Source organism: Polypterus senegalus, chromosome 11, assembly GCF_016835505.1.
Source record: "Polypterus senegalus isolate Bchr_013 chromosome 11, ASM1683550v1, whole genome shotgun sequence".
Taxonomy (NCBI): Eukaryota; Metazoa; Chordata; class Cladistia; order Polypteriformes; family Polypteridae; genus Polypterus; species Polypterus senegalus.
In genome coordinates this window covers 46,465,198-46,727,548 of record NC_053164.1, presented here as the reverse complement: position 1 = coordinate 46,727,548, position 262,351 = coordinate 46,465,198, and the positions used below count along the sequence as shown (strand labels likewise).

The window sequence follows — 262,351 nt, the reverse complement described above, 5'->3', positions numbered from 1 at the left end:
TAGCTTTTAAGCCAACCGCCAATAGCATCCCTTGTATGAAATCAACTGGGCAATCAAACTGAGGAAGCATGTAACCTAAATTAAAAGACCCATTGTCCGCAGAAAGCGGCGAACCAGTGAAAAATCCATGATATATATTTAGATATGCTTACATTTAAAATCCGCGATAGAGTGAAACCGCGAATGTCAAAGCGCGATATAGCGAGGGATTACTGTAATCTGGTTCCATGCAGTATTTTAAAGATTATGTTACTTACCGGTGTGAGCCTGGGTCCGAACACCATCAGACTAATACCAGCACTTTACCAAAACCACATGTTTTATGTACACAAGTAAGTCCCACACAGCACACAGTGCTCCCCAGCACCAATCACCCTCTTCACGGGCCTCTCTTCCAGTGTCTGTGGGCCGCCTTTCTTCTCCTCATGGGAGCTTCATCCTGTCCCCGCTCCCGACTCTAGCTCCCTGATTGTAGTAAGGCGGTCCCTTTGTTTCCACCCGGATGTGCTCCAGGTGCCTGATGACACTCTTCTGGCAGCATTTCCTGGTGTGGCAGAAGTGCTGCCCTTCCACCCGGAAGCACTCCAAGTGTCGCTGGAAGGATCTTCCCAGGTGTGGTGGAAGTGCAGAGCTCCCGGGCTTTAGGAGACTTGGGGCGCCCCCTGGAGGAAGCCATGGGCCCCCATAGGTTTGTGCCTCCTTGCTCCATCCCCATGGTCCCCTGCTTATCCAGGGTGGTTTCCCCCTCGCGGCCCGGGAAACATACTGACTGCCTCCCCATCCTTCCAGGGATCCTGGCTGGGATCTGGCCCCCAGCCTCCTGTGACACCGGTATGAAAATATGCCAGCATGTGTATGCAGTTGACACTCAAAGGTGCTGGGATAGGCCATATCTGCCTGTGTTCCTGTAATGGGATGTATAGAATTAGAAAACCAACTAATGCTTTGAGAGGCTGATGAATGTAGAGAATGACAGAGAGAGAGAAGGTTGGATGATGTAGAGATAGTGAATCAGGAAGTGCAATGGATTAGCAAGGAGGAAGTAAGTACAGCTAGGAATAGGATGGTCCAGATGACATACCTGTGAAAGCATGGGGGTGTTTAGGAGAGATGGCAATGGAGTTTTTAACAAGATTGTTTAATGGAATCTTGGAAAGTGAGAGGATGCCTGAGGAGTGGAGAAGAAGTGTACTGGTGCCGAGCTGTAGTAACTACAGGGGGGTTAAAATTGATGAGCTACAGCATGAAGTTATGGGAAAGAGTAGTGGAAGCTAGGTTAAGAAGTGAGGTGATGGTTAATGAGCAGTAGTATGGTTTCATGCCAAGTAAGAGCACCACGATGCGATGTTTGCTCTGAGGGTGTTGATGGAGAAGTTTAGAGAGGGCCAGAAGGAGTTACATTGTGTCTTTGTGTACCTTGAGAAAGCATATGACAGGATTGCCTTGAGAGGAGCTGTGGTATTGTATGAGGAAGTCGGGAGTGGCAGAGAAGTACGTAAGAGTTGTACAGGATATGTACGTGGGAAGTATGACAGTGGTGAGGTCTGGAGTGACGGATGCATTCAAGTTGGAGGTGGGATTACATCAGAGATTGGCTCGGAGCCCTTTCTTATTTGCAATGGTGATGGACAGGCTAACAGATGAGATTAGACAGGAGTCCCTGTGGACTATGATGTTTGCTGATGACATTGTGATCTGTAGTGATAGTAGGGAGTAGGTTGAGGAGACCCTGGAGAGGTGGAGATATGCTCTAGAGAGGAGAGGAAAGAAGGTCAGTAGGAACAAGACAGAATACATGTGTGTAAAATAGAGGGAGGTCAGTGGAATGGTGAGGATGCAGGGAGTAGAGTTGGCGAAGGTGGATGAGTTTAAATACTTGGGATCAACGGTACAGAGTAATGGGGATTGTGGAAGAGAGATGAAAAAGAGAGTGCAGGCAGAAGATATACAGGACCAGCTTTGTTATATGGGTTGGAGATGGTGGCACTGACCAAAAAGCAGGAGACAGAGCTGGAGGTGGCAGAGTTAAATATGCTAAGATTTGCACTGGGTGTGACAAGGATGGACAGGAATAGAAATGAGTACATTAGAGGGTCAGCTCAAGTTAGACAGTTGGGAGACAAAGACAGAGAGGTGAGATTGCGTTGGTTTGGACATGCTCAGAGGAGAGATGCTGGGTATATTGGGAGAAGGATGTTAAAGATGGAGCTCTCAGGCAAGAGGAGAACAGTAAGGTCTAAGTTAAGATTTATGGATGTCGTAAGAGAGGCAATGCAGGTGATGGGTGTAACAGAGCAAGATGTAGAGGACAGGAAGATATGGAAAAAGGTGATCCGCTGTGGTAACCACTAACAGGAGCAGCCGAAAAAAGAACAACAAAATTCCAGCAAATCTACTTTGTCACCTACTTGACTATAATGGTTTGCATATGCTCCATTTTTTGGGTATTTTGGCACTGCCTCAATGTATTCCTTGTTCCTTAAGCTGTGTTTGGTTGGATTTGGAGTGTTGGCCAGCCATTCCTGTAACTCGTCGCTCTAGAGAGTTGTGTTTGAATCCCGGCCAGTTCACTGTTGATGTGTAGTCTGCACATTTTTCCAAGTTACTTTTGAGGTTTCTCATGGGACCGTCTTTCCTGCTACATCCCGATTATTTCACGGTTAAGGTCATTTGCTGCTCTCATTTGACAGATTGGTGACCCATCCAGAATTGGTTGCTGTGTCTGATGATGATGATACTGGGAGAAGATTTGCATTCCTACAAACCTGCAAATTATTAGGCTAAGAAAAATGAGTGAATGGATATTAATTTTAATTGGGGTTTGCACCATAGCAAAATAGGAATATAATCCATGTACTGTGAAGATTTTCTAATGGCACAGTAATGCTGAGTGCTTTGCTAGCTTATAAAAGAAGGTTATCAAGGAGGTGGTCTTGCTCCAGCACTTTAGTGTACTTTATATAATGCCTGTGCTGGCTTTAATTAGATGAAAATCTGCAAAATGCCAAAGCATTTTCACTTGGGAGAAGGCCTTGGCTTTCATGCTTCTATGGAAATGGCAGAACATACTGATTTCCTTGAAAAAGTCTGCTTTGAAGAAGGTGTAGTTATGTTGATTAAGCAGATTGCATGAACATGGGAATCTCTCGACCAGTTTATATTATGGTGGTTTTGTCAGAGGCTGTTTGTGAATTACTGTCCATGCATGTTCACTCTCACACAGACTTGTGCATTGTTTCTGCTCAGCACATGCAGTTGCTCGCTTTCCCACACATATTGTAAAAGTGGGCTAATGTGTTTGCCATCTCACATGCGCTCCAGTTGACGCTGCTAATGATGCGACTTGACTTTCAATGGAGGATGTGTGCTTAGTGTCACACATGCTATGGGGGTCTAACAAGGAACAGAGAACACCCTGTCCTCAACCATGATGAGGGTAAAGGGGGTCAGGGTAAGCTTGGGGTGAGTGCTTTTAAACTGGCAATTAACCTTGATTGAACTGGAGAAAGGAATCCCATTGAAAATGAGGAACAAAAACTCCTTTTCACAGAGCTCTGGATGGATATCCTGCGTGATTGTTGCTCTTCAGTGTTTATCTGTAAAGTTCGGCTGAGAGGTGCACAGTGTTCGGCCCAGGGGTGCCTCTTTTGTCTCACTGTCTGGAGCTGGTGATGGAGTTGTACATGTTCTACTTGTTCATCTGCTGAGAAACACAAGGAACAAGGAATACATTGAGGCAACCTTTGTAGTTCATCACTGCAGTGGACATAATTGGGTTAGTCATTTAATGCTAGAGATTGCTGGATTGTTTTTCTTGTTTTATATTGACTAAGACACGTCGTATTAAATATATTTCCGTGTCTATATTTCTAAATATATTCCTAGGGGTGACAAGGATACAGAAGAGTAGATGTAAGGTATTTTTCACATACAAATATGGAACTGTTGAACATTTTCAGAAGAATGCTGCCAGCAGTGGAGTAACATCTCCATCTTCAGTCTAATTGAAACTCCACTCTTGGTTTGGGTGAAATGCAGAGCTCGGCTTCTCATTCTCTCTTCTGTGAAAGAGTGCTGTCCGGGAAGTCCTCCTCACCTAAACCTGATCAGGTTGGTGCACTGCTTTCTTTCTGTCCTTTTACCTTCGAACATCCATCCGTTTCTAAGGCTTAAGGCAATGTTTGAGTTTTGTCTTTGGAAACTTCAACAAGAAACAGGTTTCTGCAGCTCTTGGGGTAAATTTATTGTAGAGCCCAGAGTTCTATGGAATGCACGTGTTCTGTTACAACAATCATCAGATGCTCATCTCCACCCATTTACTATTTTTGTCATCCATCTGTGCGCACCAGCAGGTGAAAGGCTTCTATTGTTAGGGGTAGTTTTTCCAATATAGACTTGTTTACAGTGCCGTCCATAATGTTTGGGACAAAGACACATTTGTTTTTCTGCTCCACAGTTTAAAATTACAAATCAAACAATTCAGATGTGATTAAAAGTGCACTTTTCAAACTTGAATTTAAGGGTATTTGTGTCCATTTTGGGCACACCATATAGAAACGACGACATGTTTTCTACACGGCCTCCCTATTTCAGCGCGCCATATAGTTTGGGTCAAAGCAATGGTAGGTTCTTTATACGAGTCATATTTAGGACTTTGCTGCACATCCACTGCCATGCAATGACTGCTTGAAGTCTGCGATTCATAGACATCAACAGGTGCTGAGGATCTTCTCAGGTGATGTTCTGCCAATGTCAATTTATTTATAGAGCACATTTAAAACAACATCAGTAGTGCTGTGGACAAAGTGCTTTACTTTAAAACATACAAAAAAACCATAAATAAAATAAATAGAAATAAATTACAATAAAACAAAATACAGCCAGCAGTGAGTTAAAAAGGATTGAAGATGACTAAGAGTATGGAAACCATCAGTAATACCTGAAGGTCAGTGAAAGCTAGAGAATAGAAAAGTGTCTTCAATCTTGTTTTAAACAGTTCAGTTGAAGGTGTCATTCAGGTAAAGAGTATCGCAGATGAGGGGTGGCAGCTACAAAAGTCCTGTCCCCCTTAGTTTTACACTTCGTGCATGAGACCATACGAGACAACTTTCTGGTGGATCTAAGCTCTCTGGATGGCTGGTATAAAACTCACAACTCAGACAAATAGGCAGGAGAATACCCATGTAATGATTTAAAAACTAGCAACAAAATTTTAAATTCAATTCTGAAACTAGCAGGTAGCCAGTGTAAAGAAGCTAATATTGGAGAAACAGTAACAAACTTTCTTGCTCCAACTAAGAAAATGAACAGCAGCATTCTGAGCCAACTGCAACCTACGTATGAGGGATTTAATGCAGTCATCTTCAGCTTCTGCTTGTTTCGGGGGCTTTTCTCCTTAAGTTTTGTCTTCAGATTATGCAAGGCATGCTCAATAGGCTGTATGCACACTCTCTCTTCCAAATTTCACATCAGTCAACTGCTGCACTTCTGGTGCCAATATCACAGCAGACTAGCTATGGTGTTTCAAGACGTATCCAGATGTACAGTAAATGACCAAGTCGCATTATTCAAACATTGTGCCAAACGTCTGGAGCTAAAAAGGAGAAGGGCTTCAAGCTACGCCGACAAATAAAAAAGCAAGACCTGGGCGTATTTACCTTGTAAATAATCAAATGTCTCTGTCTGACCCAGCAAAATGGTGAATGCCAAACTGCTGCTTCATTTTAGGGGACAATAAATTACGGGGTCTCAGCTGGAGGACCTCCTCTCTGAGAGACGTGTTTGCATCAAGCTCTAGGTCGACAACTGCTAGATTTGGAGCTGAAGCATAGTCGTGGTCCTCGAGGATTTTATCATCATCCTCCATTCTCATCTGATGCGCCATCCTCCATCAGTTACTTTATTCTTTCCCAAATACCTGGTCTTGAAAGTGGAAAGGAGAAATTGTTCCACTCAAACAACGCAGGAACCGCTCCCTCCTTCAACAACCGGTACCCTAATTTCATACCCTGGCTCATGAATATGCTTTTTTTTAAAATGCCAGCTATAAACTCAGGTATGGGGACTAACCATAAAGCTCCCCCTCCTGTCAGAGACCATCCATTTAGGTCAGGTTTTCACATCGGAGAGAAATGTATCAAACTAAGTACCTTGTACTTACTGGAAGTTTGAAATAAAGGTACACAACAAATTTCAGCTGTAAAGCTATGTGTATGCTAAAGCTTCTTTTTCTTGGACATTCTCGCCACTAAACAAAAAACACAACTGCAGTATGGACAATGGAAGTGACTGAGCTGGCTGAGATTTCATTGGAATTATATCTGCACTACCATGTCCATATAGCCATAAGTCGGGGGGACTGGCTTGGCCATTCAAGAATTTTCCATTTTTTAGCTTTGAAGAACCCCTGTGTTGCCTTAGCAGTATGTTTGGGATCCTTATCTTGTTGCCGTCTAATTATTTAGAAGTATTTACTAGAACTTGAGCAGATAAGATGTTTATATACACCTCAGAATTCATTGTGCCACTGCTGTCAGCAGTTACACCATCAATGAAGATATGTGTGCCAGTTCCTTTGGCAGCCATACTGTACACGCTCAAGCCATAACACCCCCAGCACCATGTTTAGCAGATGAGATGGTATACTTTGGGTCTTGGGCAGTTCCTTTTTACCTCCACACTTTGCTCTTGCCTTCACTTTGACAAAGGTTCATCTTTGTTTTGTCTGTCCACAAGACCTTTTTCCAGAATTCTGCAGGCTGTTTTAAGTACTTTTTTACAAACTGCAATCTGGCCATCCTGTTTTTGTGGCTAATGAGAGGTCTGGATCTTGCAGTGTGGTCTCTATATCTCTGTTCATGAAGTCTTCTGCAGATAGACATCTCTGATAACTCCACATTTTCCTCCTGAACACTGTTTCTGATCTGTCAGACAGGCTTTTGGGGTTCTTTACCGTAGTGAGGATTCCTCTGTCATCAGCAGTAGAGCTCTTTCTAGGCCTATGAGTCCCTTTGTGATTACTGAGCTCACCAGTGCATTCTTTCTTCTTAATGATATTCCAGACAGTTGATGTAGTGTAAGAGATGGGCGGCAGCTTAGCCCAGCTGGGAAGCCCCGGGAATTGAAGGATTGGGGAAGGCAGCAACTTTGGACACTGCCTCCCCCAAGATACTAGATGGCAGCTCCTCTGGAGTGTAGCGGTGCCCCGGATTCCCACAGGGCATCCTGGGACTTGGAATTTGGTATCTCAGCCCTGTTGGGTGCTGTGGGTGCCGCTACACTCCATGGCAGCTGCCATCTAGTGTCTTGAGGGAGGCAGTGCCCAAAGGTTGCTGCCTTCCCCCATCCTTCCATTCTCTTGGGGTCCCAGCCGGGCTGAGCTGCCAACCATCTCTTATAGTAGGTAATCTCAAAGTTTTACTGATGTATTGAATGGTTTTATTCTTGTTTTTCAGCCTCCTAATGGGTTCTTTGTCTTTTATTTGCACATCTGTTGCCCCCATGTTGAACACCGGCAACTACAGACTCCAAAGTATAGAAGCAAGCCTAGGGATCTTAATAAGCAATGAAACACTCCTGAGTAATCATAGACACCTGTGACGCCAGTTGTCTCAAACATTATGGGGGTCCTGAAATGGGGGAACCATGTAGAAAAAGTGCTGTCATTTCTACATGGTGTGACCAAAATCGACGCAAATATCCTTAGAGAAAGTGTGCAATGTGCACTTTAACCATGTCTGAATTTTTATTTATTTGTAATTTTAATATATTGCACAGAGACATAAATCAAGGAAAAATGTGTCTTTGTCCTAAACATAATGTTGGAACTGTAATTTTGGGTGTAGCGCTTCGCATAATTTGAGCTGCATATGTGTAAACACCTCAGTACCGTCGATACTGCTGCATTGTTTTCATATTACCTTCTGTAAATCTCTAGTGCTGAATTATACCTCTCTTATGAATGAACCATTTTCCCATCACATGGATCCTATTGTATGTTGGGTGACGTCTCCTGGCTACCTTGGATTGGGCATCTTACATACCCAGCGCATTCAGAAAGCCTTCAGACCCCTTCACTTTTTCACATTTGGTTACTGTATGTTGTGGCCTTATACTAAAATTTTTTAAATAATTTTTTTCCCCTCACCAAACAACACTCGGTACAACAGAATGACAAAGTCATTTTTGCAATTTTTCTCCAAACAAAAAGTGAACTATAACATTGAGTGTTCAGACCCATTAATCTGCACAGTATTTCATTGAAGCTGCTTTGGCAGCGATTCCAGCCTGGAGTCTTGTTGGGTTTGACACGACAAGCATCACACACCTGTACTTGGGGATTTTCAGCCATTCTTCTCTGTAGATCCTCTTAGGCTCTGTCACGTTGAATAGAGACCGTTGGTGGACTGCTATTTTCAGGTCTCTCCAGAGATGTTTTATTGGGTTCATGTCTAAGTTCTGGCTTGAACATTCTCAGTGCTGACCCTAAGCTACATCTGTGTTGTTCTTTGTTTTGTACTTAGGATCATTGTCCTGCTGAAACCTAAACCTTTGGCCCAGTCTGTGGCCCAGAGTGCTCTAGAGTAAGTTATCATTAAGAATATTTCTATAGTTTGCTCCGTTCAGCTTCCCCTCAACCCTGCCTAGTCTCCTATTATCTTCTGCTGAAAAACATTCCCACAGCAAGAGGTTGCCACCAACATACTTCACTGTTAGATAGTTAAGCTTAACCCTTCAACCCTGGTGTCAATAGCTTGAAAATCTTGTTTCTCATAGTCTCAGAGCACTGTAGGTGTCTTTTTGAAAACATGAAGGTGTTCTTTCATGTTTTGTCTGGCCACGCTTCCATTAGTGGAGTGTAGCAGCGATGGTTGTTCTTCAGGAAGTTTCTCCTATCTCCATACAGGTTCTCTGGAGCTTAGCCAGAGTGACCATTGGGTTCTTGGTCAACTTTCATGCTATGGCCGTTCTCCCACAATTATGCCAGCAATAGGGAGAGTCCACACCTATTTAAGAATTATGGAGGCCACCATGATCTTGGGAACCATCATTGTGATAGGATTTTTGTTGCAGATTTTCCAGTTCTGTGCCTCGACACAATTCTGTCTCTAAGCACTGCAGGTAATTCCTTAAACCTCATGGCTTGGTTTTTACTTTGATGCACATCATCAGCTGCGGGACCTTCTATAGACAGGTGTGTGCCTTTCGTAATCTTGTGCAGTCATTGGAATTGACTACAGGTGGACTCCAAATAAATTGTAGAAACATCTCAACAATGATAAACACAAGGAGATTCATCTAAGGCACATTTCAAATATCATTGTAACGGGTCTGAATGCATTGGTCATTGTGATGTTTGAGTTTTTTATTTTGTTATAAATTTGCAAAAATTCCTAAAATCATGTTATATTGCTTTGCCATTCTGAGGTATTGAGGATTGTAGTACAAAACTATAGTATATCAATCAATCGATCAACATTTATTTATATAGCACATATTCATACAAAAAAATGTAGCTCAAAGTGCTTTACAAAATGAAAAGAAAAATAGAAGACACAATAAAAAATAAACATAAGTCAACATTAATTAACATAGAATAAGAGTAAGGTCCGATGGCCAGGGTGGACAGAAAAAACAAAAAAAACTCCAAAGGCTGGAGAAAAAATAAAATCTGTAGGGTTCCAGACCAAGAGACCGCCCAGTCCCCTCTGGGCAATCTACCTAACATAAATGAAACAGTCCTCTTTGTATTTAGGGTTTTCATGGAAGGACCTGATGATGATGGTCACGTAGACTTCTGGCTTTCAGTCCATCAATGTTGGTGCATCATGATGCTTTGAGTAGGTGGTGGTGGCAGGCGCCACCACAAAGAAACCGGAAAAGAAACAGAAGAGAGAGTGGGGTCAGTACGGATTTTGGAGCCACATGAATAGTTATTATGAAGAATTGAACATACAGAGTATCAGTATTAAGTTAAAGTGAAGTTATAAAAAGGCCATGTTAAAGTAATGTGTTTTCAGCAGTGTTTTAAAGTGCTCTACTGTATTTGCCTGGCGAATTCCTATTGGCAGGCTATTCCAGATTTTAGGTGCATAACAGCAGAAGGCCGCCTCACCACTTCTTTTAAGTTTAGCTTTTGGAATTATAAGGAGACACTCATTTGAAGATCTAAGGTTACGATTTGGAATATAACGTGTCAGGCATTCCGATATATAAGATGGAGCGAGATTATTTAAGGCTTTATAAACCATAAGCAGTATTTTAAAGTCAATCCTGAATGACACAGGCAACCAGTGTAGTGACATCAAAACTGGAGAAATGTGTTCGGATTTTCTTTTCCCAGTTAGGATTCTAGCAGCTGCATTCTGCACTCGTTGCAAATGATTTATGTCTTTTTGGGTAGTCCTGAGAGGAGTGCGTTACAGTAATCTAGTCTACTGAAAACAAAAGCGTGAATTAATTTCTCAGCATCTTTCAATGATATAAGAGGTCTAACTTTAGCTATGTTTCTTAAGTGAAAAATGCTGTCCTAGTGGTCTGATGAATATGTGATTTAAAATTCAGATTACAGTCAACGGTTACCCCTAAATTTTTTACTTCCGTCTTAACTTTTAATCCTAGTGCATTAAGTTTATTTCTGATAACCTCACTGAATCCATTATTGCCAATTACTAAAATTTCAGTTTTCTCTATTTAGTTTGAGAAAATTACTATTCATCCATTCAGAAATACCAGTAAGACATTGTGTTAGTGTATCGAAAGAGTCGGAGTCATCAGGTGCTATTGATAAGTACAGCTGTGTGTCATCAGCATAGCTGTGGTAGCTCACGTTGTAACCTGAGATAATCTGACCTAACGGAAGCATGTAGATTGAGAATAACAGCGGACCCAGGATAGAGCCTTGTGGAACACCATATCGGATATCATGTGTCTTTGAGATTTGATTACCACAACTCACAAAGAATTTTCTCCTGCCAGGTAGGATTCAAACCAATTTAAGACACTGCCAGAGAGGCCCACCCATTGACTAAGGCGATTTCTAAGAATATTATGATCAATGGTGTCAAATGCAGCACTCAGATATAAGAGGATGAGAACAGATAAATGGCCTCTGTCTGCATTTACCCAAGTCATTTACTACTTTAACAAGTGCAGTTTCTGTGCTGTGATTTGTTCTGAAGCCTGACTGAAAAGTATCAAGAATAGCATGTTTATTGAGGTGGTCATTTAACTGCATAATGACTGCCTTCTCTAGAATTTTACTTAAGAAGGGCAGGTTAGAAATGGGTCTAAAATTTTCAAAGGCAGAGGGGTCAAGATTATTTTCTTGAGCAGGGGTTTAACTACAGCAGTCTTAAGACAGTCTGAAAGACCCCGTATCTAATGACTAATTACTATGTCCAGAATATTGTCAATTAGAACGCCTGATATTTCTTTGAAAACCTGGTTGGTATTGGGTCAAGGACGCAGGTGGAGGGTTTCAGTTGAGAGATTATACTATGTAATTCAGGTAAATCTATCCTGGTGAAAGCATTTAATTTGTTTATAATGGAGTACCGGGCTTTGGAGGTTCTGCAGTGTTGGGGAGATATACTATGTTATCTCTAATATCATTAATTTTTTGAGTGAAAAATACAGCAATGTTCTCACAGGTTTCACTGGAAGTATTCTGGGGGCATTCCTTTGTGTTACCTGGGTTTAACAGACGGTCAATTGTTGAAAATAAGACTCTGGGATTACTAGCATTGTTATTTATAATATTAGAGAAATAGCAGCGCCTCTCAAGACGGACTGTGTTATTGTATTCTGTTATTTTAGCCTTCAATATCTCATAATGGATAGTTAGTTTAGTTTTCCTCCATTTACGCTCAGCTCTACGACATGTTCTTTTTAAATCAGACACTCTTTGGGTCTTCCATGGAATAACAATACTAGAGGATTTTTTAACTGTCTTTTCAGGTGCAACTATGTCAACAGCAGTTCTTACTTTAGAATTAAAGTTTTCCACTTTACTATTTACATTATCCTCGCTATTATAGTTGTATAGCAAAATGTGAAAAAAGTGAATACTTTCTGAAGACACTGTACATACTCGGTCTCGACTTCACAGAGGATATCCAACGGGTTCCTCTAGTATGACCTCAGCAGACAGGTTCTTTCTCTCCCATCCCAGATATTTCCCAAGCTAGGAATAGTAGAGTTACTGGATAGCTACCAGAAAGTGAAATCAGCAAAGCTGTTAGTAATGCCACATCAAGTAGTTGATGAGAAGTGGTTAAAGTGTGATTTAAATGAGGTTAAGGCCGGAAAGGCAGAGTGATGGATGACAGTGTACCATTGACAGAACAGTGACTCATCCCTCTGCATTGCTGCTCTAACCCTCATTTTTTTTTTTTTTATTTTTCCAGTCACTTTAACACAACTTTGAGTTGCATGAAAATGCTGTATCACTTGGCTGATCAGAGTTAGCACAATTCATTTGCTGTCATCTTCTCTGATTTGTGATTCAGACTGTAGAATGAGTGTAAAAAATGTTTTAAGTAAACAAATTTCGGGAGTTGCATTTAGAAAGAAGAAATGCATTCCATGAAGATAAAAAAAAAAAATCTGGCCCCCACGGAGTGGTGTAGCTACTTCTGATCACTCTCGCTGGCAGAACATCAGTACCGCTCTGTTCAGAGTTAGAAATACCGTAATAAGACCATCGGTGCTCACCGGACCAAAGTAACCACGGTGTAAACATCTGTTCCGGTAAATTGACTGATAGGAATAGAGTTTCACCTCAACCAAGGGTCAGGTCTTCTCACCAGAGATTTGATCATTTCTTCGCCTTCACAAAAATGTTGAAGAATTTCCAACAAATTTTTAAACATCCTTTTTAGAATCTCCGTGAGGCAAAGCATTTTACTGAAGGAGCGGTTTATTCTGCCATAGATAGCAAACCTTTTCCTTTACGCTAATGCTGCATTCCATTTACCTTGGAAATCAGATGTCGGAGCTGGGAATGATGTCACGCCCAAGTTGACCATATTCCAGTAAAACACTTGGAAAATGAATATGAATGTGTCCAGGAAAACCTTTGTTGTGTTTGCTCCGTCATACTAAATAGTTGATAACAACGTATTACGTGGTATTTTGCTTATTCAGACACAGTTGCAACATGTCCATGAATGGAAGTTGGAGAATAGCGTGTGTACAACTTATTTAATGAGGCACAAATTGATAGAAGTGCTAATAAACGGTATAATACCACGGCTTTCACTAAAGTTTGTTGTGTATGTCACCATTGTGGTTTGATGTCATAATCTGAAGTCAGATAAGCTCCAAGTTTCTGAGTTGGAAAATCCCGATTTAAGGGAGCTTTCTAGTTGAAAATTTGGAATAAAAACTCCCACATTTTGACTTCCTACTTCAAATGGATCATGGCAATAATATAAAAAAGGCAGCAGAAGTAAAATCTTTGGGAAAAAAAAATGTTTTCAACCAAATTTGTAACAACTTTTATTTTAAACCAGTAACGTGCAGTGAATACACTTGACTTGAGCATCCCTAGTTTTCATCCTCTTTCTCTGTACGTTTAGCATTCGTTTGCTCAAAGGTTGATGTGCTTGCTGAGCAGCTCTTATTTTATCCATCCTAGCGGCCCGCTGCTTCTCTTCTTTCATCGGCATCTTTTGTGTTAAAATTGATCAAGTCAGTGTTTGTGTTGCAATTATTTAGTATGTTTTCTTTAATTTTTCACTTGAACTGGCACTTAAGTCTTCAATCTGCCTCAAGAATGATTTAAAATATGAAGAGGTAGGGGAAGTGACGGGGAAGGTGTTAGGGATGAGAACGGCGCCCGTACACACGCACCGCATGGCTGCCTGCTGCTCGCTGCCGAGAGTTGATTCATAAAATAAAAAGAGGAATAATCTTGGAGGTCAATCACCACCTCAAAAGTGGATAGTAGACGCCACGTAGTATATGTGTACCAAATTTCAGGTCAACAGGTCAAACGGTTTGAGAGCTACAGATTATTTAAAATCCTGGACCGACAAGCAGACAGCCATGACGACGTATTATGTAAGAAGATAATATCCTTAAATGGCATCTTTGAATACAATTTAGAAAAAAAATAGAAACCGTATTTAGTAAAAATTAATTTCCATGTTTTTTTTTATTATCATCAGTGAAGTTCAAGCATTGCTGGATTCTAATAATAGCCAAATTGATTTGTGACTGACTGGTTTGCTTGTGAGTTGGGTGTATGACGAACATGAAACACACATAATTAAACGGTAGAAACTGCCGGATCACGTGCACACATCCTTAAAGCTCATAAGTGAAGTTTCAGACATGTTTCAATATTTGTTTCAATACTGTTTTGGATAAAGTAGCATAACACTAACAGTACCTTTCAGGCACAGTGGTCTAATTTCAATGGGAATTCACCAATGTCAAATATGCTAAAGCCCCGCTCCGCTTATTTGTGACTTTTACAACAGCCACTTCACGGCTTGCATTTCTACTTCATGGTGCTATTGGACTAATTATACATCCACCGTGGGGCATCGTGAATGCCTTCATAATGTGTCTATCAGTTATGGCAGCGTTTCTCAACCTTTAAGTATTTGCGACCCGAGTTTTCATAACAGTTTTAATCGCCCTAACATTTTTTTAAAATGTAGATGCATATTTTATTATACCTACTTAACTTTTATCGACATTTATCTAATTCTCTATTTATTGTTCTAGTATCAGAATGTAGGTTAAGTTAATTTGTTTTGGTTTCAACAGATGTTTTTTTCATATTTTTAATTCTTGTTTTCTTTTTTTCACATCTTCGTGCCCCCCTTTTTATTACTTTATGCCCCCTTGGGGGGCCGGCCCCACAGGTTGAGAACCACTGAGTTATGGGAAACAGTTTGTTGCTGTTGATAGTGGATGACTGCCGTCCATTCCAGGGATTGTTCCTACCTTGTGCCTAATACTTCCCAAAATGGCCTCCAGCTGCCCCATGAAGCGGGTTAAGAAGAATGATGGATAGTTCATGGAGTAGAAAAGAGTGTTGGAGTGGGTGGTGGTGGTGGCTGCAAGCCCATCTAAAAGAAACGGGAAGACCCTTGCCTTTCATCATCAGGTCCTTCCATGAAAACCCTAAATACAAAGAGGACTGTTTGACTTATGTTAGGTAGATTACCCAGAGGGGACTGGGCGGTCTCTTGGTCTGGAACCCCTACAGATTTTATTTTTTTTTCTCCAGCCCTTGGAGTTTTTTTTTGTTTTTTCTGTCCACCCTGGCCATCGGACCTTACTCTTATTCTATGTTAATTAATGTTGACTTATGTTTATTTTTTATTGTGTCTTCTATTTTTCTATTCATTTTGTAAAGCACTTTGAGCTAAATATTTTTGTATGAATATGTGCTATATAAATAAATGTTGATTGATTGATTGATTTCTAGTGCCATTTTCAACAAGGCGATGACTTATCACACATGATGGTCTTTTCCCTGGAATGTCACTCTGGCTTCAGCACCCTTTTCTTAGCAAACTTGTCCTGTCCTCTACATGGGACATCCTGAATAGCCTACTACAGCCCACTCTCTGTGGACCATTGTCTTTCCTGGAAAAGGCATAGTGGTTTATCAGATATTAATAATTAGAATGTGCAACTTCAGTCTTTACCAATGTGTCATTTTTTAACTCCAGTTATGGAATAATTTCTTGCTGGTGTTGTTTTAGTTACCAGCTTTCATATTCTGTTTACCACCATCCATGAATGTCAATATAACATCAATATCCTTTCCTTCCCTCCCTTTTTTGTTATATAGGGTGTGACCAGTAGGGGGCATCACAATACCCCAGACACAACCCCACAGACAAAGTCCTGGGTTCAAAACATGAAGATTTATTTAACAAAGTACCTTTGACAGTTTTCTCTCTCTAAATACAGCTCAGTCATCAATGTAACTCTTCCTTTCTTCTTTCCTCCATTCCTCCCTTGCAAAGGTTGTCCAGCACATCTCCAGACTCCAACTCTACCAGATGAAACAGAGCTTCTGGCAGAAGTCCAACAGAGTAGGGACCATTAATCCTCATAGCACCCGCTGGCAACATCCAACAGGGCAGACCAATTGGACTACAGTTCCCAAACTGACCTACAGGTACCATAACCCAGAGACGCTGCCACCTGGTTTGCCTCCCCCTGTTAAACCATGGCACAGGCCTTCCGACTGGTAAGGATCCCTGATTAAGTCCTTCCGGGCTCTGAACATATCCATTTCTAACTATCACCTGGCTTCGGCAGGGACCACCCTGCTTGTTTGTTGGGCCGGCCTTCTGGACAGGTAAGGAGCCTTGAACTATCCCAGCCAGGACATCGGCCCATGCCTGCCATCCATTACAAGGAGGGCTGTAGAATATACTTACACAGTTAGGAGTAAATTAGAGCAATTTTTAACAAGGACAGGCCATTCAGCACCATTAAACTCGCCATTTCTATTCAACTAATTTTTCAAAAAAACTTTGAGTTGAGTTTTGAAAGTCTCTAAAGTCTTACTCTCCACCACACAGCTTGTTAAGTTATTGCATGTGTCTGTGGTTAACTTAACATTTCTGTTAAATCCACCCTTACCAAGTTTTCGTTTGTGTCCTTGTGTTTCTCTTTAAGTTAATAATTCCATTTGTAATTTTAAAAACTTTAGTCATGTCATGTCTTACTTTCTATTTTCTCAAACTGAAAAGGCTGAACTCCTTTAATCTTTCTTCATAATTCATTCCTTGCAGTCCTGGAATCAATCTTCTCTGAGCTTTTTCTAGTATTGCAGTGTCATTTTTTATAATATGGATACCAAAACGGCACAAATTACTCAAGGTGAGGCCTCACTTGTGTGTTATATAACTTAAGCATAACCTCCTTTGGCTTGTGCGCCACACATTGTGATAGATAATTTAACATCTTCTTCGTGTTCACGAAATTTGGTAGGCGGCTTCCATGTGCTAACTGAAACCGATGTACATACTTATTTCGGTGGTATGATACCACTGTCAACCGCCATATTGAACTTTCCAACGGTCTTTGTTACTTGTGGGTCCATCTTCAAGAAATTTGGTACACGGGTTCCTAACGCTAACTGAATCCTACTTGCGTACATATATACGTCCATAACATGCAGCTTGGTCATCGTGTGAGGCGGCATTGGGTCCCCCATCCCAACGCCTGCCACGTTGTTGGCTGCCTGCCTATATAAGGCCGTCCGTCGCTTTGGTCTCTACATTCCCTTCCTTGCTTCGCCACGGGATTCACGTCTCCCTGCTGATAACTGCAGCCTTTTTATTTAATCCACGGCTTCTCCGCTGTTTTATTGTTCGTTTATTACGATTATTGTTATTGTGTAGGTATTTTAGACTTGCTTTACATTGTTTAGGTACCCATTTCCTTTATCATTCCAACCGTACCCCAATTAACATGTCTATCGAGGTGATCACCATCGATCAAAGAACTGTCACTTACCGAGTGGTTTCCATGCCCGGAGATGGCACCTACCTTTTCCATTCTCTTTGTTACATATTGCACGGCCATATCAGGCTCACTCTTTATACCCGGAGGAACATTGTGTCTTATGTATTGAATGACAGGGACAGGTTCAAGGTGTGGGCTGATGACGGTACAGGAGATAATTATACTACACAGGAGCACTAGAAGAGTGAAATGTTTAAGCCCTTCACCTATGGTTCTGCATGTGAGTTGATGGCTGCCGCTGAATTGTTCGGTTGTCACTTTCAAGTGTACCGAAATGGCCAAATATTTTACACCTTTCGACAACCGCCAATGCCTCTTAAACATCTTAGATTCACAGGTGACGATTTCAGTAGTGGACACTTTGATGTTTATGAATGTTTAAACTCTCAAAAGTTGGATGTGAAGTTATCTATGAAACCGGTTGTATACTTATAACTCTTGACAGATGCCGAATGTCTCTTCAACACAAGTCCTACAAATACTGTCGTAATTGAAACAAACCATGAAACTCAAACCGATTATGACAGCAGCAATCCAAGCTGTGAGATTTGAAACAAGATTACTGTTCACATGGCCAACTGTATGTTGCAATTTTCAAGAGTAAGCTCAGTGCACAGCTTGGTCATATTACAACCGGAGGGCCGAACTCACAATGTGGTATACAAAGAGACCCTTAACAAATAATTATTGGTATATTTTCCCTCAGTTTAAAAAGGTTTAATTTTCTTCTTAATAAAAATTTTAAGGAAGTATTTCGCTGCTGCGAAGCGCGGGTATTTTGCTAGTTATAAATATATAATGACAATACATCCTGGCTCCATCTGATGACATCACTTCCATCATTACCTTACTTCCAGTCCACCTTTGAGGACGTCGTATCCATCCCACAGTTTGAAGTCATCTTCTGCCAACTCACTTCATGTCTTCATTTTGTCCTCTGTATATAAACGCCATTTTGCAAGTCTTTGCATTTTCTTTTCTTGTGCAACGGACATTATATGGGGACAGTCCCCAAACCTTTTTCCTTTCTGGAAGTGCTTTATTATTTGAGAAAACTTACTATATATATATATATATATATATATATATATATATATATATATATATATATATATATATATATATATATATATATATATATATATATATATATATATATATATATATATATATATATATATATATATATATATATATATATATATATATATATACATACAGAGGTTTGAAAAAATATTTGCCCCCTTCCTGATTTCTTATTCTTTTGCTTGTTTGTCACACAAAATGTTTCTGATCATCAAACACATTTAACCATTAGTCAAATATAACACAAGTAAACACAAAATGCAGTTTTTAAATGATGGTTTTTATTATTTAGGGAGAAAAAAATCCAAATCCATAGTTTTTCACACCACTGTATATATACACAGTATGCTCATAGGCCTGAGCACAGTCTGATATTTTGGGTGGTTACGTACCAGGTAACACTTGTCGTTGGTTGACCAGTCTGTAGACATCCACCATGCCCTGTCAGTTGTGAGAAACAGGTGGTAAAATGATATACAGTATAGTACCTGTAACCACAAGTGTTACCTCATAGGTATCCACCCAGAATATCAGATTGTGATCAGACCTGTGCATGTAACACTCCGATCTACACCCTGCCACGTAATTGAACCAGCTGCCATGGCACAACATGTGAGACTTTGCATCGGGCACTGATGTCCAAGGTTCAAGCCCCACAAGGGGAAGCAAAAATGTGTACGCCTGATGAGCCCCAATTAGGGCGAAACACATGCCATGTAGTCTTTGAATTGTTTGGCAGGTATATATATATATATTTTTTTTTTTTGCGAGGCATTAAAACTGAACTGGGGAAGTGTTGGAGTGCCAACCAGGAACTTTAAATAAAAATGGCGCACAATGGTACAATAACAAAGCACTGCCCCTGCAGGAAATCGTTAACTGGTCAAGTCTGCTTTGGAGCTCCGTCTCTCTCGAGTGTGGATCCAGAATGAAATGCCATCTTCTGCGAACGTCTTAATTTAAGGGGCGAAGTCAATTACCCTCGCTGACCATCTTGTCCTTGCTGCCGGAAAATAGATGACACCATTAGCGACAGCACTCCCCCTCATCCAAGGATGAGACTGCTTACCCAAGATGAATCAGGAGGGTGATCCACAGATATATATTGTGATAGATGGCTAGGAACCCTGCCCTGCCAGGATGCCTGGAGGAAGAACGGACAGGGAGAGCGGCACTATTCTTTCCTAAGTGCCTTGACAGTCCCTAAACCCTGGAGGACATCGCTTCCGGTACACCAGAAAGTGCTGATGGACCAGATATGATGTATGCCCGGAGTGCTTCTGGGTGCAAGGGCAGCACTTCCACCACACTGGGGAGTGCTGCTGGAAGGTCATCAACATGCACCTGGAGCACATCCGGGGCAAAATAAAAGAGGCCACCTCACTCCATTTGAGGATCCGGAGTCGGGTGGAAGAAGACGGAGCTTGCGAGAGAGGAGTGGAGGCAGCCTGAAGTGAAGGACTAAGGACGGAGTATTGCGTTGTGATTTGGGAACCGTGTGTTGTTGTGTGTGTCACAAAATAAAGGGTGCTTGTTTTGAAGACCTCTGGAGGCTGTGTCTGTCTGTGCCGAGGCTGATCTTTTACTATATATATCTATATATAGATATAGATATATATAGATATAGATATATATATTAGATTAGATTCAACTTTATTGTCATTACCCATGTACAAGTACAAGGCAAAAAAATGCAGTTTAACCAGGTCTAACCAGAAGTGCAATTAGCAGAAAGTGCAGGATAAGGTATATGTGCAGGGAGAGGCTATGGGTAACTATTACAGAATGATATTATGTGAGCATAATATACAGATTGCTAGTAACTATACTTATAAATTTACAATGGATGAACAGGCATATTATTAAAAAGAGCAGCGGCCTCCCTGAGGAACACAACTTTAACATCCCCTAATTCTGAAAAGGTACCTCTCACCATAACACTTTGAGTTTTAACCCATTTTTCACACATCTGCACACTGCACCTTGAATTCCCAATTTATTTCCAGTAGTTTAATAACTAACCTGTCATGTGGTACTTAGTCAGAAGCTTTCTGAAAATCATGATAAATTCCACTATCTCCACCTCTTTCATTGGTTGTTTTTGATGATTCTTAATATAATTCTAGCATATTAGTGAAACACAATTTCTTCTGCCTGAACCCTTGCCGACTCTTTATTAATACTCCTATTCTTGCCTTATGATACTCAATCTTTTCCTTAACACGTTATGCATGTTAAGCTTTACTGACCTATAATTACTTAGATTGGCCTGCTCACCCTTTTTAATATAATGGTGTAATATTTGCCAGTTTTTATTTCTTAGGAATTTCCCCAATGTGAAGCAATATTCTAAAACTATGCGTCAAGAGCTTTTGGATAAATGTTATCTGGTTCCGGTCAATTGTTAGCTTGTAGCCTATTTAATCTGCAAGGCACTTCTCCCTTTACAGTTTTCAGGTCACTAAGTACCTCCTTGATAGTCCTCGTTGCTTTTTGGAGGTTATCAACTTCCTCACACATGCACACTTCAGTAAAATGCACATTCTTGCCGTCTGTATATTTTAGTTTGCTTTTACTGTTCCTGATGCTCCTCACCTCCTCCATGACTGTTACTAAAATATTTAAGTGTCGTTCAACTCACTGTCAACTGAGGCTGTGTTTAAAGTTTATGCCACACTTGTGAGGCCTCCTCTGGAACACTCTGTGCAGTTTTGTTGGACATACTTCAAAACAAACATAACTCTGAGGGTCCAGGGAAGAAAAATTAGTCTTATTTTGGTACTGATCTACGAGGTAAGACTTGAATGAGTTGCATCTTTACAGATTTGTGAACTGAGATTGAGAGCAGACATTACTGAAGTGGTTGAAGATCTGAATGGATGAGGCTTGTACCGTCACTGCTGCAGTAAAAACACTGAGGCATAGATGGATACCACAGTTGTTAGGTGTGTTTCTGATACAGATTGTTACAGAGTGAATGGCAAATATTGAACATGAAGCGTTCTTGAACAGCATCTTGTGGGCCTTCAATTCTCCTTCCAATATTTCTGGACTCTGGAGAAAGAGAAATAACAAGTTTCACACTGAATCCCAAAACCTGTTCTTATGGGTCTTTCTTACTAACTTTGCAGTCCAAAGATGACCTTTTTGGTGATAGATGGCATAGAGAAGGTCTTCTTGAGATAAACATTCTTAGAAGTTGCAGGGGTGCAGCATGCCTATGTTGCAGTTTTAGAGGTCAGCCTTATCAGCTGATGCTATCCAGTATTCCCTGTAGAATGTCTTATCAGGCAGCCAAAAAACTGCAAGAGAGGAAAGGAGATCTCCGGACTAAAAGGGGTAAAGAATCGTTAAAGAAATATTTATCTGGGCAGCATTCCAGGAAGAAAACATGATAAGATACGGTATGGCTTTTGAAAAAGGGTGGTGACCTCTGGGAACTGGCAGAAAGCAGGCTGTTTGTTTCCCCTCAGGGGTCCGAGTTTGGTGCTGCATGTTATTTGCATCATCCATTAGCAGTGTGAATAAAGCCAACCTCAAATTTTATTCTTTTTGTAAATATCTCACCATTTAATTCATTCCGTCAGGCTCCTCCAGTCTGGGATGGCTGGTGACCACATTTCTCGGGCACTGAAGTATGGCACTCCCTGCAAAGTTTTGCCAGAGGGCTGGATTTCCGAAATTCGGGTGCTATGAAACACCACCCCATAGTAGTAGTAGTAGTGACCATGGCCATCTGTGTTTTATGGAAACATATTCAGCTTTTATAAGAAGCACACCCTAAGCCTGAAGCCTCGGGCGATGTGGTCAAATTGATAAGTTCAAAGTCTTTCAGTGAAGTGGTCAACATGCTTTAGCCACAGAGGTTTATATTTGGTGATGAAGACAAAATTCTCAGTCCTTAAGAATCTCCACCAACTCAGCGGCCTCAAGGCTCTGAATATAATAACAAGGTTCTCACTCCACCCTATTAACCTTAAAATCTAGATTTAATAGCGGCGTTCACAGTATGTTTGAGAGACACTAACTTTGGTGCACAATTTTATTAACCAAGGGTGGTCTGGTAATTCAGTGTGTGGTACTGCTGCCTTGCTTGTAAGTCCCAAAGGTGCATGGATCATGTTAATTTGCAGCTTTAAATCTGCCTTGTATGGGTGGGAAATGGGTGCAGGAATGAGAGTGTCCGATGATGGACTCTTCCTTCTTCAGTGTTGGTTCCTCCTTCATGATGTCATTATAGGTTCCAGCATCCCCAGCTCTACATTTAAATAAATGTGTGTTAGAAACTGAATAGGTGGATGGACATTTCACCAAGCTTTTTGGCTTTGAATAACTGTTAATAATTCAGAAGCTTCTTTTAGGACATTGCATTAAAACATTAGAACAATCTAGACGAGAAAAACTTAGCTCACCATTCCTATGCACTTAATTCTTCCAAACGTTGAGTTTTGAAGGCCCCTAAAGTCCTCAGGTCTACCGCACTACTATGCAGCTTATTCCGAGTGTCTATGGTTCTCTGTGTAAATAAAAACTTCATAATGTTTGCTTGAAATTTACCCATAACAAGTTTCCAAATGCATCCCAATGTTCTAGGTAAACTCATTTTAAAATAACAGCCTTGATCCACTAATGTCCTTCATAATTTTAAACACTTCAGTCATGTCTCCTCTTAATATTCTTTTGCCTAAACTGTAAAGGCTCAGCTCTTTTAATCTTTCCTCATAATTCAACCCCTGTAGACCTGGAATCAGCCTAGTCGCTCTTCTCTGGACCTTTTCTAGCGCTGCTTTGTCCTTTTTGTAGCCTGGAGACCAATCGTGCTATATAACCTAACATTCTGTTCGCCTTCTTAATGGCTTCTGAACACTGTTGGGAAGTTGATAGCTTGGAGTCGACTATGACTCCTAAATCCTTCTCATAAGGTGTACTCTTGATTTTCCGACCGCCCATTGTGTATTCAAACCTAATATTTTTATATATACTTCCTATGTGTAATACTTTACATTTACTGACATTAAATTTCATCTGCCACAAATCTGCCCAAGCCTGTATGCGGTCCTTCCGTATTTTTTCTTCATAATTCAATGTCTGTAGCCCTGGAATGACCCTAGTCGTTCTTCTCTTGACCTTTTCCAGCACTGCTATGTTCTTTTTGCAGCCTGGACACCAAAACCGTACACAGTACTCCAGTTGAGCCCTCACCAGTGCATATGTACTATGCTTTAAAGCATGCCTGAAATGCCCAGAAGAAGCATATTCTACTTTTAAGGTTAAAATGAAAAAATAATTACTGCAGATATCTGTTACCAGTTTAGGCTGATATGCATTTGGAGCTATATTTAAAAGTGAAGATTAATTTAGATGTCTGTAATAATTGCACAGGGCAATGAAGAGTTTGCTTCCTAAATACTCTGCTGTCTATCTTATGAATTTGGCCCTGAGGGTTTTGAAAATCGCCTTTATATGTTCCTATCTGGTACCATTTTATTTCAAACAAACATCTGTGGTGATCTAAATGTAGCAGCCCTACTACTATGAAGGAATCCAACTCGGTGTAAAGAGTCTCATTCCATTAAAAAGAAATGGGCACTCCATAAGCATTTCCTTAGAGGGCAGAAAATTGTTTTGCATAAACCACCGGTTGACCCAACAAAGATATTTTGCCTCTTCTTCATATAAAACCTAGACTGATGAAAAAATTATTGAAAGTGATGAACAGAGAAGGTGAAGGATTTTGATATTTGAGACTGATGTTTTCACAGATAGCTGAAGGTTCAGATTAAGGAAGGCATTTTTGGTGGTCCACATCAACAATGACAAGCAGTTCAAAGATCTGATAATGGCGCAGGAGGGCATTGCATGAAAGGTATTCAAGGATGTTGTTGAAAAATGTTTTGCCATCCACAGAGCACCAAAGTACGCCCAGCTGTTTGACACCATAATTCAAACACACAAACTCATGATGAAGTGCAGCATGTCGCTCCAGATTCATTTGCTGCATTCACACTTGGACATCTTCCTTGCTAATCTCAGTGTAGTCCGTGATAAACACAGAGGAAGGTTTCACCAGGACATTGCAATAATGGAAAAGCGGGGTCAGGGCAAGTGGAATCTATCAATGCTGGCCGACTATTGCTGGACACTGAAAGGAGAAACTTCAGATGATGAGTGCAAATGTAAATCAATAGCAAAACATTTTGAGCTCAACTGAACTAATACAAAGTATCATCATCATTAAGCGATTAAACACTCTAAATTCAGTCAGTCATTTCCTAATCTGTTTAACCCTGAACAGGGTCGCCTATCCCAGTCAGCCAAGGGTGCAAGACCATTGCAGATAATAAATTCAATAAGCGTTAATTTCTCCAACTTCCAACATTATGTTATCACTCTAAGATTTTATTTATGTTCCTCTTGAAGCTGTTTATTATAATTACCAAAAATCATTCAGGAAGCATATTTTCTGAAAATGAGGGTATCATATAGTCGATTTTTTATGCCTAACTAGTTCATATAGATATGTACATACCTTAAGCCATTTTTAGCAACTAAATGTGGTAATAAAAGATTATTTTAGATGGGCAGATATTGTTACCGTATCTGTTCTTCAGATTTTTGTTGACCATTTTAAGAAGTTTAAAGTTAAGAGACTGCTAGTTCAACTATAGTCACTCATGATATGGTCCTGGAACCAGCCAAATAAGTACAGATTTTTTTCTGGCAGCCATTAGTCAATCCAATGAGCTCTCATTTAACTCTTTCAGGGCTGATGTCAACTTTTGTTAAAATTAAGGGGTAGAGGATGATAATCAGCTGTAAACTGTGACAAAACTTGCCCTTATGTTTTAGTTTGACTCTCTTTGCTAGAAGGAAACCTCGATTCTCTATGCATACATGAGTAGTGAAGAGCAAACAACCTCTAAAATGGCATCGACATCTGGCGGGAGTCCAAAGCGAATGTGCAAAGCAAAATACTCCATGCGTTTTAATTTGTAATTTCGTTGAATAGGATTCTTACTTGTCGGACTCTGAGATTCATACAAGTGATCTGGAGATGGATATCAAAAACAAAAGTGAGGTACCGGCATCATCTGATTGGTCCCCAGCTGATCGTGGTGCTGAACAATTTCGTGTAGCTGATGTGCCTACAGCAGCATTCGCCTGGGAGGACCACCACTTATGATGACAAGAGGTGCAAACCATATTGTGTCACACTGAGACCACTACCGCCACCCTCCTGCCTGTGATGCCAAACATGCGCCAGCAACAGCCACAGCACATAGCAACAGATGTTTATGTTGATTTATGTGTGAAACCATTGCCTTGTGTGCTTTACAGAAAACTTGAGTTTTTTGGAAAAATAATTCAGCCCTCAAAGAGTTAATGACGCTTTAATTTCCTTGTGCTGTAGAAAGGATGAAGTTCCAATTAAAGCAGGTATTGGGATGAGATGCAAGGACATTGCACAGGCAAATGACTTGACCTCAGGCAGTTTAAGACTGCAGAAGACAATGCCAGCCTCTGCCACTAGAGTGCAGACAACTAGGGCCTGCTGCTGGCAGAGCTGTCAGTCTGTCAGCTGGGAATCCATGATAAAGTCTGTTAGCCATAACGCAGAAAAAATGCAAATCTTGATGTTTAATTTTACAATAGTGATTTGTTTAAACTGTGGATAAATTACTGGCAAAAGTTTGAAAAATGTATTGAAGACCTTAGATAGTTTCAGCTGCTCTCTTTATACAGCCGACTTTGTCACTCCTGCAATGGCCGGAATGGAGTAAGGTGACTTAGCTTAGCGACACAACAATGACCGACTGTTTTGAAGCCCTAAAGCCCATGGAGCGACATGCAGTCAGAGCAAGGGGACCTTTCTTGGTGAGACATCTATGGACAGCTGAACAATGTACTGGTAAGTTGCTCATTTTCTAGCCTTGGCTCACTGATCCACCACATAATGATGCATCCCTGTGGCTTAGTTGGACTGAATCTTCTTTTCACACTTGAAGATGTGAATAAATGCACTGCATGTGCTGCTTTGTATGTCAAAAGGGCAGTTTGTAACTGGCCTCTTCCAGCTCGTTGCACCATATGGCGCATAATGATGCTTGTGCTTCGGATACCAGATAAGACAACACAACCCTCCGATGCAGGATACTGACAACATGATGAGATCAGGGGAGTGAAGCATGTTTTCCTCCCACTGTCTCATCAGCAGTGTGGGATTGCTAAAGATAGACTCCTAACAACAGCTTGGTCTTGCAGCTGCTCTGTGGCTAATTCCTGAATTCCCTAGCTGCACGTTAACCCTCCCGAATCACTAGACATTCCTCTCGACGGAATTGAGAATGAAGGCACATTCATTCACCGTGGCTCAAGCTCCTTATGCTTTTTAATCTTGTATTTATGATTGCCTGTGTAAACACGCTGACCTGAACGTATAGCTGTTCCAGAGGTGTGGGATATGGGAGGGAGGCTCAATGCGCCCCTCTGTCTCCCCTGCTGCAACAGACTCAGCCTCAAACCCCCAGTCCCACCTGAAATAGAATCCAGATGTGTGAGTGGAGCACTGGCCTGGCTGCTCTGCAACTTCCACGCCGAAAAAAAAAATGTTGGAATCACATTAAAGTTTGTCTGGATGCCATTAAGTACAATTTGATGTAATGTGCAGTTTGGAACATGAAATTTTAATGGAAACTCTTTGCCAGATACATGCAGAGAGAGCAAAAGAAAAAAGAAAAGAGGCCAGTGTGTTCAACAGACAAAATACTAACACATAGAGTGTTGTGGGAGAGTTTGTACCCCCGAGCGAGTGACCTAATGCTGAGATGTCCTCGGTGAGAGACAACTTGGGGAGTCTGGGAATATCTATCTATCTATCTACAGTGCATCCGGAAAGTATTCAAAGCACATCACTTTTTCCACATTTTGTTCTGTTTACAGCATTATTCCAAAATGGATTAAATTCATTTTTTTCCTCAGAATTCTACACACAACACCCCATAATGACAACGTGAAAAAAGTTTACTTGAAGTTTTTTGCAAATTTATTAAAAAATTTTAAAAACTGAGAAATCACATGTACATAAGTATTCACAGCCTTTGCTCAATACTTTGTCGATGCACCTTTGTTAGCAATTACAGCCTCAAGTCTTTTTGAATATGATGCCACAAGCTTGGCACACCTATCCTTGGCCAGTTTCGCCCATTCCTCTTTGCATCACCTCTCAAGCTCCATCAGGTTGGATGGGAAGTGCCGGTGCACAGCCATTTTAAGATCTCTCCAGAGATGATCAATTGGATTCAAGTCTGGGCTCTGGCTGGGCCACTCAAGGACATTCACAGAGTTGTCCTGAAGCCACTCCTTTGATATCTTGGCTGTGTGCTTAGGGTCGTTGTCCTGCTGAAAGATGAACCATCGCCCCAGTCTGAGGTCAAGAGCGCTCTGGAGCAGGTTTTCATCCAGGATGTCTCTGTACATTGCTGCAGTCATCTTTCCCTTTATCCTGACTAGTCTCCCAGTTCCTGCTGCTGAAAACATCCCCACAGCATGATGCTGCCACCACCATGCTTCACTGTAGGGATGGTATTTGCCTGGTGATGAGCGGTGCCTGGTTTCCTCCAAACATGATGCCTGGCATTCACACCAAAGAGTTCAATCTTTGCCTCATCAGACCAGAGAATTTTGTTTCTCATGGTCTGAGAGTCCTTCAGGTGCCTTTTGGCAAACTCCAGGTGGGCTGCCATGTGCCTTTTACTAAGGAGTGTCAACCGTACTCTACCATACAGGCTTGATTGGTGGATTGCTGCAGAGATGGTTGTCCTTCTGGAAGGTTCTCCTTTCTCCACAGAGGACCTCTGGAGCTCTGACAGAGTGACCATCGGGTTCTTGGTCACCTCAATGACTAAGGCCCTTCTACCCTGATCGCTCAGTTTAGATGGCCGGCCAGCTCTAGGAAGAGTCCTGGTGGTTTCGAACTTCTTCCACTTACGGATGATGGAGGCCACTGTGCTCACTGGGACCTTCAAAGCAGCAGAAATGTTTCTGTAACCTTCCCCAGATTTGTGCCTCGACACAATCCTGTCTTGGAAGTCTACAGACAATTCCTTTGACTTCATGCTTGGTTTGTGCTCTGACATGAACTGTCAACTGTGGGACCTTATATAGACAGGTGTGTGCCTTTCCAAATCATGTCCAATCAACTGAATTTACCACAGGTGGACTCCAGTTAAACTGCAGAAACATCTCAAGGATGATCAGCGGAAACAGGATGCACCTGAGCTCAATTTGGAGCTTCATGGCAAAGGCTGAGAATACTTATGTACATGTGCTTCCTCAATTTTTTTATTTTTAATAAATTTGCAAAAATTTGAAGTAAACGTTTTTCATGTTGTCATTATGGGGTGTTGTGTGGAGAATTCTGAGGAAAAAATGAATGTAATCCATTTTGGAATAAGGCTGTAACATAACAAAATGTGGAAAAAGTGATGTGCTGTGAATACTTTCCGGATGCAGTGTATCTGTCTGGCTTAATATATAGTGCCTTTCACATCCATTTATCTTTCTTTTAGAATATCTGGCTTAATATATAGTGCCTTTGAAGTATCTGTCTCTCTTTGACATGCAGCTCTTTTCATATATACGTCTGATGTAGTACCTTTTATATCTTATCTACTGTAATTTTCTCTTATATTTGATCACTGAGCAAATTCTTATGAGTACTGTAGTACTACTGGATAGGCCTCCTCTAACTCTCAAAACAGCCTCAGTTCTTAATGGCATGGAGTCCATAAGATGTTTGAAACATTCCATTCAGATTTTGGTCCATGTTGACATGATTGCATCACATCATTTCAGTGGATTTCTCAGCTGCACATTCATTGTGTGACTCTCCCGTTGCACCACATCCCAAAGGTGTTCTATTGGATTCAAATTTGGTGACCAGTAAGGCCACTGAAGGACACTGAAGTTATTGTCATGTTCTTTAGTCCAGATTGAGTCCGCTTTTGCATTGTGACCCAGTGCATTACCATGCTGGAAGTAACCATTAGAAAATGGGTAAATTGTGGCTATGAATGGATGCACATGGTCAACAGAAACACTCAAATAGGCTGTGACATTCAGGTAATAACTGAAGGATATTAATGGGAAAAAGTGCCAGGAAAACATTCTCCACACAATTACACCACCACCAGCCTGGACTGCTGACACAATGTAGGTTGGGTGCATGGATTTGTGCTGCTGTGTGCCTCAGCAGAAAATGAGGCTATGTTTTTCTAGTCTGTTACTGTCTAGTTTTGGTACGTTTGTGCCCACTGCAGCTTCAGTTTTCTGCTCTTGGCTGACAGGAATGGAACCTGATACGGTCTTCAGTTATTGTAGCCCATCCACCTCGAGATCTGAAGTGTGGTGCATTCTGAGATGCTTTTCTTCACACCATAGTTGTACAGAGTGGTTATTTGAGTTACTCTAGCCTTTATGTCAGCTTGAACCAATCTGACCATTCTTGTCTGATCTCTCTCTCATCAACAAGCCATTCACAGAACTGCCATTCACTAGATGTTTTTTGTTTTTCTCACAATTCTGAGTAAACTTTAGAGGCGGTTGAATGTGAAAATCCCAGGAGATCAGCAGCCACAGAAATATTCAAATCAGACCATTTGGCACCAACAATCAAACTACAGTCAAAATCACTGAGATCACAATTTTCCCCATTCTGTTGTTTAATGTGAACATTAAATGAATCTCCTGACCTGCATCTGCAGGATTTTATACATTGCACTGCTGCCACATGATTGGCTGATTAGATAGTTGCATAGATAAACAAGCATCCCTAATAATTTGGGTATTGAGTGTATCTAACATTACTATTTGCCCGACTTTCAAAATTGTCCTGATAATGTAGTTCATTATTTATCTGGTTTATAGATAGATAGATTCTATCTATCTATCTATCTATCTATCTATCTATCTATCTATCTATCTATCATGTCTTTCATATCCATCTATCTTTATGGCACATAGTGACTTTCATGTCTATTTGTCTGTGATGTTGGCCATTATAAAAAGTAACTGATTTCATAGTTCAGACTAATATAACAAATAATAAAACCTGAAACATGCTAATATTTTTTACTGCAACCCAATAACATATTAATTATAAGATAACAGTGTGAAATGAATTTGCTCTCTACCACACAACAGCAGAAGACGCTAATTTGTCACACACAAAAAAAAAAAAACCTAAATACATAAATAAATAAATGAATATCAGACCAAAAGCACCTAAGGCAGCAGACCCGGGCCCAGATTTCCCTTGACGTGGAGCCGGAGCAGCATAGCTATTGCCTGAAGGTCTTTGATGCTTCATGACACTGCAGAGCTCATCTGTATAATTCAGTAGCAGAGCTCTGAAGATGAGTTGATACATGACATCAACCTGTCTGGTCAGGCCTTTTCAGAAAATCACGTTTCTGGAAGCAGCATTTTAAAATTTGATGCTACATGCAGGCAGGTCATTCATTGGGGTCACAATAATCTGCCCAAGCTCTATAAGGCTCTTTCAGCTTTTGAAATTTTGTGCTGTACTTGTCTAGTGAGCCGTGGGATGTTTTGTAGATTGCCAGCACAGCATTCTGCTTGTTGGCAGTTTTGGGTCAGCCTTGTCTTTGTCCTTCTTGATTGCCCCGAGATGGAGTCAGTGCATGAAGGAGAGGTGATGTCGTACCTCTTATTCATCACAAATAGCTCTCTACACACTGGCGCATTGTTAGCTTCGACTTGCATATGTGCCTGTGGGTAGAGGCCTTCCTCTCCACACGCCCTTATACTTAAATTACAGTGAACGCTAACATATCGATGGTGCAGACTGTGCCGTGGCTTCATGAAAAAACTCACTGTATTCCGATCCCCCCCCCACCTACCAAATTCTCTCCTCCCTGTCCCACAGGCTTCTAGGCATTTGGTAAAATTTCAGAGTGCAGAGAAGGGATGAAGAGAGGCTTGCAGGACAAGTAATTGCTGGCAATGAAGTGGCACTTCTGTGGTCATTCAAGTCTGTCTTTACTCCAGCAGCAAATAACAGTCAGTGGCTTGTTCATGAAGTAAAGGCACAGGGCGTGGAGGGACTTAAGATGTTGATTGGAGTGAGAAGATATGGTACAGTGAAACATTGCAGGTGGACTCGGCTAGCAGCATAGCTAAATTGTACTGATGATGGCTTCTGTGTCTGTGTGCGTGCAGCATTGGGTCTTACTGAATGACTGAAGACAGCCACGTCAGCCGATATTAGCATCCTGGATTCCAGCACGTCAAGTTGTGGAGGACAAGACATATACAATATGTAAAAAATGAGCAGAGAGTGCTGGGAGGAAGACATTGAAATGCTTAAAATCTGTGGTAGAAGTGGAGCATTGTGTGGCATGGATGTACTCGCAATACTGAACAAAAAATATGCAAAACTATTTTTTTATTATAAAATACACCTCATGGAATGATTACAGTTCTAAAAAACAGTTAAGGACATACCTGCTTCAGCTTCTCAGGACAGGATGCAGAGTGCCTTGTAGTGGACACAGCTACTGTATGTTTCTCTCCCATCAGAAAAAAACTTCTATGTGCTCATGTCCAGTCACTGGCTTTTCTGCTTGATACTGAACTCTTGCTTTTGTCTTCTGCATTAAGGAACAGTCCTGCCTCCTTTTCTCTTTACTCCATACTCCTCAGTCTATAAATACAACACCAGGTCATATGACTTGTAGAAATTCTCAGATGATTCTGCACTTTATGGGGTGTATTGATAAAGGGGATGAGACAGAGGAGAGGAGTCAGGTGGAGAACTTTGTTTCTTGGTGCAAAGAGAATTGTCTGCATCTTAACATCAGCAAAACCAAGGAACTGGTTATTGACTTTGACTCCACCAAAGAGCCTTCATGTACAGTCACCATTCACTATTCACTCCTAGAAGTACTTGGGGGTCCACATCAATTACAGGTTGGTCTATACTCAGAACACAGAGAAACTATATAAGAAATGGCAGAGCAGGCTCTTTTTTCTTGGCACACTGCGTTCCCTTAATGTGGGAAGGGACATCCTTCACATCTTCTACAGCTCTGATGGCTAGTGTGATTTTCTGCGTAGTGGTGTGCTGAGCTGGTAACATCACTTCAACACAGGCCCACCAAATTAAATGGGAAGGCTCAGTTATGCAATGCCCTCTCGACCCCCTGGAGGAGGAGAGAAATAAAACAAAACCAAGTGCCATTATGAACACTGCTGCACATCCTCTCTCTGACACAGTAAACCTGAGGACTTTCAGGCAACGAATCATTCAGCAAAAGTGTGTCAAGAAACACTACTGGGGCTCCTTTATATCAACAGCAGTATACCTGCATAATGCCTCACTGGGACCGGGACTGCCAAATCCAAAGTGTTATTTCTTTTTAGTCATTCTGGTGTATATACTACATATTCATTTAATGAGCCTCTGTAAAAAGACAGATTTCCCCCTGAGGTCAAATAAAGTTCTATCTATCTATCTATCTATCTATCTATCTATCTATCTATCTATCTATCTATCTATCTATCTATCTATCTATCTATCTATCTATCATATAGTGTCTTTCATATCTATCTATCATATAGTGCCTTACATATCTATCTATCTATCTATCTATCTATCTATCTATGTGCTAACCTGGACTGCACAAGTTTATTATTGTAGCTACAGTCCTTCTTCACTATTGTATGTACGTAGTTCCAGCAGAGCTCAGATGGATCAATCCCACTGCTGTGAGCAAACGCTCGCAGTTATAATTGATATCATTCTTTCATTTTTTATGTGCCTCCCTGAACATAGTGATTTTTTCCAGAATTCCCTGGGGCTGCATGGCACATGATCTAATCAATGCAACCGAATAGCAAGCATTTGCAAGTTCACGTTGATGCATCATTTTTTTCATCTAAGTAATGCACTGAATCTATTAAAAAAAAGTAAATAAAATATTAGGTGATATAATAAAAGCTGTTGAAGTAAGGTCAAGGGACATTATGCTCAGACTATATAATGCACTCTTAAGACCACATCTGGACTATTGTGTGCAGTTTTGGTCGCCACGGTACAAGAAAGACACAGCAGCACCTGAAGCTGTGCAGAGGAGAGCAGCCAAGTGCATCCCAGGACTTCAGGACATGTCCTACTCTGACAGACTCGGAGAATTAAAACCATTTAGTCTTGAGCAGAGGAGACTAAGTGGCAACCTAATCCAGGTATCTAAAATTCTCAAAGGATCCAGCAGACCAAGTTCTGTCAACTTAGCGGTGAATCACTTACTTGAGAAGATCACTGTAAATTAAGGGGAAGTGCATTTAGGACTGAAGCACACAGGGAGTACTTCTTTACACAAAGGGTTTTGGGAATCTGGAAAAAACTACTTAGCCATGTAGCTGAAGCACAAACCTTGACAACTTTAAGTAGAATCTGGAGGAGATATTAGGACAGCTTAGCTATGAGCTAAAAGAACAAGCTTAAAGGATTGAATGGGCTCCTCTCATTTGTCAAATTTCTTTTGTTGTTATGTGTAAAGGTCAGTCTGAACACTTCCTTATTATCCAAGATTGGATTAAACTGTGTATGTTTTGGCAAACATTTCTTTGGTGTGTGCTTGTGGTATTAAGATTTCTCTTCTGACTTTTCCATAGATGGATAGAATTTAATTTGTCTCCTGTGGGAAATTTGGCTTTTAACAGATTTTGTGGCTTTAGCTTGATGGAAGTTAGGCTTGATTTCTGACACGTATCCAGTTTGCATCTCCTCATCTCATACTGTCTCTTTGATTCAGGCGATGTCAGTATTTTCACAGCTAAAAGTCCAAATAGGGAGCTCTCCATTGGCCCAACTGTTTAAGTCAGTTGCAGTGTGGGGTGTGTGAATGCACTGTGTAGGAAGAGCCACTCCAGCAAAGAGCATCCACTTAAACCTTTACCAATTTGAATAACAAATCATCCACTGGGACGATCTTCAGCATCATGGTGGCTCTACGGCCACTGTGCAGCACCCTGATAGATTTGAGTAATTTGTAAGATTTTTCTGCTATATTGCTAAATATATGTGAAAAAAATATTAACAGGTACAACAAAACAAGATCCACACATTAAGGAAGACAGTTGCCATGTCTTAAAGATTTAGTTTCCCACATGTTTGTATTGGCAGAATGCTGATTCAGGCTGATGAAGTGCATTCTGGGTGCATTTCACTTTGCCTTCTGTCTTCTTTTCCTGGTTAGAGTTGAGGTTACCACTTCATCCTCAGCATTCATAGCCAACTCTTTCGGATGAATGCTTAGGCACTCTCAGATCAGTTGAGGAATATAATCCTCCAGTGTGTCCTGGGCCTGCCCCTCTGAACCATTCCTACTTACACGCTCTACAGGACACACACAATTAAATGCCCCAACTACCTCAACTGACTCTTCTTAATCTAGAGAATAAAAATCCACTACAAAGTGGCAACGCTCCATTGATGTGCTCTCCACCGTTTTGGCAGTTTTGTATGGTTGAACCCATAGCTCATGATGAAATGAAACCCAACAGATAAACTGAAGGCTTAGTTTTGTTCTAACTTCACCATCACACTCTGGTACAACATCCAGAAAACTTTCACCACCACACTGATTCATTGGTCACTTTCACAAGCTCTCCTCCCCTGAACTGTGAAACAAGACCCCAACTCTTACATTTGGGGCACCCCAAACCCAAGCTGCATCAACATGTCATCCTTTTCCATAAGAGAAGTGTAAATTCAAAATTGGAGGTGCTGATTCTAAGCTTGGATCCATCATCCTTGGTTGTGAAACACTTAAATGTGTGCTGGTGGTCAGGAAGTCCTCTATCTGTAAATAGCAGACATGCGACCTTTGGGTTTCCCAAGTGGATTTCCTATCAGTCTGTGTCCTCCCTCTTATCCTGTGTAGAAAAATCAAGAACAAAAGAGGTGACATTTTTTTTGCAAAGGTCACAGTGGATGGACGCAATGTGTTTGGGAATGAGAGGCTTATGGATTGAACAATTGACCCCTTGAAGTAGCTGCTGCCCTGAACTCCAGCCTCCCAATGACCCTCATCTCCAAACACACTACCGTTGTTCCCATCGTGCAGACCACAACTGCTTGTTGAAAACCCTCCAGGGAAAGTGCCGGGGCGGGGTGGCAAGCATGGGTGGGAGGGTGTGTCCTTCAACATTGCTGCGGTTGTACTTGTGGTTGAGCAACATGACCACTGGCCTTTTCACTCTCGATGAAAATGGGCATGGTCTTACATAATGATCACCTCATAATCAGCGGTGAGCCTACGGGCGTCGCCATGAGCAGTGCAGACATGCTTCTGTTACAGTGCCCAAATTATATCTGTTTTTACTGCCTGCCTTACAAAGTGCCAGGACACAATTCCAGATGATTCTAATGCAAGCTAATGCCGGGTTACCATTTCATGGTGGTTCTTCACACAGGCCATTTGCTACCCTGAGACACACCCTCTGGCCATACTGGGGATTGCACCTTTCATTGGCCTAACCAAAAATATACTGTACCCCTCCCAACCAAAGGGCCAGTTCTGAGGTAGGCAGAAGGTGACTGTGGCAAGCATCACTGCTCTCCTGACTCTGCAGCTTTTCCTACCAAAACTTTTACCCTGAAGCTTTAGTAAATTATCAGTGAGGAATTCCTCCACTTTTTCCGCAACAAAATTAAAGATCTAAATAATTCAACTAACATAAATACATCGTCTGTTTATATCTCTCCCTGTTTTCCCACTCCATCCAGTTCCTTCTCGAAGTTCTCACCAGTCACATCTGCATTTGTTAATAACCTGCTCTGTAAGATGAGGCCGACTACTTGTGTACTGGACCCCATCCCCAGCACGCTACTTAAATCCTGCCTTCATGCCTTAATCCCGACTGCTACAACAATAATAAACTCATCCCTTGACACTCCCGCTCACTTGTGCCGCTCACTTTTAAAATCACTTCTGTAACCCCAATGTTAAAAAAGTCTGGTCTTGATGCTGACAATCTTAATAGTTTCTGGCCTATTTCCCACTTACCTTTCCTGTCAAAAGCTCTTGAGCGTGTTGTTGCCTCCCAGCTCACCAATTACTTAACTTCTAATAATTTGATGGAACCCTTTCAGTCTGGTTTCAGGGCGTCACACAACTGTGAAAATGCTCTGCTACTTGTAACCAATGATTTGCTTATGGTGGCAGACTCCGGACAAACCAGTATATTAATTCTGTTAGACCTCAGTGAGCATTTGACACTCAGGTCAGACATGACATTCTACTGTCCAGAATGGAGAACATGCTGGGTATCTCTGGCACTGCCCTCCAGTGGTTCAAGTCCTATCTGACTGATAGGCAAGAGTTTGTTTTTCTTGGCAACAGCAGATCCAGCTCGGTGCCAGTCACACAAGGAGTTCCTCAGGGCTCTGTCCTCGGCCCTCTTCTCTTCTGTATTTATATGCTTCCCCTTGGCCATATTATTCGTAGCTATGGACTGGTCTATCACTTTTATGCAGATGATACTCAAGTCTACTTCAATGTTAAAAATGGAACTTCATCAGAGCTTTCTCAGCTCACAACCTGCCTTAGTGAAATTAAATCCTGGATGGAGCAGAACTCTTTAAAATTAAATTGCAACAAAACTGAACTCCTGCAAATTGGGACTAAAGTGCAACTTTATAAAATGAGCTCCTTCTCAGTCCTCCAGTCCATCTTGGCGGTGATCTCATCAGACCTGCCGCTACTGCAAAGAATCTTGGTGTCATTTTTGATTCCTCTCTTTCTCATTCCGTCCACATAAATCACATTAAGAAACTTTCTTACTTTCACCTCCGTAACATATCCCATGTTCGTTCCTTCCTCTCCTTTTCTAATGCTGAGAAACTTGTCGATGCTTTTATCACATCCTGCATTGATTATTGTACTACTGGCAGGTGCCCCTTCTAATCTTATATCACAACTCCAGCTTATTCAAAACTTGGCTGCAAGAGTCCTTACTCGAACCAGCAGCAGTGAGCACATCACACCCATCCTGCTCCATCTTCACTGGCTCCCTGTGTCTTACAGAATCGAATATAAAATCCTACTAATAACATACAAAGCCTTAAATAACCTCGCGCCAAACTACATCAGTGACCTTCTCCATCACTATGTGCCTGTCCACCCACTAAGGTCCTCTACACTCTATGGGTGACAGGGCCTTCAGCTGTATAGCGAGTGCCCAGACTCTGGAATGACCTACCGAAATTAATCAGGTCAGCTGACTCCATGAATTCTTTTAAAAAACAACTCAAAACTCATCTGTTCAGGAAGACTTTTAGCTCTCCTTGACTTTATTACCCTTCTCTCAGTTTACCTCTCTGTCAAGATGCTCATGTAACCTGTGTGTGTGCGAGAGACCATCAATTATGTTGTCTGTTGGGCTTCTCTGAATTTACTGTCTTACTATTCTTTATTTATTTATTTGGTTTGTACAATGCTATATACTGTATACCCTGCCGTTCTTTCTTATATTCTCTAAGTGCCTTGAGCTTGGGAAAGGCGCTATATAAATAAAATGTATTATTATTTATTATTAGGACTGGCACGTGCCAAACGTTTTGCAGCTTTACCTTACTTTACCGTCTGTCCTGAACCTGCCTGCCTTGCCTGTATTCTAATAGTCAATTTGTTTCATGTTAAAGTTCCCCCAAATCCTTCCATCCATCCATCCATTATCCAACCTGCTATATCCTAATTACAGCAGGGTCACGGGGGTCTGCTGGAGCCAATCCCAGCCAACCCAGGGCACAAGGCAGGAAACAAACCCTGGGCAGGGCGTCAGCCCACCGCAGTCCCCTCAAACCCCTTGTGGTCATTTGTCCAGTTTAAGCTCTTTCATACCTTTACTTTAGAAGTCTGCACCTTACTGCAAAGTCGTGTGCAAGGAATGGCTGGCTGAGATGTGGGGACATCCAAGAAAGGAAACACTAACTGAAGCCAAAGTGGAAACCTGAGACTCATCCTATTGATCAACACAACCAAAACGCTGATAAAAGAATCAAAGTAAGGAGACAAAAGCAGAGAGTCAGGAACCAGGGTATCTAAAGCACAAGAACTAAACACTGTGGTGGATGGCCAGCTTCATATTCCGGCCCTCACACCCAGGCCGCCAGGAGGAGCTCTCCCGACAGCATAGACGTGTCCCGAGTTCCAGCAGGGCATCATGGACTCATGGACTGTAGTTTTTATACCCCGCCCTGCTGAATACCTTGGGGACCACAAGGAGTCGCTGTAGGGAGGCTCATGGACTCGTGTATGCCCTATAACCCGGAAGTACGTCATAATCCCGTGACAGGAAGAAACGACGTGCTTCCAGGGGTGAAGATAAGGACTATTTACCCTGACCCGGAAGGAATAAGGACTTGTGAACTGTTGGGCAGGAACACCTCCGGGTCAGGGAGCATAAAAGGACTACGGGAACTCCCAGACAATGAGCTGAGCTGGGTGGTAGGAGGGCAACGCGTCTGGGAGTGGAGGATTGTTGGTTATTGATTTATTATTGTGTGTATTTGGTTTATGAGAGTGTGGATTGTTGGTGCACATAATTATTATAATAAAACAAAGAATTACTGACTTTTACCTGGTGTCTGGCGTGGTACCTGAGGGTTCAAGGGAGCAATAGCGCCCCCTACTGTCACAACACACATTCATGAAAGATTATTTTTTTTAAATATCCGTAATCTTGGATAAAGACTTGTCTGATGCTCACTTTTATATCATCATGTCGATTATGTTAATTACAGCATTTCCAGAAATGTGATCAACTGTGAACAGCTCAACATGGCGACACCCAAAAAAGGAAATTAAACTGTGACAAAGACAGCACAATTATTTCCGAGTGACTGAAATTAATATTAATAAAGATTAGTCCAAAATATGGTGCAACATTTTCAGAAAATCCAAAATGGGAAGAAAGTGAAAGTGGAAACAAATAAGTTCCAGTACTGTCAATCGGTTTCCTGGTTTTCTTCCCAATGCATTGCAAATTTTACCTGATTACCTAACTAAGCTCCCCCACTGGAGTTTTGATTGGGATGACATTTGCACATTAATTCAGAGATCCAGTGGGGTCTGGGGTCTACCTTGGAATGTCAAGTGCAAAGATATACATAGAATAGATCAGAAAGCGGGGGGGTCCACCTTAGAGTTTTGATTTCCATGAGATCAGTACATTGGATTGAAAAGCAATGGAAGGGGACTCCCATGGAGTTTTGAATAACGTTTGAATAACGGGGCCCCCCCCATTGAGTTTCAATTATAAGATACATTGGATTGAACATTAGAAGGTGTACTTGGAGTCTTGATTATAGGATACGTATATTAGATGAGAAATCTTTCCCTGTTGCATTTTCACTCAAGATGATTTCCACACATTATATAAAACAACGATGGTACCCCAGCCACAGGGGATGCAAAAACCAGTGTGTTTCTTTGTGCCGGTCCCAAGCCCGGATAAATGGGGAGGGTTACATCAGGAAGGGCATCCGGTGTAAAATTTTGCCAAGTCAATATGCGGACAACGTAGATGATCCATTGTGAAAACCCCTAACGGGAGCAGCCGAAAGAAGAAGAAGAAGAAGAAGATATAGCCTGTTTAATTAGCAGTGGCCACTGTGGCCCCCTAGAATCTAAGCTTGACAACGCTGATTTAAAGTGATCCCCTTGTGGCCACTGTGACTGATTTGACTTACTTTTTCGGTAGTAGTCTGGACACCTCTTGCCCCAAGACTGTTCTCTGAATTCACCTTCAGTTAAAAAATGACTTCCTATTTTCAGAAATACAAAATGAAATCTGGTATTAAAAGCGTTGGGGTCCTAAGAGGAATACTCTGTGTAATAAAGATGAAGCTGCAGAAGATGGTGGACAGAGCAGCTCAGAGTGGGCATTTCCCACGACACCAAGTTAGACAGTGATATCTCCAAGTGGTCATCAAAGAAGAGGAGGGATTCCTGTGGAGAAATGGGCGGAGACCGACCTGAGTTAACAATCTTTTGTGATAAGCGAAACAGGTAAGTTTCCTAAAAAATTAGTTCAAAATTGAAAAATGAATAACTCACTTGAAAAGAGTTTTTGGAGCTTTGGAGTTTATTTTTTGTGGAAATTGAGGAATATTGCTCCCTAAAACTTTGATTCATACTTCTGTGTTGACCTGTGTTCTGTTTACTGCTGTACACAATGTGTTGTACACCAGTAAAATAATTTCTTTTTATGCTTCTCATTCATCATAAAGTCTAGGAGTGCAGTGTGTTTTTTAAATCTGTGTCGCCCTGCCTTTCTTCCACACAAAGACTCACCGAAATGCACCATCGAGCACATTACTTTGTTCTTATCACTACACAGGAAGCCACTTGGCTCAACCCACTGTTACCAAGTGACCTCCCATTCCTGTTTTTTGATTCCTGCAGAAGACATTGAAGATATACAATTGCCAAACACTGTGGAGGTTTCCGTTTATTTTCTGTCTCCAATGCATCTTTAGGATTGTGATCTCTAAGACTGGCAAAATGAGGATTGTACTACCAATCCACTGGTGGCTTAACAGTATGTCTTCACATGACAGGAAGTGAGTCCGCTGATCTTTTTTTTCTCGCCAGAGATATTTTCTTAAATATTAAATGAATCGCAGATTTTATTTTTATTTATTTAAAAAGCTGTTGTTGGACAAATAAAGATCTATCTATCTATGTATCTGTCTGTCTGTCTGTCTATCTATCTAATACTGCCTTTCACATCTATCTATCTATCTATCTATCTATCTATCTATCTATCTATCTATCATATATCTATCTATCTATCTATCTATCTATCTATCTATCTATCTATTATCTATCTATCTATCTATCTATCTATCTATCTATCTATCTATCTATCTATCATATAGTGCCTTTCATATCTATCTATCTATCTATCTATCTATCTATCTATCTATCTATCTATCTATCTATCTATCTATCTATCTATCTATCATATAGTAAATCTATCTATATCTATCTATCTATCTATCTATCTATCTATCTATCTATCTATCATATCATATAGTGCCTTTCATATCTATCTATCTATCTATCTATCTATCTATCTATCTATCATATAGTGCCTTTCATATCTATCTATCTATCTATCTATCTATCTATCTATCTATCTATCTATCTATCTATCTATCATATAGTGCCTTTCATATCTATCTATCTATCTATCTATCTATCTATCTATCTATCTATCTATCTATCTATCTATCTATCATATAGTGCCTTTCCTATCTATCTATCTATCTATCTATCTATCTATCTATCTATCTATCTATCTATCTATCTATCTAATGGACAATACAGAGTAAACAGCTCAGCTGTGATGGAAGATGCCAACTGTGACAATTTTCAGGTCAAAAAGACACTGTACCACATAACTTATTTATTTATTTATTTATAAAGCACTTTAAAAACAACATCAAGGCTGACCAAAGTGCTGTACAATAAAAAAAGAAAACCCAACATATCAGACACACAAAACCAAAGGGTAAATGAAAGAGAAACACATAAATGCATAAGAACTGAAGAGATTCTTCATAAAAAGTATACAGATAGCCAACATCTCATAATGGGTTAAAAGCCAGAGAGTAAAAATGTGTTTTTAAAGAGGATTTAAAGACAGCTAATGAAGGAGCCTGCCTAACGTGCAACGGCAAATCATTCCAGAGTTTTGGGGCTGCAACTGAAAAAGCTCGATCACCTCGGAGTTTGCATGGTGCCTTGGGAACACATAAAAGCATCTGGTCTGCTGACCTGAGAGAGCGAGACGGTATATAAGGGTGCAGCAGTTCCGACAAATAAAGAGGGGCACAACCATTAAAAGATTTAAAAACAGATGCATGTGCATGAAAATGCTTTGCAACAGGAAGTTAACACTTTTCTTTTTGTGTCAATGGTGCAAATTCTTCTAGAAACAAAACTGTTTAACTGAGAATTTAATTTCACGCAAATGGTTTCACTAGTGATCTTCATCAATGCCAGCCACATTAGACCTGTGGAAGAAGTAAACAGGAGGGAGCCTCCCTGGTTTTCTCCTGGCATTTCCTTATGTTAGCCCTGATTGACACATTCAAAGGACTAGGAACAAGCTTTTGACACCCTAAGTACTAAGCTAACCTTTCCCTGAAACACCAAAGTTAAACAGCCCCCTATCGGCTGGGGTTCATTCTGTCCCAGCACTAACAGCTATATTTGAATGGTCTTTACTGGTCCATTTCCTTCATCGTAAAGCTGCCTCCATCTGCCTTTTTCAAAGGGACAGGTGTCCTCTGTACTTTTGCTCCCCTTATTGCTATTTCTAGTTTTTGGTGCCCCACAGCCACAGTAATCTTGCATTGTTTTCTGTATTGGCATTCGGCTTCTATTATGGTTTGTGTCTTTGCTTTGTACCTCATTGTGAAGTGGCTAGTAGTGGAGTAGTAATTGAAGGCCTCATGTCCTTCCTGATGCCAACATCGTTTAGTCACCATTTACAGTATGACTCACAGTCGTGAAGGTGACTTTATTGTAAAAATCTTTGTTGTCAGACACATGAAGGAGAACAAAGGAAAGATGCTGAAGTGTACATTTGTAGATCTTGAGAGTGTTTTGCAAGGTGCCATGAGAGGTGGTGTGGCCTTTGAGTAAGTAAAATGTAGATGAATGGTTTGTGTCTGTGGTGAAGAAGCACAAACAGTGGTGTAGACAGCAGATGGGGACTATAGCAGCTTTGAGGTGAAGGTGGAGCTGTACTGGGGTCCATTCTAAGTTGATTTTAGCGATAGAGATGGAGGTGGTCACCTAAGAGGAAGGCGTAGTGTTGCCAAACGTCCCTTATGTACAGGTCATGTCCCATATTTCATAATTTTGCCCCCTGTCCCGTACTGACCTTTTAGGGACACCTAAATGTCCCGTATTTAGTTCTTTTTCAAATTTTGAAATAAAATATATTTTTACTACCTTCTTACGGGACTTAGTTGTACCTATATAAGTAATTATACTTTCTTTTCTCAGATTCTCTTGATGAAAGTAACCCATACAGTGGTGTGAAAAACTATTTGCCCCCTTCCTGATTTCTTATTCTTTTGCATGTTTGTCACACAAAATGTTTCTGATCATCAAACACATTTAACCATTAGTCAAATATAACACAAGTAAACACAAAATGCAGTTTTTAAATGATGGTTTTATTATTTAGGGAGAAAAAATCCAAACCTACATGGCCCTGTGTGAAAAAGTAATTGCCCCCTGAACCTAATAACTGGTTGGGCCACCCTTAGCAGCAATAACTGCAATCAAGCGTTTGCGATAACTTGCAATGAGTCTTTTACAGCGCTCTGGAGGAATTTTGGCCCACTCATCTTTGCAGAATTGTTGTAATTCAGCTTTATTTGAGGGTTTTCTAGCATGAACCGCCTTTTTAAGGTCATGCCATAGCATCTCAATTGGATTCAGGTCAAGACTTTGACTAGGCCACTCCAAAGTCTTCATTTTGTTTTTCTTCAGCCATTCAGAGGTGGATTTGCTGGTGTGTTTTGGGTCATTGTCCTGTTGCAGCACCCAAGATCGCTTCAGCTTGAGTTGACGAGCAGATGGCCGGACATTCTCCTTCAGGATTTTTTGGTAGACAGTAGAATTCATGGTTCCATCTATCACAGCAAGCCTTCCAGGTTTCTGAAGCAGCAAAACAACCCCAGACCATTACACTACCACCACCATATTTTACTGTTGGTATGATGTTCTTTTTCTGAAATGCTGTGTTCCTTTTACGCCAGATGGAACGGGACATTTGCCTTCCAAAAAGTTCAACTTTTGTCTCATCAGTCCACAAGGTATTTTCCCAAAAGTCTTGGCAATCATTGAGATGTTTCTTAGCAAAATTGAGATGAGCCCTATTGTTCTTTTTGCTTAACAGTGGTTTGCGTCTTGGAAATCTGCCATGCAGGCCGTTTTTGCCCAGTCTCTTTCTTATGGTGGAGTCGTGAACACTGACCTTAATTGAGGGAAGTGAGGCCTGCAGTTCTTTAGACGTTGTCCTGGGGTCTTTTGTGACCTCTCGGATGAGTCGTCTCTGCGCTCTTGGGGTAATTTTGGTCGGCCGGACACTCCTGGGAAGGTTCACCACTGTTCCATGTTTTTGCCTATTTTTTAACAAGGGGGCAATTACTTTTTCACAGAGGGCCATGTAGGATTGGATTTTTTTTCTCCCTAAATAATAAAAACCATCATTTAAAAACTGCATTTTGTGTTTACTTGTGTTATATTTGACTAATGGTTAAATGTGTTTGATGATCAGAAACATTTTGTGTGACAAACATGCAAAAGAATAAGAAATCAGGAAGGGGGCAAATAGTTTTTCACACCACTGTATGTAACGAGGGAACTAGTGTTTGATAGATAGATCTCCGTGCCTACGATAGAGCCTGCCTTCGTTACCAGTTTGTCCAGGCGTGAGGCGTCCCTCTTCTTTATGCTGCCTCCCCAGCACACCACTGCGTAGAAGGGGGCGCTCGCCACAACCGCCTGATAAGAACATCTGCAGCATCTTATTGCAGATGTTTAAGGACGCCAGTCTTGTAAGTAAGTATAGTTTGCTGCCTGTTTGCAACTTGTTCAGTTGCTATGGTGGCTGAGGACAGCGACACTGTTACTGTTTTGCTCTCCAGCCGCGCTGCTGTGCAGTTCTGTATCAGCATTGCAACATACAGGGTCAACAAAGTGTGTTGTTACTACTTGCCGCGGCCTACTTTTTTTCTAACTGCCGGTATTAAATAATAATAATATTTCCCCCGTTGTCTGTATTAAATAAATATTTTCAAATGATTTCGCTTTTACAGATTTTTTAGCATGTATTAAATAATTTTCAAATGATTTTACTTTTGTTTTCCTCATGACCCATTAAAATCCTTGCTTTATGTTTTTAACTTATGCATCTACGTTTATATAATATATTGGTCTGGGTGTGTAGGGGGCGTGTGTAAATGTATATATATAGTAATATAGACAGAGATTTGAAGAGTGTCCCGTATTTCTAATTTTCTAATCTGGCAATCTCTAGGCAAGTGAAAATATGTTTTCACAAAGGTGTGCAAATTTATTAAAAATCAAAACCTGAAATCTGTCATTTATGTAAGTTCTCAGACCTTTACGTCAGTGCTTAGAAGCCCCTTTAGCAGCAATTACAGCTTCAGGTCCTCTTGGGTACGTCGTCTAGTTAACAGACCTTTACTCTGCCTATTCGGGAGACATGCAGCTAGTAAGAGTGGAGGTTTGTGTCATTCAAAAGACTAAAATGTCTTTGATTGGTCAGTGAGGCAGCTGCATCCAATCGCTTGCTGCGATGGGTGGGATTTTTGGAGATGCAGCTGATCCCTGGAAACTGAGAAACGGGAGCAGGTAGAGAAAAAAACAGCGTGCGAAAAAATGAAAAATAAAAAGGGTAGTAGTGAAAAGCAACAAAGCAAAAGGAGTAGAAGGCAAAATGATTGTTTTAGCCAAGCTGATTAACTTTGGCAGTACAAAGTTAATAGCAGCATCGAAATTGTTAAATAAGTAACTTGCCGACTGTTTGCATGAAGTGCAATTTAAGTTCGTTTTACTAAGATATCAATACACAACGCGTGTGTTTTAATGTGCTGTGATGAAATTATTGAAAAGCTTGGTATGTGTAGCAAACGCCACAGTATCTGGTTTGGGACAGACAGATTGCTTATTTTCAAAAGACCCCCTGCTGTAACTTTGATTGTGCAGTAAATTGTCTTCATGCTTCAGTCTACGTGGGAGAGACGCCGTCGGCCTCAGCGTTTCTAAAGACGGGTTCATATAGATGAAGTGATTATAGTGCTTCCTTGATCGGAGGTAAAAAGTATTTATTTATTTATTTATTTATTTTACAGTTGAGTGAAGAGGCCCTTCGATTCTTTTTTGGCCCCATCGCTTCCAAACGTCACGTACAGGTCTGCAGAGCGGGTGTTAAACAATCATTTTTAAATTTACTTGGGTTCTTATATGTTGGTAGTGTACACTATAGGAAACTACTATTATAAATATGTATCTTTAGTTTGAATATTTTTATAAGTACCAAGAAGGGATAAAATCGACCGACACATTTAATATCATTATCATCATTATTGTTGTGATTGTTTTTAAAATGTTTTATTTTTCCTCAGTAAATATTCTTTCTAATTGACTCTGTCTTATTAGCAGCATATGATTATGTGTGTGATTGGTCTGAGCTAAAGCAAATGTATAGCTAAATTTGAAAGCTACTCAATATGAAAGTTAGCTAATTGCAGGAGGAAAAAACTTGGTGCTTTCCCAGATTACCCTTAGGCATCAGTAACAAGGCACTTAGGAAGGAAAGGGTATTATAGGTAAGTCTCCACAAGCTTTGCAAACCTGGATTTGGGCGGTTTACCCCATTCTACCTGGCTGAACCTCTCAAACTCAATTAGATTGGAAGGGACACGTCTGTAAACTGCCATCTCCAGGACTCTTCACAGATGTTCTGTGGGGTTTAAATCTGGGCTTTGGTAGTTATAGACATGTCCTGAAGCCACTCCCGCATTGTCTTGGCTCTGTGACTTTGGGTCATTTTCATGTTAAGAGGTGAGGCATTGCCACAGTCTATGGTGGTGTACACTGAGGAGCAGGTTTTCTTCAAGGAGCTCTTAGCATTTGGTTGCATTCATTCTTTCCTCAATGCTAACCAGTATCCCTGTCCCTGCTACTGAGAAACAAACCACCATAGCATGATGCTGCCACCACCATCCTTTACCATACAGATTGTATTATTCAGGTGATGAGCAGTGCCTGTTCTTCACCAGACATAGTACTTGGGGTTCATTTTGACACATCAGATCAGAGAACCTTTTTCTTCGTGCTCTTAGAGTCCAAGAGAACTGTGCTATCCCTTTTACACTAGAGTGGCTTCCGCCTATCCGTTCCACCATAAATGCCTGATTGCTTGATTGATAACTTGATTGGGTTGTCCTTCTGACAAGTTCTCCCATCTTGGCATAGGATTTCTTAAGTTCTGTCATCTCTCAGACCAAGGCCCTTCTTATCTGGTTACTCATTTTTGAACCAGCAGGACTCTTCCCATAATTGGCCATCCATACCAAATGTCTTTCACAAATATTAAAGTGACTTTCATATGGGAACATGCAAAGCTTTAGAAATGGTTTTATCCCCTATGCTTTGCCACAGTCTGTTCATGGGTGTCTACAGAGAGTTCCTTGGACTTCACGGCTTGGTGTTTGCCCTAATATGCAATTGTGTGTCTTTCTAAATGATGTCCATTGAACTCAGTTTGCCACAGGCGGACTCCAGTAAAGTTCTAGACACATTGCAAAGAGAATTAAAGCAAACAGGATGCCCCTGATCACAATCTGAAGAGCCACAGCAAAGGGTCTGAATACTTACTTAGGTTATTGAGTGTAGGTTGATGGACGAAAAATAGCAAATGTATCCATTTAAGACTACAACACAATAAGGCAAACAAAGTAAATGGGTGTGAATATTTTCTCAATGTACTCTACTGTAAATGCAATGCAAATGACAGGGAAATTGAGGAAATAATACTAATGACAGGTACATGTCCTCTCCACATTATCAATTTCCCTTCATATTTCATATTTCACTTTGTTTTGTTAGTGCCCTCTCAGTTCACAACAACTGCTTTGTCAGAAAATGTCTACTCAGAAACACAGATCATGAATATTTGTAAGCACGCTGTGACTTGGTCCTCCTTTCTGATGCCCCAGATGATCCAGATATGGCCCTGGTGACACCATGAGCTGCTGATTTTCATTCCAACAAATTTCTTTTAAGCACTAATTCTGGACACTGATTGAACACACCATTTAATCCTGCTCTCGTCCTGCCTTGTCACACGCTTTCAACAGAGGACAGTTTGATAAGACTCAAAATATTATCAAGCCAGCCACATTCTAACTGAAATATCTTGAAATTAAAAGTCGTTTAAAGAGTGCCCACCACTCTGTGCTGCGTTGCTTGCATCTGGGTCTTTACATTGAAACCTGACTGCTGATTAGATAAAAAAACGAAGCCACTACAATGTTGGAAAAAGTAAGTAACTGAAAATAAACCAAATCCATCCATCCATCCAATATCCAACCTGCTATATCCTAACTACAGGGTCACGGGAGTCAGCTGGAGCCAATCCCAGCCAACACAGGGTGCAAGGCAGGAAACAAACCCCGGGCAGGGTTACACACACACTAGGGACAATTTTAGAACCGCCAATGCACCTAACCTGCATGTCTTTGGACTGTGGGAGGAAACCCACGCAGACACGGGGAGAACAAGCAAACTCCACACAGGGAGGACCCGGGAAGGTCTGTTAACTGCGAAGCAGCAGTGCTACCCACTGCGTCACCGTGCAGCCCATAAACCACATTTGTACAATAAATGTCATGAGAGCAATGAGAAGCGTTATTTTTAAAAATCTGATTTCCTAAATGAAAGCCAAACCCACACTACTGAGTATTGGAGAGACTAGAGAGTGACAGCAGCGGCAATTGTCTCATTAATGGCAAGGATTAAGGAATTGTTTGGAATGGAAACTCCAAATGGGTTCCTCATGGACAAACTTTCAAAAAAACTGCAGTATACAAATTCTTGAAATGACTTTAAATGTCAAAGGGCACTACCTGAAAGTACTCTGAAGGAGACAGCAGACGCACAGCTCGACTCACTTTTATAGGTTCAGGAGGGCTGAAACTGAAATTTCTCAACCCCAAACTGTTTCCATGAGATATCAAATTCAGTGAAAATGTATTTTTGAAAAAAATAGTTGATTCTTTTTAAAAAAATAAGTTACATTTGTTTCATGGCATAATGATCTTTTTATCCATCCATTTTTCAACCCGTTGAATCCAAACACAGGGTCACGGGGGTCTGCTGGAGCCAATCCCACTCAACACAGGGCGCAAGGCAGGAACCAATCCTGGGCAGGGCGCCAACCCACCGCAGGACACACACACACACCAGGGACAATTTAGAATCACCAATGCACCTAACCTGCATGTCCTTGGACTGTGGGAGGAAACCCACGCAAACTCCACACAGGGAGGACCTGGGAAGCGAACCCGGGTCTCCTAACTGCGAGGCAGCAGTGCCACCACTGCGCCACGTGCCGCCCATTATCTTTTTATGCACAGAATATTATTTGAAGTATACTTTGAGATGAAAAGTGGCAGTCTTCCTCGTTCTTCGTGTTAGTTAAGGTGGAAACAACCCAAAATCATATATTTGCTGCTTTTCTCTCAATCATTTTTTTTTCTCTTTTCTTATTAATTCAGAATAGCCAGGAATTTATATGTAGTAGGTTAAAAATATATCCTTTTACTGTCCAGAAGAGAGAAAGTTATTGTTTAAATATTTTTTTTTAGAAATATGCAAAGGCGGGTTGATCTGTCCATTGTTTTCGCCAGGTAAGAGAGGACATGGAAGCAGTCTCTGATAAACATGGGGAGAGGTTCCACTAGGACAGGGGTCCTCAGCCCCAGTCCTGGAGAGCCGCAGTGGCTGCGGGTTTTTGTTCTGACCTGGTTGCTTAATTAGAAAGCAATTCTTGCCAATAAAGCACTAACAAGCTATGAAATTAAATTAACTCTGCTATGTCAGGTCATTCTCGTATCCTAGATTTTCTTTCCCTTTCTATCATGCAAATGATTTGAAGGCTAAAATGGACGAGTAATTCTCAGTCCTTCACTTTTTTCTCTCCATTTTTCTTCCAAGTATTTAATTAAACCCGATAGTGCAGATAAATACACACAGGTGTAAATGTAAATAAGCTAAATGGAGAAATGCTGCTCTCTCTTGTCATTTGCATGTTATTGATAATAAGGAGCAATTAAAATAGCTGTTTAAGATAAAATTAAACAATAAGGGCTCAAAATCACTAAAGTGAAGCAGATGTGTTACTTTAGCAATAAGTGCTTTTTATTAAGCAACTGGGTTGGAGCAAAAACCTGCAGCCACTGCGGCTCTCCAGGACCGTGATTGAGGACCCCTGCACTAGGACATGGCTTAAATGGAGAGACGTTACAGTGGAAAGTGGAGTAAGTCTATGGTAGCAGACATCTGTTGGTCGTTCCACCGTGAAACACCTTAACAGGATTTTAAGAGGGGGAAAAAAAACTGTGAACTGACTTCTTATTTGTAAGTAATTATATCTCTATTATACAAAGAATTCCTGGGACGAGACAGAGATTTTTTCAAGTCCCATGTGATGAGACTTTGGCCATGAGGCTTTTTTCAAGTCACACCCTCCTGTCAACCATATTCAACCACGCACACAGTCCTCTCACCTCTCATTCGTGTGAATGCTTTTGTCAGACACAGTTCCTGCACTCTCAGCTCTTATAAATTTTAACATTTTCCACAGCTTAAGTTACTAATTAAAGAAAGAAGATGTATTATGTCCAAATTTTATTGAAGAATTTCATCATGACTAGTTATCACCAGATGAAATGAGTACACGGACAATCCTAGCACCAAGAAACGATGTCAAACGAATTGACGCCAAAAATGGCAATCGGTTACACTGCAGATTGGTTAAATGCGTATCAATAGACTGCTGAAACATTTGGTGGTCATCATGCGGAAGATGAAAACATCTACTTACAATACAACTGTTAACCCCGCACGAATTACTGTAGAAAGAAGGATGTATCCAAGAAAGTTAATGTAGTACATCTTCAGGGGATAACATTAGACTACAATGGAGATCTTGATATGCCGTTCATATTAAAATGTTAACAGTTTCCCGTTAGAATAGCTTTTGCAAAGACAACTAACAAATCGCAGAGCCAAACATTCGAAAAAGTTGTTTTATGTAATAGAGAGAAAGAAATGAAATTCAATCACAGGCAAGTTATACGTGGCGTCATGATGAAAGTCCAAACACAGAATCAAAATTCAATGTGATATTGACAAAAAATGTAATTAAAAAAATAGATTTTAGATAGATAGATACTTTATTTACTGAAGTTGTACATTAAAAGTGTTAGTTTAAAAAGTATTTGCATGTTAATTTCAAAGCCAAACAGAATGAAACTGTATAACGCAATGAATAACTCTAACGCACATGAAACATAATTTACTTTCAAATTATTACGTTTTACTCTTTTTTAATATGGTTAATTACTCGCTGTGATGTAAACTAATTCTATTATGCATATGTAACAATTCCCATGAAAATGAAAATCTGTTTAAATTGTACATCTACATCCCCATAAGCGCAGGCCCGAGGGGAAGAGAGCGGGGGGCAAAACCCCCTAGTATGTATTAAAATCAAGCGTAATGTTTTCAAGTCTAAATAATTAGTTTAAAAATATATTAATTACATCTTTTCTATATTTGTTTAACTTTCAAATCATTAAAATTGGATGAGATAGAGCAGCCCTGTTACCAGAATTGGATCAGCACCCACAGATTTGTAAAGAATGCCTAAAATGTTTGATGGGCGCCGTTTTTGTTTTTTTGCAGTCCAGGATTAGTAACTGACAAGCTAGGAATTTGAGTGAAATTGAATTTATCTCAAACTCTGAAATGCTGGAGTAGCCTAGAAGAACCCCGAAATTAACTGATTGCATTTTTTAAGACTTACACTTTCAAATTCCCAATGCTGTTGTGTGCCTGTATATTATTACTAAGTGTCATAGATGTGAGCCATGACAAAACAGAAGGAAGTGTGATTTTTTTAGCACATGCTGCAGTTCAGAATATGGGAGAAAGAGAACGACTGAGGATAGTTTTGTGAGCTTTTAGGCATTCGTGATGGTAGACATTTGTTCAAATCCATTTCATGATAAGGAAGATTTAACTTGGGTGGCATGGTGGCGCAGTGGGTAGCGCTGCTGCTTCGCAGTTAGGAGACCCGGCTTCACTTCCCGGGTCCTCCCTGTGTGGAGTTTGCATGTTCTCCCCGTGTCTGCGTGAGTTTCCTCCCACAGTCCAAAGACATGCAAGTTAGGTGCATTGGCGACTCTAAATTGGTGTGTGTGTGTGTGTGTTCGTGCACCCTGCGGTGGGCTGGTGCCTTGCCTGGGGTTTGTTCCTGCCTTGTGCCCTGTGTTGGCTGGGATCGGCTCCAGCAGACCCCCCAAGACCCTGTAGTTAGCATATAGTGGGTTGGATAATCGATAGATGGAAGATTTAACTTTAGGCTTTCATATACAGTAATCCCTCCTCGATCGCGGGGGTTGCGTTCCAGAACCCCCGCCATAGATGAAAATCCGCGAAGTAGAAACCATATGTTTGTAAGGTTATTTTTTAATATATTTGAAGCCCTTATAAACTCTCCCACACTGTTAACATTATTAGAGCCCTCTAGACATGAAATAACGCCCTTTAGTCAAAAGTTTAAACTGTGCTCCATGACAAGACAGAGATGACAGTTCTTTCTCACAATTAAAAGAATGCAAACATATCTTCTTCTCTTTAGGAGCAGATAATTTCAGAGGGAGAGAGAGAGAGCACTCGCAAAGAAAAGCAAACAATCAAAAAATCAATACGTGTGCTTCTAAGTTTGCCGCGGCATTTTTTAGAGGAGCGTCAGTATCTTCTAAGCAAACAGCCTCTGTGCAAACAGCCCCACTGCTCACATCTCCTCCGTCAGGCGCAGAGAATGTCCGAAAGAGAGAGAGAGAGCGAGATTAAAGCAAACAATCAAAAAATCAATAAGTGTGTTTTTGGAAGCACCGCGATAAAGCGGCAGGCATTTCTTAGAGGAGCGTCCGTATCTACTAGGCAAACAGCCTCTGTGCAAACAGCCCCTCCGTCAGGCGCAGAGAATGTCAGAGAGGGTGAGAGAGAGGCAGAGACAAGCAAACAATCGAGCTCCGCGCGGGAAGCATATCTTATAGCATTGAGGAGTTTTAGTTAATATGTAATACATGCTCTGATTGGGTAGCTTCTAAGCCATCCGCCAATAGCGTCCCTTGTATAAAATCAACTGGGCAAACAAACTGAGGAAGCATGTAACCTAAATTAAAAGAAATCCGCGAACCAGAGAAAAATCCGTGATATATATTTAGATATGCTTACATTTAAAATCCGCGATAGAGTGAAGCTGCGAAAGTCGAAGCGCGATATAGCGAGGGATTACTGTACAGTGTTATGCTATGCAGAAATCTTAAATCAACTTTGAATCATCTTTGTAATGTTACTGTCTAAAAATACTGGGGTCTCCCATACACCATGAGCAGATGGGTAAATATGAAGCCACAAGTGTGGTGTTTGATTGCCACATGATTGCAATTAAAACCAAAGATTACCATTGGTCAAACAGACAAGGCACTTCTTTAAATTAAATTGAAGAAATCAAATTGCTGTTCACTTAAACTATTGTAACTAACTCCAGGCCAGTAATTCAATCACGCAGCTGTGGTACTTGATCTTTTTGGTCTGTGTGCTACTGACATTCCCATTATGATGCTGCCTTTTATTAATGTTCGCTAGATAAATGCAAAGGACATACTGTTATTGGTGCTATACAAAATTAAAATACAGCTTAAATAATGGTGTCACTGTTTCAAGGGTTTTCACATCACAGTTCCAAGAGACTGAAAGGGAATCCTGACCCTGGCACTGTCTGCGTGGAGTTTACTTCATTGTACTGATTATTTTCTGTAGCTTTTTCTTTGTGTACCCAAACTCAAATGTAAGGATTGTAGGTTAAGTGGCCCATATGGGTGACCACCGTAATGTCCATTGATCCTGATCTGCACACGACAATCCGGCCCTTGAGTTACTGAACTGGATTAACCCATTAAACTCCTCTTCATTTTTGTAAGTGTTCTGCTACCTTGGTTTAAATGGTTATGCCTTCATCATCCTTCACTCAATATTCATGTTCTACCTCTCAAAATAAAGATCAGACATTTCTCGTTCAGACTTTTTGTGGCTGGTGTGAGAGAAAAAAGAGAACCATCAAGGGGTAACATAGATTTTGTAAATGAAGTGGTTTGAATGCAGCACACATTAAAAAGAAATATATAGAAATAGCATGAAGAGATTGCTGTAAGGGTTAAGTAAAGAGACACAATGTCTTAAGAAATTGTCAGGTGCCCAGTAAGACCTGACAGTTGTCACATACACAGTTTTCATAACAGAATAACAGCTAAACGTAAGAGATATTGGAGACTTTTATTTTGGGTTTGTAAGCTGCCTATGCTCTCTGCTAAAAACATTGTATGTCTTTTAACCAATCAAAGTGATTATTCAGATGGTGTAAGCCAGTGAACCAATCAGACTAAATGTCAGGATTAATTCAACAGTTTTACACAAATTCAGTTCTGTATAACTATAGCCTCAGTGCACTGTCCCATGGTGGTAGATGGCTGCCCGGAGGGGACTGGGCGGTCTCTTGGTCTGGAATCCCTGCCGATTTTATTTTTTTTCTCCAGCCTTCTGGAGTTTTTTTTTTTTTTTTTTTTCCTGTCCACCCTGGCCATCAGACCTTACTTATTCTATGTTAATTAATGTTGACTTATTTTTATTTTTTATTGTGTCTTCTATTTTTCTATTCTTCATGCACTTTGAGCTACATTTTTTTTTGTATGAAAATGTGCTATATAAATAAATGTTGTTGTTGTATCCCTCACCATGAAGAGAAATTAAAATGGCATTGAATGAGTTTCCTCCTGCCTGGTTCCTGACTCGGAGAGGTCCTAGTTGAGGATACATTTTTTTCTTTAATATATTACCAATTTAATTTCTTACACACTTGAGAATTAGTTATATGATATGCATATTGCAGCAGAATACTTTTTTATTACCAAAAACACACTTTGAATGTTATTTTTATTTCCATAGCAGTTGAAATAAGCTGCCAAACTCTATACAAATGTCAGTGAATGTTTCAGGAACACCTAGAAAAAATGAAAAATTACTTGAAATATCTTCAAGTAATATGTCCAATTTTACTGTGAATTTCCCCTTGGGATTAATAAAGTATCTATCTATCTATCTATCTATCTATCTATCTATCTATCTATCTATCTATCTATCTATCTATCTGCTGTTTTTCAACTGTTTTCTTAGTATCCATAGCCTATGTAACATGTAGGGCAGACCTTACTCTGTCAGAACATATGCTGTAACTAGAAAAGAAATTATACTGTGTATCCAGATGACAACACCAATAGCTGCAAGATTCAAAAATGTCTTTACAAAAAATACCCTTCTCATTTAGCGCACAATTGTCAGTCCATTAAATTGTGCAAAATTAAAGCAGGACATAAACGAAAGCAAAACTGGCCACAGGTGTTGCTGTGATACAGAAATTCGGCAATGTTTGAGGGAAGAAAGAAAAACATTGCAATGTGGAAGGGGGGTATGCAATACGGCATTTTAACAACAACCGATAGTTCTTTTTAACAATGAGATTTTTATTTTTTTTTTTGTAAATTTGCATTATTGTTCGGTCCCACTGTTGTGTCCAACAAAATGGGACTGATAGACGGATGGACTTTGGGGTTTCTTCAGTATTCCTTAAACACGCATGTTAAGTGGGTTGATGACTCAGATGGTCCTGTCCAGGACTGCTTTCAGTTTGCACCCAGCGTTAACGGGATAGTTTTCTGCAATTGACTTTTGGTATAATGTCTAATTGGGTTGACTAGAGTTTTGTACAAAACGAAAGTATTAAGATTATAAGTTTCTGCGGTACCATTGTACGAGCTAGAAGCTAATGACACCGATCCGTTTTTTCCCCATGTGTAACTGTTCCCAATATGCTTTTGATTTGGCGGCACTAGGACCCTGCGTCGCTGCGCGCAACCATCAGACAAAGCCGCGCGGACGGAAGAGGGGGCGCGCACCCACGGCCCTGTCACGAGCCGAGTGTGACAGTGTGGCAGCGAGAGCGCGCCTAAGGACCGCTAGCTCTCCCATTATATTAGCAGCGAACCGCTGCGGGTCATGGCAGACCGCTGCACGGATCTGGGCCGCCGCTTTCAGTCGGGAACGTCAGGGAGGTGGAGAGGGAACCCCAAAACTAGGCACGGCAGGGTGGCCGCCTCCTGACAGCTGGCCCCGGCTTTTGAGAATTCGTTGCTTCTTCGCCGTCGGCTCTGGAGGTGGGTGGACTAGACTGACTACTCGGGGCTACATGCGCACGAAATGCGAGCCGAAGTCTTCAAGACTGAAGGCAGTCGGAAAAAAAGTTATCGGCTCCGACCCTAGCCAGGATGGATTAAATGCACGCAATTGAGAAAAGAAATTAGGAATCGAAAAGGGAAAGAAAGAAACAGATCTTAACAAGCGAAGCAAAGAGAGCAGCTCACTAAGCAACGCGAAGGACATTCCATTTGAAGGCTGAACTTTCAAGTTAAGAAACAGTTAACTGATGTGTGGTGTGTGACAATATAGTACATCTGTTGGATATGCAATGAAAGTCAAACTGAAATCGCTCCAGGCTTCAACGAGCACACTCGGGGCAAACGAATCAGAAAAATAAGAGGAGGAAAGGCACTGAGAAGAGGGACCGTTAACGGTACTGCTGCTTGGCCCTGCCTCTCTCTTTTCCTTAACTTGTACTTTCTGCCAAGTAAGCCCTGCGACTGATTTGCTATGTTTATACAGCTTTGAATTGCCTATGTTCGTTGTTCGCAAACATAAAAAAATAATTAAATTAGAGTTCGATGAAAGATTGAAGGAAAGCTGCCTGACATCGCTGCCTTGCGTTCATCCTCCCAGGACAGCGTCTTTTTTCTAGAACTTGATATTGAAGAGTGCAAGAACGACTGCGCCACTCAGCCACCTCCTCAAGGAGTATGGGCTGATTTCGGGCTTACTGTACTGGGACAGACTGGGATAATGTGGAAACTGTGCAACTGGAACAGGCTGCTTTTTTTGGTGGCGGCACTGGTACTTTGGGGTGTCCGCCCTGCAGAAGGCTGCCCGGACCTGGTCACTAGCCGCTGCAGTTGCACGGATGAACGTTCTAAGGTCCACACAACGCCGACAGTGAGGAAGAAAGTGATTTGCAGTGGGGAAGAGCTACTCGAGCCACCGCACCCAAGCCTGCTGCCCAACCGGACAGTGACCCTGTAAGTACGAATACCCTGAGTCATTTTAGAAACGTTATGCTCTGTCAAATCCACTTTGTGACATGCTATAAACTATACGTTTGGCGTAATGTTTTACCTTGAATAGCACGAGAACCGTATGATCTGGCAGGTGCTTAAAACCTCACAGTTGCAGATGTGCGTCTGAGCCGTGCACACCTGTACCGAAGTACGAGGGCGGTGTGCGCAAGCGCTGTTAAGGGATAGAGTACATAGCCCGAACTGGCAATTTGAAAAGTCCGGAGTACTACTATAGTAATTGTATTAGTAATAATATGAGTTAAGCACTATTTTAAGTTCCAGGATGCGTCATGATTTGCCGTTCCTGTTCTTTGCCTATGTGGACTCTTCATTTTCTCCCCGTGCAGTTTTCTCCGAGTACTCCGATTTTCAAAGACATATTGTGAGGCTGATTGTTGTTTCCAAATTTTGCGTGTGTGCGCGCGCGTGCGCGCGCAAGAGAGAGGGAATCCTTGTGGCCGATGTCGCTCCCCTGACTCTCATGCTGTGTATATATTTTGATTTGGAGGGAATTCATGGGTGGCCTTTTGCGCGGTGTATGTCGCCAATTACACTACTGCACTGTCTGTTGTTAGGTCTTATTTACATTCCAATGTTATTGCTATTTGCTGTATAATTATTGAGAATGTTGCACTTGCAATTACGCATGTGCATATCAACACATGCTGTATATAGCGCACTTCAAGGTCTTCTGCGCCTCACTTATCATCGATTGCGGTGAGACGGGCAGACGGACGCTCGATACGAAAAATGTTGGCATTGCCTTCCTTGGGTCACCAGCCCCGTGCAGTAAACAATACCAAATAGAAATTCTATATAAATGTATTAAATAAACGCACAAAGGTGTTCTTTTTATACTGTGGTTCGGTCTATGGAGATGATGACGTTGCTTTTGACTATAAAAGCGACTTTAGTAAATGAATTACACGCACGTGCTGTTAATATCCATAGGTATTTTCTATATGATGCTCATGCACTCTTAAATGGCTTTTGGCTTGGATGTGTGGTTCCTTGTAGACCCACTGCTTGACAAAGAACTATTTCATTCTGGAAAGAGGTCTTTGCATATGAAATCGGTTGGTTGGACTTCGAAAAAGTCCCTAGTATGCGAACAAACAAATCGTTAATGTATAATAGACGACCTAGCAGGGCAAAACCTGAACTTAACATGTGTTATTGCTATTGTCGCCAGTAATCTGTTTCCATTTATTCGGAATTATTTATGAAATATGTTACGAATCTAAATAAGTAAAGATTATTTCTGGAGATATCGTGTGAATGGTTCTCCTATATTCCTCAATTCCAAAGCAGCACTTTGACCCCTTTATTTTTAAGAGTGTAGTTTTCAGTTTAGGTTACTGCCGTCGTTGTGTTGTATTACCCAACTTGCAGCTTTACGTTATGGGTAATTAGTCAGAAAATATGCGACAAGTGTTTCATAAATGCAGATTATGCACGCTGAAAGCCATGTAATAGTTAACGTATGGTGCAGATTACTGGTAGTGATGTCTTATGGCATCACATTTAATGAAAGCAGATTCAGGCCTTTTTCGGTGCCACGTTTAGCTCAAGTACATCGTAATGCAATGACATTTCCATCCATCTAGTCCTTGAAGTAGAACCAATTAATAGCGACACCGTAGCATTTGGGGACTCTGAGTGACTATAGCGTACCGGTAGAACCTGGAAGAAGAGCTGATACTGGTTAGTGTGGGTCCCGAGGAGAGGCTAAACTGGTCGAGATTCGAATGCGGGCTTCTGACAACGCGAGAGAGTAGCACTAACCTGCCGCGGCCACTGTCATCTCTAATAATGTTTCCCAAATTCTTTGGAAAGAAAATTAGATTAGGTGAACTGTTGGCCTTCAAACTCTGAGGTTGTGGATTAATTAAAACCCCGATACCGACACTGTGTGACCATGAGTAAGTCACTTCACCTGCCTATGATTCCATTGGCAAATCAAAGGAAATGTAAGCAATTGCATCTCATATGTTGAAGGTCGTCTTTCAAAAATGCGTCTGCCAAATAAGAAGTGTTAGTGTAATCGGATTCAACCGGCCACCTCTGAAGCTGCACAGCGCCGCTCGCGTTCAACAAACTGCGCGAGGGAAACCGCAGCAGAGGAGACAGGTGAGGCTGAACGGCGAGTCCCTGCGCTCGTCTCCCATCAACTTACATGACTGCATTTTCGTTAAAAAAAGTTTGCGTTTGGCCTTTCGTGATTTTTAAATCATGAAGAATCGGTAAACCTGGATATGAAGGCGCTAAATGAGATGGTAAGAATTAGCCATTAATAACGGGCAGCACTTGATGCTTTGACACGCGAGTGACCGTAGATCTAGGCGATGGGCACTCAACAGTACTGCTCGTTTCTTGCTCAGCAGTTTTTAAAATTTAATTTCCCCCCTTTCTCTCTGAAATATATAAATAATCGCAAATAAACGCAGGAAGTTTATTCAATAAATTCTTAAATGGTGCCAATCTGAACAGAATGGCAAAGAGCACAGCGCAGGCTGTCTAATCACCCTATTGGTTGTTTGCTCAGCCGCAGAATATGCTTTAGCAGTTCTTATCAGGCGCATATGAATGTAAAAGGGCACGAAGATTTCAAAGAAAAGAAAAAAAGGCCGATAGGTTGGTACAGTAGATTGTTCCAGAGGTCTCGGGTGAAACCCAAATCGGGCACTGCCCATCGAGAGCCTGCACATTCTGAACTGGTGTTTGTCTGTGTTGGTTTGGCCCTAAATTTGCAAATCGAATTGTGTGCCCTGTGGTGGCCATGCACATTCTTTGGGGGTTGCTCTCAGCTTTGCAAGCAGTGCTGCTACACCCTTGGTTCTTAAATGGTACTTTACCTGGTTGTGGGATTCTCCGTAGAGCCATTGCTTGACAAAGAATCATTTCATTCTGGGTAGGGATATTTGGACATGAAATTGTCTTTTTTTAGGCTAGTATGTGGACATTATAGAAATGTTTAATGTATAGTATGCTACGTAGCAAGATACTAACAGAAGAAGAAAAGAAACCTGAACTTGGCTTCTACGGTATGCAGCAAGAGAGTCATTTTTAAAATCAGGAACCCACTGAAATTTCAGAAATCTGTTAATCATTAATTCACGGCTATTTATGGAACCTGGTTGGGTCAGTGCCACCATGAGTTAGATAAATAGGTTGAAGAATGAATGGATACAGTAAAAACAACAAAATATAGACAGAATATACAATGAATAACTGCAGAAGAATGCGGTATGCTCACGGTGACACAAAATAGTCTCAAGGACATGGCTTTGACTTTGTCGGTCCAGTCTCTGCCTGAGTGGACTTCTCTCCATGGGTTTCCTCCAAGTGCTTCAGTTTCCACCAAGAGACATGCTTCAGACTCTGACCAGGCCTGGTGTTGGTTAGCTGTGTGTTCTGCGATGAACAGGTCAATAACTGAAGCTGCATCTGCTTCTGTAACGGACAGAACTCGTCCACATACTTGAATAAATGGCTGATTATAGCTCTCAACATATCTAGATTTAGCTAAGCCTTTCATCCAAAGCACTCTGGATGATTGTTTAAATATTTCTCTAATTGTCAAGCTAAGTGGTTCACTCAGAGCCACACAACGACACACAGTTATGGTGGTTTCCTGCCCTGTGCCATACCTACAAGGCCACAGTGCCACCCAGAAACAGCAATTTCTGGCTAAAGCCCCCGCTTTGTAAAAATGCCTCAAATAAAATAAACCCACATCTTGTGATTGTTGGTGGGCCTCCTTTTTAAAACATAGCTACGTACTGGCAGGTTAAGTGACCTGCAATGAGCCTGTGGTGGGCATTGAACCAGCATCCTTGTGCCATAAAATCCAGTCAACTGGCCACACCACGTCAGTATATATAAACTCTAGCATTCATATTGTATACATTAGATTGGCTCTCCCAAATTCTGTAGTCTGCTGCTTTCTTCCATAATATACTATCTAAGGCAAAACAACTGAGATAATAATAATAATACATTTTATTTATATAGCGCCTTTCCCATGTTCAAGGGCACTTCACAGAATTTAAGAAAGAACGGCAGGGGATACAGTATATAGCATTGTACAAACCAAATAAATAAATAAAGAAGAGTAAGACAGTAAATTCAGAAAAGCCCAACAGACAATATAATTGATGGTCTCGCACACACACACAGGTTACATGAGCATCTTGACAGAGAGGTAAACTGAGAGAAGGATAATAAAGTCAAGTAGAGCTAAAAGTCTTCCTGAACAGATGAGTTTTGAGTTGTTTTTTAAAAGAATTCATGGAGTCAGCTGACCTGATTAATTTCGGTAGGTCATTCCAGAGTCTGGGCACTCGCTATACAGCTGAAGGTCCTGTCACCCATGGAGTGTAGATTAGTGTGGGGCACAACAAGATTACCAGAATCAGAGGACCTTAGTGGGTGGGCAGGCAGAATATTCGATTCTGTATGACACAGGGAGCCAGTGAAGATGGAGCAGGATGGGTGTGATGTGCTCGCTGCTGCTGGTTCGAGTGAGGACTCTTGTAGCCGAGTTTTGAATAAGCTGGAGTTGTGATATAAGATTAGAAGGGGCATCTGCCAGTAGTACAATAATCGATGCAGGATGTGATAAAAGCAGGGACAAGTTTCTCAGCATTAGAAAAGGAGAGGAAGGAGCGAACACGGGATATGTTACAGAGGTGAAAGTAAGAAAGTTTCTTAATGTGATTTATGTGGACGGAATAACAGAGGGATGAATTAAAAATGACACCAAGATTCTTTGCAGTAGAGGCAGGTCTAATGAGATCACCGCCAAGATAGACTGGAGGACTGAGAAGGAGCTCATTTTATTAAGTTACACTTTAGTCCCAATTTGCAGGAGTTCAGTTTTGTTGCAATTTAATTTTAAAGAGTTCTGCTCCATCCAGGATTTAATTTCACTAAGGCAGGTTGTGAACTGAGAAAGCTCTGATGAAGTTCCACTTTTAACATTGAAGTAGACTTGAGTATCATCTGCATAAAAGTGATAGACCAGTCCATAGCTACGAATAATATGGCCGACGGGAAGCATATAAATACAGAAGAGAAGCGGGTCGAGGACAGAGCCCTGAGGAACTCCATGTGTGACTGGCACCGAGCTGGATCTGCTGTTGCCAAGACTAACAAACTCTTGCCTATCAGTCACATAGGACTTGAACCACTGGAGGGCAGTGCCAGAGATACCCAGCATGTTCTCCGTTCTGGACAATAGAATGTCATGTCTGACCTGAGTGTCAAATGCTACACCGAGGTCTAACAGAATTAACGTGCTGGTTTGCCCAGAGAGATACATTTTTGTAATCCATAGCAGCACAAATAAATGCACAACACCAGCAGAGTAAATGAGACGAATCAAGAAATCCAAAAAGGTTAATGAAACCTGTGCATTGAAACTCTTATTTTAACACACATTTTATGATATTTCCTAAAAATGTTGGTATGCTGAAAGAAAGAAAAGGCAACTTATTTTTGTTAAACAGACAAAGAAAGTAAGTTAATAATAATAACGCCGTCATCAAAAGCATCAGCCACAGTGTCACCGTAGGAGCAGAACAGGCGGTGGGCATCCTTCAGTATAAGTTAGGAGTGTCTTATATTGGGCACATCCCAAGTTCATGGGGCCCTGGGCCTGACAAAACATCAGCTGTAACTCTACCCTACAGACACACCATATAAAAATGTGTATTCAATCAAATGCCAATGTTTATTTGTATTTATAGGGCGTCCAACACATTCCAATCCCTTCATTATAGTAGCACAGTAATTTCAGCCTCAGAGACTCAGTTGGCTTCATTTTCTTGACCTTTGGGCCTGTTCAGGAATTCACGTTTTCTCACGGGTCATCCTGACTAAACTCCTAGAACTTGATTTTGGGTCTGCACGCAGGATGGAGAACAGTCAAGCTGAATGAGAACTCCTTCAGCTCAAGTGACATACCAGGCTTCTAACTGTGAGGGTGTCTGTTCTTCACGGTGTGCTTGAGCCCCACTAGAGTAGTGCCATTAGCATTGGGCCTTGCACCTCACAGTGGCTGATTCAAATCCTGGCACCGACTCGCTATGTGACCTGCCGGTGCCCCAACTGTACATTAAACAGTTATGATCTTTTTAGTTGCCTTGGAGTGAGTATGAAAATGTTTGGACCCCAACTAAGCAGAATTTGCTTTAAGGGCTTTGGACCCAATAGCCAGTGTGTTCTCCCATTCACACCTCCTTCAGATTTTGATGCTTCCATGTTGATTCTTGGTATCTGGTCAAACATCACATCTTGTTCATTTATAAAAAGGCCATTTGTGTTTGCAAATTGTGCTGGGCATCTCAACTTGAGTTGCTATTATTGCAAATTTCATGAGTGCTATTGCACAATGTATCAGTCCTTCATGTTCTTTGACAGAGCATCATGAGTTTTTGAATCTTCTTGCCAGGTTCAAGGGGCAGTACTGCCTGCTAGTGTCAAGGGGACAATTCAGGCAAATATGGCAAAGCTAAAAGTTACTTCTGAAAAATAAGGCACAGTATGTATGCATAAAGCAGGAGCTTGTAGATATGATATTATTTTTACTTGATGTCTCCATTAATACAACATTATAACATTTTGAGACACAGTTGGTTACATTACTTTAGTTTTTGCAACAGGCACACATGCAGGTGAAGACATAACTTGCTCATGGTCACATAGTGTCAGTAGTGGGATCTAAACCCTAATCCTCAGGGTTTGAAGGCCACTACACCACATTACATGGGCCTGTTAAGCTGTCAATATTACAGTCATCGTTCATAAGATGTAAAAAGACTTTATCATGGTACTGGTGAGTGGTGACGTTGGTCGGACATGAAAATAAGAATATCACCATACTCTCTATGCCCATCACCATACCACTTCCACCAGTGAAGACATTGGTCAGGTATAACACAGAATGACACAGTTTGCCAGACTTTCATCCATTCATTGACCCACTAATTAATTTGGAGAGTCACCCATCTTGTGGGTAATGAATGCAAATTAAGAACCAACCTAGGGACACACTTACTTACATGGCATCCATCTAGGGCCACCATTTCACCTGAGATCCATGTGTGAAAAAGCTCTCTGATATGGAGAGAACTTGAAAACCCCTCACACTGACTGATGTGGGTTGGCCGTCATGAGTTAGCTGCAATAACCACCATGTCAAGCAATTTATAATGAGTCCATAAATAGCTGTTTTTAGCACCTTACCTGACCAGTTCTATCATTACAGTATTAAAACAATCATTGTTATTGTACAGGCTTCACTTACATTGTAGTTGATAGGGTCAGTATTGTCATGTGCAGAGCATAGTGAAGTTGTTACTTGTATGTGGTGATCAGCATGCAATATGTCATCAGTAAACCCCTGGAATAGAATAAGCTATAAATATCAGTAATTGCAGGTGTAAAAACTAGATATTAGATGGCCATGATGGGCGAAAAGATGTGCTGTCGGATTAACTGGTCTTTCTAAAGTGGCTTTATGTGTGCGGTGGACCCGTATCTCCTCCTGTGTCACCTTCTTCCAGATTGGCTCTGACTCCATCCAGTTCTGTTTTAGATTTATAAACTCCGAAAATGGATGGATGGGCTATTGTGACGTCACATCATGTGAGCCTTGTGAAACCAAACCCTCGGTGCCATTCATTTCTACTTAGCATTTTGACTTTTTGTATAATATTCTTTCTGTGTAGCTTAAATAACACCCAAGTGTTTCAGGCATGAAATTGGTTCTATTTGCAAGTTGCTGTTATTTGCCTTCCGAGTTATCAGATGGTGCTCATTAATCTGTGTCCAGTCGCACTGCACAGATGTTCAAACCTGAATCTGATAAATTGCTGCCCATGCTGTAGAGTTCAGTGATGGAGTAACCGGTCCAGGTGTGAACAAACAGCAGAACTGAACAGCATGTTCCCCAGAGGCTCTTCAAGATCTACTCACATCTGAACTATGCACGCATACTGCCTCCCCAGCGGCCTGCCGGTCGAGGGCTTTATTTTCACTTGTCGACCCAGTAATTGATCTTTCTAATTCTCCTATGAATTTTGCCTCGTTTTGACAAGTGTGCAGTGCATGCCTTTGCTTTGGGGGTCATGGTGGGAGCAGGTCAGACTGGCTTGCTGCTTCTAAGATAACATTCCTCTTTAGCTGTGGTGTTGTCATGTGGTTGACACGTTCAGAATTGTCATGGAGTCCTGACATCTTTGGCCTTGTCTTGTCTGGCTGAGTGTCCCTGAAGTTTAAGCCAGGCACATAGGCGACCATGTCATTTGGCCTTCATATGACAGGTCTGACAAGCTGGCAGTAGTCAATGAGTGACACTGGAAAAAAGGAAAGAATCACAGGCTCTAAATGTGGAGAAGCACCAGAAAGATGCCCATTGAAAGGTCATTCAGTCTAATTGTATGTTCTGTGTGACAGGCTGGAATTAATGGAGATGAGCTAGTGGAGTCTATTAAGGAACATCTGAGGGAACACTAATGATACAATGGCCTACAATTGAATTACAGGGACTAATGTTGTAGAGTGATATGGAACAGGGTATGGTGGTAAAGAGGTTAAAGTAAAGTGTGAGTCCATATAAAAGATCTGACAAAATGGCCACAGATTCATTAACTGAACTCTCCTAAGCCATTACAAGTCTGCAGGGAACCAAAGTCTACTCCTGCAGCATGATGCCCAAGCCAGGATAGCAGCCAAACCAACATGCAGTACGCTGGTGCACATAATCACACTCATCCATCCATTTTCACAGAGCCCACCCTGTCCAACACTGGCTTTACGGTCTTATCCAGCACAGGGCAGGTTTATGCCCTTTCTATCCATCTTTCCATTTTCTCAAGTCAGTAAATAAAAAGGTTGTAGGAGGCTGGAGCTCACCTTAGCAATGCAATGAAATGGTGGGGTACCAGATCATTGTACAAATTTTGTTAATCATTATAGGGGTCCAGTAACTGGAGCCTTTCCTGGGAACACTCAGTTCAGGTCATGACCCAGTCCCAGGTGAGATGCCAGCTCATTGTTGGGCAACTTTATGCCCAGCCATTTATTCATCCATCCATCCAATGAGGAATCACTTACCGCTCTACCTTTCTTATCCTTGCCTATAAAGGCTGACTATGAACCTGGGGCCTCCAATTCTGAAGCTTTACTAAAGTGAATTTCCCCTCAGGTTTCTAACTGTAAGGGGTATCTTATGTAGTGGCAGGTTCTCATGACCCCTGCTTTTTATCTCACCCCTTTCCCTCTTGACCACCCATCTTCCTTGAGATAGCATCAGGATGATTTGAACACGGGACCTTTAGGTTACACAGTAGCCTGCCTTACAGCTGCACTATGGGAGCATTCAGTTCAGTAACTCTGAGGAACTAGGTTCATGGTTAGCTTCTCCATGTAATGTTTAAAAAACTATGTAGGGCATGACCATGGAAAAATTTCTAGCTGGTGGCAGTCCATCACATACTTGTAGACAACCAGTAACTACTATTGAGATGTGAGATTTGTGGCATTGCTTTTCACGAGCTGGAGCTGAATATCAGCCCTCATTCTATAGTGCCTTTCATCGTGGACTTCATTTAGGTAGCAACACTTACTGAATATCAGACTTCATTTTATAGAGCCTTTCACAATGGACTTCATGTAGGCAGGAACACTTACTGATATCTCAAGGAGATTTGGACCCTTGCCAGTGAAGTGACCCACTGAGGTTCGCAATGAGAGGAAGACCAAGTAGGAAGGATGAGAGGAATGTCCCAGAACCAACAGGCCCAGCCTGACCTAGATGACAGTCAATTATAGGCCATATTGACAAACACATCTTTCTGCCTTCTCACCTTTTATCCATCCATTCACTTAATAAAGTCAGTTAGTGCTTCAGAAGGTAGCCAGAGTCCATTGGGTTCAGTGTCTGAATTAAAGTTAGATGAGATCAGATAAGATGGGGATCCATTGTAGGGCATATCCATCCATCCATTCATCCATCCATCCAAGTCTTGAACTTGTTAAGTCTATTATATCAGCATCAGTTCTGGTAGCTTCGGGGACACCAGTCCATTGTAGGGTGTATCTGTGCAGGCACCCACATTGACTTATTCGTCTGTCTGTCCATCTATTTTCTGAATTGGAGGTATCAATTGAGCTGTAGCCCATGTTGGATGTATTGTATGAAAGACATAAGACCACTATGGGCTATGAGTGGGACACCAGACCATTGTAGGTCTCTTTCATGCACTTATCCCTATTTATCCTTCCATTTTCTGAAATCACTTAGACCTTTGGGTTTGCACAGTGCCACAGCCTATGCACACATCTACATTCTTTCATCCATCATGTCCAAGCTAAACAAATCCACTATATGTTAGCAGAGGATTGGATTCCATCCCAGTGGCATTCTGCGTGAATCCAGCCTGGATAGAATGCTGTTTCATTGTAGGCAGACACCAATATTCACTAATCAGTTCACCCATCCATTGATAGTTCCCAATTACAGTCTTGTAGGAAGTGGGGAGAACATTTGGTGCAAAGTGGGACCAGTCCTGGGCTAGATGCCAGTCCATTAGGGCATACTTGTGCACACACACTCACACTCTCAGCCATCCATCCTTCCATCCCTTCATTTTCTCACCTTCATCAATCCTTTAAACAAAAACAGGGAGCTTCAGACCCTGGGTGCAAGGTGTAAACCAAAGCTTGATGGGATGTCAGTGAGTCGTAGAGCTCACTCATGGTGGCACAAGTACTTGAGTGAGTCCCTTTGGAGTCACCAATTAAACGAATGCGTACATCTTTTAGGGGTAACCAAAGGAAAGCCCTACAGACATTTGGAGGATGTGCAGTTGAAGAATATGAAATTGGAGAAGAAAGGCAGACGCTCGAATAATTGTTGCACCGTCCCTCTTCACAACACACGTGGCAACATGGCAGTGGAAGCCTGTAGCATAAATTGAACCAGGCAACCTAATGAGAATGCGGTAAGGCAATGAAACGATTACGTCGAGTCTGTCGGCACTGGAGAGCGCACAGCAGGGTAGAGTTACAGGAAAGCTGGGCTTCTATGTGCCCGCATAGGGAAGATGGAAAGAAACCACTGAGACAATGTGACTCCCGAATCGCTGGACCTAAAGACAGCACTCATAGTGTTGTGAAAAAGTATTTGCTCCTTCTTGATTTCCACTGTTAATCCACTGATGCTGAATGATTTCAGGTCTTCAACCAAAACCTTCTATTAGATTAAGAGTGCCAGATTGAACAAGTGACAGTTTTTTACTTAAATCATTTATTGAATGAAATAAGTTATCCAACTTCAGCTGCAATCGGTTGAAAAACTAATTGCTGCTTACACTTAATGAATGATTTGCAATGACTGCAACCAAATGCCTTCTCTAGTTTAATTTCAGTTATTCGCATCACTGTGGAGGAATTGTAGCCCACTGTACCTTACCTGTCCGGGTTCTGACCCTGAATTGCTTGCTTCAGTTCCTGTCACACCATGTCTATTGGCTTGAGGCCTGTAGCTTGACAGGACCAGTCCAAAACTTGAATTGTGCTACTTTTCAACCATTTTGTTGTGCGTTCAAGTTTTTGAATCATTGTCTTGTTGCATGACCCAGCTACGGTTCTGCTTCAGCTCATTAATGGATGACCAGACGTTCACCTTACAAACTTTATGATACAAAGCTAAATATATAATTTTTTTCAATCACAGCATGTCGTCCACTGTTTGATGTTAATACTGTGCAATATGGCGTTTGCTTTAGGTGGGCATGTTATCCAAAAAGGTTTAGGGATCACCCAGGGCTTGAGAGACGAGTGCTTATGTACTTCTTGGTCAGCTGTGATTTCTGCATTGCTGCTTTTAATGAAGCCCATTTTTACTTGGTGACTTTCTGATTGTGGAGTCATGACGACTGGCCTTTGTTCAAGCAGGGAAAGCCTGCATTTCTTTGGATGTTTTGAGTGTCTTTTGTGACTTCCTGGATCTTTTTATGCTATGCCCTTGGGGTAATCTTGGCAGGCTGGTCATTCCTTAGAAGATTCCCTACTGTTCCAAGTGTTTTCCATTTGCAGATTTTTGCTCTTGCTGTGGTTTTGGTGAAGTCCCAGAGACTTAAAAATGGCTTTATGGCATTTTTGACATAATTGATATCAATAACCATTTTCTGATCTCTTCAGGAGTTTCCTTTCATGGCATTATGTGCTTCTTGAATCTTTGTGGTGGTAACTTGACTCTGATTTTGTGGGTGAAATAAGTGAGGATTGTATTAAATATGGCCTGGCAGAGTTCAGTCGGCTGCCTCTAATTATCCCTTAAATTGTGGTGATTTAACTGGGGGAAATTACTTTTTCACACAGTGTTGATTGGTGTTGGATATGTTTGTTCATTAGATGAATTAAGGTTTAAAATAATGCTATTTTCTCCTTTTGCTGCCCTTTACATAATTTGGATTTTGCTTGTAGATCTGAACCATTTTGGGGCGAGAACTTTACAGTAATACACCAAATCTGGTAAGGGAAATGCTTTAATATGGCACCTCACACTGAGTGGCTAGAAGTGGAATGATCTCATGGTGCCCTGACAAGGGCCTGCTTGTCACATCAGGATAGTTCCACTCCATAGTGAAGACACATATACATCAGTTACCTTTTCATGGTCATTTTGGTCTTTATGCTGAGGTGGCACAGGAGCACAGAAGGCCTCCCAGCTAACCAGAGCCTGGACGGTGTGGAGTTTCTCCCCAGTTTTCACCAGCTGATTGTCCTCCCACAACCCTAGATATGCTAGGTAGGTAAACTATTGTCTCTCAATACATCCTGGTTATGTGTGTGAGTGTTAGTGTGATAGTTGATGCTGGTGGCATTAAGGCATAAGGCCACATCACATTATATGACTTTTCATTTACACTAGCTAACCTCCAGTCACTGTATTCAGGATTACTTCTTACTTGGATGTGTATCTCACTGACTTGTCTGCTTGTTCTTTTTCAGTCTTTGTCAATTAATCGTCTTCTTTCTCATCATTGTTACAGTCTGTATGCTGCACTTTGTCTTGATGGCTATAATCCATATGTTGTATATTCAGGATTACTATTTTCTTGGTGATGTGCTTCAGTTGTGTCTTATGTTTTCTCACTCTTTGTCACTGAAGCCCCATCCTGCGATTGGCATGACCCTCAGCAGATGTTGCCACTCTTTTATCTTTTTTGTGGCATTATGTTGGTTAGCACTTTGTGATTAGTTTGCTTTTGACACACAAGCACAGGTCTCTATGCCATTCTTTATGCACATGTAATAAAGTGTAATGTTCGCTGGTCCCATTGTTTTATTGGCCTCTGCAATTTGTGTGATGCTTAGCAGATGTCACTGGTCTTGTTTTTGTTTCTACCATGTCACTTGTCTTCCCTTTCACTTTGACGTAAGAAACCCTAAAGCGAAGGTCATTCTGACAAGGTTGCTGCCACCTCACATGTTTTGAACTACCAGTATTTATCAGGTTATAGGCATTTGATCAAGGTCCTAGTCCCAGACGTTCATGAGTAATCATATAACAGATGGACACGCCTTAGCATTTTATATATACTAGCTGTGTAACAGTGTTAACGTCTGCAGTGTGCCATCTGTTGAAATGTACTTTGTAATGCATGTAGTAATAAAATGCATTGCATTTGTCATTCCAACAGATGGTGCATCACAAACATTTGTAGCAACACAATGCATTGCTAGAAATATTTGCTGTGTGCCACCTGTTGGAATGCAAAATGCAATGTGTATGCCTCTGTTATATGCCATCTGGTATGGAATTTGTAAAAGCACTGTTAATGTTTGTCACGCTCCATCTATTTGAGTGACAAATGCAATACATTTTATCACTAGAAGTTTTTGTGATGCGCCATATGTTGAAATGACAGAGACACAGCAACTTGACCAACACACAGATACACAAACACTTACGCTTTTTTATTAAGGTGGATAGAGGTAATCTTAGTGAGTTGGGGTAGTCGTGTAGTTTGATATCCCCAGCAACTCTGTCCAACCAGTCTACAATTTGCCTCGACAAAATAGATTTTTTTTTTTTACCGTGAGAGTTGAGATCTAATGAGCCTCACCTGGAAGTACAATGCATATAATTCATAGAATGTAACACTGAGACATAAACGTGGGCGTTTTGGACCCAGCAAACAGAAGAGAAGTTCATCATGTCTTACATTTTACATACCACAATAGAATGGAATAAGGAATAAAAATGGGCCATGACAGTGGGTCATTTCAGTCTACCTGTAAACCTTTCACATGGTCACTGGCTCCATCAGGTACCACATTATTAGCTGGCTTAAAAAAAAGGGGAGCTTGCGATACGTTGGAAGGGATTTCTAGTCATATATTCTGACCTCTTTTAAGCAAGGAGAACAGTAACAGCAGTTGTCAAGTGTGACATCCCCTCCGACTAGCATTGCCTCCACTCTGTTCTTACCTCCTTTCTTTATGCCCTGTGTTACCTTTGGGTTTTCCTCCCACCTTTCTCAAACACACTGGTAGGTAGCTTGGTGACTTTGGTGGGTGTGTTCTCAAACGTAGGCCCCGCCCCATGACTGTGTCCTGTGTGGAAGATAATAATAATAAAATAATAATCATCATAATAATACATTGTATTTATATAGCACTTTTCCCATGCTCAAGGCACTTACAGAATATAAGAAAGAACGGCAGGGTATACAGTATATAGCATTGTACAAACCAAATAAATAAATAAAGAAGAGTAAGACAGTAAATTCAGAGAAGCCTAACAGACAACATAATTGATGGTCTCGCACACACACACAGGTTACATGAGCATCTTGACAGAGAGGTAAACTGAGAGAAGGGTAATAAAGTCAAGGAGAGCTAAAAGTCTTTCTGACCAGATGAGTTTTGAGTTGTTTTTTAAAAGAATTCATGGAGTCAGCTGATCTGATTCATTTCTAGATGTATAGCGTTTTGTTTAATGGACTGACAATGAAAAAGTGAGATGGCACTTCATATCCCTATTATGTGAGAGACCGAGAAAAAGGAGCAAAACCAACACAACATAGTGAGTGGCTCATTTGGCTTCCCTGGCATTCTGTGCGATGTGAACTGGTGCTGCCTTCATCTGCAGAGTGGGAGCTTCAGATTTTAGAAATGAGTGTGAATTTACATCATGTCATTAAAAGAGAAATGCTGTGGAACTGCCAGTCACACTCTAACCACAACATTTGGGAAATTCAAGTTGGGGGGTAGGGGGCGCTATAGAGTGAGGAAAGGGAAGGAAAGAGCGGCACATTGATATCTTGGGTTGGATCTGTGTAAAATCCTTGGATAAGAAATCAACTTTTCCTAATCAGGAACCCCCTAAGGAAAAAAACAAATGGATTTATTGATATACACTGACTGATAGAGCGGGTGATATTAATGTCTAACCAACCTTCTGCTTCTCATTACTTTATGAGTAAGAAAAAAAAGCACATTAAAGAAGTGGAGTCCCGCTGGCGCGTCTGCTATGCACAGCATGTGTGAGAATTACTGTTAAGCTCTGAGATTTGTGGCATTGCTTTTCACAAGCTAGAGCTGAATATCAGACCTCATTCTATAGCGCCTTTCACCATGGGCTTCATTTAGGTAGCAACACTTACTGAATATCAGACCTCATTCTATAGCACCTTTCACCATGGGCTTCATTTAGGTAGCAACACTTACTGAATATCAGACCTCATTCTATAGCGCCTTTCACCGTGGACATCATTTAGGTAGCAACACTTACTGAATATCAGACCTCATTCTATAGTGCCTTTCACCGTGGACTTCATTATGGACTTCATTTAGGTAGCAACACTTACTGAATATCAGACCTCATTCTATAGCGCCTTTCACCGTGGACATCATTTAGGTAGGAACACTGACATGTCAAGGAGATTTGGACCCTGCCACCTAATCACCTCCAATGCAGCAGTGCAATAGATGCCATCTTGTGCAATAGTGTTTCATGTGCAATTAAGGTCTTATGTTGAATGTTTGTGTTCTCCCTTATTTCTTCTTATCCTTTCCAATCCTTTTGTAATTATATTTATTTATATTTTGACACCGCAGGAACTCCACCTAATTTTGTTGTATTTGTTATACTTATCAGAGCCTCCATTGACTCCACAAAGATCACAGCATCATCATCAAACGGGCTCTCGAGAGACTGAGTGAGGAGTCTGAGTGTCTGGGCTTGCAAGTGTCCTGGATAAAAACCAAGATCCAGGCCTTTAATGACCTCTTGGTCACAGCCATCAGCAGTGTGTCTGCTTGCGGAGAGAGTGTCGACCTTGTCAAGAGGTTTACTTACCTTGGCAGTGACAGTCATGTCTCTGGTGACTCTTCCTGTGAAGTCAGTAGACGAATTGGGAGAGCATGGGGGTCATGAGGTCGCTGGAAAGGGGTGTGTGGCGCTCCTGATATCTATGCAAAAGGGCGACGGTCCAAGTATTTAGAGTCCTGGTGTTTCTTGTCTTGCTATATGGTTGTTAGACATGGATGTTACCCAGTGACCTGAGATGAAGACTGGACTCCTTTGGTACTGTGTCTCTCCGGAAAATCCTTGGGTACCATTGGTTTGACTTTGTGTCGAATGAGCGGTTGCTTATGGAGTCCCTATTGAGGCACATTACCTGCATAGTGAGGGAGCATCAGTTACGGCACTACGGCCATGTGGCGCTTTTCCCCAGGGGAGATCCGGCTCATAAGATCCTGGGGACTCTAGTGGCTAGACCAGGCCAAGGGGTCGCCCATGTAACACTTGGCTGTGGCAGATAGAGGGTCATTTCTGGATTGTGGGACTGGGCCGCATGTCTGTCTGGGGGGTTGCCAACCTGGATACTGAGTTGAATTCGCCGTGTAGTGGGTGAGGCAACGTGCTATACCAGTGCATGCTCCCCAACTTGACTTGAGTTGTTACAATGACAATAAATATATTCTGATTCTAATATCAGGAGAAGAACCTATTTAAGCTTGGAGACAACCTGGAAGCTCGAGACAGACTGTGCCAACCTAGCTGTGAGGCAGCAGTGGTAATCATTGTGCTACCATGCCGCTCACTGTGAAACTCATTATATGAAATAAGAAAGGAACAAGTTATTCTCTCTTTGTTTGTGCCAGTGGACTCATGGACCAAATCACAGTACATACATTACATATTTATTGGCTGTCCTTTAATTAAATCACAGTCTGTGACACACATTAAAAAATCTTGTTATGTCTCTATTAAGCGAGAAACTCTAAGAGCACAGCTTGCTTTTTTCCCCTTTGCTTGCTACAAAATGTGTAAAACTGGCAAAGTCATCCTGACCAAACAGGCCAATGCAAATATTGTGCCAGCCTGCTCAATGCCACGTGTCAAGGATTGGTTTAAACCACTGGAAAAGGAGACGAAAAAACAGGCAGCATTCCTAGTTTTCTGAGACCCTATTGCACAAAGAGGTCACAGCGATTTGCCACTGGGTATTCATCCCAGCCATTTCATGACATATAATCACAGAAGCTCCTTCACCACTGTCATGCCCTTTCGCCCAGGATTTATAGCCATTGGGGTCATACTTCACGAGTCCTTCTGAATGTCCCAGTTCAAACCTGAGAGTGACTTACTGCACTAAGTTCTCAGTCTCTCTCATGATACATACAGGCCCGGTCTTAGGTATTATGGGGCCCTAGGCGAAAGGGGGGTCCAGGGGCCCCCTGAGGGGGGCAGAGCCCCACTGGAGATTCTGCAAAATGCGTGAAAATTAGACCAAGGAGATGTTTTCTTGTAACGTTACAAGGTCATCACCCTGCGCCCCTTTTTCGGCCGTTCGACCCATAAAGATCTTGACTCAAACCGCTCCGCTTTTATAGACAGCCGCCCACGCGGACATGCCCCCGCTGGCCCATGTGATTTAAACATGCGAGGGGAGGGGTGCCATCGATCCAGCCCTAGGCAGTCGCCTACTTCGCCTATGCCTAAGGCCGGGCCTGATACATAACACATAAATCCCTCTTCTCGTTGACGTTTTAGCAGTGACAAAGGGGCAGTTCATTGTTGTTGGACCCAGATGTTATTATCACACTTCTTGTTGTCCATTGTAGCTTACATCTTTCCACACTGGCAAGTCTGGGGTGAAGACTTTGGGACATTCCTCTCATCCTCGCCGCTTGGCTTCCCTCTCATTGTGACCCTCAGTGGGTCACTTCACTTTGCCAACATCAAACAGACATACAGGTTAGAGTGACTGGAGACTCTTAATTGTACCAGTGTGACGGCTTGGTGCCCCCATCCTGGGCTGGTTCCTGCCTTGTGCCTGATACTACTGGGATAGGCTCTGCCTCTGGTCATGCAAGGGAATGGATGCTAATAGAGTATCTCCCCCCCATACCCTCTATTCCTGAATCTGACAGAAGAATGGTTTTCTGTGTGGAGCCGAAAAGGGTACAATTATCAGCCTCAAAATCAAATGTCTTTGCTTGCTGCCTGGATACTGTCTGTGAGGGCATTGCAGCAGAGGCTTGTAGAGGATGGATGTGGCATGATGCTAGGACATTTTTCCAGTGATATTTCACAAGGGAGTATATCCAGTTTGAGGCTGATGACAACACTCTGTGGCTGGACAGTTGAGAATAGCAGGATGTTCAGTGATGTGGAATGAGTCCACCATACAGTGTACAGTACAGCTGATTACAGTATCTATCTATTGGTATATTTATTCTTTAATACGGTAGACAGTGTAACCTTTTCTTTTTCTCATGACTTGTATTCCGTATATTGCACTGAACTGCAAGAAACTTGCAGTAAAATATAAAAATATTCCATTTCATGTAAATGACATGTCAACCCAAAGCCATTTACAGCTCTGTCTTTTTTGGCATTTACTTATTTGGCTGACGCCTTTATCCAAGGCGACTTTCAACATTTATGATACAATTGGTTAAACGTCTTTGGGTTTTCCAATTGGAGCACAGGCAGTGGAAATTGAACCCACAACCTCAGGGTTTGAAGGCCAAAACCTTAACTCCATCACACTGCCTTTTCTTACAGTATACAGTTATGGACCAGTAATGGCCGTCGTTTAAAGAGCGCTGGCATCAGTAATACAGATACCAATAGGTTTAACCACGCCTGCAGTCCACTCACCTCTCAGTTGTGTGAATGCTATTGTCAGACGCAGTTCCTGTGCTCTCAGCTCTTATAAATGTTTACATTTTCCTCATTTTAATAAAGACATACAATCTATTCATTTCCTTCAGTGTAGTCCTTTTCTGGACAATAAATTTTTACATTCTAGATTAAATGTCAATAACTAAGCGAAGAAGAAAGGGCAGTCGAAAAGATGCCAAAAAGCATTTGGGAGAAAATAATTCAAAAAAAGAACATTAATAGTCTAAATGCAAATTCAGAAAATAAGGAAAGTTATAATCAGCCAGAACCACGTGGAATTGAAAACCAAGCAGGTCCAAGTGGGGTTGGAAATAAAATACAAAGAGTAGGAGACAAACTAGAACGTCATAAAAAAGTCCAAAAACATTGGTACGATACACATGCAGAGCAGGTTAGAGATTATGAAAGTACTAAAATTTGAAAGTCTCAAAAAACTGATAGTAAAGATCGTATTAGTGATAACAAACAGAAATTATTACTCAGTGAAATAACAGAACAGCGAAAAGAGATCGAATATATGGACATCGGTGATATGACAGAAGTATGTTGATTTTGTTTGGCTTTAAAGTTTAAGTCAGAGACTTGTAGATCGTTTAATTTATGTTGCCATCAGGAAAAAGTAGCATTTCTTTCAAATGAAGAGGTCTATCCGCGAGAAATTAAAGATTTGTTATTTGGTGAAAGTGAAATCCGCAAACACTACAGGCAAAATATCCGCATCTACAATAATCTGTTCACATTTGCATCATTCAATGCACAAAACATAGATTAACAAGATTCAGGACCATATTCTATGAGAATCTGTGGTCCCGCAACAATTAAAGCTACTACAAGTTTAATTTCAAAGAAATCGTAATTTGTTCAGATTTATATTTATGATCACGGAGAATATAGAATTGAGAGTTAAGCGATCGGACATATTAGAAATTCTACACACGTAATTTATTTGAAAAAAACTGACAAAGAAGTTTTCTTGGATTTCTATATGAATCCGAAAGATCACACTCGCATATATAATCAACCAACATGTGACGAATTGTCAGCGATAATAGTTTTGAAGGATGGAGATATCAAAGACAGAGTTCATATTTGTGTTTATCCAAACACAAAGTACGATTTGTCGCATGCGGCAGATCTGGGAAATGACTAGCGTGTAGGGCCCGCACGGGGGTTGGCGAGCAAAGCAAGCAGGGAGCAGAGCCCCTTAGTTATTGTAAATTGAACTTATCTTTAATTGCTTAAAATGTATCCATGGCACACTTTACATTGACATTTTGACTGGCATGATCCAGTGTCTTTAGCTTATTTGCTGACACAATTATTACATTTTCACAAATGAGTTCAAAGTTTTGTTTGGCAGGTGAACCAAAGTGTTGCTGCAGCATATTAACTGTTTTGAGAAATGCATATACTATTGTGGGACTTTAAAATGTGCCAAAGCAACTGAAAAAGACTGTCATGGCAGCAAATTGCCAGGCCTTTTTGTAAATGGTGGCATACAGAAACTTGTCCAAGCTGGGGTCATTCTCCCTGCCCACCCAAATCTGTTCCTTCTGAGTTAGGGTTAGGGTTAGGCTTAGGGGGTTAGGGTTAGGGTCAGATATCTGGATTAGCTGAGTTAAGAGATGTGCCAGCACTAATGCCCAATAAAATGTGTTTCCTGAAGCACCATCCAGTGTGATCAAGTAAGAAAGTGACTGCTTTATATGGTGAATTTCACAGCCAGCCTCATGACACTTATTCCTTTAACACAGTGTAGTGTACAACAAAGGTCAGCCATCACAAACAAATTTAATATGCAGTACAGGAAGGTAAAAGGGGGTAAAATATTCCCCCTTGATCAGTGCTGCCTACCTTTTTCTGATGAGGTTACTTCCCTACAAGTGAACTGAAATCTAAATTTAATAAAGCAAAACCAAATACTCATATTTCACATAAATGTTTCTCAAGGATTTCTTAAAATGACCTGTAATCCTTGTTAATGAGCAATTTTGTACTGTAAATCTAAGTGTGAATTACAGAGGTATAGATGAATGTCTGATCTGAAATAAATTCCGATTTAGTGGATAAGTAACAGCCATAATCCAGACAGCAAAGCCCTCATGCTGCTGAAAGGCACTATATAATTAGCTGTAACTTGCTTGGCACTCAGGCCTCTCTCTCTGAAATGTGACATCAATTACAGCCGGCACTTCCCTGTTACGTGTCTCTTCCAGATGACTTTACTACATGGAGCTGGAACGCATTAAAACACTTTTTTTTATGGTTTGTTTGGCTGCCTGCTCCTGCCCTCTTTTCCAGTTACTTTCTGGGGCGGCCTGGCATGTGAGCAGTCGTGTCATAAATATAATTTACTGGAAAACTCTGGGCTGTGAGAGCCTGAATTTGCAGCGGGTTGCTGTGCTTCTTATGGAAGCCGGCGGTGTTTTTGAAGTGGGCTGACACAGGCAGGCTGGGGGTCGGGTCTTTGAATTGTAATGTTGGCAATGCGTATTCTGTCCAGTAGGAGGTGGCCCACCTATTTACAGACTGGGAAAGTTTCCATAAAATATCTTACTGGTCTAATTATTTTTTAATTGCACTGCCAAGCAAAGGAGAAAACTGATAAGGGAACTAACTAGGAGTACTTTGGTTGAAAGATTTGGGGGTTTGACACCCTGTGTTATATCAGCTGTTCCCTTGCCAATAGATTTGCGTGTACTTAAACACAGATGTGTGATAAGAGGCATTACTGCACAATCCCTCCGAGGGCTCATGTGTCCAGTTATAAAACAGCTGTCTGTTTCCTTGAAATCGGTGAAAAGACTTTTTCTTTCTAAAGGAGGGTGGGGCCGGTGGGGGCAGCATGTAGTGTGTTGCTTTCTTTTTTTTTTTTTTGTTTTTGGGCCCTACCCTACCCTGGTGAAACTCCATCCCCTCCCCCCTTCAAGCCTCCCAGTTTCCACCATGAGTTCATCGACACGCAGTAACGCTCAACCTAAATATTTAGTTCTCCTGGTAGGAAACAGCGATTTCTAAACACTTTCCAGATGTGGGTCTATGTAGGTCTATATTTAAGGCTAATTACGTGCCGCTGTGAAAGCTGGGGATTAGTGGGACAGAACAGCTACAGTTCTGCCATAGTCGGACTCCCTTAAAGGGAAACAGACCTGTGTCTTGCGTGGGTGTCGGGTTCTCTAAAGCCAACCTGTAAGCTGACAAGATTCCGGCCATATATTTCGCTTTCTGGCTGTCATAGGAGTGGAGCGAGTCTTTTATTTTTATTTACTGGAATAACCTTCTTGAACCTTAACTGATAATATGGCCCCCGTGTAAAGTCGTATTTTGTCAAGCAGATAAATCGGAAACATCAGAGATCTAAGAGTCTCTGCCTTGGCCATCAGTCCCCAGTTTATCCCTGTGTTATTTTTCTTAATCATGCTTAGTATGCTCATCATGAGCAGCCATCTTAATGAAAATGGAGCTTTCTTCTACTGACTAAAATGGGATGACGGGTAGGTTGCCATTCCTCACGGGGTTCTCACTAAAGCAGTTGATTGCTACTGTATGGGGCCTCCCCCTTTTCAATTCATCTCTTAAATCTTTCCCTCGTGTGACTAATGTCTTGCTAGAATGTCATTCTTTTCTAGTTTTTTGGTAAAGTACTCTGCACCCATTTGTTAAGCTACTCTTCATGGTGGCAACGTTACTATTTCTGTTATGACTGAGACCTTGTTGGCAGATTTCTCATGGTGGTTGGTGTCATCATCATCATCATTATCATTATGGGTGATTGAAATGTGGATTGCCATCATGGGTAGGTTGCCCTAGCCTGCCAGTCTGATTATCACCTGGCAATTGTGATGCACATCTTTCTAGAATGTCTTTCCTCACTAGTTTTTTGGTAAAGTGGTCTGCACCCACTTCTTGATCTACTGTTCATGGTGGCAACATTGTTACTTCTATGACTTAGTCAAATCAAATCAATACAGTCTATGCATTCTTCTTGTGATTTGAAATGTGGATTGCCACCATAGGTAGGATGCCATTCTTCACTGATTTTTTCCTCCTAAAACGTCAGCTTCTATTGTATGACACTCTCAATTGATCTCTCAGTTCTGTCCCTCGGCCTGATTGAAACCTGGCAATTGTGATGATTGTCTGGCTACAAAGCCAGCCCTCACTAGTTTTTCAGTAAAATTCTCTGCATCCACTTGTTGACCTACTCTTCATGGTGGTAAAGTTGCTACTTGTGTGGTGTGGCATTCTGTTATGACTATCATCTCCATCATCATCATGAGCCAAATTAATGTAGGCTGTGCTTTATTCTTCAGATTGAAATGTGATCTGGTTTGCCACTGAAGTGGTCATTTGCCTTTAGTGTCTGTATGGCAACCCTCTCTCTTTCAATGCATCTCTCAGTTCTCATTCTGAGCCTTTTGGTCTGAGTGAGGCCTGCTGAGAAGAAAGCCACACATGTTGCCATACCTCTGATTTAGGTACTGGGAATTTGGGATCTGTCAGACCTTTAGGTTTCTTTCAATGTTTAGCTGGTCATCATGACAGAGGTCAGCATTTGACATCTTTCATTTCCCATTAAAAAATCTTATGTAATGGTCTTGGCCTCCCTATGGCTTATCTGAAATCTCAAACGTGAGTGTGCTTGGAAGATCTCATCAGTTCTCCTAATAGCCATTTTAATATGGGAGAGAATGGAAAATCTATCTGTCTCATCCTGCTGCCTAGGTTTCTTGGTAGTGGAGACTGGTCCAATTCCTCCTAGCAGTTACAGGTCCAGTGTAATGCAAATAAAAACAGAAGATTAGCCCAGTTCCCACCAGAGCGTAACCAGTGAATTCAGTATTAGTGTAGATCTGAGGTCTGTCCAGGTCTCCCAGATGAGTGTAGGTATGGATATAATATGTGCCCAGTTCTCCCTTTCTCTTAAGTTCACTTTGAGCTGGGTGATCTCTCAGTTTTCTTATATAGCTTAGTTGCCTTAGTTGATAGTGGTGAACCTGAAATATCTCACATTTTTCATTATGGCCCAACTGACCAGTCTATTTAGGGTCTGCTAGAGTATCTAGCCTGCCACCTTAACTGGCCAGTTGAACATGAGCACAGCTGGAAAACCATGGAGTCTAGTGGAGGTATAGCTGTGAGGTCTGTCCAGTTTTTGAATATATCTCAACTATCCCACCAAATTGTGAGATCTCTGCACTTTTTTCTACCACTCGACTGGTCACTCTGGTTAAAGTTGTACTTTCTAGTTTCACTAGTTCAGCTGACTGAGACAAACCTGTCTGATTTAGGTGACTGCCATGAACCAGGCTCACTCGATAATTGCAGGGTTACCATTATGACTCTAGTGGCCAGTGTAATTGAAGTTATAGCTGGGAGGTCTCTTCACTTTTCCCCAGAGTTTTAAATGTAGTCAGAATGAGGTGTAGCTGAAATGCATCTCCTCTCCAGCGTCTCAGTCCTCATGAAGTCAGCCTGAGTATTCTGCCAAGGACTTTATCCTCTTCCAATGCCAGGGCTTATAAGTCATTGAAATCATAATGTGAAGAAATCCAAAATAAAATGGTAGCAAATGTGGTTTATAAAGCTGGCATGAAAAGCTGCAGATGATGGCATTGGCAGTGCATTTCAGCTGAAGACAGAGCAGTTGGGCTGAGCAGCCATCACGCAGACCGCTCCACACATTGGAAGTCCAGTTCTTATGCAAATGGCTCAGTTTTAAAAAGCATTAATTCTTCACATTAATATATCTTTCAGGTTTTATTTGGTCTCTCCTTTATTTAGTCCACTTTCATGTGGAGTATTGAGAACAACAGTAAGATTGATCTCTTTTAGAATGAAAGTGTTTATCTGATATCCGTTTAGGGATTGTTAAAAACTGCAGTTGTCGCATTAGCATTTCTTTGGTTCACATGTCAACTCTGTGAGGCTCATGCCAAAAATGGGCCAGCAATTGAGAAACCTTGGGAAGTAGCTTAGGTGAGGGCAGTGTTCTAACAATAATCATGAAAATAAACTGTGGACCTCCAGTCACGTTAATGCCATTGCCAACTCCCCTTGTCTATATCCTCTTTATCTTTTCATTAAGATGTTTCCTAGCAGTATTCAATCCCTCCTTCTATTTTCTGGACCTGCTTGGCAGCATTTTGCCGACCTTTCTAAAAACGGTTTTCCATTTTGTCATTGTGGGCTGTTAATTGTAGATTGATGGGCAAAAATGTATTCAAATCTATTGCGATAAAGGCTCTATATGAGCGCCAACCCGACACAGATAGACATGGGAGACACATGTATAAAAACGAATAAACTTTTATTGTCTTCACCTGTGGGGCATGTCTTCCCCGTGCCCAGCAAGCACAGCACAGTCCCACAAACACAAAAGCAACAAGCACAAATAAATTCTCCTTTTTTTCACCACCCCTCCTCCCGACTCTGGCTCCCAGAGTAATGACTGCTGGCTTCTTTTATAACTCCCCTGGAAGTGGTCCAGTTGCTCGTCGACCTGCTTCCGGGTGTGGCAGAAAACCCGCCCAAGAGGACTCAGCAGTTATTATAGCACCCCCTGGCAGCACCCTCTGATCCCAACAGGGCTGTAACCAACTCCAACTCCAGTGAATCCCACTGCGGGAGTCCGAGGCACTGCTGCAACCCAGGGAGGCTGCCATCCAGGGACCCGGGGGAGGTATTGTGCAGCCCATGTCTGTCCCCCCGGACCATATACAGAAGGGGTGTCGGCCATTCCCCCGGCTGGCCGTCACACTACCACACAATAAAGAGTACAGAAAGTCGAGGGATCTGAATACTTTCTAAATCCACTGAATGTAGTCCCAGACCACTGGTGGGACTTGCACCCCACTATATGAAGTTTTGTGTTATTTTTGCACCTTTAATGCCATTTGGAAAGTGACGCGGTACTGTGTGATTGTAGGACTTTAGAACGTAAAGACTTCAGCAGTTGTATGGTAGTTCTGCAAAATATGGATTCTTAGAAAACAAAAAAGGCAGATATGACTGAATCAAGCAAATAAAAATAGGTAACAAGATGGCTCAGCTTGTTTCTGAGGTGCTTCAGGGCACATGAAGGTATTTTCTGTTTCGTTTAATGCCTTCAAGACCCTGACGTGACTCTAGGGGTGTGTCTAAACGTCTTCCACAACTGAACATCCCACCAAGCTGTCGTTCAAGCAGTTGTTGCATATCTCGCCTATTTATGAATATGTGAACTGTAAATCTGAATCGTCATATCGTTGGCTGACTTTTCTCCCTGCTGCATGCCTTCAAAATGCTGTAATCCCAATCTGAAGCATTTCCCAGGAAAGACTGGTGTTGACCCCATGAACCTCTTTACAATCCTTTCAGAACAGCTTGACCCCTTGACTCCCGGCCTCACCCTCGCCTTACACATTGGTTTTTTCTTCCCAAGGGAGAATTACATTTCAGGGTAAAATCAACTCCAGAGTCACTTGATGCTGCAAGGAAACACCTTCCCTTAACAACCTACCACCCTGGAGTCCACTCCTATATGTCACCCCCAAGGCTCAGTCCCAAGATTCAGTGTTCCAACAATATGGTCCAGTTCATCTCTATATGTGCAGCTTCATTGTCAGTGTTTGTCTGTTTCTGGATTTACCAGAAATCCACAGTAATGAAGATGAGTTTACATTCCATGTCTGATTACATGTGAGGAAACTCGGCGGCTACCCAAGGAGACAAGTTCAAGTGCACACCACCTCTTGGTGTCATGGACAGGAAACTGTTGTGAGGGATGTCATCTGTTTATCCTGATTTGACAGCTCCCTCTGTATGTGGAGGGAAATTAAAAGATGGAAAGAAGAGGCAGAACAAAGAAAATTCAATCAATGTAATCCTTATCACCCTCTGTGCCATTAAATATGTTATTCATTTGGCAACACCCTCTCTGACAGTCTTACCAAGAAAAGAAGCTAGAAAAATAAGCAACGTGTCATCTCTGTAGTCCTCCATGACATCAACTGCGTTCCTTTTGTCTTCTTCATTATCTGCTGGTAACACACAGCACTGTGGTTTATTTTGGTCTGTCTTACCTTACAAGGTCAAGTACAGACACAAAAGGATGGCTTTCATCCCCCCCAAGGTGAAAAAAAGAAAGTGAAGACACAAATCCACAGGCACTTACTAGTGGAGCACAAAAATAGAAATAGTGTTGATGTGATGGGGTTGTTATGAGACCACTTGAGTTAAAGTTCTACTCTTCAGTCCAAAGGTTAACTCATTAGGAAGACTTTGGCTGGCAATATTGAGTTTCGTGCCATGTGTGGGTACAGTAGTGACCACCCAGCACCTTCATCACTATACAGTCTGGTTTTCTTTCCCAGAAGGTCCAACTTCAACTCCGTCAATCCAGGTATAGCATGCGTGCATTGGTCATTTGTCACGTCATCCTCCTCATCGCAGTGATAATGAAGAACACTGTAAGTGTGAATAATTTAAAAAGACCTAGCAGAATGGAATTAAATCCCAACCTGCACACATCTGTCATTAGAACATTAGAACATCAGAACACTCTAGATGAGAACAGACCATTCAGCCCAACAAAGCTCGCCAGTCCTATCCACTTATTTCCTCCAAAAAAACATCAAGTCGAGTTTTGAAAGTCCCTAAAGTCTTACTGTCTACCACACTACTTGGTAGCTTATTCCACATGTCTATCGTTCTTTGTGTAAAGAAAAACTTCCTAATATTTGTGCGAAATTTACCTTTAACAAATTTCCAACTGTGTCCCCGTGTTCTTGACGAACTCATTTTAAAGTAACAGTCTTGATCCACTGTACTGATTCCCTTCATAATTTTAAACACTTCAATCATGTCACCTCTTAATCTTCTTTTGCTTTAACAACCCCTGTAGCCCTGTCAGGAGATTGCATATTCTGCCAGTCCATAGTTGGGTTATTTCTTGTATTTAGATTTTCCTTTCACACCCCAAAAATGTACATTGCTGCTTAGCGGGTGTCTCTAAATTGAAACCCAAATGAATGATTGTGGTTGGGTGCCACAATGACATTGTGACAACACCTGATCACATGACCAGCAACAGAAAACACCACAAAATGGCAGTAACTCAGTAAAAAATGATCTCGAATATCACCACAGTGATCTTATTGACAGAATGATAATAATTAAAAATGGAAATTTCTTTGGATGCCAAAATAAAGATTATTTACTACCAGCCACCAACTATCTCTAAACAGTTTTATCATATTCTGCACTTGTAAAAATGTAAAGCAATAATATTAGCAATCTTAGTTTTTCAGTTTTATTCCATAATGTATATTTTTCATGCATTATGTACAATTTTTGGTGAGTAATTGTCATTGTTATTTATTTATTTTATCGTTTATCATTAGTGACATCATTATGGAGCCTTTTTGAGTTTGATGTGCATCCATATTGTTGATAGCAATGAAGTTCACTGTTGGTGCATTGAGCACTTCGGTGTGATGTCACAATTGATTATGTTATTTAAGATGACATCGAGGATTCACTTGCGTCCAAGTTTATGGATGAAAAAAAAAACGTAACTTAGAGCATATAGCTATTTAAAGAAATAATCTGCAGATAGTGAGGACTTTCTTGTTATGATCTGCCATTTTTATTAATGTTTGTGAGATTTCCTGAATGAATTGTTTCAATTTATATGTCTAATTAGGACTCTGAATTTAACAATAGTTAGACAAACAACAAGTTAAATATTGTCAGTGTTATGCTGCAACACCATCTTCGTTTTTCTGTGGGTGCCGCCATTTCAGAGCAAATGCTTTAAACATTTGCATGGCAGTGTTACCCAGAACTCCCATGTGACGTGATTGGAGTGAATGTATAAAGGCAAGCCCATGCATTTCCGAGGTATTAATGGATAGTTGCTTGTCAACAAAAATCATTTTGATATTGTAATTCTTGCACGGGTGTTGGTGTTTGGTTAGCATTTTTATTTTTCTCGACTGATTGGTTTGTCTTTTGGTTTTGACTTTGGCTGACTGTGTTTATCTGCCAGTCATTTTAATTCTGTTTATACTGTCTCTTTCTTAGTCAGTAAATTTTTGCTTTATCTTCTGACATCTGCATTTGATTTGTGATGATTGAGCTACCAAATTCCCAGTTCTGAACCCTGAATGTATTATAACATTTGAATGCCCATTGCATTTTTTCCTGTCATTTATTTGTATAGATTTTGTAAATAATGTTAAAAATGTGTCTGTCTGTCTGTCCGGGCATCACAGAGAGACTGATTTACATGATATTTGGCATATATATTCATCTTGATCTCTGTCACAGTATGGGCTACTTTTTTCTGCCCCCAGTCTTTGGGGTTCGGTGGCTGTTTCTTTGAGAAATCTTGCTGGGTGACACATTATTTTCTTACATTTTCAGTCCCAAATAGAGGATGCATACAAACAGATTGTCATGAAAGTTTAGGGTTAAGGTAGACCTGCTTAAAAAGCAATGTACCCATCACCTCAGTACTACCTGAACTCATAGACTTCAACAGCTGAGGGTACGTCCGGTCAGATCCAGCCATTCATGTGCTGTGGAATAAAGTCAGTATGTTTTGCTACTTCTGTTTCCTTTTTTATTAATTTTCAAATAATCTCGGTTCTAGAATCAGAACCAATTTAAATCTAAGATCTGCCAATGCCAGAAGAGAGTGTCTGATGTAGGATTCTGAAAGCCGTTTGAAACCGTAGATTGAAAGTTATAGCTCTTCACAGCCACACCATACAAGCTGAAATATCGACAGGCGATGGGGCAGGTCAGATTGTTTTCATCCCAAGAATGCTTCCGACTCCCGATAATTTTATGTTCTCATTGAAATGTCTGCAATTTCCTGTTTGTGTCTGCTTTGCTCTGACCATAAACAAATCACAAGGTCAGATACTGAAAACTGCAGGCATTGATTTAAGAGCAGATTGTTTCTCTCCTGTGCAACTTTGCATTACTTTTTGTGGAGTGGCGTCAAACAGGCCGTTGCTTATATATACTGCATGGAATACAACAAAAGAAATGTTTATAAAGAGACAATCACTTGACATCAGCTCTTTATTCACCTTAGAGGACTTTCATTTGAAAACAGTGTATTAATTATTTTAATTGTGATATTTCCATAAATATAATATCCACATGAATTATATCAATATGGAAATAAATATGCATTATACAGTGAATGAAATAAATGCTCATTTATTTAACATATTAAATCTAATGCTGGGTTTTCTTATACAGTTTTGAAGTAGTAGTCTACCTGTTACAGATGGGTAACTCAGTCAATTAGTAATAATAATAATAATAATAATAATTGACTACCAAACACTTCGCATGTGCATTGAACTCCAGTAGGGGGTTATTGTGATGTGAAATTTTGGATACAAGTTGATAAATAATTTGTATGTCTTTATTTGTTACTTAGACAAATCAAATGTAATATTAGTGCTACATTATACATACAGTAATAACAGCAATGGTTTGGTGGTTTAAGAACCCTTTTCCACCTTTTAGGACTGAGTCTCTTTGTAATTTTACGACAGGGTTGGGGTGAAGTGCCTCAAACAAGTTTGGCTAATATTTCTCTGTTGATGTCTCTCAGTCAACCCCCACAGGAAAGCCAGGCTGCCTAACTGCCAAGCTTTACCTTAACACATGGTTTGGAGGGCAGGTTTGACTGTTTTCACAGTATGGCTGTTTGTGATTAGCTTGTATCAGAAGCCTTTAAGTGCCACGACACTATTGGCTCTAGGGGTTGGACAGAAAACCTATACATTTGCTTGCTTTACCTCACCCTCTCTCTCTTACCAAACTGATGAAAGACCATCTCACATCATGAACTGAAAAGGACAACACAATGAAGAGCAGCCATATTGAGACAGGCATGCGGCCTGTTCTGAAGAACACTGACCACAAATGATGACTTAACTAGAGACATTTTAAGTAATTAACAAGTCTGTGTGCCGCCAAAAAAAATAACACATTAACATTTATCAGGTTGTATGGTTGTCAATAATCAAATCTAATTTGCATATTATTATTATTTATGAATATTATTAATATTACATTGTTTAAATTGTAACTTAACTCCAGTTTGTCTTGTACTACACCTAATTGCCTGAGGTTATACATGTAGAAAGGAAGGTGGGGAGAAGTTAAATATGGTACAATACCTTATAAACAGTGGTAAGTCTGGGAGGCATTCTGAAAAAGGATACATATTAATAATACAAAAGGCGAAAGTAGAGTAAAATAGAACTCTGCTAAGACAAAACAGGGGTGCTGTACGGGTCCATACAATACATTCTTCTTACTCAAATGTGCAAAAGCTTACGTCTGCATGCATGTGTCATATGCATCAAAACGATGACGCTCTACAGCAAGAGCAGATGGGAGGGATGCTTGGTTCATCTTTGAACTTTAACCCAAAAAAATCCACAAGGCCATTGGTTATTTCCCTGCCTGTGGCTCTCTATGTGACCCAACAAGTAAATTATTTAACCTCCTGCACTCCAATTGTAAAATATATGCATGGAACTGTATCATGGCTAAGTAGTTCAGATATCGGTTGGTTGCTTGTTATAGCTATAATCATTCCTTTGTGTTTTGTATTTAGTATATCTACAGGTGATAGCCTAGAGGTTCTGTTATTATTTTAGGATGTCTATGAAAACAGTAAAATGCAGCCCAAGTAGATACTCAACACGGCGCTCCTATTAAATGCTGAATAAGTAGCCAATTGCAGAGAAATCTAAAACTAAATGTTAGTAATAGTGTTTGGAAAGTCTTGGCAGAGCTCAATAGGTTTTGGTGAATTAGTTCAAAATTTTAAATAAAAATGTCAAGCTTCATTAAATGGTATTTTTAATAATGTGTAGAGTATAAAATAGGAACATATGATTTAAAGTCCCTGTTTAAATGTCTGGTATTCATCTATTTTATTTTTATATGTTATTCAGTACAGTATATTCTATATCCTTTAATGATTCAGCCGTCCATCAACTTACTACATGCCTTTAGTACAATTTCAGGATTGTGGGGGCACTGACCTCAAACGGGGCACCAGTCCATTGCAGGATGCTCCCACACTCACCACACTCGCTCATCCCTGGCCAGTTTGGAGTTGCCCATTAACTCATCTTTTCCTTAACTCCTCCAACTTCTTGTTTTATGTTTGTTTTTTTTTTCTTGATGTTCTTGACTGTTCACTTTTAAACAGAAAAAGGCAGAGCCCCCAGTTTGTTTTAACTGATACTCAATGTACGTTTAAGTAGCTGAACTATGAAGCTTTACAGCTATTTCTGTACTCAGATTTGGGGGGGTGGGGGGATGGAGGCGCATCAAGGTTGGACAGTAGGAGCTCCTCCCAAATTGTAGATGGGCCCAGGCTCAAATCCCCTTCCAACCAGGAGACAGCTGCCAGCTGAAGCCCCCCCACCCCCAAAGTCATGCTGTGACTCTGCTAGAATTCCTTAGATAATCAGAGAGAATGGATTGATGTTGTTGTGACTGAACCAGTGTAGAGTGGGGTTGTGGGGGGTCATGCCATGTTTGTTGTTGTAGCAAACAAAACCAAAGTTAAAGAGAAAAACATCAGAAAACTCAAAACTATGAAAGGGAGATTACAGCACCTGTCATGTCCGGCACAGCTGCCCCTGACCTTCTGACCCCACATGGGCGGTGTCACCAAGACATATCAGCCCTCCACACACACCTCGTCCCCAGGACCACTTATAGCTGAGGATTTGTTCTTTTCAGCTTTGCCCCTCACCAGAAGTAACCTTTTTGAGTCAGTGCCTCAATGCAGGATCTCAGCTGGCCTGCACTTGGTTGTGTCATGAAGCTTTCATCTCCTCTCCCACGGTGGGTACACACTTTCAAGGACTTGATGGGATGCTTCCCATTCTTGACTCCACATTTATGGATTTGTTGGTGTACTTCTGTACAGCAATGGGACAACAAATGGTAGGGCAACCTTCATCCTGGATGCAGGGACTTGGCTGCTCCCCACAGTGCTCAGCCACAGGATATGACCCTCTGCTACTTCCTCACATTTTTGCCTCAGAATGACTAAATTTAGCAGACTGAACAAGGAGTCCAAAAGGAAAGAGAAAAGCTCATTCAGGTCACACACATCCTAAATGTTGCCATCAGCAGGATTTGACCCCCATAAATTGTACAGCTGAGCTGCCCACAGGCTAGCATGAGAAACAATGGATCAGTGTTTGTACGGTCACAAAGGGGGTCACCCTGTGTCTGTCCAGTGCTTACTATGGATACATTGCATAAGTAGTCCCTATTGTGGCCCCTAGTGGTGAGTGCTGCAAAGTCCATTCATCCTTCCACTTGTCTACGCAGAGCACTTGTCATGGAGTATTACAAACAAATACTGTTTATTTATAAAGTGCGTTTCTAAAGAGACCATAACCTCAAGGGTCCAGAGCTTTTGGTATTAATTGTCAGCATGTAGGAAGGCAGGTTAAGAAACTGGCATAGGGAGCCAAACAGTGTGGATTGAAAGAACACTGGTTGATTTAAGGTCCAATGCCTTAGCCACTGGTGTTAAACAAACTGAAGGACATCAAAAAGCATAGCAACTTTAGGGCCAGCCTGACATTTTCATGTCCCTACATTCTCATCCTTTGTGCCTTTGCCATGTCCCTTCTCGTGAGGTGCTGGTTGACTGGGTCTGAACAGGTTTCAATGCATTTCAAGCTCTCTCCTTGGGTTCACCATCTTGTGACTGACGGCACAATTGAACATGTGTGGTGACACTTGCGAACAGAACAGTGGCGTGAAAATTCAGCTCTGTGATGCTCACATTTTCTTATTATTGAAGTGGACTGCTGTGAGCATGCAGGTGGAGAGTCCCTTTCACTTACAAAGTGAGGTGTTAATTGACAGCACCTTGCTATACCATATGTATAAAGAAGTATGACCACACATCATTGGGGTGCTTCCAACATTCCTCACTGACTTCTGCTCATTACTGCTAAGATCATCATAGTGGAGATCACTAGACTGTCGCTCATTTTTCAGTCTTCTTGACAAAGAAAGTTGCATGCAAATGGTGTGGTAAATCACATTAAAAGTATATAAGGATGGATTGTAGACCATTCTCTGTCTATTCCCAACCCGCCAACCTCCCGCCGACCCCCCCCCAAGATGTGGTGAACGCTATGCTATGGACAATAATGGGGTTATTGACAAGTAGTTCATGTTAGCGCCGTAACTGATCATAACTGAACTGATGATCTGTGTCCATGGTTATGTTGTTACATATGGTTTCAGTGTCCTCCATAGTTCCATCAAGATCTATAGCTATACTGTTGTCCACAGCTTTATCATTGTTTATAGCTCCACTGTTGTCCATAGCTTGGTTATTGTTCTTAGTTCCATCATTGTCTATAGCTTCACCTTTCTACATAGCTTGGACTTTAGTTCCACCATTGTCTATAGCTTCATCACTGATAGCTGCACTGTTGTCCACAGCCGCATTGTTATACTCAGCTCCACCACTGTCCTTGGCTCCATCATTTTCTATAGCTCCACTCTTGTCGTTAGCTCCACCACTGTCCATAGTTCCACAGCTCCATCTTTGTCTGTAGCTCCACCGTTGCTCAAAGCTCCCTGATTGCCAACAGTTCTATTGCTGACACAATGTCACAGTAAATATTTGAGGGTGTTTCTATGAATGAGCAAGCAGCGGCCACACACACACATCACACACACATGTGCACCATGCAGGGACATGGAGGTTAGGGTGAGTCTGTTCGGAATGCTGCCCCGGCTGCATGGCGCCTGCTGAAGAAGGGGGTTGCCTGTCGCCCATTAGGGCCCAGCATGTCACATGTACATCAGCCCTCCACACTGCCACCATTGCAGCTCTCCCACTTCTCTGGCCACAAGAAGGAATGTGTTTCTTCCTGAGACTGGTGAGAGGAGGTGGGGGAAGGGGCGTGAATCTGGCACTGGAGTAGAAATAAATGAGCTTCTGCGTTTGCGGTGGGGATGCCTGTGGACGCCGGCAGCCGCGTGTGTAAGCATGTCACACAACTGACTCTGGCCTCCTAAAAACAGAAACTGAGTTCCCCTCTTTAATCACAAGCTGCTTACTTTTTTTTTTTTTTTTTCCTTTTTTTAATTTTAGACCAGGCACCAGAGCACCAGAAGCAGGAACTTGTATATTTCCCCTTCACATCAGTTTATAAATACACACACCCCACATGGCAGCCCGGCTCCCAGCAGTCCTGGTGGCACAGCCTTCCTGAATCTCAAGTCTTTTTGTCTGATTTTACTTTTCAAATTCCTCCTTCTCTTCATAGTTTACCATTAGACAATTCTCTCAAGTGTATTTTTAAGGCTGACGATAACAAGCAAATATTGGGATTATTTGTATTTCATTAACAAAGCTTAAAGGAAAAAGCATGTTTTTTTCTTAATTAAACAATTTCATCAATCCGTTACATTTTCACTGAACTCATTTATTTTAATAGTACATTTTCTTCTTAAAATTTCATTTTTTGTTTAGGCCTCATATCATCAGAAAAATAATGTGGTCTAGAAGTTAAGGTAACACTCAAGGCTGTTTCAACACCCACACTTACACAGATGTCCCCAGGGGAAAATTTGGCTTTTTACAGAAGCTCAATAAATAAATATTATGACAAACAACATATTCCCCTCTCACATACACACAAGAATGACTAAGAAGTAAGAAAAGTTCTCACTTGTCAGTCCTAAGTGAGACATTATGCAGACAAATTACTGTTAGTATAAAGGAGCCCCAGTAGTTTTTCTAGGCACACTTTTGCTGAATGATTCCTTGGCTGAAAGAGTGTCAGATGGAAGATGTGCAGCAATGTTCATAAGGGCAGTCAGTTTTGTTTTGATTCTCTCCTCCCCTATGTCCTCCAGGGTGTCCAGAGTGCATCCCGCAACTGTGCTTGCCCTTTTATTTAGCTTGTTGATTCAGTAGGCCTCTCTTGAAGTGATGTCACCAGCCCAGCAGCATACCACAGTGTAGAAAATCATACTGGCCATCACAAAGTTGTAGAAGATGTGAAGGATGTCACATCCCACATTAAAGGAACACTTCTTCTCCTTACACCTATACTCTGTCTCATCCCCCTTATCAAATATTCCCCATACGTACAGAACCATCTAAGCATTTCTGCAAATGACATGACCTGGTGTTATATTTATAGTCTGAGGTGCTCAGCGTGAAGAGAAAAGGAGACAGGACTCTTTCTTGTGGTGCTCCATTGTTACTCACATCCATGTCAGAGACACAGACCTTGAGTGTCACACACTGCGGTCTGTCTAACAGACAGTCCATGATCCAGGACACTGTAGACTCATCCATCTCCATATCCAAGTTTAGTGCTTGGAGAAATCAAGAAACATAATCCTCACTGTGCTGCCTGTTTTGTCCAGGTGTGAATAAGGCTGGTGGAGCAGACAGATGATGGCATCCTCCATTCTAGTCTTTGTCCAATAGGCAAACTGCAGTGGGTCCAGGTGGTCCACCACTGGAGGACTCATATAGCCCAGGACCAGTCCCTCAAAGGTCTTCATGATATGAAACATAAATGCCACTTGTCAGTATTCGTTAGGTGAAGAGGTATGTGCCTTCTATGGGACAATGCAGGTTGTTTTCCACAGCAGTTGCACTTTCTGCAGCCTTAGTGACAAATTGAAGAGGTGACAGAGGAGACCACAGATTTGGTCAGCACAGGCATTATGAATTCAGGATTTACTCCATTTGGTCCAAAGTGATTTTCTTTGAATAGACACCTCAATTGTCAGTGATGATATACCATTCAGTGCTTAAGCTGTCAAAATATGGAGACGATCCCACTATTGGAATGGCGATGTCTTTGGCCAAACATGATTCAAAGTTTTAAAGTAGGCCCAGTGGTGGAGTTATTGGACTATACACCCCAAGGATTCAGGTTTAATCCTCTATTGACAGCTGTATGCTGTCTCATTCACATTATTGAAAGCCCACAAGTAACAGAATGCATTACAATATTTGGTATTTCATTTCTTGCTGCTAGAATATGACAGATGTGTTCTGTGGTTTTTCAGGTAGGAAGATGCAACATACATTTCAGAATCAGGTAGTTCTACTCACTGATCCTGGCACTAGATATTCGTAATGTGTTGCATGTTGATTGGTACATGCAAGTAAGAATTTTACTGTGGACCATGACAACCGTTACTCTGTAAACACTTTATAACAACAACTATATAAAATAACATTTATTGTCATCGGTTTATAAGCAGGATGTGGGGGTCTAGTGGTTCAGTAAACCAAAAGGTGGTTCATTCAGGGCACACCACTAATGCCCTAGGTGACAATAAATGCGTGATCTCTCTCGTCAGAAGAGAGAAATATACATACAAGCAATGGTGCCATGCTCATGAGGCGCTCATGTTGGTAAGATGCTTTAGAAAATTGTGCCTCAGTTGTCGTAGTGTTAACTTGTTGATGAAGGCCATACTGCTGACTTGACAGCATGGCTGACCTTGCAATTCAGTGCTTACTTTTTTAAATCTGAACGAAGTTATACAACTCCTGTAAAGACTGTAATGGTGTTCACGATGGACAAGTGCAACACTTACACCACAAAGGCATGCCATTTGGTTTTGATCATGATGTGCCCCCATGATGAATCTTGCTGTTCATGGTTGACTGATGAATTGGTGTAAGAGGATTCCAAAACTGTTTGGACTTAAACCTTTAGTAGAGGAAGACAAAGCTGCATTCAGTATATAATGCCACTATGGACATGAAATTGTCCCATCAGTAAGGGGCACTGCTGACCACCATCACATTATATTATTAAGTGTGAAAAGATTTGACTTCTTTACCTGGATGACTTCATTTGTAATCCCTGCAGCAAGGTCACAACGTTGAATACACTGGCGCCCAGTGACTCCCGTGTAAACTGTAGCTCCCCCTGGTGGGGCATATGATTAGCTCCAGGACTGCGCTTTCCTACTCCATGTTTATGCCTTTATGCAAAGTTTAGAATTTATAAGTGAAAACTCTGAGTTGTCCTTTGTTTGAACATGTGGAGCGTCTCACACGGTGATGGGCATTCTTCCTGCATCCACATGCTTTATGATCCAAATGCAAGCCGCTAGGGGACACTTAAATTCTATTTTATAGCAACTTTCAAGCTAAGCATAATTTTAAAGAACAATAAATAACCAGCCAGCTTTGCTTTCCCATTGGCAAATATTATTTTTATATCAATTTTTTCCACTTTCTTTTTAAAAAAGAAAATTATTACAACTGCACATTTTATGAAAGTTGGACTATTTTTTCTGGAAAAGACAAATGCCTTCAGAGCCAGCTGCTATAACATCTTTGAATTCAATCCCAGTTGCTCACATCAGAAGATCTTGTGAACATGAAATGTGGAGTCATAAAGTGTGGATATTCTTAATTCTGGATTATATGGCCTACTGCATTGGGCATTGGCATTTCTTGCCCAACCACTCCCTCTACCAACGTGACATTAAGTGGCATCAGCTGTAAGAACATTCGATGGAAATGCTTGTATGATAGCCACCCTGTAATGCTCTGGCATTCCAAACATGGTTGGTTCCTGCCTTTTGCTCACTCCTCTTTAGATAGGCTCCAGCACCAGTAACACTCAGTTGTAATTAACCACTTTAGAAAATGGTGGGAGGGAGGAAGGGGCAGGTGAGACTGGCATCCATCCAGGGCTGATCTCTGCCTTATGCCCTGTGTTGACTGTTACATTAAACCAGATTGATTCTTTCCGAAAATTGACACATTGTACTGTAGGGCTGTGCCTGTGACACGCCTGTAGATGGCACGCATTACAGAAAAGTGCTTCTGATGTTTGCTTATTACTCATTGATATTCACTAATTGCACTTTGATTTTTTAAAATGTTAAAATGTGTTTTAATTCCTCTTTGGCCGCTACCATCAAAACACAGTGGCGGGACAGAGGACATGAGCTGCACTTAGACCAAGAAAAATCCATCTATTTGCTTTCAGAACCTTCAGTACAGAAACAGGTGAACTGAGGAAAAAAAAGAATTAAATCCATTTTGGAATAAGGCTGTAACGTAACAAAATGTGGAAAAAGTGATGCGCTGTGAATGCACTGTACACAGTGGCCATGATAAGAACAGAATCCAGGTCCCTGGAGTGGAAGAGCACAGCATTGTCTAAAACCAGTTTTTAATAGGAACATTTTTTTCAGGTAACCCAGTTTAATAAATCAAACATGAATAATGTTTTGCAGAAGGTTACACGTCTCTCCTCGTCTCATCACATGTGCACAATCCTTTCTTTCATCATATATATACATTTTTGTTATTTGGCATGCTTCATTAATCCCCAAGGGGAAATTGTCTTTTCACATGACCTTTGGAGGTCAGAGTGTGTTGTACAACATTTCTGTAGCAATTTCCAGGTTAAAGGCCTTGCTCAAGGGCCCAATCGAATAGGATCCTTTCTGTCATTAACAAGATTTGAACCAGTGACCTTCCAGATACCAGCACAGAACCTTAGCCTCAGAGCCACCACACTGTCTTAAATACAGTATATATAGCTACCAGTTAACGCATGTGGTTGGTCTGCAAGTCGGCAGACTTCCGCCACGCCCGCTCATTCACGAAAAGCAGATCATAGAATGTTATATAGTTTTTCTGTCAAATAATGCAAAGAGTATGCGACACGTGTTTCACCCTTATTTGGGCTCATCAGGCGTACACACTCTACTGCATCCCCTCGTGGGGACTGAACCTCATGGAGTGTGTCTGCCACTCGCTTTGTGGGGGGGGGCTGAACGTACGCTGAAGATGGATCAGTTGCTGGCCTCCTGCTAGCTGTTACCGAACTGCGTGATCTGCAATTCGTGCTGCACGTTGATCATTTAAAAGCCTGTTCAGCAGCTGCCCTTTTGTCTCGTGTCACATTAAAGTGTCTCCTAGAAACTCTTTGTAAGTAGGGCGTGACGTGCAAGAAGTCTCGCGGGACTTCCAAGTGTCTCTCCGAGATGATCACTTCTTGACCCAAAATTTGTATGTATATATATATAAACCCCAGACACAACTGCACACAGACAGACCAGGGTTCAAATAAGTTTTTTACAGAATAGTACCTCTTTATAGGTCTCAGTGTGATCACTTCTATGTACAGGCCTTACTTTGCTTTCTTTTCCTTTTTCCTTTCTTTTGCTTACTTTTTAAAAGTTTTTCTTTTTAAGTCATTCTTGTGTGTTCACACTATATTGTGTGTGTATATATTTATTATATATTATATACTGAATATAAATTATATTATATATTATATATATATATATTATATGGGGGCGGCACGGTGGCACAGTAGTAGTGCTGCTGCCTCACAGAAAGGAGACGCGGGTTTGCTTCCCGGGTCCTCCCTGCATGGAGTTTGCATGTTCTCCCCGTGTGCGTGGGTTTCCTCTGGGCGCTCCGGTTTCCTCCCACAGTCCAAAGACATGCTGGTTAGGTGGATTGGCGATTCTAAATTGGCCCTAGTGTGTGCTTGGTGTGTGGGGGTGTGTGTCCTGCGGTGGGTTGGCGGCCTGCCCAGGATTGGTTCCTGCCTTGCGCCCTGTGTTGGCTGGGATTGGCTACAGCAGACCCCTGTGACCCTGTGTTCGGATTCAGCGGGTTGGTGGATGGATGGATATTTATTATATACTGTATATATATTATATTATATACTGTATGTATATATATATATATATATATATATATATATATATATATATATATATATAGTCGTATATTGAGGGGCAACCCCAGACACCACGAAGGAGCGACCGCCTTGGTTGCCTTGGTGGCCACAGGTTCAGGGCTTTGAAGCTTTTGCCTCTCGGAAGTGCTGGGGGGAAGAAGAGCAGGGCCACCCAGACACACACCACACTGGGGCGTGTCGGTGGAAGATTGCCGGGAATCACCTGGTGCACATCCGGGTGATTATAAAAGGGGCCACCTCCCTTCATTCAGGGCTTGAGTCGGGTGGAAGAAGGACAAAGCTGGAGGGCGAGGAGTGGAGGCGGCCTGAAGAGACAAGGCAAAGAGTGTGAGGCCTGGACTTTGGGGGAGTTTGGGGTTGTGTGGCACTTTACTTGTAAATTGACTGTAAATAAACATGTGGTGGTGATCTACAACATGTCTGCCTGTCTGTGTCCGGGGCTCATTCCACTATATATATATATATATATATATATATATGTATATGTATATATATATATATATATATATATATATATATATATATATATATATATATATATATATATATATATATATATTTATGTATTTATTTATTTAAAGTACTTCTACAAAAGGCCAAATTTCTCCATAGGGACAAATAAAGTTCTGTCTATCTGTCTATCTTCTTTCACTCTTCCACTCCTCCCAGGTGTTATCCTTCTCCTCTCCTGACTATGACTCCACCTGGGAAAGGTGAAAGGTTCCTTTATAAACCCAACCTTGGACTACTTCTAGTACCATAATATATATATTTTCCAACCCACTTAATCCAGACCAGTGTCTTGGTGGGGTGCTGGAGCCTATTCCAGCTAACATAAGACACACTATATATTTGTGTGTGTATTTTCCTTGCAGGTATATTTTACAACTAAATCTGGATCTATGCGGTGGACTGGCACCCTGCCCGGGGTTTGTTTCCTGCCCTGCGCCCTGTGTTGGCTGGGATTGGCTCCAGCAGATCCCCGTGACCCTGTAGTTAGTATATAGTGGGTTGGATAATGGATGGATGAATCTGAATTTAAGTGACTTCTAATGCCCATAATTTCTTTAAGTTTTTTGAACATCACTATTGCTCTGAATGAATGAGGCAACTGCAACAAGAAAATATTCTTAATCCTTCTTAGATAGTGCCCTTTACAGGCAGTGCTTTTTACATCTTTATTCAAAGATGTCTTATGAAGCAAAAAAAATCTGTATGTAGAATCAGCCTGATAAACTCCTGACTAGTGAAATACTAGGAGAAACAATAAAAAAGCATGTTAACAGACAGAAGAAAGTGCAAAGAGAGACCTTATCTGAATTTAGAGAAGCTTTTGCGATGTGAAGAGAGACAGAGAGGGAATGAATAAGAAGCCCAGAAAGCAGGGTCTTCAGCCTGCTAGAGCTCATAAAGCATTACTCTGGTTAGTGCTGCTGACTTGTGCCTCCAAACCCCTGGCTTCAAGTCCCAGGCCATAAAACAGGGTTGCAGTCACATGTTCATCCCATTTGGATGTTAGTTTGTTTTTCTGCATATCCTGAAGACATGCATATTTAGTCTACTGGTAGTTTAAACTGGCCTAATGTAGGAGATGGATTCTGTCTTGCCCCAGTGCTGCCCTCCTTTGCTAATTGATGAATAACTGAATGAACTGATAAACTGCATAGTGTATGAGCGGGAGAACTGATCCACAGCATCACCACAGAAACCATAAGTCTTATAGTTGTCTACCTATTCATTTTTCCAACCTGCTTTGCCAGGAGAATATGCAGTAGCCTATCCTGGCAAGCATAGGGCACAAGGTGGGAAAAATCCCAGGAAGGGGTGTGGCAGTCTATTTCAGGGTGAACACACCCACACACACATCAGCCTGACCTGCATGTCATTGGACTGAGAGAGGAAACCCACGTGGTCACAGGGATGACTTACAAACTGCCTACAGGGTGTTTCCACTGGTGTCCTTGACACATGGCACCAGCTCTAACTGCTTATAGTCTTAATTTGGACAACTTGAACCATCTGTTATATCTGATGGGTCATACCAGGATTAGGGTGAGCAGATTCAGGGGTGCCATTATGGCGTCACCTCTTCTACCATGTTCTGGTGGGCTGCTGATAGAGATTAGAAAATGTCAGACATGTCAGCTGTCACAAAGCTGACTTCACCTCCAATGCAGTTAAGAAGCACCAACAGGGAAGATTGGAAAATGATGGCAAAAAAAAAAAAAGAATTACAGATTTTAAAATTTTGAACCACAAAGCAAATATACATGCAAACTTAGTTTCAGAATTTGATAGTAGGATGCATGACCTAATGGTTAAGATGTTCAACAATTAAACTCTTGGACACCAATTCAGTGCTTCTCAGATCGAATTATGGAAAGAAATTGTTGTTTATATAGAATTGCTGTCATGGAAAGCCAGAGGCAAACATGGGGGTGCAAAGTGAGGCACAAGCCAGTTGTGTGCAAGCCCATCGTGATGTGTACTCACACATGCTGACCAACAATAACTCACAAGGAGCCAGATTAGAGTCACTGGTTAACAAAACTTTCAGCCTATTAAGGATATGAAAGAAAAAGATAACATACTGTAAATGTGGGGAGAACATGAAAAGTCCACAAAGACAGAATCCAGGCTGGGAATTTGTGACAGTTGTCAATTGCAGGGTCACAAAGATCCCGAGCTTATCTTGGTAGCATCTTTCACTCAACAGGAACCAACTTGAGTCCATTGCAGGACTCACCGGCAAACACCCACTCCAAGCCAGATTAAAGTCATCCTGCTCCTCTTCCTGAGAAAACCCATGACGGCTCAAGGCAAGCAAACCAAATCAGTGACCATGTCAAAAACTGAACACAGGTCCCAGATGGGCACTGACTGCGACACCATGCAATGTCCCACACCCATTGAACAGTCCATAATTAGACTAAATATGTCTGCAAACATCCACAGTGGATGAGCTAAGCAAGCACAGAATATTTTATTGAAATATGAGGATTTTTTCCATTAAATAAAAAGCTGGCTTGTTATAACAGTCTAAGTAATGTTTATGTAAGTGATTTGTTAGTCTTCACAAGATGAAGAATTCCCATTTAATGGGGTGTGTCTGACGGGGTCTTGGACGACTGTGTAGTCTGTTGTCTTTTCTTGAACAAATCAAAGACGGATGACCCGAGGAAGACCGTGCCTTGGCAGATCACGGATAAATCAGCTCCCTGCAGAAAGTCTGAGGCCCCCATGGACACTCACACGTTCAAGTGCCCACTCTGTGGTGTGTCCCTCTCAATCCTTCTGTGCCTTTCGCTTGTGCTGGACGAGGCCTGACCCCTCCCTGCTGTGCGACCCTTCAGCAAACAAAACAGCCGCGGAGAGGCAGGAGTCGGGAGTCTTGGTGTCAGTCTGTTATCCATTCCAGACGGTGGTGGCCTGGGGATTGAATCCAGCAAGGCCTTCCCTGCCCTGCACTAATTGGATCAGACTCCACATACAAGCCAATAAAACCAGTAATCAGCATCCTGGCTTCATTAGCACCTGCGCCAGGGCCGCAACATGAAAGCATCCCCAGATTAACAGGCCAGTTATTTGCTAACGAACTCCAGAAATGAGCTGTTCCCCGGATCTTATAGCACCTTTAACTACGTGTTCATGGTCTGGGAATGTGTTTTCATGGTCATTAGAGACACAGGAAGATTTGTGTTAATTCACTGCAGGCCTAGGTGATTTTGGGGTTCAAATAGAACTATAATCTCCCCCCAATTTCAGTAAATGGGTTCAGATTCCTAGACGTACAGACCCTAACCTAAGAAATGTGCTCCATTCTGGGCAGTGAGGGGTTCCAAGGAGTCTGTTTCTGATGTACTGTGATGTGTCTGTTCACTGTTTGTTTAGACTGGAAGACTACATCTTTTACAGATCTTATTTCTTTTTTTTTTAATAATAATTACAAAGATCATCTAATGAGGTTGGCTTTGGATTGCTGCATCTGGTTTCCCTGGTGCAGGACGGATTCTAAGACTTTCTCCAAATGTCAGTTTAGGACTTTCTTCTTTAGACCAAATGGTAAGATAGACTCATCTCCCCCAGAGGCACCTATAATAGCCAAATTATCATCGTCATTAATCATACTGCTTTGTCTGGCTAGCAGTTCCCTGTCTGGGGCACCAAGATGGCCATGCCACTGTAATGTCATGCTGGTGACTGTCATGGTTAGGCACGCTGTGGGGAAGACGGTATGTACATGTATGTATGTATGTATGTAAGAAAGGTCAGAGCAGACTATACTTTCTGAGAAGGATGGCATCTTTCAACATCTGCAGTAATATGCTGCAGATGTTCTACCAGACGGTTGTGGCAAGTGCCCTCTTCCATGCGGTGGTGTGCTGGGGTGGCAGCATAAAGATGAAAGACGCCTCACGCCTGGACAAACTTGTTAAGAAGGCAGGCTCTATTGTAGGAGTAAAGTTGGACAGTTTAACATCTGTGGCAGAGCGATGGGCATTAAGCAAACTCCTGTCAATCATGAAGAATCCACTGCATCCACTGAACAGTGTCATTTCCAGGCAGAGGAGTAGCTTCAGTGACAGACTTTTGTCACTGTCCTGCTCCACTGACAGACTGAGGAGATCGTTCCTCCCCCACACTATGAGACTCTTTAATTCCACCCGGGGGAGTAAATGCTAACATTAATTTTATTTTAATTTTTTTCATTTTTTTCATTTTTATTACTATTTAATTTAATATTGTTTCTTTGTATCAGTATACTGCTGCTGGATTATGTGAATTTCCCCTTGGGATTAATAAAGTATCTATCTATCTATCTATCTATCTATCTATCTATCTATCTATCTATCTATCTATCTATCTATCTATCTATCTATCTATCTATCTACAATTACCAATTAACAACAACAACAACAACATTTATTTACATAGCACATTTTCATACAAACAGTAGCTCAAAGTGCTTTACATATTAAAGAATAGAAAAATGAAAGACACAATTATAAAACAAAATAAATCAACATTAACATCGAATAAGAGTAAGGTTCAATGGCCAGGGGGGACAGAAAAACAAAAAAACTCCAGACGGCTGGAGAAAAAATAAAATCTGTAGGGATTCCAGACCATGAGACCGCCCAGTCCCCTCTTTACTATGATTTGGTTTTAATATCATTTTCTTCTTTATGTCTTTGCCCTTCAAGTGGTACTTTGGTGAACTCTCGATGTTCACCGATGTTCACACTAGCTTACAGGACATGCAAATTTTGATTCACTTAATGTTTATTGGATTATCTTCAATGCCATTTTGTTCACTGTGGGTACCACCATTTTGTGGAGCATGTGCTACAGTGTTGCTTAGGAAACTGAATCTGAAAGTGTGCAGCATGGGACTTCACTGTCCAGTTCGCATATCGGTTGCACCTTGCACTTCATAGATCATTTACAGAGAAAAACAAAAGAGGTAGCATGCATTTTAGTTAGTGTTCCTGGCAATCAAATTTAGGGCTTTGTTTTCTTTGACTACAAGTTTTCGTAAATCACCGAGCCAACTGCCATTAAACTGGCTGCACTCAAGCACACAGAGGCCAACGCTGATGCTTGCAGGCTAGTCTAGTGCAGCGGCTCAATCCCAGGGACAGTGATGCTGCAGGGGCCGACAGTGGTCATGAGCTGGCTGCTTAACGAATGTACGGCACTGACTGATCAGCTCCAGTGTGCTGGCAAATTGCATTGGGAACCAACTATGGCCGGTTCTGCCAGTTTAAGGGTTAAAGAAAACGAAGTCCCAAAATCACTTCAGAGGGGTGGGGGAGGCACCAAGCCCCGGCAAGTTAAGAAAATGGCAAATGTAGAATCACTATGAATTAAAATGCTTTTTGACAAAAATAAGCTCTGAAGAGCACACAAGACAAAACAAGTTGCCTGAAACAAAATGCCAATCTCACAGCATAAAGTCCCTAAAACACAAATTCAGAACAAATTTTGAAAAACAGAACAATTGTTCAAAATCCAGCTAATTTGCAAAAGATAAGCACAATAACAATAATCACTGGAACTCCCCACACCACCAAGCATATTCGATGAACCCCAAGGGACTGTGGGTTCTCCTGAGGGCAATCTCTTGACTGTGATGGGCACGTGGCTCCGCCTTATGGGGGGACCACCCGCAAAATGCATAGACATGAAGAAGTGATCAAAAATGTAACATAAGCAAAAGATTCAAAAACGAACTAAACAGAAGTAAAGGGGGAATTTAAACATTTGAAGCATAAAAGGTGTGTGACATCATGGCAGACATTTCCTTCTGTAAAAGAGTTTAGAAATAGAGGAGGCTTTAGCAGTCTCTCACTTTTTAAATTGTCTTTAGACTGCCTGACACCCTGTAACCTTTTTTCCAATGTTATTTCAAGGTGATTTACTTTCTCTCTTGGTGTGTTGAGTGCATTTTGTTTTTGTAATTTTGTTCATGTTGCTTATTTCCTTATTTGCTCTGACTCCTATTTTATTAAATGCTCACTAGGAGCTAGCCTGGTAGGCAGATACTCACAATAACAAAGAAAGACTTTTCAATAAAGCCACTGAGCTAGCTTATATTTTTCAGGCTATGATAAGGGCATGAGAATGATTGTAATAATAATAATAAAGCAGCTCAAAATGCTTTACAGCAATAAAAGTACAATTCATCTTAAAACATGGAAAAATAAAAAGAGGAGAGGTAAAATATGCTTTTGAATTGTAATAATAATATTAAATATTAATAAAGTATACAGGGAAACTTAACAGCAGCAAAACCTATTACCTGTTGTAAAAGAGAGATCAAAAACACACATAAAGGTTTGGGGTTTCCGGCCCCGTGTACTGAAAAATGATCCACAATAACAAAAATGTTCCGGTCAAAAAATACATAAACAGTACATTGATGACAGTCAAAGATGCCGTCGGAGGAGTATTTATGTAGGAGGGGCCGGAAGTGGAGGAATGCTGGGTAGGAGCCGTGGTGGATGATGGGATTACTGACGTCATGGGTAATGGACAGAGGAAGGGCGGAAGTAGCGTACTGCAGGAAGCTGTAGGAGGTAGGCTCATGGCAGCGGTGCGTCTTTTTTTCTGTAAGAAACAAAGAGAGAAAGGTTAGTACCCCGCCACTCCCTCCTGGCGTATGACTTCCCGATCATATTAAGGTCCGTCCGCGGCCCCCTACTCGCGCGTGCGTGACACTGTTTATCCTAAAAATGCTATTGTGCTACAGTTATTAGTTTATTATCTTCACAAAAGCTATGGTGTCAGTAAAGGAGATCCTGGAGTAAATAAAATTTTAGGGGACAACAGTCTTCAACAGTTCAAGAAAACCAAGATTTGCCACCTTCCAAGCATTCTATATTACATTATCTGTCATGATATCATGGTGGTCTCATGGTTCCTTATTCACCATAGGCATGATGTCCTTTAAGTCAATTACACAGAGCTCTCATCCACTCCTGCCACAATGGGGTTGAGGTTCGGATTTTGACTTGGCCAATCCAAAACCATGATTAACTTCCTTTACAGCCATTCAGTGTTTGATTAGCTGGTACTTTAGACCTAATTTAACTTTTATTAAAAAGTATTGCTATCTATCTATCTATCTATCTATCTATCTATCTATCTATCTATCTATCTATCTATCTATCTATCTATCTATCTATCTATCTATCTATCTATCTATCTATTGACCCGCAGAGACCACACAGAGGCACGTGTATAAAACACACAGGCTTTACTCTTTTCTTCCCCCGTGGGCACACGTCTTCCCCGTGACCCACAGGCAATACACAGTCCCAAGCACAAAACACAAACTATAAACAAGCCTTTCTGGCACCACCACTCCTCCCAGGCAACCTTGTCCTCTTCCTCCCGATTCTGCCCAAGAATGAAGGGAGGTTGGCCCACTTTATAGCCCACCTGGAAGTGCTCCAGGTGCCTGACCAGCTGGTCTTAATTGCACCTCCGGGTGGGGCTGGTAAGTCGTCCCTTGTGGCGGCTGGCTCTCCGCAGCACCCCCTAGCGGCCACCATATCTCCCATCCGGGCTGTGGTGGACACCATGTCCCATGTAGCCACGGGGGAGACTGATGAAGGACCCACGGCCAGGAAGACTGCCTCCAGGTGCCCCGGGGAAGGTATTGCACTGTCCATGGTTGCTCCCCCGGGACATATGCAGCAGAGGTGTCCCGGTTGGGCATGGGACCCGGCTGTCCGTCACACTATCTATCTATCTATCTATCTATCTATCTATCTATCTATCTATCTATCTATCTATCTATCTATCTATCTATCTATCTATCTATCTATCCAGTATATAGTGCCTTTCAGATCTATCTATCTATCTATCTATCTATCTATCTATCTATCTATCTATCTATCTATCTATCTATCTATCTATCTATCTATCTATCATATAGTGCCATATCTATCTATCTATCTATCTATCTATCTATCTATCTATCTATCTATCTATCTATCTATCTATCTATCTCTAGCCATTTTCTGTTGATTTTGGATCATTGTCATGATTCTAGATCCACTAATGACCCAGTTTTAGTTTCTTGGCAGAGGCAGTCAGATGTAAATTAAAAATCTCCATGTGATTCATGGAGTCCACGGTGCCATGTACCCTTACAAGTTTCCCAGGGTCTCTGGAGAAATAACAGCCCCACAATATCACACAACATCCACCATACTTGACAGTGGAGATTGGGTTCTTTTCATGCCAAACCTTGATTGTTTGTTGCCAAAAAGCTTAACTTTCGCTTTGACTGACCGCGAGCAGAGTTCCAATCGATGTTTCAGCAGTGTTTAGCAAATGAAAGGAAAGTGTTTTTTTTTGTTTTTTTTTCTGGTATGTCTTCCAAATAAATCTGTTGGCATGGAGGTGTTGCCCGGCAGTAGTTTTAAAGTCTTGGTGACTCCTCTTAATCCTGCTCACTGTGCAAAAAAAAAAAAACTTGGGTCCACTTCTAGGCAAGTTGGTAACAGTTCCAGTTAATTTTAACTTGTTAATTATTGCCCTAACTGTCGATAGTTTCTAAGGTGGGTTGCTAGTTTTCTTATAACCATTCCCTGATCTATGAAGATCAAAATGCAATTTTGTCTTATTTAAATGGTGTGTTATCTTATCTTTCCCATGTTGATAAATGAATTAGGGAATGTAGCTTTCATGCTACCTCATATTTATACCACAGTGATACAGGAACATACAGATTACTGCTTGAAAGTTCATACACACTCTGATCAATTTAAGAGTCAGACATAGATGGAAAAAAATGCTTCACCTACACTGTGTTCATGAGAATTTCTAGGGGTGTCAACAATTGTGGCACATGTGGTTTTGTTAAAAATAATTATTTCTTGATGAGGGATTATTTTATTCTCCCCATGTCTTTGTGAGTTTCCACCTTGTGCTCCAATTTCCATGGCATAGGGTTTAGGTGGATTGGTGAAACTAAACTGGCCTTAGTGTGTGGTTGGTGTGTGTATGTGAGTGTTCACTCTGCAATGGCCTGACGCCCTCTCCTGGGTTTGTTCCTGTCTTGTGCCCTATGCTGGCTGGGATCGGCTCCACTAGTGACCTTGGTCTGGATTAAGTGGGTTAGAAAATGAAAGAAAGAAAGAAAGAAAGAAAGAGAGAAAGAGAAAGAAAGAAAGAGAAAGAAATGTACATCAGTTACAGGTTGGATTTCTCTCATTTTATTTTAATAGCCCATTTTACTTATCCGTGGGTTCCAATAATTGTGGAGAGGCCTACATATCTTCTTATATAATACACTACCGTGGTTGTCCGTTTGTCTGTCCAGGATTTTAAATCACCTGGAGCTCGCAAACCATTTGAACTATTGACCTGAAATTTGGTACACATATACTACGTGCTGCGGTGGGCTGGCGCCCTGACCGGGGTTTGTTTCCTGCCTTGCGCCCTGTGTTGGCTGGGATTGGCTCCAGCAGACCCCCATGACCCTGTAGTTAGGATATAGCGGGTTGGATAATAGATGGATGGATGGATCTACTACGTGATGTCTACTATCCGCTTTCAGGTTGATGATTGACCTCCAAGGTTATTCCTCTTTTTATTTAGATTTTATTTTATTGTAGAATCAACTCTTGGCAGCAGCCAGCAGAGTGTCGTTCTCATCCCTACCACCTTCGCCGTCACTTCCTCTATACCTCTTTAAATCTTAAATCATTCTTGTGGCGGATTGAAGACTTAAGTGACAGCTCAAGTGAAAAATTAAACGTATTAAGTAATTGCAACACAAACACTGGCTTAATCAGTTTTAACGCGAAAGAAGAGAAGAAGCGGGCCGCTAAGGTGGAGAAAAGAAGAGCTGCTCAGGAAGCAGCAAGCGTATCAACCTCAGAGCAAACAAATGCTAAACATACAGAGAAAGAGAAAGAGTATGAAAACTAGGAATGCTCAAGCCAATTGTATTTAATGCACATTATCGTGCAGTGCGCCATTACTGGTATATATATATATAATTTGCATGTATATATATCGTCATATCATTTGTCAGGTAGAAGGGTCCTTTAATCGGATTGGCTGTCTCAGCTGTGGAATGGCCAATAGGAGGAGGCAGCTTGATGGCCAAAGTTTCCAGGACTCTAAACAAATCCAAATCATATTATGTGATATCATCTACTGTTAAATTCTGCTCTGTATTTGTAATATTTCTATTGCACTATTATATTGTATTGGGGATTACTTGTGTTCTGTTCTGTGTATTGTATTGTATTGTATTGGAAAGGGGTCTCTCTCTTTGAACTGCCTTTCCCAAGGTTTCTTCCATTTGTTTCCCTACAAAGGATCTTTTGGGAGTTTTCTCTTGTCTTCTTAAAGAGTCAAGGCTTGGGGGCTGTCAAAAGGCAGGGTCTGTTAAAACCCATTGCAACACTTCTTGTGTGATTTTGGGCTATACAAAAATAAATTGTATTGTATTGTATATGCAGTCTTTGAAGTGTTGTCTTCTTTAGCGATATATAAACAAATACTGTATATAAATATTAGTAAAAAAGAGCTGAATGGACATTCCCTCTTAGTGTTTCTCAAATGGACACAGCAAAGCTACAGCACATCACATCTACAGTTGACTTCAGCAGAGAAGCTAACTGAAGTCTGACTGCCACACAGCACAGCTAAAGCTTTGGCAGTTGCCTCGTCACCCTCTGTATGATACACAGTAGCCTTCTATTCTTCCCTACAAAGAGACCAAAGTGATAGTTTAAGAAATATTGATAGCGACCAATGACGGTTTAGTAATGACTGCAGGAGGATGTGAGCAATCTGGAAGGAGCCAATTATTTCACTATATAATCAATCATCATTTGGTCATTTCATCCAAGTCACTTCTGAGGCATTTTTCCAACATGCAGTTGTGACAGTGACAGGGAGGTAAAGAGAATTTAAAATAAGTAAAAAGGACTTCAGAACCATACATGGCAATTTGGCTTTAAAAAAGCAAGACTAAAGGGAAATTACAAATATCACGGATTAACTGACTCTGCTTTCTACTTATACTTAGACTATACTTTAAAGCTCAGACAAACATGGCTACAAAACTGAAGAAAGTACAATTGACTAAATTCCTTATTACACCAGGTTGGTGGTGTCCTAATTATTCATTTTTAAAACTAAGCAGGAGTGTCCACCCAGTGCATTTTCAGATTGGCTGCTTCTCAAAATGGCCTAGTGTAAAGTGTTGCTTTTGTGTACTGTACTGCTTGTGTTTTGTATCAGCAGCAGGCATTAAGTACGAGGCAGGACTCTACAACGACTCCAGCGGCACTTAGCCCTAACATTGACCCCGGCCTGAACCTAAACTGCACATTTTAGAGAGCAGAAGGAACTCTGAGTAGCTGGAAAAATCATAATCAATACCAGTTGCTAACTTCTGCATTTAGCTTAATTATGGAATTATGACTGATTTATGTTACCCTCATTTCTGGATGAGCTAAAAAGACCCCTGACAGTTTATCTTTTTTATATTTGCGGCCGAGCAGAACCCGGGTTTCAACCAGAGAAATTGCAGAAGAGGGCCTCACTGAGTCACCTGGCTCTAAGTGTGCACCTCTGCCAACATCTGTAGAGCAGATCCCCCTCTGATGTGATGAATGTGATGGGGGTGGAATGGAGCAGCAGTAAGAGAATGAAAGCTCCCTTTCTGCACGCAAAGCCCTGGCAGATGTACAGCTGAACAGACGTGCACCGATTATGCATCTACAGCAGCCCTCGGACTTTATTCGAGGTCGCTTCTTGAGGTGACATAGCAGTCTCCTCTCATTAAGCTGCTCCTGTGTTTGTTATATTTTTAGACTGGAATGCAAAAAATGTGGACTTATGAGTGAATTCCAGATTTTCACAGTAAAAGATCAGAAAATCAGTTTTAGACGTAAGGGCTTAGCTTATCGTGGCTTTTTGTAAATTATGAAGTACATTAATAGATAGATTGATTATAAAGGCACTATATAACAGATGAATAGATATGAAAGGCACACTATAAATGATATACTGTATAGTGCCTTTCATATCTGTAGATAGAAATTCAAAGCATCTTATGATATTTATAATAGACATAAGCCAGTGTAAAAGATGGGTGGAGATACAGGTAAGGCACTGTGATGGACAGATAGAAACTACACATACTTTATAAGTAGTGTTGTAAGATGAATATAAGAGCAATATGAGTCACACAAATAGATACAAAATGTTATTAAAAATGGATAAAAAGGCAGCGTTATGATTTAAGTGCACAATAAATAGCAAAGGGATGTAAGGCTTCCAAAGACCCACAAAACCAGGCCAGAACCTTCCTCACTCTCCCAATAATAGGCCTCACATTAGGTAGCCCAACCCCAAATTCTAATGACAGACTCTGTCTTCAGGTACAGGTTCAGGTTCAGGTTGGGGAGCATGCTGTTCTAAGAAAATACCAAAACATATGAAAGTGCTCCACAAGAGAGGAGATTCTTGAAGACCTCTTGTTGTGAACTGGGAGTCCCAAAAACACCTACTGTAAGTCCCATAAATACTTTCAAATTTGTCCAGTAGTGGGGGATTTACCTTCAAAAACCTTGGCTGGACACTGGACAAGGTACTGATGAATCTTTATTAAATAAAAAGTAGAGCTCAGTAAAGCACAAAAGAAATTCCTTGAGAAGGCAAGGCAATCCAAGGCAAACACAGTCCCACAGAATCCAAAACAAAGTCAGAAACAGAGCACAGGTTCAAAAATTCAGTAATCACAAAAGATACAAAGCATAAGTAAACTCTCCACTCTCTAGTACATTCAAAATGAACCACCAGGAGCTATGGGAGACCTTCCATATTTATAGGGTAGGGGTGCAGTTATTGGCAGGTCTCCCTGTCTCCAGAGGAAGCACCCACAAAAATCAAAGAAACATAATACAGGCATTGGCAACAAAGCAGATAATAAACAAAAGTAACATTTACATAGATAAATAGAACAAAAATGGACACAAGACAAAGAACAAGACTTTGAATCCCAGCCAGGAGACACACCCTGGTTGAAGCATAACCCGTTTGGTCTGGAGACCAACACAACTTCTGTGCAAATTCAGATATTTATTCATTAGAATAACAAAAGTGACCAAAAAAAAAAACAGAAAAATAGGGAATATGCATTTGCCTAAAATATGCCTAGTCCCACCACAATGATGCACACTCCTCAAACATCAGTCAGTGAAATGCTGAAGGGTCCACTCCCACCCTATCCAAATATTGGCAGGGGGTGGTATTTTAGCTGTGACATCACCGTGGCTCCACCTCATGGGGGTAGGTCTGCCATTCAAAATACAAGGAATACTGGAGAACATGTAATACAATAGATAGGAAATAATAATTAAACAGAACAATGGTTACAAAATATACCTAAATATAATAAACACATGAAAATGAATACTTTAAAAGGGACAAAGAAAACACAGAAGGAGAAAATAAACCAAAGCCATGGGACACTCACCAGCTGATATATGACGGGCACAGAGATTAAAATCAAATGCACCATAAAAAATATAGCTATGAAAGATAATGTATCTTAGACAGAAAGATAGAATAACTAGACAGACTTCATAGGCTTTATATAACAGTTACAGAGAGAAGGCATATCTGTAAAACAGATGGATAGCTAGATTAGGCAGTGTAATTGATGAACAGGTAAGAAAATTAAATGTGCTATATAATGTTGATAATAATAGAGACTTTTAGAGTGATAAAATGGCCAGGTATCCCAACTTGAACATATTTTGGATGGACACCTATGTAAGCTTAGGAAGAACATTTAAATACCATGACTGCAGTACTCTAGTAAGGTTTTGAACCCAGGACCCTGGTGCTCTGAGGCATTAACAATAAGCACTGCACTGTGTTGCCACAGTCCAGATTTTTGCATGTTGTTTGGTTATTAAAAGTGAGATATGACCAGCAGGCCCAAGAGTGCTCCTCTTACAGTATCCTGCCTGCTATGAGCTCACCGGCTTATTGAGGCTATTTAAGTCATGGTGTGTATGGCTGGGGGTCTTGTTCTTTTAGATGGAGGAGCAGAAGCAGGCAGCAATCCAGAGAACTAATAAGCTTGATTCAGCAAAATGGGAGATGGCATGACCACCAGTCATCACTGCCAGCAGCAACATCCTTGGCACTGGCTGAAATGTTGATTCTGCTCTTAGATGTTTCCAAATAATTTTAAACTGGCCATTGTGGGTGTCTTTCAGATTGTGTGTTGTGACAAATTGCCTTCCTCCTGTCCAGGCTTGGTTCCTGTTTGTATCTGATTCTGACAAAACTGTCTGTGGTTCTTCATGACCTTATAATCGAGACAGATGGCTCAACAAATGGATGGATTTGTTTTGTGACATTATTAATTATAACTAATGAATAGGCACGGTAGCAAAAAAAATTCCTTCCATGGTGTAGTAAGTGAATTCATGGTGTCATTGAGATATACAGTATGTTTTTTGCAATAAAATTGCACTTTTTAAGCAATTTCAAGCCCACAATGCCTGTTTTATGAATGTAAATGATCATTTTTGTCCCTCAGTATGTGGTTGACAGGATTTAGCATGACAGTCAAGTGGCTGTCCACCCACAAGCGTCTGAAAGTCCCCACTTAGATGAAGTGCTCAACTGGAGGGAATGAAGCTGGCAACCCACAGAAAATATTGGTTCATTGTGACTTGTCATGTAGATTCTGACTTTGACACAGTGGCTTCCTTGATTTCAATGGACTTCATATCCATCATCTTTGGGATGAGCACCAGGAATATTCATTTTCGGGGGAGGAAGCTGTCCTTTTCTTCTTTGTAGTGGCTTTGGTCTTGCCAGATTTCTTTCTGCTTTGGCGTCACTGCCTAGTGGCGTTTGGTCACATCACAGCATGAGAACGTGTGGCGCCTGGCTGTCGCTGCAGTCTGCTTGACACTCTTTGCAGAAGTCATATGGTGGGCTCGTTCTTCATCTCTCACGCTTGTACAATTTACACTCGATGAAGGAGGTGTGCAGGGTTATTTAATGCAGCTGACTTCTACAAGAATAAGCAAAGAAGGCTTTGGGTTTCCTTTACTGTTCACAGCACAAGTAGAATCTCATGATAAACTGCCAGGGTATACTTTGGGTAACATGCTGGTAAATTGACAAAGGGTTACACTTTGTAATCATCAGGACATCTTGTCTCGCGTGCCCCCGGCTGTAAGACATGCCCTATTTGCCATGCCCTAGCTATGACATTTACTTGTGCCTGAGCTGGAGCCTTATTTAAGTGTAAGTACTTCAGTTGTTAAGCAAGCTCTGGACCTTTGCTTGTGGTTTGGCTATCAAGTCAGGAATTTTGCTTCCTGTTGCTAGCTTAGCTCTGCATTTTTTTTCCTATTAATCCCAATTCCCATTCTTTCAATGCCTTTCTTAAAGTCTTTTTTTCCACCCTGTTGTGTTTTTTTTCCTGAGCTTAATCATGTCTTCATGTGCTCAATGGTCTTATCTGATCAGTTACTGACCCTTTGCCTGATCGATGATATCTAATAATGGGCAATTTCTTCTTTTTGAATGACTCTTTTCAGAGAATAATGGGAATCATTTCTTAATGATGCACAAATAGATTAAGTAGAGCTCATGTGTGATGCCGTCAGCCTCTTTCATTTAAATGTTCAAATCACACGTGCAAGTACCTTCTGTCTGATTAATGATCCTTGTTCACTTCACTTACTGTATGATTCTTTCTGGTTAGAGCCTTATTGGAGAATAATAACTCTGTCACTGAAGATTCTCTCATTCATCAAACAAGTACAACACAGTAATAACATATTTCAGAATATTCTGTTTGTTTTGTACAACTTGTTATTGGAATTGTGTTAAACTAAACATATAAACTTAGTATTAAACTCAAACGTTAATGTCCTATTGTACATGCAACAGATTAATCGCATAAAATTTGAACTTTATGAGTAAATTATTCTCATTTCTAACGATTATTTTGCTTTCAACTTCACTTTAGCATACACTTTTCACAGCTCATTCAATGCACTGAAAAAATATCATTCACAGACTCTTTTGAGTTCAAACTATATCATTACCCAAGAACGAGCCAAACAATTCTCATTCGATTCGTGAACAAGTCCTATGATTCTCGCTGATCTGATTCACAAAGTTAATTACTGAATCATTACCTCACATGATCCTCATTGGTTTGCGAAGTGGGTCACTCAATCCTTACCTGAAAACGAGTTGTACAATTTGTGTTCATTTATGATGCTCGAAACTGTGTCTTATTTTAAATGTGCATTTTCATTATACTGTTATGCTTAATGCATTCGAACAGCTTAAAATTAGATGACATAAATTGCCATCATGTTTAATCTATAATTTAATTAATTTTAATTTTATGGTAAAATTCAATTAATAATCATTCATTTGCAAGTCATTCAAGGGGGAACCCCCTCCCATGAAAGGTTTTGTTTTTTATTATTCATGAATCAAATTAATCAAATGAATTAATTCACTGAACTGAGTAAGAATCAAATCAGTAAAGTGAATCGAAATGCTGCTCACTAATGACATCTCCACATCTTCCAACTGTCCATCTCCTGCTGGTGAAGCTTCTAATGACTAAGTTTATTATAGTGGCATTTGGCTTTTGGGCAAATTTACACCTAAAAGGCTGCAAGGTGGGTACAAGAGTAGGGGTGAAACATCTTTGTTTTGGTGGTTTGATAACATGGCTGGATGACTGGGTCATAAACATAGAGTGTTGGAGATGTTTTTAGCTACAAATAGGCCAAACTCCAAAAGGGCTCAGAAACTGCTCAGGTTTAACTGTCTCTCATTTACTCCACTGATTGTTATCTAATTTACATGAAAATGGGAGATGGAGGGCCTGTATGCTAAATAGAGTTTGGTGAGCATGTCCTATTTTGTCTTGGTCAAGTTATCAAAGTAAGGAGACTAGTCCAAAATGAACAAAACTCAGCATAATACCTCTAATTGCAGGAAGCTGCCCAGTATGGCAACTGTTGGTTTACCAGTCCCAGTTCCCACAACAGGGATGCTTCTTCTTCTTCTTCTTCTTCTTTCGGCTGCTCCCGTTAGGGGTTGCCACAGCGGATCATCGTCTTCCATATCTTTCTGTCCTCTGCATCTTGCTGATGAAGGGAAAATTGGAACTCTTGTCCAAGGCACCTGAGCTTGTGGGGAACCTAGGTTTGTCTGTGCAGAAATTCATTAATTTTGTGACAGCACTGTGTCACCACAAGAGTGGTGGTGGCTACTGAGTGGGGCCACAGAAGGTGTGAAATGCATAAATACTTGAACCGAGTGGGCCATTGTGCCAATCAGCTCCCTGCTTCTGGTGCCCAACTGCCCCCCTCATGAAAGAAAGGGTCTCCCAATGCAGACGGTTTTCAGTTATTCTCATGTGTCTGACCAAGAGGTCCTTTTAAAAATAGTGGTGTGAAATCCATGTGAAACTACTCACTAGTGTACCAATTAAGACTGAACAGTTTGGCCATTGAATAGGATTTTACGCATCAAGCAGGAGTTGTGGAAGTCATTAATGATTTTGCAACCGTGAAAGCTCAGAGATGGATTCTTTCTCAAATTAGTGCAGTAAGACAGGTCTTGTTATTTACTGCATTTGGTTTATATGATGTCAAAAAGTTATGGTGTATTTGGTTTGTGGTGTTTCAAAACACAAGTTAATAATCTTTTCTGTTTGACTTGAAATTTAATTTAAATACATGCTGGTAATATTTTGTATTTGGATTGAAATGTGATAAAAGGAACATGAATTCTGTTAGGTTCTGCTCTGTTAGTAATGGAGCTGTTTAAAGGCTAATATTCTGTGAAGCTGACAGTTCTGTTTCAGATCCTGACATACTGTACTGTATATAACGGGACCCCCTGAACAACAACAGAGAGTTTTTTAGATATTTAAAACTCTGCTTCACTTCTTAATACTTATAAAAGCAATTAGAAGCCCAGAATATAATTTAAGGTTCAAAGACTGATGGAACTGAAACGTTTTAGTTTAAGCAAACAGAGATTAAGAGGTGACATGACTGAAGTGTTTAGTGTTTATGAAGGGAATTAGTACAGTGGACCCCAGCTGTTACTTGAAAACAAATTTTTCAAAAAGAACATGGGGGCACAGATGGAAACTGGTTAAAGATAAATTTTGCACAAATGTTAGAAAGTTTTTCTTCACACGGAAAACCACAGACACATGGAATTAATTCCCAAGTGGTGTGGTAGATAGGAGTGTTTGGATTCCTTTCAAAACTCAGCTTAACGTCTATTTGGAGAAAGTATGTGAATAAAATGGTGGCGTTTTATTTCTTGTTAAAATAGTTCTAATATTCTAAATGCAACTAATAACTGAGAACTAGATAGGAATTCAGTTTTTTGTAGTGGAATATAAATTGTATTAATGGAAGAGGCCAGGAAATAACTAATTTCATTGAATTTGTAATCTTTTAACATGAAAAGGGTAACTTTAAAAAATAAAGCAGTTTAAAACTGAAACAAATTCTGATTGGTCATTTTAATGATGAGATTCATCTGAAAGGTTCTTTGAGGCCACTGACTTGTGGATGTCCCTGCATCCCTTTGGGTCTCTGGACTCAAAGGGCCCCCCTCACCAGATCAGTCTCAAGAAATATATTGAATTTGTACAAAAGAAAAAAAAAACTGTTGTGCATTTTTAAGCTAAACAAAACAGTGACAAACTGGTGTGTCGCATTATGTGACGTGAGAACCATCAGGCAGGTGATGAAATCTGCATAAGTTAGCAAGTAGACAACAAAGAGATCCATCATGATAAGAAGAAGTAGATAATGAAACACTGCCCAAATCTAAAAGCTGGAACAACAGGCCATTGCCAAGCTACCAAAGATAACACCTATGCTTACTGTAAGTGGATCAGTGGAAGAAAGAAGTGGCAAATGCTGCCATGTCATAAACAGAGTGAACTACTTTGGAAAGTGCTTTTTCCAGCAGAGAGGCACAGAATAAATGAAGGCCTGGGATGAGGCAGGGAGCCTGAATGGGATTGTGAGGCATTCTCACTGCCAGACTCATGTTCACTCAGGGCTGGCATAACTATGTCGGGGAATGGCGGGCAAATAAAAGAGTCAACTCTCTTTACTATTGTACACTCCTGAGTCCAGCATCACTGTGTAATGTTGTCATCACTGCCTAAGAGCTACAAGACTACCTGTTTTACCACATAATGAGAAGTTCTCACTTGAAGAGTCCCAGAAATATTATAACGGATTGTCTCAGATGATCATAAAGTCAAGGAATTGATCAGTAAATAAAAACTGGGATCAAGAGGCCAACAAGAGTAGGGTGGCAGTTTAATGAGCTCAAATGTTATCCCAGTTAATACCCTTCTGAGCTTCACCTTTCTAAGAGAAGACCACCATGGTTTATAATCATACAGCAAAGTGTGTGGCCTGCTGTTAAAAGGCTAAAGTGGTTCTGCAGATGATTTTACCTCCTCAGAGTGTCTTGCTACTTGATCAACACTCACAATCCATTGGCGGGCAACTTAATAAAAGGTTAGGAGGAAGCAGAAAGTCTGAAAACTATGTGCATTTTACTAGGAATACATGCTGTCTGAAGAAGAGATTCTTTAATCTTATGGCCTAATGTTAGCCCAGAAACACCCCCAAACCTTCAAACGGGCAGAAGAGGACAAACATTACAAAAATTAGCACTTGGCTTGACGTCTAATGCTGGTTTAACTTCTTGAAAGAAAAGACTGTGAGAGCAGTGCTCAGCCTCATCACACAAGAGTTACTGGTCCACCAGGCACAGGGGCAGCTTTCTTGTCTTGAGTTCTGGGGTCTGCATCCAGGTGGTTTGGTTCAGAGAAAAAGGTCTAAAGGTTGGAATGAATCGCTCAATGTATTCCAACAAAACAGCATTCAGATGTTAAACCTCAGTGTCAAACAGACAGACAGACTGTGAGGAGCAACAGCAGCATCAGCAGTGCCAAGCTCTCTTGTCATCTTATGTAAATGTTATTTACAAAAATTAGTTCAGTAAATGATAAAATTCCATACACACCCAATCCTCTGTCATCAGAATTCTCTAGCATGTGCTTAGCTACATGAAAAGCTGTGTGCTTCAGCTCTGATCTTGTGTTCTCATTTATCTCTGGGTGTTTACATCTCAAAAGGGCTCTGCTTTCTCAGCTCATACTGTTTAATGTCTCATGTTCCAAGTTGTGTGGATAAATGAAAGCTAAATCGAGGTGTAAATATGGACATATGCATTACAAAAAAACACACTCCTGTCTGCATAACCAAATATGGGATAAAGTAAATCACAGTAGTGAACTCATCCTTAATTATATTTGCCAATGAATACACATTAGGGTTAGTGGGGTCTGGAGTTGATCACAGCAGCTTCAGGTACAAGGCAAATGCCATCTCAGTGGTGGCTGCCAATTTACGTTTGAATTTGTTTGCCTTAGCAGGTGCTTTTATCCAAAGTGACTTACAAAAGAGGATAACATTAGTAAGTCAACAGGACTGTTTGGGAAGCAAGTTTTGTTATACTTTATTAATCCCAAACGAAATTACTTGGTTTTTCACATACCCCTTGGGGTCAGAGCGCAGGGTCAGCCATTGTACAGCGCCCCTGGAGAAATTGAAGGTTAAAGGCTTTGCTCAAGGGCCCAGCAGAGTAGGATCTCTTTAGGCAGTGACGGGGATTTGAACTGGCAACCTTTGTGATACCAGCACAGATCCTTAGCCTCAGAGCCACCACTCCGCCCTAAACAGGAAAAGGGTACATAAACCACATTTCACCATGAGTGAAGAGCTGAGAGCAAATTTTAAGTGAGTTATTTACAAAAAGCATCAGTTCAGAAATTCAACAAACAAGACAGTCTTCAAATGCTTCTTAACAGTGAGGGAGTCAGCAGTTCAAATGGAGGTGGGCAGCTCATTCCATCAGCTAGGAACTACGCACTAAGAGTCTGGACTGAGATTTGATGTCACACACAGGTGGCATTGCCAAATGCCTTTCATCAACAGACCTGAGTGGTCAAGAAGGAGCACAGGACCTCACAAGTGTTTCCATATATACAGTATGTGTGTGTGTGTGTATATATCTATTTGTATATACTGTATATGTGTGTGTGTATATATATATATATATATATATATGTGTGTATGTAAATATGTATATATATATATATATATATACTGCTCAAAAGAATTAAAGGAACACTTTTTAATCAGAGTATAACATAAAGTCAATGAAACTTATGGGATATTAATCTGGTCAGTTAAGTAGCAGAGGGGTTGTTAATCAGTTTCAGCTGCTGTGGTGTTAATGAAATTAACAACAGATGCACTAGAGGGGCAACAATGAGATGACCCCAAAACAGGAATGGTTTAACAGGTGGAGGCCACTGACATTTTTCCTCCTCATCTTTTCTGACTGTTTCTTCACTAGTTTTGCATTTGGCTACAGTCAGTGTCACTACTGGTAGCATGAGGTGATACCTGGACCCTACAGAGGTTGCACAGGTAGTCCAACTTCTCCAGGATGGCACATCAATACGTGTCATTGCCAGAAGGTTTGCTGTGTCTCCCTGCACAGTCTCAAGGGCATGGAGGAGATTCTAGGACACAAGCAGTTACTCTAGAGAGCTGGAGAGGGCCATAGAAGGTCCATAACCCATCAGCAGGACCAGTATCTGCTCCTTTGGGCAAGGAGGAACAGGATGAGCACTGCCAGAGCCCTACAAAATGACCTCCAGCAGGCCACTGGTGTGAATGTCTCTGACCAAACAACCAGAAAGACTTCATGAGGGTGACCCAAGGGCCCCATGTCCTCTAATGGGCCCTGAGCTCACTGCCCAGCAGCATGCAGCTCGATTGGCATTCGCCATAGAATACCAGAATTGGCAGATGCACCACTGGTGCCCTGTGCTTTTACAGATGAGAGCAGGTTCACCCTGAGCACGTGACAGAAGTGAAAGGGTCTGGAGAAGCCATGGAGAACATTATGCTGCCTGTAACATCATTCAGCATGAGCAGTTTGGTGGTGGGTTAATGATTGTCTGGGGAGGCATATCCATGGAGGGTCACACAGACCGCTACAGGCTTGACAAAGGCACCTTGGCTGCCATTAGGTATCAGGATGAAATCCTTGGACCCATTGTCAGACCCTATGCTGGTACAGTGGCTCCTGGTGCACGACAATTCCTGGCCTCATGTGGTGAGAGTATGCAGGCAGTTCCTGGAGGATGAAGGAATTGATACCATTGACTGGCCACCACACTTTCCTGACCTAAATCCAATAGAACACCTCTGGGACATTATGTTTTGGTCCATCCAATGCCACCAGGTTGCACCTCAGACTGTCCAGGAGCTCAGTGATGCCCTGGTCCAGATCTGGGAGGAGATCCCCACAACACCATCTGTCATCTCATTAGAAGCATGCACCGATGTTGTCAGGCATGTATACAAGAACACAGGGGCCATACAAAGTGCTGCGTACAATTTTGAGTTGCTGCAATTAAATTTTGGCAAAATGGACTAGCCTGCCACATCATTTTTTCACTCTGATTTTTGGGGCGCCTTTGAATTCAGGGCTCTGTAGGTTGATCATTTTCATTTCCATCAAACGATGTGGCATCCTTTCGCTCCTAACACATTACCCAGTCTATATCAGTATAGATATCCAGGAGGATTTCTTTTTCCCATTGAGATCTGATGTGTTTTCAAAGTGTTCCTTTAATTTTTTGAGCAGTATATATATATATATATATATATATATATATATATATATATATATATATATATATATATATATATATATATATATATATATATATATATATATATATATATATATATATATAGATATATATATATATATATAGATATATATATAGATATATAGATATATATATAATATGTGCCTCTTCAGGAAGCTATTGTAATGACCTAAAAAAGAGAAATCACCATCTTTGACACCTGACTTTACTCCTGCCAGCAAAGAGTTACAGTTGTCTTGAAATGGCAAGGCCAAAACCTGGATCAGGGGTTGAGCTGCATACTCTGTCAGATAGGGTTTGATCTCATATAGAGTAAATCAGCAAAACCAATAGACCACTGAAGCATTAAAGACAACTTGTCATCGATCAGGACCCCAATTTTGTGTGCACATTTAGTGGGTGTTGGTGATAATGAGCCGAGCTGAGCAATGATTGGTATTAAATAGATGGATGAGCCGGGATAACAAGGAGGTCTGTTATTGCCAGGTTCAGGTGAAAATGGTGTTCCTTTATCCAGGTTGTATTATCAGTGAGTCATGCAGAGATTCCCTCTTTGGATGGATTAATAGATAAAGCTGTATATCATCAGCATAACACTGATAAGAAAAACCATGGGACATGATAATAGAACCTAGTGAAGAGGTGTATACAGAGAAGAGGAAAGGGTCCAGCCAGCACTGAACCTTAGGGCACCCCACTTCTTGCCTGGCACACCCTTGATATCACTCCTCACTGGGAGATACAGTAGGATCTGCTAAGAGGTAGGACTCAAACCACCTGTGGGAAATCCCAGTGATGCCCAGTGAAGAACTTGAGGACACACAAATGTTAAAAAGTTTTTTCTTCATGCAACAAACCATAGACACATGGAATACATTACCAAGTTGTGTGGTGGAGAGCAGGACTTTAGGGAACTTCAACTCTTGACTTGATGTTATTTTGGACAAGCTTATTGGGCTGAACGTTCTAATAATGCTAAATTCAAAGAGAATGGCAGAAGGATCTGATGGTTGTCTGATGAGGATAGATGACATGTGGTAGCTCTGGCCAGCCGTGACGTGTCTGTAATAATAAGTAGTGCTTCCTCAATGGAATGGCCTCTCTTGAAGCCTGACTGATTAGGGCCAAGCAGTATGTTCTTAGTATCAATTCATCACAAACTGAACAGCAGGCACACTAATGCTCATTCACAGCAGGGCCAATTCAGGGTCGCTTATCTGCCTAACTTGCTTGTGTTTAGGACAAGGAGCAAAAAAACAATGTACTTGGGGGGGGGGCGGAAAAACACACAGACACGCAAAAACTGGTCAAAGATAATGATGAGGCTGGGTTTCAAAGCCTGGCCTGTGGAGCTCATTGGCAGCCATACCAACTATTCTGCCATCACACCACCCAGAAAAAAAAGCACACACACTTTTTTCCAGTTGCAGTCAGCCATAGACGCAGGAGCTTGGCGACTGAAGTCAAGTTTTTTTTTTGTTTTTATATCAACCTCTTGAGTCTTGCATGTCTAAGTATTCATGTACTGCATATGTACGTATGTGCATCATCTGTACCTGTCTATGTGCCACAAGGCTACCCATTAAGTCTATTCAATACAAAAACAGGTTCATGGTCAGTTCATGTCACATGATTTTTCAGCAATCTTCGGTCATTTACAATCTTAGCAGGTTAGGGCAGTCAAGGTGGGCTCCTCTGATAACCGTGTTGTAGTGTGACATACCCACTGAGTAAGTCCATTCCGCCTGCAACTTGTCCCAAACAGATTTTTTTTTGCACGTAAGAGCTGAAAACCAAGGAGCACACACATGGAAGTAAAATGCAAATAATGCAGGTGCAAAGCAAGGCTCATCTGTCTTTAGTCACATGTTCTACATACCACGACAGAATGAAAAAAAATATTAAAAAGGGCAGGGATTGTGGCTGAACCTGTCATGCCTGTAAACCATTCACACAGCACTGGCTCCATCAGGCAGCACATTATTGGTGTAAACTATTCATATATCGCCGGCTCCATTAGGCAGCATATTATTGGTTGTCACAAAAAGGAGCAAGCTCACAATTCTCTGAAAATGTGAAACTGCAGAAAAGTCACGACGCTGCTTTTGAATTTGACATACCCTGCAGTCTCTAGGTGTGTAATCTGGCGTCCTCAGGCAACTAGACTAGCAGCTGCAGTCATCAACATGGACATCCTCTCTGACTAGAAGTCATATATTGTAATACTGGATTTAGAAGATGTCTCCTTTTTACGTACAAGATAGGGAAAGCCGTTCTTGCAGCATATCTGCGTTTTTTTCCTTGTCTTGTAATTTATTAGTTGAGACAGAATAAACCTGCAACAGTCTGGATGGCTTGTGGTGTATTGAGTAAACTCCTCAGAGAGTGTTATATCATCACCAACAGAGTGCATCCTGGACCAGCATTTCCCTGTAGGTGACCAATGTGTTAATTTCCATGACAACACTGGCAGAGCCCTTTTATTAAAACAAAACATAAAGCCAGCAGTCCAGGATTTGCTTGTTTTTATATTTATGTCATTTCTCTTCATCCCTAACCAAACCTGCCACTAATCTTCAATGGGCTCACCTGCGCATGCTCTGCATAAAATGGCTGGGCTTTGGCATGGCACAGAACTGATATATGCCACTGACTTGAACTTCACTAAATTCTTGCTGTAAAATGCCAGAAGAAGGATAAGACAGATAATCATTGAAGAATAAAAGCTGAGGGTGAAGAATGAAAAGTTCTCAGAGCCCAGTCATAGACTCAGAAGCTTGGGGATTGAAGTCAAGTTTTTCTTGCTTTTATATGAACCTCATATTATTAGGACCAGATTTTTGGGGATTATAAACAGGAAATCCTGTTCCATTTACAGTGGATTTTTGGGCAGTTTCAGTCCAGATGCTATTTAACAGCACTATAACTTCAAACAAGCTGTCGGTTAAGAGCTGCAGCGTGTGTGAAATTTGACAGCACCACAGCACACCAGAGCTCCCCTGCCGCTTGAAGAGAGTGCACGTCTGGCGTCAAGAAGCTGGGCCAAGAACTCCAAACTTTTTCAAGGTTAAGAGATGCCTTTCTTTGCAGGGCTTGTAAGATCATGCTGCCAGGAAGATAGAATATTTGTAACTGCCTCATTGGGGTAAAGAGTTTCACAGTCCCAGGGTTAGAAAGGCTCAAATATATGTGACCGCTAAGTTGGTGCTGCTATGATGGCCATTTCAGATTAACCTTCAGGACTGCTGCAGGTGTCTCAAATGTGACAGCTCTTTGGTATGAAGAATAGGAAACAACTTCAAAATCTGTTCTGTCATAACATTTGAAAGAAGAACAAAAGGTAATTCTGCTTTGGGCTGGCGCCTTGCCCATGGTTTGTTCCTGCCTTGCGCCCTTGTGGTGGCTGGGATTGGCTCCAGCAGACCCCCGTGACCCTGTTTTAGGATATAGCGGGTTGGACGATGACTGACTGACAAAAGGTAATTTAATTTCATACTTCTATTCAAGAGGGGCAGAAGGTTAATGGGGGGTGGAAAGAAGAGTAGTCAGGTCTCAGCAGAGGTCACACACAAAAACTGAAAAATCCAAAATCAGAGTCAAAGTCAGAAGCAAAAAAAAAGTTGCAACTGAAGTTCAAAGTAATTGCTAGACAAACTATAGGCTAAAGACACATTTGGATGAGCTTGAAAATGCAAGGGTATGTTTTCATATAGTTGACTGGGGAATGTAATAACTGTTGGGAACTTGCTAAATTTCTGTCAAATACCAGTTTTGAAAGGCCAAACAAAATAAGTCCAAGTCAAAATGTTTGTAGAAAATGGGTTAAACTAGGCTACTAATAAATTATCTCTAACCACAGCAATTTGAAATTGCTACTGGTACAGATTCATTATTTATCTAAAAACCTTCACTACAGCGCCACCATCTTTTATAGTAATTGTTTGATGATGTCAGCTGTCGTAATATTTTTAATCATATGGATAGCATCTGTGATAAGAGCAAAAGAGTGTGAGGCTTGAAAAAACAGGCCAGGGCCTCCTAACCTGCCTAGAATGGGCCTCAATCCAGGTGGCCTGACCTTCCAACTTTACAGGCTTTGGTCTACACAGGCCCAAATAGAGAATACAGTTTCAAAAATTCAAAACTAACTGAAATGTCCCAAAATAAAATTGTGGCTTGTAAAGACAATCCAAACAAAAAATCAAAATGAAAAACATTCAATTCGATTTGATTTTGAATCTCCAACTTTGCATGTTAATGTCTGTAATAATTTGATCCTTTATTTCTTAGAGCTTTAGAGGCCAATAGTTTATCATAAAAGTCTAGGAGATGGTCCAGCAGGGACAACTCAACTCAAAGTGATACAATCAGTTTAATGAAATGAGAAAACTCAACAATGAATGCCACTGAGCACTTTTCAGTACTTTATTCCTCACACAATGCTTTGCACAGCTGGTAAAATACATTGTCACCACCATTATATACTACAGCCTCCTTGACCCGGAATGGACTGGGAGTACATGGGTGAACCATTTCATGTGAGGTCAGTCAGAAGAAACGTGTTACAGGAACCAAAAAAAAAAAAGAAAATGTGTGTTTTTAGGAAAGTAAACCTCAACATTTTGCAATTTATTTATTTATTTTTTTACATCTTTAAGTTATTCCAGGAATTAATTGGAAAATGCTTGGGTCAAGGGCATATGTAAACAGAGCTGGAGTCAAGTATCTTGGGAAACGCAACCTGGCAGTCTCCCAGGTCAATGCTTACTACTAATTCTCTGGAATTGTCTGGATCTGCCCTAAATATAAAAGCCAGGAAACCTTGGAGAAGTATACAAAATGTCACAGAGGACCACACATTAGACAAGCTGAGAAGTTCTATGTGTTTCAATGCTGCATCCTTATGTGCTGCAGTTAGTATAATCCTTGGATTTCAAAGCTCTGTTCCTCTTGTCTCGTTCACTCAAATAAGGAAAGGTGTCTCTAAACGGTGAAAATGGCTTGATGTCAAAGTTCAATTCCTTAAGAGCGTAGCCAGCTGAAACCAATGCACTGCCTTGGTATGGCAGGAGAGACTCAGAAGAACATATAGAAGTCTACATCCAGCTCGATCGCTGCGCTGGTTGGCTGTGTAAGGTTAGCTACCTGTTGGAAAGTGTCTGAAAACTGGGCTGAGAGTGAAATAAGAGAGTTACTCGCCAGGACAAGGTGGAAGTTGTTGAGCCAGATCACCTCCGATTTGCAACTGCAGTTATCAGCCATTAGAAGGAGCAGTAAGCTGTGAAATGAGGGGCTTTTGCCACTTGTCTGGTGGGTATTGGGATACGTGTCATAAAAGTAGAGTAGCATCTTTGTGTTTGTCTCTGTTTTCTTCAGTTTCTATTCATAGTATCGGTTGATGTCTTGAATGTATCTTTGTGAATCTAATAAATTGTGCAAAAAAAAGTAAATGAATAAAGAACAAGCAGAGCAGTTCACCGTTGCCCCTTATTAAACTGTTTTAGGCACCATTAAAGCCACTGGTCACCAGCCTTTCATGCACTTTTTGTGATCCAGGCCTCTTATTTGTGAACTTCATCATAACATAATTTGATCAGACCCTCTTAATCCAATTCAAGGTGACAGGGGCCAGAGCCTATCCAGGCAGCATCACACACATAACAGGAGTCAAACCCTAAACTATCAATGGAAGATCCTGCTCAATCACACACTCACGTGGTAGCAGTTTAAATTGCCATTTAACCTAACATGCACATGCTTAGGATGTGAGTTGTAAACTCAAAGAAAAATCTATACATACAACATGGGATTTGAACCTAGAATATGTAATCAATAAAGACTCAGCACTAACTACTGCATATATCGATCAAGGAAATTACAGAGCTATCCTGACATGCTTGAAAGGGGATAAAAGCACACAGTTCAGTTTTCTTCCTGGACATCAAACAACATTAGTGGCCCAAATCCATACTTGTAGTAAAGAAGACGGTGTCATCCTTGGAGAATCTTATAAAGGTAAGAAAATGATGTGAACCGTATGGAAGTAACCACATCTGTGTATAAATTTGTCTTAAAAGATGGTCTGATCTTTAGTTACAATAACGAATAAACACAATCTGTCTAACTAATAACTCATTTTTAAAGTAATGCCAGGTAGTGTGTATTTTGATTAGGGCTTTGGAGTTTGCATTTCAAACTCCATGGTTGTGGGTTCAAATCCCACTAGTGGTACTGTGTGACCATGAGCAAGTCACTTCACCTAGCTGCCTTTGGTCCAATTCAAAAAAGAAAAGAAATTGTTTCTCAAATGTTGTAAGTCGCTTTGGATAAACAAACTATCCATCCATCCATCCATTTTCTAACCCGCTGAATCCAAATACAGGGTCACGGGGGTCTGCTGGAGCCAATCCCAGCCAACACAGGGCACAAGGCAGGAACCAACCCTGGGCAGGGTGCCAACCCACCGCAGGACACACACAAACACACCAAGCACATACTAGGGCCAATTTAGAATCGCCAATCCACCTAACCTGCATGTCTTTGGATTGTGGGAGGAAACCCACGCAGACATGGGGAGAACATGCAAACTCCACGCAGGGAGGACCCGGGAAGTGAACCTGGGTCTCCTAACTGCGAGGCAGCAGCGCTACCACTGCCCCACTGTGCCGCCCTAAACAAACTATTGTATTGCAAAAATAACATCGTTTCCAGTTTAAAGTTTGTCAAAAGTCATCTTAACACTCCACACTGCCACTGATCAAGCTCAGGAAGAATACACAGATGGCATAAAAAGGGCGCAGCACACCAGCTTGAGAAAATCATCCCAGTGGTGAAATACAGGAAAGGAAGCTTCATGATTTGAAACAGCTTGCCATCATTGAGGAGCAAATGAATTCCAAAGTTTCTGAAGACCTCCTACAAGGGTGGCTGTCCTCCAATTGAAGTTCAGGAGAAGTTAAATGATGGAGCAGGGCAAGGAACCCTAAAACTTTCAGGTAAATCTGCTACACACTGCTTCAAAAAATAGAATGATCCAGTCAGAGCCAAGACCTTAACCCAATTGAGATACTTCGGAATCACCTGAAGAGAGCTGTTCACACCAGTCAGCCTAATAAAATGGCTGAGCTGAAGCAGTTCTGGAAGGATGAATGGTCCAAAGTTCCTCCTAAACGATGTGCAGTTAACAGCAGATCTTGTTTGAGGGTATTGCTGCCAAAGAAGGTTCAACCGCTTATCAAATCCAAGGATTAGAATTGAGTATGTGTTATAGGGCGACACGGTGGCGCTGCTGCCTCGCAGTTAGGAGACCTGGGTTCACTTCCCGGGTCCTCCCTGCATGGAGTTTGCATGTTCTCCCCGTGTCTGCGTGGGTTTCCTCCCACAGTCCAAAGACATGCAGGTTAGGTGAACTGGTGATTCTAAATTGGCCCTATTGTGTTCTTCGTGTTTGTGTGTGTCCTGCCTTGTGCCCTGGGATTGGCTCCAGCAGACCCCTGTGACCCTGTGTTTAGATATAGCGGGTTGGAAAATGGATGGATGTGTTAATAGTGTAAGCATATTGTGTTTGAAGATCAGATCACATTTTATGATCAATTCCGATAGGTTTGCATACTTTTTCTTGCCACCGTATTGATGAAATCATTTTATGACGTTTTGCAAGGTTGTTGTTTCATTTAATGTGCAGGCAGGGTAGCTCTCAAAACAGTTTCTTCCCCGAGGTTAGTGTTTCAGGATGCATTTCCTCAGTGTGAGCAAGTGATAAGAACATTAGAATCTGACAGATGAGAGACCATTCAGCACTTGGCTAACAGTTACGTTTTCCAGTATTTCAAAATATTTCCTGACCTTTTTAAAGTACATTTGCATAAAATGTGAAAGCGCCTCTCGTTGTCATTATGTCTGTTTATCTGCTTGAAAGAACTCAACTCCCAGTGGACTAGTTTAGTTGAGGTTTGGTACACTTCAGGGAAATGTGTCAAGAAGGTTCCATTTTCATTGAGATATCTCAAATAAGTATCTCTTAATTTCAAAATCTTCCCTTTTGAAGGGCATTGACAAATGTTCCAAATCGTCTTTACGGCCTCAATTACTGGCTAATGTACCCTTTCAGATTCATCTTTCATCTTATCACATGTCTGTCACTACTGACACCCAAACAAACCCCCCAGGACAAGTGTTTGAAAGGGCTGCAGAGTCACACGTGGCCAGCAGCTTGTTGTCATGTCACCTGGTCGGTCAATGGACTTTTTAACTATCCATGGGTGTGCAGTCCAGTGTAGTTTGTTTTGATTGGGCAAATAATAATCAATCTGCATTTGCCATAATGTTTTTAAGAAGGAGGTTTACAGTTCCATGTAACAGATTGAGCAACTTTTCAAAGTTTCAAGACCAAACACCAGTTATCAGTGAAGAGATCAGTAATATCACAACTAAACTCTTTGGAAGGCAGACACCAATGTTAACTTCTCTTTCTGAACACATTTGTTCACAGTTACCTCCGACTTACCAGCAGTTTTTTGCTCACACATGTCCCAGAGCCCCCCAGGGTTTATAGTCACATGCTCTACATCACATTCATCAAGGCGCCAACTGCAATGATGGCATTTTTCATTCAAGGAACGGCAAAACGCAGCTTGGTAGGAAACAGTAAGAAAAATAAGCACCTCAAAATGAAATGAGGGCCAGTGGGATCTGTCATCAGCACTGACAGGAAGCAGGAAACGGCGAGTCCGCCCATCGACAGTCACGGATTTGGGGAAACAAAAAGAAAGAAAAAACCACTATTCTTTCATCCGCGTCAATAATACAGCAGGATACTGCGCACATTTGGAAAGGAATCCCTCCACCCGACATTGCAGTTCACTGCCACTATTTTCAGCTGCTTGTGCATTTTTTTTCCTTCACACAGCTTGACATGGCCCCTTTCTGCTTTGCCAGATGAAGTCTGCTTTAAGGTCAGTCTTGATCTTAGTGGCCGCCAGCACTCCTCCAGTCTTGTAAGAATGAAAACAAGCAAATCCTTAGAGGCACACGTCAAACGTATTAAAGCAGACTTGAACATATGGCCCAGACTTGAGTCTGAATGATGGATTTGTTTGCTGTTTTATTGGATGCCTTGTTCCAGTTGCCTGTTTTTTCTGTGCTGATTTTCTGTCATCTGTCCATTTTCTGCTCACACAACACTGAGAGACGCAGGACAGAATCGGACATGGGCTTACTGCCATGAATGTGCTCTTATAGACCCAACTTAAAAAGGATGATTTAACCTTGCATTCGCACACCCCCTTAGTCCAAGTCAAGGTGGCAGGGGGCCAGAGGCTGTTTGTTGTACTACTGTTGAAGTAACTTTTTATTGTTAACCTGGCATGTTCAGCCTGATTTCTGTGCCATGGGACTGGCTGAAAAGAAAAGAAAGATCTTATTGACTGTAAGAAGCATGAATTGAACTTGCTAATGTGTTTTGTTCTTTGTGCTGTTTAACTTGTTTCACTAATTGGTCTTGTTAAACTGTGTGATTTTATTACATGTTTAAAACATTTTAAACTTCATCAATATCTGTAATAGTAATCTGTAACTGGCACCAACTACGCCAGGTGCAAGGCTAGGATCAAATCATAGACGGGATGCTTGTCTATCACAGAATGAAATATTACTAATGTAAAATTTGGTTCAGAGTGAAAAATTCAGAATTGGCCATGTAGCCCAAAAATTATGAAAAATTGAAACTGTTGATATAGCCAATTACTTAGGGTCTGGTGCGTTTGTGTCGATCCATCTTCTATCCCCAGTTATTCAATTCACCATCATACTGCACTTTAGCCTGTACACAACCCAGTCCATTACATGGTACCATTAGACATATACATTAAACTTATGCATATATATATATATATATATATATATATATATATATATATATATATATATATATATATATATATATACAGTATATATATTCATTGCATTTGTAGTCTGAGTCCCAACCTGAATTGTGTGGGTGGTTACCTACCAGGTAACACTTGTGGTTGGTCTGCAATCTTGACAGTAAACTATGCAACACTCCATGATCTGCTTCTCACAACTGAAGAGAGCACCGTGGGGGATGTTTGCCGAATGGCAGACCAACCACAAGTGTTACCTGGTAGGTAACCACCCACACAATTCAGGGGGGAGGAGAGAGGGGAGCAGTATAGTGTGTAATAGTGACCTGAAGGGGGCACCACAGAGTTCCAAACACAACCTTCACAGACCCAAGTCCTGGTTCAATAAGAGGTTTATTATCATGCAATACCTATAACATAGGCTTCTTTTACCAGTTTGATGCTCTTTTTCCTCCTCTTTTTTTTCACCATTCCTCCCAGGCAAGCTATGTCCTCTTTCACCCGACTCCAATGTGCCAATTTTGAGCTTCATGGCAAAGGCTGTGAATACTTATGTACATGTGCTTTCTCAATTTGTTTATTTTTAATAAATTTGCAAAAACCTCAAATAACGTTTTTTCACATTGTCATTATGGGGTGTTGTGTGTAGAATTTTAAATAAAACAATTAATTTAATCCATTTTGGAGTAAGGCTGTAACATAACAAAATATGGAAAAAGTGATGTGCTGTGAATACTTTCCGGATGCACTGTAGATAGGTTTATAGGGTCATTATTGTCAAAGAAAGTGCATATATAAATTGTGAGGCATAGTTAATTAACTGTGAGGTTGTAGGTCATTTCCTAAAACTATGACCCTAGCAAGTAACCTTGTCTTCTCCATTGAAGGTGCTATAAAGTTAGGTTAATTATAAAAACAGTGGCTGTAAAATATATTCACCCCTTAGACTTTCTTCTTCAAGATTTTTATTGGCCGCATATTAACATCCGACCATCCACCCACTCACTTCCCGAACCCACTTTCTCCATTATGGAGCGACCATTGGGTTTCTTATTCACATTTGTTCTCTCAGTAACCATAAAAGTTTGGCCCAAGGGATCACGTAACATTTCTTCATACTCTGATCAGTCTTGTTGGCAGTACATCTCTGCTCCTTGGGCCAAATTTATAAATAACAAAACCACAATCAGAGATTGCTTAACAGAAGTAAATTTGGTAAAAATGTTGGTTTAGTGCAGGGGATTCAAAATGGGTCAACTTGTGTTCAAAATATGTAAATCCATCAAAAACTTTCCAGGCCTCAGTCCTTTATATTGTCTAATTCATTCCTGCTGCTAATCAGCCAATTTGCTTACTGACAGTTTTTTTTTAATTTTTTACATTTTGCTTTTTTAACATTGTATTGTGCTACAATATGGAATCTTAATGTTTAATTACTGATATTGATATTGTATTGACATTCATTAAAGCAAAAATGCCTCCCCTTCATCAGTTTACTGACACCACTTAATCCAGTTTTTGGTTGCTGGGGGGTAGAGTTTATTCTAGCTAGGTGTTGATGGGAGGCCAGTTTATCTCATGGCACACTCACTTACGTGGGGTCAGGCAAGAGCCCCCATTTAAGTTAACATGCATGTCTTTGATATCTGTGAGAATAATCCACACAAACATGAGGAGAGCTTGAGAACCCATAACAGGCAAAGAGCAGGCAATGATTCCAGACTTGCCTCCTTGATCTGTGAGACCTCAAAGCTAACTGGGAAAATTCTTAGGGATGGTCAAAATAATTTAATATATATTTCATTTTCCATCAGGTTGTGACAGAAGCTCCACCGGTGTCAAGGAAAAATATGCTCTAAAGTTATTTTAAAAAAAACTGGATTTATTCAACCAAAAGGTCTGTTAGAGATGTACAAAAGGAGACCCTAAGGTATCAGAATTAACAGACAATGAAACAAAGGCTTCACTGGTTCTGGCTAAATGGCTTGTTACATTGACTGCCAGATGACGTGGCTTCCCTGCTTTCCCATCTCCCTCGCACTTCCTTTCTGTCTCTCTCTCAAACCTTCCTCCTTGCCAGGGTGCCGTTAGCTGACCTCACCTCCTAACTGTAGACTTAAGATCACAATGGATTTTTGTGGCCTTAAATGTGACCTTAAATCCTACCTGGAGTAATTCCTGTTGTGTATCAAAAGGGCAAAAAAGGGTTTGCCTAAAATGGCAATCCACAGCAAACCAGGTCTGATACATAATCCAAGGTCAAACTCTAAGAAAACAGAGTAAAACAAATCACAAAACCAAAGAATCCAAAGAAACAGCAATACTCACACAAGTTCAAATACAAACTCAGTGATCCACTGCAGGAGTGGCTTCTTTTCTTGCCTTAAATAGCTAGAAGGAGAGATCAGGAGTGATGGTGACATCAGGGTGGCCCCACCTCCTGAGGCTTCATCCACAGAGTACATGGAATGGAGGGACACTTTAAGTTACAGTCCGTAATTACAAACATAACAGAAATAACATAAAGATATCAAAAGAAATATTTAAAAAACCATAATAAAATATAAATTACACATTAATTCACACAGTTACCTTTGGTACCTTTTGGTCTTCCTTCCTTCTTTAGTCTTGTGTCATACTTGTGTCACATGTTGATGTGGAGGAGTTCTGCTGACATCCGTGACACTTCACTTCCATTTACATCTATTTACTTAGCAGATGCTTTTATCCAAAAGAGGTCAACATAACGAGTAAACATCAGTCTGGCAAACTATATAGGAACACGTGTTACAGAACAAGAGTACAAAATTGATTACCTCAAGTAATCTCTCCGAGATCAGAACAAAATACAAGTTACACTTCCTTAGTTACAAGACCCTATCAAAGCTATTATCAGTTAGGCAGAAGTTCACCAAACAAAAGAGTTTTCAAACACTTTTTAAACACATTGAGGATCTCAGGGTTTTAAATGGAGGTGGGTAGTTTATTCCACCAGCAAGGAGCTACAAGTGAAGAATCTGGATTGAGATTAGATGTCACATGGAGGTGGCATCAATAGATGTCATCCTTCAGCAGACCTGAGTGATCAAGAAAAATCCCACAAGTGTCTACATATCATAAATGAATGGTGACCCATTGAATGTGCTGTAGGCAAGCAACAAGGATTTGAAGTTAATATGTGCTGCTACAGGCAGCAATTATAGTGATTACTTAAAGGGCACCCACTACACAAACAGGACATGCCACCCTCAATGCTCCTGCTGATATAGGAATGCCCTCAAAATGTCAAGCTGAGCCCCTAGACCCATGGCACCTTGGTGCCATTTCTTTTCCAGTAACTCATTGCCATCTGAGCAAATCCTTGCATGTACTGTACAGAACCATTATGAAGCGATTTAACTTACCCTGGTCAACATCTCTTGCGGAATGCAGAATCCACTACTAACAACAGAATGATCAAATCCAGAAAATCTAAAATAAATAAATTCACCACATAGGACCACACAAAAATGGTGAGTGAGGTAAGAAAGAGTGTTGCACAAGCCACTGGAAAAGTCCCTGGGGCCTAACTGCATTAGACTTTGACCTCCATGTCAGGCAGGCTGGCTAACTTCTAAGCACACCTTCCCACTTTCTCTCACCCTCGTTCTAACAGCTCGGGCCACACACACCCTCAGCCAGTCAGCCATCGCTATTTCTTACCTCTTGGCTGTTGATATCTTAGCTGTCATGGGTTAACAAGGGCAGAAGGATTAAGACTGGCCCATTGGCTGTCATTATATATGGAAATCCCCTTTAATTTGACTTCCAGAATATGCTGTGGTGGTCTACAATATGGATGAGTACTTAAACTTGAATTGCATCCATCCAGTCTTCTATTTACTTGTAGAACATCAAATGTGGATTTGATTAGGAGCTTTGGAATTATTTGAGAAGAATGATGAGATTATTTCAATGAAAATACAGTATTTTTCGGACCATAAGGCGCACCGGATTAAAAAGCGCAATATCAATGAATGGGTCTACTTTCATATATAAAGCGCATCGGATTATAAAGCGCATTCAGCAAAACAAAACAGTCAGATAAGTCAAACTTCATTCAACTCACTCACAATAACTCTCAACATTGTTCAGTTGTAACATAAAATACAAAACAAGACACTCACTTTTTCAGTTCATTCCTCTTCCACAAATCCATCAAATTTTTCATCCTCAGTGTCTGAGGTAAACAGTTGGGCGATTTCAGCATCAAACATGCCCGGATCTCTCTCGTCATTATCCGAGTCAGTCTCATTGCTGTTACTTAGCTGTTTAGTGATGATTCCGCCCTTAGTGAAAGCTTGGACGATACTTGAGACTGATACCTTAGCCCAGGCATCCACGATCCACTGGCAGATAGTGGTGTAACTCGCCTGGCGTTGCCTTCCTGTCTTGGTGAATGTGTTTTCGCCTTCCATCATCCAATGCTCCCACGCAGCTCGCAATTTAACTTTGAACGACCTGTTGACACCGAAATCTAACGGTTGGAGTTCTTTGGTTAACCCACCCAGAATGATGGCAAGCTCCGAGTTAGTTTGCTTCACTTGGATTTTGACAGTATCAGTGAGATGGGTGCACATGGAGTCGCAGATCAATAGAGATGGAGATTTGTGGAAAAAGCCATCCGATCTCCTAACGTAAACTTCTCTCAGCCACTCACTCATCTTCTCCTCGTCCATCCAGCCCTTTGGGTTAGCTTTGATGATGACGCCGGCCAGAAACTTTTCTTTTTGGCAAAGTCTTCCTCTTGAAAATGACCATGGGTGGTAGTTTCTGGCCAATAGCCTGGCAACCGAGAACTACAGTGAAGCATAACTTCTTGTTCCCTGTGGGGCGTATAGATACTGTACTGGTTCCTGTTTTCTCGACAGTATGGTTCACGGGGATGTCAAAGATGAGAGGGACCTCATCCATGTTGGTGATGTGTACTGGCCAGATCTTCTTTTCAGTGATCTTGTTCTTGCAGTTAAGTGCGGAAAATGGCCAGCTTTTCTTCGTAATCCTTTGGCAGTTGCTGCGAGATGGTAGCTCTTGTGCAGATGGAGAGATTACGTCTTTTCATGAAACAGAAGCACCAAGAAGGACCTCCTCGAAAGTCAGTGATCTTCATGTCCCGTGCTACCACTGTTGCCTTGAGTCGAATCGAGACTGTAGAGATGCTTCTACCTGCTGTTCTCTGTTCAATAACCCACTGTTCAAGTTTGTCCTCTAACTGTGGCCATCTCGCTTTGTTCCCTCGGAAACTCTGTTTGGTCTTTTTTACTTGGAGCAGGTCATCTTGTTGCTTCCTCCACTTCCGCACCATTGATTCATTAATGTTGAATTCTCTCGCAGCTGCTCTATTCCCGTGTTCTACTGCGTGCCTGATAGCCTTGAGTTTGAAATCCGCTTCGTAAGCATGTCTCTTAACAGTTGCCATTTTGGGGTCCTAATGAACACACCGTAATATTATGTTGAAGTACGGTACGTATTACTCCGCGAGGTCCCTGACTATAGTAGCCGTAATGCCCCAACAATCCATCAAGCGGTGCGGCTTCGTAGCTTACCAAAGTCATTCTAAGACATTTTGACAGATTTTTGAGCACCGTGTACCACATAAAATCGGTTTGAGGTCAGTAAGCACAACCAGAAAGAATTAATACATAAGGTGCACCGGATTACAAGGCGAACTGTCGATTTTTGATAAAATGTAAGGATTTTAAGTGCGCCTTATGGTCCGAAAAATACTGTAAACATATATAGATACTTTTCGGACCATCTTGTTGGTTAACAGAGAATCTGTTTTATCTACTTCATTTGAAATTGTAATTTTATCATTAAATTGTATTTCATGTAACCAGCATTAAAATTTTTGTGAACGTGCTAACACCACCAAAGCAGAAATTATCATTTTTTATATGTTACTGACCCGATGAACTTCACAGTGGTGGTCGAGGAAAGTTTTTTATCTTCCTTTTTCATGCAGAATGGAAATAAAATAGTTTATGACCTAATAAAAGTCAATAGTGACCAATGCTGTACAATAACAAACATTCATGGGGAAAAAAGAGAAAAAAATCCAATGTTACTCATCGCATAAGTGACATTTCAACTATCCAGTCGTATGCTGAAAACATGAAAAACGTGTGCTTTTATACCAAAATATTGTTCAATAATTACTTCTGGAATTACCAGCACACACCTAAATAGGAAGTCTAAAGACTCATGGGAGTGACTTTGAATTGAAGATATGTCTCTCAACAAATGTGAGGGAAAGGTGGGTCTTCAAGTTAAAATGTCACTCCCATGTTTCCTATTAATTTCACATTTTCTCATTTTTAAGTTGATATTCCTTTAATGGCTTACAGGAAGACAGATCCTATCTAAGCATCAGTGGATGCAAAGCAGGAGTTAACCCTGGATAGAACACCACAGACATTCACCCACACAGTGTCAAATTAGGGTCACCATTTAACCTAACAGACACATCTATGGGATGTGGAAGGAAACTGGAACATCTGAAGAAACCAGGGAGAACATGCATGGAACTTAGGTCAACTGAAGTGTCAGGCAGCAGTGTTAGCCACTGTGCCTCCATGCCACCAACTTTAGTTTCATGAATAATTATGATCTCACCATTATTGGAATAGAAAAGGCTAAGTGACACAGTAAATAGTCATTTTTGAATATATTTTAACTCATTGAAAGGTGATTTTTTTGTATGATCGTTAACAAATTACAAGTATCATTAAGGTGGCGTGATTGGAAATGTGCAATTCTATTCATGCATTCATTCTTTCATTTATTCTTTCAAATTCTCAACATGCTTTATTCATTACAAGGTCAAAGGAAAGTTGAATCTGTGCCAGCATCTTTGGGAAGACCAATCCCTGAACATGGTGTCACTCTGCTGCTGGGGACATTCACACACACACACACACACACTGGCATTTCTACAATTTAGAGTTGCCAGTCAACCCAATCTGCTTGGCTTTGGGTTGTAGGAGGAAAACTCACACAGGCATGGGAGAAAAATGTAGACTCCCCACAGGACTGGGATTTGGACCAAGCACTCTGGAGTTGTGATGCACAAGCGCTAACTGGTGCTCTGCTCATGGAGAAGGAAATTCCGAGCATAGAGGTGTGCACACATTGTCATTAAAGAGTCATAAATTTCACTTCTAGTGGTGAATAAGTCAGAGGCGGGGAACAAAAGGAAACCTCCAGTCAATCCAGACCTTGAAGAGCTCACAGTCTTTTGCCCATGTCAAATTTAAAAAGACAAGTTTGTTTGTAAATCAGTTTGTGTGTCATTTCTTCCTGTTTTGATTAAGTGTTTATTACGAATGGTGACTGTGCACTAACAGCAGGCGTGTCTGGAAGTTGTGCCCGTCTTAGCTTTGGGATTGAAATCCTTAGTCCCTGAGGTAGGCGGCCCTCAATTTCCTGACTTTCTCTTTGCAGGGCCTATTTATGCCGACGACAGCTCATTAACACCGGATATGGCCTGAGCCGGACTTGCATGATGTTTGCACTTTAATTGGCTGCAAACTCTGTTTGTTAAAGGAAGTGTGTTCTTAATCGGTTGTTCTGGAGCTCTGTACTCATTTTGTACTCATACTTGAAAACAACAACACTGTTGAATGAGAATGAACAGTGCCAAGCCGGAGCTGCTTAAAGCATGTACCTCGAAGTCAGGGTCAGGGTGCACTATGGCATAACAGCGACCTGAGACAATTCAGGCATCCAGATTATACAGTAGATGGTAGAGATATTTGCTGTTGGTGTCATCTTTCTGAATGAAAATGCAAGCATCTCCTCCCCATATTCCCATTTAGGGGATAAGGTGTCTATGAGGACAAGGCCTAAGTAAGCAGCATGATGACCAACAGCAGCAGCAGAAGGAGGAAGAGGAGGAGGAGGCTGATGTGCTTAAGGAGACTTTTATCAAACATTTACACTGAAGTCAAATTACAAAATCGGAGGATGAACGGAATTACTATTTGCACTCATATTGAAATATATATAATTAACCACTCTCATAACTTCCCATTTTCCTCCAAAATGCTTTTGTTAAATCCACATCAGTCTTAAAAGTGGTTATGGTTAGGGTTGGGTTAAAGTTGCTAAATAAATGTATCAGCTTTCCTTTACGTTACACTTGTGCACTGTAAGAATTTCCCTGCTGGAAGTTTAAGCTCTCACCAACAAACTGAACACTCCGGTGATGTCACGGCTTTGGACCACTACTGATGGGTCTTCGTCGTGTTATTAACTGCTTTGTTTGCAACAAATCATTGTGATGCATGGACATTACCTTTCAATATTTTGCCAATTTCAGTTTATATCTTTCTGTGTTAAGACTTGTTTTGAAAATATTCCATGATCTATCCATCCATCTGTCATCCAAACTTGTTGATATTTTGAGCAATTTCTGAAAGTAAAAATATGAGCAACTTGTTTGTTTTTTGTTCTTTATTTCTCCTTATACACTTTCTTATATTAGGAATTTGTTAGTTTTCGCATACCCCTTGGGCTCAGAGAGCAGGGTCAGCCATTGTACAGCGCCCCTGGAGCAATTACAGGTTACGGGTCTTGCTCAAGGGCCCATCAGAGTAGGATCTCTTTTGGCAGTGACAGGGATTCGAACCAGCAACCTTCTGGATACCAGTGCAGATCCTTAGCCTCAGAGTCACCACTGCGCCCCAAATTCCACATAGGATCATCCCTTATATGTGTAAGAGATACACAATAATTTAATGGAACATCATTCATGGCAAAATATGCCACTTTTTCCCTGGGCCAATACTTCTATGGGGAGAGCTCCTGTGGAGCACCTCTATCTTCAGCTTCCTCCAGTCCTTAGCAATTTGTGTGGCCATGTCCCAGGTTAGTCCTGCCTCTTTAAGTTACACCATATTTGTGCATTTCTAGGTCTGTTTGGTGTGTCCTCCTCTTTAATCTCTGAAGGTTCCATTGAAGTGCCTCTATAGTGATACATGAATGGTCTTTTCTCTATGTTTGTCTTATCCAGCTCCATTTTCTTATCCTCATTTGGATCTCCATTGGTAGCTGTTGTGTTAATGTCCAAAGAGATAATTAGAATGTTATTGAACCAATTCAGGTGTAATATCTAACCCGTTTGTTCACAAAGGTGTGAATTCTGAGGTGACTAAAAAATATTGATCTCCATGAACTATATTATGACCGAGTTGAACAGTCTAATTTTAGTACTGGTGGATATGATGGTTGATTTTCTGGCCTGTGAAAGAGCAGCAATGGACTGCTGGACTTTTTGTCTTGGATTCGATTATGGATATCTTCTTTTGTAAACCTTGTCTTACTAATGATACTTCTCAGTCTACTGTTATGTACTGTTAATTTATGTTCTGTGTTGATGCTAATGGAACTAGAGCGATTGAATTACCCTCAAGGGGATCAGTAAAATTCTATCTATCTATCTATCTATCTATCTATCTATCTATCTATCTATCTATCTATCTATCTATCTATCTATCTATCTATCTATCTATCTATCTATCTATCATATAGTGTCTTTAGAAGTATCAATCTGAGTGAGTGTGACCTGTAATGAAACATCATCCTGCTCAGGGTTTGCTGCCTTACACAAAATGCCACCTGGATAGGCATCAGCTCTCATTTGGTTAAAATGATAAGTTTGGTATTATTCAAGTCTTGTTATATATGCTTTTGCATCACAAAATTAAGCATTTTCTATAAATTTGGAGCAATGAAAAGTGAAGCAAAATGACACCTTTTATTGGCTAACTAAAAAGATCACAATATGCTGTCTTTAGAGGTAGTTTTCATTGCATCCATAATGGCTAACACGGTACATTACCCTACTACTATAAATTCTGAAAAATACACAGCCAGACCTAGTGATTTATAAAGTAACCTATAGGCCACAGAGCACGGCCGGAAAATATAAACCTAAAGATTTCCTTTTTGAAGCATCAAAAGAAGCCATGCCTTCCGTGTTTCCATCGTGTGTTGGTGACAATATAAAGGATCTTGAAATAATTACTTTATTGCATATTCCTGGTGATGTTTTTCTCAAGGTAAGGACTTCTTCACTTGTGTAACACCAGTAGCCTTTGTGGGAGGAGGTCTCACGTAAATATGGAACAAAATTAACACAATACCAAGCACTTGTCAGGAACAGTTGACTGGGATTTGTTGAAGAGGAAACCACGGCCTCAGGTTGAAAGGTTGTTGCAGAAGAAGACAAATACTAAGGGAACATGCGCATCTCGTATTCTTTTTATATTGGTGTTTCTCTGTGTGAAAATGCCATGTATAAGCTAATTTACAATATGTGCATAATCTCAAGACAGTGATCCATGCTTGACAGCTTGGACGTATTCAGTTCGTATCTTTGGCCTTTTGTTTTCCAAGCGTCCCATGCTCCATAAGATTCCATTATAAAATGCCAGGACTCACTAAGTGTTTTTTTTAATGTATAGAAATTGCTTAACTTTAGAACACATTTTTGTGTGTAAATGCATCTATACCATGTTTGTGACTTTGACTTGAAAAATACCAAACTTATCCTTTAAGCAGCTTTTGTAAATAGTAGATGGACAGATGGATGATATTATTAAAGGAACTGCTTTAGTCCCAATTTAAATTTCATTTTCTAAGTAGGATATGTACAGTGTTTTCAGTAAGGTACAATATTAAATGCTAAGAAAGGCGCCTATTAAATAAAATGTATTATTATTATTATTATTATGATTATTATTATTATATTTCCTGTATATATCCACAAATTAATATTGAAGATATCTGTTTGTCCTTCTTCTACAGTGGAGGATGTTTATCGTATTTCCCTCATATAATGCTGGCGATGAAATCCTCATTTGATTTAGTGCCAGTTTCGTTCTGCCCTGTTAGGCCCCCACAGGTCAATGCCAGCCCCACTTCTCTGTTAATTTAGTGCTCTTACTGAATTTCATTTCAGTATTAAACAGCATTTTGAAAGCCCCGATTATCTTGTTATCATTAGTTTGGATCCACCTTATTAGGCGCCCTTTGAGTTGTCAGAGCCCTAATTAAACCCTCATTTCCGTTAGGTTATTAAAGTCCCCAGAGGCTTCTCAGGGTCTCCATTGAGTCCATCATTAGAGCTACTTTACTTAAGAAAGGTGAAGGCCGGTGTCAAATACCCCCTTAGAACTGTAAGAGGGGGGCACTTTTCTTTGTTTGTTTTTGAGGCTCTGACTGTAATTTCTTTCTGTCCTTCAGGAACTTGAGCAACAATCGGATCAGCGTGCTGAGGAACGGCTCCTTCCTGGGCCTGAGCGCTCTGGAGAAACTGTGAGTATGCAGCTCTGTTGTGACCAATGCACAAGTACACTTATTATGGCCTGCTGAATTCATCATAAGACATCCCTTTAGCCAGATAGTGTGGCCTAGCGATTAAAGCACATTTGGATCTCAATGCCCCGGTGTAGTGACAGGGAAAGTGAGCTGTAAAAACTGGTTTGTTCATACTAAATAGCGTGTACCCCAGTGTCCTAGCTAAATTGTCCACCCTGGCCTGGTCATCCCCTGTCTCTGATTGTCTGCCTCTCTCAGTCCTTCACCATCTAATAGTTAATGTGTGTACACTGACACATAAATGGCTGACATCACATCATGCAGGTGGAAGCTACACATTGGTGGTGGTTGAAGTGTTTCCCGTCTGTCTATGTAAAGCACTTTGTGAAGGTGCAAAAAGCACTATATAAATGTAATGAATGAATCGCTGAATTAAAGGAAAGGATTACAAACCACAATTCCCTGTCTCCTCACTGTGTGACCCTGAGTAAGTCACTTGGCCTAAACAGATCTGAAGAATTTCCTTATAGCACAGTAAATGAAAAATGTATTTGGGTCATGTTCATCATAGAAGGCACTATAAGAGAGGTTTTGTGTTATTTATATATATATATATACAGGTATATGTTTAGTGCTTTATCCATGATCTCCCAAAACTTTTGAATGTATGATCTTGTGACAGCAATTCCTTGACTGGTTCTCGTGTAGAGTGGCGCGGCCTTGGCCGTTTCATGTCAGATAGGCTAAAACGTTTATCTTGCTATAGAAATGCTTAACTTTTTACTCCCTAATTTGGGATCCTGAGGTGGTTCATCGTGGGGTGGAGGTGGCATTGTGCTGTATCAGTGCATGCTCTCAACCTCAATAACCTCCATGATGGTTTAAAGGAGCCAGGGCTCGAGGGTGTATTTCTGGAATTTATAACATTTTTTGTTGCTAGTAATAACTAAGGAGAGCACCACCTAACCATCACACCTTTCTGGAAATAATGAAATGGATTTGAATTGGGGGTTGAATTCTGGTTTGTTAAGTTTGACTTCATTGTATGTAATGTTGATTTATTCAAATAAAATCAATAAATAAAAAATGAAATTACATTACAAATATATGTGTGTATTGTTAAAATGCACACAAGGGATGGAGGGGCAAACAAGGAAGATTACCAAGTACAAAGAAAAACACAAAAAAAAAATGGCTGCCCAAGTGGGCCAACTCATTTCTCCGCTTTACTAGGTAGGGTAGGCTGTTTGAGGGGTCTGCCCTCCTCCAAACACACTTTTCCTCTTGAACTCCATCTTTCACTTTGCCCTTGTCTGCCAGTGAGCCTGGGTCCCCACTCACCTCAACACTCAACTGGTTTGAAGCGTCTTTAAAGTGCCCTTCCAGAGTTATATCCAGGTCAAGACACTTTTGAAAGCAGCCCTCAAGTGTTCTGCAGCCCTGTGCCTTGTCCATCCATCCATCCATCCTCTTCTGCTTATCCGAGGTCAAGTCGCGGGGGCAGCAGCTTAAGCAGAGAGGCCCAGACTTCCCTCTCCCCGGCCACTTCTTCCAGCTCTTCTGGGAGAATCCCAAGGCGTTCCCAGGCCAGCCAGGAGACATAGTCCCTCCAGCGTCTCGTGAGTCTTCCCCGGGGCCTCCTCCCGGTTGGACATGCCCGGAACACCTCACCAGGGAGGCGTACAGGAGGCATCCTGATCAGATGCCCGAGCCACCTCATCTGACTCCTCTCTTTGCGGAGGAGTATCCTGTGCCTTGTATAGTTTTTAAACTGTAATGTGTCCTCGGGATCCTTCTAGTGGCGCGCTTTCTCTCTTGTATCATGATGAACAACTCTGCTGCCATCTGCTGGCCTGGAGTAATTGTGCCCTTCCTCTAGATCCTCTGTCTTCTGTCTCAGGTTGAGTTAAGCTGCATCACACTACTTGACATTTCCACCAATTTTCTATCGTAGTTCTCGTTTACACAGTCTTAGCAAGTTGTTGGCAGCTGTGGTGCAGTGGGGCCAGTGGTGTAGTGTGACTAAGTCATAGCAGTCTGCACTAAAGCCAATGTCATATTACGCAACTTCTAGTTATGGGGTACATCAGACTTGCCAACTGCAGTTGCTTATCTTGCCACTAGACCATGTCAGTTTAAATAGCTGAAAATCACTGGGCATGTCTACTTTACTGACTGTGTGTTGACCTTTGTTCTCTCACCTTTTGTGACACCAAATAGGGGGCTGCCTGACAGAGTCATTGTTGTACAAACGGTTAATAGATATGCTGAGTTTAGCCACAATTTTGGATCTTTTTGTTTTGTTTTCTCATTCTGTCGTGGTACATAAAACATGCAACATCACACAGACCGGTTTTTCTTCTGTCTAAAACCCTGATTTTCCTTATTCATCTGTGGTGCATTCTATGCATTGCTCTTCTCAATGAGCATTCATTAGTTGTTGGCTGTCATGCCCATACAATTAAAGATTTTGTATGATGAGTCATGAACTAGATGGCATGTCACATTACATGACAGATAGTCACAGGAACGTTCTGCCCACTGCCTCTAACTCACTAAGATTATATAAATGAGTCCTATGACTGTAAATCACCAGAAAAATCTTGTAATTTGACAATAACCAAAAAAGTTTGATTTTGCCTTATGTCATGGGGCGATTACCAATGAGCTGATAGTACAAGAAAAAGCAGGTGTAGCTGTGTTTGTCCAAGGTTTCCAAAATTCTGCATCAACTTGTTTTAGGCAATGACTGTGACATGTCTTCTTATACAATACGCTACCGTGGCTGTTCATTTTTCTGTCCAGGATTTGAAATCAACCGTTTGAGCTATTGACCTGAAATTTGGTACACAAATACTACGTGGTGTCTACTATCCACTTCCGGGGTGATGGTTGACCTCCAAAGTTATTGCTCTTTTTATTTTTATTTTATTGTAGAATGAACTCTCAGCAGCAGCCAGCAGAGTGGCACATGTGTATGGGTGCTGTACTCATCCCTACCACCTTCGCCATCACTTCCCCTACCTCTTTACATGTTAAATCATTGATGAGGCAGATTAAAGACTTAAGTGCCGACTTAAGTGAAAAATGAAAGAAAATGTACTAAGTAATAACAACACAAACACAGACTTAATCAGTTTTAACATGAAAGAAGAGAAGCAGCGGGCCGCTAGGGTGGAGAAAAGAAGAGCTGCTCAGGAAACAGCAAGCACATCAACCTCTGAGCAAACGAATGCTAAACGAGAAAGAGGATGAAAACTAGGAATGTGCAAGTCAAGTGTATTCGTGCAGTGTCCCGTTACTGGTATGAAAATAATTCACATAGTCCAAGTATCTTAATTTTAAAAGTTTTACTAAAATTCAACCCAAAACCAGTTTATACAAAAATAAACAAAAAAATGTATAATACATAAAAGAAAGGACAAGTTCTTGTAGAAGTTGTTTCTGTTTAAGGCTAACATGTCTTCATACATTTCTTTCCTCACTACACACAACATACAGTCAGAAAACTGCATGCCATTGTATCCTCTTTGCAAGCAAATCTAACAATTTGTTTTTCTAGCCAACAGACTGACTCCAATCCTTTTGTTACATTACAAACAAAGCTGAGCGACAAGGATGGTCCATTACAGATTAGCTTTAGTGAATAAAACAGAACCTTCTTTTATGTGTGCAGCTATTAGAAACCTACATTCGATTCAAATTAAGCAAACGTTTATGTGAATTTAGACTTAACATCAACTTTCTAAGATTCGCTCTTACATTGGGTGTTTGGTGGAGAAACTTGTCTGTCTGACAATCTCGGGTTTCTATGTCATGGCGGACTGGGAAAAGGAAAAAGACGGGCCAAGACTGTGGCTGAAGTCACCATATCTACAAAACATTCATAAAGTCACCAGTGCTGTCAGGCAACACGTCAATTGGTTGTCAAAATGCCACAAGCTTGAGATGCCTAGGAAATTTGAAACTGTGCTGAACAGTCGTGAGACAGCTGGGTAAAACTTTATCCCGTACCATTCCTCATCATATAACCTGATGTCCTTAAGGCGATGAAATCCACCACGTGCAGTTGTTAAGTGTGACTCGAAGTCATGTAGTGTGACGCCAGCCTTAAGCACCCTTCATATAAAATAATCTGGTATGGCTGCACTTTTTCATCCTTGGGGAGTATTACGGCCTTTCTTCATGGGAGTCACTTTGCCCTCACAGATTTGACTTCCAAGAGACATTTCATCATTCAGTAGCATACATAGGCATATAAAGATGCCATCCCATGACCTAACTGAATGTTTCCTCTCGGTTTGTGGCTGTAACCAGTGGAGTGTATTCAGCGAAGCTGAGATGTGTAACAAAGCGCACCAACTAACAGCTTTTCTCCCTTTAGCTCAGCTTGCTGAGAAGAGCTGCTTATAATCCAGGGTCTACATCTCACCTCTGCCATCTTAATGGCTCATGCAGGGCCTTCTGTTATTTGCCAAGTTAGTGGCATTACACTTGTGGTAATGCCTTGTCATCTGACAAATATTCTATATGATTTACAGTTACTTGGAGATATGTCAAATTTTGAATCAAAAATGATGGCAAATTAATCCTAAATTTGACTTTTTAAGGACATGTTTATACTATCGGAATGTCAATATCCATTAAACATATCCAGTGGAATCAGAAAGTATTCAGACCCCCTTTTTTGCACACTTTGTATTGTTACAAATTTAATTAGAAATTGATAGATTTGCCAATTTGGTCTATCACTCTACACTTAATAGCCCATCGTGACAAAGTGAAAGCACATTTTCAGGAAGGTTTGCATCCTTTTTACTTTAATTCTCCTTGAGATGTGTCCAGAACTTCATTGGAGTCCACCTGTGGCAAACTGAATTGAATGGACATCATGTAGAAAGGCACACATCAGTGTTGTGATAAAGGCACTATATAGCGCCCAACCCGGCACAGACTGGCACAGCGGCACGTGTAAAATCACACAGGCTTTTATTTACTCTTCAGCATTGGGGAACATCTTCCCCGTGTCCCACAGGCCCAACACAGTCCCAAAGCACTTTAAACAGAGCACAAACAGCCCTTCCTCTGGCACCACCACTCCTCCCAGGCAACCTCATCCTCTTTCTCCCGATTCTGGCCCTTGAGTGGTGGAGGCTGGCCGGTTTTATAGCCCACCTGGAAGTGTTCCAGGTGTTTGACCACCTGGTTCCAATTGCACCTCCAGGTGGGGCTGATGACTCGTCCAGCTGGGTTCTTGAGACTCGGCAGCACCCCTAGCAGCCATCCCAGCTCCCAAACAGGCTGTGGAAGACTCCATCTCCCATGGAGCCAGGTGGGAGGCTGGTGAATCATCGTCGGCCTGGGAGGCTGCCACCAAGCATCCCGGGGGAAGTATTGAGCTGTCCAAAGTTACTTCCCCAGAACATGCACAGCAGGGGCTTCCCGGCCGGGCATGGAACCCAGCCATCCATGACAGTGTATATAAAGTCCCACAATACTGACTGCATGTTAGTACACAAAAACAAACTAAGAAGTCCATGGAACTCACTGAAGATCTCCATAATCAAATTGTGGTGATGTGCAGGTCAAGGCAAGGGGATAAAACCATTTCTAATGGTTTATTTGTTCCCAGGAGTGCATTAGCCTAATTGTGAAACAGAAGAAGTTTGTATCCATCAGACTCTTCCTAGAGTTGGCAGTCAAGCCAAACTGAGTAACCCAGCCACAAGGGACTTGGTCAGGGAGTTGACTAAGAACCAATGGTCACTCTAACACATCTTCGGATGTCCTCTGCTGAGATAGAATAACCATTTCCAACATCACTCCCTCGATCGGGGATTTATGGTAGAGTACCTAGAAGAGTGACACTCTTGAATTAAAGGCATATGACAGACACTTGGACTCTGAGAGCATGAAGAAAAAAGATTTTCTGGTCAGGTGTAATAGAGACAATAATTCAACTCTTTGAGCAGAACTCCAAGCACTATGTCTGGAGAAGACAAGGCACTGCTTATCTCCTGCCTAATACCATCCCTATGGTGAAGTATAGTGATGCAAGCATCCTGCTATGGGGGTGCTTTTCTGCATTATGGATGTGGAGGCTGGTCAGAATTGAGGAAAGGATGATTGCAACCACATACAGGGAGCTCCCTGAAGAAAACCTGCTCTAGAGCTCACACAATCTCAGACTGGGGTAATGGTTCACTTTTTCAGCATGGCAGTGAAGCCAAGCACACACCGAAGACAATGCTGGAGTGGCTTTGGGACAAGTCTCTGACTGTCCTTGAGTGTCCCAGGCAAAGCCCAAACTTAAACCCCATTGAATGTCTGTGGAATTTTGTGGATGTCCCAGGAAGAATAGAATAAACTGTGTGCAAAGCCTATAGAGACTTACTCAAGAAGACTTGAAGCTGTAATTGATGCCATAAAGGCTTAGACAACGTACTGAATTAAGAGTTTGAATACTTATATGTGTGGAAGATTTCAGCTTTTGATTTTGAACAAATTTGCTAATCTTTCTGAAGACATATTTTCACTTTGTTATTATGGTTTATTGAGTGTAGATTGATGAGCAGAAATGGCAACTCTCACACTTTAAAATGGGCACAATATGGTGTGCAGAAAATGAAGTGGTCTGAAAACTTTCTGAATCAGCTGTACATGAAGAAGGGAGGACGAGAGCAGACACATGGGCCTAGCAGATGGGGTCCCCCCTCTGTAAACATCAGCCTGTCTCTCGTCATTTTAACCACCAGTGACTGATCTCAGCTTTGCTTGTGTAAACTGGGGTTCAGTACACAAGTTCCTGACCAATCAGAGCGCAGTGTCACTGAACTTGCTGACAGCTGGGCATTACCAAAAAATAAAGCCTTTTTGATAGTAAGTAACTGTGGGGAATGGGAGGAGAAGAGAGCAAGCTGCGGAGGACAAGACAGTAAAAGTCATCTGGAGTTAAAGTTTAAATTCTTAACAAATTAGGTATTTCCTGTTCTTATTAAAGCTGAAGAAGATTTATATCAAGTTTGTGTGTGCAGCTGCTGCTGTCAGACTGCATGTTGTACCCATCTTGCTGTCTTATGAAAGACTCTGAGGTCACTTGGTGGCCACGTGCTGCTAGTGGCTTGTCTTGTGTCTCTCAGGGCACTCCGAATTTCTCAGAATAATAGGGGCCTCTAGCGCAACCCCGACCAATCCTGCGCCCTTGTTAACTATCGCTTGTCACTCAGCAGGGCCGAAGGAAAGGCCAGCCACTGGCCACAGATGGCAACGGAAAAAAATACTTATAGTGAAAACAGCTCCTTCTAGTCCAGGAAATCATGATCTATAGGCATCGCTAAAGTCAAAAAGAAAATTAAAATTCACATCCAGTAGAAATGATGATGTGCTGGAAAGCTTACATCTAGAAGTTCAGAGACCCCTAGTTATAAAAATGAATTTTTAGCAAATATGTTCAACTTCTGGGGAAAGAGCAGACTTGCCACTGTTGGCCTTTTTGGCTGAGAGCCGCCCTCACTGAATCAACTTATTTTGAATTTCTTCCCGTTTTGCCTTTTATGCTCCCTCTGTGTGACCTGCAGTCCATTCTAGGGGTTTCTGTGCTCCTCTGCAAATCAAAATGGTGATGGTAGCAAGAAAGTCACCGGCCCACCATGATCCTGTCTTGCACTGTCCAGTCCGTCCAGTTCAGGGTGAAAGGGGGAAGAGCAGGGGGCACAAAGCAGAGATCAATACTAGACAGGCCACTCACACAAACTCAGCAAGGCAAATTTGGAGGCGGCAGTTAGCCATCTTTGGGATGTGGGAGGTAAGCTGGAGTACAAAGGGAAAAGCCCAGAGAGACACAGAGAGAACATGCACACCCTACACAGATGACAAGAGGGCAAGGATATGGAATGTGAGGCAGAGGTGCTAACTGTTGTGCCACCATGCTGCGCAAGCAAATGGATGATTAATCGGAGTATGTCGTTCTGCATTGCAAGTTACTGTACTTAAGAAGAGGCTATCATTAAAAAATGTTTGACTCTGAGTTTTAATAATCACTTTAGATTTCACACTGGCAGATTTTGGTTTTCCTGTCAACAAAATTCAGCTCTGAAATACAACAACCTGTTTTTGATCATTCCTTTATCAGCCTGTCCTAGTTAAAACAAGTCAGCTCTAATCTTCATCTTGGCCACAACGTTTTACCAAAATTAGCCAATTTATTTTTCATGAACATGTATTAGCTGTCATTTTAGATGTTAATATACCCGGAGACTCACCTAAGGCAATGGTACCCTACCCCGGTCCTAGGACCCCCATGGCTGCCGATTTTTGTTCCAGCCAATTTTCTAATCAACCAGGCATCTTCTCTATAACCGATCTTATTTTTGAATAAGGTGGTCTTTACTTTCTTCACTTATTCTACATTCAGTAAAGAGCAGTGAGTGAGATTTACAACTTATAAGAAATTTAGAAATATATTCATAGTTTTAAGTTCTTGTCATTTTTTTCCTAGTAATTTGCCCTTTTCTCTGGAGTTTGTATCCAGTTCGGATTAAGATGAATAACCCAATTAAGGCAGAAACCTAATTTCTTAATAATCCGCATTTACATGCACAAGTTAACTTCTGGTGTTCGCCTTTGACAAAACGCTCCAATGTCATTAAACTGCGAGTTAAACGTCATCATCATTCACCGCAAATCCGAAGATAAACATGACGCCTGTGAGAATTTCATTATGTTTTATAAATACGATTAGTCAAAATGACACTTTATTTATAGAGTTCTGTTAGCGGATTACATGAAGCAAACTCTTCTGCTTGGTTGTGCTATTGAGCCCAGCAAAGGAGCGGCGGTACCTGTGCTTCTTGTCTTACACCCAATGCAGCTGGAATAATAATAACACAGAGATTTTTACTTAAAATAAGTATTGCTTTACTAGGTACGTAAAAAATGATTGCACGACTTTAAATCTATTACTCTACTTCTCGAGATTGTGTTGCTCGTTAGCACTGTACATTCAGCTCTCATACATTTAGCGATTTATGAAATATGGAGACAGATTGTTTCAGCCTGGATAAGGAATAATGCGATCGCCCGAACATCTGCCTCTAGAAATGTTTTGTGGACGTTTTTACTTGCGGCTTCTGAAAGTATGTGTGTTGTAGGAAGCAATAAGATGCGCAGGATGACAGAGTGCAACGAACATGCACAGACTACAAAATTCCCGATTGAGGGTTTAAAAGGCCGTATAATCGGATTATTTACGGATAGGTCTAACACTGGTAATCGTTTTTTTCAGGGGCTAGTAACCCAGTTTCTCTAACCAGTTTAAGGGTTTACGTGGTATTATAGAAACCAGATTAACATGAATAGCGTGCATGCAAATGCACTGAAATGAGCTGAGTAGACAGGGGAGAAAACATAACGACACAAAATGATGAATGATGTGGCAGCAGAAATTCCAAAGCAGGCATTAATACTGCTACGTTTTGTGTTTATCATGCCATCATTATCATTTTCATTCTGCTCTTTCAGGTTTGGTTATTTCCTAATGATCACTCTGACCCCGAAGGAGTTGTGTCTTATCATTCAGTGTCACTTGCCAACCCCAAAATATTGTCAATTGCTTTTATTAGGATATAATAAAAAACAATATTTCAGCAAAAAATGCATGTATTTTGCAAGTTGTGAGCATATGAGTGGACGACTTGAATTGCGGATTAAGTGAAACAAATAACTTTATATTTTTTAATATACATTTTTATATATCGATCACCATATGTCTGTTTTATCAGAAAGTTTGTTATTTCCGTTATCTCTATAAAAACACAAGATTAGAAGTTTTCTTCTCGGCCAGCACTTCAAACAATACTGGTTAAGCAACATCTAAAAAAAAATATTCTCCATAAAGACCATAACATCTCCATCATGACCATAGATCCATTTTGGGGTGGCAAAGGACCAAAGTCTAAATAGAGGGTGTCACACCTGTGTGCATGGGAGGCAGCTAAAAGGCTCAAAGCGTTGGAGTTCAGTTGTCAGGTCCTGCTCCTGATTCTTCCTGGAGTCCATCATCCTGCCGACTACGCCACTGTGAAAGGTTTCAAACGAACACAGAAAGAGGTTTGGGGTCAGCCGCCCGTATACTTGAAATTGGCTGCCAAAATTGAAGGTTGTAGTTCAAAGTTTACAGAGTTTAGTCTAGAACAAGAACAAACAGATAGGGAAACATGGCGGCTTTAAAGTCAGGTAGTGGAAGTGATGTCATCAGGGCATGAACATCAGTGATCAGTGACATAATCGGGGTCGGAACCAGAAGTGATGTAATCGGTCCCAGAATGGGAAGTGACATCATGGAGCCAGAACAGGAAGTGACATCCTCAGACCCAGGTGGAATTTCACATGGTCGGTCTGCCGATGAAAAAGAGTAAGGATTAGTGCACTTTGCCATCCCCTGGTCAGGCATGGAATTACCTCCCTTTGAGCCTTTTAGCTGCCTCCCATGCACACATGTGTGACAGCAGCATTTGGAACCAAGTAGAAAACAGACATAGACAGGGTGGCAGTTCATTAGAAAGGATGCTAAGAACCTCATCCACAAGGAACATTTCGAGCCACCATTTAAATTAACAAACATGTGTTTGGGATGTGGGAAGAAATACCAGAGGAAAACATGGGGAACCCACAGACATTGGGAGAAAGTGCATGTCCCACAGATTTGAACCAAGGGGGCTGCATCTATAAGGCAGCTGTTAACCACTGCACCACCATGCCACCCATCTTGAAGACTTCTATTGGCTCATGGGAGCTGCCCAGATGGGAATGCTGGGATTCATTTCCTTATTAGAAGGTCCATGTGTAGCCAACTCTGATTGCTGAAATGTGCGCTTTGTTCATCAGCTGGGGAGCATACGCACCTTTAGGCTCTTTGCCAATGTATTCTGGCGTTGGCAGCTTTCTAGCTGTTGGTATCAAAGCCAAAGCATCTGGCATGCATGTGGCACTGGGTAGCGTGACAGACAACAAGTTCTTGGTGGGGGTCATCAATGTTCCTGAAAGGGGTACTGCCTTCCACTGTGGTGCACCTGCTGAGGGTCTCCCATGCTTAATCATCTTTTAGCTTGATGCCATCCACTAATCTGCTACCATAACTTTCATGCTCCAAGTTTGCTTTCTGTCCACTTGAACTCCTACAAGCGTCTGGCGCACAGTGACATTAGTGACATTACACCTTCAGACTCTAAACTTCCCAGTCATGAGGACAGCTCAGATATGTTAGTGACCGCACCACAGCACTACAACTAGACAGACCAGAGACATGAACATCAGGGTCCACTATGTCCTCATCAGCTAGGAGAACAAACATGCACTTTGCATTCATGATAGCCAGCTTGTCTTCTTTTTAATGTATAGTGCCAGCACACCCATTTGGAGTGATGAGCAAAGTTAGCAGACATACTTCATTTACTCATGCCTACTTTGGACCTGCTGTGCTGCCCTTTTCACTGCTCATTCTTCAGTGGTCATTCTTTTATACCTAAGCGTGTTGTATCAGTTGGTAGCACCATGTGTTACTGCATTACCTGCCACCTCTCAAAATTTAATTGTCAAAAACAGCTCCCCGGACTTTTGTACATCAGCAACATTTTATGTGAACTGCTGCCCCCTGCTGGTTTTTGAGCTTGCCTCTCCTTTCACAGGTCTTTTGAACGACTTCCATTGCCAGATCTCACTCTGGTGCCTCCTTTGACTCCTCTTTCTTGTGCTGTACGCTGACCATGTGACACTTCTTTATGGGACCACCCTTGGTGCCACCCGTCTTACCAATCGCTTCACATACTACAGTATGGCTGTGAAATCTGATTCAAGGGATTACTGTCCTTCATATGTCTTGAGGTTCTTTTCTGGAATTGTGCCAATTTGTGGGCAGACATCTACAACTCTCACTGCCCTCCGATGGCACTTTGCTCTTGCTGGATGAACCCGTTTCCCTGTCCATCTGCCCCTACTCTGTTTCCACTTCTTATGCCCCTTTCTCTTTTACCACCATGGTGATGTTGAGCATAACAGGCATGATGATTGGCTGATGGCTCTGCTTCTGGCACTCATAAAAGTTGCAGATGCAATTAGAACCAAATACTAACGTCAGGGGCCCCTGAACTCAGCCGTCCCTAACAAGCGACAGCTCCAAAAGGCTGTGGACAGATCCCAGCAAGCTGTCCACTGTTGATCTGAGGCGCCTTAATGAGAATAATGAGCCGAGGCTCTGGCGCAGCTCCAAGCCTGCTGCATGGGCTGCCTGAGAAAACAAACGACACTCCTAACAGGGGCTGGAAATGGCTTTAATTATCACGGATAATGGGGTCTTTGAGAGGCAGAACGCGTGCGCGTGCATGTGTGCGACAGACACAGTGGGACGCTTGCATGGGGACCGCTCTGTGTGTGTGTGTGTATGTGTGTGTGAGCTCCAAAAAAGCTCCAAAATTCAGATGCCATTAACTTGGAAACAAAAATCAATAAAAAGGGTGCAATAATGTACTTTAATAATGTACTCTCCTTTCTGGTAGTTATTCTGTAATGCCAGGGATTTGACATGGCACCGTAAGGTATAACCTATGAGGAACGATTGAAGGAGCTGAATGTTTTCAGCATAACCAAACATAGATTAGAAGCTGACATGATCAAAGATTTTTTAAATTATCAAAGAAATTAGTGCAATGGATTCCTGCTGTTACTTTATTGTGACAGACAGTAAGACATCAGGGACCTTCTGATCTCAATTTTTGGACAAACTGGGAGGAGAGCACTGTAAATCTGTTGGGCTGAATGACTAATTCTTCTACGATTCTTATCCCCTTTAATAAAAAGACAAGTGTCTGTGTGTGGCCGAGTATAAAAAATTTAAAATGGGCAAAACATGTAGAAGAATACCAAATAAGGGTCTAAAAATAAGAAAACTGATCTTATCGGCTTATGCTGTTGTCCGACGTTACAAGTTGGCTTCAACAGCATGACAGCGACTCTCTTACCCACACCCAGCCCAATTGAATAAGGTTTATAGGTTTAATGCTAATGACTGATGACTTCTGTTCTGTTGAACATTTGGTGAAAAGCCATAATGATAAATCAACACTGTAAAGGCCAACCCTGACACAGACAGGCGTAGGGCACAGTTATAACAGCATATGATTTATTTTCCTTTTCCCTTGTAGGAAATGTCTTCCCCGTTCCCCACAAGTCTAACACACAGTCCCAAAGCACAATATACTTCTTTTCTTCCTCCTTTTCTTTCTTTTTCTTCTCTTTCTCCTTCACTCTCTCCCAGCAAGCATTGTCCTCTTCCTCCTGACTCTGGCTCCCAGAGTATTGGCTGCTGGCTCCTTTTATAATGCACCCAGAAGTGCTCCAGGTGCTTGATGGCCTATTTCCGGCAGCACTTCCAGGCAGGGCTCAGCAGCAGCTACAGCATCCCCTGGTGGCACCCATGGATCCCAGCAGGGCTGCACCAAACTCCAACTCCCATGAAGCCCTGCGGGAGTCCTTGGCACCTGTTGCAACCCACAACTCACATATTAGGAAACCAAAGTCCCCACATGACTAGGCTAGAGTCACTAAACCAGGCCAATGCAGTAGCAACCACAGACACATTTTCCCAGCAAAACACTTCTACCATAAAAGTGGGAAGTTCAAAGAGTGATGTTGATAGGAAAACACGTAGCTCAATCCAAAGAGGAAAAGGCCAACACATGGGAAAGGGACTGGGTGCATGTTATTGTACCAAACTAAATGGGCAACCTATTTTTCAAAAAAAAAATAACATGAGGTTTACATTGATTACTTAGGTTTCAACCCATCTGAGGTGGGTAGCAGAACTGTTGTCAATGTAATAAGAGTAAAGCATGTGAGTAGAGTAGGTGTTGTGTTATGAGAGAGAAGCCGATGAATGCGCTATTGTGACCATGAGGCCAGCACTGAGAATAATTCAATGATACATAAAGGCTCTTTAGCAGCACCGGCAATCTGAGGCTGAGTACATCTTCAAGATATAAGCTTCAATCTTGGATGCACAGGCTGTCAAGATCTGGCATTAGGTCTGTGCATGTTTTGAGGTTGTGTAGATCACACCACAAAGGTATGTAAGAGACAGGGAGTGAACTGCAAGAACTAACTGTCCAGTTTAACAAAGTGAGGACTTGTACACTGTAGGTCAGCACAGGCTCTCGGTGGTTGTGTAGATATGATGAATATGGTTGTCTAGATCAGGCAGTAGACTTGAATAACGGGCAGGGAGTAGACTGTAGGGATAAACCATCCACCTTAACAAAGTGGGGACATACATTATGTTGACAAAGTATATAAACACCCCTCCACATTAGTGAGTTTGTATATTCCAGCCACAGCTGCTATTAATAGGTTCATGAAATAAAGCACATAGCCATGCAGTCCCCATTGACAAACAGTGGTTGAAGAGTGGGTCATACTGAAGAGTTCAGTGACTTTAAACGTGGCACCTTTGCCATAAGTCAATACGTGAAATTTCTGCTCTGCTAGATCTGCCCTGGTCCAACTACAAGTGCTATTATTGTGAAGTGGAAGGACCTTGGAGCAACAACAGCTCAGCCACAAAGTGCAGACCACGTAAACTCACCGAGCAGGGCTGCCGAGTGCTGAAGCACATAATGTGTAGAAATCGCCTGTCCTGTGTTACATCACTCACAACAGGGCTCCAAACTGCCTCTGAAAACAACATCAGTGCAAGGACTGCACATGGAGAGCTTCATGAAATGGGTTTTCATGGCCAAGCAGCTGCACACAAGCCTAAAATCACAATGTGCAATGCCAAGCATTGGCTGGAGTGGTTTAAGCACACCACCGTTGGATGCTGGAGCAGTGGTAATGTGTTCTCTGTTCTCTATCTAGTAGTCTAATGGATGAATATGGGTTTTGTTAGATGCTAGAAGAATGCTACCTTCCAGACTGCATAATGTAAAGTTTGGTGGAGGGGGGATAATTGTCTAGGGCTGGTTTTCTGGTTTTACGCTAGCCCCCTTAGTTCCAGTGAAGGGCACTGTTAATGCTAGAGCATACAATGACATTTTAGCCAACTATGCACTTCCAACTTTGTGGCAACAGTTCGGGAAGGTCATTTTCTATTCCAGCATGACTCTGCCCTTGTGCACAAACCCAGGTCCGTAATCACATGGTTTGATGAGTTTGGTGTCGAGGATCTTGAGCGGCCTTCACAAGGTCCTGAGCATACCCCCTGTTGAACACCTTTGGGATGAATTGGAACACTGATTGCAAGCCAGAACTGCTCATCCAACATCAGTACCTGACCTCACAAATGCTGAATGTGCAGAAAATGACCTCAGACACACACCAAAATATTGTGGAAAGCTTTCTGAGAAGAGTGGAGGCTCTTATAGCAGGAAAGGTTTTGTGATGGGATGTCCACACAGGTGTCCATGAACATTTGGTCATATACTGTTTACACTGTAGACAAGCACAAGGTCTTCATGGTTCTGAAGATATAATCAATGGCTTTGTAGGTCAGGCAGCAATCTTGTGTAAGGGGCAGGGAGTAGAATGTAGGAGGATTAACAAAACAGTGATACATATAGTGCCCTGTCGATAAATATAAACCCAATATAGTTGTGTCGAGTTATGATTAGAAGTCTATTGAGACATTATGTGAATTATATAGAAATTACATGGGACCGACTGACCGGACTCGGCTCTAGATGTGTGGATATTAGGTAGTCACCTGTAGTAAACATGAGTTGTGTAAATATTTTGTAGATCTGTAAAGTTCTGTGGGAGGCAGTGAACTAGACACGGAGAAGCTATCCAGATCAGATACTATAGTTGTGTGTAGTGGGGTAGTGACTTTAGGTGAATACGGGCTTTCTAGGTTGCATAGATATGATCAACAGCATTGCGTAGATAAGCCACTTAAGTTGTGTATGGGATGAGAGTAGACTGTCCAGATCAATCATTTCAGTAATTTTCACTCGAGGTAAACCATAGGCTTCTTATGTACGTATAGCCCTGATCATTAATTTTAGTTTACCAGTCTGGAAATTTGTGTAAAACCCAGCAATGGGTCGTATACTCTATGGCACGGGTGTCAAACTCCAGTCTTGGAGGGCTGAGTGGCTGCAGGTTTTCATTCTAACCACCTTCTTAATTAATGACCAGTTTTTGCTGCTTATTAACTTCTTTTGCCTTAATTTTAATTAACTTTCCTCGGGTTCCTTTATTGTTTCTTTTTCCTTAATTAGCAGCAAAATAATAGTGAGACACAAAACAAGCCACCACATGACCAGCTCACCAGAAATAAAGAAAGGTGAAGGTCTCAGTAAGGTTGGTCTCTCAGGTCACTAAAACATTTTGACAATGTTCTTAGAAAAAACAGAAAATCAACAGTTTTGGAAATGTCTGCTGTGGCAAAATGAGAGCAGCAATAAGCTATGAAATTAAATCCATCCTTTATCCAACCCGCTATATCCAAACTAAAGGGTCACGGGGTTCTGCTGGAGCCAATCCCAGTGCACAAGGCAGGAAACAAACCCTTGGCAGGGCACCATCCCACCACAGGGCACACACACCAGGGACAATTTAGAATCACCAATGCACCTAACCTGCATGTTTTTGGACTGTGAGAGGAAACCGGAGCACCCGGAGGAAACCCACACGGACATGGGGAGAACATGCAAACTCCACGCAGGGAGGACCTGGGAAGCAAACCCAGGTCTCCTAACTGCGAGGCAGCAGTGCTACCCACTGTGCCACCGTGCCACCCCATGGAATTAAATAATGGGTTTAATTAACAGCAAGAATCAGCTTCTCATTAAGAAACTGATTGGAGTGAAATTGGTTGGCATTTGAAGCCCCAATTTAGCTGGTCATCTGTTGGCTTGTTTCACATATTATTTCTGCTTGGCTGTCATTTAATGGAGGAAAGAATCAATTCAGAGCACTGGATCCTTAAAAACAGGGCTATTAACATGAAAGGAAAAGGAATTTAATTGGCAGTGAAAACTGGTCACTGATTAGGAAAAGGGTTTCAATGAAAACCTGCAGCAACTGTGGCCCATCAGGCGTGGAGTTCAACACCCCTGCTATGGACAAGCTCGCTGGTTGTGTGTGGTAGGAAGTCACCTTTGGAAAGTATACTCTTCCTAAACACAAGCTCTTTAAGGTTGTGTATTTATCATCAGCAAGGTTGTGTGGATGAAACAGAGAAGTTCTGTTGGGTAGGAAGTGAAACTTGTGTAAATATGATTAACAACACTGTGAAGATCAGACTGGAATGTTGTGTAGAGCAAGCTGTGAACTACTGTAAGAATTCAGGATCTGGAGATATGTTCATTCTAGTAAAACAAAGGGTTTTTTGAATTTGCATAGATACTACAATACACTTTTAGTCAGTGAAGTTGTGTAGTTTTACACTGTCTCGGCTCAACACAGAGGCAGTGTCTGTGCAGTCAGTGTACTGTTTAGGCACTTTGAGCTTCTGAATAAACAGGCATAGATGTTGTGTAGCCACCGATAGTGTAAGTATTGATGTGCCAAGATTATGAATGGGGTCAGTGAGCATGTGTGATGTGGCAAGTTGGGGCCATCTCGGGTCCCCAAACCCTTGACACAATTACACAAACACAAGCCATGGTTTCAAATAACCTTTCATGTCATGTTTATATCTGCAATGCAGGCAGACGCACATCACAAAACCTCCCATCTACTTTCGTTCTCCCAAATCTCCTCCAGAAAGTTTTGTCCTCCTCTTCCTCCTGACTCCAACTCCTTGAGTGAGACGAGGAGGCCCATTTTATGCTGGACACAGGTTGACTTTTGGCACCACAACATTGCACAAAGGAGAACTTCTGGGTGAGGTGGAAGGCCCTCATAGAAGAGATAGCCATTCCTATCTATGGGACTGTCCAACAGGAATACTGTTCCCAGTATGTCAAGCAGGTGTGTGTATGGATCCACCAGCTCAGGAAAAGTCACCCCCTGTCAATCCATTTTATACTCCTATCCAGAAAAGGAAATGCCGTCCATCCTGGCTAGGACATCATTGCTGTGTCACCTCCCTTTACAGTAAGTAAAACAGAGTTGTGAAGATGGCATTAATTTGTAGAGGTATGGCACTGGTGATACAAAATTGGCCCTTAATATGTGTGCTTATTATATGTGTTTGTTTATCCTGTGATGGGCAGAACTCCCGTCCAGGGATTGTTTCATCCTTATGCATGAAGCTTCACTATGACCCTGCTCTGTATGAGTGGGTTTGGTTGTTATTAAAATGGCTGGCTATCCAGGATTACAAGCAGTGATGACAAATAGACACTGGTGATTTGAGCTTATGAATGAGTGAATAAGCATGCAAGGCGTACAGAACTGGTTGTATAGATCACTTACAAATTATATTGTGACATTTTTGAGATCTTTTGTAATGGTGCTGCACTCCAAAATGCGATTCACACATCTGTTGACGGTTACCGCCAAGGCAACTGCAAGTTCAAAGCCTCCCCACGTAACATGTCTGTCACTTGATGGGTGATGCAGGGAACATTCTAACCCGGTCACAGACCTGGCCCCATCCCTGCTCATTTGCTGAGTCTGTGTGTTTTGAAATGGTAGCTCCCGTTTGAATAAATACTCGGACTGTTCCTGTTTGGATTGGAATAAAGTTGATTTTCTTGAAGCCTTTGGACTCGGTGTCTTCTCTCGGGTGCAAGACAGTGACTCGTGCGTCATAATATAAAGGAGTAGAAGATCCTCATCAGACGTACAAGTTGTATAGCTTGAAAATCACATAGGCGAGGACGCAGTGAGTGAATAGAATTGATATTGATGTTTCTGAATGTACCTGCAAAGTGGTTGTGTAATCACAATTTATTGTGTAGGCAAAGTTGTATTAATCGCTCTGAGAAGTTGTGTAGAGGTGCTGTCCAAGCTTATGGGCAGACTCAACATCGAGATTGTGTAGAACATCATGGTGTAGGCTCGGCAGTAAATTGTATAGAGACAGATCAACAGTTAGCTGATAGTATAGGGCAGAAGAGTTCGGCAGATAGAGGACTCAATGGCACACTGTTGGTGCAGACTCTCTATGATTTGTACAGATGTGCTGATCCAGCAGTTAATTTTGTGCACTGATGTTGTGTAGACATCAGTACCTCGATCATTTTTAGACAAGTGCCTCTCCAGAAGTGTGGAATCACAGATATAAAAGTGTGTCGGCATCTCTCAGGAACACCCGCGACACCACGAGAGGGTTAATGGTGCACAGAGTAGCGCTGATGGAATCCAGATGTGCCTGTTAGATAAACTGGAGGAAGGGGGGAATGTTTACTGACCGCTCACAAGTTCACTGTGGAACGGGGGGTTAGTGAAACTCCACTCTCCTTCCTGCCTCTCTGTCGCTCTTTTTTTTTTTTTTTTCCTCCTTACTTAAATGCATCTCGGTTCATTGGGAAGCAGATGTGAGACTCTCCAACAAAGAGAGCGCCTCTCCCTGGCGGCACCTTTTGGAGCTAGAGTCTGCTCTCTGAATTCCTGAGTCTTACTATTCGGGAGAACAGGAACTCAAGCACAAGCTGCAACAACAATGGTGGTCAGGCAGGGGGGAAGGGGTGCAGGAATAAGGGCTGGAAGTGACTTGTGGAAGACAACGTGAAAGGCTGGGGCCATCCTGTATTCTACTTAGCAGGCCTCCTTCATACATCAGGTTGGGGTCTAGAGGTGAATACAGAGAGACCGAGGAGCATGTGTACATAGTGGCCTTATCTTTATATTTACAGTGTAATCCACTATGGTCACTGGCATCAGGTTTTGTTTCTTTCTGATTACCAGTCTAGGGTACTGGAAGCAATCCATGTCCACTTGAAGGCAGATCCTCCAGCAACTGCTGTCCTGAAGCATTTACAAATGAAGGCCTGATGTCACACAGAGAGCATTCTGGTCACATTACTGCCTGTAAAGTCACACCAAGAGATTTCTGCATTTGCAGCTTTTACCCTCTGAGCCCTGCTAATACATGTAAAGCGGGTAACTGTTGTGATTTGTGATAAATATATTTCTCTTCAGAGATATTTTTCTTCTTGATTTTCGAGGTGGTTTAGAACATGGGGAAATTTCCCCTTGTCTAGAATTAATATTTAACAAAGTCTTTTAGGTGTTACTATAATGCAAATTTGTTTTTTATTTGGTGGCCCCATTTTGCAATGATGTTGTTTAGATGCTGGAGTCATGGCCTTAGAAGTTGCACATCAACTTATCACGCCAGCAGCGGTATAAAGATTGACATCACAGTATCAGCGACATCCAAGATTGTGCATGCTTACTAAAGAATCCTGAAGTTATTAAAATCTCAGTTTTCTGACTTTCTGCTTCATTTGACTTTGAATCCTTTTTAGGGATTTTGTTGTGTTGCCAGTACCTTTGGCTTTCTGATGTTGGTTTCTGCTTTCCTTTTGACCATGTTTCTCTTCTGGTTCTTCCTAATAATTAACATCCTTGTGGCCTGCCATTTTATTAAAACACCATGATAGAATAGCAGAATGTTGCATGTTGATTGGCACTGCACTGCACTGTTGATGTGACAATAATGAGCCATACACCTTTTAAGTCATAATAGAAGGTGAAGTGAACCAGTTAAGGGAAAATTATAGGCCAATGGATGATCTGGAAGTCCTCTAGATTCAATGCCTTTAAGCTCAAGGCCATACAGGGAGTCACCAACTGAACAAGGAGTCTTCTAGGTTCAAAACATTTTCACAGTGGGCCACACCACCAGCTGTTATCTCATACAAGAGGTGGTGACCAGGTTATGTCATGAGCCAGTGATTAATGTGTAGGTCATGTAGGTTGACTGAGCTGCACAGGGAATAATTAAAACTTCTAAACCATCAACCACTAAGTGACAGTGCCTCCTCTGATATTACATTTAGATGTGTGGTTTTCTAGCTTTGAGACATTCAGTGAGTTGCTGAACTACAGGGTGCAGCAGAAATAACTCCCACATTTTGAAAAATCACTGTGGGATTCCCAAAGCAGGTAGAGGGTTGCAGTCCATTCAGTTAAGTACGGTACATAATAAAGTTTTTAGTCGTCACCATGCCGTGGTCGGGTGAGCATCGAGGTTTTGTAGTGGAGGCTTGTTTCAAAAATGGTGAATCTGTGTCGTCTATAGGTGTCATTGGGCCTTACTTTTTTGAAGAGGGTGGAGTCACAGTTACTGTGAATTCCAGTCGATACTGCGACATGCTGGAGAATTTTCTGCGCCCGAAAATTGAAGAGTATGGGGAAGAACACAACCTAGAGGACTTCTGGTTCCAAAAGGATGGAGCTACGGCCCATACAGCATGTCGTCCACGCAAAATTTTGCAGAAGATGTTCCGGGGTCGAGTGGTCTCCTTACGCGAGGCAGTTCCGTGGCCACCGCGCTTTCCTGATTTAAGTCCCTGTGACTTTTTTCTGTGGGGGTACCTCAAGGCCGAGGTTTTCAAATATCGTCCTCGGTCCTTGGACCAACTAAAGGATGCCATTCAAGAAGAAATTGAAGGAATTTCGCCCGACATGCTAGTGAGAGTGATGGAAAACTTCCGAGAACGGCTCCAAATGTATATCAGCCGTCAAGGCCACCATTTGGATGATATAATTTTTAAAACATAAAGTAAAAAAAACTTTTTTATATCTACATTTGGGAAATAAAAAGTTTTTGGTGATACCTCGTACCATTTTTTTTCAATCCCCCTTTGAAATGTGGGAGTTATTTCTGCCGCACCCTGTATAAGTCTGATATCTTTTTGCACCATGACATCTTTGATGTTAAACTAGGAGAGCAGTTGATCTGACTCTTAGTCATACAACAAAAGAAATTTGACAAAACAAGAGGAGACCATTCAGTCCATCAAGTCCGTTTGTTTAGCTAACAGTTAAGCCATCCCAATATCTCATCCAAATTTTTCTTAAAGGTTGTCAAGGTTTCTGCTTCAACTATATATGGCTTAGTAGTTTGTTCCAAATTCCAACACCCTTTAAAGACAGTGTAATGAAGTTCTTCCTGGCTTCAGTCCTAAATGATCTTCCTCATGGGAGAGATTACTTTAACAGGGCATGGAGCAAAGAAGATCTCATGCACTCCCAGGGTTGGCACTTGTGTGAGGTATGATCACATAATGATGTGTGATCAAAGCATTAATGTTTCAGTGCATGTGTAGAGCTGTCTGTGCCTACATGGATTTTTCTCCGACTTTTCTTCAGTTTCCCCCCACACATTCCAAAGAAAAACAGGTTTGGTGTATTGACACCTCTAAGTGGTCTCAGTATGAATTTGTGTGGGACTGTGCTCAATGAAACGCTGGCTGGTTCAGGGTTCATTCCCATATTGTGTGGCCAGGATGAGCACTGAATGAATAAGCAGGTTAGTTAAAGAATGAATGAATGGATGGATGATACCTGGAAATGACCATCAAATTGAATTCTCAAAGGCAGAGGGCACCGGGGTATCGCCCTTCAGCTTTTCACAGCTAAAATGAGTCTATCCATTGAAACTGAGCGGCTGGAGTCCAGACTGGGTGTGGTAGTGCACTTAGAAATGACCACAAATATGAGCAAATTAATGGAGTTATTGAAAATGATAGTGATAAGGCAGGCCTAAAGCTGAAAATAAGTGTGGAAGCATACTTGTGGAAGCATACTTGGAAACAACTGAAAGCGTAAATAAATTGATGTGGCAGCCAAACTTGGAAAAGATAGAAAACGTTAATAAATGGATGTGGACACATACTTGGAAACAACCAAAAATGTGTATAAATGGATATGGCAACGTAGTTAAAAGTGACTGAAATCATAAACTACATTTTTTAACTGCAGAAATAGGTGTGACAATGTAGTTAAAAATAACAATGACCAAAAATGAGAATGACTCAGTAGTGCTAGAGTCATCAGATTTTACAGACGATATGTGTGGCCAGCTATTGTAGTTTAATCAAAAATGAGCACAAAGGGATGGCAGTAACTGCAGCATACTTGTGGAGTTTAATTTGGCATATAACAGCCATAATGGATGAACTGATATCCCAACTGGGCTGGCTCCCATTCCACTTCCGGGTTGGGCAGAAAAAATTATGGACTGACCAGGGGAAGCTGCCTTACAAGGATCAGTCATTCCTCCAGTACAATAGGTGGCAGTGCACCTCTGTTCTGGCTTCATTTTGGACACCTGCAGGGCTGCACTGGACTTGCAGTCTGGGAAGGCAGCCTTGTTGGGTTCCTCAGGGAGCACTTCCAGGAGAAGACTCCTATATTGCACGGCAGTTCCACCTGACCCGGAAGTGCTTCCTGGATGTAATGTTCTTGCCCTGAAAGATGCAGAAGTGCTTCCTGGGAGTAATGTTCTTGCCCTGGAAGTCCTCCAGGTTCCAACATAAAGGTAGGTGCCCCACCTCTCTCGGGTGAGTTGGAGTAGGTGGACATCATTCACTTGAGAGGAGTGGAGAAGGAGAATAAAGAATTGGAATTGTGACTATGATTGTGTTGAGGGAAAAGAGCTTGCGAAAAGGTATTTTGCATAATAAATAAATACTTTTTTGAACCCAGGACTGTTGCTTGCGTGGTTGTGTTTGAGGTTTGGGGGTTCAAGACCCCCCAGAGGTCACAAGCAGTAAACATTTGGCTGTAATTGTCAACATGATACATTTCGCCCATTTCCCTCGTGCAGTCACTCCAAGAGCTCATACCATTATTGTTAACTGTACGCTTCTCCTGTGTCAACAGGGGTGGTCTTGGTGGGCCTCCTTGACAGTTTTACTTTGGTGCTGGCCTTGTGTTTATCAAATTACCCGCTTGTGAAGTTGCATATAAAATGGTGATAGCCATGGAGGCACACTGACCTAGTGGTTATTTTGGCTTCAGGGTGCTTCTTTAATTCCAGGATTGGCATGTTAGGCCCTGACAGCACCTCTAAGGTGACACAGCTTGCATTTACAATTGAACCTTTTAATTTGCTGTCTTTTTCCCCTCATCTACAGCATACTGCTGCAGATATAATTTCATTAGCACATGAGATGGCCTGGCTCAGGGTCATAATGGTGGTAGTGCCTGGTTTCGTAGTCACTTGGCCTCCATGTCTTTAAGCATTCAGCCACACACTGAGCTACTTGGTGAATTGAGAGCTTTTCCTTCAACACCTTCTCCCACCAGATTATGCCACCACAAAGTCATAGTTGGAATTTGTGTGATCTGGATGAGGTCCATACAGTGAGCTTGAGTCTGAACTAGAAGTGGCAGGCGTAGAAGCTGGCTGGTTATATGCCTCAATTATTTGCCTGAAGGCCTGCAAGACATTCTAAAACAGGGAAATCATTTAAACTGAATTGGTCGAATTAAAAAAGAAAGGCCTTACTGTGCCTTCAGGCAAGCGTGTCTCCAACAGCTGTGTGTCTGGTAGGGTTTTGTTCTAAAAGCCATCACCGAATAAATCAACATTGTGTATGTCCCAGCATCTCAATCTCATCTTCAGGAAGGTCACTGTGCAAGAGTGTGCTTAGCATGGCTTGGGGAAGGAGACAGGCAGAGCGGGAGAGAAAGAGAGATGTTTATCTTTTCTACGATTTCGCCTGTATAAACACTGCCAGCACAGTCCTTCACAGAGAGCTGTATGATTGCCTTAGCTCGCCGCAAAGCATAGCTCCTGGAAACCTGGCGCCATTAACCCTCATTGTGCCAGGCGTTTACACTGTAAATGCTCCTTCGCAGATCTTTACAAAATGAGGAGTCCCTTTGTATCGAGTAATTTATGTATCATGGACAATTTTTCACATGGTAAGGACTTCCATTGAAGCGTAATTCATAGGGTAAGATTCCATATGGATTTTCTCGTATGCCTTTTGACCTTATAACAGCACGCTCATCACCCTCCTACGTTCTGTAAACTCTCTGGCTTGTTCATACATACAGTATATTCACTGTTAAGCCCCCTCCTCAAAAACACCTCATTATGTTGATGTTAACCACTACATTGGTGGAGTAGCCTTTGAAGTCTTTTATGTTGTGATGACCCCCATATGAGTTTTTATATTCTAAGTGTTCTCTTGTAGAATTCTCTGAATCAACTTAATACAATTTGGCTAATTTGATGTATATGTCCCTTCACTAGACTTTATTAGCAGAGGAAGTGACACCAGTTAGACATTACATTTCTCACTTGTATCCTGCTCTGTCCCACATGTCACCTGTTGCAGATCTGATCAAATCACTACACTGACATCATAATGGTCACAGTGGACAGTTTCCAGTGCTTTCTTTACCCCTCACCGCCCCATCAGGTCCCTACAATGATATTATAATGTTCTTATTGGACAGCCCACACTGCTGCTGCTGATATCATTAGATGCATTTGTCACTGGCTTATCATGTATCTACACAAATCTGATAAAACTCACAATGTACAACACCACCTCAATAATTGGTGAGACCTAAACTCTACAGGAAGCATTTTTCACTAATTCAATTGTTCTTTCCAACGATATAATAAAGGGTGCAATAAACAGCATCTCCTACTGGTGGTATTAGACTACCTATTAACAACATCATCAGCCTTATTTACAAATCTCACACTATCCACCACAGCTACTCATGTCAACAGACTCCAAAAAGCCAGCTTCTTCAGGCGTGACATCAGTGTTTTTATGAAGTTCACAATAATATGAGGGCAACTCCATTGTTTCTTCAGCCATGTACAACAAATCTATAAAGTGCACAGTAGACAGCACCCAAAACTGTTGGCCTGGAGGACTCGTAATCAAACGCACCCCACTGAGCCTCATCAGGTGTCTGAACTGGTACAACATCACTGGGGCTGTGATTAGGGGGCACCCGATTGTGCCAAACCCCTCAGTTGTTCATTAAGCCCTTATGCCAGTCATAATAATGTCTTATTTGACTGAGACCTTGCATTTCATCTGATTCTTGCAGTAATAAGACTGGCGTTACAAAGCTCACACTTTATTTTAGGAAAGCAGAGCAGAAGGTATGAGAAGAGCATGTAGTGTGTACCTTGAAACTCCAACATGGCACCTGTCCTAAGATGCTGCCTCTGCACACATGCACAGCTTTTCAATTGTAGACACCCAATTCAATCACCTTCCTGCCTTTTGTAGGGATTACTCCTTCTTAATCAAGAGAATTTAATAGATCGCCTTTGCCATGGAACAGTTAAAGTATTCCTCGACTTGAGTCAATTAAGGAAACAGACCAAGGCAACTTGATGAATCTGAATTGGCACAGCTCACTTCTGCCCCCTATGCCTCTGATGCACCCCAGAAAGCCACTTGCATCACTTGTGTCACAGGGTGGCCTTGCTCAAATATAAAGGTGGTGTGCCTTGTGGTGGCCACCTCTTCTGATGTCTCAGATTCCTTTTTTCCCCTCAATCTCCTCCTTCAGATCACCAAAGGACCAGGCTTAGGACTCTGCCCCAGCAGGTAGTGCTTGACAACTCTGCTTGAATTACTCCAGATAACTTGACAAGTAAGCCAAAACCTGGCAGACGTGAACATTCTGAGAGCAGAAATTGCAAATATTGACGGGACCCAGAATGAGAAACTAGGGTAGGTCATTAATAACCTGTTAGTGACAAGCCACCTTATTTTCCACTGTGGCTTTAAGGCATACTCAGAGCTTCATATTCAGGGTGAAGAAAATAATCCAAACGACTCTCCAGGAAGGCAGGAAATGGGTATAAAAATAAGCGTTAGGCTGCTCCTAACTTCCTGTTGAGGGGGCTGAGGGGAGCATAGTGCCCCATTGTGAGCAAGAGGGCTGATAATTAGACAGAGGAGACTCTGTTCAGAACTCCGAGGGCCGTAGCCAGAGTAAACTGTATAAAAGTGAGGAAATTGTACAAATAAATGTGCGGCATGGAGGGCCCCTTAAATCTGAATTGATAAAAGCAGAAAGAAATGCCCGCCGCCCATCCGCTGCAGAAACCTACACTTGGGAAGTAGGGGAGTGTTTGTGTTCAACATTTTAATGGAGTGGACAGGAAAGACCTCTATACCAGAAATAAACAAATAAACTCCATTTCCACTGTGCTCCAGCTTCCAGTCCCATGACAAAGGCCGTTATACATCATCAGATATCACCGACTTTTAGCTCTCAACACCCTGACAAAGAATCTATCGTCATATAGCACCTACCCACAGTTTATAATGCTCTAACAAAGACATTTGTGACCTTTCAATTACGTTCTATCTCTGCTCGCAGTACCCTGAAAAATACATCTAAATATATTCTTACAGTGCTTACTTGGAGCCCTGATCAAGAGTGCACGTCATCTTATAGCACCCATTTTGAGTTCCCAACACCTTTGACAAACACCACTACTTGTTTTTTTTATAATATCTACCCTGAGCTCCCAGCCACATAACCAAAAGTCCTTTACATCTTCTCATACACCTTACTGTCAGTTCCCAGCACCATGACAAAGTCTCTATGCAGACACTTAACTGCACTTATTCTGGCACACTGAAGGTGACCTCTGTATATCACCCTTTTGTACCCAACTATGACATGTGTGTGTTTCAGTCTAACAGCACCTAACAAAGCTCCCTAGCCATCTTCATAAGTTGTATACTTCATCCCAGTGACCCAATACTGTACATTACCTTACAGCATCTAAATTCAGTTCCCTGCCAAAGACCCATATACATGTTTTAAAAGCAATTACTGTCCCAAAAAGAATATTGGAGTTTTAAAGAGCTGTTGCTTGGCGCCCATTCACCGCGCAAATTTTCTTTTCTTGGAAATCGTGCAAAAAACGTTTCGTCTTGAGGGAGTCTCATTCATGTTCGATAACTGCATGAGGGTTTTCTTCACCCCAGATTCGTACATTATGACAATTTACCTTCCCACTAATGTGAAACATAGCCTCATTCATTGGTCTCCAAATTTTGCTGGATGAAAGTCAACTTGATGCGTCTTATCCCCTTGTCTAAGGGCCTACACCAACTACAGACGACACGGTTTCATAACCAACCGGCGTCGGAGAATTCTCCATACACTTGACTTGACTTGGTATCTGTAACTCATGACTTGCTCGTTGAACTGATTTCGATGGGCTCCGAGTGAACACCATTTGCACTCAGGCGACTTTTTCAGCAGAGGAGGAAGTTCAAGGTCGCTCGATGCTTTTACCTTTGCAGATACACCCAGTATCCCGAAATTGCTGGTACCATCGACGGATGTTATTGTCATTTGGAGGGACAGTCCCATATTTTTGACGAAATGCCCACTGCACAGTAACAACTGATTGAGTTCTGGTGAATTTGCAAATGCAAAAAGCTTTTTGTTGTGGCACAGCTATAACTGAAAACGTAACTAATCGAAACAACACACTGTTAGCTTTTTGATAAGCACTAGCACCATCTATCGGCAACGAAATTAAACTAGATTACTTCCTCAAGACACCACTAGGTTGCTCCGCCAAGCTACAGCTCTTTAAAACTCTGGTATTCTTTTTGGGTCACCCTGTATTCTATTATTCTATTATAGTGGCTACTGCCACCTTTACAAAGTCCACTTTATGTGTGTTTAATGCATCTCTTAGTCCTAAATACACTTAATGGACTATCATTACCATCCAAGATCCAAGATCTCTGCTCTCTCCATCATCTGATTGAATCCACTCTACCACAACACCTGACAAAGAGCCTACAGTATATATTCTACTTTCTATACATTGTACTTGAACTTCTTTGCCAGAGGGTGTGAGGGACTGAGGAATTTAATTAGCCACTTCACTCTAACTGCTGTTGAGTGGCCCTAAAAAGGAGCATTGGCTTCTTCCACTGACATTACCACCAGAAGGCTCCATGCGCTCTCAGCTGCTTCAGTTCTTTACCCTCTCATACACACCAGTTGGCTCCACCTCAATCCATTATTCTGGGGTTGGAGGCAACCCATTTACCACTGTTTTCTGGTGCTCTGTGAACCAACTCAAAACCAAGGTGCACATCTGAGACTCACTGGCAGTGGTGGTTATGCATCAGGGCTGATGGACTCCAGCAGAAGATATGACTCTTAAGCAACACCTAACCTAAACAAAGGATCCCCTTTCCACGCTTCAATTTAATTTGGTGCAGAACTGTGCCCCCAAAATGCTCAGTCACCTTTTTGCCACAAAATATCACCGGCCTTTTGCAAATGTTTAATTGATGTTTGTTAAACCGCACTTTCAGAAATCGATTTCCTGCAGATGTGAAGCTGCACTCATCAATTAGTTTGGTACATTCAATGAAATACACAGATTCAAAAAGGAAGGTGAAGTAGACCTGACATAAAGTTTGGGAATTTTTTCTAGGTCAAATCCTGTACCTGATTTATCTTTATAATTTATAAGTAGATGTGCCTATAGGGGGTGTCTTTGGTGGGGCAGTGAAGTGAGGTAATGGGGCAGGGATGTCTTATCTATAGATAGATAGATAGATAGATAGATAGATAGATAGATAGATGGGAAAGGCACTATATAATAGATAGATAGATAGATAGATAGATAGATAGATAGATAGATAGATAGATAGATAGATAGATAGATAGATAGATAGAAAACGAATGAACATACAAACTAACTTACTTACTTTATTTGTCCTAAAGGAAAATTTAGCTTTTTACAGATGCTTAAGAAATATTACCACAAACACCAACAGCCCCCCTCAAAGAAGCATAAAGAATTACAAAAAGGAATAAAAACACCTAACAAGGTAAAGATAATTGAGCTGTCCCAGAGAGGCATTATGCAGGTGTATTCCTGTTAGTATAAATGAGCACCATTAGTGTTTCTTGACACACTTCTGCTGAATAATTTGTTAGCTGAAAGTCCTAAGTGTTAGTGTGTCAGAGAGAGGATGTGCAGCATTGTTCATAATGGCACTCAGGTTTGCCTTATTTTGTAGTATCTAATCTCCAAAATGACAAGGACCCTATAGACCTATTTATATAATTTGATTTCATCTTGTCTCACCCTGACAAAGCCCCCTGTATACCTTGCACAACCTCGTGGTCAGTTCCCTGCACCCTAACAAAGTCATTTATCCATTATCTGTATTGTTTTTTGTCAGCATACTATGTTGGATTTTGGTCACCTACACCCCGATAAAGCCTGCTTATAGCAGACATCTTGTTGCACATGTTCTCTGTCTTTATACTTTCCAAATGAACCCAGTCTCATTTCCCAGCATCCAACAGTGTGTATTCTTATCGCATGTATTTTCAACTTCCAGCATACTAGAAAGATCACAATACCATGCATTTTCAGACACCAGGACCCTGAAAGTGCTCCTGTACATTCTATTGTTTTTATCTATTTATCCAAGGTGACTTACAAAGCAAGTTATAACACATACAACAATGGTTAGAAGGTGCAAGCATCAAAAGCAACAGAGAACAAGATCAAAAACTGAGCAAGAGAGAGTCATACTTCTACTGTATCATTAATACTGCAACTAGACAAAGATCACCATCCTAAACAGCAGTAGCTATCCTGAAGAAGAGACACAAAGGAGTTCCAAAATATTTTATGTAAAATTATATTACAGCTCACGTTGTCAGAACCTTGCATGTTGTTTGTGCACCATTCCCATAACCCAACATGCCTGCATCTCACTGCATCCACTGTCACGTTGTAGCTCCATGACATTGACACTGTGCATTTTCTCGTCTTTCTCAGCCTGATCAACTATACCTAAACATGTGCCCTTCATTAATGCCCATCATTTTGAAAATGTTCCCTTAGGCCAGGGGTGGGCAAAGTCATTCCTGAAGGGCCGCAGTGGCCGCAGGTTTTTGTTCTAACCCAGTTACTTAATCAGAAGCACTTATTGCTCAAGTAACACTTCTTCATTTTAGTTGTCTCGCTCATTATGATTTTGAACCCTTATTGCCTATTTTAGTCTTAAACAGCTGGAATTCTTGGTTTTTAATTGCTCCTTATTAGCAATAAGATGCAAATGACAAAAGAAACTAGCATTTCTCCATTTAACTTGTTTCCTTTTACACCTGTGTGTATTTAATTTGCACTATTGGGTTTAATTAAATACTTAGAAGGAAAGTGAAGAGAAAAAAGTGAAGGGCTAAGAATTACTCCTCAATTTTAGACTACTAATTTGGACAATATCCTTAGAAAAGAAAAAGAATCTAGTGTATGAGAATGACCTGACGTGTCAGATTTAAAGCATTAACAAGTCATGAAATTAAATTATTGGCAAGGATTATTTTCTAATTAAGCAACTGGGTTGGAACAAAAACCTGCAGCCACTGCGGCCCCCCTGGACTGACTTTGCCCACCCCTGCCTTAGAGTACCACTTCTTAACCACTAAAACTTCTCCCACCACTTGGACAAATGACTCCTTAACCAATTAATGGACTCACTTTCAGCTCCCAGAATTTTGACCAAAAATCATCTTTATCTTTTTTCTTGTACCCCATTTCAGGTTACAGAACCCTGGAAAACAAACCTCCACCTTCAATCATATAGAGACCCCTTTTGATGTAATACACCTTAAAAGAATTGCAGCGCACTCTAGGAGATGACCCCTATACCTCATACTGTGTGTAATCTCACCTCGTTGCACACTAGACCCCCCACCTCACTAATGCTATATCCATTGTCGGCCATAAGCACCTGTCATGGGCCCCTGCAGAGCTTTCCACTCTCAAGAATGTCTCCATCCTCCATCCTGGCAGTACACGTTCATTTTGCTTGTTACTTCCTCCATTTCCCTGTTGACTTCTAAGCTCCACATTCCCCATTCAGGTGATAAGAGAGTCTGTGTGAATAAAAAGTCATTTATCTTCAAAGAGACGTTCCCCGTCCCGATGAGTAAGGATGGCCACAGTTTTTCATTCTATCGATGTCTTAATTAGACGCCGATCTGTGGTGTGTACTGGCCTGATTGGACCCGTTTGTTCCAGTTCAGACTTTAGAGCTAACCAATAGTGCAGGTTTCCCCTCACATGCTTATTGCACAGGAGTTGATGCAGTCTTGGATCTTTTATGTCATTTTTATTCTCTTTGTTTTAAAAATTTTTAAGTCTTTTATTGCTTCCTTTAGTTGCAAGTTAAAACATTTAGCACAAGTGTGGAGCAGCTGCTCAGCCCCATTTCCACCTGCTATGCGGGTGTTCTTTATAACTCAGCAGCTTCAATAAAATTTTTAGGACCAAATAGGAACAAAAAATATTTGCGGTCTGAGGAGGACGAGACCACATCTGTGAACAGGACGCTTTATTTATAGGAATTTCTGACACAGTTAGGAACAAATCACAGATTACATTACCAGCAAGTGGCCTCATTGTTAGAACTCCATTTGCCATGGTAAATCCATGGAAATGGGTTGTCATGTCACTGCTGTGGCCCTGTCTCCACTCACTTGACCACAACCTCACCCAGTCCAGCCTCCTCACCCTACCCTGCTACTTTCTTGGTTCTCTGAATCAGAATATGTGCCTCCATCATGTCTCCTTCTCTAATCACTCCACCCCTGAAGATGCCAAAGCGCTGCGTTTCCCATCAGGTCACAGGTGTCGCCGTCACAGCATGGCTGGTGCTGGGGGCACATACGTGATACCAGCACAGCAGGACACTCTCCAGGTCATGCTGACCTTTTGTTTCACACCTGCCTAGTCAATCTGGTCAGGACATAAGAAACCAGGTGTCCACTAGCAAGGAGGCAGTCAGGAGATTCAATACGTTGTTGCCCCCCTCCCACCCCCCAAGGCCAACTGCCTGAGGGATGCAAGCAGGAAGCAGAAAAGTGGCGGCATGGCTTTCAAAGAAAGCTGGGGCTGTGAGTATTTATTGAGAGCATGTGTCTGTGAAACTTTAACTGCAGCCGCCTCATAAAAAGCAGAGAGCTCGGCTCATGTTAAGTTTTGAGTTTCCAGGGGAGAGGCAGAGTGGCCTGCCTTCCTGTCAATTAAAACTACATTTCCCAGCAGTCAGGACTGTGAGTGCGAGAGAGAGAGAGAGAGAGAGAGAGAGAGAGAGCAAGAGGCATCACCTTGCCATGTGAACGCATTGCTTTACTAGACTGAGACCTTTTAAGGTAACCCCAGTTTAGATCTCCTTCAGTCTTGGTTACTGATATCCACTATGGAAAACGCTGGGCTGCTTCTAATGCGGCTATGCAGGTGACACACCTTTCCTCTACAGCACGGGTCGCCAACTCTAATCGTGGAGGACCACCATAGCTGCAGGTTTTCATTCTCATTCTTTTTTTAATGAGTGCCCTGTTTGGGTTGCTAATCAACGTTTTGTGAATTCACTTAAATTGAATTGCTTTTTAAAGATTTCTTCATCGTTCCTCTGAATTGATTCATTTCTTTCCTTAAATGGCACCTAAACAGAAATGAAATGTGAAGCGAGTGAGCCAATAGAAGACCAACTAAGTCAGGGCCTCAAACTGCAACCAATTTCACTCCAACCAGCCTCTTAATGAGGTGCCGAGTCTCGTTGTTAATTAAACCCGTTCTTTAATTCTGTGGCTTGTGGTGCATTAGCAGAAATTTCTGAAACTGTTGATTTTCTCTTTTCTAAGAGCACTGTTAAAATGTTTTGTGGAGCTGAGCAGATCGACATTCTTGAGGCCTTCACCTTTCTTTATTTTCAGATATTGTGGCATGGCCAAATGGAGATGCAGCTAGATGGATGAGGTCTCCAGGACTCTAAAAATATCCAAACCTAATTATGTCATATCATCTACTGTTAAACCGTAATTCTAAAATTTTTATTATTATGCTGTCTTAAGGAATTGTTCTGTTGTGTACATTGTATTGTATTGACCCCCTATTTTTGACACCCACTGCACGCCCAACCTACCTGGAAAGGGGTCTCTCTTTGAACTGTCTTTCCCGAGGTTTCTTCCATTTTTCCCTACAAGGTTTTTATTGGGAGTTTTTCCTTGTCTTCTCAGAGAGTCAAGGCTGGGGGGCTGTCAAAAGGCAGGGCCTGTTAAAGCCCATTGCGGCACTTCCTGTGTGATTTTGGGCTATACAAAAATAAACTGTATTGTATTGTATGATGGACACCAGTTGTTTTGGCTCATTTTGTATGTCATTAGTGTTTGGCTGATAATTAAGGAAAAAGAAACAATTAAAGGACCTGAGTCTTCAAGAACGAGTCAATTCACATTAGTTTAAAAGAAGTTAATTAGCAGCAAAAACAGGCCACTCATGAAGAAAAGGGTTAGAATGAAAACCTGCAGCCACAGTGGTCCTCCAGGACCGGAGCTGGCGACCACTGCTCTCCATGATTAAAGGGTGAGGGCTCTTTAGCTCAAGGAGATGCAAGGAGGACACAGGTTTCACTGGCTCAGGACATCTACAGTATCATAAACAGCAGAAGGAGGATCAACAGTCACTACTGGAGTAAAGCAGCCAATGGGGGTACTCAGTTTGGGGTCATAATTTACTGACCAGCATAAGAAACACTAATGGTGGAATCTCAAAGTGCACACTGGGAGCTTCCTCCTCAACCTCCACGTTCCTCTAGGGATCCACTCTGCATGCTGCCCTGTCAACCCTTCATTCAGCCTTAAACAAAGCAAACTCCATGTTTTGAAGCAGAAAAATCTTCCTGTCTGCATTTGCACTGCATTCCCACAGCCCTTGTCACCTTTGGGCTTGTTAGCTCCTTGGTCCTGCACAGTGGTTCTTCTTAGAGCACTGTAATGAACACAAAATCACTAAGTTATAGTAGCAGCCAGCAGCCTTTGGTGCCACACCACTGGACAGGTGATGCCATTATTGCCATTATTGAGCTTCTGGGTTTAATTTGTTCAGATTTTATCCCAATAAAGAGTCACATTGAGCTCAAGGACAGGTTGTCTTCATTTTACTCAGAAACATTCTAACTTGGCAGACCCTCACGCTTATCAACATATTTTTCATTTCCCATGTGTTCTTACACTGCATTGCTAAGTATCGTGTGTGTTAATTGAAAGTGGAGGAGAACGTAGAGACCACCTATTTGTGGCAAGGTCAAATTCACATGGGGACACATTGTTTGACAGAGTGGGAAATGTCATTGAGCCCCCTGTGTGGGAAATGGACTGCTTCTGTCTTCTCGTGATGATGTCCACCATTTACCACCATGCCATGCCATACTGAGCCCGACTGAGAAATTCTTGTAAGGTTTAATCGGTTTTCATCCCCTGCTGTTCCTTCTGAAGTCAGCTGTCTTTGCTCATGTCTCTATCTTTTTCTCTGCAGGGACCTCAAGAACAATCTGATCAGCACAATCAGTCCTCATGCCTTCCAGGGTCTGCTGGAACTCCGCAAGCTGTGAGTAACTCCTGCCTGCACCCCCCCAACCTCTCGTCACTTGTCATTCTACTACTGCTCTCATCTTTCATTCTGGTCCCTTAAAGCATGAAAAGTGGCTGCTTAGGCAGAGATGTGCACGCAAGAGGATCTCTCAGTGGTTGAGCGCCACCTTGAGGAGAAGGAGTGAAATTGCCAGTATCTTTACATTAGGGAAACACCATGACATGCAGTGAGGAGTGTAGACAGAGTCATTCATTTATACAGCGTGTTTCACTGTGCACACCATCTCAAGGTTCTTTACAAACACACACAAGAATCCAATCTAATATGTTACAACAAGATATAAATCAAAAACAGGAAAGAAACTACAAAAAAATTGATGACTTAAAATGAAAAAAAGGAAAGACAGATCAGGGGGCTATTTCAGTGTTAAGAAGACACAGAGCTGGACTCACAATGCTGGAGAGGAGCTCAATGAGAGGAGTTTGTATAGAAAGAGGGCTGACAGTGGGAGGGTGGGCTAAAAGTCATGTTCTTGTCCCAATTTTTGTTATACTTAATGCCAAGTAAGTGGCAAGTTGACATGGAGCACATGATGATGAGAATTTGGTTGGAGAGGAGCAGCTTACAGACATGTAAGTCAGTTGTAGAAATCTGATGATGATTCAATAACAGACTGGAAACAAATGTTTCAGCTGTGATAATGTTCAGCAAATCGGGTGAAACATCATCTCGAACCCGTTGGGATTAGTCAATAGAAAAGAGCAGTGCTGTAATTCAGAGGAGAGGCTAGGTTACACTCTAGCAGTATTCCAGATGTTCTGATGGCAGACAAAAAAAGACATTCAATGGCCAGATTCCAAGGATGCTAACTGAAGTTAAGGAGACAAGATTTCATCTTAAGATGAGCTACAGAGTTTCACAGCTTTGTTAATGCTCAACTGTTGGAAGCAAGCAGATGTCCATGTACTGAGACAAGGGGTGAGTTTCTCATCACCAGAACATGAGATTGTGCTGGTGAATCACAGAAGATATGTGTGGATGCTGAACAAAACTGGAACTGGCACCAAAGGACGAGAGAGAGAGAGGCTATAGACAACTTAAGTCACCAACCCAGGCCCCTGCCGGCATGCGCACAGCGAAGCACAGGAAGATCTGGGAATAGCATCTCCAAAAGGTCCAGCAGAGTTTTAGGAACATCGAAGGTCAAATAGGATGAACAACAAGGTGGAAGTCAACTACAAGGGGAATAAGAGCTGTCTCAGTTTATAGGATGAGGCTGGAAACCCAAGGTTAAGCAAGAGCTAGAGACTGGGAAGTATGGAATTTTAAAAAGTAAAGCAAGAGTCATTCAGAATTGAGCAAATATCAGTCTAATTAGACTGGTCAAGTTTATTTTGCCATTTATAATGTTCATCCATCAAGTAATATCTATCTATCTATCTATCTATCTATCTATCTATCTATCTATCTATCTATCTATCATATAGTGCCTTTCCCATCTATCTATCTATCTATCTATCTATCTATCTATCTATCTATCTATCTATCTATCTATCTATCTATCTATCTATCATATAGTGCCTTTCATATCTATCTATCTATCTATCTATCTATCTATCTATCTATCATATAGTGCCTTTCCTATCTATCTATCTATCTATCTATCTATCTATCTATCTATCTATCAATCTTTTTTTCTTATTAATGTGCGGAGTAAGAGGAGTGTAAAGGGGGAGTAGTGGTGGTAGTCTGATGTATGCCTTTTTATTTTATCCTGTATATTGGGCTTGTCTGTTATTTGACTGTATATATTGTTAATATTTTTTTTATGTTCATAATAAAGGTCATTTTAAAAATAATAAAAAAATCTATCTATCTATCTATCTATTATATAGTGCCTTTCACATCTATCTATCTATCTATCTATCTATCTATCTATCTATTACATAGTGCCTTTCACATCTACAGTCATGGCCAAAATTATCGGCACCCGTGGAATTTTCCCAGAAAATGCACAATTTCTCCCAGAAAATTATTGCAACTACAAATGTTTTGGTATACACATGTTTATTTCCTTTATGTGCATTGGAACAACACAAAGAAACAGAGAAAAAAAGCCAAATCTGACATCATGTCACACAGAACTCCAAAAATGGGCCAGACAATATTATTGGCACCTTTTCAAAATTGTGGGTAAATCGTTTTATTTCAAGCATATGATGCTCGTTTGAACTCACCTGTGGCAAGAAACAGGTACTGGCAATATAGCAATCACACCTGAAGCCAGTTAAAATGGAGAAAAGTTGACTCAACCTTTCTGTTGTGTGTCTGAGTGTGCCACACTAAGCATGGAGAACAGAAAGAAGAACAGAGAATTGTCTGAGGACTTGAGAACAAAAATTGTGGAAAAATATCAACAATCTCAAGGCTACAAGTCCATCTCCATATATCTTCATGTTCCTTTGTCCAATGAGCACAACATAATCAAGAAGTTCACAACACATGGCACTGTAGCTAATCTCCCTAGACGTGGACGGAGGAGAAAAATTGATAAAAGACTGCAATGAAAGATAGTCCGAATGGTGGATAAACAGCCCCAATCAACTTCAAAACATATTCAAGCTGTTCTGCAGACTCAGGGTGCAACAGTGTCAGCTCGAACTATCCGTCAACATCTGAACGAAATGAAACGCTATGGCAGGAGAGCCAGGAGGACCCCACTGCTGACACAGAAACATAAAAAAGCCAGACTGGAGTTTGCCAAAATGTACTTGAGGAAGCCAAAATCCTTCTGGGCGAACGTCTTGTGGACAGATGAGACCAAGGTAGAGCTTTTTGGTAAAGCTCACCATTCTACTGTTTACAAAAAACGGAATGAGGCCTACGAAGAAAAGAACAGTACCTACAGTCAAACATGGTGGAGGTTCTAAGATGTTTTGGGGATGTTTTGCTGCCTCTGGCACTGGATGCCTTGACCGTGTGCAAGGCATCATAAAATCTGAAGACTACCAAAAGATATTGGGGCAATGTAGGGCCCAGTGTCAGAAAGCTGGGTCTGCGTCAGAGGTCATGGGTGTTCCAGCAGGACAATGACCCCAAACATACCTCTAAAACACCCAGAAATGGTTGAAGACAAAGCTGGAGAGTTCTGAAGTGGCCAGCAATGAGTCCGGATCTAAATCCGATTCAACACTTATAGAGAGATCTCAAAATTGCTGTTGGGAGAAGGAGCCCTTCAAATCTGAGAGACCTTGAGCAGTTTGCAAAAGAAGAGTGGTTGGAAATTCCAGTTAAGAGGTGTAACAAGCTTGTTGATGGTTATAGGAAGCGCTTGATTTCAGTTATTTTTTTCAAAGGGCCTGCAACCAAATATTAAGTTGAGGGTGCAAATAATTTTGTCCAGCCTGGTTTTTGAGTTTTGTGTGAATGATGTCAGATTTGGCTTTTTTCTCTGTTTTTTGTGTTGTTCCAATGCACATAAAGGAAATAAACATGTGTATACCAAAACATTTGTAATTGCAACAATTTTCTGGGAGAAATGGTGTATTTTCTGGGAAAATTCCAGGGGTACCGATAATTTTGACCATGACTGTATCTATCTATCTATCTATCTATCTATCTATCTATCTATCTATCTATTATATAGTGCCTTTCACATCTATCTATCTATTATATAGTGCCTTTCACATCTATCTATATATTATATAGTGCCTTTCACATCTATCATTCTCCTGTATCTCTGTGCTTAAACCTATGTAGCTGCCACTGCCACTAATTATGCATGCTTTGTTGCTGTTTTTCATTTTCTCCATACTCCATTTTATGTGATTTAACTGATGTTATTCTGACTATGTAATGCCATGTTTTAGAGCAGGATTGTCCAACTCTGTCCCTGGAGTGCTACTGTGGCTGCAGATTTTCATTCCGACTGTTTTCCTAATTAATGACCAGCTTTTGCTGCTAATTAACGTCTTTTGCCTTAACTGAATTTGACTTGTTATTTAAGTCTCGGAGACCTCAATTTTCTCTCCTTTAATTAGCAGTCAAACAATAATGAGGTCCAAAATGAGCCAACGCTTGACCAGCTAACCAGTGTCCATCATGCAATATCTGAAAATAAAAAAGGTGAAGGTCTCAGTAAAGCTGATCTGCTCAGGTTCACAAAACATTTTGATGTTTTAGAAAAATGAAAATCAACAGTTTTTGGAATGTCCGCAGTGGCAGAATGAGAGCACCGACAAGCCATTGAATTAAATGCCGGGTTTAATTAACAATAAGAGCTGTCTTCTAATTAAGAAACTGGTTAGAGTTTGAGGCTTTGACTTAGCTGGTGATCTGCTGGCTCACTTGACATCTCATTTCTGCTTGATTATCATTTAAAGGAAAAATAACCAATTCCGATACCTGAGTCTTAAAAAACAAGGCAATTAAAATAAAGAGAAAATAAGTCAATTAGCAGCAGATATCATTTATTGATTAAGGAGATGGCAGGAAGGAAAACCTTCAGCCACTTTTGGCCCACCATTCTTGGAGTTGAACACCCCTGTTTTAGAAGCTGGATGTGTGAGGTGTGCCTTTTGAAAAACTGTCTGCCACTAACCTTTCCCTGCCATGTTTTGGACTTTGTAAAACAATGAAAGGTGATGAGACCAGTGATTCAGGGTCCCGGGCATTCAAGTACTGTATGTCCATTTACAGTGGAATGGGATAGACCATAATTTTGATTTCCTGCTGTGGCCATAAGACCCTACCCTACTCCTAACCCCCCTTTGCCACTCCCGCCCCCCACATTTACTAAAGTGTAAATATGCTACCATTTACAAATCCCTCATTAGCGTCAAGCCATGGTACATAACCAAAACCAGTAACCATGACTGAGCTCTGGTGATTTGTGTCAACATAATTGGCACAAAGTTATGTATGTTTTCTTTGCTCACCACCTTCCTCCTTACTCTCCCCATTTAAAGCATTCAGTGACTTTGCCCCCTAACCTTTGAAATAAGTTGCACCACCACTGACTACGCCCGTGTGATGATGCACTAATAAATGGCACAGCTCTCGCTGTCGTGCCTCTTTGAGGTGAAAGTGTAACTCTAATGACTGATTTCTATTCCAGGGACCTTTCAAACAACAGAATCGGCTGCCTCTCCTCTGAGATGTTCCATGGACTGCACAACCTCACCAAACTGTAAGAACCCTGCATTTATTCATTTAGTTTTGGGAAAAAAAAGATGGGATAGATAAGAAAGAAGGAGAAAAAGGAATCAAAGTAGATCCAAAACTAGGCTTGGATGAGAACGTCTTAGTCAGAGCATCCCAGAGGGGTAACAGAGATGGGGGAACCATAAAGGAGAAGCTTGCTTTGTCTGTGTATTTTATCTTTTGAATTTTGGCCTTATTTTATAGGTGAATGATATGATGCCTGCTATGATGTTTATGTAGACAACAACCTTTTTTAACTGATGTCAGATACTTTTGAGATTTCTCTATAATAGAAATGTAAAAAGGACAATGCTATTTCCGTTTTATAAATTCAAAATAAAAGGTAGATAAATATATCAGTTGTCATAAGAACTGACCATCATGGACACCCATGTAGGTGGTTTGTTTAAATAAAAGTTGTTTTTTTTCCTGTTTCTGATAGTTTTATGTATTTCCATCACAACACAAAGAATTCATACAAGAAACAAAAAACAAAGACCATCAGTTGACCAGTGGCCCAATTCAACCTGACCATCATGCTGTCGCCTCCGGGCTCTCTTTCTACTAGTTCTTCTGACTCAGCTCTCGGTTTATAGACTGTGAGTGCTGAATGACCCCATGTGATAGTCCAGATTGGCTGCATCAGCCTTAATGTCACTTGAACCCAAAACTGTTGATAACATGTACAGGGATGTACAGAGTTGGTGAAAAAATGCTAGTGCCCAGCAAACAAGAGTTTCAATTTCCCAAAGTGCAGAAAGGTAGTGCTGTCAATAAATAAATAAATACTCTGTAAAACTAGTGCTCATCTTGAGGATAAAATCAGATAATAACAGATTCCATAAAGCTATGAAGACATTGGGCTCTTTTCCTTCAACACCTGTCCCACCGGCTCACCCTTCCCAGGCACAGAGAGACACCAAAAGCTGACCATAATCAGTGGCTCCTGTCCCAGCTGCCTCCATCAACATCTACTGACCCTCTTGGAGCCCAACTCCCACTTTCCTGCTGCCTCCGTCACTGTCTGCAGGACCTCGGTGTACTTGATAGCTCCTGCTACTCCATAGTTCTCAACAGGAGTGATCTGCCCTTTGGAGCGGCGTTGCTTTCAGTCCCTCTACCTCCCTTCCGTCACACTGGCTCACCTTCCTTCCAGATTCATTGTGATCTCCCAGTCAATCCTGCTCAGGCTACTCTTATTAGTCTGTGGGTGCAGCATCTCAGTTACGACTAAAATCAATGAAGCAACTAGAACCAATCACACAGTCATATGGTAGTGTGATCACCCCACATCCCAGGGCCGAATGACCACAAACACCTACTGAGCCCAAGCCACACTGCTTTAAAAAAATTACGGACATTAACATGTTTCTCTACACCCCACCTACATGGCACTGTCTCCATGCAGCCATAGCCCATAATGCATCCTTGGGCCCGCTGCGCTGTGCCTTCCATGGTGTGGTTGCTGCCTTTTTATGGCAATTTGACAACTTCCCTGCCACCAGAGTGTAAGAGCACAGAAAATAACCATGGATGCTCCCCTCACCGTCTTCATCTTCCAACCTTCTAATCACTTATGTATTCATTTCCCCCAGCCTGGCATGCCCCTGTGCACCCCACACCTGTGTGTTCCATACTGCTAGTGAGACTCTAGAGATCTGCACCTTTTCCTGGCCTGTGGTCAGAGTGTAAACCTTGTCCTGCTTAGAGGCTCAAAGGTCCTTTATGCCTGAAACCAGTCTGGTGCTGAGACAACCCTGTGACTTTATATACTGTGCAAGAATCACAACATAACATCCATCAGTTTATTTATGTACATTTTATAGCACCTTTCACAACGAATATTAGCCCAAAATACTATTTCAGCACAGTGCTGGCAACAGTGGCATATCATGACATCAACTGAGTGATGTAGTGAACAATAGTTATATCATATAGTGTCTTTCCTAGTGAGCTCCTTTAGTCTCATGTTATATTTTAATAATCCAAAACTACCAAAACAGCAGAGCACCGAGGTAGTGTGGTAGAAGACCTGTGGGTCAGTGTTGTACAAAATACACAGTAAATAAAGACAAGTCTTGAGCCATACAGTATTTATATATTAACTTTATATATTAACACAGGTGGAGTCCCACGCGCAGTTCTTAGTGCAGCATGGCAGACTGACAGAATCTAACTGAAGGCTTCCTTTAATTAACGCGGTTCATTTACATATAATAACTACAAAGCATTTCAATCACACCAATCAGCATAGAGATAAATGGTGCAATCCAGAAACACATCTCTGCTATTAAACATTATTTAAAGTCCCATATAGTTAGCAATTTAAGAGTCATGCTTGATACCTGGTTAAAAGGAATGACTTTTTATATGTAAACTTTTATCAGAGATTAAAATATAAAGTTAAGTGTTATATAGGATCTCATGTTCTGATTTACTGGTACAAATGCCAGGATGTCCTAGTTAAACAGGCAGGCAGTTTCAGGTGCATTTCCTGTTACTGGCAGTCTATTTTCTGCCCACCCTGTCTGTGAAATCCATCCGCCTCCCAACGTCTCTTTCCATTGCAAGGCTTGTGGAGAGTTGGCATCAACCCACCCAGGACTCGGCGCCAGTTCCAGCACTCCAATGAACAGGATCATGCCATGTCTTTCTACAGCCTGGTGAATGTGATCTTGACATCTGCCACCATGTTAAAGCACAGTGGTGTGAACGTGTTGGCTCATTGCTCTTGTCGTTCTTTTTTTCAGGAACTTGTCTGGAAATATCTTCTCCTCCCTGGAGCTGAGCCTCTTCCAGTCTCTCCCATCACTCCGGCAGGTGTGAGTATCTGCAAACAGCGCACAAGTTGGGCGAGATGGTAGTGGTGGTGGTAGGGGGTTGAATCTGGCAGTAGGTTAAAGGATGTGAAGTACAGGTTTATGTTCAGTCACTCAAGCAGTAAGTCTGTCATTTATTCATTAAGTCCGTCAGTCAGTTATTCATTCATCAGTTCAGTTACTTAGTCATTAATTCAGCGTTTCTCCACCTTTAAGTATTTGCGACCCGAGTTTTCATAACAGTTTTAATCGCACCCCCCCTAACATTTTTTTTGAAATATAGATGAATATTTTATTATACCTACTTACATTTTATTGACATTTATATAACTCTATATTTGCTGTTCTAGTATCAGAATGTAGTTTAAGTTAATTTGTTTTGGTTACAACAGATGTTTTTTTCATATTTTTGATTCTTGTTTTCTTTTTGTCACATCTTCGCGCCCCCCTTTTTGTTACTTCGCGCCCCTAGGGGTGCCCGCCCCACAGGTTGAGAACCACTGCATTAATTCATAAATTCTGGTAATTCTGTTCTTTCTTTCATTCCTTCAATTATTTGGTGGGTAGGTCATTTATTCTCATTCATTCATTTATTTATCTTTCCATATTAATTCATTCATTCAGTCCATCAGTCCATTAAATTCATTCATTCATTCAGCGATGTTAATCCAGTCATTCAGTTTATCACAGTCAGAGGATGGAGTCAAGTGTTACTGTAATTAAATGAGTAATATCATAGTGTCAAGTATTACAGTTAAATCTGAGTAATCACATTACCGTTACTGATCTAACCTGAACACCATTACTTGTGTTGTACACATTTCTAAAGATCTAAAATCTAAATGTCATAAATGTCTTGAAGGGAAGCCATTCCATGTCATGTAACTTTCAAAGAAACAAGTACGGCTACTTGACCTGAAGCCCTGGTGCCGATTTGCGCTGCACATGTGCACTGCTTTCACTAAAGCGCACAGTAACATGGATTTTTTACAACGCTGCTGGATCTGTACCTTAATGTCCAATCAAATGACAACGTTAGGAGTGCCTTGGCTGTCAAGTGTGGTGTCGCATCCTGACGTGCATTTTGATTTTGACATCATGTCTCTTTAAAGTTCTCAAGAAAATGAAGAAGTTTGCGTACAAGTAAGATAACTAAATCTTTTCATTAATTGTCAGTGGATGTCAGATAGTTAATTACAAATTGTTAATGCTGTCTTTTCGCTTGCCACGTGCCTGTTTGATTGTGTCAAGAACACCAGAATGGAAGAGATTGTGTTACAGGATGAACACTGCAGGTGTCATGTCTCATTGATGGTACCTCCCATAGCTGTGGTTCAGATTCGTGTTGTTTTGTCTCTTTTGTCCGTTTCTGATTCTTTTATTTATTTTGACTATGTGCATCATTCTTCATGTTTGGTGTTGTCTATGTATATAAGCTACATTTCTTATGTTCCGTGTGTTTTGTGGGTGGTCCCCCAAAAGGCGGATCCACCAGCCAATCACTGCCAAGGAACAGCCCTCCGCCCTGTAAATCTGGCGTTTCGTTTCTTATGAGTGGGGAGTTCTTGTGATTTTAGAAATTCTGTGTGCCTTGTGATTTTTCTTTTTTTTTTTTTTTTTGTCCTTTTGCCCTTTGTTAGCTTACTATTGGAATTTAATTTGGAACGTGTTCTACTTGGATTACCTTCTTGTTGCAGGCAATTTCATTTTACTGTTGTGCTCCACAGAGATTCATTGTGATTGGAATGCCTTCTTGTGAAGAATAAATCCTTTCTTTCATAAAGATTTGGCCTTTGCCCTTATTACTAACCGGGAATTATAATAGCAGGTACAGTACAGTAGCCGGCTCCACCGGATCAAGAAGTGATCTTGTCTGCTGGCCATCTCGTACTAACAATGAGTTTACAGTTTACTGTCTGAACATTTGCAAGCCAGTTCTATTTCTAATTATTTGAAATAATTTTTAATTAAGGATTCATTTTGTGAATGAAATGCATCTACTGGCTGGCTCATATGTCTGAAATGGCACAGAGGTAATGTAAGTCATGTAGTTGACTTGCTTAACTGCTCATATTTCCTCCATCTTAAAATACTGAACGGGCATTGTGTATGAACCTTGTATGTTTCAAATATAACAAGTATTTGCATAAGTTTAGACAGTAATGTGAAAGTAAAGTAATTAGTAATGTAATCACAATTTCCAGGAAGTAATGAATGAACAAATCCAATTACAATATGAGTGCAGTAATCAGTAATTTGTAATGGTTTACCCCAGATCTGCTTATAGTCATTCATAAATTAATTTAGACCTTTTATATTAATCATTCACTCAGTCAGTCATGTTCATTTAAGCCAATTTTATTTCAGAGTAGTAGGGAGGCAGAGCCACTGGTAGCATCGTTTTTCTAATAAACCTTTTTTTATTATTAATATTTACTCACAGAGCAAATTATTACGATCACCTGCGTATCCATGTAATTACCAAATCAGCCAATCACATGGCTGCACCACAGTGCATAAAATCACGCAGGTACAGGTCAGCAGCTTCAGTTAACGTTCTCATCAAACACCAGAACTGGCATAAAATGTGATTCTGACTGTGGTGTGATTGTTGCCACACGGGCTGGTTTGAGTATTTCTGTAACTGCTGATCTCACAGTATGTGAACAGTATATATAGGGTGGTCCAGATCTAATTACGCAATTTTCATTATGCTATAACTTATTAAGTTTATTACATAGAAAATCACCCCGAAAAATCCCGGACCATCGAGAAGTGCGCAAACTGGCGACATGAAGAATCGTCTTTGCATCAAACTGGAATCGTCCCCGCATAAATCAAAGTCATCCAGATGATGTGGATTTGCATAATTAGATCTGGACCACCCTGTAGAGTTTACAGATCTGCAGATCTGCAAACAGAAATGTTTTGTTGATGAGAGAGGTCAGAGGAGAATGGCCAGGCTGGTCTGAGCTGATGGAAAGGCTACAGTGATTCACATAACCACTCTGTACAACTGACTTAAAGATTCTCAGAACGTGGAACGTGTCAAACAATGAAGCAGATGGGCTGCAACAGCTGAAGACCACTTGAGTTCCACTCCTGTCAGCCAATAAAAGAAGGGCTGAGACTGCAGTGGCCACAAACTCACCAAAACTAGACAGCCAAAGATTGGAAAAATCTAGCATGGTCTGATGAATCTCAAGTTCTGCAGAGGCACAAAGATAATGGGGTCAGAATTTACCACAATCTGCATGAATCTGTGCATAAAACCTGCCTTGTGTCACAGTTCGGGCTGGTGGTGTTGGTATAATGATGAGGGGAAAGTTTTCTTGGCACACTTTGGGCCCATCAATACCAACTAATCGTCTCTTGAATGCCACGGCCTATTTGAGAATTGCTGCTGACCGTGTGTGTCCCTTCATTGCCACAACTTATCCATCTTCTAATGACTACTTTCAGTATGATAATTCACTGTTTCACAAAGCAAAAGTTGTCTCAAATTAGTTTCTTGAACATGATAATGAGTTCAGTGTTCTGCAGTGGCCTTCTCATTCACTGGGTCGGAATCCAACAGAACACCTTTGGGATGTGCTGCATGAATGTAAAGCTGAGAAATCTGCAGAAACTGCGCAGGTGCAATCATGTCGACATGGACCAGAAAATCAAAGGAATGTTTCTTACATCTTTTAAAATCCAAGTCATGAAAAACTGAGGCTGTTTTGAGAGAAAAAGTCGGCCCTCTCCAGTATTAAGATAGTGGTCATTAGGCTCATTAAGCGTATCTGTGACATTGTGTTGAATGAACAGCATGAATGGATTATTAGTGTTACTCGTCCGAGATAGATGGACATTTCATTTAAAGCACTAGAAATGTGTTGCCCTCATGTTGTTCGTTGAATCCCAATAATATTAAGCTAAGGTGACATTCTCAAACTTATCTAAAACAATTTAGGATTATGGGGTATCCAGGGTCTAATAAAGATGGTGGTGGATTTTAGGAGGCCCAGGCCCCTCATGGACCCTGTGATCATCAGAGGTGACTGTGTGCAGAGGGTGCATACCTATAAATACCTGGGAGTGCAGCTGGATGACAAATTGGACTGGACTGCCAATACTGATGCTCTATGTAAGAAAGCTCAGAGCAGAATATACTTTCTGAGAAGGCTGCCGTCCTTCAACATCTGCAATAAGATGCTGCAGATGTTCTACCAGACAGTTGTGGTGAGTGCCCTCTTCTACGCGGTGGTGTGCTGGGGTGGCAGCATAAAGATGAAAGACGCCTCACGCCTGGACAAACTTGTTAAGAAGGCAGACTCCATTGTAGGATTAAAGTTGGACAGTTTAACATCTGTGGCAGAGCGACGGGCACTAAGCAAACTACTGTCAGTCATGAAGAATCCACTGCATCCACTGAACAGGATCATCTCCAGACAGAGGAGCAGCTTCAGTGACAGACTTTTGTCACTGTCCTGCTCCACTGACAGACTGAGGAGATCGTTCCTCCTCCACACTATGCGACTCTTCAATTCCACCCGGGGGAGTAAATGCGAACATTAATTTTATTTTAATTCTTTTCATTTTTATTACTATTTAATTTAATATTGTTTCTTTGTATCAGTATACTGCTGCTGGATTATGTGAATTTCCCCTTGGGATTAATAAAGTATCTATCTATCTATCTATCTATCTATCTATCTATCTAATATGGCAGCTCTGGACTCAAGCTGAAGCTGGTCCTGAGTAGGGTGCCAGTCTGTCACAGGACATATTCATGCACAAACCAAACAGTGGCCGCGTTTAACAAGTAAACTAACACACCTTTGAGATGTAACCCATCATAATAATGAATAATGCCCATGTTGAGGATGTTATCCATCCAGTCATCCATCATCAGACTCGTTTAGCCTATCCTAGTAGCATATCCCAGAGGTATGATGAAGATGACTCTTCATTTTATGTAATTACAATTAGTAAGAAGCAGACACTGAAAGGTGGCACCGTGATATACATCTTGACACCTCAGAGGGTCCATTTCTTTTTAATTAAAAGAGTCCAATGTGGAGTGAGCCAGTTGAGGTGACTGCGTTCAAATGCTGACTCCCCCCCGATGTTCGCTCTCAAGTCACAGGAAACAAGGAAGAGACGAGCTTTAAGTCACCAACTGGAGTTGTTGAAACCTCACTGAGAAGATGTGAACCCATCTTGTATGCCACTGGAGTGTGACCCAGTTTATGATCTGAGAATGTCAAAGTTTACCTGACTTCACATTTTTAAGAGGCAACTTTTTTCATTTATACACTAAATGGCTCACAACTCTTCCTCCATTTTTGAAAGCTCATGGCTCTTTTCTTACTCCACAGAGATTTCAAGACAGATTTCCTTGTGTGTGACTGTAACATGCGTTGGGCACCAGCCTACTTCCACAAACCTTTCATTCGTCTGTCCGAAGATACAATCTGCGCTTTTCCCAGCAGCCTAAAGGGTAAACCACTGAAGGGCCTGAAGGAGAGTCAGCTGACATGTGGTGAGTCAATGTGAATGTCTCTGCTGGCTGCTGTGATATGCCATTTTGTTAACTAAGCAGACATCTCCATTCTAAGAAATAATCTGACTCACCAGTGAACTGTGATGGACCCCCAATAGGGTAAAGGTAAAGTTTTTGTTCTTCTCACCTTCATTTCCCCATCTTTATTACCACCAAAACTGATGACTCTGCTGTTTTTATTACCCAGAGTGCTGTCTTTTGAAGGCAGTGGGCTGCTCTCTGTTTTGAGGAGACCCAGTTAAGCTAATGAAATGAAGAGAGGCTACACAGTTAAGAAAGCCATGAGGGCGTGTGGTGTTGTATTGAGGAACACAGAAAGCCCAGACTTTCTTCCCATCATAATCCTCGTTTTTCTTCTTCTTCCCCAGACGGGCCATTGGAACTTCACACCCTGGTTCTGCTTCCCTCACTCCGGCAGGTGGTGTTTCAGGGAGATCGTTTGCCATTCCAGTGTACAGCTGCTCTTTTGGACCAAAGCACGTCACTTCACTGGAGACACAATGGCCAGGTGGTGACCTCTGACCTGGAACAAGGCATATCTCTAGAGGAGAGTGTGGTGCATGACTGCACCCTGGTCACCAGGTGGGGGACTCAAACTGTTCGCTGCCTCATGTAATTTGGAGTGAGTTATACAAATTCTGAATCTTGTCCTCTGTCTGCTGTCCCTCAGTGAGTTGATCTTGTCAAATGTGCGAGTGGCATCAAGTGGAGAGTGGGAGTGTCTTGTGGAGACGGCACGAGGGAACACCTCCCGCAAGGTAGACATTGTGGTTCTGGAGTCCAGTGCATCCTACTGCCCAGCAGAGAGAGTTGCAAACAATCGAGGTGATTTCAGGTAAGTGCAGTCCTACTGAGCATCTTGGGGAGAAACTCAATCTTTTCTAGACTATATGTCTTTGCTCCAAACATAGCAGTTAGTTAACCACTGTGACAGACAGAGGGTGCTATCGTCCTCTTGAACCCTCGGACAATACGTCTGACACCAGGTAAAAGACCAAATATAATTTATTTTTGAACTATAAAGTGCACAAAGCACCCTCCTCTCCACAATACTCATTAATAAACCAATAATCCACAATAATACACAATCCACCACTCCCAGACGCGCCGCCACCCTTCCACCCAGCTCAGCTCAAGGCTCTGGTGTTTCTCAGAGTCTTTTATACTTCCTGACCCGGACGTGTTTCTCATCCTTCAGTCCATGTGACTCCTTATCACTTCCGGGTCAGATAAAAATCCTCTTCTTCATCCCGGATCCGGGTTATAGGGCACATGTGACTCACTGGGCCTCCCTGCAGCGTCCTCTGTTGGCCCCTGTGGTATCCAGCAGGGCTGTAGAGGAAAACACCATTGTCCATGATTCCCTGCTGGTATCCGGGGCACCTCCATGCTGCAGGAAGAGCTCCATCTGGCAGCCTGGGGGTATTGACTGGGATGACAAGCCGTCCATAGACCACACCACTCATGGCATTCTCGCTCATGGAGGTAGAGTAGTCACAATCAAATACATCCCTGATTGCGGTACTTCCAGATGGGCTTAAAGTGGAGAAGGACAAATAAACTGTAATTGCCTTGACTTCACTATTGGCACGTAGACTTGTCTTGGGTCTACAGTCATTGGGTAACCGATGTTATATACTACTTAAAACTGGAAACAATTAAACTTAACTCACTTAGCGGATCTGCACAAAACTTTTACAAAACCTGGCAGGATCTAATTAATAATATTTTAGAATAAGTATTTAAATAGAGGAAGCGGATTCTGTTCCCCTTTTTATTCTATTTATTTGCTTACTTATCTTTTCTACTATTAAAGTTTAACTATGTTGGCCTAGCTCTCTTTCTCATCGGTGGAGGGTTGATGTCTTGCTTGTATGAAATGTTGTTTGATTTTAATAAATTCAATAAAATGTAAAAAAAAAAAAATATATCCCTGATTGATCCGACGCTTGGCACAGTAAGCTGACCAACAGAGGCTTCAAACTCAGTAACAGCTACACTAGCAGGTGCTCAGAGGAGACTATGATGTTATTCCAATTTTTTGTTTTCAGTTAATCCTTTGCTAATTTGCTTGTTTGCCTCTAAGTTGTACAGCTCCATAGAACAGAGCTGTTCAAATCTTCTTTTTCTTTGCAACAGAAGTATTTATTGTAGAAATTTTAGGGAATGTAGAAACAATGAAGCATTCACCAGGCAATAAGAAAAACAGTGGCTTTAGTGCACCCCCTGTTGGAATGCTGCAAATCTGCAGTTAATAGAAGAGTGGTGCATCGTGGCCATTGACAATTAGTACAGCCACTGTCTGCATTTTGAATTGTTCTGTTAAAAGGAAGCCATGTAATCCTGGAGAAGATTGTCAAGTTTCTGAAATCAAAATTAAAACTATAACTAAGGCTACTTTGTTTGTGTTTAAAAACGCAGACACATTAGAGACTATTGTTACCTTTCGTCCACATTTTTAACTCCCAGAAGCTGAGAATTTTCAAAATGCTCTCCAAAGCCGTATATTTCTTAAAACACTTTGATGTATGAATGGTTGAAAACGCACATTTTTGAAAGTCGTGCTGTGATTGGTTTGTGCTTATTATGTAGCCCCTACCTGATTGGATTCTGCTCATTGCATTTTCTCAGCCGTTTCGCTCGCCTTATCTTTGTGCATCACTCTCAATAACGATTCCACCTCATCGCCAGTCCAAACAAAACAATGCGTTCTTTTGTTCTTTGTGGATTTGCCATTTCTGTTCGCTGTGTTCATACTCTTTCATCATGTGTAGCTCCTGGCTGGTGGAACGAGCTGCCCACCTCCATTCGTAACTCTGACTCCTTCAATGTGATCAGAAGAGTTTGAAGACCCTCTTGTTTGGTGAATTCTGTCTAACTGAAATTAAGTTGTGTAAAACTGACTTGCTTGTATTTTGTCCTGAGCTCTTAACTTGCAGAAATCAATTTCATACCCTTGTCTTGTAACACTTGTTCTCAAACAGTCCCTCAGACGTTTATGTTGACCTCTTGTGTAAGTCACTTTGGATAAAAGCATCTGCTAAGCAAAAAAATGTAAATGTAAACCTGCAAATGCATGTCTGGCATGGAGGACACTTTTGTCTGCTTGTTTCCACTGATGCCACACATGCCCAGTGCAGGTGACCAGCTACGTCGATCCTGGAGGGCCATAGTGGCTACAGATTTTCATTCTATTTTCTTGATCAGTGACCAGTTTTTGTTGCTAATTAACTTCACTGAATAGATTTTTGCATTTAAGAGTCAGGCCCTTTAAATCAGAGGTGCATAATGTTGGTCCTGGAGGCAGGCCCGCTGCCAGGGGGGGACAAACGGGACTCTGGTCCGGGACTCTAACAGAAGGGGGCCCCTTCACGCTTCATTTTTTTTATGTTGATGTTGTGCGCATAGATATATACTCAGCAAAAAAAGAAACGTCCCTTTTTCAGGACTGTGTATTTCAACAATAATGTTTTAAAAATCCAAATAACTTTACAGATCTTCATTGTAAAGGGTTTAAACAATGTTTTCCATGCATGTTCAATTAACCATAATGCACCTGTGGAATGGTCGTTAAGACCTTAACAGCTTACAGAAAGTAGGCATTTAAGGTCACAGTTCTAAAAACGCAGGACACTAAAGAGACTTGTCTACCGACTGTGAAAAACACCCAAAGAAAGATGCCCAGGGTCCCTGCTCATCTGCGTGAACGTGCATTAGGCATGCTGCAGGGAGGCATGAGGAGAGGACTGCTGATGTGGCTAGCTAGGGCAATAAATTGCCATGTCCGCACTGTGAGACGCCTAAGACAGCGCTACAGGGAGACAGGAAGGACAGCTGATCATCCTCACAGTGGAAGAGCCCAGATCTCAATCCCATTGAGCACGTCTGGGACCTGTTGGATCGCAGGGTGAGGGCTAGGGCCATTCCCCCCAGAAATGTCCAGGAACTTGCAGGTGCCTTGGTGGAAGAGTGGGGTAACATCTCACAGCAAGAACTGACAAATCTGGTCCAGTCCATGAGGAGGAGATGCACTGCAGTACTTCAAGCAGCTGGTGGCCACACCAGATACTGACTGGTACTTTTGATTTTGAGCCTCCCTTCATTCAGGGACACATTGTGAAACATTTTTAGTTTATGTCTTATGGTGTTGACTCTTTTACTGTTCATACAAATATTTACACATTAAGTTTACTGAAAGTAAAAACAGTTGAAAGTCAGAGGGCGTTTCTTTTTTTGCTCAGTATATATTCAGACAATTATTCAAGTTACATGTAATAGAAAAGTTAAATCATTTAGCTTACATCAATACAAGTGAGTGTTTTAGTAGCCGCACGCTCCATGCAAGTAGATACCGTGCTCGTGTCGTGTGAAGCACGCTTGTCAAAGGGGGCCGGCAGCAGCACTCTTCTCAAAGACAAAGGAGAGCCGACACCGATGTCCTTGAGCTTGACGTTAAGTAGTATGTTTGTTGTACAGGGCACGTGGATAATGGATTGACTTCGCCGCTGTAATTGAATCCTTCCGTTTCACACATACAGGTGCTGTTCTGTCTCAGACAACAGCGATATTGTTGTGCACTATCGTGGATGTTGACATGTATGGTGTAGCGGAAGTCCGTCTCCGTAGTTTGATAATTCATTCACTTGGGTGTTTATTGTTGCTTTTAAAGCAGTGACGAGTGTGCGTTGGTTTTGTGTGTATCACTAAAGATTCTGGATCACCCGGATTTTTTGAAAACTTTGAAGTTTGATACAGCAAGTTACCAAACTGATTGTACACCATGTAGATAACCCTAACCGTTAGTATATATTAAAATGTTCAGATGTTACTCCTATTCATTGCATTGGTATAATTGTACCGTTACACGTTAGATAATACATAGGCCTATCTCATTAATGTATTGTTTCAATTCCGCTACGAGCTTCCGTTAGCACTGGCTTTCCTTCTCGCAGTCAAACTTTGATGTGCGAGAAGACTTAACTCATCAAGTATGGTATTCATAAATGCAGCATTGTCACTGTCGGATAAACTACATTTCGATCATTTTGTATACGTATTTGAAGGTTTTGGCATGTGGGGACCCGGGGGAACACAGAGGGGCCCACACGTACCCAGTTGTCTGGTGCTCGGGCCTGCTGGAGGGTCACACTGCCTGCATGTTTTCATTCCAACGCAGTTCCTCTGTGATTCTGATAGACATTTCACTGCTTCATTTTCATTTCACTTAAGATTTTGAACCCATAATCTCATATTTTAGTTTTAAACAGCCGCATTCATTGTTTTTAATGGGTCCTTCTAATCAATAAGATGCAAATGAAAAAAGAACCAGCAGATCGCCATCGAGCTTGTCTCCATTTACACCTGTGTATATTCCTCGTAAACTGTTTGGTTTAATAAAATACTTAGAAGGAAACTGAGGGTATTCTTACAACGTGACATAAGAATGACCTGACACTGCAGAGCTAAAACACTAGCAAGTGTGATGGTCAGCCAGGGCCTTTTCCTGACCAGGATGCTGCCATAATGGAAGGTACCTGGGGAGCAGACATATATGGGGCACTACCTCCCCGGGGCACTAGATGGCAGCTCCCCAGGGTTGTGGCAGCACCACAGTTTAACACAGGACATTATAAATATTGGAGATCTGTAAAACTGCCATGGGGGGGGCAACCAGGGGGAGCTGCAGACCCCTTTAATTTGTGGGGCTTTCACCACACCTGGAAGTGCTTTCAGATCTCACTAATAAGCCACCTGAAGTTCTTTCAGGTGCAGAATAACAGGAGCTGCCTGCCTTTATTCAAGGAGACAGAGTCGAGAGGAGGAAGAGGAGGGGAGGCAGAAGGAGAAAGAAGAAGAAGAGCAAAGCAAAGAAAAGAAAGTGCCATTAGTGTACTGTGCTGTGCAGCTTGGGAGCAAAGGAAAGGATTTCCTCCAGCGGAAGAATAAAACGTGTGTGTTGCTGGACTTGTGCCTGCCGTCTGTCTGTGTTGGGTTTGGGGAGCTGGTGCACCCCCTGGTGGCCACACAAGTCATGAAATTAAATAAGATCTGTTATTGGGGAGGATTGTATTCTAATTAGGCTGCTGGGTTGGAACAAAAACCTACAGATACTGAAGCCCTCCAGGACCAACGGTATGCACCCCTGGACTACACCACACGCAGTTTCGGTTATTTTAGTGTTAGCAACCAAACAGTACAAAAGGTGTGAAAACACTGAAATGGACAGAGCTTGTTTTCATTTCGTTTAATAGTATTTTTAAATAAAAACATAGTAGTGTGGATGTAGCCTAAAAAGCATAAAAAAGGTAATAAAGTAAAAATAAATTTGACTTTAGCACATTAAAAAGTTCAAAATAATATTAAAAGGTCAACATGTATACCAAACATCTGGACACTTTAAGAAGTTTAATATGCAGTATAAAGTGTGCCTTCACATGTTAACATTTTAAAATGTGTCACCAGTTTTACCCAAAACATCCATCCATGCATTATCCAACCCGCTATATCCTAACTACAGGGTCACGGGGGTCTGCTGGAGCCAATCCCAGCCAACACAGGGCGCAAGGCAGGAAACAAACCCCGGGCATGGTGCCAGCCCACCACAGGGCACACACACATGCACCAAGCACACACTACGGACAATTTTGGATCGCCAATGCACCTAACCTGCATGTCTTTGGACTGTGGGAGGAAACTCACGCAGACACGGGGAGAGAACATGCAAACTCCACACAGGGAGGACCCGGGAAGCGAACTCAGGCCTCCTAACTGTGAGGCAGCAGCGCTACCACTGCACCACTGTGCCACTTACCCCAAACATCAATACTTTAATTACATTTTTATTTTCAACTTTTTAGTGCACTCGATCCAAATCTTAAACGCTTTTTAAAATATTATAATATATGTGAACCCATAAATGAATTCCAGATGGAGAACACAATCAGCAAACAGCAACATGAATAGAAGAAGGTCAGCCATTCAGGCCTGCTCTGGCTCTCCTAGGATCTCTCAAGGAACATCCAATATGAAAGGAATCTCGTCTTTTAATGTGTAAAATGTTGCCATATTCTTTAATGTTTCATGAACAATTCACCATCACAAGACTTGCCGGCTTTCCCATTAGGCCCTGGGCCTGGCCTCGGGGTCTGCTTGGCACCATACTGCTAGGTCCTTGACCCCACGTGTCCACAAGTCTTTACGTGCTAATGTGTTTTCTAGTGTTTGTGTGAAGTGTGGCCTTTGCCCATGTCCACGGATGCCTTCTGTGCGTTGCAGGGAGTTTATTTTAAAGTAACAGCTGGCCTCTGCTTCACTTATGTCTTCCTGTCAGACCTGGCCACCTCGCTCTTTCATTTTCCTCTGTAAACTTTTATTTTATTATTTGCACATCCACCCACTTCTTCTGTTCAGGAGCACTGTGGCCCAGAGCCTAATAGGACAGCAACAGGCACAAAACCAGAAGCCATCCTAAACTGAACACCAGTGCATTGTGGGACACATGCACTTACAGACACACTCACGCTAAGCCGGTAATTTAAAAGTAGCAAGAAATCAAACAGCTGGCATGTCTTTTGGACATGAGAGATTATGAGGCAAAAACATGAAAACTCCATGCAGAAGGCATGTAGACCACCAAAGCCTGCACAGCCTCTCAAACATTTTTAGGCTCAACCGATTTTTGAATTGTGAATTCCGCAGAGCCATGTTGCACTTCTGTGTTTCTCATGAAGAAGAAGACCAGTTTAGAGGAGCAGTTTATTCCTCTGTGGTGTCAATACAGTTTAAAATTGAGAAGCAACAATGATGATGTGTACTTTTACTAAATATAACAGCAGAAAACAGCGCATGTAATACAACATAGGTGAATACATGGCTGCTTCATTGACTGTAAGGAGACAGCATTCTGCTCTCCCAGCATGCACTGACTTCATAAAGGCTGGACTCGTCTGATCCACAGTGTCTGCTGTCTCATGCACTGCCTGCTCTTTATAATTCACTCCATGGCACATTTTCTTCAGTTGTTGAGGACGAAGGCTAGTCAAACATTTGGTCACATTTCAGAGACGTCTTTCCACAAGGCAATTCTGCCACTCATGTTTTAGCCGTGGTGTTCCTGATACACGTTAACTAGACGAGAAGGGATCTCCAAAGGCATATTGTTTTCTAGCATTAGAAATTCATTGATCATTGATTTTGTGGTTTGTGACATCAATGGTGACTTTGTCCTGTAGCAATAATCACATGTTACAGGCAACAAGTTGCAATTCACAGAGTTTAGCTCACAGGAAGCCAATGCACTCTCTGAGCTGATTATTAGTAAAATCTGTTTATGCATTCAGTTTTTTTAATCAGCCAATCATGTGGCAGCGGTGCAATGCATAAAGTCCTGCAGATACAGGTCAGAGGTTCAGTTAACGTTCACATCAGACACCAGAACGAGCCAAAAATGTGATCTCAGTGATTTCGACTGTGCCGTAATTGTTGGTGTCAGACAAGCTGGTTTGAGTATTTCTGATGCTGTTGATCTCCTGAGATTTTCACACACAACAATATAATACAATACAATACCATTTATTTTTCTTTTGCCCAAAATCACACAAGAAGTGCCACAATTGGCTTAAACAGGCCCTGCCTCTTGACAACCCCCCAGCCTTGACTCTCTAAGAAGATAAGGAAAATCTCCCAAAAAAACCCTTGTATGGAAAAAATGGAAAAAACCTTGGGAAAGGTAGTTCAAAGTGTGGCACGCAGCTGGGGGTGGTACCCAGCCGGGACACCCAGGAGGACCAGAGGAGGGCTTGTGCCTCCTCCAGACTACGAGGGGGCAACCGCCCTGGTTGTGTTGGGAACCACGGGTAGAGGGCTTGGAAGCCCAACCCTGAAGGGGCCCGTGGTCACCGCCAGAAGGCCTTGGGAGCCCTGGACCTCAGCACTTCCACCACACCAGGGGGGATCAGGGACACCTGAGGGCTTCCGGCTACACAGCTGGTGCTTCCGCCACACAGGGGTGTGTCACGGAGTCTCCTCAGGAAGCAGCTGCAGCCCATCCGGAGGTGTATAAAAGGGGCCACCTCCCTCCATTTGATGGCTGGAGATGGGTGGAAGAGGACGGAGCTCGGAGGAGAGGAGTGGAGGCGGTCTGAAGACTGAGCAAGGCATTGTGTTGGCCAGGACTTGAAGGGGTGATTGGTGCTGCGGCACTGGGAATGTGCACTGAACTATTGTAAGTAGGATTGTAAATAAACGTGTGTGTGGAGAAAGATCATGTCTACCTGTCTGTGTCCGGGCTGTACCCCACAAAAGAGAGATCCCTTTCCAGGTAGGTTGGGCGTGCAGTGGGTGTCAAAAAGAAGGAGGTCAATACAATACAATACACAGAACAGAACAAATCCTCAATACAGTATACAAATACAAATATTACAAGTATGGAGCAGAATTTAACAGTAGATGATATCACAGTCTCTAGAGTGAGCATCCAGTGAGCGGCAGTTCTGTAGATGGAAACACCTTGTTGATGAAAGAAGAATGGCCAGACTGGTTAGAGCTGACAGAAAGGCTACAGCAACTCAGATAACCACGATGTACAACTGTGATGAGCAGAAACGCATTTCAGAATGCACATCACCTCGAACCTTGAGGCGGTTGGGCTGCAACAGCAGAAGACCACATTGGGTTCAATTCCTGTCAGTCAAGGACAGAAAGCTGAGGCTGCACTGGGCACAAATTCACCAAAACTGCACCAGTGAAGGCTGGAAAAGTGTAACCTGCTCTGATGAATCTCGATTTCTGCTAAGGTGCACTAATATTAGGCTCAGAATATGGCACCATCAGCATGAATCCATGCACCCAATCTGCCTCATGTCAGCAGTCCCTGGTGGTGGAGGTGTAATGTTTCGGGGAATGATCTCTTGGCACACTTTGGGCCCATTAATACTTGAATATCACGGCCTATTTGAGTGTTGTTGCCGGCCAATGGCTATGGCATCTAATGGCTACTTCCAGCACGATAATGCACCATGTCAGAAAGCAAAAGTCATCTCTAACTGGTTTCTTGATCATGATAATGAGTTCAGTGTTCTTCAGCGGCTTTCACAGCCACCAGATCTGAATGTAGACCACCTTTGGGATGTGGTAGAACAGGAGAGTCACAGCATGAATGTGCAGCTAAGAAATCTGCAGAAACCATGGGATGCAATCATGTCAGGATGGACCAGAATGTCGAGAGAATGTTTCCAGCATCTTGAAGAACTGAGGCTGTTTTGAGGGCAGATGAATGACCTCCACACTTATTAGTATTGTCCTAAGAATGTGTTCAGTGAGCAAATGTTGCAAGCCATAAGTTTCCATCCATCCATTATCCCACCCACTATATATCCTAACTACAGGGTCACGGGGGTCTGCTGGAGCCAATCCCAGCCAACACAGGGCACAAGGCAGGAAACAAACCCCAGGCAGGGCACACACACAATCACACACCAAGCACAATTTAGGATTGCCAATCCATCTAACCTGCATGTCTTTGGAGTGTGGGTGGAAACCCACGCAGACACGGGAAGAACATGCAAACTCCACGCAGGAAGGACTCAGGAAGCAAACCCGGGTCTCCTAACTGTGTGGCAGCAGCACTACCCACTGCGCCACCGTGCAGCCCGCCATAAGTTTCAATTCACATATTTTAGTTAGCAGGAACAAATACTTGGACACTTACAAAATCAGCACTGCAGAACACTTGTATCACGCTCATGCTCAAAAGGTTTTGATCTCCCCAAATCAATCTTTGTCCATTTGTTTTTATGAATCAATCTAAGCCTACGTCTCTGTCTTGTTACAAAGCAAATCCAGCATAAACTCCAGTCCTTCTTTAATCAAAGCCACTTGACAAGATGGCACAAGCTTTCCAGGCCCTCATAACTTCACACCACTTTGCACCAAACCCACTTGTTGTGCAGCGTGACTGTGCCATCGTGTCTTACTGCCCACTGCCTACTCCCTCAGCTGGTGATGCCACTTTATTAATCAGGGAGAGCCACCATTTGTGGGTAGAGATTAGCCCTTCTAATGGAACAGTTAGGTTTCCATTAGTTGATATACTATTTGGATATTTAAGTTTTTGCCCGTATTAATGTTGTTGTCAGTCAAATCCCTGATTTGCTGTAGTGAATTTAAAGATTTTTTTTTCAGTTGTCATTGATGTTATCATTATTTTGAACATTATCTTTAAGGGTGATGCCAGGTTGTTGTCAGAGTTCTGCCCTTTATTGCTGTTGTATTACATTTAGCTGCTTTAGGTATTAAACGCAAGGGAAGTTAGATGTGTCAGGCAGAGATGACCAAGCATACTTCTTTATCCGATTTTGCTGCCTTCAAAATCAGAAATGGAACAAAAATGTGAAGGAACATATTAAAATATAGAAGAATAAGGAAGAAAGGTTGGAAGTGTTGGATGTTGAAAATAATACTGACAAAAGGCATTTCAAAATTAGCATTTTTATGTTTCCTCTTTAAGTATGACAATGGTGACAAATTAATGTCTCATTGGCTTGTCACAATTTTATACTCTGGATTCACGTCTAAGGCAAATGCACTGACAATTGTTTACAACCACATTATTACATCAGATACTTCATTATTAGATTTTATTAGTCAGTTAGTCATTTTCCAACCCTCTATATCCCCTATAACACAGGGTCACGGGGGTCTGCTGGAGCCAATCCCAGCCACCACCGGGCACAAGGCAGGAACAATGCCCAGGCAGGGTGCCAGCCCACCTCATATATTATATTATATTATATTATATTATATTATATTATATTATATTATATTATATTATCAGATACTTCATGGTGAATTCATGCGTTAGATGGCAATGCCTCCTTCGTCATTTGCATCGCATTGTTAATTAGTATCAAGCTATTAAAAACAGAAGAAGAAGCCATTTAAGGCTTTGGGAATCTTAATGAAATATGAAAATGAAGCACAAAAGTAATGCTTGAGCAATAAATGGCTGCTAATTCAGCAGCTGGGCTGCAACAAAAACCAGCAGGCACCTCAGCTCTACAGGACCACACTAGAGGACCCCTGTATCTCTGCTGCTTGTTTTATCACTGGTTGTTTCAAACAATTATTTCCCTTACTTAAGAAGCGTTTCCACCTTTTTGTTTAAATTTATGTCAGAGTCGGCTCATTTTGGTTACTCCTCAGTACCATCACCCTACTTCTCAGTACATTTACACCAGTAGTCTACAAGCTGCTGAATGGGTTCAGAAAAAAAAAGTTTCTTTGGTGGTTTTTCTTAACAGTTATTTATATTAGTATTACTATTCTGGTGATGTTCTCTCATTGACACTTTATATGCTCATGGGTGTCACCATTTGGGGAACTAAAGGTACTTTGTGCTGCTGGCACGTGACACACATGATACATGAAGCATAGCGTCGTGACCATCAATCAGCATCTGGACTTAAAAAAAATGAAAGGAAGGACTCACCAAGAGACATTTTGAAATGGTTTCTAGTTTCTGATTTTCGTGTTGCTCATGTCTTTGACCCGAGTGTAGCCCCTTGGCGCATGGTGAACGGTCTAAAGTCTTGTGCTGATGACCTTGAATTTTCTGCTGAAAGAAAGAAATACAACTCGGTAATACAAACTGTCTTATTAGTTCAATTTAAATGTGATTTTATGTCGGTGTTCTTAAATTTATGAATGTCACAGTTGTACTAATCCTGCACACACTGTAATGAAATATTATGAACATTATGAGCTGATTCTAACCATTAATTCTAACTTTTAATTACTTTTAAAACATGTAGCATCTTTCAACAAAGGTAGGCTTATCGAAACACAATAAGTTGTTGAACTTTTATATTTTAATTACATATTCAAAGTTTCCAGGAGCCATTCTTTTGAGGTCTTGCTGACGCACATAGTCGCCTGTCCTTGTTTTTAACTGTCATTTAATTCTGTAAACAGATTTTTATTCTCTGTTACTAGCATATATTTTCTAACCACTTAAATGAACTCTGCCCAGAACATGGCCACAATGTGAGAGATGTATGGTGCCATGTCAGTTAATCGAGGTGTTCTAAAGAAATAGCACAGTCATGCTGCTCAGTATACGTTCTAATCTAATATCATTTTCAATCTCTTATACTTCTCGATTTTTGTTTGCTTCCCTCTGCTCCACTTCTCGTATTCATTTATTTCCTCTTCATTCTTCTCACTAGATGGCCTCGCACACTTGCTGGAATTACCGCTTTCCAGCCCTGTCTGCAGTACCATTTTGCAGTTGAAGGCAACATTGAAAAGAGAGCTTTGCGTCGCTGTGACCGCTCAGGACACTGGGAAGAAGGCGACTACTCACAGTGCCAATACGTAAATGACATCACACGAGTTCTCTACACCTTTGTCCTGGTGAGTACCTCTTCAGTGACAAATGCCAACTGGAAGGGAAATGAAGGAGGGTCAGTGACCCTTCTTGTGTTTAAGGAGGACACCATATATATATCTAGGGTGTGTGTGGGTGTTGTGGAAGAAACTTCCCTCTGTTTTCAAAGTCATTCTCAGAGACCAGGTGAAAATGCAGAATAAATCTGCACAAATGTCTCGGTCCATGGAGTGAGTACTCAATAAAACAATTCATCTGCCTTTATGCTTTTCTGTTACCTCATCCAATACATCACATCATCTGACTCATAATATGCATAATGTGCATAGCTTCATCCAATCAAAGACTGCCACCAGTGTTTTCTGACTCCTTTTGACCCTCCTAGTAATCTGAATATTGCCTTGTAATAAGGGTGATATGCAGACTCTTCTATTGATTTTAGTACCACTTCATAGGAGGGGATTTTTGGGCCTTCCCATTAGTTTATTCCTGCTTTCTAGAGGGGTGTTTGTTACTCACCTACTTCATTTTACCCTTAGCAACTATCTTGGTGGCTCCTCCAAGATGAGACAACAGCCTCACATGCCTTGTTATTACTTCATATAAGTATATACTTGTATTAACTGTAAAATATTATAAAGTATTGATAAAAAATATTTGGTCACAATTCTATATATATTTCAGTCATTTTTGAAAAACCACTAATTCCAAAACATTACTGTAAAAACCCGGTGGAGGTGGCAAATGAAACATAGGAATGGAATTGGACACTGTACTGCTGAGTGGCCCTAAAAAGAACCATTGTCTTCTTCTACAGCCACGTCGCGCAGGTGTTATTGTTACTTACTCTTCCACCTGCTAGGTGAAGAAGGGGTCTCATAGGTATAATTAATTTACACAACACACAAATTATTAATTTAAGAAATTTCTTCCTGACAAAACTGCATACATTAACACTACACAAAGCAATGTTTCATGCAGACACAAATTACACACCACCTAACCTAACCTAACCTACAGTACATGCCACAGGAATTAAGTGGGATAAGTCACCAAGTAGTGTGGTAGAGACAGTAGGATGTTAGGGACCTTCAAAAGTCAACTTGCCATTATTGTGGGAGAGTTAAGTGGATGGGACTGGTGAGCTTTGCTGGGCTAAATGGCCTGTTCTCATCCAAATTCTTCTAATGTTCACAGAGGAGATAGCAACCACACAACGTAAAACTTAAGCATGGGCCTAGAAAACATTGCATGGCAGACACCCTCATGAACCAGAGTAGCCTTGTGTGGATACAATTGCATCAAACAGTTATCTAAGCCATTGGGATATGTTTAGTGAGACAGAAGGGTTTATGCTAGTCATACAAGATCAAGTTCTAAACATGAGGAACTACAGAAAATATATTCTTAAGGACGTGAACATTACAGACAGGACATGCAGATACTGCCGCAAGGAACAATGAAAATTCCAACAAAACTTGTCAGGTTGTAAGATGATGATGATTATCTGAGTTCTTAAAGAGGCTAGTGAGTACATATATAAACCTTAATATTTTTAGAAAGTCACAGTTCACTGGAGAGATTCCAAAGGACTGGAAAATGGCAAATATCATACCATTATATAAAAAGGGTGACAGGGCAGATCCCAGCAACTATAGGCCAGTAAGATTAACATTCATCACAGGAAAATTAATGGAAGGAATTATTAAGGACAAGACTGAGCAGCATCTGGCAAAGACAGGAGTTATTCTGAACAGTCAGCATGGGTTCAGAAGAGGGAGGTCGTGTTTTACTAACATGTTGGAATTCTATGAGGAGGCAGAGGGTGATGGTGCGAGGAACCTCATCAGAATTGGCCAATGTTAAGAGTGGTGTTCCACAGGGGTCAGTGCTAGGGCCGCTGCTATTTTTAATATATATAAATGATTTAGATAGGAATATAAGTAACAAGCTGGTTAAGTTTGCAGATGATACCAAGATAGGTGGATTAGCAGATAATTTGGAATCCGTTATATCATTACAGAAGGACTTGAATAGCATACAGGCTTTGGCAGATTTGAGGCAGATGAAATTTAATGTCAGTAAATGTAAAGTGTTACACATAAGAAGTAAAAATGTTAGGCTTGAATACACAATAGACGGTCGGAAAATTGAGAGTACACCTTATGAGAAGGATTTAGGAGTCATAGTGGACTCTAAGCTATAGACGTCTCGACAGTGTTCAGTAGCCATTAAGAAGGCTAACAGAATGTTAGGTTATATAACACGATGTGTGGAGTACAAGTCCAAGGAGGTTCTGCTCAACTTTTATAACACACTGGTGAGGCCTCATCTGGAGTACTTTGTGTAGTTTTGGATTCCAGGCTACAAAAAGGACATAGCAGCACTAGAAAAGGTCCAGAGAGGGGGGACTAGGCTGAGTCCAGGGCTACAGGGGTTGAATTATGAGGAAAGATTAAAAGAGCTGAGCCTTTACAGTTTAAGCAAAAGAAGATTAAGAGGTGACATGATTGAAGTGTTTAAAATTATGAAGGGAATTAGTACAGTGGATCAAGACTTGTATTTTAAAATGAGTTCATCAAGAACACGGGGACACAGTTGGAAACTTGTTAAGGGTAAATTTCGCACAAACATTAGGAAGTTTTTCTTTACACAAAGAACGATAGACACTTGGAATAAGCTACCAAGTAAGACTTTAGGGACTTTCAAAACTCGACTTAATGTTTTTTTGGAAGAATTAAGTTGTTAGGACTGGCGAGCTTTGCTGGGCTGAATGGCCTGTTCTCGTCCAGAGTGTTCTAATTATGGCGATCATACACTTGTCTCCCCATGTCCATCCAGGATAATTACAGGATCCGGACGCAGCATTACTGATTACTTACACCTTTTTTTTTTAAACAGGACCGCACATAAAAGATCTCACCGGTCTTTTCAGCACTTTAAAGTCCAATGCCTTATCAGTTAGACATAGGAAAAACACACAGACACCGGCAAAAAATGCAGGCTTCTCACAGACAGGAACCTGGCTGAAATGCACACCTTTTCTTATCGCTGAGGATAGAGCCCTAACCTGTTTTGTACCCACAGTTCTAAGAAAATCAATAGCCTATGAAGATGCAGGAGGCCAATGGCTGCTGGCCCAATAACATTTGCTTCCTCATGGATGGATGTCTTTCCTTTACGCAGTGTGCTAGGTCTGCATCACAAACAACAGATACACATGTGTACGCTGATTTAAAGATGTCCAACAGGTTTTCTTTTATTTTTCAAGAACAGCATTACATGCAAAAGTAATAATAATACATTACATTTTTATAGTGCTTTACATAGACAGAGGAGAACCACTTCGATGATCATCAATGTGTAGCACCCACCTGGATGATGCGATAGCACCCATTCTTGCACCAGTATGCTCACCAGACATTAATTATTAATTGGTGAAGGGGTGAGAGACAGTTAGCCAGTCAGAGACAGGGAATAATTAGGGGGCCATGATGGGTAATTTAGCCAGGATATACAACTAACATGTGACAGTTATTCATGAATATCTCAATATGATGCAATGGCCTAGAAGGTTTCATGTAGTAGTTACCATCTCCATCCTTCAATGTTTATCACATCGAAGATGTTTGCCTGCAGAGTGCTATTGCCAGGACACAACTACAGTTTACTAGTAAACTGGAAAGAGAAACCACAGAAGCAGGGATTAGTAACTGGAAAATTAAATATGAACATTCAGAACTGGCTGATAGCTGCACCCTGGTGACTGTGATGCCTGCCACTGTTAAAAAATTCAAAGCTAACAGTATGCAGTAATGAAGGATTCATTGTAGTCGCACAGAACAGATGTTGTATAGAAGGGCATCGATTATTGTCTTTCCAAAGAAGAATAAAGACCCCCTGGGCCGTGCCAAATTTGTAGACACGCCAGGCTTGTTAATGAATAACAATCAAGGTATTAGCGAAAGCAAATAGTTCTCCCTACAATGTGATCAAAGAAATCAAACTAGGTTTGTTAAATGCAGATAGCTATTGTTAAACATCTGCTGATAGTTTGATGTATTTTACGTCCCTTCTGCTCCCGCGGTTCCAGATGTCTACAGGTGAAGAAAAAATGTTCAGTGGGGATGAATGGAGATATTTCTTTACTGCGCTGTGTAAATGTGGGCTTGGACCACAATGTTCATTTGCCCTTGGCTTCCACTGAACCAACGGCAGAGGGCTGTGCTGTGTGTCTTCAAGCTACCCATAAGCCATTGCGTTGTAATGCTTCAGCTTCTATCCATTGCGGTTACCATATAATTTTCAAATTGCCTTTACTCTTTCGTTTTACTTGTATTTGTGTTTGGATTACGTTAATATACTCAATACCAGAAAGGTCTATTCGGGTAAATAATATGATTACAAATAACTATAGTAGAATGTGGAGCCTGACACAACTGTCTGCTTTTCTGAATGCTCTTCACATGTAGTATCGAAAATCTGGCAGCACCTTCTAACATAAGGAACTATAAGAGAAAGAGTGGAACAAAAAGTGTCTCTTTACACAGATGCTATGATTTTGTTCATTCCTGACCCAAATTCATCATTGCCGATTTTATTAAACTTACCAGATGAATTTTACAAGATCTTTGAGGTTAAAATTTGAATAAAAGCAAGATGCACTAATGTATACCAGAGCTCTTTCCACTGACTTTCACAAAACAGTCCAGGTAGTTACAAAGAAAGTGAAACTCAGTTTTGCATTTTGATGGAAAGCTTCATCAGGATATTAATAGGTGGTCGACTCTTCAGCTCTCTGTTACCATATTGTGCTTTACTCGCTCAAGATATGGAACCATTGCAGGAAACGTTTTAAGGCAGAGACCACCGCTCTGTGTTGGCTGAGTAGCACGCCGACTTGAGAACAACTGAATAAACGAGATCCAAGGTCATGCTGGTTATCTAAATGATTATCTGCTATCCCCTATTATGAACCTTGTCATGAATATTTATGAAGTTAGGTAGTAAATATGGAAATTAACTGATAAATTAGACATCATAATGGGCATTGGGTACAGTTGGTTGATCCAGCATACTCTGATTCTGCCATTTGCACCAGAAGTTTTGAACCCTTTTGAGTTGTGGACTGGCAGAAGACAGAAAATTGTTGAAAATATAATAAACATATTTACTTTGTATCATAATTTGTCCAGCCAGTGCTAGAAGTGGAAATACATAATTGCTAGTACTTTCTTTTTAAGTCTAATTTCTTAATGTAGAGAAGACTGTAACGTACATGTTTACTAACATTAGATACTAGAGTGGGGTCCCCCTAGAACTTTTGAGTATCCAGGTTTACTACCATTAGATTGGAGAGTTTGGGGTTCTCCTTGGAGTTTCAAGCGTCCTGATTTACTAACTATACATCGGAGGTCTAGGCCATCTTGGAGTGTCGAGGGTGCAGATGGAAAACAACACCAGAATTTTCCATTTGAAATGTCGTCTGAAGCTTCACATTGGCTAGAGCACATGTCCACAGAATTCACTGATTTTCATAGATGGTAAAAATAAAATTCCACAAACTGGCGGATGGGAAACACTAACTTAGACTACACCTGAATAAATGTTGTTATTTAATCCCGCTGATGCTGAGCCTTCGTGCTTCAAGGTCATTTTCCCCTGTTGGTTTCATATGCTTACAGGACTGTATAGGTGGTTGTGGCTGATATAGAAAAATGTATTCTTAAAACTGGTAATCTCTACATATTAGAAAAGTATTATAAGCACATGAGAAAAGTAGACACTATATTTTACTAAGCATTAAGATATAAGAGTTGGGATTAAAAGGATTTATGCCAACATATTTTTATTATTCTGTATGAGCCATAAACCACCAATAGTTTATTAAGCCAAAGGTTAGATGTGCAGGAGGCCCCTCGCTTAGGGAGAGAATGTGAAATCTTTGGCGGTAAATAATGGTAGCAAGCGCTAAGCTAGTGGGGAATAAGGATAGGCCTTGTCAAACAAAAATAATGGACAGAGAGGGGTTTGACACCCCCTAGGCTAATATTGGAGTTAGATGAGGATAAATAATGGTTTATATGATAAGAATTGTAATAAATGTAAGAGATGCCTGTGGCTGCTCGCTCATTGCATCTGTAGTGAGTCTGTATGTGCACCATACAATAAATCTTGATTCTGCTGCCTGTCCTGAGACTCTGAGTGCCTTCACTGGGGCTAAGGATGCCTTCCTGCTTCTACACTGATTCTGCTTATTGCCAGAGAGCCCTATTTCATCTCAAATCTTGTGGCCAAGTTTCTGGCTTGCTCCAGCATGAAGGCCTCCAAAGTACATCCATACCTTGACTTTTGAAGCCACCTGCATACCCACAGGAAGAACATCCTTCACATCTTAATATTTCAAACCACATGGTCCTTTTGGTTTGCCTTATTGGGCCATTCTGTGTCAGGATCAGAGCTTCAAGTGATGGCATGCTGTACTTGTTCCTTTGCTTAATGTGTCTGAGAATCCAGCTATATATGGGTGACATTACAAATTCTACTGTATGTACCTCGTACACTAGTACTGATCATTGAAGAAATATTACTAGAATGAGATTGGCAGCAGGTCCATACTGACTTCTTATTCATCACCACTTTGTGTGTTTCACTTCCACAGATGCAAGTCAATGCTTCCAACGCTCTAACAATAGCTCATCAGCTGCGCACCTATACCGTGGAGGCCTCTGCCTTCTCTGATGCCATGGATGTCCTTTATGTGGCACGGATGATGGAGAAGCTTCTGGTGCATGCTGGACTGATTCGGGAGGTGAGGAGATAAAGTGGGGGATAGTGTGGACAATGGCATGAAGATGAGAGTCAGCAGAAAGATGGGTACAGTATGACAGAAAAGGATGAGTAGGAGTCTGATCTTTTCGTTAAGCCTTGGCTGTAATACTTGTGTCAGCAAATCAAGTTTACTGATGTATGAATGGATTGGTACTTGTGTCTAGAAGGGAGCGTTAGCTCCAAGAGTGTACCAGGTGAAGTGCACTGTGGAAAGGTTGTTCTTCTTACAGGACCGCCTCAACGCCACAATGGTAGCAAAATAAACACAAGATTAAGAAAAACAAAAAAAAAAAATAGCCACAACATGACTAACCAGTTATATTTGGCTTGTGTCAGAGTATAATCCATGTCACGTTTTGTCAGGAAAGCCAAATTTGAAAATTGTCAGGACGAATTTTGCTTGTTCTGTCCCTCTTCCACTGTCTTTCTCTGTTAGCTGAAGTCCTCTCAGTGCTCTGGCTGTTATGTTTTTCCGCCCTTTTCTGTCAGAGTGTGCAGAGAATTGTAGTGGATTCCATTTTACTGAGAGCCACCATACACAAATCCCAGGGCTGAGTGTGTCATTGGTTGTGGTGCACCAGCATATCTGGGTGTGTTAACCCAGTCTTACCCTTCTTAGTGTCTTTGAGACAATGTCCTTGATGACCATTAAGACCAGTCCACCTTACAGTAGTAGTGGGGTGGTAGGAAGGGTTAAAAATTTGCAAACCTTTCTGAAAACATGTTTGCACTTTGTCATTATGGGTTACTGAGTGTAGACTAATAAGCGAAAAAGGCACATTTGTATATTTAAAATTAAATCTGCAGCACATGAAGGGGTCTGAATACTGTGAACCTATTGTATTTGTAATGGATGGCCCAATGGCACAGTGGTTAGCCCTGCTACCTCACAGTATACGACACATAGTCACGTCTGTGTGATGTTTTCAAGTTCCCCTCATGTCTGGGTGGGTTTTTTCTTCCACATCCCAAAGACATGCTGGTTGATTGGCAGGTCTAAATCAGCCTGCCTCTGTATGACTGGTCCTCTTGCTGAACCGATGTCCAGTTCTTGGTGGATTCTTGCCATATACTCAATGTTGCTGGGATTATCCCCTCTTTCCAAAACTCTCGACTACCTGTGCAAGTTATAAAATGGATGGATGTGTTTATAAAGTGCCTTGGGATGGCGTTCATTATGGAAAGGTGTAATATTTAGCCGACTATATCATAAATAGTATCTTATGCTGTAGGCTTCCTTTGCTCCCTTTGCAGCTGTCGGAAATCATTTTTGAAATGGCCAGCAACATGATGCAAGTTGATGAGCAGATTCTGTGGCGAGCGCAAAAGGAGGAACAGGCTTGCAGCTCCATCGTCCAGTCACTGGAAAAAATCGCCATGCTGAGTTTGAACTCCAATTCCCAAGACCTGGCAATGGTATTACAGAGTAATAAAACTTAATACCATGATGGGCTCTGGGAGGACATTTGTGGGTATTTGGGAGCTCCTAACAATCTTTTTTAGTGGCTTTTCTAATTTTCTGGCATGTCCACACATCTTTAGGCTGAAGTGCTACTCATCTGAATGAAATGAAGCTTTACGCTGCTCCTGACCTGTTAGTGGGTACTGCCAGTCTGTGGCGGACATTTTCTAGTTAGGGTTGGGTTATACTTGACGCTCAGAACACTCACGCGCACACATCACGGCTGCCATGAGTTCCCAGTGCTCTTTTGATGTGTCCTCTGAGCACATTGTCAGAAATTAATGCAACATGTGCACAAGTTGCAGTACCAGCAAAAATTTGGGCGGCGTGTGCGTTCAAGTTTTGGTATGTGACGTCAGCATCACTGTTTACTATCAACATCTCCATAGGGACAAACATGCCTGTCAGAACAGCTGGCATCAAATCTCCAGCTCTTTGAAAGTGGATGTAGAAATGTGAATGATGAAACAGAAGCAAATTTAAGACAGATATTTCCTTACAAAGTGGAAAATGTCTGATAAAAGAAGTGAAGAAGTCTGATAATGTAGTGTGACGGCAAGCCGCATTGCAGCTCCAGCAGGACAAATGTGCGTGCTTCAATGTTTGATGAATGGTTCAATGTGGTGAAGCAAATCATCAAACCTAAATGCTGACATGCGAATGTTTTTATGCTGCTTTTCTCCTTCCATTTCTTGCAGAGGCAATACAAGTGTCACATATTCCCCATCACAGTGACGCGATACATTTAAAAGTCATCTTCTATGTTGCTGTTGCTGTGTTTTGTTTTTTTTTTTTAAATCTGGAATCCTCCAGATTTACATAAAGTATGCGCGCAAGTATAGTCAGTACACTGCTTGCATAGCGGCAGCATCCACAAGCGTATGAGTCGCGTAGCGTCAAGTATATCCTGGCCCTAATACACCAGTCTACCTGCTACTTCGAGGCCCACTTTGGTGACCAAAATCACACAGATGTTTTGATGATCTTTATCTCAAACTTTTTCCACAGAGCTCAAGGAATATCGCCCTGGATGCCTATTTGATCAAACCTGCTCGGTACACCGGCCTCAGCTGCACGGCCCTCCAGAGGCGAGATGTTGGAGTGGGAGAGGGAACAGACACGGGCCACGACATGCTGCTCCGCTTCCGCTGCACCACTGGAGTGCTCAACGCCACTCTGCACAGCTTTGCAGTTAAGGTAGGCCAGCGGCCTCTTGGTGACCTGACCCTGTGTGACTGGACTTGGTCTAGCCTATTCATTTGTCCACTTGCTCTATGAGGGAATTCAAACCTTAGCCTTAGTAGCATCAAATGAGAGGTGGGAACCAACCCTGAATGAGCTGAACATGGCAGCTGCACACAGGCAAACACCCACACTGATTCAAGATAGTGTCACTGATTAACAAAATGCACTCTCCTTTGGATATGGAGCAAGCATCTCCAGGGGCACAAGGTCAACAGGCCAGGCTACTCAGAATAAAGACCAAGCAGACAAATGAACCTGCCAATCCACAGAACTCACCAATGTACTGTGGCCGTGAAGTAGACACGAACACACTGGGAAATAGTTTGGGTACCAACTGGCCCAAAGAACAGATGGACACCACCCTCCGGAAGTAGCTCCTTTTAAAGTCGTCAGGACCAGCAAGAATTGGCCTTTGTGGACAAGGTTCAGCGCCCGCTTTGAGCAACCAATTAGAGTCAGCACCCCACTTGTCCCAGGGTAGTACTGCTTACCTCCTCAGAGCCTGAAAAGTGGTCACTAGGCATGTGTGTGTGTGATACCACTGTGCCACCAGCTTCTGTTCTGTAGCAAATTGACAAAAAGAATTAAGCACTCTACTTCGAAGATCCCACCTACTGGGTTCAAATCCTGGGCCTGGTTATCTGTGTTGTGTTTGCACGATACCCCATTGGGTTTTTCTCGAGGTACTCAATTTTTCTTTTGTCCCACATTTCAAATATATGAGTATTACCAGGTATCAATAATAATAATAATAATAAAAATAATAACACATCTTTCAAAAATACTCAAAACACACTTGCATGCATGCCGCACAATTGAAACCATTAATATATACGCCATACCAATACTCACACACTGCCGTAGAGTGCGTGGTCACAAACAGAACTACAACAGACAGCTCCAAAGGGAAACACAAACACCACCACCACCCTAAAGCAGCCATAGAATGACTTACTGTTCCACCTGCTAGGGGAGGAAGGGGTCTCATAGATTTAATTAATTTACACAACACACAAATTATTAATTTAAGAAAATTGATCCAGACAAAACTGCATACATTAACACTACACAAAGCAATGTTTCATGCAGACACAAATTACACACCACCTAACCTAACCTAACCTACAGTACATGCCACAGGAATAAGTGGAATAAGTCACCAAGTAGTGTGGTAGAGACAGTAGGACGTTAGAGACCTTCAAAACTCAACTTGCCGTTACTGTGGGAAAGTTAAGTGGACAGGACTGGTGAGCTTTGTTGGGCTGAATGGCTTGTTCTCATTTAGATTGTTCTAATGTTCATAGAGGACATAACAACCGCACAACATAAAAAACAAGCATGGACCCAAAAAAAATGACATGGCAGACATCCTCGTGAACCTGAGTAGCCTTGTGTGGATAAAATTGCGTCAAACAGTTATCTAAGCCATTGGGATATGTGAGACAGAAGGGTTTATGCTAGTCATACAAGATCAAGTTCTAAACATGAGGAACTACAGAAAATATATTCTTAAGGACGCAAACATTACAGACAGGACATACAGATACTGCCGCAAGGAACAAGAAAAATTCCAGTAAAACACATCAGGTTGTAAACGACTGACACAAGCAGATGACATGCACGGTCACAATCAAGTGGCACACATTATACTTGGAGAACTGGCACTACAACACAAACTACAGACATGTACAAATAAACAAACCGTATAATAAGTACACTAGAAAATATCACACATATACTGGGACAAAACTGCCTACTATAAACAGACCAGACAAGACACTGGCAGACAAATAAAATAAAGTTGCATATCTTATTGACATTGGCATACCAAACACACCCCTCTAACAAAATACACACACAGAGAAAATGCAGAAGTTGACAGAACTGACAGAAGAAATGCAGTGACTCTGGAGAATGGACAAGGTGATCATTGTGCCCGTTGTTGTATCCACCACTGGTGTCACCCCAATATACACTGCACAAAAGTCTACAGACATTACATTTAAATGAACACACATACAGTACATGAAACTACAAAAAAAACAACCATTTTGAATGCATGTCATATAAGAAGGAAATTCAAAACCACAAAACATAAACACGTGCACACATCATGTAAAACCGCCCTGTGTCTTCTTGGCCTAGGCTTGATATAGACTGTAGCAACTTGACTCTCCTAGAAAACACAATAAAAACATAATAATTATTATTATTAATATTATTATTATTACTTAGAAGTGCCTTTTAAGGAACTCAAGAACACTGTACAATTGAGTATAATAAAACACCATGAAATACACACACACACATCATACACTATATGTCCTAAAAGATGAGGAGGAGACGTGACCATCACAATATTATGAGCTTGCTGAACATCCCATTTCCAAACCATGTGAATTAATGCAGAGTTACAACGCACCCAACTTGGGTGGCTATAACAGCCTCCATTCTTCTGGGAGGGCTTTCCACAAAATTCTGCAGTGTGTCTGGGAGCAGTTGTGTTCATTTGTGAGGCGAGCACTGATGTTGGAATAGAAGTCCCGACTCGCAATCACCAGTCCAGTTCACCCAGAGGTGTTCAGTAAGGTTGAGGTCAGGGCTCTGAGCAGGCCACTTGAGTTCCTCCATGCTTTAATGGAACTGGTTTTGTGCGCAAGGGCACAGTCACAGTGGAACAGCAAGGGGCCTTCCCCAAATTGTTCCCACAAAGTTGGAATTGCACAATTATCTAAAATGTCTTTGTATGCTGTTACATTAACCGTACCCTTCACTGGAACCAAGGGTCCTAGCTCAAACGCTTAAAGACAACCCCAGACCATCATCCCTTCTCCACCAAACTTTATAGTAGGCCCAGAAGGTAGTGTTCTTCTGGTATCCACTAAACCCAGACTCGTCTATAAGACAGATAGTGACCGTGATTCAGAGAACAATGTGTATTGTCCAATGGTGGCTTGCTTTACTCTACTCCAGCTGACACTTGGCATTGTGCATAGTGACAATAGGCTTGTGTGCAGCTGCTCAGCCAAGGAAACCCATTTCATGAAGTTTCGGACACACAGTTGTTGTTGTAAGTGATGTAACAGAGGATAGGTGATTTTTATGTGCTATGATACCTTATCACTTGGCAGCCCTGCTCTCTGACATTGCGTGTTCTACCACTTTATGATGGAGTTGTTGGTGCTCCGGGCGGCATGGTGGCGCAGTGGTAGCGCTGCTGCCTCACAGTTAGGAGACCCGGGTTCTCTTCCCAGTCCTCCCTGCGTGGAGTTTGCATGTTCTCCCCGTGTCTGCGTGGGTTTCCTCCCACAGTCCAAAGACATGCAGGTTAGGTGGATTGGTGATTCTAAATTGGCCCGGGTGTGTTTGTGTGTGTCCTGTGGTGGGCTGGCACCCTGCCCAGGATTGGTTCCTGCCTTGTGCCCTGTGTTGGCTGGGATTGGCTCCTGTGACCAGGGCTGAATTTAGACTTGGTAAGACCCTAAGCTATTTGAGACATGGGGCCCTTTATAAGTCCAGATATTCTATGTAAGTGCCAAATATGATTTGTTTTGGGGGGCTCTAAGCTATAGCTTGTGTAGCTTATACGTAAATCCTGCACTGCCTGTGACCCTGTGTTCGGATTCAGCGGGTGGGAAAATGGATGGATGGATGTTGGTGCTCCTCGACACTTCCACTTCACAGTAATGGCACTTACAGTTGCTCAGAGCAGGTCTAGTAGAACAGAAATTTAATGTACTGACTTATGGCACGTAGTATCTTACTGCAGTGGCACAATTAAAGTCACTGAGCTCTTCAGTTCAACCCGCTCATCTGCCAATGGACGCTGCATGGCTATGTGTTTAATTCTATCCACCTGTTCACAATGGGTGCGGCTGAACTCAATAATTGGCCACATGCAGTAGTATAGGCAGTATATACCGTTAGCTCCTGACAGCCATTTAGAGCAGAGATAATCATACAGTAGATCACAGCAGGTCACAGACTCAAAGGCACAAAATTAATAAATAAACCATATATACAGTACATACTGTGGCCTGCAGGGGGTGCTCCAGCTCCCCATACCCGACACAGATAGACACGAGGCACAAGTCCAGCACAGCACAAATGTTTATTTAGTGGGAAACGCTTCCCAAGTCATTTCCCACAACATAGTCACTGTATAAAGCATAATAAGCACATAAAATAATGAGTACACAGCACTTTGTCTTTGCCTTCTTTCTCTGGCTTTTCTCTCTCTCTCGTTTCTACCTCTACCTTTGCTCCTCCTCCACCTCCCAACTCTGGCTACTGAAATAAAGGCAGCAGGCTTCTTGAATGCCACACTCAAGTACTTCCGGTGGCCCATTACCATAGAATGTCTGGGTGAGGGAGAAGCCAAATGAAGTAGGGCTCCGTAGTCCCTCCAGCATCCCGTGGCAGCACCCACAGAACACAACAGGTCTGAGACGCCAAACTCCAAGTCCCATTATGCTCTGTGGGAATCTGAGGCACCACCACTGGAGATACTACCCCATGTAAGCTCTCTCCCCAAGTCCTTCCACTGTGCCGGCTGTCCTCCACAATACACACACACACACAGATTTATAAATAAATATAGACATCCATCGATCCATTATCCAACCCGCTATATCCTAACTACAGGGTCACGGGGGTCTGCTGGAGCCAATCCCAGCCAACACAGGGTGCAAGGCAGGAAACAAACCCCGGGCACGGTGCCAGCCCACCACATATATATATATATATATTATATAAAAAAATCCTGTGACGAGACAAGACTTTTTTCAAGAGATGTTTTCAAGTCCTGTGAGATGAGACTTTGACCATGAGATTTTTTCAAGTGATGCCCTCCTCTCAACTGTATTCAACCATGCCTACGGTACTCTCACCTTTCATACGTGTGAATGCTTTTGTCAGACACAGTGCCTGCTCTCTCAGCTTTTATAAATTTTAACGTTTTCGCCACTTTAAGTTCCCAATTAAAGAAGACGTATTATGTCCAAATCTTATTGAAGAATTTCATCCCGAAGGGTTATCAAAAGAAAAAATGAGTACATGGACAATCCTAGAAACGCTGAAGTCAAACGAATTAACATGAAAATTGTTGATCAGTTACATGGCAAATTGGTTAAATGCGTATCAATAGACTATACTGAAAGAGTTGGTGGTGATCGTGCGGAAGAGGAAAACATCAGCTTATAATATCCTGAAGAATATCTACAACCGATCTTCCACCGCACGAATTACTGTTGAAAGAAGGATGTATCCAAGAAAGGTAATGTAGTAGATCTTCAAGATTATATAATAATTCAGGATTAGACAACAAAGGAGATCTTGATATGCTATTCGTATTAAAATGTTAACAGTTTACCGTTAGAATAGCTTTTGCAAAGACAATTAACAAATAACAGAGACGAACATTCGAAAAAGTCATTTTATTTATTAGAGAGAAAGAAACAAAATTCTTTCACAGGCAGTTATATGTTGCATTGTCACAGAATCAAAATTCACTGCAATATCGACAAAAATTTAATTCAAAAAACTGTTTTTACTGAGGTTTTATAGTAAAAGCGTGAGTTTAAAAAATATTTACATGTTAATTTCAGAGCCGAACACAGCAAAATCACCTAATGCAACAAAAAACTCTAATGCAACATGAAAAATAAATTTCCTTTCAAATTATTACATTTTACTATTTTTTGATATGGTTAATAACTTGCTGATCTGTTTAAATTGTACATCCGCATCCCCATATGCGAGCGACAGAACCATAAAGTGGCTAGAGCATAATGCAGGCCCGTCGGTGGGCAAGCGAAGTGAGCAGGGGGCAAAGCCCCTTAGTATATAGTATAATAATCCACATACAAACATACTCTTAAGTATCACAAACTATAAAAACCCTAAACTCGTACGTAAGTTGTTGCTTAAAAGAAGTTGTAGATTCCCACAAGCAGCGAGGCAAAGCTTTCCAGAGTTTTCGGCCAGTAGTGCTAACTGCACGATTACCCATAGTGCAAAGCTGAGAGGAACTGACAACAAGAAAATGAGACTCTGAGCAACCCAAAGAGAGAGAGAGAGATTACTGAGATATGTAGGGACTAAACAATGGAGAGATGTGAAAGTGAGCAGAAGAATCTTATACTGTGTCTGAAATGGAACTGGGACTTGTTGAAAATGTTCCCAAAGTTTATTATTGCAGAGAATTGTAGCCGCTGAATTCCGCACCTTCTGCTGTCTCTTAAGTCCCTGTGAAGAAGCGACATACAGAACAGCATTACAGCAGTCCGGCAATATGTAGAAAAAGCAGAATAAGCGTCTCAGCTGCACTGCAGTATATGTCACAAACTTGCAAAGCTTGCTGTAATGTATTTTAAGTGAAAGGAAGATGTGTTAGTAATGTTCGTAATATATGGGATTAAAACAAATGTGTAAAGTCCAAGATAACACCGTGAGGAGGATGTAATAAAACATGAAGCATAAACACTAAAACTTTCATTTTTCTTCAAGATGCTTGGGGTGGCAATAAAGTTAGCTGGCAATATTACAATATTATATAAGCCCATCATGCATGAGTATCTAGTAGCCCATCCAGAGCTGGTCACCCTTCCAGGATAGGTTCTGGCCACTCCACAGGTCTGAACTGGATTAAACAAGTATGAGAAGAGTCTGTTTTGTCTCACCAAACATCATTCAGATAAAGCAAACATGGCCTTCAAACAGCCCATGCCAGCCAACCTTATAACGCTTTGGCCTTAGACGAAGCCACATCTAATGAAACTTCTTCCTCTTCTTTGTATCCTTGCAGAACACCATTGGACTTGCGTCGGTCAGCCTACCCCTGACGTTGTTTCCTCCTGCTGCGCCCACGGACTGTAAACTCCAATTTCTGGCGTTTCGCAATGGTAAACTTTTCCCCAACACAAGCAACACCAGCAGAACAGTGGAGCAAGGAAAACGGCATGTAGTCAACAGCCCAGTGGTCTACGTTGGACTTGGTAAGAACCCCTGGACACACGGTGCCCTTACCAGGGACAGGGGACACAAAACTCATTGAAAGGCATTCAGTAATTCCACAGGATTTGTGGGGATTTCTACTAAAAGTGTCAGAGTGCGATTCGGCATGACGTCACAGGCAGTACCTCACTCACGTAAATTACCCCAGTGCTGTTCCTAGGGGGCTTATACCCATTCTCCTGAGACTGAGTTAGACCCCAGTTGACTTTACATCATGGTGGTCTTAGTTTTCTTCCAAAACAACTGATATTTTCAAGTTTGAGGTGTACTTGGACATTTGATTTGGACCCCATAGTGCCGTTAGATAGTACTGCAAAATTGAGCTGCCACCTAGCGCTGGTTCCTGGCGTGCACCCAATGCTTCCAAGATTGGCTGTGGCCCCCTCTTGACTCTGAATTACATCCACGTTCAGAGTCTACTTACTTTATCATGGGGTCATACAAACCCACAGATGAACCCCAGAACACACAAACTCCCCCTAGAGAATGGCAAGGTTAGGATATGAACTTCTTTGAATGAGTAGCGTTCAGAAATTTCTCTTCACCTTTTGAAAAACTTCTATGTATCTAACGAAGGGACATGAAATGGGATTCCTCTCCTTTTGGGCTCATTAAGTAACACTACATAAAATCAGCCCCCATTATTCCCTACACATTGTGCCAGGCCTCCATATTCATGCCTGTTCATCTTTGCTGCTCCCACTTCCAGATGGTTGCTCAAGCTGGAACTTCTCAGACCCCATCACCATTTCCCTGCGCCATTCATTCCCCGGATCTGACTCTGTGGCAGTCCACTGGAACTTTGACACGCAAGATGGCCGCGGTGGATGGAGTCAAGATGGCTGTGAGCTGATCGGCAGTGACCCCAACATCTCTACCCTGATATGCTTCCACTTCAGCAACTATGCGGTGTTGCAGGTACAAGAGCTCATAAATGTGTCACCCGATCCATGTTGACGTGTGTGAAGAGTGCTGCTTGTTTTCGCTCTCTTAAGAGCGTAAGGCTGTTGTGGTTTGTCACTCTGCCTCCCAGAAACATTGTCTTCTTTTGAACCATTTCCTAAATGATCTATTTTTGCTTTGCTCAGGAGCTGCACAACATTCATCATCCATCCCTTGTGCCTGTGGAGGTTCTGCACCCTGTTATTTACACCTGCACGGCCATTCTGCTGCTCTGCTTATTCACCGTCCTCATCACACACATCCTGCATCACAGGTAAGCAACCAAAGAACTGCTCTAATGGCACCAAAGACTATGGCTGGGCTCTCGTCTTCTGTAACAAACTCAACTGGAGAGATGACTAGGAGATTTGTAACAATGGCTGTCTCTTTGGTTACCTGCAATCAACACTCTAGGGCAGTGGTCTCAAACTCCGGTTCTGGTGGGCCATAGTGGCTGCAGGTTTTTCTTTCTCACCCTTTTCTTGATTAGTGACCTGTTTTTGTTGCTCATTTAATTCCTTTAATTTTCATTTTAATTAACTTGTTTTTTAAGGTTTGTTCCCCTGATAGTTGTTCTGAATTGCTTCATTTCTTTCCTAAAATGGCACCCAAACAGAAATGAAACATGAAGTGAGTGAGGCAGCAGAAGACCAATTAAGTTAGGGCCTCAGACTCCAACCAGTTGCTTAATAAGGAAGCCGATTCTATTATTATTAATTAAACTTGTTCTTTAATTCCTTGCTTGTTGCTGCTCTCATTGTGCAATCGCAGACATTTGTGAAATTGTTGATTTTCACTTTTCTAAGAGCGCTGCTAAAATGTTTTATGGACCCGAGAAGATCAGCATTCCCGAGACATAAACTTTCTTTATTTTCAGATATTGCATGATGGTCACAGTCTGCTGGTTATGTTTTGGCTCATTTTGTATCTCATTATTGTTTGACTGCTAACTGAGAAAAAGAAACAATTAAGGGGTCCGAGTCTTCAAGGGCAAGTCAATTAAAATTAATTCAGAAGAAGTTAATTTGCAAAAACAGGTCACTAATTAAGAAAAGGGTTAGAAAGAAAACCTGCAGCCACTGCGGCCCTCCAGGACCAGAGTTGGGGACCACTACACTAGTGAGTTGACAGGTTTCAATATGACACCTATGGGTACCATGATGGTTGCAATTACAGAAATGAGCTCAGTCCCTAGAAGGTATAAATCTCTTTTAGCAGAAGCAGGTGTTAAAATTTGAGATGTGGCACAGTACTGACCCAAACCCTTTACCCAGAGGCCTCCAGCTTTAAATTACTAACGACCATGGTGGGCATTTCCTGCCTGGGCCATGGCTTTACAGAGGCACACATGAAGATCTGGTTGGTAAACGCAGCCTCGGCTCATTCCAAAGTCTCCAATCCTGGTATGCCATTCCATCCTCCTCTTTCTTCTGGCTGCAGTTTTTGCTCATTTTTAAAGGACTACTCCAACCAGAAGTGTTCATATGTTACTTACCCCAAGTAGGTTGTATTGGTGGCCAAGAAAAATGTTTCTTTTCACGTTTTCATGAAGAATGAAGAGAAAAAAGTTTATGGTATAATAGATGTCAATAGTGACCAACGCTGTCCAGCGGTAAGCTATATGAAAATTGTCCATGGATTTAAGATCTCATGTTACTTGTGTCGCATATTCCTCATGTCAGTTACCTAGTCGTATGTTCAAAACATACAAAATGCATGCTATTAATAGAACAAGCAGCACAAATTGTAAACAGGCAACTAAAACCTAATGGGAAAGACCATTTGAATTGGAAGACCTGCCTCTCCCCCTTATTCATTGGTCAGTTTTCCTACCCACTTAATCCACACCAGGGTCACATGGCTGGAGCCTGTCCCATAAAGAGCAAGGCAGGAACAAACCCTTGACAGGGCGCCATTCCATCACAGGGCTTTCACACACTAGCGCCAATTTGGCATCACCAATCCACCAAACCTGAATGTCTTCAGTGGGAGAAAAACGGAGCACCCAGATGAAGCCCACACAGGGAGGTCCCAGGATGCACATCCTGGTCTCCTTACTTCAAGGCAGCAGCACCATGCCGCTGTTGGTCAAGACTCCGGTCTTCAGTTCAAGCCTCCCATGAGGCTTTAGTTTCCTGTTTATGATTTGAGCTTTAACAATACTTTAGCGAAAAAACGTGTTTTGAGCATACAACTGGATAACTGCCATATCGATTACACAACATGAGTAACGTAAGATTTCTTTTTTCTTCTTTCCATGGATGTTTATCAGATCAGTTGCTATTGTACAGCATTGGTCACCATTGGCTTCTATCATGTCATTAACTTTCTGCATCAAAACATGAGAAGAAACATTTTTCTTAGCCACCACTACAAGCTTCATGAGGTAACATATAAAAAAAATGGGGGTTTATTCCTTTGATGACACGCAGGATCACTTCAGAAAATTACATTGAAATGCTAGAGAAGTTTTTGCGGCCCTGACAGGAAGAAATGGGTGTGATTGTATGCCTGGTTTCGACGGGATGGAGGAACAGCTCATACGGCACAGAGATCCATGCAAGTTTTGTGGGAGATGTTTCCGGGGAAGCTGACCTCCCTGTAGGGAGATGTCAGGCGGCCTTCACATTCACCTGATCTCACTCCGTGCAATTTCTTCTTGGGGGGCTCTCTCAAGTCGTAGGCATACTCACACTGAGCTCAAAACCTTGAAGCCCTCAAGGACGCTACTCACCACAAAATCGCCGCTGTTCTCCTTGAAATGGTAGAACAGGTCATGTGAGCGTTCAGAAATCGTCTCGAAGAGTGTATCGCTAATAATGGCCACCACCTGGCATCATTTTTAAAATACAGTGGAGAAAAAAAAATCTATTTTGAATACCCTTTCCTTTGTTTTAATGAAATTTATTTTATCTTGCAGCGTTTTTGTAAAGTTTGAAATGTGGTACTTCTTTTTGGCTTACCCTGTAAAAGACTAGGCCTCTGAATTTGTAATGAAGCCACAGTTGTTTGTCCTGCATTATAATAAGAGCAACCCATGAGATCGTGTTCCTTAAGGTTTGGTCAGAAGGATGCAATAGTGTGCCAATGGATCAGAACGGTTACAAGCTTATCATCACTAGTAAGGAGTCACTCAGGGTCTTGTCACCTCCATTTCCTAACCTAACCTAACCTAACTTCAGCTCTTCTTGTGCTGAGTATATTAGATTAACAACAAATGTTCAGTGAACCTTAGGAGAGTTCCAACTGTGATGCAGGATAAACCTGGATTCCAATTGACTGGTGCCAACTGGATAGCAGACATGGCTGCAGGGTTTCCTAAGAGTAACGTGAAGAGTGGAGGGTGACTCACAGCCGTCATGATTTGGAGGGTGGGCAGATTTGACTAGGATTAAGAAACTTAACTGCATGAAGCTCTGTGCACAGACTACAACAAAAAGCACACACCTGGTCAGTGGTCAAAACACATTCATACTTCTTGTGGACCCATCGATCAACACATTGATAATTTTTGATCAATGTCACATACCTATGTTATCCTGATAATGTTACTGCAGTAGGTTATCCACACATTGGGCAATGATAAGACCATGCGCCAGCCCCCATGGCAAAGAGGCAGTTGTGTATCAGTTGGCTTAGAACTAAGCCCCTTCTCGTCTGTTGCCTTAAGATCTGTTTTTTTGTCTTGCAGTTCAATTGGGATTTCACGGAAGAGTTGGCACACCCTCCTCAACCTCTGCTTCCGCATTGCCATGACAACAGCTGTGTTTGCAGGGGGGATCACACTCACCAGTTACTCTTCCATCTGCCAGGCGGTGAGTAGCTTGTGTTGGCCTTGCTGTGTGTTGCTGCCTACCACTACTTTATTCTTGTTCTTCATGACTCCCGCCGGTGGTACCAGGACTTCCAAGTCACTACTTCTCAAGTTCATTCTAGCTTGCATGTAGCAAGGTTTAAAGCTCCATGATCAGTCATCTTCTTGCAATAGAGGTCAGTCACAAAACGGCCTTTGCCGTGCACTAGGGTTAAGTTTAGGGTTATGGGAGGGTTATCTGACTCAAAGGACATTTCATGACTGACGTTGTTGGCATGACCTGACCTACGTCATAGGTACTGCAGGGTGCAGCTAGACCCATCTCTCATCTTTTGTGATTTGCAGTGTTTTGTGGCTTTTCTAACATCTGCTTGTCGGTTTCAGGTTGGCATAGCACTGCACTACTCTACCCTGTCCACCTTGCTATGGATAAGTGTCAGTGCCCGTGTAATCTACAAGGATGCGGTCTGGCAGTCAGACCGACCACCAGAGGGTGAGCAGGTCATTCCTACACAGCGACCAATGCTCAGGTGAGCAATGCACAATCCCACGATACACCAAAGATGTTTAGAGGAAATGCTTCCTAACATCTATCTTAAATCCTACGAACCTGTGACTAACTCAACATCTCCACTTGACATTAAGACGTTTGGGTCCAGCAGTGCTCCGAGGCCTGAATGCCCAAATCAGTGTGGGTGTGATAAACTGTCAGAGAGCTAAGCTCAGTATGTGTCTTTAAATTAAAAAGTTTTATTTTTCCTGTGTTTCTCTTATTGTAGGTTTTATCTCATAGCAGACGGAGTCCCACTCATCATCTGTGGAATCACAGCAGCTGTAAACATTAACAACTATGGAGACGCCAACCCATAGTAAGCATTTGAGCTTTCCAGCTGTTGTAAGCCATTCCAGAATTCACTCCAAGGATTAGGGTTGGAGTGGGAAGGGCAGAGTCATTCCTTTCTAAGTTCATCTTAAAAGCTGTAGGTAGAGCGGCCATCACAACCAAAACTGGCATTTGATTTGTTAAGCTGTTAGCAAAAAGAGGATCTGAGGAAGGAATTTAAAGGAAAGGCATCCATAGTAGAGGCAGGGCTTATCACAAGAAACTGAAACATGGGCCAATGACTTCTACTTAAGGCTGCATTGAACTAGGAGGTGGTTTCACTGAAGCTTCTGCTTGTCAAAGATGACCACTGAAAATGACTCACTCTTGTGGTGGGCTAGAATCCTGTATGTAAAAACTACCTGTTAGCTACTGAAGGCCTTCTGCATAAGCAGAATGGAAGTGGTGGGTATTGATGTTGGACCACTGGCAGTGCACAGACTAGGAAATGTCCATTTATGCTTCTGGCTGCAAAGTTAACAAATGTTACAGCAGTGTTTGAGGTTAACCTCTGCAATTGAAAATCCTTTTTGCCACTTTTTAACATTCATTCGTTCCTTTTGTTTTCACAGCTGCTGGCTGGTGTGGCGACCAAGTTTGGGTGCCTTCTATGTCCCAGCAGGCTCTGCAGTGTTGGTGAGCTGGATTTACTTCTTATGCACCATTTTCTGTCTGAGAAGCCATCATCAGCCAAAAGGACCGACAACAATTGCTACGTCATCCTCTTTGTCCCCCTTGCCTGAGACTCAGCCGGCACTTAGCGGGAGTGCCAGTTTGCCCTCCACAGACTCAGTGGTTGGAATGATGCATGGCGGGATGACAATTGAGGACCAGTATTCAGTAAAAACAAGGTTGTTGGCACTGGTGAGCACTCACATTCTCTTTGCTCTGCTCTGGACTTTCGCTGCTTTGTCTGTGCTGAGAGTTGGTGATGGAGATCTGCTCTTCAGTTGCCTCTATGGAGTGACGGCAGTGACCCTCGGGATTTTCTTGGTGGTTCACCACTGCATACGAAGACTTGATGTTCAAATAGCCTGGCTGGCATGCTGCCCAGCTTACAGACAGTCACTGCCGATGCCGGCTTATATGCACCCTTGTGCTACAGGGGGTCCAGGCGACACCGAGAGAGAATCTCAGATTTTCATTGGTTGCCTCCCACCTGATGTTGCTGCCACAGCTTCTGTGAAATCCTCATCCTCTCCCAGTGGAAGCAGTAATCTCTCCAACCCAGGGCCTTGCAAACTTACAAACCTTCTACAGGTGGCACAAGAAAATGGCACCAATACCAACAATGTGGCCCAGAGTATGTGCAGACTGACCTCTACGGCATCAGCAGCAGGGACAAACAGCTGTGGTAGTGTGGGCTCTGGATGCTGCAGTGCCACTGACAGTACCAATAAACATTTAAACAATAACCTGCTGCAGCAGCAGTCCCTCATGGCAGCAGCGGGCACTACAACAGCACCCCAGCCAAACAGGAGGGCATACAAGGCTGGGAGCAGGACTAAGCAAAGCCAGTCTGCTCCTGGCCAGTATCACCACAAAGCGCAACATAGGCTAAAGACGTTAAGGAGCGCAGGGGGGAGCGCCATGGCTTTGGGACCAGCGGGTTTAGAGCGCCTTACCCCACCACAAAAGAAATCCATTTCCAGCGAGAGTGCCAGCCTTCACAACAGCCATTCAGAGAGCCAAGCTAGCCCACTTCCCAATGGCAAAAGGAAAGGACTGAGTGAAACCACTGCAACCAGTCCCTCTGAAGGCAGCGATGGGGGAAGCAGTGGCAGACGGAAGCCATATCCGTTGGTTCTGCTGCCTTCAGTGGCCACCAGGGCAGCAGCGCTATGCCAGGTTGCCCAGAAGCGAAGTGCCAGTCGGGATAATATTAAGCTGGCAACCGCTGCAGAGAGAGAAGCAAAAAGGAGCTCGTACCCTCTCAATACTACTATTGCTATCAATGTGCCCACTGGCGCCAGTCAGAATGGAACACTGAAAGGGTCAGGGTATGAATTAGATCTGAACGGCACAGACGGCCCTCCAGGCATTGTGGAAACAGGTGTGATGAAGGGAGGAGTATGGAAGAGTGAGACAACAGTGTGAAATGTGTGGGTAGTCAAAAGGCAGAAACGCAGACAGGCACAGGGGGGGAAAAGGAAAAAAAAAAAAAAATGTTAAGGAGACGGGACCAAAAACAGCAAGGGATGGACAAGCAAACCATTAGCTGCTGACAGTCATTTAGAGCGGTGACAATCAAACTACAAAGCCGGAGGGTTGCAGACCCAAAGGTGCAAAATGAATAAACCGCACATGCATAAAGTACACACACACACAAACAAACACACATGGAGGATAACATGAGGTAAATGACAATCAGGGCATGCAAGGTCAGGAAAGACAAAGAGGGAGCAAAGTCAGAATGCCAGACAATCAGCCCGGAACAACAATGATGACCACATTACATTTGATTAAAGACATGAAACAGGCAAGCTAAAAACATAAGAATCATAAGGACACATTCAAATCAGCAGAAACAAAGGAAAAAATGGAATCGCAGGAGACGGACAGATCAGGATCAGGCATAGCCTCACAACAGGAGGAGGTTGACAATCTGAAAGAGAATCTGACAAAACTTGAAAGCCACAACAGGAACTAGACAAAAAGATGAAAAACATCACTCACCTATGAAACTAATGGGAACTAAATGAAGACAAAGAGAATCACTCAGTAGCACATTATAACAACTTTCATTACTAGCCCTTTATAGTGGATGAATAGTTAAAACTTTACATTAGGTTACTGCAAAAAGACATACAACTAACGAATGAGTAATTTGTAAAGACTCAAAAAAGCATTGTAAGGATAGGTGTTGATGACTAATTAATGAAAGATATTATAAAGTTAACAGAAAATCTGAAGCCCACAGTAGGAAACAGATGAAAGAAAGAAAATCGAGTCAAGCAAGATGAAGGCAGCTGGACAATTTTACACCAGCAGGAAAAAAGCAAAAAGCACAACGAAGATGCTGTGTTCATGTGCTACAGGACAGAAGGGGCACTTCCACATGAAGCCCCTATCGAGATGGGCGCTCCCAGTGGAACAATTTAGCGATAGCAGTGGTACCCAAAATAGAGTTGTGATGTGATCACTCATCTTCTCCAATAATCTGCTCTCCCCACACAAACATACGTGTGTCTCATACCGAGCAGAGGTTCCCCCTTAGAATTCTGATTATGTTGACATAAGAGAGTGCCAGGGGTCTGGACACTGCCATGTACTTCTGGTGCCAAAAGTTAGCAGAATAGTGGTATGGTACGGTTTTAAAAATTGTACTGTATACTGCTCAACACCAGAATGGCGAAAAGAAATCTGGAAGTGAGGGAAAAAATAAGACAAGCAAAAAAGAAAATTTGAGTGATAAGGGAATGGACAGCAGCAGAGGCATACACAAGTCAACCAGAGGGGAAAAAAAAATAAAGGTGGAAATGCAAAGTAGTAAGAAAGCAAATTAGAAAAAAAAAAAAATCAGAAAGAAAGAAAAAATAAAACACAAAGAAAGATGACAAGTTGTAATGGAATCAGAACATAAGACAAGTTGGGAAAAGAAAAATGGAAGGAAAGGGGAAGCAAACTGCAGGACAGGCAGATAAAGTCAAAAGCAGAGGGAAAGTTTCAGTAACTGGTGATAAACACCGACTGTGTGATACAAGGAATATAGTCAGGGTGAGTACACTTGGGGAAGGAGGAAGAGTGAAGGAAGCTGGAAAAAAAGACAACTAATCAAGTAGGAAGGCGCTCATACAGAATACACCCACCTAAACAGGCAGAGACAGTATCTTATATATAAACGTCGACGCGTGTAAGTGAGAGGTGTAGTCGGGGGAAGGGCACTACCCCCGAGGAAACAGAAACTCGCTTAGCCGCTAATAACACAAGCAGGGCCAGCACGTCAGCAAAACGAAATCGCAAAAGAAAGACAAGCAGGGCCAGCACGTCAGCAAAACGAAATCGCAAAAGAAAGACAAAGTGGCATGGCCGCTAACATCAGCAAAACGGTATTCCTTTTATTTTTCCTCCTGTCAGTAATGCACAAGGAAGGCGAGCACATCGGCAAAACGAATCCTCCTAGGAGAGAGACGCCCAGAGCAGTTCTTTCCAATTACCTGACATCTCTACATTTCAGTTTTTTTCTATGACCCCAGGCTTTTTACAGCACGGGCTTACACAGCTAGTACTGTAATAATATGTACTGCAGTCTGCTGTGAAGGAAATGAATGTGAAATTACAGCAAAGGAACAAAAGCACATGAGTGTAGAGAACACAGACACAGAATCAGACTTACATGGGTATCAGCTTAATCTCCACAGTGCAAACAGTTAACAGAATAATTGGGAGCAAATCATAGCAAAGAAAAAAAAAATCAAAGACATGAAAAATAGTTATAAAAGCTCAAAAAAAAAAAAAGAAAAATCAGGACAGTTGGATTTGAAGGAAAAGTACAGGAACATAAATGTAACTTGAAAGCAGAAACAAAACACTTGGAAATAGGGTAAAAATGCAAGAATGTACAAAGAAAAAGGAGGTGCAACACTGAGAGAAGGATCACTGGCAGAGGCCTACAGCAAGTCTCCACCACTAGCAGGCCGACTTGAAAGAGAAAACAAAATGGTGCTTTTGTTAGGCGTTAAGCATTTTGGGGGGTATTATGTATAAATAGAAGCAGAGTGTTTTAGAACACATTTCTCATGATTAAATAATTCATTCTGAAAGACTGGGAAAACAGACAAGGTTTAATCTGGAAGTCTACCAAAAAATGCACAATGTTGTGAAAGAGATTAAAACGTTTTGACGCCATGGCCCTGGGAGCCCAGACCAACTGTTATGACCGCAGTCGCACATAGCTAGTCCATGTCACTAAAATTTACAGTGACACATGCACATGCTGAGAGGCCTGCCATTCTAATTCTGTTTATGTTGTGTTGTAGAACACGATCACAATATGCGTTACAAACCAGTGTGCAGCAATCCAATTAAAACATCAAAGTAAAACAATACAATGTGCTGCACATCCAAAGAGAAGGGTCAGACAACAAAGTGAGATCAAGATCAGAAACTTCAAACAATGCATAACACCCACCTTTGTCATATTCCTACTAACCAATCACTATCCAGAGAGGAACTGCATTATCTCTCAAACCTACACCAAACTCACGTAAATCCTGAGATACTGCTAGTAACAGCGGTACCCTTTCTGTCTACCCCTCATGTGCAATAATGCATTAGAAAAACAAAAGAGGAACTATTTATGTTAAAATTCTCACTGTACCTCAGACTATTACGGACTGCATCTCTTCATACAAAAGGTAATTCTGTACTTTACACACACATCTACTAGCCATCATCCCTAATAAGAGCCTTACAAATAAGTGCATTTTCCAATTGTCTCCATATTAGGAACACTAGCAGATAAAACAACTTACTCAGGGTCAGTAGTGGAGATGAAAACCATCAGCCTTATGGCTTACAAGCAAACACCTTAGTCTCTATATTACATAATTAAGTACAAGTTGTTGTATAATCTTCTGTTAATTTTCAACATCCAACCGCAAAAACTTGTATGACAGGCAGTCTCCACTTAGTTACACTAAAGTGATTGGAATACTCACCTCTCAAGTTCTCATTTGAAGGTTGTCCATAACAGACATTACTCAACGTACTTACCTGGTAACTCAAATTGTTTACCAGCTGTTTGACATAACATAAGTACTTATGAAGAGAACCAAGGAAAAGCAAAGCCGCTATGATTTACATTTGCAATTTTGAAGCTGTAATATTTATATGGAATATGTTAACACACTTTGACAAAAGCAGGAATAGTGAATCATCATCCATGTCAACCTTTGGACCCATGGGGGACCATCCTGTACCCAAAAAGATCCATTCCTGTACATAAATATTAAGTTCCAGGCATGACTAGCCAGTATCACTGAACTACATGTGCACAATTTCATGTTTTGCTGTGTAATGTACCTACACTGGGATACTCACACGTCAAACATTCTATAAAAGTTAATCTTTTATTTTAAAAAAAGCCACATTGTTGTATACAAATGTAACATGAACCATGCAACACTAACTGTCCTGCTATAGGCGTCAGCCTGTTAAATGCCATTTAAATCATTTTATGAATATGTCTTTATGTCAAACATCATTGCAATTTTATTTGCAATGTCATTATTTTTATCAGTTTATAAACCTTTAGGAAGTGATTTTCTCAGGGTCACATGGGGCTAGAATTTCCCCTTTCTAGTTTCCAGCCATGATCGGTTTGCACTACCTTCATGCATACTGATTAGTGGATTCACTTTGAACCAAGTAAGCTCAACAGCTGTTTTTTCATTTTTACCAATACAACTCTTAAGCCCAATTGTTCCATTGGTAAACCATGTACAATATAGTTATATGTTGAATGTGTAAGATTTACGGTAATCATATACAGGAAAGACAAACGTTGGGTTATCTCCATAACAGGCATTTCATTTATTTATTTATTTTCTAAGAAAGCTAGAAGCTATATAAAAAGTGCCTTTTCCAACTGTGTGTGTCCGTTTTTTTTTTAAGTACAACTTCAATGGAATCCTCATCATCAGCAGCTGACTGACCACGGTTAACAGGAAATTAGATGATCTTAATCACTTATGCTTGCCCTTTCTTGTGCTCGAGTATCCCTTGTCAGAATAATCATTTTTTATTGGAGATGTGTAGCTGTGATAATTGAAATCCAAACACATGGTGCGTATCTACCAGCATAGCAAAACCTGACAGCACAGCGAGCCACGACTCGGCACTTACTAATGTGTTATTGCCTAAATATTAAGACTCTTACATGGTTGTGAGAAAAGCCACATACCTGATGTTTTGAACTATCAGCAGAAAAGAAACCTGCCTCTCAATTATGCAATTCTGCACAACTTACAGTAGCAGTGTTGTTCAGAACAAATGGGATTATAAAGCCAAAATGTGTATCTATTTAATGCAGCCAAATATGTATAGTAATGTATCAGGGCGAGTGATTTGTTTTTGTTTTTATATTTGTTTTAGTTGCCCATATTGCAAAAGTGCCTTACACAGAAGATTTATTTTGTTAGCTGGTTTGTACAAAATATAAATAAACTATATTAAAAAGTCCTATGTCAAGTGCACATTTAATGTCAGCTGAATAACAATAACCCATTCTCCCCAACATGGTTTCCTTCATTTGGCTCATTTGTGGTTTTGATATGCACACAATAACTACAGACAGCATTCAAGCTCATTATGGACATATGTAAGAGGAAAAAATAAAATAATATGGCAGACGATTAAAATAAATTTATGCAGACATATAAACTGGGGGTAGCACAAAAACTAAATGACTCTCCCATTATCATCACCTTTAACAAAAGCTGATTTTCAAACACTGTTCTTAAAATGTAACTAGAATATTTTATAAGTTTAAAAAAAGTAAAAAAAAAAAATTCTACAAGCTCCACAACCTAAGACCCCTCCAATCATACAAGCTCCTCACAAATGCAATGAATGGATGGTATTAGCTAGACTTCGTAAGCTTTGCTTGAGCCTGACACAAAGCCTGAACTTCCTCTGGTGTGCGAATGTACATGTCAATTTCACTGTCCAAAATTTCCTCATCCCCAAATACGTCCAACTCTGCCACTACTTCCCTTTCTCTTCTGGGGTGAGGATTTTGTAAACAAGGAGGCAGAAACAAGGAGGGGCACTGACTTTTTTTCTTTTCTGAATTTAAGACAACTTCCTTTCCTTTGTGTCCAGAAGTGTTTGACGAGACTCCTTTATCTTGATCTCCACTGGCTGCTCCCTCTGAAGGCTCGTCTAATTTAGTCTTTTTCAAGGGAGGGCCTTGGACGTCTTCTTCACTGTCAGACAATGATACTGAGGAACACTTCTGCTCATTCTCCCATTCTTCCTCATACTTCCTCATTGCCTGCCTCAGTAGTATTCCACGATGTTTGAGAATGTCCTCAGTATACTTGGCCACAGACTTCCGGTCAAGTTTCACCCCTCGAAGCCATGGTAAGCCTTGACCCAGCTTACAAAGAACATCCTGAAGTTCTATCAGACGTTTTGAAGCAGGTGCTGGAACAGGTACTTTAGCTATTTTGCAAAAGTTGATGAGGGAGATGTTAAGGCGAGAAACAACGGGACGGAGAGACAGCCAGGACATGTAGGTGACTGCTGTGAGAATGGGTACCGGCTGACGTCCTGTAACCAACCAAGTTTCATCTGCTAGTTCCAACAGCTCTGAAGCCCGCTTAGCAAGTCGTGTAGTGTCTTCACTGAAAAGATCTGGACAGGAGCTTGGCGAAAGATTGAAACTACAGACATAGGAAAAAGCAATTAGTATCAAGTATCCTCTGAAACTGCATCTACAAATGTATCTACCGTATATGCTCACGGATAAGTTGGGTCTTGAAACCTGAAAAATTGATCATAAATCAGACCCCGACTTATACGCCCGTTCAAAAATGTGACATTTCATTTTTTTTTTTTAAATACAGTATTTTCTTGCTTTCTCCAATCTCACACCAGTTTCTCAGACGCATCTAATTTTGTTGCAGCAGTGCAGTTACCAATTTCTTTCGCAACTTCAATGACGTTTAATTTAAAACCAGCTTCATATTTTCTTCTACTTGAACGTTCCATCATAGATAACGGATGCTCTTACTATAAAGGGGTATCAGGGTGTGAGATACAAAAAGCACAAATCAGTGCAAACGTTGCTTCAGAATAGTTTGGGTATTACCGTGTAGTCAAATATGCACAAGAGAGAGAGACAGAGAGAGAGATTAGGAGCATGTGCTAATACAGCGCTTTGCTGCACCCACATAGAAAAAAAGGCAGTGTGCTCTGTGGTTACTCTCTCAGGTGGGCGTTAGCATATCATAATCTCTTGGACCGATAGCGCGAGTTTTCCGCATTTGACTTATATGACCAACAGTATAAAATACCAGAAATTATACTGCAAAATCAAGTTCCGACTTATCCACGGGAGAACTTAGCCGCGAGTATATACGGTAGTTGTCTAACAATATGCTTTAAAACTTCACTTTATCACAGCACAAAGTGCAAGTTTAAATTAATAAGACTTGTTCATGAGCCCAGATACCTGTTGCAGTGGCTCTCAATCAGCTGAGTCAAATCAGTAGGTGGAGTTTCCAAGTGAAGCTTCTGTATCAGCTCTGTGTAAACTTTGTGCATCACCTCACCATTTGCTTGTAAAAGATAGCTTATTGTTCCCATCGTAATGGGCCAGTCATTCTGACGACAGGCAACTAACACACAGCAGCCTGCCAAAGCCTCCTTTTTCTCTGTATGAGTACTCAGAAATGCTGGATGATAATAGGCTTTTTTGAAGAGAACCTCAGAAGATTCTTCTATGTTAGAAGAAAAACGAAGGATGCGGCAAAGACTCCGAATTCGCTGAAGACCTGTGAAAATGAGGAAAGAGCAAAATATTTTGAGAAAGAAAGCATAAAACAAGAGGTATGATAAACTTAATAAAACATTCTCAGACACTACTGTAATTCATTGCATGTTTGGAGGGGGCTGGAGATTGGTGGGGGACTGTGAAAGCAGGGAAAAAAACCTGGGATAGGCAAACAGTCCATTGCAGGATTTACACACCCTGACTTTCAAATTTATTTTAAAGTATGCTGAGGAGAACATGCAAGGAATGCAAACTGAGGACACTGGATCCAGGAGACCATGCCATTATGCCACCCTAATAAAGAACAAAATAATCAAATTACCTTGTATATGACCTCGGCCGGGCTGCTTTTCTGTTGGGAGACGAGAAAATTTCACTTCTGTAAAGGGTGAAGAGAAAAAACGAAATGTATTATTTTTACTCTTGACAAAGGAGATTCTAACACAAATGCTCAAAAGAAAACACAAATAATTAAATTATGATCATGAAAACCATTAAACACTATTCTTAAGTCTGGGTAGGTAACACATATCATTATTCACTGCCATCAAGTACACGTTCTGATGATCTACCAACCATTGAGATGCTTCTCTTCAGACAATGTTGTGGTCAGTAGTCCTTCACTGACCACCGCCCCACAGTCTTCACACACAAACTGAGTCTGCGAGTACAGAGAGTCTTCCACAATCTGTGAAGAACCACACTCTGGACAAGGCCCAGAGGGCTGCATCATGTTATCTTCCTTTAATGACTGCAAGAGGAACAAAGTGTCAGTGTTCAGCAACAATGAGGGGAAAAGCTAGCTAGAAAATATGTACGTACATAGACATATCCACAAGATATAAAAAAATAACTTCACAACTATAGGAAAGACTCATCTACAACGGCAGACAATTCTGTCTTCTATAATGGAAATGCTGATTTATAGTAAATGTACAAGAAAAGTAAGGGGTCTCTGGATAGTGGAGATTGTAACGTCCTTTAACTGTTATTAACAGAAGAAAGTTCATGTGAAAAAACAATATCCCCTCAGACATTAACAGAAGTATATAAAAAAAGATAAGCACTGTAAATGGTGTGTTTCTACAGTTCGTTAGTAAGAGATACTGTATATCACAGTGCATTTATCTCAAAGTAAACAGTAAGACAAAGTTAAATAATGTCTCCTATCACTGCTATTCCCAGTGAAAAGTGTACACAGGATGCTGCCAGTCTGCAATGTATGGTACATGAGAATGAGAGATGGGCTTTGTGTAAAGTAGAAAAATATTGCTTTTTTCCCCCACAGTAATTTAGTTTCCAGTTTAAAATTGAACAGTTGAGGTAGTTACTCAAAAAGGTAAGCCACTACAAATTACTTCTCTCAAAACTTTAATGAAATTACCTCCTGGTTTAAATAAAAAAAAAAAAAAAAACTTCACTCTTATTTCACTTTTATAATTACTTTTTAAAACCATGCAAATATATAGCAGTTAACTGGAATATATGACATCCACTTGTCATTTCGGTATTTAACTAAAAAGTACAAGATAAATATCACTAAACATAACATTAAGCCATGTAGTTTATTTGTGTAAATCCTAATTTAGAACATTTCAAGAATATCACCCAGCCAGTACAGGTCTCTAGAGCACAAAAACATTCAAATAAAAAAAATAAATAAATAAAAAATCTAGTTATTAAAAATAAAACTGCTTTAAATATTAAAACACTTGCATACATGGGGATAGGAATTGCTACAATTGCTAGTGTAGCAGCCACAAGATGAGATCACTTAGTGATCAGGAGGAGAAGCCAACGACCTGCAGTGGTCATCATGTAACACAAATGCACCCGGGTCTCTCCCACCTCTGGGCTCTTTACACTTTTAAAAAGGCACGCAGCAATCAGAAAGAAAGCATTTACAGTTGGCAATTAACTGCCTTAGATTCATTAAAGCTTTAATTAGTTTACTTTTACATAAACATCTACATTTTCATGGGAACATTAAAAAGATAGGGCAATAAAAGTGAAATGTGTTGGGAAAGGACACTACATGTAACAGCATATGATGATTACAGCGTTTTCATTTGATTGGACATTTGAAGACTTTTTTGCCCTTTATTAAATCTAATTCTTTACAAGCTCTTTGACCAAAAGGCTATACTTCACAAGTAACAAAAAATTAATACGGATCATACATTTAAATTTACAAGGCTCCAGAATAAACACAGTAATTCAAGTTCCTTAAACTACAATTAAATGCATATTGTTTCAATGCACTGTAAAACTGACAAGTTATGATTTAAAGTACAACATTAAATCTGTATTTCTTCATAAAGACAAGGGCAACTGCAATAGAAACCTTAAATAAAATGGACTGTCACGTAAAACACCACACACCTCTGGTACAGCTTGGGCAGCATCGTAAAATTCAACGTGCTCTACAGCAGTGTGGAAACAGCCTGCAAGTGCGATGCAAATTTCAATAAATTCCTGCTGTTGCCATCAGGCTGCACATTTAGGTAAACAGCAACAGGTTTAAGAGTTCTTTAATTTGTAGAGCCATAAGCATTTTAAATTCTGTTACTTGTAGGTATGCTGCTAAATGTTAAATTCTGCATTTTTATTTTATGTACTATTGAAAGTAATTACGATTCTTTGTATTGATCTTGAGTGTTTATGTAATAACATTGGTTATCAAATGTTGTGCCTTGGTTTATCTATCAGATCTCTCTAACAGTGTCTTTGTTTTTTGTACTTTCCTGCTGCAAACAAATTTCCCTCTGGGATAATAAAGTCTTCCTAACCTAAATTAGCCCACAGACATTGATCAGGTAAGCTACACTCACCTCACATGTAATGCGAGATGGAATGCCAGCCGTTCCAGATTTTTAAAAAACATTCACACATTATTTGCTTAGAAACATGTGTAATGCAAGTAATTAAATTCTAGTTGAGCCATAACTGTAAAGTGATTGCAAGAATTTAAACTTTAATATGTTTATACTACTCTGTTACTGGAAAGTTCAATTAGATCACTTTAAATGTTTTACTTAGTATTGTCTTACCCACAACTCTGGTGTAGTACTACTTCAAACTCCATGTTGTAAAGGGATTTTCTCAGTTCCTCAAACTCATGATTTATACAGTACATGGGTTGACCCTTTATCTCAGTATTTACTTCAGCACTGAAGACCCCATATACACATGGCAAGGTGGCATGGTGGAATGATCACCAGTGTTCCCCAGACCAATAGTGACGGGTAATGGACTGATGCTCAACCCTGGGTTAGTGCCGGTCTTGCAACCAATGATGTCAGAGTTGACGTCAAAATTCTCTGACCCTGTGTTCCCAGGTGGTTATTCTTTCTCCCTAAAGAATGAGCTTGATCAGGTTTCTACTTCTGATTAATTATAAAAAAATCTTTCTATGGCCATTGGGCTGTTTATAAGACTGAAACGTAGGTTGACAGCAGTTAACACTGTGGCTGTGCTGTTTGTCACTGGTGACAAAACATCTCAAAGTCCTACCTCTTGCCACTTCTGTCAATGATCTGCTGATCTCAGCGTTAGAAAAGGAGAGGAATGAGCGAACACAAGATTACGTTATGGAGGTGGAAGCAAGAAAGTTTCTTAATGTGGCTTATGTGGGTGGAGTAATAAAGGGATGAATCAAAAATGACACCATAATTCCTTGAAGAAGGTCTGATGAAATCACCTTCAGGAGTGAATGACAAGGAGCTCATTCTCTTAAGTTGTGCTTTTCTTGCATTTTAATTTTAAACAGTTCTGCTCCAGCCTAAATTGAGAAAGACCTTATGAAGTTTCACTTTTAACATTATTAAAATAGAGTTGAGTATCATCTGCATAAAAATGATAACCCAGTCCAGCTATGAATGATATGGCCAAGGGGAAGCATATGGATAGAAAAGAGCAGAGGGCCGAGGACAGAACCCTGAGGAACTCCTTGTGTGACTGGCGCTGAGCTGGATCTGCTGTTGCCAAGACTAACAAACTCTTGCCTATCAGTCAGGTTGGATTTAACCCACTGGAGGGCAGTGCCGGTGATAACCAGCATGTTCTTAAGTTACCAAATAATGTGGTGGACAGTAAGACTGTAGGGACCTTCAAAACTCAACTTGATGTTGTTTTGGAGAAATTAGATGGATAGGATTAGTGAGCTTTATTTGGCTGTATGGTCTGTGCTCATCAAAAGTGTTTATTCTAACAAGTCAAATAATTCTGTCAATACACAAGCAGATTCCTTACAACCTTTCATTCAATTAAGTGGACAAAGAAAATGAATCATATTTAACTGAAGATGCCCAGTTTAAGATCCAAAGTAAAATATCCTGTTTTGCTGCCTCCAAAACCTTCTGTGTGTATAGGGTTAGCATCACTTACTTTTTAGTTGACTTATAATTATTTTGTATCTAGTAGTATGCCACTTACAGTAGTATGCCAAAGTGTATTAATAAAATGGATGGAAGAGTGAGAAATTTACTCAAACAAACAGAATGTGTAAGATGTCATACCATTCTCCATTTCAAACTATCCATTTTCAAGACTTGCTTATTCATGGCAGGGTCATGGGGAAACTATCCAAAAAAGCATCAGTGCAAGGCAAGAACAACCCCCTGGACAGGGCGTCATTCCTTTGCAGATTGAAAACAATCACATATATAGTATCTCACAAAAGTGAGTACACCCCTCACATTTTTGTAATTATGTTATTAAACCTTTTCAAGCGACAACACTGAAGACATGATACTTTGATACAATGTAAAGTAGTTTGTGTGCTGCTTGTATAACAGTGTAAATTTGCTGTCCCCTCAAAATAACTCAACACACAGCCATTAATGTCTAAACCGCTGGCAACAAAAGTGAGTTACACTCCTAAGTGAAAAATGTCCAAATTGTGCCCAATTAGCCATTTCCCTCCCCGGTGTCATGTGAATCACTAGTGTTACAAGGTCTTGGGTGTGAATGGGGAGCAGGTGTGTTAAATTTGGTGGTATCAGTCTCACACTCTCTCATACTGGTCACTGGAAGTTCAACATGTACCTCATGGCAAAGAACTCTCTGAGGATCTGAAAGAAAGAATCACGGCTCTACATAATGATGGCCTAGGCTGTAAGAAAATTGCCAACATCCTGAAAGTGAGCTGCAGCACGGTGGCCAAGACCATACAGCGGTTAACAGGCCTCGCCATGGTCGACCAAAGAAGTTGAGTGCACGTGCTCAGCATCATATCCAGAGGTTGTCTTTTGAAAATAGATGTATGAGTGCTGTCAGCATTGCTGCAGAGGTTGAAGGGGTCAGATTATCAGTGCTCAGACCTTACGCCGCACACTGCATCAAATTGGTCTGCATGGCTGTCATCCCAGAAGGAAGCCTCTTCTAAAGATGATGCACAAGAAAGCCCACAAACAGTTTGCTGAAGACAAGCAGACTAAGGACATGGATTACTGGAACCTGTCCTGTGGTCTGATGAGACCAAGATAAACTTATTTGGTTCAGATGGTGTCAAGCATGTGTGGCGGCAACCTAGGTGAGGTATACAAAGACCTGTGTGTTATGCCTACAGTCAAGCATGATGGTGGTGGGAGGGTCATGTTTTGGGGCTGCATGAGTGCTGCCGGCACTGGGGAGCTACAGTTTATTGTGGGAACCATGAATACCAACATGTACTGTGACATACTGAAGCAGAGCATGATCCCCTCCCTGCAGAAACTGGGCCGCAGGGCAGTATTCCAACATGATAACTACCCCAAACGCACCTCCAAGACGACCACTGCCTTGCTAAAGAAACTGAGGGTAAAGGTGCTGGACCTAAACCCTATTGAGCATCTGTGGGGCATCCTCAAATGGAAGGTGGAGGAGCGCAAGGTCTCTAACATCCACCAGCTCCAGGAGTGGAAGAGGATTCCAGTAGCAACCTGTGAAGCTCCAGTGAACACCATGCCCAAGATAGTAAAAGGCAGTGCTGGAAAATAATGGTGGCCAAACAAAATATTGACACTTTGGGCATAATTTGGACATTTTTTCACTTAGGGGTGTACTCACTTTTGCTGCTAACGGTTTAGACATTAATGGCTGTGAGAGGACTGCAAATTTACACTGTTACATTGTATCAAAGTGTCATATCTTCAGTGTTGTCCCATTAAAAGATATATTTACAAAAACGTGAGGGGTGTGCTCACTTTTGAGAGATACTGTATATCCACACAACAGGGGCAAATTCAGCATCACTAATCCACCAAACCATGGGTTGACACACTGATTAAGAAACCCTGCTCTAATCATTTTGCTCAATTCAGGGCCCTGGTATGCATAAGCTTATCCCACCAGCATCAAAAGGACAAAGGTAGGAACCATGCCTAGACTGGACGCCACTCCATTACCGGGCCAATTTAATGTTGCAAACTAACTTAAAAGCACTCCGGTAGTGGAGTGACCAGAAATCCACTTTTTGATGCCTACAATATTGGACAATAAGGGATCTCTAAAAATTAATTAAAAACTGCAATTTTGCTTTGCTAGTTAAACAACCAGGTCTTTATATTTCCGTTCACTCCATCCACTAATGGCAGATGTTTTGAAACTGCGCGCGGCGCCAATTCCTACTTTGTGTTGCATACGTTGCTAGCATACGCGGTGCGCAGGGCAATATGGCAGCTACAACTTCAATGAACAATACAAGTGATGGTCAACAGAAAACGTAATTTTACAGACGAATTAACAATAAACATCTGAACGTAACGACTGACAATACAAGTAAAAACACTACTGCGACTAAGAAGCTCACGCTGCAAAACGAGAGACCATGATAGATCTTCGGCAAAAGTGGCGACTAATATGCGAGATCAGGGCAATGAGAGGATGCTGTAACTGTCTATAAGGGGATTTGGCATTTCAGCCTTGAACAAGGTTGTGGTGTTCAATGGAAAATTAATGTAAAAACAGTTTCCCCCCCCATTATGGAAGAGAACTAACACTTCGCAGTTGTGTTAAATTTGAATATAACTACGAAGTTAGTAAAGAGTAGTTATTTAGGGCGCATGTACCGGTTCCATCCTGCCAGACTAAACGCGCTTTGTAACTGAAACATGTTGACCCTATTTTGGAAACACGAGTAAAAACCCGGGAAGGCGGTGCAACGCGAACCAAGCAACACAAAACAACGGGAAGTGTGGCGCCTTAGTTTTTTTTTTTTTTTTTTAATAATTCCTTAACCTATTTCGTTTGGAAATGAGGTTTCCAATGCAAGTTAAGATATATTGGTAATATACAATAGCATGTAAACTCCGCTTGATCACTGTAAAATGTGCTCTACTAGTTGTGCGGTCTTTTATTTAAATAATCTTGTTCTCTTTCTAGTTTGTCGTCAATAAGAAACATAATTCATTTTAAAACATGGACTTACCTACACTCTCGACTTGCAATGGAAACCGCAGTGACACCCAAGGGGGAGCTGCCGATGTTGGTTTTAAACGCACTATTGAAGGAAACGTACAAAAATTGCAGTACAATTATTGTATACTCTTCTAACAGTGTACAATCATCATGCAGCCAGTTTAACTTTCATGAAGACGACATACCGACGTTTACCAAACTCAAGTTGGGTGCAGCAGCCCGTGTGGAAACCAGAGCAGCGACTCTACAGTTCCTATTATTAAGTACGACAAGGTAACGTCAAAGGGGTAGGAAGCATTAGATAAACACACAGAAATGCCGCATTCAGGCGATCCGTCTGCGCGCCTCGTCATATTAGAGAGGTCAAAATCAACTTGCAAACTAGGCGTGCTTGGAGAGGGGCGGGGTTGCTATGTTAACATCTGTTGTGACTTTATTATTTGTAAAAAAAAAACAAACTTTGTATTAATACCTACAGGCATCAGTAACGGTATGAGTCACAATAAATATCTAATATGTTCAATTCTCTCCAAAGAAACAAGCAGGTAATAATATGATTTATGAAATACATTTACTGCCAAGTCAAAAATGTTGCTTCTTTTTAGTTATTCTGGTGTGTGTGTGTACTGTATATACAGGTGTGGGCAAAAGTGGGTTTATAGTACGGAAAAGACATGCAGGTCATGACTACTACACTCAAGCACACTGTAATAATAATAAGACGACAAATAATACAATAATAAATAAATAATAATTTAAGAATAAACTGTGTTTCATATACTCACAACTGTAAAGCTACTTTTACCCACACCTGTATATATATATCTATTAATTTATTTAAAGAGCTTCTGAAAAAATGCCCCCCGGTGACAAATAAAGTTCTGTCTATCTTTATGTATGAATATGTATTCGTTCTGTGACCTACAGATAGCTTTGTTTATTATTATTGTTTTCATTGTTATATTCCTTGAAGTTTGCCTGATACTTGAAGTGATTTCTGTTTGGCTCGTATTTGAATTCCTTTTTTTTCGTCCTTTTTTTTATTTATTTTTTTTAATTTTATTAATTTTATTGTAATCATTCCATACAAATAAATCAATTTTTACCAAAAAAAAAATAGGATGAAAACAACTTAACCCCCACCCCTAAGAAAGAGAGCATGGCCAACAAAGAGTAAAACTTAAAGCTTGTAAACAAAACTAAATTGATTAGTTTAAAAGGGCAATAGAGATGAATGGAGAAGAAAAAGAAATGCAGAAAGAATTGCTTCCTCGGTGCTTTAAGAACTTATTCTAAAATGTTACTGATTAGATCCTGCCAGGTTTTGAAAAAACTGTGTACCGATCCTCTAACTGCGAATTAGATTTTTTCAATTTCAAATAATATAAAACATTGGTTTCCCACTGACTTAAAAGAGGAGAGTTAGGATTCTTTCAGTTTAGGAAAATAAGTCTGTGTGCCAAAAGTGCAGTGAATGCAATCACAGTTTGTTTGTCCTTCTCCACTTTAAGCCCATCTGGAAGAACACCAAACACAGCTGTTAATGGGTTAGGAGGGATTGTGACACCAAGGCTGTCTGAAAGGCGCTTAAAAATTCTGATCTAAAATGATGTTAATTTGCTGCAGGCCCAAAACATGTGACCCAGTGAAGCTAAGACTTGATTGTAGCGTTCGCAGGTTGGATCTTGACCTGGGAACATTTTGGACAGTTTTAAGTGAGACAGACGTGCTCAATATATAATTTTGAGTTGAATAATTGTATGCTGGGTGGCACAGTGGCGCAGTGGTAGCGCTGCTGCCTCGCAGTTAGGAGACCCAGGTTCGCTTCCCGGGTCCTCCCTGCGTGGAGTTTGCATGTTCTCCCCGTGTCTGTGTGGGTTTCCTCCCACAATCCAAAGACATGCAGGTTAGGTGGATTGGCAATTCTAAATTGGCCCTAGTTTGTGCTTGGTGTGTGGGTGTGTTTGTGTGTGTCCTGTGGTGGGTTGGCACCCTGCCCAGGATTGGTTCCTGCCTTGTGCCCTGGGATTGGCTCCAGCAGACCTCCGTGACCCTGTATTCGGATTCAGCGGGTTAGAAAATGGATGGATGGATAATTGTATGCTTTGCGCATATGGAGCTCGAGTGAATTCTCTGCATTGCTACTCTCCACTCCTTTTCTGATATATTGATTAAGAGATCTTTTTCCCATTGTCCTCTTGGATCTTTGAAAGGGAGGGACTGTAAAATAATTTTATATATTGCAGAGATGGTGTCTAAGTTCTCGAAATTGAGCAATATTTTTTCCAGCCTGGAGGAGGGTGCGAGATGAGGAAAATAGGGCAGGTTCTGTTTAACAAAGTTCCTAATTTGAAGATAGTGAAAGAAATGTGTAGCTTGAAAGTTAAATTTGGATTGTAATTGTTTATAGGATGCAAAGATGTTGTCTATATAAAGATTTCTATGCAATCTAATTACAAATCTTTTCCAGATATTAAAAACTGCATATGTTTGCAAGGGTTGAAAGAGGTGGTTCTCTTGCAGAGGTGCCACAGATAAAAGATTCTCCATCCTAAAGAGTGAAACACTAATGAATTATTAGTAAAATGGCGATAACTTACATTTGTTGGGGCACAAAGCAGGGAATATAAAGAAGTATTGCAGGATTTTACTTCTATTGCGGACCAAGCCTGTGTCTGTTCATCTATTTGTGTCCAGGTTTTTATAGTTTGTATGTTTGCTGCCCAGCAATAAAACTGGAAGTTAGGTAGAGCCATGTCACCTTCTGCCTTAGGTCTTTGTAGGGTCGCTCTTTGGATACGTGGATGTTTTGAGTTCCAAATAAATGAGGTTATTTTTGAATCTATTTAGTTAAAAAATGATTTACTGATGTATATTGGAATGTTTTGAAAAAAAAAACTCAGGAAGAATACTCATCTTAACAACGTTAATTCTTCCAGCTAGAGTGAGATGAAGGGTTGACCATCTATGCAATCCAAGTCTTGCTTAATTTTTTCCATACAGATGGCATAATTTTGTTGATAAAGAGCTTTATGTTTACTTGCGATGATAACCCCTAGGTATATAAACTGATCTGCAATGATAAAAGGTAGGGTATCTAATCTAATATTATATGCTTGAGAATTCACTGGAAAGAGTACACTTTTATTCAAATTAATTCTGAGACCAGAGATCTTTTGAAATTGTGTGAGTGCTGTTAAGACTGCAGGCACAGAATTTTGTGGGTCTGATATATACAGTACCATATCGTCTGCATATAGAGAAATTTTCTGTTCTAGTCCCTCTCTGATAATCCCCTTTATCTGATAAGCGTTTCGACAGTGAACCGCCAGTGGTTCAATGGTGATTGCAAATAGCAGTGGTGACAAGGGGCTATCTTGTCTGGTACCTCATTCTAGTTTAAAGTAGTCTGAGCAAATGCTGTTAATAAAGACTGAAGCTACTGGATTGGTATACAGTAATCCCTCCTCGATTGCGGGGGTTGCGTTCCAGAAACCCCCCCAATAGGTGAAAATCCGCGAAGTAGAAACGATATGTTTGTATGGTTATTTTTATATATTTTAAGCTCTTAGAAACTTTCCCACACTGTTTATAAATATTCTCCACACAGTTATACAGTAAACCCTCGTTTATAGTGGTTGATCCGCTCCAGACAGATAAATGAATTTCCAAGAAGTAGGATTCTATATTTATAAATCTAATATTTTCGCAGTTAAAGCATTGAAAACCTGTTTACGACCTTCTAAGTACCTTTTTTTAACATTATTAGAGCCCTGTAGACATGAAATAACACCTTTTAGTCAAAAGTTTAAACTGTGCTCCATGACAAGACAGAGATGACAGTTCTTTCTCACAATTAAAAGAATGCAAACATATCTTCCTCTTCAAGGTGCGTGTCAGGAGCGGAGAATGTCAGAGAGAGACAGTTAAGTAAACAATTAAAAATCAATAGGGCTGTTGCGCTTTTAAGTATGTAAGCACCGCGATAAAGCGGCGCAATGAAGGGATCAATGTGAAGGTAGCCTTTCAGCATTTTTTTACAGGCACTTCCGTATCTTCTAAGAAAACAGCCACTGTGCAAACAGCCCCTCTGCTCACACCCCCTCCATCAGGAGCAGATAATGAGGCCAATCATACGCCTCCCTGATGGTACTGCATGGTGGATAAGTATCTGCCTGTATTTCTCAGAGAGAGTGAGAGAGACAGAGAAAAGCAAACAATGAAAAATCAATATGGGCTGTTAGAGCTTTTAAGTATGTGAAGCAGCGCGCGGGAAGCATATTGTATATCATTGAGGAGTTTTATTTAATATGTAATACGTGCTCTGATTGGGTAGCTTCTCAGCCATCCGCCAATAGCGTCCCTTGTATGAAATCAACTGGGCAAACAAACTGAGGAAGCATGTAACAGAAATTGAAAGACCCATTGTCCGCAGAAATCCGCAAACCAGCGAAAAATCTGTGATATATATTTAGATATGCATACATTTAAAATCCGCGATGGAGTGAAGCCGCGAAAGTCGAAGGCGATATAGCGAGGGGTCACTGTACAGTAGTTTGATCCATGCACAAATGTTCGGGCCAAACCCAAATTTCTCTAATGTAGTGAAAAGGTATTTCCATTCAATTATGTCGAATGCTTTTTCTGCATCCAATGACAATATTATTTCTGGGGTGTTTGACTTTACTGGTGAGTATATTACATTGAACAGGCGTCGAAGATTTGAAGATAAGTGTCGACCCTTGATAAATCCAGTTTGATCTTGTGATATTATCGAAAGGCAGCACTTTCTCCATCTATCTAGCTATGATTTTTGAGAGTATTTTAACATCATTATTCAAAAGTGAAATTAGTCTGTATGATGCACATTGTAATATGTCCTTATTTTGTTTAGGAAAGATGGTGATTAATGCTTGGTGAAAAGTTTGAGGTAAAATTTGATTGTCTCTAGCTTCTGTAAATGTTGCTAATAAAAGGGGAGCTAGCTGAGTGGAGAATCCTCTTTAATAAAACCCCTGTGTGCGTGTCTTCTGGTGAAGTGCGCATGCGCGGGGCCACACGGTACGTGTTCAGTCTCATCCTGTGCATTCCCTGTGTGTGCAGAGAGAGGGAGAAGGAGAGAGACACACAGCTGCGTGCGCACGAGAGACAGACAGACAGACAGACACGCAGGTCCGCCCGAGAGAGAGACACACACATGCACGCACGCACGCACGCACGCACACTGGCTGGCTGGCAGGCAGGCAGGCAGGCAGGCAGGCCCGCCCGCGCGAGAGACAGTCAGTCAGTCAGTCAGTCAGTCACGCATGCATGCACGAGAGACTCACACACACACACACAGAGACAGGCCCGCATGGGGGACAGCCATGCACGCGCACACACGCACGCAGACCCGCGACAGAGACAGACAAGCCCGCACACACGCACACACACACACGGGACAGCGTCAGACACACACACAGGAGCACGCGTGCATTGTTGCAATGTTACTTTTCTTGGTTGTTTATTAGATTACGGATTTTTCAAATGTTTATTTTTTTCCCTGTGCTTAAAACTCATTAAAAAAGGTGTTTTTAGCGAGCGGGTCGTAAGGCTATAGCGAACTCTTGCAGTGTTAGTTTTCTCTGTTGTTCAAGGTTTTCTTAGTGTTATTCAATGTTTTTACATTTAGTTTACTATTACTATGTGCATTCAATGGTATAACTATATTTGTGCTTAAAATCTTAAAAAATATATATATTTACATATAGTTCATATGATCTGGAACGGATTAATTGTATTTACATACAATCCTATGGGGGAAATTACTTCGGTTCCACTGTATTACTGTCTGACAAAATTACAGGCATTTTACGAAAATAAAAACCAGTATTAGAGAGAGAAAATTAAAGGCACACAATACAGTGACGCATATTACAGCCACATACAAGGTCCCTTGCCATTTAATATAGACTGTTCCTACTAATGTTTATGCACTACTGTTCTAGCGCCCGTTATTGTAACGGGCTTAATGTCTAGTTTCTTATAAAATTCTACAGGGTAGCCATCAGGGCCTGATGCTTTCCCGCCTTGAAGTGACTTTATAGCATCTAGTATTTCTGATAGTGCCAAAGGTTTATCGAGTTCCTCCACACTAAAAGTGTCAATTTGTGGTATCTGTAATGTATCCAGAAATGCATTAGATTATGTGTTGTTTTCTTAAAACTCAGTAGAATATAAAGATTTATAGTAGTTTCTAAATGTGTACATTATGTTTTTATGGTCAATGATTTCATCTCCGTTCGTGTTAGTGATTGCTGGGATTGCATTGTGAACTTCTTGCTTATGGATTTGTTGAGCTAAACGCTTATTAGCTTTCTCTCCGTGTTCATAGTAGTGATGTCTTGATTTATAAATTAGTTGTTTGGTTTCTTTAGTTATCAGGAGGTTGAGTTCTGAACCTGCCTTTTCCTATGTAGAGCCTCGCTTGGGCACCTGGCATGTTCTTCAACAACAACAACAACATTTATTTATATAGCACATTTTCATACAAAAAAAATGTAGCTCAAAGTGCTTTACAAAATGAAGAATAGAAAAATAGAAGACACAATAAAAAATAAACATAAGTCAACATTAATTAACATAGAATAAGTAAGGTCCGATGGCCAGGGTGGACAGAAAAAAAAACTCCAGAGGCTGGAGAAAAAAAATAAAATCTGTAGGGATTCCAGACCAAGAGACCGCCCAGTTCCCTCTGTGGACTACTATTTTAGTAATTTCGCCTCTTAGCTCTGATACTTTCTTGTTTTCTAAATTATTCATGTGGGAAAGATATGAAATAATCTGTCCTCTTAAGAAGGCCTTGAGAGTTTCCCAGAGTATTCCTGCAGACACCTCTGAGAATCTATTTGTTTCTAGGAAGAAACTGATTTGTTTGGATATGTATTCTGTACAGTTCTCGTCTGCTAATAGAAGCGAGGTGAGAGTGTTGGGCATAATGACTTTAGCTCCAAGATCAGAGGTGCATGGTCGGAGATAACAATAGTGTCGTACTTGCAAGATTTAATCGTAGGCAAGAAATTATTATCTATAAAGAAATAATCAATACTTGAGTAGCAATGATGTACTGGTGAGTAGAACAAATATGTTCTTGAGTTTGGGTTTAGAAACCTCCAGGGGTCTGATAAGTTGTGGTCAATTACAAACTGTATAATTGTCTTAGCTGTGTTAGATGTCATCTCCCCTGTGACAGGAGTCCTATCTAAGAGTGGGTTTAAAACACAATTAAAGTCTCCAGCCATTATAATTGACATTGGGAATGGATGCAAATACATTTTGCATGAATTCCTTATCATCGATATTAGGTGCATAAACATTTATCAAAATCATTTTACAATTAAATAAGTTGCCCATGACAATCACATATTTCCCTTCAGGATCAGATACTACATCTGATGCTACAAATGAGACTGTTCTATGTATGAAAATTCCCACTTCTCTAGTTTTCTTTGTAAAGCTAGAATGGAACATTTGGCCAGTCCAGTCTTTTTGCAGCCGGAACTGATCCTTGCTTTGTAAGTGGATCTCCTGTAAAAATACTATTTTAGCTTTTAAACCTGTTAGGTGAGAGAATATTTTCTTTCTCTTTAATTTGTGATTCAGGCCTTTAACATTTCAGCTCACAAAGTTAACTGTCCCATCATGGAGATATTGATTCTGAATTTTTGATGTCATTTTATAGTCTTAACTGGAAGTGAGACAGCTTTAACCTTAATTTCCAATTTCCCCACGAGCTATTGCCATACAGCCTATTGTTATGTTTATAGTTGTAATTATAAGGGTAAAGAGGGTAGATTAGATATAGCCTGCTCTCTTTCTCTTCCTCCCTTATCCCCACACTCTAACCACCACCCATTTTGCCTCCCCACGTGAGGCTGGACCCCACTTCACACAGTCCCGGTCCTCTGACATACCTAGAGACAGAGCACGTCCAAAGCAAAACAAGCCCCCACGCGGCAGCGTTTTAGGATTAAAAAGTAGAGGCATCTATTGCCAATATAGTCTAAATACTATATGCCTAAATATAATCATTAACAAACTATAAGCATAAAATATAATCTTCAGCAATCTTTATTAAGATAATAAAAACCCAGGGAATGGTGTTAAAAAGTGGTCCAGAGTAAGCATTGTAAATCCAAATGCAATAACAACAGTAACAATAAACCAAGGATATGATGTTAAACAGTCTCCTTTTGGGCAGTAAAAAAAAAAATTATTAATTTCTTCCACACACGTCTATAACTGTAAGTAATACATACAAAGAAAGGGTCCGAGTAATGAAAAGAATGTATAATTATAATATTTGTATCATTACAAGTGGACCTTGATAATTAAATATTATCATTTATATTTATTGTGTTGTTTATGCTGTTTACATTTATTATTTCTAAAACTATGTATTTTTGTCAGTTCTGATTATTATTTCTTTTCTGTGTTTGAGAGTATGTTCTGCGGGTATGACAGAGAGTATGACAGGCGGGGCCACCTGTCAATCACCATTGAGGTACTCCTTCCAGTCTTGTAAAGGCTCATGGGAAATGTAGTCTCTCGTAGTGCACTGAATGAAGTCTCCTCTTCATGATTATCACGTCTTCAGATTTTTTGGCCAACTGTCATTTTTTGCTTAAGTATTTAGATTTCTGTTTAATGCATCGAGAGTTGGTTACTGTGAATTGCCTTTTTAGGCAACCCCTTTGTTCCTCGTGTTTGTCTCGTGTGAGCTTTTGTACTTTATTTTTGTAATAAATCTTTTATTTATAAAGATACCTTGTTGCCCTTTTTTTGATCAAGCTGGTAGTTTATGGTGACCCTCCTCCTTGTGGGCATTTGCTTCATTTTTGTGATTTTTATTGTTGTTTTGCCAGCTTCCCTTTTTCAGACCTGCTCCAGCTGAAGCTAACATATAGTATTTGGGGTCTGCCAGGAATAAGCGAGCTGCTGCTGTGCAGACCAGTAAAGATCCTGGCCTGCTTCTTGGCTGAATTTCGTAGGATGACTCGCCTATGTATTAGAAGGGTCAGAGCAGACTGTACTTGCTAAGGAGACTCAGCTCTTTTGATGTGTGCAGGAAGCTGCTGGAAATGTTCTATCAGTCCATAGTGGCAAGTGTGGTGTTCTATGTTGTGGTCTCCAGGGGAAGCAACATGAGCTCAAAAAAAGCACAACGCCTGAACAAACTTATTAGGAAAGCCAGGGTCATCACAGGGTGAACCCTGGACACAGTGGAAGCCATTGTGAAAAAATGAATGATGGCAAAATTGGATCCCTTCATGAAAAATCCCCTCCATCTCCTCCAGGAGGTGCTGTCTTGGAGCACATTTAGTTACAGTCCCATTCTGCCACAGTGTGGTAAGAACCACCTCTGGGGGTCTTTTCTGCTCATTGATAGCATGTATTTCAAAGCTTCCTCCCAGGGCATTCATAGAGTTTATTTTGAAATACCATTTTGACACATCACAATACACAATACACATTAATTGATTAATTGGTTTTTGTTTTATTTTTACATTTTGTTTTTTGGGTTGACTGATTGGCTATTATTTGTCATTGTTTTTATATTTCTGCTGCTGTATGCATTTGAATTTCCCTTTCAGATTAATACATTTTGTCTAATCTAATCTATTATGCCTTAGTGAAAACACACATCACAATTCCACTATGCGCACTGTATGCTGAACTGCACTACTTTATTACATATTCATGTTTATTCATTTTGGACAGGAAACCTAAAACGGAATACATCTCAAATTTCATAACACAGTATCCAGTACCTGGGGCAGGTCTTGTACATGCTGTGTGTCCAATAAATAAAGAAACCTCTGGTGTGTTGTGGTAAGGGAGCAGAGGCAGGAGTTGTTACTTGTTTAACTCATTTTATGATTTTAGCGCAGGTCTTTTTAGTTTGCCGGGCGCCATCGTTATCAACTGATGCACCGCAGTGAGCTGATCAGCGGGCACAGTCTGCAGCATAACTGGAATAAAAGAGGAGCGGGTTAGCACTGGGGGGAGAAGGGGGCATTGTCTGATATTTGTTAGGTGAGCGACGCAAACAGATCGCTGGCGGGAGAAGTAACGGGAAGCAGAAAAGGGAAGCTCCATTCAGCGGACCGAGTGATGTATATGCTCCGAGGAGGGGGACGGAGAGAGGGGTAAAGAGCCAGGAGTTTGACGGAGGAAGGACGCTTAAAACGACCCTGCATAGTTGGCTGGGCAAGGTATCAATGGGAGCTGCGAGGAAGCCGTTCGCCCTTGAAGTCCAGAGCCACGGGGACGGAACGTGAATGCAGCGGCATTCGCAGATGGGCACGGCGCCCTGGAAACTGAGGAGCCCATGGATGGTGCCGTTCTGATCTGAGGATGTGACTTTAATATCTCCCGTTGTCCTGATGAGGACAAGAGAGCGAATTGAGGAAGGACAAAAGGGATTCTTTTTTAAAGTTCCTCCCCATTTTTTATTGGAATTATTTCTTTGCACCCCACGTGACTACTGCTTTCACGGCACATATTCTGTGTATTTATTTGAACGATTTGTTTGTACGCTCAGTTTTTGGACATTGATACACTTTGAATTGTCTGTGATTCTGTGATTTTATAGTCTCGCTTGTCTGCCTCAATCACTATTGATTTGTCCCGGCCATGACTACTGATGTCCTCGTTGAAGGTTATGCCAGCTGTGGGCAACCCGGGCATCACATATGTACCCTAAGCAAGCCAATATCACATTATTATACATTCACACTGTCATTTTCTTTTATTGGAAAGTCGAGCATTACATCAGCGTGGCACTGACACACATTTTAGAACTAATAGTACGAGATGTCGCTGTATTTGTATTTTTTTGTACCTTGACTCAGGTTGGGTGGGAGTGGGTGGGTTGGGTTACTTTGTATGTTATGTCCGTTTATTCCTGTCAATTTGTGTTTGCTCAATAAAAAGTTGATCACAATAATGATAATAATAATAAGATAGAGCTTTGATGAAGGTATATATTGTACCCCTATTGGGGTATAGTTAGCATACTCCCTAACTGTACAGCCCCTCTTACAACGTGAACGTTCTTTTCCACAACAAAGCACAGTGGAAGGTGAGACAAGCCGGCCATGGGTCCGAGTCTAGCCAAAGGATACGTAGGACACCTTGACTGTTTACCTTGCAAAGATGGAAGTCAGAGGACGTTTGGAATTGCAGCCCACCTTCAATTACCACCAGAAGAATTGAAATACAGCAGACCGCTTGAAAAAGCGCTGACCACCATAAAGGTAATCTCCAGAATGCCTTGTAATTGTGAGTGCTGAACTGATTCTCATTATCTAACCGTTGCGCTAAAAATACTTGATACAGTCAATAGAATTCTTAAGTAATTTTTGGTGTCTTTTCTATTTTATTTAAACATACAGTTACTATTGAATGGCATAACGACCAATATGATTGTCAATTTCAAACTTTGGGTAGGCAGTTTAAATACAAACTCATCCAATCACAAGTATGAATATGCTTAAAAATATAATTTTCCATATATTATGAGAATATGAGAAATATGACAAATGAGAGGAGACCATTCCGTCCATTCAGAACAGCGCTGCCAGGATCCTGATGAGGGTGCGAAAGCATAGCCACATCACTCCTATCATGAAAACCCTTCACTGGCTCCCTGTACCACTTAGAATTGAGTACAAGGTTTCCCTCCTTACCCATCAGTGCATCTATGGATCTGCTCCCCTGTATTTACAGGAACTCCTTATCCCTCATACTTCCTCACACACCCTCTGCTCTGTGCATACCAACACTCTTCAAGTTCCTAGAACTAAGCTTAGCAGTATAGGTGACAGGGCCTTTTCTTCGGTGGCGCCGAGGCTGTGGAATTCTCTCCCTGACTACCTGAGAGCCCCACAGTCGACTGATGCTTTCAAACGAAACCTAAAAACTTATCTTTTTAGAAAGGCATTTTGTTAAATTATTTCTATATATTATCTTGTTTGTTAATTTATTCTTATTTTGTAGCACTTTGAGATTGTTAAATATAAAGCGCGATATAAATAAAATCTATTATTATTTATTATTATTTGTCGCTTGTTTGTTTAGCTAATAGATAGATAGATAGATAGATAGATAGATACTTTATTAATCCCAAGGGGAAATTCACAAATATAGTTATAAATAATAAATAATAGCTGGGTTGTCCCAATATTTCATCCAGACACTTCGTAAAGAATATTATGTAAATATACATGAGAGTCGTAAAATGGAGCATACAAATGAATCCAGACTTGGAAAACAAAACAAAAAAAAAAAAGAAACTAATTTTCACATAATAAGTGTTTAGTAATATTGTGGCATGAATATATTTAGACCAATCAAACTATCAATATACAGTATTGCTGTTTAGACAGAGTTATGCCCACCATTGGAAGGCAGTTGGTCTCGTCCAGTACGGGAGATGGACATCTGAAGTGGAACTCAATTAGCTGCGGTGTTATTTTTTCTCTTTTTTTAACATCCCAAGGTGTCCTGTATTTACTTAACCCAAGGAGGCTCAATTACAGTATATGAAAGGATATATTAACATGACCGGCAGAAATAGAGCTCAGAAAAACATAGAACAGACAGCTAAAGCTCCATCCAAGCCTAGACAGGCATCAAGCCCAAGTTCAAGGTACGGCCTTTCAGAAACTGTCCTGGAACAGATAGGCGATGGCAACCACACAAGACATAAAAGAACTCAAGAATGATTTAAAGTAATATGTAAAGAAAGAAAGAAATGATATAAAGAAAGAAATAAATGATTTAAGGAAAGAAATAAAGGATATATACAAGACAAATGAAAAGCTGCTTCAGGATATTAAAGACCAAGAAAAACTTGCTAGAAAAAATTGAGGAACAAACACAGGAAAATGCAGCGAAGTTTGAGAGTAAACTTACAGCACTTGGCACTCAGTTGGAAGACGTTAAGCAAACACTCATGACTCGTACTGAAACAGCTAAACAACTGACATCTACCGCTGAAATTTCCAGAATAGATCAAGAACATGCCAGGTGTCCAAATGAGGCTCTTCATAGGAAAAGACAGGCTCTGCATTCAGAACTCAACCTCTTGACAACTAAAGAGACAGAACAACTCATTTTTAAATCAAGACATCATTAATATGAATATGAAGAGAAAGCTAATAAGATCTTAGCTCAACAAATCCACAAGCAGAAAGTTCGCAATGCGATCCCAGCAATCACCAACACAAACGGAGACAAAATCAATGACCATAAAAATATATAATGCACACATTTAGAGACTACTACAAGTTCTTATATTCTACTGAGTTTGAAGATGACAAGACACAATCTAATGCATTTCTAGATGTATTACAGATACCACAACTAGATACTCTCAGTGCAGAGGAATTGGATAAACCTCTGGCACTATTGGAAGAACTTGATGCTATAAATTCACTTCAGAGTGGGAAAGCAGCAGGCCCTGATGGCTACCCAGCCTAATTTTATATAAAAAAAAAAACCTCAATTAAGGTAGCTCCCCTTTTATTAACAACATTTATAGACACTAGAGACAATAACCTTCTACCTCAAACTTTTTTGTCAAGCTCTAATTACTGTCTTTCCTAAGCAAAATAAGGATTTATTACAATATGCATCATACAGACCAATCTCACCTTTGAAAAGTAATGTTAAGATACTCTCCAAAGTTCTAGCTAGAAGGATTGAGAAAATGCTTCCTTCGGTAATATCACAAGACCAAACTGGATTTATTAAAGGCAGACATTTAACTTCCAATCTTTGATGCCTGTTTAATGTGATATATTCACCCACAAAGTCAAACACCCCAGAGATATTATTATCACTGGATGCAGAAAAAGCATTTGATAGGGTTGAATGGAGCTACCTTTTTACCATATTGGAGAAATTTGGGTTTGGCCCGAACATCTGTGCCTGAATCAAACTACTGTATACCAATCCAGAAGCTTCAGTTTGTATTAACATTAACTCGGACTACTTCAAACTAGAACATGGTACCAGACAAGGATGCCCCTTGTCACCACTGCTTTTTGCAATCTCGATTGAGCCACTGGCAGTTCACTGTCGTAATGCTTATGAGTTAAAGGGGATCATCAGAGAAGGATTTGAAAAGAAAATTTCTCTATATGCAGATGATATGGTACTGTATATATAAGACCCACAAAATACTGTGCCTGCAGCTCTGACAGCACAGAAATTCAAAAGATTTCTCGTCTCAGAATTAATTTGAATAAAAGTGTGCTCTTTCCAGTGAATTCTCAAGCACACAATATTAGATTGGACACCTTTTATAATCACAGATCAATTTAAATACCTTGGGGTAAACATCACAAGTAAACATAAAGCTCTTTATCAAAAAACTTTTGCTGTCTGCATGGAAAAAATTAAGCAAGACTTAGATGGTCTACTCTTCATCTCACTATAGATAGATAGATAGATAGATAGATAGATAGATAGATAGATAGATAGATAGATAGATAGATAGATAGATAGATACTTTATTATTTAATCCCAAGGGGAAATTCACATAATCCAGCAGCAGTTATACTGATACAAAAAACAATATTAAATTAAATAGTAATAAAAATGCATGTAAAAGCAGACAATAACTGAGTAATGTTAGCATTTACTCCCCCAGGTGGAATTGAAGAGTCGCATAGTGTGGGGGAGGAACGATCTCCTCAGTCTGTCAGTGGAGCAGGACGGTGACAAAAGTCTGTCACTGAAGCTACTCCTCTGCCTGGAGATGACACTGTTCAGTGGATGCAGTGGATTCTTCATGATTGACAGGAGTTTGCTTAATGCCCGTCGCTCTGCCACAGATGTTAAACTGTCCAACTTTACTCCTACAATAGAGCCTGCCTTCTTAACAAGTTTGTCCAGGCGTAAGGCATCTTTCATCTTTATGCTGCCTCCCCAGAACACCACCGCGTAGAAGAGGGCACTCGCCACAACCGTCTGGTAGAACATCTGCAGCATCTTATTGCAGATGTTGAAGGACGCCAACCTTCTAAGAAACTTTAGCGGGAAGAATTAACATTGTTAAGATGAATATCCTTCCTAAGCTTCTTGTTCTATTTCAAAACATTCCAATTTACATCAATAAATCATTTTTTAAGAAATTAGATTCAACCATAACCTCTTTTATTTGGAATTCAAAACATCCACGTATCCAAAGGGTGGCCCTACAAAGATTTAAGGCAGAAAGTGGCATGGCTGTACCTAACTTTCAGTTTTATTACTGGGCAGCAAACATACAAGCTATAAAAACCTGGACATGGACACAAATAGATGAACATACAGAGGCTTGGTCCGCAATAGAAATAAAATCCTGCAGTACTGGTTTACATTCCTTGCTGTGTACTCCCAATAAGTACAAGTCATCGCCAATATACTAACAAACTAATTGTGCTTCACTCACTCAGAATATGGAACCAATGTAATAAGTATTTTAAGACAGAGAAGCTTTTATCTGAGAGAACCACCTTTTCCCACCCTCTCAAACATATAGTTTTTAATGTCTGGAAAATATCCGGGATTAAATCACTTAGGGATCTGTACATAGGCAACATCTTCATATCCTATGGACAACTACATTCCAAATTTAAACTTTCCAGCAACACATTTCTTTCACTACCTTCAAATTAGAAACTTTGTTAAACAAAACCTGCCCAGTTTCCCTCACCTCCCACCTACCTCTATACCAGAAGAAATTTTGATCAGTCTTGATTCAAACAGTATTTCTGTAATATATAAAAACATTTTAAAGATCCCAGAGTGCAATGGGAAAAGGATCTCTCACTCAACATCTCAGAAAATGAGTGGAAGGTAGCAATGTGGGGAATTCACTCAAGCTCCATTTGCGCAAAGCATACAATTATTCAACCTAAAATTACAGTATATATCAAGTGCATCCCTCTTGTTTAAAACTGTCCAAAATGTTTCCAGGGCAAGATCTAATCTGTGAATGTTGCAATGAAGTTCCAGCCTCACTGGGTCACATGTTCTGGGCCTGTGCCAAATTAACATCATTCTGGACCAAAATCTTTAAATACCTTTCAGACAGGCCTGGTGTCACAATCCCTCCTAATCCATTAACAGTCGTGTTTGGTGGGCTCACAGAGGGGCTTAAAGTTGAGAAGGACAAACAAACTGTCATTGCTGTTACTTCACTATTGGCACGTAGGACTTGTCTTGCTCAACTGGAAGAATCATCACCCACCTCTTTTAAGTCAGTAGGTAACTGGCATTTTAAATTCTGAAATTGGAAGAAAAATCAAATTCTCACTTACAGGATCTGTACAAAACTTTTTCAAAACCTGGCAGGATCTGATAAATAAGATTTAAGAAAAGGCATTTATATTGAGGAAGTGGATTCTCTCCCCTCTTTTTCTATTCAATCTATCCTTATTTATTTACATATTTTTACTACAGTATTATTAAAGTGCTATTTTGCTAACCTAGCTCTCTTTCTCATGGGTGAGGGTCAATTTGTTTCAAACCAGCCAAAATAAAATAAATTGGAAAAAAAAAAGCCCACTGTTGTTTGTTTAATGGTTTTCATCATCAGAGATCAGAGAACGGGAAAAGAAAAAACACTTTTATAAATGAACACACAGGATCACACTCAGTGCTTGACGTGGAAACAAATAAACGCTGGTACTCTGTTTTTGCCTCATAGTTGGTCATCCTTAGTTTGCTGTTCAAATTTAACCCAAGTTTTTAATGAAGTTCTCCCTATTGGAATATTGACTGCACTGTTATAGGTATACTGTGTCGAATTTCAGTATATTGGGGGTCCCCCTTGTGTATGTGCTGTTCTATGTAGTGAGAATGTTTGATTCTGAGAAGCAATGTTCAAGTAGATGGATAGTCTGCTAAAACTGGCACATTTTGATATTCTGAAGTTATTTATCAGGACTGTCCCCATCACTGTGATGTTTATTCACTTTAATAATTATACTGAAAGTGAAACTGTGAATTATTGTAATCTGCAAATGATGGAGCAGGGAGGTTGGTTTAGTGTAAGGTTAATCCTGTGTAAATATTTATTTACTCTTGTGCAAAGGGTTATTATTCATAGCTCGATAACCTTTTGTTTTGCTTGCTTACTTGTTATACTTTAAGTTCATTTAACTTACCTGTCACAACTTAAAGCTTGCTTAGTGATATTCTTATAAGTATTTTCTTGCTTGTGGCAGAAGAGAGTTTGTCTGTTCTACCAGCCAAAGACTTTCGTGTGTGTGTGTACCGACAACAGGATCCCTGGCTAACTTTAATAGTTCAGCAGTAATCCACACTGCCATTCTCTTTGAGATGGTCTTGACTGCTTCTTCTCTGAGAAGATCTTGCCTCCCTATCGGCTTCTACACTCACCGAGCAAATTATTATGATCACATGTCCACCTGCTTATCCATTCAATTATCTACTCAGCCAATCATGTGGCAGCAGCACAATGCATACAATCCTGCAGATGTAAGTCAGGAGATTCAATTCATGCTCACATCAAACACCAGAATGGGGAAAAAAAAATGGGAC

The 262,351-nt window shown here is 41.2% G+C and overlaps 2 protein-coding genes across 5 annotated transcripts; one reads left to right on the top strand and one right to left on the bottom strand.

Annotated features, from left to right (window-relative positions):
- Window positions 1–56,574: 56,574 nt before the first annotated feature.
- On the top strand, window positions 56,575–231,342 carry adgra2 (adhesion G protein-coupled receptor A2). 2 transcript variants are annotated; one of them, XM_039768525.1, is made up of 19 exons: window positions 56,575–57,769; window positions 143,318–143,389; window positions 178,656–178,727; window positions 183,829–183,900; window positions 186,665–186,736; window positions 192,097–192,260; window positions 192,650–192,863; window positions 192,952–193,116; window positions 205,505–205,691; window positions 212,327–212,476; window positions 213,751–213,912; window positions 214,967–215,155; window positions 222,009–222,198; window positions 222,927–223,135; window positions 223,306–223,433; window positions 226,851–226,974; window positions 227,358–227,503; window positions 227,753–227,842; window positions 228,429–231,342. In XM_039768525.1, exons 1-19 carry the CDS (start codon window positions 57,537–57,539, stop codon window positions 229,951–229,953), a joined length of 4,164 nt encoding a protein of 1,387 aa, XP_039624459.1. In that variant the 5' UTR covers window positions 56,575–57,536; the 3' UTR covers window positions 229,954–231,342. The 2 variants fall into 2 exon arrangements, with proteins under 2 accessions (XP_039624459.1, XP_039624460.1); XM_039768526.1 differs by lacking the exon at window positions 56,575–57,769 and adding an exon at window positions 60,062–60,084.
- A 3,115-nt stretch (window positions 231,343–234,457) lies between these two features.
- Window positions 234,458–245,047, bottom strand: brf2 (BRF2 RNA polymerase III transcription initiation factor subunit). 3 transcript variants are annotated; one of them, XM_039768523.1, is made up of 6 exons: window positions 244,939–245,047; window positions 244,764–244,835; window positions 237,932–238,106; window positions 237,678–237,734; window positions 237,035–237,356; window positions 234,458–236,243 (listed from the first exon to the last, which is right to left on the bottom strand). In XM_039768523.1, the coding sequence occupies exons 3-6, from the start codon at window positions 238,086–238,088 to the stop codon at window positions 235,439–235,441; spliced, it is 1,341 nt and encodes a 446-aa protein (XP_039624457.1). In that variant the 5' UTR covers window positions 238,089–238,106; window positions 244,764–244,835; window positions 244,939–245,047; the 3' UTR covers window positions 234,458–235,438. The 3 variants fall into 3 exon arrangements, with proteins under 3 accessions (XP_039624457.1, XP_039624456.1, XP_039624458.1); XM_039768522.1 differs by having other exon boundaries at window positions 244,764–245,047; XM_039768524.1 differs by lacking the exon at window positions 244,764–244,835 and having other exon boundaries at window positions 244,939–244,963.
- Window positions 245,048–262,351: the final 17,304 nt, after the last annotated feature.

Bases quoted from the DNA above. Each gene is read 5' to 3' on its own strand.
- brf2 (XM_039768522.1), bottom strand. From the start codon at position 238,088: ATGATGCAGCCCTCTGGGCCTTGTCCAGAGTGTGGTTCTTCACAGATT. The intron at 237,735-237,931 runs GTTGGTAGATCA...CACCCTTTACAG, and splicing joins TGAAGAGAAGCATCTCAATG to AAGTGAAATTTTCTCGTCTC. The intron at 236,244-237,034 runs GTATCTGGGCTC...CTATGTCTGTAG, and splicing joins ATTGAGAGCCACTGCAACAG to TTTCAATCTTTCGCCAAGCT.
- adgra2 (XM_039768525.1), top strand. From the start codon at position 57,537: ATGTGGAAACTGTGCAACTGGAACAGGCTGCTTTTTTTGGTGGCGGCA. The intron at 186,737-192,096 runs GTGAGTATCTGC...CTTACTCCACAG, and splicing joins CTCCCATCACTCCGGCAGGT to AGATTTCAAGACAGATTTCC. The intron at 223,136-223,305 runs GTACAAGAGCTC...TGCTTTGCTCAG, and splicing joins GCAACTATGCGGTGTTGCAG to GAGCTGCACAACATTCATCA.